A 288,358-nucleotide genomic window follows, 5' to 3' on the forward strand; every position below is an offset into this window, starting at 1 on the left:
CTGAAGGTGCATTACCATATTAATTCATTGCGTTATACAATTTGAGCAACTAAATGAGTTTACCTTATGCCCTCTTAATAGCATTTTCTTCTAATGCTAACTTTAAGTGATACATTTGAGGGGATACTTGAAGCAGAATGCATCACGAAAATTTATTTAAACTCAATTTTGTTTACAAATTATGACTTAACCCTTCTTGATTAACCCAGTGTAGAAAAACCCCAGCCCCTCTTTGGATGCAACATCTCTCGGCATTGGGAATACTGTCATCTTCCAACTATTGTGAGGTTTTACAGGGGCTTGGGAGGTGAAGAAGGACTGTTTGCGCAAAAAGACAACCAGAGCATCACAAAAAAAATGAGATGCATGATGAATCAGGATGGTTACATCTGCAGCCCATCAGAGAGTATGGAGTGGTGCTGTGCCCTGCATCACACCCAGCATGTGCCAGGGTGCTCAAATTTTATGAATTGGAGGAATTTGAGGAATTTTATGTCCTGTGAATGTGGTACCAACAGGGATCCTCCATCCGTGCACTGGGTACAGTTTTTTTCTACATACATATGTATTTCTATGTACATGTAAATGCTTACAAAAAATACGCTGACAAGCAGCTTATAAACAGGAGCAGACACCTGATCTGTGGCCTCATTTCTTTGTTCATTCCTTCCCCATTACCCAAGGGACTGTGGAACTCATATCTCATGGAATTGCCCCAGGATTTATGAACTGACAAGCATACCAACTGTAAACATATCCCCGTGTCACACTCTTAAAAGTTTCAAGGAGTGAGAAGTCTGATTGGAGGCTCTTGATACAGCTGGTCCCCAGTTCTGTTTGTTCTCATTCCTGGTCAGGAAGATTTCTGTGCACATAACAAAATTCTTAAATATTCTAGTTTTAACAGAGGTGAATGTTTATCAAAATGACCATCGTGCAGCTCCCCTCTATTCATCGGGGCCTCATTCAGCAAAGCCTTTGAGTACATTCTTTAGCTGAAGCATATACTTCTGTATTTTCCTGAAACACTGAGGATGGACGTAATTTCATTGGATAAGTTCCCATTTCAGTCATCCATGGGAGAAACAAAGGCAATACTATGCAATTTAGGTATCTAAATTTCAAACACAAATGTTTAGCAAACAATCTGAAAATCAGTCCTTCAGTGTAATGATTACCAACAAATTCTGATCTGATAGCTAAAACACATCTCATGGGCAGATGAGAACTACAGGTCTGCTGCATTCAGTAGAACCACTCTCACATGTGAAGTCGAGCACCTATGTAAAGTTTTCAGACTTGAGGTATACATCTCAAATTATGCTTTCGTCCATGAATGATTGAAACTCCAATATTACAGACAGAATTATTACATTGTTTCAATAATAGATACTACAAATGTAATCGTTCTGATTCAAATTCTTAAAATGGTAACATTGAGATGAACTCAGCCTCTTTGTTTGGCTATCTGGGTTGTTTACCACTCTTGGGGTTTTGGTTTGTTTTTTTTTTTTTTATATTAGGAATCAAGTATTAACTATTTACTATGACTGATAGAAGTAACATTAACTTATTGCCAACTGGAAATCAGTTCCTATTTGACCTTCTGACATGTACTAACCACCTTTCAACTTTAAAGAGAATTTCATCCCATCTTTGTGTCGTTGACATAAATTAGTAAATAGTAACACTTTCCATTGTAAGTACATCATCAACAGTCTTATGTTCAGTGATTTTAATTTAATAGGTTTATCCCTGTGCTAGATATGGTATTCATTTAAACTGACCTTGCTTTATTTGAATTATTGCTCAGATTTGCACAAGTACAAATGACCTAATCTTCCAAAATACGTTTTCTGATCGACATAAGCAAACAGTCTGAAGAAGCAATTATGTAAAAGAAATGCTTTTAGGCAACAAATGGGTCTATAAATAAAAGACTGCTTCCTAATCACAGGCTAAAATTGTGTCATTTCTCCTTTTTTAATAAAAAAAAAAGTTAAACTCAGTGAATTTTAATGTTCCTGAAAATGAGGGGCCAAGATTGCTTTGCAAAACTGAGTACAGCAAAATCAAAAGCTGCACCAGCTATTTGCCAAAGTTCAATCAGCATAGCTGCATCTGACCAGTACTGCCTCTGACTTTCCAGGTCTGCACAGATCATCAAGAAATTACATGGAAAAAAAATGTCCATTTTTATATTTTCAACCTGTTGGACGGAATGGAATTTTTTTAAAGGTCAGACCTTTTTTTTCCCCCCAAGTGAAAAGCAATGCAAAAGTATACCACCCTCTGTACATTTGTGTCTTTTCTATTTTTTTCATTGCCAATACCGTGGGATGTCATTATTTATTTGGATTAATGCATATTTTCCTAAATAAAGGCAGCATGTTGGGAAATATTTGTTGAAAAATGTGTCTGAAAGGGAACTTTTATCCATCCTTGGTATTTGGGGAAAAAAGCGATTGTTAACAGTTGAAAAGGTATTATTAGAGCATGTATTATATTGTGTCAATGGGCATGAGAAGAAAAACAATAGCCGAAGCTTGATACTAGAGACGTCAATGTAGGCGAATTATTTTCTCACAGAATCAAGACTACTTAACTAAAGACAATGGATAGTTGTACAGTTGTACATTGGTATGAGCAGAGTCTCAAGTCTAGGAAAAATAAGGTGGGTGAAAAGGTAGGAGTCACTTGACATGAGGAGAAATTACACTGCTAAAAGAAGAGAGAAAGAGCAGCATGACAGAAATAAAAGTTGGTTAGAAATATCTATCTGTGGAAAGAAGACAAAGAGTTGCATCAATGGAGAGTGCATGATAGAGAGATGAGAGGGAAAGAGAGAACCTTAAAAAAAACCTGAAGAAATGCAGGAAGGCAGAAATGCTAAAGCTGAGCATGAACCCTAACTCCATATACTCCTCCAAGAACCTGTGCCTGGTTTGCTCTGGCTTGTTTGTAGGTGCATGGGTTGGGCTGTATCTCAGGCAGGGAGAGGACCCTCAGATGTGAGGGACCAGCGCTGGAAGCCTGTGGAAAGATGATGAAGGAAAAACAGTTTTGCTGGGAGAGGGGTGTGTGTGTGCGTATGCATGTGAGGTTTAAAAAAAGATCTTGCAGCTGCAAGGAGAAATCATAAACTGCTAAAAAATTGAAAGGAAATCAGATATTGTCCCTGTGCTGCTCAGAAGAAGGTTGCTGGAGTGAGACAAATCGATATTCACTAGCGCTTTCTAACATTAATGACAGTTCTTTGGCTAAAGAGAAATCAAAACTAGAAAGGAGAAGTTATGCAGAAATTAGTCGTCTGCTCTGTGACACTGGTGAATACCAGGAGCTGTTTCTCACCAAAATAAAGAAATTAGAACAGAAAATCTCAAGTTTGGCTCTGAGGTCAAATGCTGCTCCATTGTATTTCTGTGGAAGAGTGAACAGTTTCAAGAGCTGAGATTTTATGAAGGCAGAAAATTGACTTTATATTCATAAACTGATGACCTTTTACCTGTTAAAACCTTCTAAGTCTTTTCTGATGATCATTCCCCGCATTCTAGAATTCAATTGAATTACTTAATGGCTCTTGCCTGCATCAGAATGCTTTTGGTCCTGTCCAGTTAAGATATTGTTTTCTATGCATGGGATATGCACACCTCTACTGTTTCCACAGGGAAATAGTAGAAGAATGGGCAAAAGCATTTGAGCTGATGACCCTTCTAGGTCTCAAATCCCTCTTTTCTTACCACTTCCATTTTAAAGCTGGTTTCCTGCTTTCTCTTCATACTTGTGCTGCCTCAGCAGCTCAGACAGCATACCTTCATTGACTTTCTGAGCTGGACTGTAGGTAGAAATGCAAATGCTGTTTGTGGTCATCATGCTGGTTGGCTGCCAACAACCCTGAGCTGCACTGTCTCCTATAACAGGGAACACAAATACTTCCAAATTAAATGTTTGAGATGTTGCTTACATGCACATTTTGTGAAGATCGTGATCCTTGGGTGTGATGCTGGCTTCCTGTCTAAGATAAGTAACAAATTATTTTGTCTAGGGGTACTCATTAATGCAAATGTTTTCTCTTCTGATTTCCTTTGTCTCAGGAGATAGTATGGAGTATCAGGAGGACACATCTTCCCAAGTCTGTAGCTCTTTAAAATCCTAGTAACAAGAATGTCTTTTCACATGAACTTTAGTGTTCTTCCAATGTCTGCAGGTTACCGTAACGCTTATGATGAAAGACTCGAGCAGAATAGACTGTTTTCACCTTGATCTTGCAACAGCTGCTATAGGGGAAGTGCAAAAGGAGGTATCCAGGTCCTAAGTAACTTACATATTGTGTAAATGAAAGGCATGTCTCTATGGGACTTAGAGGAGCCAGCATGGGGCCACCTCAGCATCTGTCCCCAAGCAGGCGGGATGGTCAGGTCCCAGGAAGGAGGAGACATGTTTGTCACATCTCCAGGTGACTGCCTACACAATGTGAGCAGAAGCTGAGCTTTGTTGATGTAAATCAGTACATCATTTATGTTGCTTGTGGCAATGCCTTTCTAACTTTGATGCATAATATGAGAAGAATAAATGCAGTGTCCCTGGAGAAATAAGTGCCTTTTAGAGGTACAAATAAGGCAGTTATTTACACGCCTCTCCCTGGCAGGGAAGAGGGGGAAAACACTAGGCACAGTAGGTACAACATGTTAAGCAAATGTTAAGCTTTTTCTCCAAAAAATGTTCTTCATTTTCTAAAATAAGTATGCTTGTACTTGAGAGAGAAAAGAAAAAATAGGAAAGTGCAAAGAGATACAATATGAAGTTTTACGTTAGATACTTGCTCATTTTCTCAGTCTTCTGAGTTTCTCAAATACCTCTCCTTTGCATAGTTTGGATCATGCAAGATGTTTCCATGGTGACAAATAGATGTTATGTTTATTTACTGGGCAGCAGGGAATGACAATGTCAGCAAATGACATTTCTGTTCCTTTTTTTTTCCAAGGAAGATGTGTTTTATTTAATGAAGCTGGCAGCAGCAGCAGTTTTTTAGATATCCTTCCCAGCCCTGCTTTGAGCGTGTACATGCATGAGACAAAAAATAGGCAGCAGTTACTGTGCCTGTGTGATTCGCTGATCAGCCTTCTGAAGCCTTCTGCTCTGTTCGGTATGCACATAGTTTCTTGTGAACAACACTGCCTGTGAACTGCCTAGGAGATTTCAGGCTTTACTCATGGGAAAGGACCTAAATATTTCTTGCATTAGGTGCCTGGCCTTTTCTTCAACCCTCCCACACATCTGTTCTAGTTGACAGCTCTACTACATTGTCCATAAAAAATGGTCTGATAGCTAAATCTCAACCATGTAGTTGATACTGCTCTGGTAAAAATAAATAATCTTCATTTTTGCAGCAGGCTGTGGAAAGTACAAAAGAAATTTTCAGAAAGACTGTTCGGAGATAAGAGACCAGGGTTTGAAAAAGCAGCAGAGCTTTTGCAGGTTGATTGGTTCAGGAATTTTATACCCATTGAAATATTTTTCAATCTGAATCCCTCTGCAGCCCCTCAGGATTTCCTATCAGCTCTACTGTGTGATGTGTGGCTCAGTGGGAAAGCAGAAGGTGGTAGATCTATTAATTGTTCCTTCTCACATCCATCTCCATAGCAAAGTAGTGTGAAACTTGCCTCTCCTAACCCTGGAGACCTACAGTGCTGGTGCCTGGCTTCACCTTGATAACCCTGTTCCCTTCATGGGCCATGAAGCAGGGACTCTGTTTCCCACTGGGATTCAAGAGAGGTGTGAAATTATTGCCAGGAGTGTGAAGCTTTTGTGGTTGATCCTTTCCTCCCTCCTACCTTGCGTGCTTTAACCAGAGCTGGCTGGTATCTGTCTGTGTCTGTCAAATACGTGATGACTACAGAAACATGACGATCAAGGGTAAGAGTTCAGAAAAACTAAATAACTGGAGGAAAAAAACAGTAAAAAACAATTATACCCACTCCTCTAAAAAAAACCCTCAAAAAACCAACCCAAGCAAACAAACTCTATTAGTTCAGGAGCCATTGTGTTCTGGTTTTGGATGCAATACAGTTAATTTTCTCCTCAATAGCTTGTATGGTCTATGATTTGTATTTGTGATGAAAAAAAAGTGTTGATAACAGAGGGATGTTTTAGTTACTGCTAAGCAGTTCCTGCACAGCGTCGAGGCCCTTATTCCTCCTCACACCACCCCACCAGTGAGCAGTTAGGGCTGCACAAGGAGCTGAGAGGTGACATAGCCTTGACAGCCGACCCCAGCTGACCAAAGGGATATTCCATATCAAATGATGCTGCGCTCAGCATATAAAAGGTGTGTGTGGGGGGAAGGGAGAAGGGGAGCTAACAAAGATACACTAAAATGGTACCTACGTGTTACACAGACATGCTTAACATATTCTCAGCAGAAGCAGAATCCCCTCTCCATTCAAAAGATGCATAATCTGCACCAGTAGAAACACAAGTCAGTGCTGTCCTACAGCTTCTTATAGTCTCACATCTATGTATGTATGCATGTGTGTATATATATATGTATATATAAATATACACAGTTGCAAAGAGAGGAAGAAATTGGTCTCTCTGTAACTGATTACAAAATCAGCATTTCCGAGCTTTGAGGTGGTTTGTTCTTGCAACTTTTCTTTTTCTTTTTTTTTTTTTTCCCCAAGTGTTCTCTGTTATGGACCTCTCCTCACATTTCTTCATCCATCCTTCTGCCTACTGCACCTTAGGCCCTGGACCAGGATTTGCTATTTCCACTCAAATTTGCAGAAATCTAACCCAGAAAATATTAAATATAAGCAGAGTTTATTCATAGGCCATAGCAGACACACAAGAAAATATGTTCTCTCCTTTAACACACTGTAGCTCTGTTTATGCCCTGTTTCCAATTGTCGGTGAATTTAATTATGGAGATTTGATCCTTACATCTTGAAAATATATTTGGTGGGCTTTTTTTTCTCTTTCTGACTGCTAGGTCAGGCCCACAAAAAGCTGGCACATCTCTACAGTTCCAGGAATGTGAAAGAGAACTTTCACTACTGCATGAGATTTAAAAATGTGGAGTCCTATTCGCATCAGCTCCTTGAAAATCACGTTTGTGTGCTTCAGCAAGGAAGTTTTCTGACTAATGTCAGACAGATCCCTAGGATGGCTATTACATTCCCCCTATCAGGGGTTCAGAAGTGTCTGTGTACCTTTGACCTTGAGACAAAAACTCTTGTGGCATGGTATCAAGGAAAGGAGCAAAGAATAACAAGGAGAATGAAATAATGACTTGCCAAGCCAGAAAATGTGAAATTGGAGCTAAGCCAAAACCAGCCCTGAGACATAGTTTGAACTGTGAAAAGCTCTGGAACAGCTGGCCCATTGCTTGCTGTGGGTCAGTGGGTGAGCAACAGTGCTGGACCAGGGAAGCTTGCACCATCCCTTCAGCTCAGGGTAGGGATGCCAGGCATCAGTCCCAAACCTGACTGGAGGCCAAAATGGGAAAGAAAAACATGCAGAATTTATTGAGTTTTTGGATTACATTTGAATAACTCTGACAATTGATGGGGTGCCAGGACTTTCGGTGCACTTGAAGTAAAGAGCAGGTATTTGATTTTAGACTGTGATGGACTTCTCTGGTCTTGACAAAGGACAGTGAATCCTCTGAGAAGGCTGACCATGTTTACCGTGTAAGCTGGTAAGGGGAAGCTCTGGTGCAATCCTGCTCTCTATGAAAGATGATGCTAGCAGACAGGGAAGCTTTAGATATCATCACTGCTCATCATAGCACTCTCCAAATTTTCCCTCTCACAAAAAAACACATGCCTTTTGGAGACTGAGGATTTATTGGGGAATTATGTATTCCCATGCTTAGTGCTTTCTAAGGGTCAGGTCCAATGCCCTTGAAAGTCTGTCAGTTTACTGTGGTGGTTGGTGGCTACAGCTCAATGTCTTTTATGTGGCTTTTACCAACAACTTCCTAATGATGTTGTAACACCTCATGGCATTCCTCTGAGATTGGGCTTCACAATGAAAATGCTTTTCATGCTGAAAAGGGAGGAAACTATCTGCCAATCTGGGTTCTGTGGGCTATGTATAAAGCTAGGAAAAAAACCCAGATTTGAAAAACTCGTTTTCTTCTTCTTCCCATAACGAACCCACAATATCAGTCTTCTGTCAGTTGTTGACCATCCCGGTGGATCACATGCAGGCAAAGACATCCTCAACATTGAAGGACAAAGTTGGGAAATGAGGCAGAGATGTGTGTTACTGTGGTGGTGGTAAACAGTTTTTCCCCCTGCAGTTATAAAATGGTAAAACCCCAGGGGGTGGTGACCCTGGAAGTTTTGAAGTTTCACCCAATGAGAGCTTCTGCGAAATATAAACATATCACACTTAGAATGGAAGAGAAGGGTAGTTGTTTGGTGGTAGAAGTGGTAGCCATGTTGTGAATGCCACAAGGAAGGGGCTCAGAGCCCCTTGGGGCCTCTGCTCCCCCACCCCCAGCCCCCAGCAGGGGGACTACAGAGACTTGGAACAGTGTTAAGCTGGACTATGTGTCTGTAGCTATGAGCTGGGGGATGTATCTCCACTGTGAGCCGCAGCAAGAGATACTGAAAAGCAGTGGCAGAGACGGCAGTGAACAGAGACTATGGCTAAAAGCCAACGGATAAGAACTGAACCGGAGAAGCAGCAGAAACAGCATGCAGCTGAGCAAGGAAGACACCGAGTCGTCTGAGAGAGCCGAGAGAGAGAGCAGCAGAGAGAGAGGAAGTTGGAGTAAGAACTGGAATAAAACCCCATACCCCTCTGAGACCTCCAAGAAAGGAGGGAGATGGACTCCGGCTTGAGAGGAGTCATAGAGTGCAACATGCACCAAAGAGAAGAGCTGAAAAGCTCAAGGCGTCCTGGAAAGCTAGACCGGGATGGAGAAGGAATGCAGAGGGGGTGACCTTACCCCCCCTCTCGCTGCTGCTGCCAAGCCTAGCAGCCTGAGACAGAGCACAGGAGCTCTGGTAGAACTCTTAAGGCAAAGGCTTTTAACTGAAAGCTGCCCAAGATGTTCTGACTCAGGGGTGAACCCCCTGAGGAAGGGACTTTCACGAAGATGCCCCTGCACTTTGTGATATGATCGTGGCGAAGCGAGTTTTGTCCCTGCTACGCAGCCCATGGAGGAAGACCCTCGTTTGAAGATGGGTGGTTGAGGGGCTTGGATACCCCTCGTGTGTGCTGGCAGAGATCCAGCTGCTGCATGAGAAAAAGAGCGAAACAGATAAACCTGCTGCCTTAGAGACATTGCTGCTCTGAAGAAGGGATCTTTCCTTCTTCCCTCCTGGACTTTTATTTGGAGGGGAGAAGAGATCTGAACCATTGTAAATACTGATTTATCATAGTAGAGATAGTTGAGATTGTGTATTATAATATTTATTTGTACAGTCATTGTAATATATTCCATTTTCCCCATTTAAGTCTCGTGTGGTTGTCTGGAAAACCCATGTCACATTAGGTTGAGATGTAAGAGGGGGCTTAGACTAGGGAATTGGGTTTTTTTGGGCTGTCAAACCATGACAGTTACAACAGGAGGGAGGAGTGGAAGGTGATCTGGGGATGGACCTGCACCAACCAGAAGGACCAACAGATGACCATGAAACAGACTTCACCATTTGACAGTGGATGCTCCATCCGAGTAACAACCTCAGTACTCATCATTACAGAGGCTTGTGTTTTATGGAATAAGATCTTGCTGGTTGGCAGAATTGACATGGAGGGACACTCAGGAAAGCCTTGCCCTTACGAAGTGCTGAAGGCTTATGGAGTCTGGGGAATCAACATTAGCATTTCTCTGTTTGAGACATTGTAGTTCTTGATCAATTGAGTTTATAGTTTCAAGTCCTGGCCATTTATATAGTTCTAAAACCAGGCAAGGAAACATCAGCTAAATAGATAAGTGTTCTATGTAAATCTTCTCACAAAGGCAAGTGAGAAGAGGTAAAAATGTCTTTCTATAGTATACAAGCTTTCTTTCACCTCTGCTTGGATTCGTGCAGGCAAATCATAAGTCTTCCATGTAACTCTCATATTTTCCTGTTGTTGTGTGTTACCAGATTCACATTTGCCCAAACCTGAACTTAGGAAGAGAAAACCTGTAGCAGTGCACTGGCTAGCACAAGCTGCATAGAGACAATCCTACTGGAAGTTACCACTTATGTTGGAAAATAAGAAGGCTTTCCCAACACAGACAATTCTGTCATCATTCAAAAGAAAAAAGATTTCTTCTTAACCTAAGTGACTGGATGAGGTAAAGTCCTTGTCAAGATGATGACTGAGGTTACCAGGATTGGGCAAAATCCTACTCTTTCATAGCCTTTAGTTAGACCCAGGCCTCAAGTCAGTGCAGTATTAAATGATGTACAACTGTCACTCATTACTGGAATTGCCCTTTGATATGTTAGTAGACCCGTGACCCTTCTTAAAAACATTCATTTGCACAGCAGCTGCTGGCATGGATAATTACAGGAAGGCAGGAAGGGTTGAAATGAGCAGCATTTGCATTACACATGATCAGTCTTCAATACAGGAAGTGTGGTGGCAAATCATGAAAAGATAACTATGCATGTGCCTGAGTAGGATCCTTAAAAAAAATCCACAAAAAGCCCAACCACCAAGAGATCTGTCAAACAACTTTAAATCATAAGCTTTTTCCAAAAGCATTTCCAAGAACAGTGTCCGGTCTCCAGTGTGGAGCATGCTGCTGCAGCAATCATTTAAAATTCTGCTAAATCATTCTGCGACTCTCTAACCAGCACTAATAGCTTTTAGACTGGCTGGCAATCTCACTTCAGTAGGAAGCCTTGCACAGGCTTCCAGACCATTTATGTATGTGGTTGAGTGAGAGAGAGCACTGCAGATTTAATTTAGTGCCCTTGGTGCCTTTCAGTAGAATATATATATGTTAATCACTTGTGACTTCTGGTTTGGGGGGTGGGAGTTCATCTGGAGTACAGGAAAATCAAATGAAACTCATAAAGATGAAAGTTGTCTTGATTTCATTTGCTGATTTTAAACAGCAGATTGTTTCTTACTCATCCTTGCATGATAATTGGTAAATGTACTGAAATGGATTATTTCAGTTTCAATGGACTCTCTGGGCAATCATGCCATAACTGGAGTTCAGAATGTGCCCTATAGGTACGATTGCTAATCACATTGCTCAGATAATTTCTGTCTGGGAAAAACACATTGTATTTTAAAACTGGCATATTGCAATGAGGAAGCAGGGCCATATTTAGCTGTGTTTTCCATGGGGTCTCCAAGCAGATGAGAGGCTGTAGCACATCCCTGAAAATGTGAGCCATTGACTCAGCTGCAGGGAGCAAGAAATGGGAGTAAATTGTGTGAGATGAATGAGACTCAGTAGGTCTGTAGGCAACATTACTCTGCAGATGAGAGTCACTTCATCAAACATTAGGCTTTGAATATTGCACTTTAATTTGGTTGAGTAGTGGCTCCCTGTTGCCCTCAGAGGGCAATTTATCCTATCTGATGCCAAGGGCTTGCATTTCCAGAATGAGTGGCCTCCTTATCTGTGGATAACTTACCTTCTGCAGGTGCCTTTGAGAATGGATGAAGCATGTCTTAGCACACTCCTTAGGCAATTGTGGCTAGGATCAGAGGTGTCATGCCAGAGGCAGAGTTTGATCCAAGAAGCTCCAGGGCAGAATGGTTTTGTTATAAGAAACTAAATCTGGAGTAGGGATGAAGCTACAGGAGTCCATGTTGATGCAGCTGAGAGCAGACTGTGCCTGTAGTTAGCAGATTTCAACTGTGGGGGCACTTAAGGTATTCTTTTATCTCACATCTACAGAAAGCAAGGAGGAATTGTGTTAAATGAGTGAAAATAGTGCAAGGGAGCTCAGGGTCTAGTGGGGACTGGGAGCACCCTGTGCTCAGAATGGTGCATAGGTACCTGCAGTCCATGGGCAGATCTGCCCAGGTGGTACTGCTGGTGGAGGGGCATCTGCCCTTTCGTCCTTCAAACACAGCAACACAGTGATGAGCAGTTCTGCTGAAAATAAGGGAAAAACAATCACCCAGCCACAGCTGGTGCCTCTCTCCTCCTCTCCCACATAGCTGCTGTTGCCATGGCAGCAGTCGTCGCTGTTGGAGGATGCTCTGGAGGGCCTCCTCCTCCTCGCCTGCTGTTCTCACTCCCCGAGGAACATCATGCTGCTCCCATAAAGGAGTCAGCGGCAGGTTCCTTCCCTGATAAAGTGAAGTGCTTGGCCTCCCCTGTCCTGAGAGTCTCTGCAGCAGCCTGGCCGTTTTGCTGACCATTGGCAGCACCACACAGAGTGACACAATTGCCTGCTCTTACTGCAGCAGGTGCAGAGGTACTTCCCAAGCTCTTGCTCCAGTCCCGTGCGTGTCACTGCAAAATATGTTCTTGCACTTAGCATGTATAAGAGCATTCTTCAGGGTGATGGCATTTCTTTGAGCTTTTAAGATGCAGAGAGCAAGTTTTCTATTCCTCTCATTGTGACAATATGAAAATCTGCCTCTCTTTCCTCATTTTTGTGCCTTCATCAGACAGTGAGAGTCAGTAAGGGTTTGTACGCTTAGTTCTCCCAGTTCTTCCTCAAGAGTGCACTGTTTTCTGTTTGAATTCCTAAGCTGTACTACTGAGCCCTGATAACTCTCAAACACCAACAAGGACATGGAGGAAAAATTTTGAGGGGTGTTGCTTGCAGAATTCAGAGGATGTGGGATGGGTAGATCTTGTGGACCAGTTATCAAAGTATGTTCAGGTCATTTCTGCAATTTGCTTCCAACTTCTCTCACTTCGCTTCTTCTCTAACTAGCTGAAGGCCTGGATCAGACCTGCCTATAAGGTTTAAAGCAGGGTTATGGTTGTGGCTACCCAGAACTTTGAGGGGTTGTTGTGGCAGGCAGACATTCTGGTGTAGGTATTGTCTTTTTACTCCCTTATCCTATAAGTGGTTCTCATGCATAGGGGATGAGAAAAGGAGGACCTAAAGGTCCAAATGGCAATTGTAGAACAACCAAAGATTTCTCCATACAGGAGAAATTATCAGATGTCTTCAAGTTCAATTGCATTTGTTCTCTCTCTGCTCCCATAGAAAATTTCGGCTGTGATTGTAGAGTTGATATTATAAACTTTAACTTGGTTTAAAATAAAAAAAGTACTTTGAAAAATATTTTCCTGTTTGAATCCAGACTAAAGCTAGACTGTTCGTTCTCTGGGAAATTCAGACCAAAAAAACCCTCAAACAACTTCTTACATTCCCCTCAGCAGGGATTTTCTTAAAGGAAGCTATTATAAAACTATCTAAAATGTCTCACTTCAAGGCTTTCAGAAGGCAACATCACTGGGGGAGTTCAAGTTCTGATATCAGTGAGGTACCTCTTCCGCTGCTTCCTACTGTGGGACCCAGCTCTGCACTCTGTGAGTCCTGGTTGATGACCTGCAGCCACAAGTGTTTTTGAGCTCATGGTCCCCTTCTGGGAAACCTGAAGTTTTTTCAGCCTGCAGGATTTTGATGACTGCTAGGTTTAGCAGAGAGAGGAGGGGAGAGGGTGAGCCGACAGGAAAGCAGACGGTGCTCTGCTGGAGCCCCTGCAGGGTGAGTGAATATCACCATTCCCTTTCCTGAATGAGCAATTTTTAATGGAAAATTGGTTTTTGTCAGAATTTTTCTGCTCAGCTCTTCCCTGTGGATTTTTAGTACCAGTTCTCCATTTCCCTACCCTTCCCTGCAGGCCTGGCATCCTGCCCAGCCTGAGTCCCATGGACAGCAAAGTCCCCTGTCTGGTGGACCCACTGTGTTGCAGAAGAGCAGGAAGGTTTGAAATGGGGCAGGCAACTGAGAGCTTTCCAATGGGAAGTGGGAGTCTGGGCTTACGAGATACTTAACCTGCAGTACTCAGAAGTCACTGCACCAGCATTTCCAGATAAAATAATCTTGGGTACTGGACAGGGATATTGCTCATAGGTCCCATTTTTTAGAAGAGTAAAACCTTTCAGTTTTGAAGTAATCATGGAGTGGTTTTTTTTCCAAATCCATCTTTTTCTTAGGGGAAGAGAGATATTTTTCATTACTATTTTCATGGAGCTGGAAAGCAGTGTCAAAAAGAAAAACAAAAGTTTTTAGATTAAAATTAGTTTAAAATGACCACGTAGAGGTGGACTGGGTATAGCTTTTACAAAATGGATAGTGAATCTTTAAAGGAAACCCTTGTGTTTGCTGCTGCCAAGTTTGTATCTCAATAGTATTGTCTCGAATTGAGGCTTAATAGGATTTAAATGTTATCTGTACCAGGATTTCTACTGCTAACTTCAAACTGAAATAAACTGTATTGGTGCAAGCCATACTTAGGGTTAACACTCTTTTTTTTTCTTGGTGCTGGGCAGTCCGTTTAGTGATGCTACATCAATTTAATAAAGAATGCACTGCAAGCCAGTCACTGTTTAATAGGAAATGCAGAAATATTCAGGGATGGCTTAATCCAGAAACTTTTTTTTGCTGCTGCTGCTGACAGTATAATCTTTAAAATGAAAGAGGATCCCATAATGAAATGCCTGTGATCCCTTAGTGTGTGATAGTTCTCATGATAGGGTTTGAATTCCTCTGTTTTCCAGAAAATCTCCTGGCAGTTCCAGTCTACGTTGATCTGCATATCATGCTGCATGCTGTTAGGGAGTGTTTTTGCCCTGGAAGCTGAAAGGATGATAGTGGTCCAAATGGTACTGGTATATCCCATGCCTCTGTCAGGCAGGAGCAACTGGTTGATTCTTGAAGGAATTATTCTGAATATTTTTAGTGTACTCCACACTCTGTGCAGGGGCAGTGTTGGAAAGTATTATTAAAAGTAATAAGTCCAAAAGCACATATTCTCTCCTATCAACATGACACCAGTATTATTGTGGTACACTTGAGAAAAATCCACAGCTTAATTAAAAATATGCTGATCCTGAGAACTGCTAACGTATATGGCAGGCTAGATATAAATTAAATTCATCAATTGTACATTTAATGATTAATATTAAAATGAGCATGATACTAGCCCAGTTTAAAAATAACCCATTTCAAGTGATGTTTAAAATTCTGAAGTAGAAACACAGGTAACATTATAATTGTTATTAAAATACTTCCTGAGTAGTTCTGCTCTGGAGGGGAAAAAGAAGGGGAAGCAGTGCAGTGTCTTATAGATAGTTAAGGAATTTCCTTCTCCTTTATTAGTCATTTTGAACTGCAAATTTAGATCTGTCTGGGGAAAAAGACTGAAATAGATCAGATCAGCTGGGAATCAATAAAGGAAAAGACTTTTAATAGCCTAGCAAAAACAAAATCATCACCTCAAAGAAAAGAAACCTACTCTTAAATTCACAGCCTGAGCAGGATTGCTCATGCACAAGTGTGGAAGCAGAGGAGGTCTCAGATGATTTACCCAAGGGTGAAGAAAAGAAGCATATGAGGTATTAACATTAAGTATTCTCTTCTCTATTGGTCTTTCAAGCAGTTACGTTTAAAAATAATAATTGTAAAAACATGCTTTATAAAAATTAGCCCTCCTGCTTGTGAACACAATTTTAAAATGTAACTGATTTATTTTGTTTTCCTAACTTTATTGTATTAACTGGTTGCTAATAGTCTGTTAAAGCAAATAACCAGCCACTTGATGAGAATAAAGTATATTTTCAGACCTGTAAACCATTAGATGTCTTTTATTCACCAAGATCAACCAGCAGATCATGCTGGAGCATTGAACATTCGGGTGTTTGAGACCAAAGCCTGGGCTGTGGTAATAGCATTACTTTCCATAATAAGTAAGCCTTTTGTAGGAATCCAATCAGATATCTTGGAAGGAGTAATGATTATGGTCTAGGAGATCAGGTAGGGAAGTTAGTACAAACTTTCTATTTTTCACCTGAAATGTCTCACTCTGATGATGCTGAACAACACTGGACATGGCAAAAGTTCTGTTCTGAGCCTCTGCACTGTGATTTAGGTTTTAGACATTACCATTAATTATTGAAACTCAGAAGGCTGCAAAAACATCTTGATTCATTGGCAAACTGACAAACATATGGCGTGTTTTGCAAACCTCTAGGTTTCTGTTCAGAGGAGGAGAACATTAATTGCATGCAAATTCTACTGGGAGTTCTGAAACCAGCCATCGTTAACATTGTTAGACGTCTTATCTGAGAAGCTCTGTGCATTTTAAAATCTGAGTTAAAAATTCAGAGCTTTTGTAAAACTTTTGAGAAGGAAAATGCTGAAGTGTAAAAATGCCAAAGAAGGGCATAAAAGTATCTGACACTCTTTGGTATCTGATGTTGGTGTATCAAGAGTTGATTGAGAGCCTGGCTAATAGGTTAATATTTGTCTTTGTAGGTTAATATTTACCTTGTTTATATATCCTGGAAACTGGCATCAGAATCTGTTCTATGTTGCCTGTGGCCTCTTACCATTTCTGGTTTTGGCTATTTGGTTGCCAGTTTGACATCTGAAGTCTTATGAACATCCAAACTTCAAGTGTAGATTCATTAAACTCGGAGTTTAATCAACACTGTCAATGGACCTTAGATGAAGGGGACTGTACTGTGATTATCGGCACAACCCAAAAAGTCTCATCAGAGAATGTTGCAACACACTGTGTAGAAAATAGATTACCTTTCTTTTTCTAAGCAGTAGTGTGTGGCAGCTGTTCTTCACCAGATGAAGAAGCATGCTGTCCAACCACCTCTCTGGCTGAGGATGGGAACAAAGATAAGACATTACAGGTAGACATGAAGGGACAAGACCATATGGGCTGTTTTGACCAAGGGCTGTGGGGTCATCCTGCCTGGTGATCTACCCATCAGGTTTACTACACTTACATGAAAGAAGCTAGTAGAGCACCCATCACAGGCCATAACTTGCAGGACAGTAATTCTATTGCAGCATGGCTTCAAACTCTAGAGTGATGGGAGTTGTGATGCCCCTGACTTAAAGGATGGTCCAGCTGACCAGTCCATGAGCTTGTCCTGTAGCCCCAGCATGGGCATGCACAGCAGAGACTAGCTCTGTGCAGGGCCTCTCTGGGACACAACACAGGGAAATCCTGGGCTGTGTTGTGGCACAAAGGGACAGGATGAGAGGAAATGGCCTCAAGTTGCACCAGAGAAGGTTAGATTAGGTATTAGGAAAACTTTCTTCATGGAAAGGGTTGTCAAGCATTGAAACAGGCTGCCCAGTGAAGTGTTTGAGTCATTATCCCTAGAAGTGTTCAGAAACAATGTATGGATATGGCCCTTGAGGACATGGATTAGCATTGAGCGTGGTAGTGGTTCTAGGCTGACAGTTGAACTTGATGATCTTAGAGGTCTTTCCCAAACTTAATAACTCTGTGTTTCGATAAGTCTAAAGGGCCTGTCCTATTCACTAGGTCATTCCCCCACATCACTTTATGTTAGTACTTTCCCACTTTTAAATCCCTTTCCTGACTTGTCTCTTTCAGAAGAGTTAAATTTTATCTTGTTTAGCAACTTGTGCATAGCCGTAATGATTTCTCTGTTAAGGGCTACCACTGCTCTATTCAAACCTCATATTTCAGTGTCAGTGGTCACCCTCCAGAAGCAAGACAAATCTCATTGTACCTATGTGCACACCCTTGAGAACACCCACCCTTCTACAGCAGCATTTGGAGCTGCGACTTCTGGGTGGATTTCCTTGCTTTCATCTTCCATCTCACTTTCATTATGTGTGTGAACTAGTTTAAAACTGAGCCCCAGCGTGCTTATAAACTGCCAGGTCATTGACAATAGTGGCACTCATTTGCTGTGGTTAATTTAGTACTAATAAGCTGAAACTGTTCTGCAGGGATTCTTCTACATGGAACATAAACTCCTTTTCCCTCACTTAAGAACACTTTCCTATGAAATTATTGCAACCTAATAGTTTTTGTCCTCATTTTAGTAACCAGTCTCAGTCTCTATTACTGCTATTTTCCCCAGCAGCTTTCCCTATAATCTCTATTTCAAGGCACCAAATCAGTGATTACATGATATGCAGTCCATTGAACTGTCCATCCTGGGAACCCAGCATATAATAGAGCCCCTAATATCCTAGTGACACAATAAAAGTAGAATTTACTGCAATAGGCTAAATTCAACACTCAGACTCTTGATTTTTAGTTTTCTTTCTTTATATCCAGAGATCTTATAGCAGGTGGGACACCTCAGGTGCCTCTCAGAAATGCTGGGTCTGCACATGGATTTCCTGACCCTCTGCAAATGCAATAGCAGCAGTGAAAAGGAGGTTTTACACCCTCCTAAAGTCATTATTCACTCAGCTCTGAAGACTGCAATTGGATATGTTAATTGCCCTGGTCACTGCATCTCTTTTCCTTTTAAACTTGTTCTGTCCCTATACTCAACTGATTACCAAAATTCGTGCTCCTTTTGCTCTTTTCTCCTTTTGCTTTTCCTGTGATTCTGATCCTTCATATACAGTAATCATTCTTCCATCCACATTACTCTGAATGTCTTTCAAAAATACCCTCTATGCTTAATTCCTACTTTGACTCGCTGAAATTTTTACTAAAATAATCTGAACAGAACTGTAAACAAAATCCAACATGCATAAATGAACGCGATTCATTCCCTACCTTCTTCTGGTATCCTGTTTGCACAAGGCATTGCTTACTCTCTGAGCAAGTCTTGTGGCTGGTACAACTTCATATATATTGTTGATAATATATGCATTTTCACCAACTGCTGATGAGATCTCCCTGACCATACATTGTGTATATATGAAGCCACAGCTCAATGGGGGTAGAACCTCTGATTTAGTGGAATTTTTGTTAATAATCCAGTGTAAAGCTTTCCAACAATGTAGTTACCTTGTCTGATCTCTCTTTTACAGCGTAAGTGGGGTCTCTTGTCTACTTACACTCCAGGAGGAGAACTATATAATTCCCTGATAAAATGACTCTTGTAATTTTATCCCCAATAAATTGACTGTGTGACATCATTAACTTCCCGCACATTCTGTGTGGCCATAAATAACCACCACTTCCACATGGAAAATGGAGAAAGCGCTATCTTTCTGGCAGGCTATGTGTTGCTATAAAGACTTATTAAATAGAGTTATTAATTTTATATTAATTAAGCAAGTATTTTAACAATAACATCATCGTCCTTATGTTTTCCTCAGCAGTAATCAGATTCCTTCATTGTGATAAGCTGCCTGACCTTCAGCCTCCTAGCTTACTCACTTGGGAATTGAATTATTGCTTCATAAAACAGAGGGTTGATTATATAATCACTTAATTAAATGTTGTACTCAGTCATTGCTGAGCTATTCCTGAAATGCATTTGGCATCTGTACTCACTAGTCAAATTTAAACATCGGAAGAGTTATTTTTTTCAGATGTGCTTCTTTAAAGGTTATTATTTCCAATGTTCCTTTGTCTGTGTGGTCTGGTTGTTTTCCATGTGTCAGGCTCACTCTTAATCACAAAGGAGATGAAATGCTCTTTGTGTTGCTATCTGACTTGCAGATTGCAGTCAGATTCTTGCTGTTATCATTTTGAAGAATTTTTCTTGCTTCTGTTTGCAAAAGCACTTGGAGGTAAAGAACCTGCAGTCAGTTATTTGAAAACTCAGTTCTGAGCTGGTATTCAGGACCTCACCAGCGACCACTAAAATTGTGGTATTGAGCTGTGCATCAGACCTTAGAAACAGGCACAATCCTCCCTGCAGCCAAGCACCAGAGCGGTGCCACGGGGCTGAGCATGAGACAAATCCTTCAGTTCTGCTGTGCCCAGCCAACATCCTGGCTCTGGACGTGATTTTCCAGTTCCTAAGGGAGAAATAGCAATGCCATCATGCTTTCACAGGGTACAGTCCAGCTGCAGGTCCCAAGACCATAAGGCACATAATTTATCCCATTGCCAGCTCCTGCAGTCTTGCCCAGAACTTCACCCTTACAAGGCTGTGTGGTTTTACCCTTCAGGGACTCAGTGACAAGGGAGGATAAATAAAACACTAGCCTTGAGACTACACTTCTAGATAACATAAACATGCACAGACTAAGAAGTGAGAAGCAGATTTGTGAGGACAAAAAAATGAACATACTTGTCAGTGAAACTTCTCAGTTCCCGTGCTTTGCCTCGATATTTCTTCAAGCCTTAGAGGATAGGTGCAGTGCAGAATACATCAACAAACTCTTTCTGCTTCAATATTTGCATCTTCTTGTCTTATCTGTTCCTGCATCCACTACAATCAGAAGTTATATCTTAAACATTGATTTATCACATTAGTGTGACCACATGCGCTGGCCACATGGTACAGATACATAACTCTACCAGAGCAGGATAGGGGATAAGAAGAGCCATGGGCAAACAATGCTTCTTGAAAGGAAGTCCCAGTCTTACCAGGATCATGTCAGTTGTTCATTTTTCCTAAGGTCTATCCCTATACACAGCTGTCAGTTATTTCTCTTCTACCAGGAGAAAGGAGGTGCACAACTTGTCAAAGGTCATAAGATTTTCTGCTCTGTCCTTTTCCAGCTTGGGTTTTGCCCTCTGTTGGCTATATGTCGAGCAGCACAAATCAGACAATCTTACCTCTTTTCTTCATCACTGTCCCAGTTCTCCATATATAACTCCAGGGTCTGACTCAGTCTCCTGCCAGCTTTAATAGTATTCCTTCTGTTAACATCCAGGGGAGGGAAGAAATAGGGCAGAAAGCACAGGCTGACTTCAAATTCATGGGGGTTTTATTGGTATAAAAAAGTGAATTTAAGAGCATTTGCTCTCTCTGTTCCCATTTCTCTCCGAAACAGGGATGTCTAGGAGAGGAAGGCAGTAATATTTATTCTGAAAAAACCAAGAATTTCTTGCTCTTGCTCATTTTACTCAGCAATAGGCAGCTGCAGTCACTGAAATAGCAGGATCTCATTTCTGAATTAGACTCAGTATCCCTCTCTCTATTTCTTAATTTAAAGAAATTTTCTAAATTACAAGACTCTGTGACCAAAAGGACTAAATCTCTTTTCATAAAGCTGAATCAGCCATGTCTTGGCTAAGCACTGTATATTCTAAAATATATTTCCCCCTCTATCTTGTTTAATTATTTCCACAGGATTAACTACTTTCTATTGTGTGTCACTTTCCTCTGCAGGAAGCTCTACATGGGGTAGCATATCTTCTCTTATTATGCATTTGCTTGGAATATAAATTGCTTTTCAATCAGATCTTTGTATTTCTAACAACATCTTCTGTATTGCAGCAGGTGCTTTCCCTAGTGGTTACTTATATGGACTCTAATGGCACGTCATCTGTCTATGCAGCCACTTTGCTGCCAAATATGTAATAGAGGAATTTTCTAGTAGCAGAAGCTTCTGGTAATTTTGATTCTTTAAAGCCTGAGACTTTTTTGTTTATTTTCACATAGCTCATTTCACTGGGCTTAAATAAACTAAATTAGGAAAGTTTAAAGAGTCCTTCTGGAAGCCTGATCTCATCTCAAATCAAGCTGCTTCCTTTTCTTCAACTTGATTTCATTAGAGAGTTAAGAACTAGTTGTTTGGGTTTTTTCTGTCCTATTTTAAAAACTCTGATAGATTGAAAGATTAAAACAAAATTAAATAGCTACTTTTCCACACAACCAACAGTTAAACAATGAAACACTTAGCTATGGGCTGTTGTGGAGGCCAGGGGTATAGACAGATTCAAAACAGAACTAAACGGATTTCTGAAGAATAGATCTGATGGTGGCTTTTAAATATATTTGATGTAGATGCAACCTCTGGCTGGGTAAGTTCCCAGTGTCCTGCTGGCTGATAGCCAGGGGCAAGGGGAGGGTGGACTGGGATTGTTGACCCCTGCTCTGGGACTTGGGCTCTGTGAGCCTCTGCAGCCTGTATTTTGGGGTGGGGTAGGGTCCTGGGCTGGATGCTGACTCAATATAACCTAGGGATAGGGACCAGTCTGATAAAACTTAGGACTAGAAAAAATGCTTAGGGAAGAATACAGTGGGCATATAAGGTAGGTGCTTCCTAGACTTCAGGTTTCTGTTCTGCCAAAAAAAATCTGCTAACTTGGTGGAGCAAGTGTGGATGTTGAATGAAGGCAGGGATCTGCTCTCCTCCAACCAAACAAGGTGCAGTACTGAGGGCACTGCTATCCAAGAGGAATGAATGGTGTGTCTGCTATTGGGCCACTTCTTTTTCTCATTGACTTGAGTTTCATTGATTTCAGGACATCAACTTACCGGTCCTTCCGTTAATCAAAGCAGTGAGATGATCACTGCGGCAACACTGAGGTCATGGACTCTGCCACAGTTTATATATATGTATGAGGGCAATAAGACAGTTGCTCATGGTCTGCAGTGAAAAATCCATTTCCTCACCAGCAAACAAAGATCTGCAAGTCCATAAAACTTCAGAGTGGTCTTGTTAGGAATACTGTTGGGTTTTGTACAATTTCTATAAATGAGAAGAGTACTTTTTTTTTCTGTTTTTGTTTCTTTTCTTTTCCTCTTTCTTCTCATACTGAAGAGTGCCACAAAAAACAACAAAAATCAAAAGCAGGGATGGGAGAAAAGCTGTGGTAGGAGCAGAAATAACTAAATAACAGAACTGCCAGTGCCGATTTGCTTCCACAACGTCTCCTATATAAGAAAGGGTAGAAAGATTTTGTTTATGACATGATATCAGCAATGACTATTGCCCTCTTCCATCTCCTGCTATGCCCAGTAAAACACTTATAAAATAATTTTGGGCTCTACATGGGATTTTAGGCACTGCAGGCAAGTTTACAAATCGGAAAAGCAGTCCACCCAGGGCACCACTCTCTCTCTCTCTGTTTAGCCTGCAGAGGTCTGAGGCTGCTAATATACATTTTATCTTTCTGAGGTCGGTGGCTGTTTGTGACCTGTTGTGCAGTCCCCTGTGAAGCAGTGCACATATTGACTGAAGGGCAGGAAGGACTGAGAAAAGCTGCTTAGCCCTAAACTCTGCAAGGGCTGACAGCAGGACTGTGGGTAGGTGACAAAGCGGATGGCATTGCCACTTGGACCTGCCTTGCTCAGTTCTCTGCCACAGCCTTAGGCAGGGCAGCACCAGCAGAGAGCCCTGGGGAAAACAGTGCCAGCAGGAGCCTTTGGAACTCTGAAACAGCTCTGAAAAGTTTGTCTTCACTCAATGTGCCCACCTGAATTAAATTGTATGTGTGTGTGTGTATTCACCATTAATATATATCAACTAATGGATTTAGGAAAATACAGAAAAATGCGAAAAAATTAAGACTTTCAGGGTGTAATATGAGCCCCAACTACACTAATGTGGGAGAGACTGGGAGAAGCCACACTCTGGGCAAGTTTTGGGTTTGATTATGCTCTTCTGCTGCCAGGCTGATTTCAGCACAATTGAATTTCCTTCTGCTTGAAATTTATGGTTACATACTGGATTTTTACTTGAAATCAGGGTGTTAGGAACTTAGGCTGAGACTCTTAACAATAAAAACAAGTGATAGTTATAAAGGCACTGGCTTTATTAATTCTATCACCAAAGTAGTTTTACTTTTCCACTCTGAATCTGCTTTTTATTCATATCCTTGTATTGTGAGAATAAATCCACTTGGTATTAATGAAATTTTATCATAATATGTGTCTCAGAAATATATTTTTAGAATAAATCTTTTCTTCCACTTCACTGTTATCTCTGGAGACACTGAATTCCAAAGATTTTAGTAGCTATAACACAAAATGATGGAACACTTAACACTTGTAAAATAAAGATGGCTCAGTTCATGTTGGATGGACCACAAGGAACAGCTGTATGTTCTCACTTACCCACATTTACAGTTTTATCTTATAATTACTTTTGTTTCTTACGTATTAAAAAAAGCAAAATAAAAAAGATGCATCTATACAATCTAGTGTAATAGAGGAAGAAAGGCAATTCTAAAAAATCCCAGATGGTGGAGCTACTTCATTGGCGGTAACAGTACACTGCTACGCAAGTTTTGCTTCTCAAGCTCTGCGGAAAAGATTCAGCAACAACATAGAAAAATCCCCAAATGCCTCTGCCATCACACCCTAGATCTTACATTTTCTGACTAAAGAGTGTAAGGCAGTGTGCAACCACATTCTGCAAGCCTTTCCCAGGCAAAAGTCTTGGTTCTTCTATGTATGTCCTCTCTTCCTTCCAGAAAAAAAAGTACTATTTACCTTTTTTTCAACTAGTAACTCTTGAATGAATTACATGCAGTACACAGTGGTAAGTAATTTCCTATACATTTGCAGTGACAATATTTATACAGCATCAGAACTCTCCCCTGTTTTAGTGCAAAGAGGATGACATAATTTGGTTCTTTTTTATTTTTTATGCAGAAGTGTTAAGATCCATGGAAGTATATAATGTATTATGCTCTAAAATGCAGAATATCAGGATGATTTTGAAGGGAAATCTTTCCTCAAAATAATTTTATTTCTGACAGTAATTCTAGAAAACAACAGTAAGAGAATGGTAAGCTGGCTACTCTCACTGTGAATTCCCTCAGTTTTAGTCTTAAAAAGCTCAGCTACCCGTGTCTGGTTGCAAACATACAGCAGACACACCACCATGTCAAGTTAACTGCAGACATTGCTAGTGAACCAAAAAGAGATTAAATACTTAGGAAACATGGGTTGAGGTTCAAGTGTCCTGCTTAGCTGGGTGCAGGCTTTTTACTAGGTGCTGTGCTTTAAACACTTGCTAGGCAAACAGAGGAGCAACACTGACTTTTATTAGAGCTGAGCAGTGAGGAGCTGGGCATCAGTGAGCAAGCACCCAGAAATATACAGATCTCCCACTCCTGGGGTGTCATGAGACCTGAAACACTGGTGTCTTGCCACCAGGGGCCATACAAGCCACCCATTGAGTCTGGAAGCCACTTTCCTGTGTTGTCCAGGAAAATAGGGTCATTTTCCCTTCCTCAGTGACCTGTCAGAAAGGTCCTCTCCTGCTCATAAGGAGCAGTGAATGGGTAGCCATCCATTCAGCCACTGTCCTTCCAGCAAGTCCCTAGAGGTAGATGCTCTGTGGTTGGATGGGGTGGAGGCAAACATCATATTGTGGATTTTTTCAGGGGACCAGCTGAGATATTGCATCCCTGTGGCAGCTCCCTGGGGTCAGTAGGAAAGCCTAGAGGAACTGCCGACTTTGTCAATAGTTGTTATTAGAATTTATATAGTCATTTAGGAAATGGGCCCATCTGGCTCTGGCGATTGGATATGGGATGTGAGCTTTTCGTCTCCAGGTCACCTCACAGCTGTTGGATGGCCCTGTGATGTGTGTGACATGAGTGATGGTCTGAGGAGGAGACACAGGTCTGCATTATGCACACACATACATACATACCCATAAACACCCGTGCAATTAACAATATTTGGCACTCGCCTTGGAAACCACCTCTGAGCAGCTGGGGATCAAGTAGCCGTATAGGCAAGCCCAAACTGTTGTACTTCTCTTGTAATAAAATATGGGTATTGGTCTTGAAAAATCCATTTTGGAGCTCTTGGACTGAAAAGGTTAAGCCTGCCCTGGAGCTAATTTCATGTCTTCCTTTAGTATCAACATTTGGAGAATCAAATAATTGGGCAAAGGAGAACTGGGTAATTTCCAATGAGTTTATAGAACAGATTACCTGGAAGATGTCTACCTGCCCCTCAGGCTCTCTGTTGTGCATAAAAATAAACATATACAAGAACAACAAACAAAACCATAAAAAACTAGCAAAAAAAAAAATAAAAATCCAAAGAAGCTTGAATCTCATGATCCTGGGCTCTGCGACTCCTCTCTGCTCAAGTTCTCAGGACTTCCCTGGTCCCTTCAATGCAGAAAAGCACCCTTCATTTCGAAGGCATCACAAACAATTTGCAGATATTTTGCTGTTGCTGAGAGACCAGGTCTTGTAATCTTCTGCTCAGCACAACAGGTACTCTGCCCTGCTCTCGCTACATTGCAGCAAGTGTCATTTCTTGGGTGTTATGTTGTTGACCAAATGTACCCGGTGCTCACCTGGAGCTGGAGCAAATACCCACTGCTGTCCCTGTGACTACTCACTGGCTCCAGTGAGACTTGGCCCTGATTCCCCTTGGAGAATGCAAAACGGGTCTCACATATAGAACCGCAGTGGGCTGCCTTTGGCAGTGCCTGGGTTCAAACCCTCCCACCTCCCTTTGGGTGTATTGTGCTCCTGTACAAGAAGGACTGCATGAAATACAGGCAGAAGCAGCATCGCTCATGATTAGATTACCTGTTGGGGACTCCCGAGTCCTGTGTTTTATCTGCTGCCTGTCTCTGGTGCCTAAGAGCACACCTTGGTCAGGTCACTTCATTTCGTGTCACCTTTAATCCTGCTCCAGTTTCCTACAAACATCTGCTCTAGCAGCACAGAGCCTTTTGCTGCATGCAGTGTTATCTTAAAGTGTCTGACACAACTGCTATCAATATCAGGGAAGCAAGCTTCTGACTACTATATTTACATTTACATTTACATATACATACTTTTTATATTTTTCATCATTGCATTTGATATAATTTCCGCTTCCATTATGTTGCTTTTCAAAGAAAATTGATATATATTTGAAATTAATACCAATAGTACCAGCAACAAACGATCCTATACAACGTTACATACAGATGTAGTTATGAAATTTCCTCAGTTCATGTAAGGTGAAGGTTAATTTTAGAACGGAATAAGAGTACCAGAGTCTTTAAAATAGTAGGGAAAAATGTTACCAGATGAGAAATTGTTCAAAATAAATTAAAACCATGATTTCAGTCATGTCTTTCCGGACCACGTTGATACTATACTATATTTTTTCTTGCCTGTATTCCTGTCAGAGGTTTTCATAGCAATAATGCTAATTTCCAAGGAAATTCTTCCTTCTTAGGTTAACAATAAGGTAGTGAAGGTACTGTGGAAAAGCAAAATATATCTGATCTTCTGAAAAAAAAAACACAACCCTTCAGTTTTACTTTTCTTTTGTGTTAACATAACTACTTATAATCCACTATATTATAATGTTAGTACAAACACAGTATGCTACATTATTTTGACACTTCTGGATGTGTTTCTTCTTTCCCTCCTGAGCTTTATTATGCCACTGTCAAAATAGCTACTGGTAGGAAATTTTATGACTTGTGTGGCAAAGGATGTGGTGCCAGAGATGAACAAAGAATGGGTCAGCTACAAGATCATCCATCTTTCCCCCTCTGGACCGCACTCCCCCTTCCTCTTCTTGGAGGACTTCGAGGCTTTGCCGCAGAGCAGTGGTGCTGTGAGACTGGGGGTCACATTAATGCTGTGCTGGATACCTTCCCACTCCTTCATCCTTGTGAGGATACTCCTGATGCGACTGTCATTTGCCAGCTCTGATTTAGCACGGTTGGTATGTAGGAGATTGTGAAAAATAAAGCCAGCTTTATGTGAAAAATAAAGCTAGTTTATGTTCAACCTGTGTTTTTCAAGAGCACTCCCACTGATATAAAAAGGATGGGAAGATGTTTTTTGAAACCAGGGTCCCGGCTCATCTTCCTGCATGTCCTTGCTTCTGAGATGAAGAAAAGGTTGGTTTTTATCACCTCTATAAAAAAAGATAGTCATCCCATGTTTTTCTGTAACATTGGGCATGTTTGTTAAACAGTACCCTCTGCAAAACCTTGTCTCAGGACACAGTTTTATTTTTGTACAGAGCCCAGGCACTTGGCCTGAGCAAGGCAAATTTTCACCACTCAAAGTCTTTTCTTGTCTCCTGAACAGCAGCAGCATCGGCAACCTCCTAAAAGAGACTCTGCATTTCCTTCAGTTCCCTCCTGGAGCACAGTTTAGAGCAGCCACATCTCCCAGCCTGTTTTAGTCTCTCAGAGAGGGTAGGGCCTGTTTTACAAGGTCAGACAAAAAGAAAAACAAAAGCTGATGGTGTAATTGAGAGGTAAGACATAGTTTCATGTCATGAGATGTAAGATGGGATACCCTATATGATGATTTTTAATATGTTTGTGTTTTTCTATCAAAAATAATTTAAATACAGAGGAATAGAAAAGCCTTGTCAAGCATTGGCTGAGGACATGCATGCAAAAATTCAGCTTGTAAGAAATGCTTCTAACAGTCAGCATATAGTACCTGTGTTCTGTAATAACTTTCTTTCCTCCCCACAATTTACGTATATCAACATACAGCCCGTGTGAGAAAGCAAATCAAGTATATCCATGCAATAATTATAGTCACATTAGCCATTACTTGTGAACATGCATAAATGAGAGCAGCTCGCTGAGACCTGCCCTTCAATGCTCGCTTAACATTGCCAGAATGACAGCGTTTCACATCCTGTGCAGGACAATTCAGTAAAGCAGGAAGGATTTGACTCTCCTCGGCTTTTCAGACACAGACAGGTCTTGACCACAGAATTAACTAGTTCATTTTCTCTATTTTCTTCTCACTGTGCTCTGCTAAAATCCAATTAGACAAAGACACAGCACACAGAGCCTGTTTCCTGCCACAGGGCACTTCTGAGGAGACAGGCAGCGTATATTGAGATTGCTGCAGGAGTTCAGACTCAAATGATGATTTAAAGGGAAACATGTTGCATTAAGAAATGTTATGTGCTGCTTTGAATCCATCATTTTGCATTCACTCAGTTATTCCCTAGGTGGCTTGAGCTTTGGCAGTTATTGCACACATTATTTTATCAAATTAAATTTGATCAGGGGGAGGAAAGTGAGGATAGGGGCATAAGAAGTTTACAAGCCCTTGTTCTCCCATTTTACTCTCCCACAGCTTTTTGGCTGCGATGTCATCATTCCCCATTCAGGCAAAACCCATCTTGTCATCTTTTGCCCTAGGCCCTGATGCTTCAGCAGCTCAATGGCTGCTCTCAGTAGGGTGGGTGGGAGCAGTGCTGGCAGTGGCTGCAGGATAGATGGGGGGGATCTGGTCGCTCACATCATGAGCTGGGGGTAACCTTCCTGCTGATGGATGATGGAAAACAAAGATCTGTCAGAAGGCGAACAGGATGTGGCTAACTCTAAACAGTGTTATGAAGTTCCTGTGGTTTTCAGGAACCACAACTTCAATAGATTATTGAGTCTTGAATAAAACGTCAGGAAGATTGAAAATCAGGTTTCATCTCAAAAGATGCAGAGAATTTGCCGAGCACGTGAAATTCACATTTATTTTATTTCTGCAGACTGCCAAAGAAGCCCTTATAGGCTCATGTTTCAAACTGGCCACAGTAACGATATTTGGGAAGTTAAAAATCAGGGTAGACTAATGGCAAACATTTTAAAAAATCACCTACTGGAATTAACCATTTGATTCCTCACATGTGTTATTGATTCTGTATATGGAAAATCCAATGTATAGCCAAGGACATCAGACACTGGACCAGCAGTGGCAGTGAAGATATCTCTGTACGAACCAGATCTTGCACTGAGCTGGAAAAGAGGATGGAGAATGGTGTTTGCTATACTGTAATATCATTTATCACTGCAATCATATTAACTTTGGCTTGCGCAGTCATGAAAAACTATGTTAGCAGAAATACAAAACTTCTCAGTTAAACAAAGATAAAGTAGAGTTAAAGGATTAACAGGATAATTTTGTTCGGACGCAGATGAGGAAGAATAAGGCAGACTTGTACAGAGAATATTGTGTCAAGGACCACCTTGTTTTCCTCTTCGTACTGCAGGTTTCTAGTTTAGTATTCATATGCATTATTGTAAACACAAATGGTTTACACATCCTTATAGCACAGAAATAGTCACATAGTAAATTAATTTAGAACATGAAAATTTTAAAGTGCAAATCCAATTTGTGCTTATACCAAAAAAAATTGGAACACTCCAGAAGTGTGAAAGAAAATCTGAACTTGATATATTTAACTTATTGTGCATTCTAATGTTCTATGACCTTATGCAAAAAGCTTAAGAATTTATAATATGAAATATTTATGCAAACAATAAGGAAGTATATGTAGTTACTGTATCTAGGCTGTAAGTTCATGGTGAAAAGAAAGTCTTTACTTTCAGTGTACAGATCATTTGATAGCCTCCTGCATTCAGTTAGAAGTACATTATTGTCAATAGTTCAGTGAAAAACTTGCAGGAATTGTGAAGAATTTAAAAAGAATGAAGCTCAATTCTCTAATGCAGTCTATCTTATCTTAAGTCATCTGCTTATAAAAGCTACAGAATAATAGAGAGTAGTCTCTGTAACTTTACTGGGACCTAGAACTGTACAGTAAGATTTTAATTCACAATTAAATTTCATTCAGTTGTTCAAAGACCTTTTGATTAGATTTAGATTTTATTAAATTAAGTTAGATTTTATTACGTTCCACAGGATTTAGCTGTAAGAGAAAACAGAATTGGATAGCATACAGTCTAGTACTCCAATATATATTGAAATCACCTTTCCATTGCTGGTGGCATCTTCAGTCTCCTGATTCCTGGACATATTTAGCACTTCATTTTTATCCATTCCAAGCTCTGTTCCTAATAAGCAAGTTCAACAGTATATGTGCATATGGGTTAGATAGACCAAATTTCTCTTCAATACCCAATCCAACTTCTATTAAAGAAAACAGGGATGCCTACTGATTTTATGGGGGGCTAAATCAGTTGCAAATCAAAATACAACTAGTGCAAGTGGGAAAGAATTTTGCAGCCTCAGAATATCAAAGCCCTTGGAGTGAAGGATCTGTGTGAGTGTCTGAGTTCTTTTCTGAATAGGCATTTCAGACCGAGGTCCTCATTAATGTTTAAGCCTCCAAAGCGTTTTGAGTATCTGGGGCCTTTCTGAAAGTGGAGAAGTTGTCCACAGTGTAAAGTGGTGCTTACTATCACAGATTCAATTCTCTCTCTGCCTATGGATTATCCTTTAGTCTTCAACAAGGTTCCAGATCCTTCCCAAATAAAGGAGATTTAACAAATATCTAGAAAATGTAAATCCTGGATGTTCTTTCCTGTCTTCAACATGGCCCTGCCCAAGCTGACTTCCTGAGGAAACTGTAAGTACACGATGCCACATGTTATTCATACAAAATCTTAGGTCATCTGCCCAATGACTGGATAGAAACACTTTCACACCCTTCTAAAATTAACGGGACACCGTTTCTTTGTATTTTAATATGCCTTGAAAAAACACAGGCCTGGAAAATCAGTGGAGCTGTGTGGAATACAGTTTTGCTTCTATTATAACACTGGGGCAGTCTAATGGTTACACAAATAATTACATTGGAACTGCAGAATGAGAATTGTATAAAACAGAAATCAAAACAGATGGAAAGTATGACTCAGCTCCTCTCTTCTTCACTCCCACCACACCTCAGTATTACTGTTTTCCCATAGAAGTGCTTTAGATCTGAAGTGCATCTGTAAAGATAGGACAAAAATTTTGATTAATATTTCTTCCCCTGTGAGCAGAAGTCTCTAAGCATACCTTCTCTGTGTAATGGCATGGACAGAATCAAGAATGGATCAGAGCATGGGAGACTTTTTCACAGATGTGGTTGCCCATGGATTCCTCATGATTGTCCTATATCTGTATTCTGCTCTCAGTCCCTTCATTAGAGATCTACTGAGCTGGTTTGGGAACCACAGCAATATCTATGATTTACAACTCTAAATCCAAACAGGTTAAGGTCCACTCTTTTAGCAGTATTTCTCTTTGTATTGCACTAAAAGACGGATCATGTTCTGACCCCAAAGTTAGTGCTTCACCGGTTTCTGTCTGCAATGACTATGGTATCAGTGAGGGCAAAAGCAGGGTTTATATTTTATTTCAGGCTTTGAATTTGGCTGCAGCCTTGGCATTTCTTCAGAGCTGCACAAGGACTGGACCCGTCTTTACAGCTGGCGGCAAAATATTACAGTCCAGCTAGCAAGAGGAGTGCCTCTCTGTCCTGAAACTGGAAAGGGGCTCCTGTTCCAGCTGCTGTTGCTTTGGGTACCAAAGAAATATAAGTACACAAGACTACTTTGGTGGTGGTATTCAGCAAGACACCCCTACACCCTCATCTGTTTTATTCAAGCTGAGGCTTGTTCAGCAAAGAATAAGAGGACCAGATCTGATGGCCCTGTGCCCCAGGGCAAAGCAAAGTGCATAATCCCATGAAAACTGAGTGCTAAGTCTGTTTTTGTGTTTTTTCCCAATCCACTTTCCTAAAGCCAGCAGTATTTCCCTGGTCATGCAGTCTCAGCCCAGGACAGAAGGGCTGTTCCCATCACATAACAGATCCATACCTTCTTTTTCATTCTGCTCTGTGCCCATCCTGTTTATCTCTTCTGAACTGTGTATTGTTTCCACTTTAGCAGCTCCTGCCAGCTGTTTTCTTTTGGTACCTTTTATTGCAGATAGAATTTCAAGGGCTTCCAGGGGGAAGCTGCTGAAAGCACTGGAGCTCTCGGACTCACTTCAAAGCAACTTTCATCATTTTTCACGCGCTCTTTTTAGGACTCTTCTTCTGTTCTTTCCCCAAAACAGATTCTCTCAAAGATCACACTGGGAGATAGCACTATTTATGGCACTTCAGCAGGAGACATCATGTTTTTTGTCCAATTTGGACACATCCACTGTCCTGTAAAGGTTAACAACAGAGAGGTTTCCTCCCCCTCTCACTTGTAGTTTGTTGTTGGTAGGATTTTTTCCAAAGGAAAGGGTGGGAGGGAAGGTTATTGCTGGAATTTAGCTGCCAGAAGCCTGAGGGTCAACTTTAATTTAGTTGAACCTCCCATCATTAAAGAGATTGCAGCTTCTGCACTGGACCAGGCAAACTCATCTGTGGGAGGCCCTGGCTTCACACCAGTGGTAATTGTGGCTGAATTATTCTTACAAGCTGCGAGGCTTTGTTGTTGAACTTAGAGGAGAGATAGCCCATCAGTTTTGCAATTATGTCTGGGTGGAGAACAGGACAGAAGAGAAAATTCCTGCCTAAACCATGCCCTTGATGAGCAGTCTGCCATCCTCCCCAGACTGGTGGGCACAGGGCAGGGCTGTGCCCTGAAGAACTGAAGAACTGAAGGCTATGTCCTGAAATGTGTTGTGGGGAAAAAGAGCAGTAAGTCTTGAAACAGAGGGTTGAATGGCCATGTTGATGGGAATGGCCAGATCCAGACATGACACAAAGTGTTGTGACACTGTGAATTCAGTGCAGATACACTCCTCCAACTGGGATGCTTTCATGTGGACCAAATACAAGGAGGAAGTGGTTGGAAGAGCAGCTTGTGGCACCGCATACCATTGTATGGATCTTCTTGAGTGACACACCACAGTTTGAGCCATTCAAGAAATAAAGAACAACAAAGCACTATCTAGAGATTTGTCTGTTTAAATGCTGTTTCTTCTGCTTGACCACCCATAACAATCACTGAAAAGAGGGGGATATACTAAGTGTGGTTTGCCATGTTTGTGAGGGCTCACACTCTATGACCACTAGCACAGTATACAAGGTGGCAAGAGCAGTGAACAGTCAAAATACTTAACCCTCCTTTCCTATTGTGCATCCAGAATTTAACAAGGTGTCATTAGCTGAGAGCAGAATCCCACATCTCTCTCTTCAACGACTATGGCTCAATGTATCACAGGAAACACATCCCTCTACTGCCCGCAAAACTAAGGATAGATTTCTGTATTTTGTGATGCAAAACTCAGCAAATGACACAGCAACCAATCAGGACCTGGGGCCAGGACTGAGGCAGAATATCCTGGGCATTGTTATTGTTCACTAGCAGGCAAGAGGTGATTCATGACTGCTGATTCTTCTCTGCTGTGAGTTAGTGGTTTTGCGAAACTTCCCGGCTGCCTCCACCAGCAGCTTGGATGGTGGATTCTTGAGGCCCAAATTAGTCCTGAATGTGCTTTGCCCCAAACCTCTCTACTTGAAGCCATGAACACCCCATGGCCCATCTTTCAGTCCTTGTGTCTTAATTCTTAAATAAATCAATAAGTGAAAAGCAACCTCTATTTCTCCTTACCTGTCCATTATTCAAACAAATGAGTTTAATGATACAGGACACCTTGTATCTATAGCTACCAAATATTCTTGAATGATATTGCCCACACATTCATGTGGAAGACTGCCAAACATATAGATATTTTTTCTCTTAAGCATAGAAGGCTAAAGGACATATTGAAGTTAGTTGCTGGATTTGTGCCTTTGGAGCACTTTCTTTGGGTTATTTCAAAAACAAAGGCAAATCTTTTCCTGAATTACAGCTGCAAAGAGTGGGGCAGAAAATTAAGCTGAACTTGAAACATGTGGGATGGTTTCCTGGCTGTTTACTGACATGAAAAGGTGGTGTGATGTGATAAAGCAGATGAATTTTAGATGAAGTCCATCTTGATTTCTGGGTATGGGCTCTATTTGAAAACTTCTAGTGAGTTCCTGGTGACCTTAGTTAGTCTCTTTCTCAAACAGATACTCCACTGAAAACACTGTCTTAGAACCTGTTAGGTAAAGCATTTTAAATTTTCCAACTCTAAATCTCAAACTTTAAAGAATTTTTACCATCAATAAAACCCTGAGAACTGCACAGTTCTGAGATTCTTTTTTTGTTATATATTAAAAAATTCTTATATAAACAAAAAATGCGGGTCTACAGTGAATCCACAGTTTACCAGCCTGAAACAACCTTCAGGAACAATAATGAACTTTTGGTGGAAAAATGCTTTTCTTGCTGTATAAACCCTGCATACATAGGATGTAGATTAGTGCAACTGTTTTCTTGCATAAATGGACAGCTGTGGGCAAAACATTACACAAAAATTGATGAAACTCACAGAAGCTATAAGCACACATTTCAACTAATGGAGGCTTTTCCCAAGGAAAGGCAGTAGCAGTATCATACTGGCAAATCTATCACGTCATTGGGCTATGAAAGTTGTAAGAAATATTCTAGGATACACTAGTATATTAAAAGAGGAGGCCTGTGGCAATTGTAGAGACTACAAGAGCTCATAGCCTAAGGCTTACTCTGATTGCAGGGAAAAACGATCTTGTCTTCAATTTCTCAAGATACAAACCAAATGCCTTACAAATTGGTCACATTCCATTTAACTCATATTAATCTACATCATGTTGCCTGGAGGGTCAAACCCATGTTTTGTTGTATTTTTCTTTTTTCCCTCTAGACTACATCTCTTTTTTTGTCTGTAAAATATGCTGAAAGCTGTACAAGAGACATTCACAAATATGCTTCTCATTACCAGCATGGTCTTTACAGTAATGCCTATACAATCATGCTAAGGTCCTTTGCTTCAGGTTCATGTAAATCGTGCTTGTGGGTCAGCCCATTTTAGCTGTGTTAGTGCTGTAAGAGATTTTGGTCAAGGAAAGAAATATTAGACATAATTGGTTTTTCTGACTCCAAAGATACAGAGATCCCTTAAATGTAACAACAAGCTTGTTAACTGCTGTGTGTAGAGTCAGTTTATCAGGAATTTCCAAGGCTCTTAATGCAGACCATGCATGGTCCCCTAATTCATCCTCCAAGGAACAGCCTTTAGGACTGAAAGGTAAGCACGTTTCCTCTAATAAGCTTGCCTGTGAAGTATCCAGTGAAAGCTGAATTAAATGTTTCAGGGTATTAAGAAAGGTATTAAGCCATTTTAAGATCAAATTGGGCACATTTTGTATGCTCAGAGAAAAACTTCCTCTCTTTGGTGCCAATGAAAATAGAGAGAACCTCTTAAACTTGTCTTTTGGTCTATAAATACTTGATACAAGGAGGTCAGCTCCTATGCCCTAACTGTTGAAAATGTTGCTTTTTACTATACCAGCTGGGATTTCTCTCTGGTGTGGTCAGAGTAGCATGGTCAGGATATGCCTTTACAATAAAAAACTTGAGCATGGATTAGAGATACATGGAGATACCCTCAGCTTACTAGTGCAGGCTTTTCCCAGAAATGCACAGTGTACCTGTACGTGAAATGGCTCATCTCGAACTTGGTGTCCTGATGTTTTCAGGTCTCCTGTCTGTGATTTCCAGCTTCCAGAAGACCCTTGATCGGGCAGATGTGTTTTAAACCATGCCTTTTTAATGCATTAGCTTAGACTGTCCCTGCCAGAGGCCCTCCTCCTCATGTCAAAGTTCAATCCTGGTGTTCTCCTTCCTTATCACCACTGCAACCTGGTGATATTAGGTCACTGTTCTCTATTGCAGGAGAAGGATTTCCATGGAGATGGAGTGCAGTTGGGGCTCTGCTGATGTGCAAACATCCCTTCTGGGGGCTCCAGGGGACAAAAGAATGGCTTCCCTGGAGGGCTGTGAAACCCATTCACTTAGATAACTCCCAGCCTCAAGGAATGGATAGTCTATGGACAGTCTCTGGCATGGCCTTTGAGGGGCATGCTGAGATGTTTCCAGGCTTTGCATGCCATCAACAAACCCGTGAGTAAGCCTCTGAGCCCCACTGAGCATGGGCTCACATATGGCTATCCATGGAGGTGTGTACCTGCATGAGACTGACTGGACAAGGTGCTGTGTATGGAGGTGAAGCATAGTGGTCTGCAAAGGACACTGCTCCTGGCATGACCTGCTGGATGCAAACGTACCATTTAAACTTCATAGGCATTTTTATAATACATCCTGAGAGAAAAAATTTTGACCCAAGGACCTCACAAAAAGAATCTGAAATCACATATGGATTCACCACGCCTTCACTCTCTCTTGAAAATACCAGCTTGACTGAGTCCCCAACCTGACTGAGTCCCCAGCTGTCTCCCTCCACACTGGTCCTGGGTTGGGGAGAACCAGACTTGTCATTTGCACCCTTGAGTTCCCTGATGTGACAAGCCATATTTGCCTTTAACACAGGCAAAGGGTTCACCTGCTTCTTGATAAAAGAATCAGTGCATGAAACCATTACCATGGATATGAACAGACACAGAGAGGAGAATGGGAACAACAGCAAACAGTATGCTCCTCCCAGAGCAACGCTCCTGTGTCTGCCCGTGCCACATCTGTGTTTTTGAAGGGAAATGTCATAACATTGCTAATCAATAAGAAGAGTGACAGGACCATTTGTCAAGAACGAGCCAGCATTGCAGCTGTTGCAGTCATCCTCTCCCTGGGCTTTGCGACAAGAAGCCAAGGGAAGGACCTGATTATTTGCCGGCGGCAGCCCCCGCACGCCTGCGGGCAGGCACTGTGCGAGGACAGCTCCGGCCAGCTTGTGAAGATGCCGCGCCAGCCTTGCAGCAGTTGGGCTGAGCAAGTGGGCAAAAAGCCTGGCAGGAAGTATAGAGTTTCGAACAAAAGACACCAGACACTATGCAAGGGAGAGACGGTCCTGGGTGTCGGAGGAGTCTGTTGACCTTTAATCTTGAGACCGCTGTTGCATATGCATCACGTTTGAACTGCAGATGTTCCTCGCTGCTCTACCGGTCAGGGCGACAAGCGGCTGATCTTAGAGGAGGAGACGGGGCTCAGGGAGAACTTAATGAAGACTTTAAGCTGTGGGTTGCAATTAACATGACCTGGCGGTGTTAGCGTGGGGGGGGTCACCAAGCTCCTGCAGCTGCTCTGCCTGCAGTAATGTCCGCGCTGATAGGCACAGCTCTCCTCCACAATGAGAGCAGTCGTGCATGCCGAGGGGTGTCGGCGGAGGTGACAAAACTGAGCTGCCCTTTCCCACCCCATTAGAATAATTCTTAAATTAGGAAATTTATCTTGATCTGATGGTCTATCTGTGTGTTGCACTGCCATGTATAATGCTCGATCTCTTTTCCCTAGATATCTCTGGCCAGTAAATTAAAAAAAAAAAAATCACTATATTGAGTAGCATATAATATAAGGAAATATAGAGAAACAGCCCTTCTTTTTCACACCACAACCTGCTTTTTTCATAGTTTGGCCCTCAACATGGTCTCCACAAGGAAAGAAAACTGCCTCCTGCGAAACAGAGATCTGCTTCTCTGTTCCTGAAAACAGACAATTAAAATAGAATCTGCGTGTCACTTTTGGTGTCTGTACCCACCTAACAGGATCCCTACAGGCTTAAAATGATGCAGGCTTGAGCTTGCATTACAGAGTTCTGAGCAATATCCACCAAGATGCAAATATAATATTGATCCCACATGAGATTTCTGAGTTCAACAGTAAATGCTGTTTAACTAACGCCAAGGACAAGGATCCTCACCCAGTGTCACCTTAGCAGCAGCTAATGCCACCTGATGGTTGCTTCCTGACTGTTGGGTTCAGATCACAATGCTGGAGCTCGGCAAAGTGCAGCCAAACTATTTGTTTTGTAATCAAAGTTTCTTATAATGGGAAAGTGCCTTTTTTTTCTCTTATTCACTGTTTGAAAAAAATTGTCAGTTCTGGCAGTATTTTGTTTCCAGAACTTCTTGTCCCAAAACAAAGCATTCCCTTAAGGTTGAAGTGGCCCATGTGAACATTTCTGGAATGGAATCTTTTCAGTTTTAATTTGGAAATGATTTTTTCCCACATGCAATTCACTGTTATTATTCTCACACAGAAACACATCGACAAGCTTTCAAAGGGCAAACTTGGACCAAAATGCTTTGATTTCATAACAGCAGAAAGTTTTGGTTGACCTGAAGTAACATTTTATCAGACCTCCATTCCACACAGAATTTTGCTTGCACATAAATATTTCCATTTTTGGGGGAACCAGGCAAAATATTTCCACTCATGAAAAGGTCTGGTTAACCTTGATCTTATGAGTCCTACGAGGAGCTAGTTCTTCCTCCCTGCCTCCAGCTCAGTCTAGAAGCAGGCAAGGTTTTGGTACTGCCTACTGCAACAGCAATCACTGGATTTCACCCCCTTGCAAAACCACTTATATTGCCCTCACAGCCTCCTCCAAGGGCGAATTCATTACAGCTGGGAGGTCTGATCAGAATGCATGAAGTGCTACAGCAATGGCCAGGGTTGAGAGATAATTCGTCAAAGTATTTGTCGTTTCTCATCTTTTTAAATATGCTGCAAGATCTTCAGGCACCTAAATTCTGTACTAGCAGTCCAAGAAGTGGCCAAATAAAGAGATGAAATTTTGAAGAAAAAGGGTAGGTCAAGAAGGTTGAATTCATTTTAAGGAATGATATAGCTTTCACAACAATATATCTACTAACTGTAATTTATAACCCAGGCTGCCCTAATGCTTCCATATCCCTTTTTCTTTCTGCGGTTCCAGTTCAGTGAAGAATTTCAGCATACACTTTGATTGACAGGGCAGATGGTAACATTGTTTGCCACTAATGTTAACCTATTATTTAATATATCTGTTAGTTTTATTATTTTTTAACAGGATACTAGTGACTATAAAGTTTAATTGACCTTTTTTGCCAATAAATAAATCATTGCTGGTTTCAGCAGGGATTGTACTTTTATCTGCCAATAAAAAGCTGAAGGAAACCTCTTAACTGCACTCCTTCCTCTTTCCTTTCCTCTTTCATCTCCTTAAGCCTCTTCTTACGAACAGTGCCCTGGACGAAAAAATTATCCAGTGATGGAAGGAGCAGCTCTATATATGGATAAGTTAGGGTTTACACCAGAGGAAGAAATGGGGTTTAAATTGATTGCATGGTAAATTCTGCCTCTTGAAGTCCTGACATCAGTGGAACTGAGATTTTATCCCAGGAGAACGCAGGCTTGGTTCCCATCTTCATTGCACAGGCTTTGCAACTTCAGGGCCCTTAATGTCACACTTGTGCTTCAAGAAGGTGGAAGAAGGGACAGTGGAATCAGGCTGAATATATTAAAAAATGGGAAACTTTAGTGAAGAAAAATTAATCATGAATATGTTTAGAATAAACTTGCCCTACTTTATTTACTGTTGAGTGGTAAAAAAAGAATATGCTATGCAGTTTTACACTTTGTACCAGGATTATATGATCAAAACAGGCACTAGAACCCAGGAGAGGCTCAGTGAGTTCTGAGGGGATAGCCAGCTGCACTTTACCAGAACAAGCTGCTGTTGCTCCTGCCTGCTTTTTAATGGCTCCCTTCCTCTTGGTTTTCTCATCTCTGATTTAAGACTATCACCTGACAGATTTTTATTTTCCCTCTAAGCACTTCAGGCCAAAGCCATTAGAGAGTAGAAAAAGAAAACTCGGTTTGGTTATCTGAACCTTTTTGCTTAGCTGACTCTGGAGGTAAATCCATCCAACCAGAGAGAAAGAAAAGTCTCATTTTTCAAAACTGTGAATTCATTAAGAGAACTCATATGCAAGAAAAGCAGTGAAGCTGAACAAAATGGAGATTTTTTCTGGCTGAGAAAGATTTTCTTATGTTGTTATAAGCATCTACAGCTGAGACACTAAATTTCCGTTTGGGTTGGGTTTTTTTTTTATCTGACTTCTTAGCTATGTGGCTCAGGTTTTCTAAGGGCTGGGGTTCAGGAAAGGAAACTTGCAGTTGGACAGCTAGGAGAAATAGTGAAAAGCCTATGAACAGGCATACACAGCATGTGCCATGCCACTATAAAATTAATATGTTCTTCTGGGTAGAATTCCTTAGCTTTTTGCTCTGCCACACATCTGTCACAGTTCTAATTGCTTGAGAAGTAACAAACTAATATATGTATGTATTACATATGCAGACCAAAGACACAAAGAGCTCAAGAAAAGCCAAACTAGGAAGTGGGATTTATTTTTTTTTTTGCATCGATCACAACCCATGTCAAACACAGAGCAGAACCATCATTTCCCTTTTCTTGTCCTATTCAGTGGAAGCAATTAAAATTAAGAATGGCTTCAGTGAAGGTGAATCCAGTGGCAGGCTAACCGCAGTGAATAACCTAGTCTGGTTATTAATAAATTTCTGGGTACAGTAATAAGAACAACACATCTTTTAGCTGCTGCAGAATTGATATATCAGGTGAGGTCAGAGGGGCTGCTTTAAAACCAGTGATTTGGGGAGCTGGGGTAGAGTTCCTATTACACAGGGCTCTGGTTGTACCACTGACTGCTCCTTTAGAAACCCCTGGCTTTCCACCAGACATCTGAATGATACTCCTTGACAGTCTGATCCCAAAGAGAGAAAGGCTCTGACGTGTTAATATGCAAAACCCTTTCAGAGGTGAGAACAGAATTATTACTTTTCACACTACAGTTGCAATGCCTTTTCTGGTAACAGCATCAGTCAAACAGGCAGGTGCTGTAGCTATGCTGGTGTTATTATGGAAACCTGGCTGTCATGGGTAGTAGGGACACAGAAAGTACAAGTAACCAACTTGTACCTTCATCCAGTGACTCCAGTGCCACAGCAGATTTCATGCTGTGTTTTGCCATCAGTTTAATGGCGAATTGGAAAGGAAACATGGGCAGCAATGGGCTGACAGCCTTGGTATGGGCTAGAGTGTCTTTTCAGTCTTGTTTCTTCAAAATTTTTTTCATTGTTACTGGAATAATTTTCCTCTATCTTTCCATATCTTAGTCTATTTGTGGAAAATCTTATTTGCCCTTTTGCCTTATCTACAAATTTAAGTGATACCAGTCTTGTTTCTTTCTGTGGACCTGGAAGGCCTCTTGCTCTTGCAGATGAAAAATAATGAATTTACTTCTCTGTCAGAAATGACTCATGACCTAAAGTGCCTTAATCCACACATACTCTATTCTTTTGACACTAGAGTCTGGGTGGAGGCAACTGTCTCTCTTAAGATTAGGGCTGTCTCCTTTCATCATGTTAGCTTTAATGCAATGAGGTATTCCTAGGACAACTCACCTCTCCCTTAAGATCCTGTTATCCATGAAAGAAGCCTCTTCTAAGCAGAGATGACAACCTGTGGGAGCTTTTTTTTGTGCCAAGGGAGCCACATTAGAGAGGGTAACTGCTTCAGTATTGTTTGGAAAGGTGCCGAGCTCACTGGCTTGGTCCACTAAGGCAGGAAAGCACTGTTTTAACTTCAAACACACGAGTATTTGACTTCAGTGGGACTATCCAAGCCTGCAACATGAATGTGTATGAGAAGACTCTGGTTCTCAGAAACTGCAGCAACAACAAAACTTCCTCTGTCATTTCCTTTTCTTTCGGGCTGCCTACCAATATCTTGGATTATTATACAACTCCTCATTATTCTGGCAATTTAGATGATGTACAGCTTCAGTCCCAGAGTCTTGAATCTGTGTCTGACTTGAAACTATTTCTATGCTCAGCTACATGTTACCTCTGGAGATCCATTGGTTTTGTTTGCTCTTTTCTTTTTTTTTCTGTGCCCTGAGACTAGTAGAAACAATGCACAAAACCAATGGAGTTCAGGTAAAATTCAGGTTTTCCACAGCACAGTATTTTGCAAAATAGGCTACAAAAATTTATATTAAATCTTTTTATTATAGTTTACAGTAGTGAGGAGAAGGGAGGAAGATATTAAAAGACCAAGCAGCTCCTAGAAGCAGTTTTTATGACAAGTCAGCTGGTTTGAAAGTAATGGGACTGGTGACCTCATGCCACTTACTTCACTGTGCCTGAATCTAGCACTACATCTCATTAATGCTGCACTAAAATGAATGAAACATTTTATTGTCCTCACACCTGTCTTTCAAGGATGAGAGAAGCTGTTTTATGTGGCTAAGGAGCACCTCAGATTCTTGCTGTCACGGAATGCCAAATATTGTTCTGGATGGATATAAATTGTCAGAGGATAACTGCCGGAACTTCCCTTTGTCCCTCTGATGAGACTGGGCAGTCTTTAGGATAACGCTGATTTTAGTTCTGTGTTCAGAATGTTATCCTGTGAAGTTTTCTATGTCATCCTGGATAACTTGAAAATGACATGTCAGCTTTACCAGTTTACTCTGAACAGTGATGGCAGCAATTCTTCATTGACCAGTAACAGCTTTGGGACTGTCTAATAAATGTTTCTGCACCAGGTAGATATTTAGTGAGCTACAGGTGTGATTATAAGAGGCTTGTGTCAATGTGGGCTTTCCATGGGATCATAATGTGATGGATAAATTATTCTGAGAAGATGAATGAAATAACCACACTTAAAATTCAACATATATGAAAATGTAGGCCAGAGTATTTTCAGTCTTGTTACAGAGAGAATAAAGACTTATATCTGAGAACTGCAGGATTTGCAAGTGCCAGTGTAGGACACTTCTTGTGGATGGGAGCTCTGGTTTTGAAGGTCATTGCTGCTCACTTTCTGTTTAATCTGTGCCAGCTGAAACAGGGAGAGCTCCAGGGACAGAAATGATGAACGCATTAGCACCTGGCACCCGCGATCCTTCCTCTACTATCCTGCATGGCAGGGAAGCATCTTCTGTTGTGCAGCAAGTCCTGCAATGATCTCATTTCTACTCTTTACAGATAGTCTTGGAGAGATCCTAACTCTGGGTCTACAGAGGCACAAGGAGAAGACTCTAGGGGGAAGGACACAGTAGGTTAATGTTCACAAATTATAAAAATACCAAGGTATTTCTCTGACATCAGTAACTCTTCCCATGACCTATTCCTTACCTACAACATATATAACTGTCAACAGTTGAAGGGATGAGATGCCTTACATTCAGTGTAGGTGAATTCAAGGCTAAGCCTAATGGCTACTATCCCTCCATCACAGAGGAAAAATGAACAGCAAAGTTAGCCCATTGTCATAGAACATGTTTCCTGGCATGTATTCCTCTTTCTTGACTCTTGGAACTTTTAACAGATGTAAGTGGCTGACACAAAGATACAGGAATAAAAGAGAACCTCAGCAGTTTCCTAACTTCAGCCACCGTTGGCCTTTGCCATGCCTTTTCTAACCTCAGTGTTTGTTAACTCTGCCATTTACTAGGCAACCTTTAGTAGGTAAGTCTATTCAAGGACAGGATCTCTGGGTATTCATGGGCTGGAGCAACAGGTGCCCATGAGAGCCTAGAATACTCGAACGGGTAAAAGGAGGCCCTTGGCCCACCCTATGGGGATATGAGACTTTCCCAGGGGCAGCACAGAAAGGGCACCTCTCTGGAAGAGTAACTGAATAGGTGCCCCGATGTTTCTTCTTCCTATTTTCAGCTGCTACTGACAAAAGCTGGAGTGTCAAATGAGGCTGTGAGGACTGGGAAAGCATCCCTAGGCATCAGTAAAGAGCTGCCAGGGGAAAGGTTGTATTGCAGGCACACAGGGACACTCTGCAGCCATAGCAGTGGCCATCAGCATCCCAGAAACTGTTTTCCCTGTCATGACATAGTCTAAGAGCTGAAATCAGGACCACCAACTTTGGCAGTTCTTTGACAAGCAATTTTTTTACTTTACCTCTCTAGAAATCTTTCAGACAAAATAGCCTAATGCTCTCAGTTACCATGTGAGCAGCTTATTCAACCAATCTCTAACCTCCCAAGAGCACTATACTGTTGCTACAAAGCTCAGAAAAATACTCCCCATGGTTTCTGAGATGGGTTTCAGGATAAATAATTTGCTCAAACTGTCTTCCCCTTTTTCTGGCAAACTCAGCTCAAACCTGAGTCCAAATGGAGATACTAGACTAATCATCAGCTCCCGGGAGCTGAAACCTTCTCCCTCTTCCAAATGCACCAATCCCTATTTGCCTACCAGCCTGCCTTTTCTCTGACACAGGAATCTCAGCTGGAAATAACTGGCAACCTGCACAACTTCTGCTTGCTGTAGCTTTTAACCCCGAACCCTCCTGATGAATACTTCGGAAGTATTCATCTCATCACTAATCCAACTAGTATTTAAAATAAGCAAATGCATATTTAAATTCCAGAGAAAGGCAGGGGTTTGGGTCCTAAATCATGATTTTTTTGCTGAAGAATCTCTTACATGTTCCGACTTATGCGACTCCAACATGACCTGTGTAAGGGATTCTTTAGGAGAGAGAGTAGAAGCTTGGGGTTTCAACACAGCTTAATCAATTTGTGTTACAAAGAATCCATTTATGCAGAGCAGTATAGAAAAAACATAGGAATATATACTGTCAGTAAACAGGATAGAGATAACATAAAATCTATTCTCGTAGTAGAAATATTGCCAATGGTGCTGATAGGCAAGAAAATTAAAATAATGTTGAGCACTATAATAGTCCTGCTTTAGGTAATAACTAAGTCACTGAGTTGTCATCTCCCTATCAAGGGTGGATGTTAAAAGGGGTGAGGAGGGGAACATTACATTAAAAGGACTTAAATGTGCTGTGCCTGTCTTGTGCATGCAAGGGCTGCAGGTCTGCTCTCCTCAGACTCAGCCTATGCTCCCTATATGCCCCAGACTAACAGATATGGACATAGCCACCCTTTTGATTATGCTGCTCTTCAGGGTTTTAAGTTTGGAGAAAGAGATTTGATTATTCTTCCCCACCATACTGTCTTAGACTAAGCTTTCAGATACTGAAGTGTCTCTTCTTTGAGTGTAAATTCCTGGTGATGGTGCCTTATTTGGTTTGTAAATGTCCACAGAAAGTACAAATTCATAAAGTAATAACGGTGTTTTGTCTTCTACCTTGCTGTTTCTGTTTTTACTGACACATCAGCATTTCTGTGATCCAATGGGTCACAATGGATTGATGAGGTGGACATCATTGTAGGATACATCTGACTTTTCAGCTTGACTAGTTAGGTGCCTCTGTAGAGCTGGATTGAGTGGTTGAGACTATTCGTAAGCAAAACTCGGATATGTTTGCAACTATAACAAAATATCTCTGCCACCATATCCCCAGAGAGTAAAGCACAAGAAAATTTGCTTTGCAAAGATACAATCACACATAAAACACCCCTCCCAAATGTTGTGACTCCTCCACCTCTGGGAATGTCCAGGTCTCTGGTGTAACCATTACGTTTCAGAGTTGCTTGTACAGTAACTATTTGCGCAGAAGGGTTCCAAAATGACGTGCTCTATATATGCATAGGAAACTAACCCATAATACAAGGGAGATACATACTGGCACATACTGACTCAGGGGCGCATGGAGGTGGTCCTGCCCTTGCATCAGGAGACAGGGTTCAAGGTGTCCATGGCTTTAGGGAGACAATCCTGGGAGGGAGGTTTCGCCAAGAGCCCTGGAGTCTGTCTGCAAATGTGGCTACCTGTCAAGAGCACAGCTTTCCAGTGCAGCCCTGCCTCCACTCTGCCTGAAGAGCAGAACCATGGGCTGCTGGAGGGCATGCATGGTTAGGGGCATCACTTCCTGCCATTCAGGCTTGCTCTGATGCCACTCTTGAAACCTGGGACAATGCAAGGACCTTGTCAGGTAGCCCCTTGAGGTCAGGTTTGATTTCAGGGGTATACGGAGCAGCAGACAGAAGACAGTAATTTCCTATTGCATTCTGGCAATGAAATTACTCACATTTTGTGTGTTTCTGCTAATTAAAAGACAAATTTTTGCACTTTTATTTATATTTTCAGAAGTTTTCATTTGGGAGACATGTTATATTTAGTTTACCTCATTGTTATCATCACCTTAATTATTTTTATAGCTGCGAGTTTTTAAGGGAAACAACCCTTTGTATTGTCACACCTGAGTTGTCAAGGGAAGCAAAGCCTTATGTTTGAAAATAAGCTGTGCCCTTCTGATATGTGGTGGAATAAATGACCCAAAAATGGAAAAAAAGGTACAATGATAAAATGGTAGTCAGTTATGAAGTCTTTTCTTAGGAAAGAAATCCTTGAGATCAATTAAAAAAAAAAAGGCGGACAAAGGAAAAAGCTTCATGCTTTTAGAGATGTATTTCACAAAGTTTCTGAATAGTGTTTGAGTTCACAGCTCAGATGAACTGTCCTTATGTTCCTAAAGGCAGAATTTCTTTTTCCCTTGAGGGAAATGAAAAGTCAACAGAAGGCACTATTGAACCATTAGATCGGTGGCCCGATCTAGCTAGGCTTTGAAAAAGGAAAGTATGCAGCAACACTAACCTTTAAAGACTCCTGGCTAAAAAAATTCAGATGTAACAGGATAAAGATAAAGGTAATAGCATGAAAAGATTTCAATAGAGAGAAAAGAATAAAATGTCTGACAGCAAAATGCTAGTTAAAAATAGATGAGGATGATTAAGATACTGCAAAAAAATTATACACACCAATTTGAAAAGGAAAAGCAATTCTTACTCTATTAAATTGGGTTTTAAAACATTTCATTGCTCCTAGATTTGCAGAAATATTTCTGTACCCTTCAAATCCCCTGCTATTCATCGTCTTCTATGCTTCATGAGAATTGAAAAGATCGTATAAACGGATGTTTGCATGTATTTTTTCTTTCCTATTTCACTCTGTGTTGGAGAATTGTTTAATCAGGATATTTCATCTAGTTTTTTTTTTTCTCAGTCAGTACAACAAGTACATTTCAAATCAAGTTTGGTATGAACTTCCTGATTTTCTTTTGGAGGTCATTCAAAGACAATATCAACATTGTCATCTCATTTAATTCTTTGAGGAGAATCTATTTTGTTTGAGCCAACAGAGATCTCCCACTAAAGTACAATAGAGAAGAACATTGTCCTACTGTGATTAAAGCTGTGTTCAGGGCAGCAGGTCCATTTGGCAAAGGATTCTGAGACTTTGACCTTTATCTTCCTCTCGAATTGCAATTGCCTCCTCCTTCACCCCCAAATACATGACTCGTCTTTGAAAAAAGAGAAAAGCAAAACAAAACAGTGTTTTCAGGTAGGATAATAATCTTAATTTCTTTTTTTTTTTTTTCTTGAGATGTAGCTAGATGAGAGCTTTGTGATGAAGCAAGCTGTGTTCCAAACAGGTGTCACTGGGGGAGTACACTCCAGTATGGGTTTTGTTTGGCTGGTTTGTTTGCAGTTTGTTGCCATGGGTGATGGGACACTGAGTCTTCCCATTCCCTTAGCTTGGTGTTACTTTTCAAGATGAGTCAAGCCAGCAAATTGCAGAGCTTCTGTGCTCTGCAGCTGCCTTCAATCCCGGAGGGGAGCCCTTGGGGTGCTCATCCCCCTTTAGAAACACCAGAGACCCTCCTTCAGGCTGGCAATTGAGTATGTGAACACTGTTAAATCCTTGGTTTATATTCAAGATATCAGGACTCCCATGGTCTTATCTAAAGGGTTTTCTCCAAACAGAGTTGAGAGGGAACCAGGAACCAACTAAGTCCTGGATGCTGAGTGACTCAGCTGCCTCGGGGATGCGTTCTCTCAGGCACGCATGCTCTCTGAATATATGTAACAAAATGATGAAATTATGCTTAAATGAAACCTTACTTAATTTTCCATAGGTAAATTGAATGACTGGATCTGTCATGCTGAAAGAGATTCCCTTCTTACCACAAAGTGGCTATATTTATTATGGAATCAACATTCAGATTTTTGAATAGTGATGTTTATAACTTAGAGCTCACATTTTTTAAGAATATTTTTATTTTTTTTTAATTGAAACATCAAAAGAAGTTGATTTAAAATATTGAAAACATAAGGAAAAAATATTTCCCATTTCTCCTCCAAAACCTTTATTTTGGCCAAATCAAATCAGTTTTGCAAAGCATTTCTTATTTGATGAAACTGCACATTCTGAGGGAATGACAGCCTGCCAAAGTTCTGGGGTCCAGCTTTAACCACAGCTCTGATAGCCACAGAAGGGCTGAGCTGGGCAAAAAGCCACCAGTGGAAAATCCCATAGATATCTGTTTCTTCTATGGGATACATCTGGATGGTGTGAGGAAAATGAAGCTCACTTTGTATCCAAGTCTAGGGGTTTGATTTACCTCTACAAAACTTTTGCAAATGTCTTTGGAGCCGTGTGGGTTTAAGTCAGTCCAGCAGGACACAGACAGTTCTGGCCCCTGCCCAGGAAAGCGTTTGAGCACATGCTTTACTGAAACCATGCCATTAGTCCCCTCACAGGCTGCACAGCCCAGGCGGCCGAAGGGGGCTCTGCAGCGTCTGGTCCCAGGGAGCACATCTGGGGAACACATTCGGCTGCTTGAACTGTTACACTCGGCGCAGGTAGGGCTGCAGTGCAGTCTCAGTTGGGGTTGTCTCTAATGATGTACACGTATGTCATCTAGCATAATGGGGCCACGACCTGCCCTAATAACTGCACACATGCATACTGAGCCTTCATGAGAAGGATGTTGTTTGAACTGTGCTGTAACACACAGAGAAATAACTTGTGGCATACCCTGACTGAAGTCACTTAATCCACTGCCAGAGGGTAGAGGAGGTGTAGTGTAATGAGGCGATTTATGTTTAGCCAGGGCAAATGAGGCGCTAATACTGGGAGTCAGTCTGCCTAGAGGAAGCTGAGGAAGGCTTTTCTTTGCCCTTTTTTCATAAGCAACTGAAAACATTGAGCTAAATAACTATAACACAGTTTGTCCAGAAGAATGTCAAACAAGTAACTGTATTCCATAATATGCTCTACTTACAGTACCTCTTCCAGGCTGTACCACTGGTACTCACAGGCATTTTCAACCTCAGATTACTAGGCAGGTGTAGACCACAACTGTCAGTATCCTTCTGTCTCTGAGATTATGGTCTTCTAACAAAAAACTACATTACTACTTTGCTTCCAGCTGCAGCAACACAGATAAAATCAAGAGTCAAGTCAAAGTGATCTGTTCAGATCTAAAATTAATGAATGCCAAATCCAGAACTAGTTCTTAATCCAAAGGCTTTTTGAAGTGAAAAGTGTTTTTAATGTCATGATATTCCTTGTGTCCCTGAAGTACCAAGAACTCAGTCACAGATGTGTGGGTCATTGACTCCCTCCTGACTCCTAATTGTCATATGGACCAGTGGATGGCACATGCTCTTTGATGAAAGAGCCTGTTTGGAAAATGAGCAGTTGGCTGGTAGGAGCTGATGCCAGGACCTGAATGGAAGCAAGTGGTAACTTTTAGATACCATTCCAAGATACGGTCATGACCTACTTATGTAGGAGGGGTATCTGAAAGTCATTATAAATCCTTTATCATGCTAGTTATCATTCAGAGCTGTTCACAAACATATGCAGACCAATCCCCCAAAGTTTTCTGTTGTATATATCCTCTTGTTTAGTGGGAAGCAACAATTTGAAATGTCAATAAACCAGAATGAGATGCTGTGACTTTTGTGCTGTTATAAGGGCTTTGCAATGCCATGAACAGGGCTACCAGAATAATTCTTTACAAGGTTTGGAGACCTGCTGTCCTAACACCTACTGTGGCAATAACGGGAGCCAGCAACTGCGCTTGTCAAGCCACAACTCAGAATCTCCATGCTAGTAAAACTGGAACCTAGGGAATAAAATGAAAGTATTAAAGACTCGGTATTTTTTCATAGTTTGACTTCAAGAGGAGACACAGTGACCCCTTGCTTTCCAGGAATCCATTCCATTTTGTTTTAATATTCAGTAGATCTCATGTAGAGTTCGGGTTGTCATCTTGCTTGTTACAAGAAAATGTCAGCAGAGACTCTGTGAGAAATGCCCTGTTAGCTCACTGAGTCCCAGACCCAGCTGCTTGGAATTGGCTGGAGACATTTTTAGCTTTTAAAATTAATAATTTGAAAATGATGCTGTCCCTGCTTCTAATGTCTCCATTCTGTCTTCAGCAGTAAAAGAAACTGTTCAAAACAGCAGTTGTTACACCAAAGTAGGTCTCATTAAGTGATGTTGTCATGCAGAAGCACAGGTACTGGTGTCACAGATGCTATTTTGTAACTGCTTAACTGCAGAAGTAATAAAACAGCAGAAGGTAAGAGTGAACATTAGCAGTGATCTTTATTCTGCTTCATGTTCTCAGGTTATATTAGATTTTCTCTTTGTGGTACAATTGCTGCAATGTACTACATTAAACTTCAAGAGCAAAAATTAAGAGCAGCTACTGTCACATGCATAAAATGCAGAATAGATTTATTTTTGACAAGGACACATTTCTAAGAAGAATATTATGCCATGCCTACAAAATTTAGTAAGCTCTCAAACCAAATTCGAGCCAATCTCTTCAGTAAAGCCCTGATTAAGAGGAAGACTTGGAGTTGCCAGGTTTTATTCTTAATTGCCTTAAATTAGGGGTTAGTGCTGAAAGGAGCATTTCGCGTTTAACTCCTTCTTTGTGCAGATACAGTAACTCCTTGCCAGTGCTGTGTATTAAAGACATCATTTTATAATGAGATGTGAAGCAAAGGGAAAAACATTTGCAGAGGTTATGGGAAGAAGACCTGGAAGGCTCACATGGAATTTCAGATGCACATCAAACAGTGGGAGCAACAGAAAGTTCTCTATGCATATTTCACAAACAGCCAGTAGCTCCAGTTTTCCAGTGCCCTGGGTTACGTTTTAATCCAAAGGCATAACTCTCTCACTCTTTCAATAGATGATCAATCAGAAAGGCCATTCTTGGGTTCACTTACACTCCACATAGCCATGGTCAAGCATTCAGTACCTTTGACCTGACCTTTGAATGGAAAAATGCAAAGACAGCAAGAGTCGGCTTTAGAAAGAAAAGCACCAAACAAAAAGGCAGAGAAACATTTTCATAACAATAGGAACTGTTTTATAAAATGCTGACTACAAGCTCAACATAAAAATTTGCCTGTTAGAGGATAAAACTGTTCGAAGAGTTAGTCAAATGGAGGAAAATTTTAATATGCAGCAGCTGCTGAAAGCAAAAGCTTGCAGGGGTTAGCTTACAACCATGAAAAATTATTAGGTTAATGACTCTGGCATGTAATAGAGACTGTCTTTCTCGTGTGACTACGCTACCATACTGCCTTTGCAATTTTAAAGGAAATGTTCTCGATCTGAAATCGGAAATACTATGTACATGGAGCACAGAAATTTGGAAGTAGTTCATCGGTCATATACTGACCAGTTTTTCTTAAATCAACCCTTTGGAATGAATGTGCCTTTCAGATCTGGCATGTGTTTGTTATTTGTGTGGTTTTCTAGAGGTATTTTGATTAAAATACCTGTTTACCAATTGCCTCATTTGTCTTGGTTTATCAGATTACAAGATTAAATTACAGTTTTCCAGCCTTTAAGGGAGCTTGGATGTAACTCACTTCTTCTCCCTCCCTCTCTCTCACTGAGATTACAGTCATTTTAATTCTATGAATAAACTTGAAATGAATTTCATTGTAAAGGAATCAAACTGCTGTTCACAAACGAAATACCTAGGAAATTATACAGTTGATGTTTTCAGTCATATGGGTCTTGATATGGATTATAAACTAGTACATCTGTTTGCATACAGGCTATCTTTTTGAAATTACTAATTCTACAAACATTTAAACAATCAGCTTTTAGAAAAGTGCAGTACAAAATTACATCTGTCCTGTAAGAAGGGATTTCAGCGAAAAGTTCAATAGGACACATTTCTTGCAATGCTGAACAATTCCTTTGTACCTCTTAGCCCGGTTTCTGGGAAGCATATGATGATACACCCTTGATTAGAGGTAAGTGGTTTTTTACAGCTGGAATCTCAAAAAAAAAAAAAAAAGGAGTAAAACCACAAAAATGCTGCAATGCGCATAGTAATTTAGGATTTAATGCTATAGCACTCCAAGAGTCTGGTGGGGAAAAAATGAATTTCAGGATAAATCTTCTAAAAGTCATCTTCAATGAGCACTCGACTGTTCATTGATACATATTGTTGCATTTTGGAAAGGATTATTTACTTCTTGCAACATATGGACCCTACTTTTATTTCTAACAGAGTTGTTATATACATGAATATTTATGCTTTACAGGATATATTTCAGGAACTAATCTACAAATTCTTCAGTTTTCACCAATAAAGAGAGATCAGAGTTGCTTTACCACCAGCTTCCCTGGGGTGAGTCCATTCATAAACACTAGTTGGTGCCAAAGTGCACGTGTAGCAGGGCCATCCCCTTAACCAGCTACTTTCAAATATTCATTCCTTTTCCTTGAACAGATAAATCAGCATTATAGGAGCAACACATCTTTATTCCTCTCCATTTGCTGGGTTTTGCCTCTGCCCACCTCTTGGTCTGGGGTTTGGGTGGCACAGGGGAAGGAGGGAGGTGAAGTGCAGCATCGCTAGCACCTCTCATGTTGGGCCACTTTCTTGGGGCATCTCAATGAGGACAGAGTGGGGATGGCAACACACAAACCACGACCCCTTTCCTCTCAGTACCACCACCTGATTGAGGTTGATTTTGCAGCACTTGGCCACAGGGTGTGTCCCTGGGTGTTGGTTCCCTGCAACGCCATCAGGAACTGCCCATGCGACAGCAGTGTTCAAGCCCCATGGGGATGAAAAATCATCTGGACACTTGTGCATCCCTGGGAGTGCCCCACATGACGTCCAATTCCTGCATGTGCACCAGAAGAGGAGCAAACCCCTGGCAGCCCCAGAGAGCAACAAGGCAACATGTCTTTGTTTTGTGGTTTGTGTGCTCAGAAACTCTCTGACAACCCTGTCCAAACAATCCCCTTAGACAAAAATGCAAACAACTTCACGCACAGGAGGTCTTCTTAAAAATGCCTTTCATTTCTTGAAGGGGAGAGATTTGGGATCTGGGCTGTGGTGAATTAACATGCTGACCTTTTATCTTGAGAGGCCACTGATGTTTGAAGACAGCCCAGTTCTTGAATGAAATTACTTTGGGTGGTCCTGGTCTGCTTAGGAAAGAAATTTTTTGTTGGTTGAAAATAAGGGCATGAGAGTACATAGACATAAACACTGAATTCAATCTCTCTGTGAAGTGAGGGAGGCAGCCTTAGGCCAAAACAGAGGTGCGTTAATGAGCTTACATCAACCAAAAGAAATGACTAAATACCTGTGAGTTATATTGGTGTTAACTGAGATTGTCATGTATGGCTCTATTGATTTAATGTAATAGAAAATGCATAGGGTGATAAAAAAGGTATTAACGTTATTTTATCAGTCAAAAGTAATTTTCAAGCATGAATATATTGTGAGTGTACGAAATTGAAACTCACAGACAATTCTGAGAAAATTACTCTTATTACTGGCAATTTCAAATAAAAACAGGAATAATGATGTGTTTTATGTCTGTGTTTGCAAAGCTCTCCCAACAGAAACTTTTCAGTACCACAGTCTTGTAGCAGGTAGGAAATAAGAAATGCTGCAGTATATTTCTGGCCTTTCTTTTCTCAAACTTCCAGAAAGAGAGAGAGGGGACTTAGGAAATAGAAACTTCCAGGATATGCTGCAGAGTTTTGCACAACCCAGACTGCATTTCCCTGTTGTCAGATGATGGGGGTTCTTGTTGTGTTTCTTTGCCCCTTCTTGCCATGATGGATCTGCAAAGAGATACCACCTGATCACATTACTTTCTGTTACCATATGTCACTTAAAAAACAAATTTTAGAAAACCTGAGCTCTACAGCAAGCCTGCTGGCTTCTCAACCTGCCCTGACATATGCCAGAGAAGATTTAAAGCTGTCAGGTTGTTGGATGGTTGCCATGGGATTGCAAAGTGGAGGAGGGAGAAATTCCCCATCAAGATGCAGATGGAGGGATGGAGGACTGGCTGCAGTGGCTGGGCTGACCTGGCTCTCAGCATACTCAGCTGGGAAAGTACTCCTGAAGATCTTGTTTAATATTATTACCCTTAAGCCTTATTTACCTTGACATTTTGGGCAACTTAGATTAGGAAATAAGCATAAGATATTCGTCTAAATAAACATGCAGACAAACACCTGAAGTGACTGAATTGCTGTCTGAGCTTTGTGCCTGACCAGAGCGAGTCTCACGTGTTACCCTGGGGTAAATATACAATGTAATACTCGTGGGAAATGCACATGCATGCCCTTGCCATGTCTGCTTTCTATTTGGCTAAACACATATGAAACTGTCACCAGTGCTCCCACTTTGTTTGACCTCTGTGCTATTTGAACTATTTGTCTTGCTGGTTGGAAATTTTCTGAGCAAAATAGACTAATTGGCCTTGATTAACAAGCATCTGGTGTGAGTACAAATGGTTATTTGAGCAATAATGAGAAAGAACATGGGGAAGTGAGTTGGCAGCCTAATTTCTGGCAATTGATCCATTCTCCATCCCCAGGCTGCTGAATTTCTTTCTCTGGCAAGGTGGGGGAGGTGTTTTTTCCACAAGCAACATATAACCCGGCTTTTTTAAACCAAATTACTTGGCATGCTTTCCCATTGCTCTGCCATGCAAACTGGGGCCTGCAGCTTGACCATTAATATGGTATGCCCAGCATGAGGAGATGTGAAATTGGACTCTGTCATTTGCAGATGTACTCTTCAGAGAAAATTATAAACATTGCAACAGCAGAAGTAGTTTTCTCCTTATCTTTGTACCCGATTTAAAGTCTGCAGAATGGCTGTTCTTAAATAATGCCTAAAACATGTGTGCTTTTGATGCTGAAAAGTCAGGATTTAGGAAAAATAACCTTAATGGAACTTCTAGCTACATTAACATAGCATGGATTCAAAAATACATTTCTTATTTCCTTTAGATGAGTGGTTAATTTCCCATTCCTTCAGGGGGAACATAGTTTTTTCCCTCACATATATACAAATATGTATACTTTTTAATTTTTCCAGTGGTGCAATTATGTATGTTCTTTCTGGGGGAAGACAAGATTTTGCACTGCCTTAAGCTTATATCAAATTGTCAGCAGATGTGATATGGGTGTATTTGTATTAATCTAGTAGATGTATATGAAACTGGTCACTTTTTCAGTCAGTGTGGTCACAGGATGAGGATTTTTAGGAACGTGCTATTATAGTATAGGCTACCAGTATAGGCATATAGGTGCTAGCTAGCTGCATTATCCCTCCTCTCAATGACTGAGGCATGGAAAGATAAGCTTGAGAAATTTCTAGTATTTTGTCCAGTGGAGCACACAAAATCCTGAGGTCTTTTTCAGAGATGCTGGCCTTTTGGAAAAAATGGATTATGATTTGATTTGTTGATGAAAGCCAAAACTGAAAACTTTAAAACTTGGTACTGATGAAGAAAAATGAAATCTTTCTGAACTGTCAGCAATTCAGAGCTGAAGCACATCTCCCTGAGTAGCACTGATTTCAAGGTTCTGTCCCTCATAGACTCATATCTTTTATTATGGGTCAGCAGACCCATTATGGGTCTGAATTATGTTTTTGTAGCTGCACGTTTGCTTTTTCATTCTACTTTTTCATCTAGTATAGGCTTTTGCAATGTGCGTTTCTAACACTTTTAATAAACATTTTTTGTTTCTCCCTGTTTAGTTTGAGAAGCTACATGGGACACACTGCTACGGGGGAGAAATGGCGAAGTCCAAGCTTCAGCAACTACCATATATCACTCTCAAAATACTAAAAAATATTGGTTTTATCATAATCACTTAGAAAATAAACAACAACATCAAAAAAGGAACATCTCAAAAGTAAGCTATTCTTCAGATATCTAATGAATCCTGAGTTAAAATGCTCAGGCTTAGCATGTCAGCAATAAGGTCACACTGGGCATCAGACTGGCACAACATAGTGAATGCTAATGCATTTTTTTATGCACACATTTTAAAAAAACCTGTGCAGAAATTGTTCTGTATAAAACTCTGCTAACTGGAACTGAAAGCATGTTTTCATCCCACTCTTCTAATTTTCGCCAAATTAAAGCAAATTCAGCTGCATAGAACAGGCAAAGAGATGTGTTACTCCTCTGGATACTAATCATGGTGAAGCATTTCTTTAATTACTTTGCTTTGAATGCTTTGAAGTATTTCTTTAATTACTGCTTTGTATGAATCGAGAATGGCAATTAGTTTCTCTCAGGAAGTAGGTAAATTGGGAGGTTACCAACACCTCTGTGAGCACTCAAAAACATGTGATGAGGTATGCATTTTCATGGAGTGCCCCATCTGGAACATCTGCCTTGGCACAGCACAGCCATTGCTCCGTGTTGGTAAGCCAACCGGAGGTGAGCTTTTTAATGTGTGCTAATTTGATCCTGAGTATCAAAGTATCTTGGTATTAAGTATCTTGGGGTTTATGCTGCGGCATTATAAATGTCTCTGTTCCGTCGCCTCCCCTGTGCTCTACAGAAGGAGCTGACAAGTAGCAGTTGTGGTGCCGCACAATGATAACCTTGAGTATAAAATTGCCGTGATAACATTTACTCATGGTAGGCCTACAAGAGACAAAAATGTGCTTCTGTGTTTGGGAGATTGCCAGCTGTGGAAGGCAGAACTGTCAAGATAAAATATCTAAGGAATGAGGTGTTTAAAGAGAGTACGGGATATCCATCTTTCACTAAGATACATTAGGAAGCCATTAAGGAAGAGGTAAAGAAGTTTATAGAAGAATTTGCTGGAGACAAAAATGTGTAAACCCCACCATTTAAGGCTGATAATTGACAGAACACACATCTGCAGCAGCTGAAAGATGCCTTTCTCAACAACAATTCACTATAGGGAGGGAGAGGCTGGGTGTTGAACTAAATGGATCTCTTCAGGAGCAAACATTTTGGGCTCTTTCATTCACTCTGCCTCTTACCAGTCAAAAAGGAACACTAAGGCTTTTCAAAGAGAAAAACTCGTCTCCTGAAATTCTATCTAAAAAGGCCTGAGGGGAAATTTCATGGGTGTTTTGCAGTCGGTTCAAAAAATTACAAAGATCATCAGCTTCCAGCTGGTAACTGCACAGAATATAGACTTTCATATATGCAAAGCTTCCCTTAGCTTCCCTCATGAGCTGAACATGATACATAAATTAATTTACTTATGTTTGATTAATTTGCTTATGTATATATACATGCATATGTATCATACAGCATGACAGAGTGCAATGTCTTCTTTAGACAGCAGAGAAACCCTTGCAGATAACAGAGCTTTGTCCCTCCAGCCCCGATGTGCCCACGTTCTCTTCATTCACGTTTTTTAGCTCTAAAAGTGCAAATGTCCTACTACCACACTACCCTCCCTTTAGTCCATGGATTTGGAAGTATTATATTTGGTTGTTATTGTTTCCTCTAACCTTAAATCCCAAATGTAACATAGTTTCAGCTGTCCTGAATTTGAAAATACAAGGAATAAAGTAAAAAAAAAAAGGCAAGTAGTGATAAAAATATACTGGCTTTCAGTAGGGACTGTCTTTATTTCTGTTGTGATCCCACAGCTCTTACATCATTAGGGGAGTAAAAGGAAGGAGATGTTTTTGTCTTCCCTGACTCCCTAATTCACTTCTTTCTTTTATTAAAAACAAGGCAATCCAAATAAACTTCAAGACCGTTTGTTTGCCTGGACTGCTGGATAGGGTTGAAGTAGATACTTAGATTTTTTAGCTACCTGAATGCTGAAGTGGACCCTAAAGTTTTATTCAGTAAAATAAAATAACAGTTTATATGTTCAAGCCTCATTCTGGTAATCACCGCTGTATTTTCTTATATAGCTGAAAAACCCCATATCACTTAATCACCTGAGCTGTCCATTCTCTCACATGATTAAAAGAAATGGTTCACAAGTCCAAAATGCAGGGAATTATTTGTAATAGAGATTGTCTGAGACCAAGAAACTAGAATCAGATCTTAGGGTGTTGACCTTGTTTATCCATGCCTGAAATACAATGAAATTTAAATGACAGCAGACTGAAATTTATTTTTATGTTCATGCATTCTTGGAGTTAATTATTTTTTCAGGATTAATTTCCTATCACACTTCCTTTCTTTTTTTTTGACATCAGCTGGAGCTGTGCTTGAGAAAACATTCTTATTTATAAATATCCTTTCCGATCACAAAGGAATGGCATAGTATTTTCATTTTTGACCTTATGATTTTTATTTCATTCTAGATTTTTAGGAAACCCAACTATCTGATGAATATTTTTCAAGCAGTAGAGTGTTCATCACTCCAATTTTTTGTTAAGCTGCCACCTTGCTGATAAGTTCCTATCCATTTAATTGACTGTATTTTTCGTCTTTCATGTGCTCTCTGGCACAAATCCTCAGCTGAGCCTGCCAGACACCTGCCAGTCCACAGCAGCTAAAGATACAGTTCCCCTGAACATGCAGCATGGCACCTTTGGGTTCAATGGCACCTTTACGCCAGTGTGAAGGATTATCCAAAGTCAATGGCACCAGACTAAGATATGTTGGGCAGAGAGGGGCCTTGGAGGGCTAGGATTTGCTTTCTATTCTTCAAGGCAGGGCAAGGCTCTGTTTGGATTCAACACAGTCACTGCATCTTCTAAAACTATTCAAATACCATAGGACTTGCTGGAAGACTTCAAAGATGAAAGCAAAAGCAGAGGCTAAGGTATGCAGTCACCAATAAATTGGCTGTTAAAACAGGAGCAAAAACAGGTAGCTACGACAGTCTGTGGGGCCACGGCTGGGGAGAGAGGTTACTGTCAAATGCAACAAGAGGCAATGACTCACAATGGGCAGAGCTGGGAGATGAGCTATCAGGAAGCTCAGCAAGAGGGGAAAACACCACTTGTGACAGGTAACGAGTGCGTTTAGCAGAAGCAGAGGTTGGGACCTGCCATCCCAGCAGTAGAACAATGCCTGCCTCAATTTTTGAGAGTCCTAGACACCATCTTCTGCAGCACAGAGCATCCCTCCCACTGGTGGGAATGGTCTGTGACAGCAGATGGTGTGGAGTGCAGGTGAGGAAGAAAGGTTGGCGGCTGGTTTCCTCTGAAATCCTCTCAGCAGCAGGCAAACCTTGCCCTGGCTAAGGCTTTCCAGGATCTGCTCACCCTGATGTGTCCAGGCTTCCCAAACTGACGTTATTTTCCCCTCTCTTCCTCTCCACTCTGGCAAAGATCTCTCTGTTAAACCCATTGGTTTAATTGACTGCTTGGGATCAGAGGCACAAATCCCATTTCCAAGAGTGCTGTGCAGGGACCTGAGATAGGGTCATTGTTGTTTATTTATTTTGAGGAAAATTCTCTTAAAATTTGAATGCCAACTTGCTGTTGTCCACCAAAAGGACAGCAGAGTGATACATGGTCTGTGAAATAACCACATGGCAGAAGAGAGATTTTAGAAGGACGAGCTTTGGCCAGCACTTTTTAGAAAACTATATTTACAGTTGCAAGATCAAGGCCAGGTGTTGACAGAGCCAGAGTAAGCAGTTGCTCATGTGTGTGAGGAAATTATCCCATATCCTACTGCCTCCTTCACCTCTGCCAGAGGGCTGGAGAGTTGGGCCAGCAGCTCTGCTGTCACTGCTGCCACCAAGAGAGCATTTGGGATGTGTGAGGGAGCAGTGGCTGTTGTTGTGGAGTAGTGAGGCAGGGAGCAAGCACCTGCTGGCACCCTGCTAATGTCCCCTGTGCCACATATGCCACCCCACCTGGAGGCAGCAGCAGCAGGAAACTTGCTTAACTACTCTTCATTTACAACACTCTAAACTAAAGCAGAAGCAAAGGAGAAGGGCCAGATTATTAGCTGGTAACAACAGAAATAGCTTGGTTGAAATTAGTCTACTCCAAGTGTGTGGTGAGCTATGAGAGGGTTGAACAAGGTAGCACGGTGTTGTCAAGCCTTGGAACAGGCTTCTCAGGGATGTGGTGCAGTCACCATCCATGGACGTACTTAAAGACATGTAGATGTGGCACTTAGGGACTGGTGGAGTTGGCAGTGCTGGGTTAACAGTTGTACTCGATGATCTTACTGGTCTTTTTCAACCTAAAGGATTCTATAACTCACACTGAACGACCATGTCACCTTTCTTGAAAATGGCTCTGGATTTCCACCATCAATCTGATGCATCGAATGACTGCCAAAACCAGGAGCCTAGGACAGTCCTCAGGAGACAAGTACCCAGATCATTGTACTGGAGATCCTTTGTACTCTTTGAGCAAAAAAAGTGACCAATTAAAGACCCTGAAGTGAACTACTGAGTACACAGAGGGTACGTAGGAGGAGTACTTGGCTTTGGGCCTCATTTATGTAGGAAAAGACAAGTGTGACTTGGATGGCTTCCCCCTCAGCAGCAGAAAAAATCTTCCCCTGGTACCATCTGCTTAACCCGGACAGGTGAGCACTAAATTAAGAACGAAAGGGAAGAAGAAAAAGAAGGGACAAATGAACATTTATTTTGCACAAAAATTAATCTGTCAAGAACTAAATTAATCAAGACATCTGGGAACATTAAGAGAATAAATTCTTTAATTGCTTGCACACTACTGACAGGGGTCTAGGCAATAACAGAAGGAACTGAAAATGGTTTTTTATGATCATATATTCAACTTCAAGATGGCATTAATGAAACAAGGGGGGAAATTTTCATCGATCAGGATGTTAACCATCAGCTACAGTCTGTTTAGGAAGGGTCAAGTTGTGAAATGTGGTGTTACATGTTCTGAGTCACTAGCAACTCAGCAGCAAAGGTTTGTCTATTTCTGAGGATCGGTGACTTGGAGCACAAAGTGAGAGATAAAGTATAAATTGCAATCTATTACTGAGCATGAAATAACACTAGGAGAAAAAGGGTGCCTAGGTCTTTTATCGATACCCTGCATTGAGGAAAACAGGAGAGAGAGATGCAGACTGCAAATTCCGTGATGTAAACAATGTGACAGTTTTAGAATGTATAAAAACCTCTCAAGCCAGTAAGTCTTTTCTTTGGCATGGTATAATTCTATTTTAGACGTAATTGGGAGAGAAGAAGAAGTATTGATCACAGAACTGGTATGGAATTCATCTTACTTGACTTTATTTTTAAAATAGCATCTAACCTACATTTGTTTTATCTAAACTAGATGTCTAAGGGCCTTTTACAGTCAATGAGTGAAGCTAGATATCTCCTGGAGATAATTTATCCCATCCTAAAAGACGTATGCAAGTTGCAAGGGATTAATTTCCTCTGGGATGACCAGCTCTTTTAGACCAATGACAGAACCATCCAAATTGTTGGGCATATCCAGTCTTGAGAAGGCAAAATCTGGAGGAGGTAAACCCCATTCTAACAGACCCCAGTGTCTAGGTAGGCCTATCACTAGTGGGACTTTGTCAGGATTTGGTTTATATCCTGCTAAGAGAAAATAGAATATCTTCACTGATCATTTTGCCTCTTCCTTTTATCTGACAGGAAACTTCAGTCCTCTTCTTCACATAAGTGAGGGTGACAGATGATGTTATAGTAGCTAAAATAAACAGCATCCCCAAGAGCTCAAAGGATATGTAGAATCACATTACTTTCTTTCAACACTCATTTTCTAAGAATACATTATTTTTGTGTTAAGAACACAAGAATAAGGAATTCCTTGTAGATCTCTGAATATCACTGGGCATCATTCTTATCAGTAAAGAAAATTTTGTTGACCTTTTTTATCTTGTTTTACTCTGGGTTTTGGTTTTGGTGTATTTTTTTTTGTGGGTTTTTTTGGTTGTTTTTTTGGGGGAGGGAGTGGGAGACTGTTTGTTTATTTGGGTTTTTGTTCTGTTTTGTTTTTACTTTTTACAAAATCCCAAACCTCTTTCCATGGTCCGATGCTTTATTACGAAAGTAGTGCACTTTTTTCAGAAATAGCAGAAATATGTAGAGTATTTAACTAAGAAGTTATATATCACAGTAACTTTTGATTCTTTGGTTTTAGCATTTGGCCAAAACTCTTGATCAGGGAAAGTAGCCTGAGGTAGGAGGGACTGCCTGGTGGCACATGACTCTCAGAGAGCCTTGGGATCTTCCCTCTCTGTACTGGCTGTATCTCAGAACAAAGTGAGAAGGGTTAGGGCTCCTCTGTTCTGTGGTGCTCTTTAGACACTATTTTGGTCCCTTCTTTCAAGCCAGAGAGCAGCAGGGTAACAGGAAAGCTGCTCTCACACAGGGCTGTGGGAGAAGCAAGGGAGCCCTAAGATGAGGTTTATTACGTATTTATATGCCACCTTGCTGATCTGGATCAAGTACTCCTCAGGCTCAGTCCTGAGGGAGCAGTCACAGTGGACTCTCAAATGGACACTTTATTTTCTATCCTCTTTCTTCTTTACATGTTTAATTATCTTCCATTCCACAAATCTGCTTTATTTTTGCTTGTTTTAAAAGAAACAAGAAATAAACATGAAAGTGCATACATAATTGGTATAAAAGGAAAGAAATGAGATTTAGTTCTCATAAACTTTTGTTTGTTTTCAGCAATGAAATAACAGAGACTTTTTACAGATAGAGCAATGGATCTGCGTATCCACAGACGCACAAAAAAAATGAAGATTTTATTTTTGTGACAGGGGGAAATTCAAACACGCACCTGGTTCCCCACTTATCTGATGAGCCAAAGCAAGGCACACTTGTCTTTCCATCTGGACTTTCATCTTGCCTTTCATCTGGACATTTCAATTTCCCTTTGAAGTTGAGTCTGTGTCTTTTGATTTGTAGTGTTTGAAAAGGAACGCCACTGTTGTATCAAATGATTTCAGGGAGGGAACAGCATAGCGCTTGGGTTTACCATCAGTTCAATAATAGCAACATCACTCACATATAACTTTGTTTCGCTGGCTGATATTAAGAAAAATGGTTGCTTGCAGAATGATGCACAGGTCTGTCAAATATACACACACATGCCCTTTAGACTGAAAATGATTTTGTTTTATAGCACCAATTCGATGTTACAAAGTTCATAAATTTGTATTAGGGATGTGATTGCATCATTCCGATCCCGTGGTGTGAAATCACAAGAGGAAAAAACCCAATTACAGCAAAAAAACAGTAGAAGTTTTGCGTAAAAATCAATGGCAGGATATGACCCATAGTTTGAAAACTTTAAGCATGTAAAAAGGACTTCAATCTTCGTGATGAAGATTATGGTTCTGGCCTCTAAAATAATAGCAAGTATTAACTGCACCATCTGAACAGTTTTATGAGACAATAATCTGGTTCTGAAGTGGATAAACTGTGAGGTCAAAGACTGGGCAGTTTATCTCAATGAGAGACTGGAGTATGGCTCACTAACACAGAAGTATCAGTAGTATTATCAGTTGACTGTAATAAGCAATATATATATTAAACTAAAAATAAAAGTAATTCAGCAGCAGCAGACATAGGAAAAGTAGCTATAATCACTGGAATAACCATAAGGACAGGTTTCTGGTTTTTGACTCAAAGCTGGAAGAATACTAAATTTGGAAATACCTAGTAGGCAAGAGAACTGATTTATTTGAATCTACTATAAGGCCCCAAGTTTGTCTTAGCCTGCCAAAAATATTGGGGGTGGGTATGTGTGATGGATATACTCCACATAAATAGAGGATTAGAGGCCATGAAAGAAACACATAATGATACTTATGTGACTAATTTTCTTTGTCATGCTGTAGACAACGCACAGCTTTTTTTTTTCCCCTCTGGGTAACACCTCCCCTTGTGTCCTGAAGCAAGAAGGACTCAATCACTGAAATGATTTCCGCAGAAATTCCCAAGGAAAGGGAAAACTTAAAAATGAGTTTGAGGTAGCAAATGGTTATGGTCTGTGTGATAAGTTTCTTATAGCATTTCTTTTTTGTGGCTTGAAAATATAGCAGGTATTAAAAAGAAAATACTATTAGGAGTCTCGGAATTAAACTTCTTGAATGTGAACTTCATAAGACCTTCTTGCTGCTATGTTCTGCCTTTGTGTTTATTTGCTTGCAGACACATTCATTACATGAGGAATGTAGTAAAAATAAGTTTAATGAAAAGGGGAATTAAATTCCTGAGAATGCTGGATGTGCAGCAATAATCAGATACGACAAAACCACAAAACCTTCTGAAGGTGTGAGAAGGTCTGTGAGTTCTTTTTCCAGTATGTTGAAATAAACCAGCCCTATTTTATTGCAGGATGAGAATAACATCTAAAATGAATTAATGTTGCTCTTCAACTTATAGAAGATGATGAGGCATTGAAATAAAAAGGGACAGGACCCAACTCTACCCATGCTGCACTATTCTTGTGCTGAAGAGTTAGGGTTTGGCTTCTTTTAATGGGAGAAAAGGCATTTTTGCCCCGTCCTTTGTTGAAGGCAGTAAACTTGTATGGGAGTAATGAATAGCAAAGGATCAGGATCCCACTCTCCACCTTCAGCATGCTTTGGAAATACTACTTTGCCATCAGGGGTCCTGGGCACAGTCCTGCAGAACTTTTATTTCCTTCCCCGGCAAAGATGTATAATTAAATGTGCTCTTTTATTACTTTTTACAAAGTTACACACTGAGAAATGTTTCGAGCAAGCTTCCCTTTACCTCTGAGCGGGGAAGAGCTGCCATATTCCAGGGATCACTACTCAGGCAGGTACAGGCAGCAGAGCCTCTTCTCAGCTGTGCTGTAGAGCCCCTGGGCAAACTGGAATGCTGGTTTCCAGTATAAATAGTATCATTCCTGTGCAGGTAGAAGGAACGAGGCATGGAACAGTACAGCTCTCTTCTGCCATTCCTACTAATTAGCTCCAGTAGTGGATTAAATACTTACCATAAAATAAAAAAAACCAAACCACACAAAAAAACCAAGAGACCTTGGTGCTTTTTGTGACAGTTCATTCCAGGTAACTTATTACCAGGAGCAGCTGCTGGCATAGGCATTCTTTGGCATAAACATGCATAATTAAGCCTGATACCACACTACCTTGTTATGAGTTTGTTATGGTAGTTATTATTTTCTTCATTAATGCCAGTGGGAGTCCCATCAGCACATGGAAAGGAGAACAGACCCTGGCTTAACTCTACCACTTGGCAAGCCTCCAGTTGAGTTAAACTTCAGATTTTGTCTTCAGACTGATACGCAACAACACGTTCAGTAATGACCAGTTTCAACTTCAGAGTGAAGCTGAAGTTGTACAGCTGCATTCCCGGCATCCAAAGAGCAGCTCACATGTGCAAAATATTTTAGCTGCAATAATAGGAGCTACTTACATTAAAGCATCCTGAAAGCCTTATAGGAAACCCTTCCTCTAATGTTAGCAAGATGATTTATATATGTATCTGCAATGTGTCCCCAAGTTCTCTTTTCAGGAACCAAAGTGTACTAATGTTTCACATTCCCAAGCTCCTTTTATTACAACATGAAAGTGATTAAAGATGTTTATCTGAGCTAAAGAACCTTAAGACGGTAAGGCTTTCATTGTAGGAACAATTAAATCAATCCCAGGGGGACCTCAGCCACACAAAAGAAGTATTTGAGAACTCTCCATTAACTCACTCACCATTTGCTTAACAGGAACGCCTAATGCATAAACAAATAGCATAAGTGTGACAGGAAATACAACTGAAGGAACAAGGAGATTTGCTAGAGGAACCGCTTTCCTGATTTAATGACTGTGTAGGACTTTCTTATAAAGGTTTTCCTCCCCTTCTCATGATAAAGAGCAGGTATTCAGCTTTACTTTACTATGAAACATGATTTGGGGTAAACTAGACACCGGTTTTGCACTAAGGGGAAAAAAAAGTCTTTGCAGCTAAATTATTTGTCGTGCATATTATATTTCAATAGCAGAATTAGTTAATTTTGGCCATAATAGCCAAAAGACTAAATCTTACCCAGTGACTAAGGTTTTTGGAGGAAAGCCATAGCTCCGCTTCACTGAGGGAATCAAAGCTTTCTGTGCTGGATTTACAAACAAAAGTCATATTAAGGAAAAAACATGAGGATTTCAAGAGCCTAGCCACATATTAGAAATGTGCGTGCCCAAGAACACTCTCCATGGCACAGCAGCTCTCTCATGGCGTGCCACTATGGACTCTGATAGCCAGATGTATGATGGCCTGCTGCTGTTTTCTTCTCTTGTTTTTACCAGGGTTTATGGAGGGACACAGGGGAGAGGCCAAGCACGAAGCTGAAACCCACGTACTGCACTAAAATGGACAGTAGAAAGAGCCTTGCCATGAGCTGGCAAGCAGAGAGCCGACAGAGGATGTATTGCTGAGAGAGAGCAGCAGCCCTGGGACTGCTGCAGCTCAAAGGCTCGATTTGTAACTGCTCCGCTGCCTGAGTGTCAAAACCATTTGGCCCTCCAGGGTTTATAGAGTGATAAACAGCTCTGTTTTGTCATTTCATGCCAAACTCATTGTATTTCTACAGTGGAGGCTATAACTAATATGTAGTTGAAGGAGCTGGAGATACTCTGGTCTCTTGAGTTGGCGGCAGGAGTGACTTGGAGAGCAGCTAGCTTGGCTGGGTGGGAGAGTGAACTGAGACCTCTTCAGCTGCAAAGGGAATGGGACTAATGTGCTTTCTGTGAAGCCTCTGGAAGTCAGAGCTGCAAAGAGGGTGAAACTCTCTAGGTGGATCTAGGCAAAGGAATATCGAGGCTCTCTCTCCATCATACAGCCATTGGCAGGAACCTGGAAAATAAGAAATTGAAGGTAAAAAAATGCTTGGACAATATGGGCTTACCTGAAAGCTAGTTCAAGGGGTGCTGTAAAGTGGAAGTCACTGTACCAGGCTGAAAGACAAGGCCCTGCTTGCCAAGGCTACCAGAATTGGAGGTGAGACAGGCTTGGGCACTACAGGACATTCTAACACAGTCCCTGAGCCTGGTGTTCACTTTATGGGATTTTACTAGATTTCTAGAGCAGGATGGTTGTGTTATTCCTACTGAGTTCAAACCATGTAGGTTGGACTCAGTGATCTCAGAAGTCTTTTCCAACCTTACTGATTCTGTGATACTGTGATATCTACTTCCAGCGGATACCTGTCTTAGTGTTTGTGTAAATCCCACCAGAGGGATCTTCTACAGTTTGCAGAGTAGAAAAGAGATTTTACCAGTGCATCCTCCCATGATAGAGCTTTGACACAGTGACTGCTGTTGACCTCTGGAATCCAGGCCCCATGCTATCTCATTTCATGGACACCACTGAATAATGATAATAAGGGGAAGTGCCTCAGACCTCCAGATCCCAGCCACTTCTGCCCACTGCTTTTCAGTAAGCGCTTGCCAGGCTTATAAGCTTGGTAGTTTCCATTTTTGCACCTAGGAATGGGTCTCCTTCATCAGGTTTCTCCAAAGTTCTTGCACCTGTAGTTTCCTAACTCTGAACTCACTGTGATGTGTGACATATTATGTTTAGAAAATAACAACACACAATTCATCTGTAATTTTATTGGTCTTATTTTGCATGGAAGAAGTGGAATACTTCTCACCACAGGATAAGAAGTTTTGCTGCCTCTCAGTGTAGCGTGATACTATAATAATGGCCAGTCTTCGCGAGCGAAGATTTGGGAAAGGTCATTAACCCTTCGAGCCTGCGCAGTGGATTTTTTAGGTGAGACACAGCTTGCGCTGAACTGAGCCCACCCTTTAATCCTGAGGTTCATCTGCCGGGGCCAAGCAAACTTGGACAGTGTCAGTGAGGTCCCCAGGACGTAGGTTTGTTTAGAGTGACCTTCTCTTAGATGGATTGCCTTACAAGGCTGACGAGCTCCATCTGCCCAGGGGGCTGGGAATCGAACCCGGGTCGCAGCGGTGAGAGTCCTGCACCTTAACCACTAGACCACCAGAGGCCCCTATAGCGTGATACTAGTGCTTACTGAATTGGGGACAAGGATTAATCCCTATATTCACTGGGCATTCATTTAGACTCCTATAAAGCACGACTACAAGTTGGTCAGTAGGGCCAGAAACTCCAGAAGGGCCACAGGCTCTAAACAAGTATCATTCACTTGCATTGGTGGCTCTAAGATTTGCCCCAGTGTGACTAGCAGCAAATGAAATCAGCTCCCCATACAACCCGCTCATTATGTTGGTAATAAAGACAAACATATTTGATCAGATTCCCGGCTGGATCAATAGCAATTTAAGTAGCTGGAAGATCTCACTCATCTTGTTATTGTGAGCCCAGTTTCCATGGGGATTGTAGGCCAGCTTCCCTCAAGCATTGTGTGCCGAAAAATCCGCTTCTTATAGGTGTGGGTGGCAAAACCACATGCTTGAAAATTAATCACTGAAACGTTATTTGGATTATTTAAGCCAGATTTTCACAAGGACTAAGGATATATAATTCCCTGCAAATCAATACTGTTGCAACTACTTTAGCCACTTAAAGTGAAATTTCTACTGATCCCTGAGTAAAGGCTGTCTCTCTACCAGTATGTTAACTTGGCACGAGAATTCAGACTGGGGCCCAGCTCCTTGATTATCCATACTGCCTGTGGGCTGGCAATTACCCTTTCTCTAGACACAAGTGGATAAATTGGCTTCCTAGGCAGGAAAAGACCATCACTGGGGAAAATGGTTTCACCTTTGAGCTCTGCCTTTACAGGCAGAATGACCACAATTGCCTCAATTGCAAATTTGAGCACAACTCCCCCCACCAAAATATAGATGTGAACTCAGGGTCCAAAATTATGCTTACCAACAGCTTTATATTCCTTGTCTCCTGGGCACACCAGCAACCCTTTCAATTAGCTTTACAGTCAGACATGGGTAAAATAATAGAGAAGCAAACACAACTGATCCAAGCCCCTGTCAGACAGATGATAGTGACCACAGGAAGGATAGTGGAGTTTGGTTTCTTTCTTTCAGTTTTCACTGGCTAGTTTGTTGCTTTGGATGGGGGGAAATGATGAAGAAGGACTGTATCTCAAGTATCCTAAAAAATGTTACAATTGCAGTATCATTGGTTTATCTGGGGGAAAAAAAAAGAATCTTATGAATATGTATAAAGCAAGCTAGAATCTGATATAATCCATGATTTCCCCAAAATAGAATTTCCAAAAAGTTCTTTCAGGGACTTCACATTTTGTGATTCACTAAGTGAAACAGATTAATAAAACCCCAAGAATTCAAGGTACTGCTCAGACATGCACTATTCCTCCCCTGTATCAGCTATGCCTCCTTTGATTGGGCTACTGTGATATAAAGTGCATGTATTAATTAAAATGTCCCATTAAATATCTATAATCAGCTTGCCACAAGCACTATGCTTTAACATGTGTGTGTCTATCAGATTACAGAATGGAGCCCAGTTCTCACTGGACCCTCTGTTCTATTCGGATGCAAGTAAGTATTAACGATCAATAGTCATTTCAACATCCTTCTGTCAGAGAGCCTTGCCTCCAGAAAATATCTCCAAGCCATATTTCTTGGCTTGGAATAGATTCTTCTGGCTTTTAGTCTGACTGTGAAGCTAGAGGCTCCATGTTTTTCTTCTGTAGATGCACCAGTGTCCCTTACCTAGGCTAAGCTGAGGTTCCATGACAGCACACTGGCAATAGAAACGAAGAGGGGTGAATGTCCCTCTGTATTCAGCACTGGTGCAGCCTCACCTTGAATGTTGTGTGTGGTTCTGGGCCCCACAATTTAAGAAGGATGTGAAGGTCCTTGAATGTGTCCAGAGGAGTGCAACGAGACTGGTGAAAATGACATGTCCTGTGAGGGGCCATCTCATCACCCTTTGCAGCTTCCTGAGGAGGGGAAGTGGGGAGAGAGGCACTGATCCCTTCTCCCTGGGATCCAGTGATAGGACGCATGTCAAAAGTTCAAAGCTGCCCCGGGGGAAGTTTAGACTGGACATAAGGAAGCATTTCTTTACTGAAAGGGTGGTCAAACACTGCAACAGGCTTCCTACAGAAGTGAACAATGCCCCAAGACTGTCAGTGTTTGAGAGGCACTTGAACAATGCCCTTGACAACATACTTTAACTTGGTCAGCCCTGAATTGGTCAAGCAGTTGACTGATGTTCATTGTCAGTCCCTTCCAACTGAAGTAGTCCAGAAATAGTTTAGAAATACTGGGTGAAAGCATTTTCCATTTTGATCTGGGAGCTCAGACATATTCAGCACATTGTTCTCTTTTGAAAATAGGAACAATGAACCCCAAACATTGCCACAATTGCCCATCCTCTTCCAAAATGTCCTCTCCCTTTGCTAAAATGAAAATCTCCTAAGAGAACTCTTGTAAGTTTAGGATTTGCTTTCCTATCTTGGCAGATGTAGAGCCACAGTCTTAAAAAGAAGACCTATCTTGCCCTTCAAACACTGATGGCTCAACATCTAGAAGCTCTGTATGACTGAGTGATCTGTGAAGGAAGCCTGGAGCATATGTAAGAAATTGTTCACATCTATTTGCATCTGCCCTGGGGCTTGCACAGTTCCCATCTTTAGTGCCAGCAAGTACGAGACAGCTCTTGCCTCATATGGAGAAAGTAAAACAAAATTCTTTTGTCAAGGAGCTGAAGAGGCAGAAATAAGCAGATTTATACAAGCACAACTTCTTTTATCCAAAAGAAATAGAGGTCTCCGAGGACCACTTCAGGTTGCTTCCATGAAAGGCTTAACATACCCATACAAGCTGGGGTGCCTTGAAGGCATCGTGCGCATGTTAAGGGAAAATGGCACTTTACAGATGGTCACTTGCACAGGCTACATGGTCATCCCAGCACGCTGAGCCTTCCCTTGAGCCCACTCCCAGCCAGGCTACAGGAAGAGAATAGCCTTACTAAGAAAATCTGCCCAAATTCCTTTTCTTGGTGTGTCATAGGATCAGGTCATTAAAAAGAAAAGGGGGTGGCAGAAGGTCAACTCTGCAGCATTCACCACACGATTGCGTGCTACTGTTTCAAGCCAGCTCTGTCTGGAGGTGGCGAGTGGGCACCTAGCAATTTTTAATAATACTAAAATATTACAAAATATATGATAATACTATTACTAGTCTATAAACATAACATTTATAATTTTATGTTTCTAAAGTATCAACAAAACTTCAACATTACAGTAAGTTTTCAGGAAATATTTTTACTAAATTTTCAATCAGCTTGCTGGACAGGGAAACCAAGGGATTTCTGCTGTCATCTCCAGGTCACAATACCAATAGAAAATATTTGTGTTTCCTCCAGATGTTTTCAGTGCCTTTGCATTCCCAAAGTAATAGCTTTGTTTTCCAGCTGGGTATTTTGAGAACTGTCATCATTTGTTAATCTAAAAAGCTGGAATAACCTGCTCCTGTCACCACCACTGTCACTGGCATTTTGATGTGTCAATATTGTGTGCCGCAGATGATCGTCCTTAAGAGACAGTTTTAGTTTTACCCTATGCGTAATGCAAGCTGCTCCAAGGACACCTTTATGAAATGGCATTTAACTGAAATTGTTCCCAAGTGATGCTCCATCTAGAACGAAAACACCTTTAAACACTTGCCTTGAAATTTTTCAGAGTCCAGGTTTTCCCAAGCTTCCTATTAAAATCTTTACCTGAAAGGGATGAATTGCTTAGCCCATATTATGGCTGCTGTAGTATACAGATGAGTGTTTACATCTCTACTTGCACTGAGTCTAATTTATAATTTAACACTGTTGAGACCAGCCTGACAATGTAAACATGGTATATTGATGACCTGCAAAAAAGAGAAGCTGTCTTCTATGCCAAGTGCCTGTGGCTCTGTTTATGTTGGAAATGCATTATTAAAGAATGTGTGTGGTCAAGCTATAACCTTTCTAGTACTTTCCATTTTACTCTGGGTCATTTCTTTGTTTCTCCTCACATAGTCTCCTAATCCAACAACTGATCAAGTTTCAACCTTTCACTTCAGCTCCCCCAATTAAGATAGCATGATACACAGTGTGACATAGGGCTTTTTGGTCTTTATGAACCATGTGTGGCGTGCCTTATACTTGACAACTGAATCAGACTAATTCTGGGAGCAAATGTACTATCAAGGTAATGCTGAGCAATTTATTATTAAAGCAGCAATTTACTGTCATTTAAGCCTTTGTTTAAAAAAAAAAAAGTCTGGATCATTTTATTCTTCATTAAAATCAACATGACAACTGCTTCAGACCATAGTGTCAGTCACAATTGAACTTCTAAAGAGAAATAGTTATGGGGGAAACTAAGATATTGTCTCAGTTCTAGCCTGATCATCCATTTCTCTGTACTTAGTCCTGGGTCACTCCTTCTTCTGAGCACCCAAGGCAATCAAATAGGGAATTTTCTATGAGTGCTCACTCACATAGCCTGGGTGAAAGTTGTATCAGTCTTTGGCCACTAAATATACATAGGGAATCTCCTAAAAAATCTTTCCTTTTACCATCCTCAGAAGATGACCTATCCTAGATGCTCAGGGAAAAGAAGATGCTATGGCATTAGCACTAAAAACTGGGCTCTGAATGTCAGGAGCAGCAACCTAAAAGCCTTTGGCAGCCTTATGCTATAACTAGGCTGATGAAGGAGAGTTCTTCATCCTGCTTTGGAAATCTGATGTATTGAAACACCCTGCAAAATAAGCAGGACACCCTTTCCTTCCTGAAAATGCACAAAACATCCCATTTGACTTGCAATGCCAGTGTGTTGGTGAAAACATGAAGCAGGGTTACCCTGCAAATATTCCCAAGTGAACCTGCTAGATGTTTCACCGTCAGCTGAAACAGCCACTCCTTGTTTTTCTGAAGAAAAACTCGCCAGCTGACTGAGAGGAAAGAGTGAGGTGAAGAGGGAACTGATGTCCTCCTCTGTGGCAGCTGGGGTTGTCTGTTTCTCATTAGAAACAGCAACATGTCACTGTGCTTCAAGATGTTGACAACTGTCTGCAGTACCAATAGCGTATGATGGTCGCTCTTGTCCTTCATCTAACATTATACAATTCAGTGTTTCAATGCATTTATTTTATAGCATAAAGTGATTTTTTTTAAAGGCAGTTCAAGGTATACCAAGAGATGTGGTGTGAGAAGCACTCAGCCATATACAAGCAGAGCCATCTGTTTTGTTTGTCAAGCTCCAGTGTCACATGTGGTCCATTTTGATCAGTTGCCCAACAAACAGGCTCCAGTGAACAGCTCTGAACCACAGACATTAAGCAAAATTCTACACTTTTTTATTTTTTAAGAGAAGTCTGCACATCGATAAATTTACCCTTTGATATCAATAAGGTTAAAAGAATGATCATTGTCAGTTGCAAAACAGTGTTTGCATGCAATAATAGAAACATAGGCATTTAATGCAAAGCCACTTTTCCTGTATGTACATGCAAGCAGTAAGCATACTTAAATCTTATGAGAGAAAGATAACAAACCAACAGTGGATTAAACATACTAGTATATACCCAGGTTCCCAGGCACCTAAATTAGTAGCAACCCATTCAGCATTGGGGGTATCTTTTTGGTGAGGTTACAATATAATTGTGCCCTGGTTTTGTTGTTGTTTACTCTGTGTGACATCTATTGACTCAAATGAGCCATTTTTTATTCCTTTGTAGACATGAGAGTGAATTTAGCACAGTATGTTATCACAGAGCTCCTCACAGACAGTGCTGACAAATAGCTATGTGGACAACCCATTCAGGCTGTAGGACTATCCATCAGCAATGACAGTAGCTGGCAAACCAGTGCTCTTTATATCAATTTGTTATTTTCTAGGAAGTTACCCGGCTTCATTATTATTGGGGGAGATAAAACTAAGATGAGAGGCCAAGACCCTCATTTGGTTCTTAATGCACTCTCATTGCTTTGATGTATTACAGAGAACAAAATTGACTGATGTGGTAGCTCATTACACAGGGAAAAACACACACTAAAATAACACATTTTCTTTACCAACAGTTCTGTGACAACTAACATAGTCTAGGAAGGATCCAGGGACAGTTATTTAAAATACATCTTCCCTATTTGTTCCTGATAAAAACCAAAATGGGTTTTATGATGTGCAGACTTTAGGTGCAGAAAATTCTGTAAGAAGGTGCATCTTAAATACCAAGTATATAATTTTGACACCCCTTGCAATCCAAAGGATTTTACTGATTTTTACATAGAGTTGTAGAGTGCTGCTTTCACAGCACTTCTTCAGGACATTCTCCCTGGCTCTCTGTGATACTTGAGAAACAAATCCTTCCCGTCTCTTGCACAGTAGGTGGAAACCATAATTGCTTCACCAGAGATGGGGAACATGAGTCATTGAGAGGCTAAATGACTTTCCTGGGGACCCATGAGACCAAAAGCAGTATCTGGAAAACCCAGGATTAAAAGATTGAATGCAGATTCTGACCTGAGTTGCATGCTGGTCTGAGGGGGGTTGTAAGTTAGGGCTTAATTTATTTGTTATTAGTATATCTTATCACTCACATGGTAATAGCTAGACAAAAAAGGCTACTGCTTTGTGACAGGAGTTGGAGTCCAAACAGACAGGGGTATGCAGCTGGGTTGGGTGACAAGACATCTGGAGTGTCTAGGGTATATTCAGAGGGCTGTAGTTGCTCACGGTGACTATGGCAGTACTGCACAGAGATCCATTCACAGGCTGTTTACACCGTACATAAAATGGCAATTATATTGCATAAAAAAGGCCCCCAAAAATTAAACTAAAGTTAAAAGCAGTCTAAATCAATACTAGCTCATTTCGTGTTTGGTCCTTAAAAATCCATGTTGCATCCATCAAAGGCACCTCTTGGACTACTGGTATTACTCTCTTCCAACCATGATGGGTGACAGATAAATAAGCAGGCATGGTATTTGATTCTCTGGGAGTTTCCTAGTATATGTATGACTCATCTGAGGCCTATTTCCCCTCAGAAGTAAAGGCTCTTCTTGCTAATTTCATTCTTATGTTGGAATATGGAACTTGGAGTACTTGCAGTGGGATTCATCTTGTCTACCTTTAGGCTTGGAGAGAACTGGGACAACATTTAGACCTGTAGTCCATGATTCTTCTGTCCTACTTTAATTGTCTGCTGTAGGTTGCATTTAGTCTGACAAATCTAAGCCCATTTTATTTTATCTGTACTCAAACCCAAAGGGCTACCTGTCTCACCATCTGGGAGTAAGACCCAGAATTCAACTTCACTGATGTCATAAATAATGTCATATTGTCACTAATGACCAGAAATACACAGAGCCTTGAGTTTGTCTCTGATCCCAAAGTTGCTCTCCTTGGAAAAGTCCTAAAATTTTTGATTCACTACTGTCTCAAAGAGGGGAGAGTGATCTATTAAATCACGCATATTGCTCCCTCGTGGCATAGATGTTTCTCAAACCCTTATGATCATGCTGGGACTCACTCTGTACCTGCTTATTTGTGAGAGATGAGAAGCTCAGAGTACAAGCTGAGACAGCAGCAAACATGCACAGGTGCCAGTTCTTCTCTCAGCTATAATTAGACAGATCTCCTAATGTGAGGACAGAACGATCCTTTGAGCTGTAAAATATTTGTCTTTCATTATCTGTCACCCTCTGACTTTTAGTTAAAGAGATGCTCCTTTTCCTGGAACATGCACATAGATAGGATCAATATCATAATCTCGTCTGACAGCTACTCGAAAGGTTCTTTGTGTTGATTAGGTTTTGGCAGCTGAACAGAGCTGCCACTGCATTTTCTTTCAATACTGACTAAGCGATAGGCTTGACAAAAAGTAGAAAAAAGAAAATAAAATTCTTTAAAAAAAAAAACTCAGCCCTTTTGTTACTCCAGTGAAGTGGAACAGATACTTCAGATGCTGGTGGTGGTACGAGCAGAAACCTGCTCCTACTCCCCTGCCACCCTCCAAGGACAGATGGATGAATGGTAGTGGCTGGCTTAAAGATGTCTTCATCTGTTCTGTTCATAAGGAAAGCAGGGACTTGACACCAGCTTTTAAAGAAAACAGAAGATGCAAAATTCACTAAACTTTATTGGTTTGAATGTATAATGATGAGAGTTTAATGGCAGGAAAGAGGCAGATGATTAGAAGTGAGTAGCTCTGATTGCCCTTGTACACTGCTCCAGATAGCTTCACAACACTCCTGAATCCTTGTTTGCTTTGTCTGAAGCTGAAATCCCACAAGGTCTGGATGTTACCAGCTGTCTAGCTAACTAACTGCCAATGCTTTCCCTGAATACAAGCTATCAGCTTCCACAACATCAGCCAACTCCCCTGAGCTCTTCCTCACTGTCTCTCTCCTGTGTGATTGCTTTTATCTATTGCTTGCAGGAGCTTCTTCTAATCATATTGCTTCTTGCCTCTGAGGGTCAAACACAAGACCATTGCTACCTACACAAATGGGGAAAACTGTCACCTTCACTAGACTGATAAGCATTTGGCAGGCAGGACACTGTGAAGTAGAAGAGCAAACAGCCAGCAATCTGCAAACACCATAAATATGTTACAATCTCAGCAGGAAGATGGGCACTATATGTACCAAGAGGCCTTTGTTTAATGAGCTGTCAGAAAGCAGGCATGAAATTATGTTTGAAAACATGTGCAAGCTGCCGAGACAGAGCTGGGGCACTAAAAAACCTCTTTGACTTTTCTGTGGGTGTTTGGAATGTCTTATCAGTTTGAGAACTGTCATGCGATGAGAGTTATCATTAGCAAGGTAATAGCATTTGAAAGCTACTGATTTTTCTCTCTCAGCTTCATTTTGTGACCTAAATGAGCGAGAGAAAAAGTTACGGCTTCCTTTCTGCTGAATTTTTTTCCTGAAAACATAGCCAGAAACCCCAAAGCGAGCATAACAGTAGGAGATAAATCAAAATCATTGTAAATTGTAAAGGACTAACCGTGGAAGTCAAGAATATTGCTGCTAATCCTGTGGAGATTGTGTTCGTATTACTATAAAGCACTTCCTGCCATTCATTTGTTTCAATCACATACACAAAAAGCATCTGAGCGCAGGTGACTGCTACGTGTGACGGCTATATGAGGGATACTAGGGGTCAGGGCCAACAGTCTTCAATTCACTGGTAGTGAAAAGCATGATTGCTGAAGTATATTGACAGTGTTAGGGTCAGTTTGGGTAGGTGTAATAGGGTGTGCACAAAACAGTGTGTCCATGCTGTTAAATCATGCAGAGCAAGTTGTTAAAGATTTAAAACAAATCCTCAAATATCCTTTGGGGTCACAAAGTTCTCTATTTCTAAGATAAATGAAATGGTTTTCTTCGTGCTCAAGCATCTGTGTTTTCTCTGCTTTTAAGAAAACATTTTGCTGATTCTTTGGTTACTTGAGCATTTTTGGTCCACCCCAGAGCTTAAAGGAGACTGTGAATTCTGAACTGAATCAACGTCAATCAGGGAGGTATTAATTTTAAAAAATGGCTTCTTTGTCTTTCCTTTCTTATCAAAGATGGGGATAAAAATCCAAAACTTCTAGGTTGGAGCTAATGGAACCCAGATCCAAACAAACGGATGGAAGAGGACCTTTATAGGTCCTATCATTTTTTTCACAACATGAACCAGTCAAGTCAGCAGAAGGATAGTTTCACCCATGTTAAAAAATACATGAAAAGAAGCAAAGAAATTCTTGAAAAATTACATTTTTGGAAATTTTGCAAAGGAAAGTGTGATGCACAAGTAAAAAGAATATTTTGCAGAAGTGATTTACTTGCCAATTAATTGAAACTGGAAAAAAAATCAGATGTTGGACAATAAGCAAACAAAGAAGTGTTTCTGCCATGAAATGCCTCTCCGAGTGTCATAGCATTTGTAGTTTTGTAGCCCTCATTGTATGTGGGCTGTGTTTATCTATCTATCTATCTATCGATCGATCGATCAATGATCTGCCTGCCCCCCCTTACTCAGCCTCCCCATTGCACCATGGAAGATGTAGCCTAGCAGGGAACCATAATCTTAAAGGGTAGTACAGCTGTAACCCCTCTGCACTTCACCTATCACAACCCTGAGTGTTTCCAGATAGGAGAATTCAAGCCATAAATTTCCAGGTTTGGATTTTTCCCTTAACAGTCAAATATTTCCATAGGGAAATGTTTAATGTTTTCCAAGCAGCATTTTCAATGTTATTGCTTTGCCAGTGTAAAGCAGATGAGGACAATAGAAACAACAGATAACCCTTCCATCTTCTGCTTTCTATTAGGTAATCTGAAATAGGTCAAGTTCTACAAACGTGTTTCATTTTACCTCTGCTAATATGCTTCAGAGCATCAGGCTACTAAAGCAGTGTTTGATTCTACTATGAACATAAAGGTATGGATACTATGGAAACCAAAAATATCCTGTTAATTCATATAAGAAACTGTTTTGTCCGACTTTGCATAGATCATACAGTGCATGCAGGAAATCCTTCAATACCGCTGCCTTCTCAAAATCGCAAACTTTCATGAAAAACCATACCATTTCTTTCCTTCTCCTGAGAGGGTGTCTGGCTTCCAAAGAGATTACATACTGTTTGAATCAGAGTTAGGTGCTGAACTGCAAGGAGATAGAGTAACAACTCTTAAGTCCAAAGGAAAACTGAAAACCATTGTGCAATTTTTGAAACTGAAGCATTTTATAAGGTGCTCTTTTTTCACTTTATTTTCTCTTCTCCGTGCCATCTTCACTATTGTGCTCAATGTAAAAATTAACACATAATATTTGTTTGATTTTTGCTTTTTTCCCCCTACCTTTCAAAACATATTTTGCAGGGTATTAAAGGGAAAAATAAAATTGTCATCTACCATCAGTATAGAGAAGGTTATTTATATACTCTTAATTTTTGAAAATGCCTAACACCATAAAAAAGCTCTGCAAAATGCTGAATTAAGAATCTTTGGGCAAGCCTATCAGCACATCCAAGGTAACTACCTCTCCACAAAGAACAGAAGGGGAAGTGCTAGAGATTGATGGGGAAGAAAGAGGGACAAGAACAAAAAGAAAAGAGGATTGTCATTCACAAGGCAGTGTTTGTTAGAATGATCTCATGTACCCCATGGGCTGGCCAAGGGGTCGTCACAGGATGGTGTTGTCACAAGCTGGAGACTGCCCAAGCTTATTGAAGTCATAGTACTATGAACTGGTGCACTTTCCTTCCATCCCATGCCAGGGGACCACTCCAAGTGCCTGCCACGCTTCAGCCAGGCAAGAACTGGAGCAAGAAGCTAAGCCATGAACAAAGAGAGGGAAAAAGAAGAAATTATTACGAATTTTAGGGATTGTCCATCACATGGCATCACAAATATTGACAATTGCATTTAGAGCTATTTAAGGTGCTGCTAGCTGGTCTGTGACCTCCTGAACGTTATAAAAAATGGTGAACTGGGACCTGTTTAGTCACTAATTTCTTCCACCAGAGAAGAGAGCACACAGCAAAGGGGCTTCAGTCTGTGGAAAACCACACATTCCCATGGAGGAACAGGGCTGTACTCTAAGGCTTGAAATCTTACATAAGCCTATTTGTTTAGTCAGTGGAAAGGTAGGCACCTTTGAAGGCCTCTGAAGAGCAATTCAAGTGCCTGAAAAATATGCTGAAGGGGGAGCCAAGGGCATGGGGACCTCAGCTGAGGAAGCTTGGTGTGAGGTATTAACCACCTCAGTCACAGTGGGGCCCGAGTCCCCCTCCTGCTGCTCTCAGCAAGGCAGGACACAGCTCTGCAGAGCATGTAATGTGGTAGGAACAGCCTCCGGGAGCCTCAGGCAGCAGGAACCACACCTTTTCTCCATTCTACCTTGACAGAATTGGCCAGGGCTGGAGGCATCTTTCATTTCCCGGTTCTGTTTTTGCTGCAGAAGACACAGCTTCTTTCTATTTTTCTAGACTGGCTGATCCCAGCATGCTCCAAATCCATAAAGGAAAATAGGAAATGATTTTCTTAGTCCCTGAATTGACCCGTGGGTCTGACAATCCTGCTAGGCTCGGCAGTTTCTCTGCTGGCTTGAGGAGCACATGTTTATGCACCTGGGATCATGCAGCTTGAATTATTCTTTTAAACATTTTCATAGAGAGTGGCAGTGTAACAGAAATCACTAAACAAAATGTACATTGTGTGTGACAGTTAGCAATGGGCCGGTTCACAGATTGTTAAGGGCTATTGAAAGTCACGCTTATGTTTTTCTTCTTTAACATTTTTCAAGGACAATTTGATTGCATTTCCCAGAAAGGTTAATATAAACAATCTGCTCCCCTCATTTTTATGAGAAGCGTTTAAAAGTAAAACGTCCTGCTGTTATTTTACTATTGCCTGTGTTATTGATGGCTGAGGATTCCCAAATAGGTTCTGAATTTTTGCAGCTTTGCACATTTCTGGGAGAATTGCTCAAAACTTCACTATCTCATTCTCCTTCCAGCAGCACTGAGAAAGACACAAATTTCTTCAACATTTCTTTGAACACAGTAGGGCAGAATTCATTGCCTGGACTTCAGCCTTGTGAAGGATAGATATCACCCCTGAACTCATTATTTAAATGGCCTCTACAGCCACCAGAGGGGCAGAGAAGCAACTTGTCTCTCATAGGTGCCAATTTTTGATAGAAGATATTTACGCTATGGAAGTGGCTTTCTTTCCCCACTGAAAATAAAGCCAGTCAAAGCAACTCAAACTAAGCCATTCTTGTCTTGTCCTGGTTTGTTCCCTAGCTCTGCCTTGCAGATTATGTCAGTAGGACACCTCTGCTGTCACCATCTTCCACTGTGATGACTGGCTCCAGTGCTTACTCATGTAATCTACACTTAGTTAATGAATAACCAACCAAACGAACAAAACCAAACCAAACTAGACAAACAAAAAAGATGGAAATATTCCCTTTCAACAAATAAGTTCTGAATGCTAGTCAAGACTATAAACTATTCTCAGGCCAAATTTGCAAGTCTGCAGTAAGTCTAGGTCCACAAATAAATTTTCCATCTTACTGGTATTTCTGGTTGACCTTTCAGGTTAATATTGTTATTCAGTTTATTTGGATGCTTTGAGCAGGAGTTTGGACTGACTAGATTATCTCCGGGGGTCCCTATGATTTTCACATAATTGGATGAGCTTGTAACATATTACCTGCCCACTAGTCATTCAACACTATTCATCTGAATGCCAAAGTTGGATGTTGTATTGGATTTGCTCTATTTAATTGTATGTGCTATTTTCATGCACACCTTTGAACATAAAGATGATAAAAACGTCCTCTCTCCCTAGTCAAGTGTAAAGCCTCCCCACTACTTTCTCATCTGTAAAGATAACATGGACTGCACTGACTGTATTTTGAGAACATGTTCAGATCTGTGTCCTGGCTGCTGACCAAGCTGGGGGACTGTTCAGGCAACTGAAACATCTGATGCTGAGGACAGTAGCAAAACTGTCACTGACCTGATCTGGGCTACATTCTGGGGCATTATTTGTACACATGTACCGTAAAACTACCTGCCTTTTTGCTGTAATATCAGCTGAGGTATCCCTCAGTTTCTGCCAGAAATAGCTAGCTTGTCAGTTCCTAGCACTTAAAAAGCAGATGTAGCCATGAGAAGTGCACAGATTTCAGAGCAACACAAAATGATCCCTCCACAACATGATATGTCAAGCTTTAGTTAAGTTTAGCAAATTTCTCTATTTTAAAACTTATACTCTTTAAATGGATTGATTCGTAAGATGTATCTCTGACAAAGCCAGGACCTTTTTCTCTTGGGGCAGACCACGTCTGGGTTTTGCTCTGAGATGCACAGATGCATTTGCCATTCCCTCACTTTTACCTGCCCTTTACATTCAAACAGATGCATACAGCACTTTCATTCAGATTTTGTGGGGTGTATTTGATCTCACTACTGTGGCCATTGGTGCATAAAAAAAGGTTTACCAGTTTCCATTAGATACTCAGTGGCTGCAGGCACTCAAATGCAATTGACCAATTTGCATTGAAAATTCCAGTGTGTGCAGGAACATGTGTGGGCACATCTGTAGAAGGATGCCTGTACATGTATTTAAAAGTGACTTTTTTTTAGGAAAGAATAATGCTTATGAAGCTAAAACAAACAAACAAACAAAAAACCCCCAAAAAACCTAAGACCTATCTACTACTGTGTTAAAGCAGCATTTACTATACCTCTTCAAGGCAAAAGGAAAATGCAATAAAAATTCAACCCCAAAAAGTCCAGGGTGTTGAATTAGGTAGACAAGTGGAAACTAAAAGCACCTGTGCACACTGTGGCTGATGGAGCCACGTCCCACAAGTCTGTTGCAACAGATCCCACCACAACACCACGGTCTGACACGGGGGGTGGCAGCAGGGAGAACCCCATGGGGATGTGTGGGTGAATATGAAGGGAACACCGGGTTTGCCAGCAAACCTTTATCAACAGAGCTGCTTTGGATCTTTCCCAAACAGATCTGATTCTGAAACATATTCATTCCTGTGTTGTAGGCAAATCTCTGGGCATAAGGTGTGAAGCATAGTTACTGAACCAGCAGGAGCCATTTCCTATGTTCCACCAGCCCACCTGGCAGCTCAGTCTCCCAGTGGCATTTCTGCACGGGTTACATGTTCAAGGCTGGAGACTAAGCTTCTGGGCTTAGTCCCTGCCTCCAGTCTTCCTGCTGCCCCCTGCTCCAGGCTTCCCACGTCACATCCCTCATCCCTCCTCTCTGCAGCTGCCAGCTGGTTAGTGGCAGGAGGAGGAGAAGGAGTGCATGGTTTGGGTAGCAGTGCCATGCCTTGCTCCTTATGCCATGCCTTGCTCCTTATGCCATGATCCTCAGGAGGCATACCTCCCCCAGCCCTTCCCAGCTGTCTCCTTGCACTCACCCACGGGATCTCACAAATCTGGAAGCTAATCTTCCTCCACGTGTCCCTGTATTCAAACATGCCCATACAGAAATATATGTAACATACCTACACGCTCAACGTGTAGGTGTGCTCACGGTATAACTATCTGCTCTTAGGAGTTCTGAGCATCTTTGGCAGTTGCTGTTTTTTATTTTTTTATGTATATAATAATATATATATATATATTGTTCTATACCAGACCCAAATTAAGGAAAGTTCCCATTAAAGCCATTCTAAAAAGGCAAAGGACATGCCAGGCCATTCAAGGTCTAAAATTTTCAGAAGTGATGCCTCCAATATTTTGGCATGTTGCTTGAAACACATAGTAAAAAACTAGTTTTCTGAAGAGTGATGATGGCACTCTCCAGTAATTAAAATCCTATAAGAGGCAAACCCAAATCAACAGTCATTTTCCAAAATATAACTTTCCAACATTCACAGAGCCTTCAAGTGGAGAAACGGAAGATCTTACTTTATGCTGAGAAGATTATAGCCCACATACTGGTGAGAAACTCAAGTACATCTTGGTAAACATTCCCTATTAAGCAACATTTTCCAGAGTCTTTCATTCACTCTGTAAAAGCCCACTACAAGACAGCTAACATATCTACTCTCCAAGACTTACTCACAAATCATCTGGTTTAAAAGAACACTCTCCAAGTACACTTCACAAAGTTTTCCATTTTGCCCTCTCAGGCAGCCTAGCAACATTGCTGGCAATAAATAATACTGCAAAGGAAATTCTGTGTCAACTAGGAGGGTTAAAAAACAGACATAAGAAAATGTACAAAAAAAGAGTAATTTATTGCACCGCAGCATCTGCTTTTATCTGTATCCTTTTGAGAACAAATTAACAAGTCCTGCCTATCTCCATATGTTTCTTTATGTGGCACAACATGGTTCTGGAAGTATGTGTTCATTCAGTCCATAATAGCAAAGATGTATGTTTCTTATGCACTGGAGAACATGAGAATTATATGTTGATGATACTTTTATAATATGATAAATCACTGCAAGAAAAAAGAAATATTTTATAAGCTAGAAGGGAAGATTTGGGGGTTCTTTTTGTTTGTTTTTTGGTTTGTTTGTTTTTGTTTGGTTGTTTGGTTTTTTGTTGTTTTTTTTTCTACAGAAAGCAGCTTAACCTCAGTGTTTCATGTACACTCTTCACAATCCCCATATGCTTAATGAAATCACTCTTAGAAGGTCAGTAATGAATGTATTTTTGTTTTTAACAATTAAAAACAAATTTAGTGTAAAAACCAGAATGAAAGTGACTTTTTTTCTGAATAAAGTTCCTTTTTTTTCTTGGATATAGCCTATGTATTTATATACATACGTATATAAAGGACTTTAGCAATTCAGCTGTAAATCCACTCAAATCTTTGAACTAAATTCTCAATAAATATGCAGAATTTAAGGTGTAAAAAACAGTATTGAAAAAAGTATTTTGCCCTAAATTAGCTGTGAACATATATAAACCAAAAAAATTTCTGGTGTAGTTGTTTTGTTGTATAAAATAGCTTTGCCTTAAGTTTAAAACCTAATACTGATATAATTTCTATACTAACAATAGAGTAAAACAATTACAGGACTTTACACTAAATTCAATTTTCATTTACATTCAATTCAATCTCAATTTTCAATTCAAGATCAAAATATTGTGGAAACATGGCTCTTAAGGCAGAAGAAAAGACATATCTGTATCTAAAAATGTGGATTATATATGTCAGAATTACAGCTCAGAATAGCTGAAAAAGTTAATGACATTGTATTGACTTACACCAGTTTGGGATCTGCATCTGAACAGTGGTGGGGCAGGGAAGAGATTGTTTACTTGAGTCAGACACCAGTGACAATTGCAGAGATAACATTTTCCCAGTTGCAAGGGGGAGTTTTAATCATACAAAACCCATTCAGGGTGTTTTGTTAGCAATCATTAATCTTGCATGGTGCTTTTAGGCACCTAGCATATTTCTGTAAAACTGTTAACATACTAAATTAATATACTGAGGAAGTGCCAATACAAATCAAGCAAAAGGCAATACTAAGATTATCAAACTTACGAGATGGCTTTAAAAGTTATAAAACTGTCTAAAAACCCTTGGATAATTGGATAATTCTCTATTTCTTTCACTTTTCGTCTTGGTTCTGGGGCTTAACAGGACAATCAAATTTTATTTTTTTTTTTTCCGGTAAAAGTAAGGCTTAGAAATTATTTTTTTGGGTTTTTTCCATAATGAAATCTGACATCCTCAAACAGATCCTTCCAAGACCACGATAATTAAGAGGAAGAATAACAAATGTTGGCAATAATTGTTTGCGGATGCCCCCAGTCAATTTAATTGAGAACTGAGTTCTATGACAAGGTTGTTGAACATGAACAGATAACAGGCAAATTATTTTTATTATGGAGAAGGATACCAGCCATGGTAACAAAAGGCATCATAGGTGATAAGTAAAGCTTGCTCATCGAAAACATGGTGATGTCTCCTCTCCTTAATGATTCAACATCAAAAATTACTCTAGCAGCTCTAGGAATTAAGCTTCGAGCTCTAAGTGCACGTGAGGCTTTTATTAAAATGGATGAGTTAGAGATACCATAAGAAAATTAGCCTAGATAATTTACTACTTTAACTTCAATAAACATGGAACTTTGAACTAAACAAATCAGTTCAATTCTGCAGAAATTTTCTACTGTGGCCCTGTATCTCCAAGTGATTTTTCTTCTTGGAAATCACATCAAAATGGACCAGATACCTACACAAGAGAGAGGCTAATTAAAAACATAATTTTTGCCCATATTAAAAAAGGAAACCTTTCAGCCACTCAGCTGAGAAGTTTCAGCAGGATGATTCTCTGGACCAAGACGCTGAGACCTGCCATCTCACAAACAGACATTTTTTCCAATCTGCCCAAATCTGCCCAATTTATTAAGCCTTTGAAAAAAATCTTGCTCTACACGTGTTCAGTGCAGATTCCTTAGGTTTGTCAGACACACCACATCTGTACCTTTTCCTTCACTGTACATCCTTCCTTTTGCCACATTTGCCATCCTTCATCCTGTTGCTGCAAAGCAACCTCTGCTGCAAAAGAGTTGTCATGAGTTTAAAAGCTCTCCTTGGGTGTTTCAATGGTACTTCTCCACACACGCAAGGGGGAGTAACTACTCTTGCATTTGAGCCACTTGGTTGGGATTCAAGGTGTCTGGGGGTACTCCTTAACCTGCCACAGCTGTGGTGGCTGTGCTCCATGGACCCTGTCATCCTGACTCTCCTTTTCTTTACCCTCGTACCACAGGACTGACAGTCTATTCCCCCTAGTCCTGCGCCTGCTGCGAGTTTAGATAAATAAAAATGTGTTGTGTTTTTAAGGGAGTAAAAATACATTAAATTCAAGGGGTTTATATATAATCTCCACATGAACATCTGGAAGCAGATGTTTAGAATCCCTTAAAACTGGATGTTTAGGGCAGGGGGAAAGGGCAACTGGGATCCTACCAGGAGGTGTCCAAAGGCAGACAGAGGCCTGTATGCACACACCCTGTCTCTGCTGGGGGGTAAACCGGGATGTCCACTGAGCAGGCTGGTCAGACATGTAAGAACAGCTTCTTTCTGAGTGTCCTCAGCATCATGCAGTCCTATGGGCCTAGAATAAAAAATACATGGTAGTCCAGAACTTTGTTAGAAGGGGGAATATCTTTTATCAAATCGTATATTAACATTGAAAACAAAATCAAACTAAAACAAGAAAACTTGCAGTCTTTCAAGAACTTCTACATGTCTGACAGAAAGGTAGCAGACTCCCAGTACAGGTTGGAAGGAATTATGCTAGCTTGATTATTTTAATCTATAAAATAGTTTGAGAGAAAAGAGTGGTGCTCCTACCTCTCCCTACACAGTCTACATTTTATAGAACTGCGACTACGACATAGTATATAACATGCTGTGCATTTGAAATATGTTTATATGAGGCTCCCACAGAATAGGAAAGCATCATGTAGCGAGGAACAGAGTATTTTTATACACATGCCAGAGGCAACGGCTGGCCTGGGGGGGACCGACAACTTCTGAGCATATAGGTGCATGGTTTTCATCCTGGTGTTGTCCTGCAAACAAAGCAAGTTGTCCCATACAAAATCAGACAAGTGAGTTTCCAGCTACAGCATCTTTTTTTCCCCCTACTCTACTTTTCCTGTGGTATTGAGAGACCCAGGGCAGCAATAGGCTCTTTACACCCAGCCGACTTCAAAACAGTTTCTATCTCGGATTACCAGAGTCTGCAGAATTCAGCTGTTTTGAAAGCAGTCAGAGGTCACTGCAAATCAGCAGTCTTTGAAAAGTAACCTGTCAAGGCATCCACTTCTCATGGTTTACCACATCTATCTAAACATATCTATACACAAAATGGATGACGTCTCCTGCTGCCCTTTCGAATAGTTTAGTGTAAGACCTCTCTGTTTTCTCAGCCTTTGTACTGCTCTGATACACAGGGCCAGCCGGCAGTTCCAATTAAAAGAGCAGAGGAAAAAAAGAGTGGGTAGATCTTCTTCCAGATGGCTTTGAAGAGACATCAATCTGCTACAGAGGTTCACAAGACCCCAGACAAGTAGTTAGATAAATCAAGACTATGCATTAAGGCTAAAATCGCAGCATTACATCAAACCCAAATGTTTTTTCAGTATATTAATTACCACAGCAATTTGGCTGACTAGAAAAGGTGAAAGTGTAAACTTTAACTGAAGAAATCAAGGACCATATTACCAAGTTTTAATACTTTCCCATTATTCCTGTTATATGCTAGTTAATCTTATTGTCACAATCCTCTGATGTATCCAGCAAATGTGCACCTGTACACACATACATGGAGTGCGGTCTATCTGAGAGAAAGGCGGGGTAAAGAGCACAAGCCAGTGTGCTCCATCATCACATGTAGCGGTTAAATAGCTGCACAGCATCCTCCCTGCAATGACTGCATCCTCTCCTGTCTCTCTATCCTCTCCTGATCAGTTGATGCCAACACAGGAATGTCTCTTCTGGCACTGGATTTTGAAGGTTAGACCTCCAGCAGACTGAGAAGTAAACAGTACCCTGAATCACTGTCTTTTGAAATGGCTGAACTTGCCATGGCCATGGATAGGCTAGAATGAAAGTTTGTGAAATTCCCCTGCACAGGACAAATGTGAGGACACTGAAAAAAAAAAGAAAAAAAAAGAAAGAAAGAAAGAAAAAAATGTTCCATGTTCCTGCAGGAATGACATGATGCTGGGGCAACTGCTAACCATAATAGCTTGGTGGCTTTGGTAGAGCATAGCATGGATCGCCCCATCCAAGCATCACATTTCCTGCACTCATTTATACCAACAGAAAACCCTCTGCTCAGAAATAGCACGGATACTTTGTGATCATCAACACTGGTCTGTGAAAACATGAACAGAGAATGTCAGGATAGAAAGGAGGAATTTGCAGACCTCGGCGCTTCCCAAACCGTGTCTGCACCCGCTGCTTCAGCGAGTGGCTGGGGGAGAGCAGCGGCAACCACACAAGCAGTGGGAGCCCGGGAGGCCCTGCTTGACCCCGGGTTGCCCTCGGGGAGCTCGGAGGTGGAGTCTGATTCTGAGATCCCCCCATGGTGAGGCCATTTCCCCACTCCATGCAGGCTGCTGCAGCCGCTGGGGAGTTCCTGCTCCAGCAGTGAGGGCAAGGGGTGAAGGGGGCTGGTTGCTTTTGCAAACACGGTTAACAAAATGTTGATATTATGCTTAGCCGTTGTCTCCTTGTCACTAGTCACTTGCAGTTATACGTCCAGATGTTAAAAATGCCATCACGAGGCAGAGCTGATGAACTCTGCTGTTACTCTTACGGTCTTCTACATATTCAGGAGGTTATGTAGCCTCATGGGACTGTGACCGTGTCTAGAGAGGGGAAGGGGATGGCTTTAGGTTTTATTCAAACTTCAGCACTTTACCTCTACATGGGAACTTATTTCATTTAAGACATCCTGGGGTATCCAACCTATCCTCAAGAAGACCACAGTTCTCCCTCAGGTCCTGTGCTGTATTTTTCAGCCCTGTGTGGACATCCCATTCTGCCCAGGGCATTTCAAATGGCCCTGGGCATTCATGCTTCAGCAAATTAGCTGAGTTGGCAATGTTCTCCTCTTGTCAGCAACTTATATCACATGCTGGTGGTGTGGTTGGCAAAACACAACAAAACTCACAGGGAAAAACTTAGTGATTTTATTGCAGGATACAAATGGAAAGAGTGTGATTCCCCTGGAAACTATGTTATTCTATCGCCTAGGATTTATAGCCTGTGCCTAAACTACAGGTGAGAAAAGTTGTCTTCTATAAAGCCACTGAAAGATGGGCATCTCCCATCAGGATATTCTGACTCAGATACTCTAAAACATTTCTTTCTTCTTACTCACACCTTTGGAAAAAAATTGAGAATCCAGATAATAAGACTGAGAATAAAAGGCCTCCTTTTAGGTAAGGTTATGTACTGTTTATTGCAGAGTAATTTAAAGCCACTGAAGAAGTTAGTAATTTAAAATCACATTAGGAAAAAAATTATTTTCCCAAAGCCTAAGTTAGACCCGAAGGAAAATACTTTTTTTTGGCACTTCAAGAAGTGCCCTGTAGCTCTCTTTAAAGCTAGTTTTAGGTCCTTTTCTAGGAAAAAATAAGATAAAATTTATAAACTGATAAATACAGATCTGGTCATGTTTTAAATTTAATTTAGTCGGACTTTGTGTCTTTAAGGGGTGAGTGACTCCAGAGGAAATCTCATCAAAGACAGTCATTTACTGGAAAGAGTAACAGAGTAAAAATTTCCCAGTATGGTGCTCCGTCATGAGATGAAAAAGAGAGTATCCAATCTGATCAAGCTCATCTACTGGACATAAGGCTGGGTCCACAAATCCTCCAGTTCTTCTTTGGTCCGTTTAGGCTCAAAGTGTCCCTAGAAAGCTATGAGGCTCACTCTTTGTCTGTCTAATCTTTCGTCTGAATAGTGGAAGGCTTTGGATTAACCACTAAAAACCCAACATGCAGCTGATGGTTGGTTTCCCAGCTCCACTCTTGGGGGCACTGGTTTACAATGCTGTCCCTCAGATACTCACAGCCATTCAAGAGACTGAGACACAGTCTTGTGAAGGACATCTGTGACAATCACTGTTTGTCTTGAATGCTACAAAATATAAGGAACTATACAAGCATTATTCTGAAGAAATTAATTTTTTTATATATAAATAGCAGTGAGAATCCATACACGGTACGTGTATAGGTCTACTAAGTTATCACAGGCTAAAGAGGGAACCTTCTCCCAGGTCCTTTTCCCAGATTAGGACCAATTTCACACCCAGAAGATGCTGCCCCCAAAATGCCAACACTGACAGACATATTGACACTTCAGCATTGATAGGGTTTCAATACTCTCCAGGTGGGCTATTTTCATCCCAAACTAGCAGTGTCTGCTCAAGAATTAAAGAGATCTAGATAGACTTACCACCTGTCCCGCTCCACTGGGCTTCAAGGCTGATAGAAGGGGGTCAGCAAGTGTCGGTGTGCTCCTGCGTCAGGGTACCCAGTCTGTAGCTGTTTTATATCTTTGAAGACAGATGTGCTTCCCTTTGTTTTACTATCTTCTTGCCTAATCATCCATCTGTGAGAAAAGAGGATATTATGAAGATACAAGTTACAGAGTAAAAGTTATGGCCTGTATTATTTAAGAAGTCAGACCTGGTGATCTAGTGGCCCCTCCCGGCCCTGAAATCTGGAGTCCCTTCTGACTGACACAATCAATTCACTTACTGGAGAAGCCTCTGGGCCTAGGCTGTTGGCTCATCTTTTATACTGTTCTGCACTAATTGACAATAATGAAGGTATGTGTAGTCTCCACTAGATCACGTGTTTTAAGACAACTTCAGAGTAATCATAGCAGTATGGATGTCATCAGCCTATAGACTCACTGTCAAAAATGAAATGAGACCAACTTTATGTCATTTTGCCTCATGTTCAGTTCCTAATTTTCTGGATGAAAATTTCCTTCTGTAAATAAGTCATCTTCCATAACAAGCTGAAGGTACAAATGCTCATATATATCTGTGCAATATTCAGCCTGACAGAAAATTCACTAAGTTCTCTGATAGCTAATTATTAACCCAAAATTTCAGATATAATGTTTTGCAGGCATAAAGTGATGCTGAATTGAGTGCAGAAGGTGAGAAACAGAGTATCTTCTAATCCTTCCCCATCCAGTTCTCCATTGTCATATTTACTTCATTCCACTGGGAGTAGCTTTTCTCGGGGAAATATCTGCAGCACAGAAAATATCCCTAGCAGGATGAGAGTGGCTGCAGTGGCCAACCTTGCTGCCTCATAATAATCTGTGTGATTGACCTATCATCAAATATCAGTGGGACAAGGCATCTTGCCTATTCTCTGTTTCATACAGGTGATATGGAGAACATGAAATTAAACTAGAGTTGCCTTCAGGCTAGCCTCCAACCTCCATGGATAGTTTTCTAGGCGGAACTAGAGAAACAAAAAGCTATAAAAGAAAGATATAAAAAAAAAGAAATAATACTAATCAGCCAATGAATTTTGATACAAAGTGTGTACAACACTTCTTCCACCTGCATTGTATACTTTCAGTACTCTGAAGGAAAGGCCAAAAGGGAAGTAATAAAAACGCCCTTGGGTACTAAGAAATTGGCTCATAAAATAACTACAGTAACAATGTTGATTATTAGCTTTACAATACAAGATAAATATAAATGGAGTATATCCTCGAACTAGCAATATACGAGGAATCAATCTCAATAAAAACAACTGATAGGATAAGCTATTTGGGAAGCAGATAGCAGCCCGGACTGGCTTAGAAACATTAGCCTGTGCTTCTCTGTAGTGATTGATGTCTTCTCCTGCCAGATGACACTGAACTTCGCAGAGAGTGAGGCTTGGAGGGAGGTATTTGTAATGCCTGTCTGTAATCTCCAGAAGCCTTATGACTTCTGTGAAGGATAAATGCAGAAATATCTGTATTTCAGCTAGAAGACAGTCTCTGCTAAAACAGAAATTAAACATATTTACAAGACAGTGAGTTATGATAGAAACCTGACCAGGCATTTCTCAAAGTGGCTGGCATCATCTGCTGACAGAACCACACTCAGAAAGCCAATCTTCAAACCTATGATGGGAAGCATGGATGTTATCACAACACAAAAGTGCGAGAATTCAGATTTTTTTCCTAATCTTTTTCCTCTGGCAAAATTAAAATGGCTTTTGATTTTCTTTTACTTTGAAACAAGGCTAATGGTCATATTTTTGAAGGGAGAGGTAAAGGTGGAGTAATACCAAATTTGATTTCATTGCAGGTCAATTCATCATTGATCTTTGCTCACCTGGGCTGCTATGACACCTCGCTGATCTCGTCACTCAAACATGTCTTCCTTTTACTCACTTCCCCAGCCAGACTGCCTCTCATGTGCTGGCTGTGGTCTCCTTTCCACTTGATCTGACATGGAGCAGCTTGAAAGATGGCTGAACCAAGTGCAGCATGGGACACAAATACCCAACGGGAGACCTGTTGAAAAATGGCATGAGTCACGTCATTTCTTGTTCCTTGTGACAGAGAAAAGTCCCTAAGCTTCTGCTTGAGTTCACATCCTGGTCATAATTTCCTAATCATTCAGGGTGATGTCATGGGTAAAAAATGCATGAGTGACTGAAATTAAATTGAAGGCTAGGCTGTTCCTTGCAGTGTTACTTCATTACTAGAGAGGGAGAGGGAACACAGAGGGGTTTTTTCATTTATCGCTTATGGTATCCTTATTTCTCAAGACAGGAAGGTCAACTTTTCCACAGCATCCTGCTATGCTGCTCTCCTTCAAGACATTAAAATACACCTAGAAATGTACCCTCTGGGCCTGCCTAGTGAACCCTTCCCTGGCTCCCAAGGTCCTTGGAACAGAGAGATTCATTATCTATCCCAATGCTGCAGGAAAATGGTCACCACAGGCTCAACTCAAATAGTTCTTTGCCCAATGCAGCTATTAAAAACCAATTTGTTAAATAGTATGACTAGGAAAATGCTTAAACAGGTCAGTTCTAATTTTTCAGGAGGGAAGGAGGAATATCCTTCAAAGATGGTACATAAAGCACATAAGAAGACCTGATTTTAACCAGATGGCTTTTCAGTCTCAGGTAATTGTTATGATCAAGACACTATCTTTCTGAGGCATCTCCAGGACAATTTCTGTTCCAAGCACAACCAAATTATGTAGAAACAGAAGGCTCTATCCGTGGCAGGTGAGATTCACAACCCGTTTGCATCATTACTAAGACCACTAAATGTAATGCTATGCTGACTTAAGGGAAGTATAACAATGACAATTATGATTTAAGAACATAACCCTAATTACATTAAAATAAAATAATAATAACATCATTAATAAAAAGCCACTTCTGAAGAGCAATTTTCATTCAGAACTAATTTGCCTGTTCTGGGCAAAAGTCCATCCTAATCGTGCTGAAAGTCAATACATTACTCCGACTTGAGGCAAAGGCACATCAATTCTTGACAGCTTCTGCAGATGCTCTGTCCTTCTGCAAAAAAAAAGCCCTTTAGTATTCGGACAGAGTGATTTGCAAAAAGGGTTTTGTGTCACAGCTATTAAATAAAGTATAAATTCCCTCCATGGAAAATGCAGTCATCCTCTATAGCAATCTAGTTCTCCCTTTCATGCATGAAATGTATCTCTAACTTGATACAGAACAGTCAATGGCTTGAGTGAGTGCTCTTTATGTGGCAGAAGCTTTCCATTTTCTGTGTTGCATTTTTAAAGCTCTGCAGACATTTTACCACAGGGCTCTGGCACATGAAGTGGGTTTGTGGTTTCACTGGGTTTGTTATTTCAACCACTTACAACAAGGCTAAACAAAGTCACCAGTGTCTTCCCTTAAGAAGAAAAGTCTGATCAGACCCATGGTCTATTATACGCCAATTCCATGAACTAGCAGTCTAGAAAAAGCAGCTACAGGGGAAAACCAGAAGTTTCATCTTGTCTGCAGACAGCGGTCTGGGCAGCGTTCTCCAGAAGCCCATGCTTTGTCTGCCCTGTGTGGCTCTTGGCCACTCAGGGGCAGACCCCCAGACAAGGCAGACTTTGGCATGACCTTGCAACCATTCCTGTGTCCTGATGGGAATTAAGTTTATTCAGAGCACATCACTATGCTGGCATATGCCTGTCACAGCATGTCTGTATGTCTTAGCTTCCCAGGGCACACAAAGCAACAAGGCTGAGAGATTTCTGAACGAGTTCCTCCTCTCTCCTTAGCTTTGCCACTTCATCTTCCTTTTTTTTTCATTACATCAAGAATGTTTCATTAACATTTTGCATTAACATCAAGAATATTCTCTTTCACATTGTACCATGGCCCCAGCTGTGGTAACAGAGTGAACAACCTTGGCCAAGTGGCCGCAGAGGTAGATGTCATAGGCACTGGAACCCCATGGCTCCCAACCTCAGCTAGACCTGAAGAGTTACTGAAATGCTAACTCCATCCTGAAAGCACATTTGCTAAGGCATAAGGTGCTTTCCAAATCAGGCAAGCCAGATCCTGTTCCCAGACAAAAGAGTCTGGAGTCTCAGTATACAACATTTCTATGAGAAAAACAGGGAGAATAGCACAGGGGGTTCACATCTGTGACTGTTTGCTCAACTATTTTGGTAATGAACCTCACGCAGAATATAATAAATATACACTTCATCTCATCTTAATAGAACCCATCCCAGAAAACATATTTTCATAAAAAAACCCAAAGTTAGAATTCTCTTTGGTAAGAACACTCTCAGAAGGTGGCAGAGCTAATGCTGAGATGTGGCTGCAGCATGGCTTAATTTTTTTGTGTCGCATAGGTAATAAATTATTCTTTCTACTTTAGAACATAGATATATTTGCTAAATAGCTTCATATCCATTCAAGTCACATATCACCCCAAGGCTCTTAAACATAACAAATATTTACGATTTAAGTCACATCTCCCAAGTTAGATTATACTGCTTTTATGCCTAGGCATGAACTAAAAGAGACCAAAATACTCTTGCAAAAGAAAAGCTACAGGGATGCAGTAAGGTTTCTGAAGTTTTATAAGTTTAAAAAAAAAAAGAGAAAGTAGACTGAGAGTGGAAAAACATCTTGTCGATATAGTAGCCAAGTTAAACCAGATGCTGCAAGGGTAACTTACCATTAGAAATCCCAGAGGTGGTTCTATTTACCAGGGAAGGGATGGAAGGGCTAAGGGAAATTAATATTAATTGGGTTTATTTAGCTTGGCCATTGGCCACAAAGTTCAGATAAAGTGCATTTCCCAGCCAACTCTTATACATGTAAAGTTTCACCAAGTCAGATGTAAGTTATTATGTGTTTTGTCACTTCAACACGAAAAAAGAAAGAACTACAAAGCCGTACAAAGGAGTGGTTTCCCTGCTTCTTTTGGCCATATTAGATGCTTTCATTGTGCAAACATACCTGTTAGAAATATTTTTTTAACAATCCTGCCATTGGCCATCCAAAAGTAAAACTGCAAACATGGCACTTCTTTGTAACTAAAGGATATGAGGAAAAGCAAATTCACCAGAGACCTTAATACATCAGATACAAGCTTCTTTTTAGTATAGTATTTTTAAACCTTCTATGATTGCTGAGGGATGAAGGCTTAAAGATGAAGTGGAATTCCATGAGCAGGGCACTTACGGGGGCTTCCTTTGGACTCATGAATTGTTGCTGGGCTTGTGCCTATTTCTTGTGGTCAGACAAAGGTGGGCTACCTCCCATGAGATGTTCTAGATCACAAGAAAGCTAGGCTAAAACCTTGACTGGCATGGCAGATGAGACAACAAATTTCCAGTACAGCAGAAGGATGGGATGGGATGAGACGGGATGGGATGGGATGGGATGGGACGGGATGGGATGGGATGGGATGTGTGCTCGTGATTCCAGTGGCTCTATAGCTGACATTAGTATCCTGTCTACTGCACTAGTGCTTGCCCTAAACAAGAGACAAGCCCAACTTGTCTCCCAGCTTGGGCTGTAGACTGCTTACCAACCTATGTGCTGCCAAGAGAATACAGGTTTGGAGTAGCTGCTTTTTTTTTCCTTTTTTTTCAGTTTACAGAACTTATAGAGCAGTGACTCATGCTGGAACTTTCTTCCCTTCACTTTAAATTGGCTCCTTGTCACTTTTATGGAACAGAATTTATTTGAAGTTTTTAAAAAAAAAAGAAAGCAAAAATATCTCCACACTGGTGCCCCCATTACACTACATTGTGTGTTATCTCCTGACTTCATTTTTCTGTGTCTTTTCTTGAAGTGTAGTGCCAGTGGGAAGCTGCATTTGTGACATGAAAGGCTTTTTAGGGGTGAGAAAGGCCTTGTATAAGAGAAAAAACTTATGTTAGCTGTCTGAGAGCACTCTTGAGAAAATCTTGGCAAGAAACTTGCTCAGAGAGCAAGAGAAGAGCAGGTCAAGTTGGAGTAACATCCAAGCTGTAGTGGAATGCACGGGCTGAAGTTAAATCTCTGGCAAGATGGGCTTCAGCAAGAGCTGTGGTACATTTACCTATGGCAGTTTCATTGCCTGTCACCTCCTGTAGGCATCTTTCTCCTGTGCCATTTCCTGGAAAGGAACAACCCAGCTGCCTCATTTACTCAGTGAATACGTTTGGCATCCAAGAGGTCGGGTGACAAACGTTTGTTAGCTGCATTTGCTCAGGCAAGGGCACTTGGCTATTGGTCCACCACCGCTACACATGGCCTGTTTGTTGATCTGGCCATCAGTGCTGTTATGTTTCAAATTGTTGGGACCATGACTCACAGTTGCCTTTCAAAAGGGAGGAAAAAAAGGAAAACAAACCCCAGCAAGCTTGCTGCTCTTGTACTTGATGTGCAAGCACTAAGCTGCCTTTTCCCAGGAAAGAGATATATCTTTCACACAGGTCTTGATCCAGTTTTCGGTCAACAAACAGCTGGATAACAAAATATCATGGTGGCTGGCAATGACTGGCAACTTTGCTGGCAACATCAGCTACCCTTTGGCTCCCAGGGGCATCTTTTGCTCAAAATAGTCCATGGGGTTGGTTTGTAGAACATTTTCCATCCAAAGCTTACCTAAAACTGCCAACATGAAGCCACTGTTTTCAAAGCAGGAAGGGAGAAAGAAGAGATCTAAACTTTAGTTCCTGTGCCCTCAGTTGGATATCTGAGTAGACATATTACTTTCTGAATGGACAGAACTAACCATGCTTCCAGATCCAGTGAGACCTGTTCAGTTCCAAGAAGCCCACCTGTTAATCCAGGGATCTGGAAGTGACTGAAGCTGACAGGGAGATGTTTGGCTGACCATCTCCTGGAAATAAGATGTCAAATACGACTTGGGAAAGGTGGCTAGTCCAGGCCAAAACCAGGGAATAGATTATGACTAAGAAAACTCCTGCTGAAGCAGGAAGCAGAGGACCTGGTGGAAATCACTGCCTGCCAGCATTTACCATGGTAGTTGTCAGCTGCCCCAAGGCCCTCACTGAAAGGCAGTGGGCTTACAGCAGTGTCCCTCCACAAAACCACTGAAACCTCATTCCTCTTCCCACTCTATCCTCATTTCACCTCCTCATTTGTGACTCTGCTCATGTCTCAGTGGGGGCACTAGGAAGAAAGTTTGAGAGACATCAGTTTGAGAGAAAGGGCAGCAAACCACTGTGGTTTTAGGCATGTCAGTCTAATTGCGGGTACCCAGGTGCACGATGCGCAGATTGCATCAGCATACTGATTTCACAGGTGTGACATGGAAATGCCAATTAGAAATGACTGTACCTAGGTTACATGAAGGGAGGGGGCAAGTTGAACCCATCCTATGCTGCAGCCACCAGGCACAACTTGGGAAATGGGCACTCTTGTTGCCTAGTCTCCCCTGTCATCAGAAAATTGCAACCAACAGCAGTATCAGCCACAACACCCTTCAGCCCTCCTGACTCCTCAGGTTCAGCAAGAAATTTAAGCACATGCTCATTACTAAACACAGTAACTGAAACCAATTGGGCTGTCCATGTGCTTCCAGTTAGGCGTGATTTCCTCCAAGTCTCTGCTTCAAATGTACTTCACATTAGAAAAGAAAACGTCTGTAACAATATATAACAAGAAGGCAAACTGCTGCACATTAATCCTAACCAGCATGCTTCCTCCTGCCTACTGAAAAAGAGTTATTCAAAGCACAGGGTTCAATAAGTTGTCTGTGACCCACACATAGTTAAGTATATTACCCTGAGATCACATCCACAAAATGAACACAAGAAAAAAAAGAAAGAAAGGGAAAAAAAGGAAAGTCTGCATCCCACTGCATTCATCCAAATCTTTGCCAGCATCTCCAAAAAGGAGAGTTTGTTAAACAGAAATTTAAGTTACTAGTAAATTGGCTTGGAGAAAAATAGAAGATCTTCTTTCCTGTCTTTGGGCAATGTTCTGTAGGGGCCTGTGGCACAGCAGAGATTTCAGAGGCACTGCCTGAGGAGCTACAGAAAAGACAAGCAACAATCTCTTCACTGAACCTCAGAGAGAGACAGTAGAAGGATTTATTATTCCACTGTATGCACTGCTTGCAAGCAGTTCATCTTTCTCCCTCTGTTTATTTGTGTCTTTTACTGTCCCTAATGAAGAATCCCAAGGCTATCAAGTCTAAATTACAGTCATTTTATGTTTCTAACATTTATTCTGCTGATCTCCCCTCTTTTCTGGTGCTTTTGGCTGCTGAGATGTGTTTGACCCGCTGTTGGGAGGAGATACAGCTGCTGACTGCATTCTTCATTTCATCTGTTTTCGTCTGTTGGTATAACTCCACTAAAATCAATGAGACAGCACTCATTTCAAGCTGGTATTACAGAGTTTAGAATCTGCACTAAAAACTCTGGACAATTTGGATTTCTGTAAATAATTGAAAATCTATCACCCAAGTTTTTCTGTGGCACTTCAAAATCTTCTGGAAAGTACTAAGCATTATACAGACATAATTTCATGGACAAACGGAAGACTGCCTATTAAAGAATTTGGTGCAGGTTTGCTGCAAACAGTGCCCTTTGGTATACAGCCAGCTCTCAAAATCTAACACCTACATCATCTTTGCACTAGGAGAGAAAGGGGGGATTTGTAAAAGCATGTTTCTGGAGCTTCTCTGGATGCTCAAACTTGATGGGAGAGTTCCCATGACAGGAGACATTTCACAAAGCCAGCAGTGAACAATCCACAAGTTTCTTCAAAGTCAGCAGGACCTCACAGGGCAGTGTTTGTCCCTGCCTGGATGGTGGCTGTCTCACTTCCCTCAGTTTTATGGGTTCTAATCTATTTCCATCCCTTACCCTATTTTATGGTTGTGGTTGATAAGATAAATTAGTCTCTTTTTTGAAAGTGTCACAGTTTAAAGAGCACACAACTGTCAACCAGAGCCCACTGTTCTGTAGGCTTGTCCACTCCATGACCTCATGTAGCATAAAATAGAAATTAGAATTATTTTAAGACTTGAAAACACACATGCAGACATTTTTTCAGAGACTTCTGTAAGATCAGAGTGATTATTTTTTTGTTCAGCATCCCACCCCCCACAGTGCTCGCTCGCTGTGGCCTGTGTGCATATCGCCAGCACATGTGCACGCACGCAGAAATGTGGCAAGGGGCAGGTAATTAGCCTTTCTGGAGGGGACATGCCTTTCTCCTGAGAGCAAAACAAGAGAGGTCTGAGGGCAGGAGGAGAGCAGATGTAAGCTATCATGGAGGGGAGCTCACAGACAGGACATAAGGGGTAACATCTGACCAGCTGGAGGGACTGGTACTCACTTCATCTGAGAACACTAGAAAGCCAGATACCAACGAGCTTTCATCAACGGAAAACTTTTCAGATCATATAGGCTATCCAAATGACTCACTGAGACAGGATTTCTGGTGTATGTGCTGTTCTGTTCTGCTGATGCCCTGTAATATCCCCAAACCAGCCCTCTCCAGAGTGCTTTGGTGGGGTTTAGAGATGCAGGACCTTGAAGTGGATGAAGGCTCACTGAGCAAACCAAAAGCACAACTCACAGCACTTCCAAACATGCTTACCCAAAGCTGTAGTCTTTTCACACAGAGTTGGTCTTGATCAGTGATCAGCAGGATTTTTTCCAAGCCTGTTCACCTATTCCTAATGAAAATGGTAAGCTGAGGACAGTAGTTTTCTCTATAATGTGACCATTTCTTTCTCTTTTCCCCCACAGGTTTAGTGCTTGTGCTGACTGTTGAAAAATCAGTCATTAACAGCCAGGAAATGACTTTGCCATCAATCAGAATATAGCTCAGCCATGTTTCAGCTTTTTCCCCCTTTCTCTGCATAATTATTCTCATCCTCTGCTGATTACAGTTCATAATACCTATAATTCTCTCAAAATCAATCATTACTTGACTTAACCACAGGGTTACCAGTAGAAACAAGGAACACAGGTATCCTGGATTGCTTTTTAGTTATTATTCTTATTTAACAACACACAAATTTTTAGGTAGATTACATTTAACCTTCCTCTTGGCGGTATTAAGCATCAATTATTTTATTTTAATTTTGTTTTAAATCATTAAGTGTTTGATTACACAGCTATTCCAGCCTCACCAGGTGTTGTGATGATATGTTACTAGCATGTTATTTTGACATGTAGTCTCAATGGTTGTCCTAAATTAAACCACAGTAAAAAGACAAATGTGTCTTGTTTGCCAGTACAGATTCCGCACTCAAAGTAAACCCAAGTATCTGATTTTTTTGATTGGGATTATTAGTAAACACAATTAATTCAAAGGCTGGCTTACAGTTCTGTAAGGCAAATTTTGAGTTCACTAAATTAAAAACAATACTAGATTAAAAAATCACATTTTGTTGAACAGAGTGGAAATTTGTAGCCCACCACAGACAATTGTATTCCTACTACAGCTGAACAGGGGGTATCTGTAATTCCACTTGCACCATGTTAACTTGAAATCACTTTGCCTGTAATTATTTTCTCTTGCCCGTGTAGTTAGTAAGTTTCCCTTGCTGATTATGTGGTTCTCTCATGCAGAAAAATGAAATATTTTAAAAAATGAAGGAAATAATTACAGGGAATAACCAAAATTGGAAGCTGGACTGAAGAACAGGTGTGGAGTCCGAATTGACTTTTAAGATAAAATAAACCCTTAATTGAAAATAGACTTTCCCCTCCCCCCCCCTTTTTTCTTTTAATTTTGGTTAAGGAAAAGTATTGTATGACATCATACCACTATATAGAAAATAGGAACTAAATGAGCCTCCTCTGTAAGGGTATCGCATAAACACACACTAAGGAAGCCATTTTCCATACAGAACATTGTGATCCTGCAATTTTATATGTATTCCTGCACAAAACCTATTTAGACATTTTTTTATAGACTATTTACACGTCAGTTTCCATGTGCAATGTCCATGTTAAATGTCTGACTTGGTTTACCAGCTTGCAACCAGCAGTACATTGTTATTGATTTTGACCTGATGAACAGGACATCTGCATGTTTTGCTCACGAGGACAAATCTGGGTGAAAACTCACAATGGTTAACATAAGAAAAAGGTATACCCATAAACTCTGCCCACTATAATTATTTGCCCTATGGAAATCATCTGCTCTAGTGTGTTAAGGTAGAAGACTGGAGACAGTTTGCCAGCCTGATATTAAATAGCTAACTATACTGGGCCTAATGTTCCCCTGCATCGTCTCAGATTTGTTCATAAGATTGGTAGGAAATTTTGGAACAGGAATGAAATGAAAGAGTTCCTGTTTGACCCGCCCTTTCTTTATCATCACATGATCTTGCATTTCACTAAAACTCCTGTCTCTTTTCAGTTGCACTGAACATGGGTGCAGCAGGGAAGTGTCTGTTGAAGTCATTTTGCCAAAAAATAACAAAGGACCAGATTTCTTTGCCAGATACCATGACCACAGGCCTAGCCACGAGTAAAAAGCCACTTGGACTGTGTAGCTCACCTAGTAAAATGTTTTTTTCTTAGTCTGGTCGGGATTCTGGTTGGGTGACTGAGACTTCCTACTGACCCCACCAAGGAGGAGGATGGTGCTCTTGGCAATCCCTGCCTCTCGCAAGGAGCTCTGACACAGCCCAGGGGTTTCTCAGTCACATGAGAAATGGTTTGTAGGCTCAGGGCCCCAGGGGCCATTATTTCAAAGTTGTACAACCATCACGTATCTGCAAGAAGCACCTCCTGCAGTGTCTGTGCCTTTCAAGAAACAAAGCTGTGTTGTGAACTAATGGCGATGTTAATAGCTTTCTTCCCTCTAGAGATTTGCTCCCGCTTTGGCCCCAAATATTTCAAAATAGCTGAAGCTGGCAGTAAGAGCCATGGGAAGAAAAATGTTAATGCATGTTAATTTCTGGCTTAGACATGATGAGAATTTCATTCTCTTCATTAAAATTCCCCAGTGCCAATGGTATTCTCCTCTAATTCATGGACTATAACTTAGAGCACTCCTCTGTGAGAGATCATGTATGCAGCCTGATGTTTTTAAATAGTTTTGTTTTCCTCTCCTTCGAGGTACTCAAGTTACCATTCTCCTGACACATAACATGCTCTCCTTTCAGTTAGATAGTGGCGTGTTTGTGTAGGGATTTCAGAGTGTGTTTTTAGTTTTCTATAAAAAGACTGAACTTATCACAAATTGCAGATTCATGTTTACTCATTGTGAAATGGAGAGACACAGTGAAAGGTTTGAAGAAAAGCCTGCTACTAGTAAATAGAAAAGTAAAATGAAAAACCAAACTGGGATTCAGGCTGACATGAAAGTGAGTTGAGGGGGCATGGAAGAGCATTTGTTTACTCCACAGAACAAAAAAATTATCCCATCTAGTTGTTCCAAAGGAATGCCTGAGGAGGACAGAGGGGCTCAGTTGCTGGATAATCAGATCAGTTGTAAAATGCCTATTAAACATACACCATCTGTGGGAAGCTATGAAGTTTTGCCACTCAGAAAAAATAGGTATATATGCTTATGCTTTGCTTAGTCAAAGAGGGGAAAACTTGCATTTAAAATCAGCAAATATAAAATCCTCATAACACAGCACCGTGTGATCTCTCCTTAACCAGCTTAATCAGTGTAGACCATAGCAACTGCTTTCCAAACATACAAATAGAGCTCTTAGATATCTAGAGTAGACAGAGGCGTCAAGGATTCAGAGTAACAGGCTGCAGATAATAATGTTCCTTCCCACTTTGCAGAGTACTTTTATTCTGCTGTGATCTTTAAGATAAATGTGGAAGACAGACACACAGTGCTTTTTCCACTGAGGAATCATTTCAGGAGCCCTGCATTCCCTGTGCCATGAAATGCACTTCTCAAAGTGTGAGTAGATTGACACTGGAGTGGTGTGAAATAGGACATAGATGAAAATCAGGATCAGTCTCATTCTCTGGTGAAAAGGAAGCACACTGCAAGTACAAGTAGTTGCCCTGCTAACCAGGCTTTTGACTTTAACAATCTGAAACTAACCACCATTCATCCAGGGAAAACAAGAAGACCAGAAGGCTACTATGGTCAACTGAATATGGAACCGACATCAACACAAAAGTGCTTAGTAGCATACCAGGGCAAGGGATGAACCACAATTTCTAAGGAGACATACTGGGACAACTGAGTAGAGAGGAAGGGTAAATATGAATGTCACAAGGACAACTCCCAAACCTACGTGAAAGAAGCTAGAGATTGGGTGTGAATTTCCACTGTCCACCAAATATTTTAACACAGGGGACCAGATCACCAGTACATATAGTCAAGTGAGGTTCTGCTGAATGGTTCTGGTGATTATTTATATGTTTGTTTTGAAATAAACGTACTCCATCGTACCAACCCTGCTGCTGTGAGTGTGGTGTATTGTCAGCCCTCACCAGCAGCCTTTCCCAAGGGATGGAGCCAATTGAAGAAACCATATTTGTTCTGAGAAGTCATCTAAAGGCTTCCGAAAAGCAGCATGGAGACCTGCATCTGGACTGTACATTCGTTAGGGAAGAAGCATGCAGCATGTAGAGCACCAGGATGAGGTATGCACAGTAATATTGATTAACTTTTGTACCAGACAGAACTGGTACAAAAGAACTTAGTTTCATTGCTAGGTATGAGGAAGAGGAAAGCTCAGCAAACTGGAAGGTCAGTGTTGTTCAAATCACCATGCAAGATGAGCAATAATTGCAGTCCACAGTAACCTCATTGATTCACACTGCCTAGCATCACCACAAGCAGATCCCAGGGGAAGCACTTTTTCCCTGTTTTCTGCCTTGCCAGGAGACGTTGTTCACCCTAGATGAGCTTGACCTATGTGACTGAGTGCAAAGAATAACCAAATACACCTCTCACTCCACGACTCTCTTTCACCACCTCCACTGTCACTGTATACTCTGCATTTTAAGAAAAATACACATCATGCTGAGGTTTAAAATGCCATGTTGTACCTCGCTGTGATGAACTCCATCGGTGCTGGAAGAAAGCTGACTCTTTCAAACTGAGAACCTGTGCTGAAAGCCCAAGAGGCCAAGCCCAGGAGCTTTTTTATCAGTGTACAAAGCTGTCATCATGCAGGGCAGGACCACTGAATGATAGGGCATGGCTGCGAAAACAGATAAAGTTTCTCTAAAAACCCTACCTAAAAAAAAAATGCAAATCAGTGGCTGCATTCACACTGCATTATTCTTTAAGTCAACTATTTAAAGTCACTTATTTTTTTTCAAACTTCCCTACGGTGCCGCATATGTTTTCAAGTCTAGGTATAGAGTGAGGGTGTTTTCGTGCCAAGCACTATAGACCACACAGAAGAAGCTGCAATTAATGGCATTTCAGTGTTCTGCATTGCTGATCTACTTAACAATCCATTTTAGAGGACATTTTAAAAGTTGTTTAGCTGACTGCCAAAAATGAGGGTCATTAAAAATAGATTCACAGCTGTTTGGGAAAGCTGAGATATAATTTTGTCTTCATTATGCCTTATTGCAGATGTTATTGATTTAGTCTCACTGCATTTTGGTGGGCAATATCAATTCACACTGTCTTTGACTTTGGAAACTGGGAAGTCCATTTATTCTTATTCTTAGAGCTCACAGTGTATAGAAGGAGGGAAAATAACCATGAAGTCAGTCTGGGAGAGATCCTCTTTGTGCAGTAGCACCGTTGTGCTGGTGATCAGAGCTGATAAGCTCATCAAAATATCCCTACACATCAAGCCTCAGATTGCAGCAGAATGTGTACAAAATATCCCAGAAGACAGAATTTGACTCTTATATGAGAAGGGTCAACAGCCTTAGACCCAGTACTACAGATCAGAGACAACACAGGAAAGTGTGGATGTGATCTTATGCTCCTTTTGTGATACCAGTGCTCTTTTTCATTATTAATACACTATTTTCACTGCAAGTTGGCACTATTCAGAAGAAGAATTTACAGTGAAATATTACTAAACATACGATATCACTGGCAAACACAGAAGAAAGTAATTTTCTACTTTGAAGAGCTTTCATTTAGTGAGAGTTTTCACATGCAGCTGCAGAAACTGGGTCTATGTACATACGGTTATATGTATGTTGGTGTGTATGTATATGTAGGATCAAATGCTGCTCTTTAAGACATGTATGAAGATTCAACTCACTCTGCTATAATCAACTTAAGCAGGAGCAGAAGACTAAATTCCCTGGTATTTGATCATAACTATAGGAAGCCTTCAAGAATTCCTCCAACAGAAATTGCATAAATAATTCTTGGAACTTCAATAAAATGCATATGTAAAAGCACAAAGGACAAGGCATAAATAGAAAAATTGTAATAATAGCTTAAACATTGAATCATGCATTAAATAAACCTCTCAGTCACTCATTCTCAACATGAACTGCACATACACGGTTTTGATTATGCAACACTTTTAATGTTGCCCTTTTGGATAGAGAACAATCTGCAAATACCTTTCGTCTGCCCAACCAGTTACTTTAAACAGTTGTGCTTCTTAACACACTGACACTGAACTTTGGTGAGCCTTCTCACTCAGCCCTACTCACTCAGCTGCAATGCTTTGTAGCCATTTTCAGTGGAGTGAAAGGCAACTCACGCTTCAGCCCACTTCTTTATAGGGCTGAAGAGGACCTACACATGACCAACATGTGGATTGGGAAAGCAGCTGTGGCATTGTTAGCCCACACTCACTTCCCACATACAGCACCACCCCGGGATGAATGAACTGACCACAGACAATTGTCACCCACAGCATTTCTAAGGAGCTTTTTGTCTGCTTCCATTGCTTAATCCAACAGACTTCCTAGGCTGAAGTTAGCACTGTGTACACTGCTGATTTTCACCTTAGGAATGTTCATCTTGGAAACTGATGATGGTGTGGGACAGTCTTTCTGCTTCCCTTGAGTACAGATCAATCTGCAGTAAAAAAAAAAGGGTACAGGCATTTTGCAGTGAAGAACACCTGGTTTTCTTGTAATTACACCTGGTAATCTCATAAAATATGATTTTTCCCCAGAACTGCTGAGAATGTTTAACATTTTGCAACCTTCATAAAGGGCTCAGGACTGTAAATCCCACACTAGTATTAGCAAGCCTTCAACCATAGTGAGTCTATGGACGTGAGTAACTGCACACAAATGGAGGCAAAGGAATTCACAGATTGTCTCACAGAATCTTAAGAGGAACCCAAAGGTCTTTACAGACCACAATATATCTCACACCCAGGCCCCCTGGTGGTCTAGTGGTTAGGATGCGGCACTCTCGCCACCACGGCCCGGGTTTGATTCCCGGTCAGGGGACTTCCCTGGGCAGATGGAGCTCGTCAGCCCTGTAAGGCCATCCATCTAAGAGAAGGTCACTCTAAACAAACCTATGTCCTGAGGACCTCACTGCCACTGTCCAAGCTTGCTCGGCCCCAGCAGATGAACCTCAGGATTAAAGGGTGGGCTCAGTTCAGCGCACGCTGTGTCTCACCTAAAAAATCCACTGCGCAGGCTGGAAGCGTTAATGACCTTTCCCAAATCTTCGCTCGTGAAGACTGGTCATGAATATCTCATGCCCACAGAAGGATCTCTCTACAAAAGGACTTTACACATTGAAACCTGAATTGGGAGCATGTCAGAAGAACAGAGAGATGAATGATCCCCTGTGGCACTGAGCCGTCTGCTGCTGCCTAGACTGGTAATCCAAATGCTTTGCTAATTTAATTCTTTATCCAACAGAGTGTTCATCCTGAACTTCAAGCATAGGAGCTCTGAAGGGAAGAAGAATGATTCCCGTGCTTAGGTTTATGTGTTTTGCTACTCTGGACTTTGGCCAGCTAGTCTGTATTAGGGCTATGCATGGCCTCAGGACATGCTATGAGCTGGCAGAACTCATTTTGGCCAACAGAGAATTACACTTTTCTTTCTTGCTGGTCCAATTCTTGGGCATGTGATCCTATCACTTGCCATGCACTGGTGTTGATGCTCATCATACTAAAAACTGTGTGACAGAGGGGTAGAATGGCATGGTCAAGGGAGGAGGACAGGCAGGAAAAAATGGATAGAAAAGGGCAAAAGCCTCTTGTCTTCCATACATGAGAATCTTTCCCTGGACTTGTCTGTCTTTTGAACTGATGCTGACATATTACTGTCATCAGTGAGACATGGAGAGAACTGAAGAACAGGATCAGCACTTTCAGCATTTTTCCAACTAAAGAAGTGAATTCTGACCAAACCACCATATCTTTACAGAAGAAACACTTGTGTTTCAGCCAAGATATATAAATGCGTAACGGAGAAGGGATATAGAGAGCTATAGTGTGTTTGCAGAAACATAAATCCTTTTGGGCAGCACAGACTTCTTCCCTGTGCTTTGGCCAGAAACATCAGCTGTCTCAAATAAGGTGGACATAGTCTTTGCTTCTTGGCTGATACATAAAGGATCAAACCAGCACTTAAAAACATGAACTGCAATTGCCTTAACTTGCAGCTCAAGGCTGTAACTGTATGTCTCTGCTGCAGATTGGTGGGCTGCTGAGCAGCATTCCGTTGTCCCTTGTTATGTGTCATCTTTCTAAGCCTCAACAGAGAGTAGTAAAGGGCTGTATTTTTTATTCCTCACTTTGGCTTTGGCACATAAGCCCCATCGTGCTGTCTATCTAGTCCTATTATTTACTGCTTTCTTGGTTTGCTTTTCACATTAAGCCTGTGAACATCACCAGTGATACTTCAGCATAGGCTGTGGCCATTCTTTGTGTCCTTACTTGATTGTTGGATCTTGCCCTAGTTACTCACATATGTAAGACTAAATGTGTGACTCTTAGTAGCTCTGTGCAAGAATTTCCTAAGCACTTCTATGCACTGTCTGGCATTACACAGCTGGACCACATTGACTTTCTCTTCAGGGAAATATCTGAGGTTCTCAGACCCATCTATCTTTACGCTCAGTTGCTATCTGATCTCCAGGGGCTCCAATGCAGTGTTCCCACACTGTCAGGCAGACCTGCTTTCTTGCTTCTTTTGCACTGATTAACAACCTCTTGCCTCTTCTGACTCCCAGCTTCCCATTGCTTTGTGGGTACTTTGTGCCCAAATTCCCAATAAACACCGAACTGGTTTTGAGCTCTGTTGATGAAAGCTGTGATCTGTTGTCTAGGTACAGAGTCATGACAGCCAGACCTTGCCAAGGGTACTGCAATGTCTTATTCTCAGTCCTTGCCTGTATGTCCTTCACATAGCATCATTTTTGCTTAGAAATTAAGTAAAAAATTAGTATGGCTAATAGGATGATTATTCAGGATCAGGTTTATATCTCATGATGCAGTCAAGTGGCTCCTTTTCTGTTCTCCTCTTCACTCTGTACACTCCGCATTGTCACAAATCTGCTCTGCTCTGTGCAGTCATGCCATGACACTGGATCTTCTTTTGTCTGTCTGGTTTTGCCCTGTGTGAGAAGTATGGACACACCACACAGGAGAAGACCCTTTAGACAACCACAGTGCAGATCTAAACAGATGAACTGTCCCTTGCAGATCCTTGCAGAGCCAATGGAAAGAAATAATCTTCAAACATATTCAGTTGGTTTAGAAAAGTTAAAATAGAGCAAATAATGACCTACAGTCCGCTGACAATATTGACTACATCTTCAATGACTAAAATGAAGACTCAGTATCTCTATGTGGAGTTTGATGACATGATCCCTCCCATGACACTCGCTCCTAAGTTGCTTAGCACTTTTAAAAAACCCTTCATCTTGTGTTCTCATCCCTCAGCAGATGTGGCTAACTCATCTGCTGCTGCAGTTGCAGCTGTTGGTTGTCCCAGTCCAAATGTACTGAACATTTTAGTGCCTTCAGTACTCTGTTGTGTTTGATGCCTGATTTGACTGCCTAGCACTATCTTTGAGAAGGACTTTTAGACAGGATGGTAAATTCTCTTTTATTGCATAAAAGATTTGTGAAGGCTCACTAGAGAAAATGAGCAATGCCATTTTCTCTCATTCCAGTCTAATGTTGAGTGCAGTCCACAATGGCTTATTCACCACACTGCTTGTTGTCAGAAGGCATATTTCACTAACAGCCAAAGGCAAACTGGCAAAAAATTTCCCATCAAAGAAGCACAGGGAATGGGTCATTCTCAGCCCAGACATTTCTCCTTTCTGTGTTCACATGATCTCTACTTACAAATGCTACAGGCTAATGGCTTCAGAATAATGATGCTGCTAGATTTCCTTTCCCAGTATTACCCTTTACCTCATGTTGCTGCACAGAATAGCAATGTTTTATGGTATGTGCCTGGCTTAAACTATCTTTATGCTTTCCAGTGCCCACCTGGGGCTTCTGATTTAACTCCACCATGTGGCAGCTGCCTCACTGCTTAGCAGTACTCTGCTGCATGTGCACAGCATCTGGACATCTCCACTGATGAAGGCATTTCCTGAATGAGTCTGAGTGTGTCTCAGAAGGAGAATGGAGCTCAGCAGAGATTGCCAGATGCCCAGAGGAGCTAGCCTCATTCTTCTCTGCTGCATGTAGTCTGTGGTCAGCCTCATACCCCTTAGCAGCTGCCATAGCTTGGTACCATGAACCTTGCTTGCCTCTTACTCAGGTTTCCCTTTCTTCAGTGGTATGATTTTCATCCATGAAAGACAGCTGATGCCAGACCTACCAAATCCCTGTTTGTGCCCACTACCTGCCACGGGTAGAGTAAGCTGAATTAGTTTCCTGTGACCAGACAGGACTGAGCAGAGGATTTATTTCACTGTCATGCTCTGTGTATTAGGATGAGCACATCCAACACCTCATGGATGTAATGGTTCCTTCTCTCCAGAGGAGCTGATGTAACATTTCAGCTGATCCTGATCGAGCTGGCACCTGAGTGGCCTCTGAGCCTGCGGGAGCTGAATGGTGGGCAGCCCTTTTCCCTGTCTGTTCTCTCCCATGAAGATCACGGTGCAGAGATCCTCCTCTGTAGTGGATGTCTTGTTGTCTGTCTTGTTGCTGCCTGAGTCACTGCTTTTTTATTTTCTGGAAGAGCTGCCCAGGAGTACAAAATGGTCCTACTTCTCTCACCTCACAGAAGAGAGTCCTTAGGTGTGGCAGGTTGGTCTCCATCCTGCTGTGGTGAGGCTGTACATCCACCTGGTGCCCAAACAGTGAACTGAGGGTCTGGTTTCAGACCCTGGGCAGTGTCTCCCTTTCTCCCTGAATGCGGGTCTTATGTCTGCTGGTCAGGGAAGGTACTTTAGCAGAGGTTTTGCTCCTTTCTGTGGGCAGATCAGCTGCCCTCCAACTGTAGGAAATCCTTCTAAAAGATCAGATATTTCTACTGCAGAAATAACATGTAGACAGGTTGCCTAAGAAACGGTGTCTCTAAACAGGACCTTTCTGATGTAAAAGTGGCAAGCCAGAGTTTGAGCCCTGGACACACTCTCTCCCTCAGCCCTTCTGCCCTCACATGAAAGCAGGGCCTCTCCAGCTACTCTGACCTTGGTCAAAGTGGACATCAACTCTTTCTTACCAGTTGCTTCTGGCAACTGCATCTTGCTGACTTCTTGTTCTTACCTTTCATTTATACTTTTTAATTGCTCATCACCCTTTGCAACATGAGGACTGAAAGGGCGTAGATTTAGATTAGACACTGGGAAGAAATTCTTCACTATGAGGGTGGTGAGGCACTGGAACAGGTTGCCCAGAGTAGCTGTGGATGCCCTATCCCTGAAAGTGTTCAAGGCCAGATTGGATGGGGCTTTGAGTACCTTGGTCTAGGGGAAGGTGTTCCTGCCCTTAGCAAGAGAGTTCTAACTAGATGATCTTTAAGGTTTCTTCCAGCTCAAACCATTCTATGATTCTATGACGATTCTATGTCCAGGCCACATCTATGATCACTTGAGGTTGTTCTAGTTTTAACTCCATAGATTTTACATTTTTCCCTGTTTGCAAACATATTTACTTCTTTCATTCCCCATAATTAAAGTGATAGCAATCCCGTTTAATTTCTGCCATACAAATCCATGCTCTACAGACAGAATGACAGCACTTTTTAACTTCAGCTCAAATTAAAACTGAAGTCTCATTGCTGCCACTTTCAGAAACCCAGAGCCACAAAGATTAAGATAATTAATAAAAATAATAACAGATACCTCTGGGGCTGGCAGCTCTGCTATGTGGAGGGCAGAGCACACCATGGAAGCCTCGAGATGTGGCAGAAGGACCCCCACAGCAAGGTGACCTCGGGAGAGAGGGACCCCTGGAGCATAGGGACCCCGGGGTAGAGGGACCCCCGCGGCAGAAGGACCCTGTGGCAGAGGTACCCCGGGACAGAGAAACCCCCGCGTCAGTGTGACCCTGGAGCAGAGGGACCCCGCAGCAGGGTGACCCCTAGGCAGAGGGACTCCCACAGCAGGTTAACCCCAGAGCAGAGGAACCCCCGGAGCAGAGGGACCCCCGCGTCAAGGGACTCCTGCGGTAGAGAGACCCCGAGCCAGAGGAACCCCGTGGCAGAAGGACCCCGGGGCAGATGGACCCCCACGGCAGGATGAGCCCGGAGCAGAGGAACCCCGCAGCAAGGTGACCCCGCGGCAGAGGAACCCCAGGGGCAGAGCGACCCCACGTCAGGGTGACCCCGGAACAGAGGGACTCCCGCGGCAGAGGGGCCCCCGGAGATGAGGGACTCCCGCGGCACAGGGACCCTCGGGGCACAGGGACCCCCGCGGCACAGAGATCCCCGGAAAAGTGTGACCCCGCAGCACAAGGACCCCCGGGCACGGTGACCCCGCGGCACAGGGACCCCGCGGCACAGGGACCCCGGGTCAGAGGGACTCCCGGGCACGGTGACCCCGCGGCACAGGGACCCCGTGGCACAGGGACCCCAAATCAGAGGGACCCCCGGGCACGGTGACCCCGCGGCACAGGGACCCCGGGTCAGAGGGACCCCGTGTCAGAGGGACCCCCGGGCACGGTGACCCCGCGGGCTGCTGCTGCCACCTGGCGGCCGCCCGTGTCCCGGCGGCGGCCGCGCGGATGCAGCGCCCCCCGGTGGCGGCGCGGCCCGGCCCGGCCCGGCTGGTCACGGGGGGGCGCGGCGGAGCGGAAGGAGCGGAGCGCAGCGCGGCTAAAGAGTCCTGCGTTTGTGGCGAGTGCGTTAAGAACCGGTAACAAGCGACCCAGATCGGGAAGGACTTACGTTGTTTGATTCCCCTTTGTTTTGTCTCTTTCTCTGCGTTTTGCTTTCACAGAATCACGGAATCATCCACGTTGGAAAAGACCTCTGAGATCATCGAGTCCAGCCTTTGACAGATCACCACCTTGCTAACTAGATCATGGCACTAAGTGCCACAGCCAGTCGTTTCTTGAACACCTCCAGGGACGGTAACTCCATCACCACCCTTGGCAGCCCGTTCCAATGTTATACAACATTTCCATTAAGAAATTCCTCCTGGTGCCCACCCTGATTATCCCCTGGCACATCTTGAGGTTATGTTCTCTTGTCCTGTCGCTTTGCCACAGCTCTCTTACAAATCTGCACGGGAACCATCACAACTGCACCACAACAACCCAGCCTAGCTGCAGCTGGTCATGGCTGAGCCACTTTTTACCCCGCATCCACAGTTGCTCTCCCACTATCCTGTTCCTGGTGGTACTGAAGCATCTCAACACCCATAAGCCAACAGCTTCATTCCTTCAAAGCAGGTGAGGTATGCTCAGTGCAGGTGTGGAACAGGGAAATCCTGACAGACTGTTGCACGACAAGCACCATTTTCTGGTGCTTGAGGGATCCCTGGTGACATGCCAAGATGCAACATCCACCCTGGGCAGGGGCAGGCATGGCCTCAGTCTCTGTCTCTTCAAGTCTGCTGACCAGACAAATCCTGACTTTACACTGGTGGGGCAACAACTTTATGGAGTCCTGGCTCCAGTCCAGCCTTTCCCAACAGAACTTGGGCTACAGATAACACCTACTTTTTTTAAGCAGATCCTTTGTCCCCTCAAATCACTGAACCTTTCGAGATAGCACTGATCAAGGGAGGTTCTCAAAATGTGTTGCAAAGGTAGGCAGGAGAATTTTTGCCTCCCTTGCCTGCAGACGAAGCTACAGGTCTGGTGGTGAGGTTCTTTGGAGGTCTTGGGAAAGCAACAGGTAAGGAGATGGGAAATCTCAAGACTCTGAAAGCCCTTGGAGCTCAGAGCTCACTGATGAGTGGGAGAAGGCAGCAGCGTGATGAGAGGGGGGGAGGATGGAGGTAAGACAGTAGGGCACAATCCAGCATCTGTGGTTCCCCCCATGCTGCAGGAACTGGCTGCCTCCTATCCCTTTGTGGCACTCATCTTCATAAACCCATTGTGGGGAAACAGCATCTCTGTTTTGTTGACAGGGAAACAGGGGATGGTAAGTGACCAGGATCACAAAGGTAGTTCATGTCTTGACTGGAAATAGAACTCTGGCCATAGGAACTAGGTGGATAAGGAATAGGGAAAGGCAAAGGGAGGGAAACCCAAACAGCTGCGGCTTTTAAAGGTGGAAAAGCACTGGATGCCTTGGGGTCTTCTCCAAACAGCATGGGAGTCTGTCTCTTGCCAAAAATACTAGTTGAAAGTACTGGCATTCTTATTTTGCTACAAAAAGACTTGTGGACAAGACTTGGCCTCTAAACCACAGCAAAAACTGTGCAAGAAAAACAAAACCAATCCCAAGTTTACCTGGCAAGAAAAGTATTGATCCAAATCTCAGCCACATGACATATTGAATGTCACGTATAAAATGGTATCATCATGATTTCGTAAGTGTTTGGGCCCATTCAGCATAATAGCAGCTGACCTCACCCTACAAATGTGTGGGTGACTCCACCGGGGCAGGCTGAGCAAAAGGAAGAGCTGTATGGTAATAGGGAGCAATGCTGGGGGCAGTCCTCATCTCCTTACTAGTGAGCCCCACACACTAGAAGTGGCTTCTTCACGTATGGCTGAAGGCAGAAAAGCCCTTTCCCAGCCCACTGTTGCAGAAACAACCAGCACTTCTGCAGATGTCTCACACTGCTCAAGTATTTTGTCCAAAGGTTTTTGCTGCTTGGACACTCATGTGTGCAGCACCAGCAGCACATGGCATGCTCCTTCAGGGAGCAAACCTCCACCAGCCTTGAGAGAAGGGATTTGGTTTAGAATATAAAGCTGGGTAAATGGATGAGAAAGTCACATTCCTCAGAGCCTGCCAACAAGATGGGGAGTCCTTCTGCGAACAGCACCATAGCATAAGGTGAGCAGCTGTTTGTGGTGGTGACAGAGTCCATTTCCTATTTTCTCAGAAGACCAGTTTTTTTCCTGGGCTTTAGGACTTTTTTAAATTCTTTGGATGCTGTTAATGTGTCTCTCAGTAATGCTGCTTGCTCTAGCTCGTGATACTGTGTCAGAGAGACAGTTGTGGCCACAGCATAGGTAGAGAACTATTGCTTGTCAGGAAAAGAGGCCAAGTGTTGGCCACTCCAAAGGGAGGTAAGGAGCCAGGGCAGACACCAAAGGAGATGACACATTGCTGGGGACTCTGTGAAAGGCAGTGAAGAATCTCTTTCCTACAAGCTACAGTTTATTTTTCAAAGGTTGAGGCTGCTCCAGCTGCTGCAACTGGGAGTGTCCTTGCCTTTGATCAGACTCGCAATTATCTGGCAGAATTAGTGATGCCTCACCTACCCTCGTTCAGCTTGCCTCTGCCTCCAGGTTGCTGGTTTAGAAAGGCTTTAGCAAGCTTACTTTTTTTCCTATTTTTTTTTTTTGAAAATAAAAAGCATCTGCCAATTCAGTGTAGATTAGATCTTCCTGTAAGTCAGAAACTCTGCAAGCTGCTCACAGAAATATTTGCAGTGACACTAAGATGAGAAGAACCACATCTGGCCTACTCCACACACTCTTGTTTAAGCAGCAGCACACAATCCATACACTTTAGTTACAAAATAGCAATATCCTTTAAATTTGCATGGAGTGAACCCAGAAAAAGAGTTTCTGGAAATGCAACAAGGAAATATTAATACAGTGCAAAAAGTGATCCAAAGCCTATAGCCCCACAGAGATATGTTGTCTAAAACATTGCATTAGCTAGTTTTTCTCTCTTAATCCAATAGGACTGCATCTCTGGAGCAATCCTTTGTGAACATTAAGCCTCCTTGACCATAAATCTTAGCCATTTGACACCCAAGTTATTAAATTATGTTTGTGTTGTTATATCATAACATGAGGTTTAACCATATATCATGCCCCCATGGACAGCATAGAACCAGCAAATGGTAAAACAAAGCTCCTCCTTCCAGACCTCTTTAAAGCTGAGGGAATCTCTGTAACTTGCTGGCAGTGCTGGCCTGCATTTGGAACTGTGTTTGATTTCACTTAGTAGTAGACCATGTTACATTTCCTTATTGTCTTGGTCATTAAAATATGGCTACTTTTACAAGGAAAGACAAATCACCAGCAGTAGCACATAGTCGTTTCTTATTACAATTCTTAATTGGCATTTCAGAGGGGTCATAAATATTGTGTCATCAGTAATAAAATGTTGGGGACTGAACACAACTGAAAGAAAGAATCATGGCATTGAATTATTTAAGGTTTAAACTCTACTGCATAGTCCTGGGAGGGTCTTTAGGAGCATTCTCTCCTCCAGTGCGGATAGAGGGATGTCTCATTCAAACACCATATGGATGCTGTCTAACAGTTCCTGTCAGTGTACTGAGGATCAGCTGCAGTTGCCTAGCAGTTTCTGTCTGCTGACTGACCCCTGGGGGAGCAGCACACGTGATAGCTGAAAATCAGAATATTCACCTCAAGTAGGGCAGCGTTTTTTATGGTGAATTATGAAGTCAGTGATCTGCCTCTTGACATTAGAGATGAATACAACCATCACATCTTGCCTCAAATCATATTATGACTTCTTGTGGTTGGTCCCAGTTGCTCTCGCACCTTGCCTAAGAATATTTTGGGTCTCCCAGGGCTAAAAGTCTTCATGGTAAGCACTAACACTTCCAGATTCCATTTTGGCTGTGGTGCCAGTATGTGTGTGGCCACAGATGTTTTTCAATTGCTGCAGGCGCCTCCAGAGGAGCCTTTACAAGAAAAACTCCTGCCAGGTGTCCTTCTGCCCCTGCATAAGAAGGAATATGGACAATTCCTGACACCCAACAATTCTTGCATTACTTTCCAATTGCTTCAGCTTTCTGCATGCAAATTTCTTTCAGAGTAATTTCTCTAACATCCTCAAAGTCTCTACCGATGTTGTAACAGTGCCTTCCTCATTACTATAATGTCTTTCTAGTTATCGATTCTTGGGGCTTATTATGTGAAAATTAGAAATACATTATTACCAGAAAATCCATTCTCTCAACTGTGCAGACTTTTACAACCTGGCATAATCTCTTAAAATCTGAATTGTTTGCCATGAAACAGACCTTTTTTTCTTCATGAAGATGTCAGAGAATTTCAATTTCAGCTAATTCTTGCAACCCTAATGAGTTTCCTTCTCCAAGGAACTGGCAGTGTTCTTTATGCTGTAATAGTTCCAGGAACAATTGGAAACCACTTGGATAATAACATAAGGGGTTTTAGATCAAGATCACTTTTTTAATGTGAAACTTTTGCCAGATCTGACTATCTAAGCTGTATTTTTTTTTCTTTTCTTTTTTATGAGGAATTTCCTGAAAAGTTCTTGTGCATTGAGAAAGCTTGATACAATTATGCACACTAAAAGGTGACAATCCAGAAGTTGATGAAGAGAGTCCATAATATGATACCTGGAAAATTCTAGTGTTGCGGCATTGTAGGGACGATTTACAAATAGGAGACCACTTATTTTATGCATTTTGTATATTTTACTTTGTATGCTATAAGGGCTGCATGCTCTGTGAGTCTGACTGGAGGTCAATATGTCTTATGAACCCACTAGAGACATCCCTTCTGTTCATATTAATCAGTCAATATATTAAGAGTTATTTTATTTGTGTTGATTGAAGCTTGCATTGACAAAATGTGCTTTTTTTTCCTGGCAAGTTAGGCTGACTGAACTGTACTACCCCACAGAGGAGAAATATCAGCTCAGGTGGCAAGGACATGCCTTATCCAGCAGTGACTGGGAAAAGTTCACGGGCTTCAAGAGGCTTCGTATTTGGCCTAAGAAGGGTGGATACACAGCTGTTGTCATAAAGCTTGCATTACCTGTCTCCAGATAACTATTTCTGCATTGATTTCCTGTTCACATCAGCTCCTAGCCTTTTTTCTTTCCTCTGCGGAAATGCCAAGCTCCTGTTCATTTCAGGATTTCCAGGGTTCTGGAATCAGCTCTCTGGGTAATACTACAACAAGCCTCCTGGCATTTCAACCATATGCTGAACTCGCTGAACTTTTCCAGAGTAAACCTGCTCAAGGTCTACATGCCTTCAAAAGCTTTAGGGAAACTAGAGGATATCCTGGGTGGTTTTCAGACATCTCTATTCTTATGTGAAGGAAAAGCATGGGTACCTCTCATAGCCATCCTTCTCAATGGAAGAAAAGTGGTTCTGGGAAATGTCTGTAGTCTGTAGTCTGCCCCAAAGCTGCTTTAGATTTATCTATTTTGCACTGGGAAGGATCCTACCCTTCTTCTACATGTTGCCTTTTTTTTGGGGGGGGGGTAGTGTCTCTGGGCAAGGTGCTGTCTTTTTACCCGCTCTAATAAGTCCCTCAAATGTGAACTTTTGAGCACTATAAAGTAGCTGCTGAGTATCATTACTTGCCCCACTACTAGCAAGTGCATTCAGATTGACAAGTTCCTCCTGTTCCTGCAGTCTCACCTCTGTGATTGCCTTGGGCCAGTATGTCATCCCTACCAGGGCTGTTGTTTTAATGCTGTTTCTTTCTGGGCTATTTTACCCCACTTTTTTGTTGTTCTTCTTCCTATTCATTCCATCTGCTCTTAAAGTTGATACGTAAGGTTGCTATTTACTAAGACCATAGGAGAGTAAATAGGAGAGTAAAAAAATTGCTATTCCCAGTTCAGACCCTGCTCAAGACTTTAAGCCCCACCCTCCTATCTAATCACATTTGAAACCAAAAGCATAAGACAAAAGTTAAAAGCATGCTCTGACTGCATGAGATTTCCAGATCAGGCTTCATTCCAGTGCTGTGAGGGTCCAGAAGGTCTCATGCCTACATCTACATGAAGGAGCCTGGGGGTTGTTGGGTTTGTCTCTGCACCAAGATTCACAAATAGTGAAGGACTGTGGCTCCTGCCCTGCTTCCAGTACAACATGTTCCTTGTCTGCAAGGCTGAGGGGGTGGAGAGGTCTGTCCAGTTTACAACACCATCTGCTTGGTTCAGCCAAATCGCTTAGTCTTAACCAGTTTCAAACGGAATGAGGTCAGAACTTCAGAGGTGACCTTAACTCTTCATAAAATATTTGCTGTCTCAGATGTTATGAAGAAAAGGTTACTTCAGAGGAGCAGAGATCACTTGCCAGGATTCCTCCTGACACTGAAATGCACTTCCTTCTCCCTCAGCAAATGCCAGAAAACTCATCACTCCTCAGTCCCTGGCAGCAGCAGCAACCTACCCTTATAATCTCCCCTAGCTTCCTCAGCACTGCAGCTTCCATGGCAGCCCATGTCTCTGCTCATCTTCTGACCCATATCTCACCTCTTGAGTGCCCAGGATGCACCTCTGTACACTGAGACAGCTTTACTTCTCTGGGAATTTTTAACTGCCATACATCCTATAGTCAGCTGGGACACCCTTCCCACTTGGACCTCTCTGGGTCTAAGTGTGGGACCTATTCCAGGCTATCCTTCAGCGAGCCCTTCCCTGCTCAGGTCTTTTCCAGGCATATATTGAAAGTGCTGTTAAATGGCTCCCAAACACTCTCTAGCACAGGATTTTTTCAAGACAGGACTCTTCTATAAGTCAGATGAGCACTCTTGCAAAAGATTGCTCTGCAATTTACAAGTACAGAAATAATGCTTTTTTTATTCACAATACACACAGCAAATCCTTGACTTTAACATCTGCCCAGAGCTCTTCAGGTTCATCATGCTGTAAAAACAAGAATCCAGAGCACTTCAGAGGACTTGTCACTTTCTTGTGTTTGGTCATAAGAAGAAAGCACAGAGACATTTAGAACATGGGGACAGTAGCCTTTCAGAACAGAGTATGTTGCTAGAAACATCCTTCTTTCAAGCATTCTGAGCTGGATCCTGCTTTTCAGCTGTGCCTTGTCTCAGGTGTGGATTTCCCCCAGATGGGAGACAGGAAAGAGCAGTGTTTCCATCTGCTGCATGGCCCATGACAAGCAGGACTCAGCCAGCTGGGGTTTCGTCTAGATGCTGAGGAAGAAGAAGACAGAAGCCCAGTGTGGCCTTTGAAGGGGAAAGAGCATTTTGACCTCTGACTTCCCCTCAGAAAGGGAAGATGTGAAATATTTTTATGTTTGTAATTTTTTGGAGGGAGAAGAGCACCTAAGAACCAGGTAGATCAGAGACAACCAGCAGCATAAGTGCAGTTGTGCTACACTCATGTGGGAACAAGAAAACAGCACATGCTATTTTAGCACCAGACTCTGGCTTGAAATGCAGCTGAGGATGACAAAGGGTATCAGCAGAAAACCTGGGGATGCTAAAGGCTGCTTTTCCTCAGCCTCTTCGCTACTCTACATAACATAGGTTGGTTCAAACCTTGATGTTGATCTGCCAGGAATCTCTGTCTGTAAAACACTATTTTAACAGTTGGCTCCTTCTTTGCCAGGAATGCTGCAGGGACATCAGATACCTGAAAGTTTGTCAGTTTTTCATCATGGTCTAATAAAAGACACCGACTTTTCCTATGAGCCTTGCTTCACTCCGAGACTGAAGAAATGTTGCTTTTTTTAATTAATCTCTTCTTAATGTCCTTAAATCACTGTTCCATGGTGGCAAGAGGGCTTTAAAAACGCCATAAAGAAATTATCTTCTTTGATGAAGCCCTAGATATGCAAGCAGGGGTCGTTAGTCCTTGTTGTTAGGAGTTGTTAGTCCTTGATGGCCTTTCTTGAGCTTCCATAGGGTTTTTAACAGAGAATATGAGTGCCATGAAAGTAGAATTGAGGGAGACTTGGCATTTGTATTTAGACAAGTCTGTGGTTTCAGAAACTTGGAGACAGATCCGCTGCCACCAGGGATGTTATACCTGGACAGGTCCTATCTTACAAAAGGGAACAGAGCCTTTTGAAAGCGAACAGACATGGTGGAATCTATCAAAAAGGTCAAAATTTTCTATGTGTTATGCTTTGACTGCTTTTTACCCAAGGGCTGCTGCTGAACAAGAATTTTCTAGTTCATATTATTTTTACTTTCTAATGGGACATCTCAGCTCCCACAGCTGGAGTACAAAAGATGAAAAAAAAAGTTGAAAAAGATTTCATTTGCGTCAAGCCCTACAATCCTAAGTCAAATGAGTCCAGAGTGCTGCTGCCATCAAGATCCTCTGACATTCAGTGCAACAACAGAAAAGACAAAGTGCCATTCCCAGAGGGAGACTGGGCTCTTTGCTGGTGGCACACCCCATCTTTCCCAGACAAGCTCTCATGAATGCCATACAACATCAACATGAACACAAAGCCCATTTGACTCCATCCCCTCTGGCACAGAGCCTTGTGCCAGGACCCCCGCAGTTGCTCTGATTGCACAGGATGCAGAGGAGTGAGATCACTGTGCTGAATTTTGAGGAATGGCTGGCAGATGGGAACAATCAGATAAAGCCGGCAACCATCACAGAGGAGGAAAAAGATCTAATGAAATTCTCCTGAGAAACATGAGAGCTAAGAAAGACCTTTCTTTCTAGTGCTGTCCAGCCACTGCTTCAAATCTTCACCTGAAGGAATGAAGCAACTGTACAGCCCACCAGCATGAGTGAAAGGCTGTGTGAAAGACGGGCTGGGAGAGGCATGTTATCTGCCACTGTAAATACAAGAGTGCCTGGAGGAGATCTGGCTAACCTCGGATCTCTCCTGGAAAGCCAGTGTATGTGCCTGAAAGTTCAGTGAAGCACAGAAAGGCTGCAGAGCAGAACTACTGGTTTTGGTCAGGCTGGCAAAAGAGAAGCAGGGAGAGGTCAAGGAGAGTGAACCTTTGTCATGATGTTTTAGAGGACAAAAGCAAGGCTAGCACTGTGAAGGGGCTTTCAGCCCTGCCTCCCTCTTTGGGAAAGCATGGTGTGGGAGCACAGCAGTGCCCAGGGAGTGTGGGAGCACAGCAATGCCCGGGGGGAGGGAAGTAGAGATAGGTTATGAGACCTCTCCATGGACTCTGAGAAGTCCATGTATTTTCTGAGGTTGTAAATAGACCTCGTAAATGAAGAAGTTGGTGCCAGTGCTGTAAGCTCTTTGAGGCAGGGACCATTATTTTGTTTAGTGTTTATGCAGCCTCTATCACTGCAACAACCTGGACAACAACTGTAACTTTTCTACACAATTGTACTATTAAATGGTCTGGTTATTATTAATGAGGTAACAATAAACACTAATAGCAACAATATCAATCCCATTCAAGATGAAACAAACCAGTGAGGCCAGTGATTCCTATTTCTTGTCATGGAGTAATGTTTATTTCTAGATACTATTTCTTTTTTCTTCTCGGATGCAACTTCACTCAAAAGAGGATGACTTTGATTACTCCTTGAGGGCTTTTATTCTGTCTGTGCCCGATGCCTGCAGAAGTCTCCCTTGCTACTATAGTGATGTATAGAGGACTATTTAAGCAAGTTAGTACTATTCCATGCTGCATCTCCAGCTCCACATTTCTTGCAGTGTGCCCTATCTCCATGGGCAGCTGCACAGAAGGGCACAGACACTACCACACACAGCAAACATGGTCAGTGCCAGCAGGAATCACTCTCTTCTTCACAGCAAGAGCAGCTCAGAAACACCTTAAAAACATACTCTGTCTCAGGACACACCTAGAAAGAGTCATTCTGAGGACATCTGAGGTGTGTGCATCTCCTCCAAGCCAAAGTGATTAGAATATTAACAAAAGTTTTTAGTCCTAAATCCCAAAGCAATTTACATCACTACTAGATATGTATAGGCCTTTAAAAGAAACAGTGCAAAGGTTAGAGGTTGGTTCAGAGGCTGATGCAGAAGTTCATCCGCAGTAAAGGGCAGTGTACCTATGAGAGAGGTTGGTATCATCATCATTGTCATCACTTTTTAGCTCTGACAAAATGAGACATATCACTTCAGTGATCTAGCCTAGCAGAGTCACAGGGTCTGTAAGGAAGCATAGCAGCACACACCACCGAGGGACATCAAGAAGTGACTTGCAAAAAAAAGAGCTGGAATTTGACATGCTTCCTGCCCAAATAACGTATTGCATCAGTAACACTTTGTTCTGGTACTTAATTTCCTGGCAACACTCACCATACAATTTCTGTTCCCTGGCAATAACTAACAACACTACCTGTGCTTTCGCAGATGGTTCAGTGGTGTATATATCTTCCTAGAAGCAAGTAATTTGTTTTTTTCAATGGGATGTATTTGCCAGAGATTTTCAATTGTCAAAACAACTCCCTCCCTCACTCATGATCTCACCACTGTGTACCCATTAGGCTCTTGTCCAGCCCAGAAAGACCATGATGACATTTGTTGCTGAGTGCTGGCCTGTGCTCCTGTGATGAAGCATTAAGTTGAAGTTGGCTTGAGAGAGAAGCAGTCAGCTTGGAGGAGTTTAACATCAGAAAAGTTTTTATCCACTATTTCTGTGAACTGATGCAAGAATGAGGCTGGCCGGGTCAGTGTTTGGCGGCTGGGATTAAGAGGAGGGTAAAGAACATGAGGTGCTTTGTTTGTCCTTTTACATCTATCTATGCAATAAATGAGATGGTTACTCTGGCTGCAATATTCACCTGGGGAGAGAGACAGGACAAAGAAAGTAAGAAAACTGTAGTTCTTAATCCGTTACAGTTTTATTAAAATGTATACTCTCTGGCTTCATCTCATGCGGTGGGAGCAAAGTGTCTTAGGGTAACATCACGATATGTGGAGAACACGTGGGACAGCTCTGTCACCAGGCCATGTGCCTGGCATTCAGCAAGCAAGTAGCATCCTCGGGGCTGCATGTCACAACAGGGTGGAGAGGACTGGAAGCCTAACCCATTTTTGAGAGGATTTTATAGAAAACTCTTCTAAAACAGACTGTGCCATTCCCATCCCACCATTGGCTTTCTCCTCACTGGGGTTTTTTGATAAAAAAGTTGATCTAGAAAATACACATCTCTCTTAAATCTGAAACAATTTTCCATTTGGATAAGTCTCATGCCTGAAAAGTGGTTTTTGGGAAGGAGGAAGGGAAAGAAAATGTTTTGAAATGGTCTAAGTATTCCACGCCTGTGATTTCTGAACAGTAAGTTCATTTTCTACTTCAAAAGAATATTTATTGTTTGGAAAATGTATGGTACTGAAAAAAGAGGTTTATCTTAAAGAATATTAACATTAAAATTAATTATTTGTAAGTAAACAAACAGTTTATAACAAATAGTTTAATAAACAAATAGTTTATTAACCTATCTTAATCAAAGAAGTATCTTTTCTATATATAATTGTGTTGCAGAACTCTTTTACTGGTTTTGACTTTTAATCTTGATTTAGGAAGAGCAAGAAAAAAATGTCAGATTCCCTGTGAGTATTTTCACAGGGACTGAGGAGAACATTTTTCCCATGCAGCTCTACAGTCTAACTCTTCAGATGCCAACAGATTGTTAATTAGGCTTTCCTGCCCTTGAGCTGGGATCATCATATTGCAAAGCAATTCAAGATAGAGCAAAAAGCACCTCTCATCATATTGTTAATGATGTTTTTCCACACATAAAGCAAGTACATTCCCAAGACATGCCTCAAGTGAAAGACTCCAAAATAAAGAGTGAAAGTAACCTTAGTAACCTCTGGCTTTCAACCTCGCTGTGACTTACATCTTCAGATATCATGAAACTGGATTTAAAATATCATGAAAAAAATTAAAATATTTGACTTGCCTTCTTGTTTGTTTTCTGAATTACACAACTATTTTCAAGCTTTTTAGTACTCCTGCCAGCACCAGAAATTTATCTCTTTGCACATGAAAGCTGAGAGTCTCATGGAGGGTAATTACAAGAACTCACAGAGCACAAGCAGATAGAGCTGCGCAGGCACACTCCCAGGGGGACATAGGGGAGAGGGGACCTCCATATGCACTACTCTTTAGCAGTAGTTGTCATTTAGGCATTGAACATTCCTCTGAAAAATAACCCACATCATCAGACAGCTTTCTAAAAGATGGTATCTTAGGGCATCTCCCAGAGGTACCCACACTTGAAGATGGAAGAGTGATGAGACCTGCGACAGAGGATTTCCCTTGTAAGAACAGTGTCCCCAGCTCTTTCTCACATCCCATCTTGCTCATTTTTTAAAAGTATGACAAGGAAGTTTTCGACCAGAGTAGGTTTGATGTCAGTGAAAAATGTGTCATGCCAGTGAATATCAAGCCAGGTGTTTGCTCTGAATTTTGCCATGAGAGAGTGGAAGAAAAATTCACTCAGCTCTAATCAAACTGTGAAAAAACAGGGAACAAGGCAAGATGGGAACCTCTGAAATTCTGCCTTATCTCAGCCATTTCATCTTCAGACATAAGAAACCAGAGCTGCAGGGACCCTCTTGGGATCCTTGGTAATTCTAGTGACGTTCCTTACACAAACACCAGACCAGAGCATGATTCTCTTCTGCAAAAAAAGCTAACTTACAGCATTAACAAAAAAATCTCACAGGCATTTAACCAGCACCCAAATCTTATTTCTGTTCACAAAAAAAATTTGTTAGCCTGTGACCTTCTTTGAGGCCATTTTAGGGCCATCTCAGTCTAAAGGATCAGATCTTCCTTCCCTTTCTATTGTAGACCAGAGAAGAGATGCTAATAGCTTTCCATGTTCTAGAATGAAGAGTAGCTGACAGAGAAAGTATGGAACCACAGGAAAAAGCGAGGCCACTGCTTTTATAAAGGGAGCTGTTATTTGGCAGTTTGCTGAGGCTTGTTATTACTGTTTTTGAGTCAGAGTCCTTTGTCTCTTCAGCCTTGGAGAGAAAAAGAAAAGAGCTAAAATGCAGAAGTTGCTGTTTAAAAAAAGCTACATTTTACTGTAATGGAGTATGGTCACTCAGCTTCATTTTTAATTAAGTTCCAGATCCAGGAAATCCATTAATCACAATTCTGGAATGCTGGAAAACTCACTGAGGAACTACAAAGGGCAGGTAAAGCAAAGCATTTAAAATAGTTGCAGATGAGCTGATAAGAGGCTCAAAGAAACAGTTAAATTTGTGTGCAGATAACTCAACCACAGTATCTGGAATGTATAAACATAGCACTTTTTTTTCTTCTGGCCTTAAAATTTGATCCAAGTCTGGGAGTTAAAAAGTCCCATTTTGTGTAATCAGGTTCTGGTTGAACATGATTGCTGAATTATTTTAAATTGAAGACACATGTCTGGATGTTGAGTTCTGTATATTATTCCAAGATGGTGTCCATTAGGTCTTATCCACAGGGGCTATCTTCATTCCTTATGCATCAGGATTAGCAAAAGGTGAATCATGAATATGGAGACAGTGAAAAGAATGTGGTACTAGTTAAAGGGTGATTTTGGAAATTATCTTGCATGCATTATTCAAAACTTTTCAGTCTCTATTGCATAGAATCCCTATGGCTGTTTAAAAGTGTTATTTTAAAAAACCGATCATACAAGGCGTTTACATTCTTTCATTCTGAGTCTTGAATTTAGCAATGAACCAACATTTGCCTTAACCCCTTGTCAGTCTTAAACCATTCTCAAGAGTATGAGATGCTCATCTAATGGTTGTGTTGCCATATGCTGTCCTTCCATAATAGATCTGCCCCTGACCTCTGTATTTTTATATTGCTTCTTTTACTGGCAGATGGACCATTACATAAATTGAAACATATTTTCATGGGTATTCCCAGTGGTAAGAGAGTATTGTCTCATTAGCTCCATGGGGAAAACAGTATAAACCCAAAGCTGAGTAACTCACCTATCCATATGGTAGGCAAAAAGAAGCATCCTTACGGCATTTGCTGTCGGCAGTGATGCCTCCTGGATTACTGGAATATACAAGTTCTGAGGCTGTATTTTTTTCTTTCTAGGCTGTCCAAATGCTTGAGTAACTTCCCGACAGCTTCAGAAGGACTGGACTGGGTGCTTTTTAGGACCCCTGCAGCCATGCATCACAGATCAATCACTACAGGATGCTTCTGTCCACATTATTTTCCTACTGCATTTCCCTTCACGGAACTCCCGCAGAAAAATCTCTCACAGTCTTCTGTCCACCAGAATTTCTAAACTAAAGTGGCTTTCTTTTTTTTAATCCAAACAAAATTGTCAAAAAGAAGACTTTCCTTACCATTCACGTTTTTCAGTTTTCCCATGTTTGTAACAACTGTAATGGGAATCTTATCTATCACTTAATTGAAACTATTTGAAAAATCACATCACTCAACCTTTTCACAAGGGAAAACACTTCTGTTGCTATGTGGAAAACATGATGACAAAGTCAACAGTGATTCTAACATAATATTTCATAAAAAAAATTGAAAGACATCACAAGTCTGCAGAGGTGAAATGGCCACAAAACTGAATAGCTATACTCTTTGCAAAACATGTTCCTCCATTTTCAGTCCAGGAAAGAACAGAGTTTGCTGTGCAGAAGGGCTTTCTGATTCAATTGCGATGGTATCTCCATACACTGCCTCCCTCTTTCCCTCCTCCCCTCCCTGCTTAGGCAGGGCTAATCTGCTGGGCTTTAAATCTTTCTCAGCCAGGAGGAATTCTGAAAGGAGAAAAGCAGCTGGGAAACACATCCATGCCTCCTGCAAAGGTATGCACCTTAAATATTACTGTGAGGTGCAGCATCATTTTTCAAAAATCTCTCACTCTCTTAAATAACACGCAACCTATTGTTTTGAGCTGAGCAAAGGTGGAGCTGGCAGCCGAGACGTCTGAGGTAATTCGATAAATGGGCGCAAGGAAATAGTCATGGCTAATACCTATTATAAACTTAATTTGAATCTGAAAATCCCACAGAGGAAACATAATATCTTTTAAAAATGATACTGCAATAATGATTCTAAATCCTACAGCTTACAATAGTGTTACACCGGTTTGAGCTGTTATGATATTTTTTAGGGATTTTTGTTACAGCAGATAGTTACATTAAAATTACATCTAAGCAGGTAGTTGACAGACTTTCTAATGCCTTACTAAGAAACACACAGTATATACGTGTGAAAGCCCTTCCCCCTGTCACATACAAATGAGTAATTTACAATATGGCTGGAGGTGACATCTTTAATTAGATTTCTTTCTAGGAGCTCATGCTGATGGCTAACCTTGGGCTGGAAAGAGTGTGACACTCAGTTGCCTATGGCTTAGGACAAAGGTCCAAGAAACAGCCTATTTCTGGCATAGTTATAAAAGCAGGTAAATATTATCTTATCTCTGCAAGTTAGGAAAATGGGACCCATAGGCATAGTGTCCCTTGGAGAACACTATCAGTCTTAGAGAGGTAGAATTACGGTAAAAGTGGAGTCACAGGCCATGATCCCTCTGTTTGACTCAGCTGTCTCTTTAGCTCTTTTCTTCTGCTATTCTAACACTTTCATCACATCGCTGATGTTGTCACTACTTTATGTACTTTTAAGGAGGACGTGGGAAAGAGATACTGTGTAGCTTTCCCAAGATCTGAGTACCAAAGAACTTTGATGCATAAATTCCTTTCGTGCCACCCCAGTGAACCACTGAGCTACTCTGGCTCTCCAAAGGCTGTGCCCATCTTTAAGTTGGGTAGACCCCCAAGCTTTCCTCCTTGCCTGCCTTTTTTCTTTCTGGCACACCTCCCAAAAGACCCGTATTCTATCCTGCACCAGCTTTAATCCTCAAAGTCTCAGAGCCACCCAATGCTAAAAAATCCCAAACAAACCAAGAAACAATCCTCTCAAAAGAACATCAAATATTGTTTAAACAGGAAAGAGCTTATTTCAGTTGCTAAACAGGAAGGGAGCAAACTATAGTTTAATACATTAAGCTCCAGCAGTAATAGTGCCTGCAATTGCTGCCTTAGATGCAACTCCTTCTCTCTGTTGATTTTTTTTGGTCTGACACCTCCGGCCAGGCTGCTCACTTTAGGTATCACAGCAAGCATTTGGGGCTGAACAACTGGAGCTGATAGTCTCAGTGCAACTCTGTGATGCTCCTTTTTCCCTGAAAAAATTCTTAGCCAAGATTGTCCCAATTCACTTCTCCTGACTTCCCAGCTGTCCCCTGGGAACAAAGAACACCAGAAAAAAGTAGGATTTCAGAAAGGCTCTCCCTGATCAAACTCATGCACACACACTCCCTGTATTTGTCTATGATGTTTCTTATTCTTGGGTAAGCTAGTGTATCCCTGATGCTGCTCATCAGATGGGTAGGCAGAACAGGACTTTTCAGGAGACATTGACAGTTATTCTCACTATAACACCCCCTCCAGAGAAATGGGGATAATTCTGGCCCTTTAGGATACCTAAACCCACTGAGGACTTGCAGGCAATGTCTGGTTGACAGCGCTGGTCAAGAAACACCACTGCTTGTATTAGTAAATTAGTACAGTCTCCATCCAAAAATCACTTTCACATGCAGTTTCTGGGCTCAGACCTGGGACCATTCCAAAAAGGCACCTTAAATGTAGTCACCTTTTTCTGGAAGGCAAAAGATGTCCAATTTTCATCTCAGTTTGCAGTCTCAGAGAGCACTGCTAAGCACGTTAACTCTGCCAGGATGAACTAAGGTCTGCACTGCATTGACCTTCCTTTTCTCTGGGCCTTAATAAATTCCCCCACCAACAGTCAGAAACTGTGGAAAAACAATTTCAAGAGACATCATCAACTGTAAATGTACAGTTGTGACTTGGATGCTGTGATAACATGCAGCATAGGTGATAACATACATATCTGTGTGGAAATTAGGAATAAATACTGCTCATAGAAAATAAGATTTATAGGATTCAGATGTACATATATATTTGTGTTGTGCAGAAAGGCAACAAAGTTGCTAATTATCTCAATAACATTCAATAACATTTTTAGTTTCTGAAGCACCCCTGGAGATACTGTCTTGCTTTACAGACTAGCCTGTTGCTGCTCCTGTTCTTTTCTGTTCCTGTTCTTTCAGTGGGAAAAAAATAAAAAAGGGCAGGTTTCTGTACCTTCACAGGTCAGGCAGAATGACTGGAGGATAGGAACAGGGAAAGTAAATACAGAGGAATTCAATAAGCAAAACAGGATATATGGTACTGCAGAAAGTTTTAAAAATTCCTGCATTATCCGTCAGTTATGTCACAGACTTCCTAAATTAAAAAGGTTCATGTCTACCAGCAGCTCGTTACCATCCCTGTAAGAGACTCTCATACAGCAGGTAGAAGAGCAGTGGGAAATGCCACATCCGGAGGTTAATCTGTTCAGCAAAAATCCTTTCATCATTTGGCTGTGTTTCTCTGAGCTCTACAGAGTAAGGGAAGCAAGAATAAAATGTAGAAGAGCTTTAGCGCAGCTCTCCTCCTGTGAACCCCCTGGAGAATTAGCACAGCAGGACCGTGCGGAGTGATCTGGAGTTTTCTCTTTCATCCAGCAAAGGCCTTAGCTGAAGCTTATTGAAATCAAATTGGTTTAAACACAATCACAACCTCCTCCCTGTGCTCCTGGAGATGACTGCAGGTAGCACATCTGCCTGTGAATCTCCTGCTTTAAGTGTGGGAAACACGTGTCCTACATTTTGAGAACTCCATATACCGCTAACAATAAGAACTAGGTCTGGGGAATGAATGTATGTGTTTTTTCTAAAGGTAAAAATTTCTTAATTAGAGTTGGGTAATCCTGTAGTAATCCAGACAGGATCTGGCTTTGTGCATGCTGAAGACCCTGTAGAAAATCTGAGAATATATGATCCATCTTCCCTCATATCCCAGAAACACAGGTTCTAATTAGTAAGGCCAGGCCTGCAAAAAAAATTTTGACTGTGCACATACCAGAGAACTCTTTACCCCTAAATGATTTACCTATGTTGGCAAAAAAAGAGGGGGAAAAACTCACCTAAAAAACATGTGGTAAATAATGAAGCCAGCAAAATGCTGCCTTTTGCCAGTGTAAATTAAGTCGTCCCAAGAGGTAGTCTTAATATGCAAGCAGAAAAAAACCCTCTTGCCAGTATAAGCTGTATCTCCACAGGGGGGCTTTGCTGCTTTTGCTGGCAAAGTGTTTACAGTGCTAACCAGTGTTGCTGATATTACCTTGTAAGCACAACTGAAAAAAAATAATGTGCAATTATAATTGCTTTTGTCTGTCTGCAGTGGTTATTTTTACCCCTCAGCTGGATGCTGGCAAGCTGTATAAGCATGGCTCAGGATTTGGATTACAATGGGGTGAAGTTTCCAGGGGGAGAGCATGATATAAGAGCAGGAAAATCCCAAACTGAGGATAAAATGATAAACCAGGGGTCATGCTAACCAGTCAGTCAGGTGTTGTTTAAGTAGTTGAGCTCATTCATCAAATTATTGCTGCTGTAAATGTATCAGTGTAGCTAAAGTAACACTGTTTTTTGGGTGATATAGTTACTCCTTCATGAAAACATTGCAACCGTTGTCATGTGAGGGGCAAAATTTCTTTGTCTGACTGGAAAAATTGATGTAAAAACTCTGTTTGATTAACTACAAAATCATTACCAAGCCACTGGGTTGGGAAGTCTAATCCTCCATTGCTTTTCCCTTGTGTACCCATATACCCAGTTATAACTGGATAAGGATGTCAGGGGCTGTTCTTGTTCCAGTATAACTCTTCTGCAGAGGTGATGACACACATGTAAAGCAGTAAAAACCAGGTCTGATTCTCTATAGCAGAATCCTCACATCTCTGCATAATCTAGACCACCTTAGAAAGCTTTAAAAGGAAAAAAATATATCTCTCTTTTGAGAAGACTCCCCTATTTTCCTTACACAAGGTGGGAGTCATCCTATAGACCTGATCATTAGACTTTCAGGAGAATCTTGCTTAGAATCTTTCTTAGACTGCAAAAAAGTGCCAGCTGAATATAAGGACAAACTGCAGATTTGAACCCAGATCTAGACCAATATATATCAGTGATTTCACTGATATATAATGTTATAACATAATACAATATTTAGATATCTAATGTATATTATATAGATTTTTATATATATATTCATTGATTGCATTGCAAGCAGGTGTTGTGAAAGTTGTGGTATTAACACAGTCGAGATAGCTTAGAATTTGAAAGATGATTCTTCCAGTCCTGGGCTGGAGTCAGGACAGTACATTCTGCTCACCAGAGGGATCACCAAATGGCAATGCACATGAGCAAATATTTAGCAGCCTGACTATCTCTTGCAAAAATATCAGCTGAAGCTAAGTACTTTCACTTGAACGTTCAGAAAATGAAGAAACAAACTAAATAACATTTTCACTACCACTGAACTCAGCTAGGTTGGGTGAATTGAGCCAGGACAAAATCCAGTCTAGAGTAATACCAAGGAAGAAAACATCATGGGAGCACAGAAATAGATGCAGGCTCCTCATATACCAGCTGAGGAAAAGGAGGTGGTGGTATCATGCATGTGTCTTTGGAGGTGAACTGTGCCTGCATCAGGTGATAATATTCAGTTGCGACTAATATATTTACCATATTTCAGTTTCCATGAAGGAAATTATTAATTATGATGATGCTTAGCAATTATATAGTGTGTTGCCTGTTCAGAATCTTACACATGCGATAAGCAGGTGCGAGCAATTTGCCATTGTAGTGGGTGTCTGTAGCTAGAGCCATTTTTCTTTCTGTTAGAGCTGAAATGGGTTGCCTGCATACATTAAACACTGCAGTACTAATCACATCTCCCTTTTTTGCTTGGGTTTAGTTGATGACCTGTAAGAACCACCTGTACATTTGAGATTCAGAATGTGAAAGCCATGGATTGTGGATGATGGGTTAGTGGCCCTGGATGTCCTCCATATTTTGTGTAGCCAAGGGGGTTCCTATGGCTGCTCTCTAAATGCCGATGTCACTGTTATGCACCTTGTACTCTTGGGATCTGCCTCATGCTACCCAAGGTATCCCTGGAAAGCCCCACAGTGCACACATGCAAGGCTGCTTGGAGCTCCTGTCTGGAGAAGCCAAGGAGAGTACAATCCATCACAAACTCAAATAATGAGCACACAGTCTCAGCTTTTGTTCTGCTTCTTCCTCCCTGCTCCCAGGTGTCCATGTGTCCATGCAAGGGAACATCTCTCCTTGCCACAACACCTTGTGCCCAGGAGCATCGTGGTGATGAAACAGGTGCTCACCACCAGGGGTCTGAGGTGAAGAAAAACTGCAGAAGGAGCACACCAACAGCCGTATTTCATTGCCTTGTCAAAAGACAGCACTTCTGGAAACATCAACATGGAACTGAAAAGAATCCCAATGGCTTAATAATAAACTACTTGTATTTTATAAAATATACAGAACAACAGAAAGTTCTTGTGGAAAATAGTATTTGGAACAATGAATCTCAAATGCAGGTGAAAATTTTGCCTCATCTCTGCTCACTGGGTGGCAGTGCGGCAGAGATGACTTCTGAGATATATCTACAAGTTTGATCTTCATGGTAGCAAAATTTGGCACTGGAGATTGGAAAATCAATCCATAGATGCACAGAAAATACCCACCTTACCTCTAATCGCACAGCAGAATTAAATGTAGAAGGAAGAGAAAGGTCAATTAGATCTCTATTCCTTCTATATTTAAAGTATAGGAAATAGTGTCTTAAACATAGGGCATATATGTCAGAGCTAAGAGCAGGTGTTTTAGATGTCTCTAGCCCACTGTCCATTAGCTGCAGACTGTGGTCTTGAAGAATTACAGGCAACATAAGCATAAAATAAATATGAAATATTTCTATGCCATGTAATTAAAAGCCCTATTACCGTGTAATCTCCCTTCCAAGGAAATACACAGTATCTCCAGATGCCACATAAGGGTGTCAAAATAATCTAATGCAATGAGGCTGCTCAGGGATTTGAAGCACCCCCCATGTCTCTCCCTGGCACTGAGTGCTGTTCCGGCGCGGCTTTGCTTGCTTGAATGCTCCTATCAGGATAAAACTCCATGAGAAAATTGCCACTCTGTTATATATGTTGGTTTATATAACACCACCATGCCCATGGTATACACCTGCATTTGCCATTAGTTGCTCTCTTAATAATAAATTATTGAAGACATATTTCTTTTAATGTTTACCTAAAGAGGGAACAGCTAAGAAATGCTGCACACACTGAATTCAAGAAGGGGATATTTCTTTCCTACTATAAACAGAACTGATTATAAAACCAGATCACAAACTGAGCTTCCTGCCCTTCAGTTTTGTATGAGGTTACATTTCTTTGCAAGACTCTAATTTCTTCAGTTTTTTACTGCATTCCAACCCAGGGAGATATAAACCAAAGCAAACAAAGTACCCCCCCAAAGGAGTCTCTCCCCCTTAAGTAGGACTTCTATTTTTAATTCTCTACAGCTTTTAAAACATTTGAATGGGAAGCCTCCATCAGTCTTTGGTGGAAACGAATTCCTACTGGTCTCTCAGGACATCCACTCCAGATAATCTCGACTGGCAGCTCGATATAAGACCAATATCTCTTCTCAGAGGGGTTCCTTGCAGTTGTGTTTCAGCACTTTCCACCTTTGCAAAGAAATTCTTTAAACAGTCATATTTTCCTCCCTCAAAGATGTATTAGGAAAAAGAAAAGAATAAAAAAATTTTAAAAATATGTTGACTTTCTTGTTCATTGGCAATGAATCTTTCACTCTTTGCTGGTGCCTTTCCCCATAGCAGGATCTCAGCAAAATACTGCACTAACTTTGCTCTGGACGACAGCAGGAATGCAAGCAGGCCCCGATGACAGGAGGTCTGACACTGTCTTTCCCCATCACATCTCCAGGAAACTTTGTCACATCTTCAAAGACCTGGACCCTTCTCCGTGCTGATGGTGATAGTACTGAGCAGGAAGCAAGAGAGCTCTTAACAGCCATCACATGAGACAGAAGAAAATCGCAAGAAACTAAAATTATATTCCATATTTCCAGCAGCAGAGGAAGAGAGTGGGAAAAACTTTAAAACTTGTGCATTGTGCCTGCAGTATTTACAAGACAGAGCTTTTAAAAAGCTCAAACTCAAGTGATTTTTCTGTCTTTCCAGGAATTTCAAGGCAGGAATTACCTACCCATGATCTCCAAGGAAGGAACCAATTGCTTATCAAGAGTGAAAATGTGACTGAAATGTGATAGCAAAAAGCAAAGAGATCTCTAATAAATTAGACATTCTTCCTTGAACTTACAGAGTGCAGTCTGCTTGGAGTCTGGTTTAATCTACTGCCATAAATAAATCTATTGAGGGAATTTTCCAGAAGCTTTATCAGACAGCAAAATTCTGCAAGTCACATCACTGCACACTGTGTGATGCCTCTGGCAGATTCAACCTGGTTAATATTTATGCTGCAATCACCAGTGACTTCTTAAAACCCTAAAGGCAGTATTGCAACAACAAAAAAAAAAAAAAAGCCCCAGAGCTCTTGCAGATGGACTATAATCATAAATTCACCCCAAAGTGGAAACTCAAATAACAGATGTGTGTTTATAAACACAGAAAATAAAGCAAATTACTAGGTATGCTTTCCAAATGCTTAGAGCTGCAAGATATCCTCTCACACAAAAGTCCATATTCATACTTGCCCACACCAAAAGGCTTTCCTGCTTACCTGGGAATTTGGATTGCAGTTGCTGTTACCAAGGGGCAAATTCTTGACTGGATGTTGCTCTATGGAATGATCTCTGGATGATTAACACTACCATTAACCTCCCTGAAGCAACATTTGTTTCCTATTCCCAAATGATGAGAGCACAGAGGCACGCGGAAAGATTGTGTTGGATGTGGCAGCTGTTGACAAAACCTTAACATTTTAGAGGCCACCTATCTACCTTGAAATATACTCTATGCCAAAAGGCAGATGAGGGGTTAAGAGCTCGCCCCCTCCTTATCTCTTGCGCACTCTTATCTGCCCAACAGTTCATAATAAATCAGAGAAACTCTTCTTCCATCTGTCTCACTCTAAATTCCTCACTTCCACATGATTTGGGAACATTTTCGTGACCTTTTGTGACTTTTCTGATATTGCACAGGGCTAGAGGTTGGAACCAGGGAAATTTGGCAGGCATAAAATATGCCTGCAACTAGGGGGAGTTGTCAGCAATGTATCATTCCTAGGACTTCTCCTGGGCTTTGCTATCTGCTACTCTTTATGCCTTTGAAAGGATGTGCCCAATGTAGCATTCCATGGGGAATGTCCAGCATGGATCTACCGCATAGGGGGTGGTATGAGAAAATATAAGGCTGAACATCTCAGAGCCCAGAACCGCTTAATGCGTTCCCAAGGCCCTTCTGACATTTGTGTATGATTACCAAGAAGCATGGAGGAGCTGTGGAAAACACAGCTGGCGTGTTGGTGAGTTTCAGTGGCAAATGTCACAGATATTTGTCCTTTGCCTCACAATTGGCCCTTGATGTTAAGAGGCGAGAGGTTTTATGAAAAGAGGAAAAATTATTATTCCCATTTCCTGGGGTTTTCATTATATTTAAACACCTTCCATCTTTCTGCTTCATTGTTCTCTCCCATTCTCCTCACTGAACCCGTCACCTGAGGCTGAGCCACCATCCCAGTTTAGGCCACTATTTAATATCCAGGTCTTCTTTTCCTTCTTCTCTTAGGAAGCTTACAAAGGTCATGTGATGTGTCTGCCTGCAATAGCAAGGGTTAGAGACACCTAATCAAAAAATCCCACCAGATCTCTTAGTTTTATAAAGTTTCAGCTACTCCTTGGCACATCCAGGAAATGCTCAGGGTTAGTCACCTCCTTTTAGGTCCCAACTCCACCCACCAACCTGTTCTTCACCTCTTCTCTGTACACTTCAATACATCTTGTACCAGCTGTTGCTCAAAAGGCATCCATCACACAGAGTAGCAGTTGTTCCCTAAATTGGAATATAACACTGGATCATTTTGTTTTGTCCCAGTGATTGCCCAGAAGGGCAAGTTAGAGAGTGAGAGAAACCCAGAGGGACACAGGTTTTCAGTGTTTAATATAAGTAATATAAGTCTTTTCTGCAGAGTTAGGACTGTGTTATCCAACCATGCAAACCCAGTCTGCGAGATGGGATTCTCTGACAATGGTCAGAACATGAAGTCCTACTGCTGCTTCTTGCTCATGTCATTGCCTGCACAAGACTCTTTCTATTTAATATATATACCTTGAAAAATATAAATTTTTTTCTGCCCTAAATAATAATTTTCAAGGAAGAAGTACAATTCTCACATAGATTAACAACTGCCACACTGTAATAACAACACGTTTGCTTATCCAAATAGTGATACAATCCTAGGTGTTTAGGTTAGTGGCCTTATACTGTATACACATGAATGTGCATGTGTTTGCCTTTGTAGTATAGTAATGGTTAAATACAATACACACATATGTGTTAATAAAAATACTGAGACAAGTTGTTTGGTGGTGTAACTTCACTGGCTTCACTCAAGTTACCCTGCACTGAATCAATCCCTTATATCTGTTTCATATAATTTAAAAAAAATATTTTATGGTTTTCAAGCCAGATATCTTTCACCTCAATAAATATGACATGAGAGAATATAACCTAGAAGGAAGAGATATCTGCTACTAACAAAATGATTTCTGAAGAAAAAAAAATGCAAAAGGAAAAGAAAACTAACCCTATAACTACATATGGTATTTAATACATACCTTTAATGGAATGAGCTTCATAATTTATTCTGGGGTTTACCTTTTCATGAACTCTGTCTTGTTCCTGCTCATGAAAGATCTTCTGGTGCTTCAGATATATTAAAAGCACAACATCTCTGTCTCCCTCCTCTTGTTTCTGTGTATTCATATATTGATATATTTTTCTGGTGCACATGGCACAGTAATAGCAGTAATACCCTTTGCTTCTGCTCTGCTTTTTGTCTCAGGATCTTGTGCCAAGAGTTATAAAGTGAAGAGCCTGAAGTTAGGTTTTTGTATTCACACTGAGGCCCTTAAACTGCAGCCCAAATTTCAGAGGTGCTGACTTCAGACAGAATCGGGGATTTGCAATACCACTGCTCAGAGCGCTTATCACCAGGATAAAGGCTCAGCTCACTCATGTCTAACATCACCTGTGAAGGTCTTGTGTCTATGGTGGCTTCTGCATCACTGCACCAGTTCATCTTAGGACATACAAGTTTTGACCAAATTGACGGGGGGTCAGTGAGGGGCAGCAGTTGCTGATGGCAGCCACAGCAGGGAACAGGGCAGGCAACCATTCCTAACATTCAGTTTGGTTAGACAACCTTTATGAAGTGCTTTGGAAGATTCACACATCAGAGCTGGTATTTTCAGGGGCTTCCAAATACTTGTCTGATGTTCAGGCACATTTTTACCAGCCAAACCTTTTGTGCAGAGCACCTAATACCAAAAAAAAAACTTTTGTTGACCTACTTGAAATGTGTTACTCTTACCCCTGCAATGAAATATGGCTTTTTTGATCACATAAATCCTACAGCTGTCCTTAACATCCCATCAATAAAGACAGAGTGAGCAACAACTTCCCAAAGCAGTGGCGCTTGCTGCCCCGCTGATGCAGCCCAAGCAGGAATGCTCTGCAGAGGGGCAATGTGATCAGCATGGGGAGGGGGGAGGCGTGCTGCTCATACCAGGAAAGGATGGGTGTCTGTAACCTGACAGGGTTTATTTTTGTTTTCTTAATTGAAACAGCTCTGTTGGTATAAAAGATGTGGTAAACTAGGCCCAAATCTTCCAAGAAAATCCCAGCTCACACAGCCCCTATTTTATTCAGCCATCCATCTCATGTTACAGTTAATGGGAATAACATATGATTTTTAAAAGACAAACTTTTTTGCCCAACTTCTCCTGTGTATACATTTCCCTCGAATCCGTAGATTTTTGTTGCATTCTTTTGCTTTATTATTGTTAAACGATTTCTATCATTTAATGTCAATTTGTCCTGTTTGTTCAATGTTCTCAGCAAAGGAAAATGGAAAAATGCATATACCAAAAGAGAACCCCAAGCGCTTATCTCATTGCACAAATATTGTTGTTTTAGGAAAGTGTGGGTCTGATAGAGTCAATTATTCTGCCAACATTCTCTTCCAATTTTTCTGTTTCCCTTTTCATCTCAGTTTTTCCCTGCTCTATGCTTTGCATATTTTATTGAGAAAACAAACATACTTTGCAGTCCAAAGACTGGATAGGACGTGTTCATATGAGAAAACTTCAGAGAGTGTGTAGTTTATTTTTTGTGTAATTGATTTTGTAGTAGATAGAAGCTGTGGTATAAACTAACAGGATAATGGTTTTGATCAGTTTCCAATGCTTAATTACAAGTCTGCTATAACTAATTTCCTTCGTGTGCTCACAGCTGCTATGCTTTTGTCATTGGCTTATTTTTCTTTGAAAATCTGAAAGGCATTGAGTTTTTCTGTGAAAGTCATCTTCCCTGATTGACTCCTGCAGACGCCTCATTACCACAGTCATTCTACAAAGCTGTATAGCCGTTCAGAACCTTGCATTCAAATAATTTCTCTTTTTTTCCTTTTTAATTAAGGAGGAAAAAATGGTGGTTTGAAACACTATGGAATATCTGGCATCAGACCAGTTCACTTTACGATACAAAAAGCCTTGTGGGAAGAGCAGCAGAATTTGCTGGACTGGCTACACCACTCATTTGTAAACATTACAAATTTTGAAAACAAGCATTAGGTGATGTTGGGACGCTTGTTATTTGTTTGTTTTACAGAGATACACGAGATGGCCCCTTTAACATTGTATTTTAATAGGAAAATCTACTTAGTGAAATCTCCAAAATAACTTCTTTTTTGTAACTTTGTAGCTAATTAGCAGCTATGCTAATATATTGCAAAGCATAAAGTGTACTCTTATCACACCAATCTCCTGGGGAACACCTGTGTCGGAAACAGAAGCTGGGAATAAAACTGACAATCTTAACTATCCCCAAAACTGACAGAACTGCAATTCTGTGTGAGAGATAGAGACTAAACCAATGTTTAGTTAGTGTCTTTGGGCCCCTCTCCCATGGCAGACTAATGCAAAACTCACCCTGCTCACTCAGTGTCAGTTATGGATGAAGGGTCAGGCTGGGTAAACTACACATCATGGCAAGACTGAGCAGAATGTGACTCATGGATGTTTCCCCCCCCAGTTTTTTTTTTAACATCCTACTGCTTTTTTGTCTTAGTCTATGGTGACCCACCCCTTATCTATTCCAATGAAACCTACATTGGGCTTATTCTCTGGATCTGGATGTTCAGCTCTCATTATTGTCAGCCGCTCCTTATTAAATCTTAAGGTACTTGAATAATACAGTCAAATGAGGAGAATTAAGTCTGCTCAGTGGGTTTAAAAGCCACTAGTCCCTATTTTAGAACAGGCAGCTAAGTCAGGGATGGGGAGGTAACATACATCTCCATCTCCTAATATTAGTTAAGATGACGTTTTGTATCAACGATTACATGCAAATGCAAATGTATGTAGATTGTTCGCTTAGACAAGAGATTTCATACATCCATCTCTGTATTCCTCCTCCTTCCCCTATCTTTTCACCCAGGAAGAGATACTATTGTTATTCTAGTCATCTTTCTCTCGATTTTATTATCTAACAGAGCCATAAAAATGACAAGAAAATGGATTTTTCAGACAAGAGTCTCCTGTTCCTAGTGTAATTTCATGTTGAGCTACAGATACTGACAACATCAGATAGTTTATACATTTCTTCTTTAATTGTATAGCACAGCCCCATTTTTAGTGAGGTGCTCACCACTGCATAATTAAGAAAGTGTTTAAAGTGCCTGGCTGCTGTTAGATGTTTGATGTGGAAAGGATTGCAAGCATGAGGCAGCCACTGCTGGAGATGCTGTGCTGGAGTGAAATGCAGAGCTGGAGGTGTAGACTGGATGTGGAAAGGGTGATTGTGCAGTACTGGGTGGGGGGGCACCAAGAATGAACAGGAGATGTGAAGGGGTGGCAGAGACCAGCACTCATCACAAAGCCACTGGGCAATGTGCATCCATGAGAGGTTCTGTACTGGAGAGACACAGTAAAGGCTTTTATCAGGGTCTTACAGATTTGGACTGAGTTTGAGGGTTTTGGCAAGGACCTGTCTCAGATCTGCTCACAGCCCTTCACAATAAGCCTGCAGGTAAAATGCTGAAATGCAGGTAAAAGTTGAGAGCCAAGCATACAGGTACATGACCACAGGAGTGGTTGAAGACTCAGAGGGAAATTGATAAACTGCCCTCATTGTCTAAATGCTCAAGTTATTTTGATTTCTTTAACTTCTTCTCCTTCTACTAAAGAAAACCAAATGCATTCATAATTTGGTCTTTTCTCTGGAAGATCGTGACTAGTATTTCTGTGCTATGCAAGAGATTTGAATACCTCACACCCCATGGTTTTCTCTCCCTGGGGCAGCTCTGCAAATCCCAGCATAAATCAAAATAGCTAGCGGCAAGCATCAATAAGCAGATTTGCTTGGTGGTCTGCTAAAGCATTGCCACAAGAAGGATCAGAGCTAGGCTGGGGAAAGGGGCAGCCAGGGACTTTTTCTGGGATGACGTGGTGTGGCTGGGTGCTGATGGATGTGGCGTTTTTCAGGGTGAGGGCACAGCAGAAGGGAGCAAAAGGAGAAGAAAGGTCCAGCTCGAAGAATAACTGAGAAGAACACTCCTCTGGGAAAAATATTTCTTAAATAATAAATATTTTGATTGATTTGGAGTAATGCTTAACAGATGTGGACAGAATATCTTTCCCTAAAATAAGATACTCTTAACTGAAACAATATTCCTTGTATCACTATCTGCAAATTCAAAAAGCTTATTTTAGCTTAAGCAAAGGGAAAGATAGCCATCTTCCCAAATTTTTTTTCAACAGCTACCTCTCTTCCCTCAGAATTGTTTTTTTATTAAAAAATCCTGCAGTCCAAAGCTGTGGGTTGCAGTATTTTTATAAGGGCTATTTATTTTTTTATCAGCTGACAATTAAAAAAAAGTTTCAGTCTGTTCCATATGCAAAGCAAAAGATTAAACAGGAGAGGAACACTAATAAATTTCTTTCCTTGAGGAAAGAGCCAGCAGAGCTGCGACTTAAATTTGATTTAGCTGAACACCATTGCCCATTTCTTGAAAATACCCTGCACCCCCACCAGCTGGTATTACAAGGAGGATCGTTTGCAGGGAAAATCACATGCAGAATCATATCTACAACTAGCATGCATAATTACTCCATGTTTTCTCCAGAAGGGATTATCCTGTGGCAATAATTATGCCAAAAACATGCCCCAAAGAATAATATTTCAGACAACGGCAGCCATCAAGCAAATACGCTGTGTTATTTTTCCCCCCTGAAAGCTCTCACTCATATTTGTATCTTGCCTGCCTAAGACCTTCTCCAAGGGAAGCACCAGATTGTTTCTGATGATAGCACATATATCAAAGCAGGGATGGTGAAGCTGTCCTAGCCAGGCTCTCGCAGCAGCCCCCGGCAGGTCTGGCTCAGATGCAAAGCTATGCTCGGACTTTGCCCCGAGCAAATGATGCCACCTCTAATATAAAGAACTGTCATGAATTTGTTTTTTGTCATAAATGAAGCATGGGTCTGTGCTTTAATTTTCCTCACTGCCCTCTGTCAGGTAATAACCATAAATATTGTCCTGAATCATTAAGTCACAACCTGAAATGTGATCCTGCCCAGTTCCCAATCAGACAGCCATCTGGAAGATGAAAGAAGTCTATTTTCATTTTAGAATGATCCAGACTCTAATTTGTAGTAACAGTCTTAACAGGCTGTTTTGGAGACATTAACCAGAGGCTGGTCGTGGTTGCTCAAGGAGGGGGCATTGTATGTGCTGCCCAAAGCATGTGTCGCAGACAAAATACCCCATCACTGCTTTGAGCTTGCAGCATCTGTGGTTTTTTATTCCAGTACCATGTTTCTAAATGGGCACAGGTTATGCATGCAGGGTGATTGGAAATATACAGTGTCATAAAAAATGCCAACACGTTTGTGGGAGACAGAAAATAGTGTTTCCACAAAACTAACAGTGGTACCACAGGTCATATAAATGCCTTCTATCTTAGGATTAATTCAATGCTGAAAGCAAATGTTTTTTTAATGTATAAAAATGTATTTATACATACATATATCTTATGATTTTGTGGCTACGAAAAAAAGTGTTTTCACCATCAAAGTGTTCTTTTATTGCAAAACACAATAATTTTTCTCTAAAAGCAAAGACAAAAAAGAATCAAGTGATTATGTAGCTGAGCAAAAGCAATGTCAGTCAAGATCTTCTCATTATATATCTGAAACCACTAGCCCCTCCTGACCCATGATACCTTTCCTTAGTGAAGGACATCAAAGACCAGCTGGCCTGCGATTGCACTGAACGAAATGGGAAGCATGTGCATCCGCTCTCCCTACCGAGACGCAGGAATGCTGCATTTCTCTGCTCCCCCAACAGCTGCAGTCTCAGGGGTTCCTCAGTAAACCCCACCAGGACTCATTTTTCTGACTTGTGGAATTACAATAACATAGTAGTTTGGGAGCACAGTGAATCCACTACTACATTCTGTGACTAGTATCTTAAAATTAAGCCAAATTAGATTGTTTCAGTACAAAATACTAATAAGCTACAGCCTTAACTCTGAAAGACAGGTGACTTTGCCCTAGCTCTTTTTCCCCTCGCTGAACTCTGAGGAGTTCAGAGAAGTCTCCCTCATTCTTAAACCATGATGGAAGACTGTGTTCAGTGCATCCTCGTTCTCACTCCCTTGCTCTTGCAAACTTGCCAATTACAGATGGATGCAAAGATAGAGAAGTGTGAGCGCATCCAACACCAGTCACCTCTCAAGCAGAAATTCAGAGAGGTGATTGTTTGGCTGAGCCTCCTGTTTTCCTTGATGTTTTATCATCCTGGGTTGTGTTTCCTTTAAGGCTTACAGAAAGCATTTGCTATAACAGATGTGTGTATCTGAATGAGCTTGGCCCAGAGACTTGGAAACGACCACACAGGGGTCTCTTACAGGTAGAGATAACTGAATTAGCATCCTTCTGAATAAGCCCTTCTGTTCTTCTAAACTGCTGTGAGTTAGAAATGGTGCAGAAAGAAGATAAGGAGCAAAATAAATGCTGTAAAATAAATGCTGTTTGCCTGCATCTCTGCACTGCAGATGTATGTTAAAGCAGGACTATTTTCTAGCAGGTAGGATTGAAGTGTGTCTTGCGCAGGGAGAAGAACAGGGAAGGAAAAATAAGGATTTCATCTTCTGAATGTTGTTGCTGAGGAAGAGCTATACCCTGCTGTATGTCCTGCATTCCCAAAGTCAGCTTTAACCCCTTTGAGTGCCCAGATTCCCAATGTGGGTTACTCTTTGAAGATTTTGTGGACTCTGGGGTGCTATTTCCCTTGTGCACACTACCATGTGCATACCTGTCCTACATATTTCCTATCAGATCAGTGAAATACTGGTGTTTTCATCTAAACTGCACAATGACAGGAATTAAAAGGTACTCAGGGTGTATTTTCCCCATGCATCACTGTATGAGGCTTGCCACAGCTATTATTTGCATCCCAACTGAGATCGATAGTCTCTGGTGCTCAAAGCTGCATGTGGCAAATGGAAATCTCCATTCTGAACCTGATATATTAATAGACAAAACAGTCACATAGCAGGGGAAAGGAAGTTCCCTACCAAGTTCCCACTCTCCAGATCAGAAACTGATGGAAGAGTGAAATCCTGGATGTCCCAGCACCAAAAGAGTTGTCCTCCCTGACCTCTGCAGAGCTTGCATTCAGCTGCGGAGGTGAAGAGGTCTGTGGAAAAGCCAGACTTGGACCCCTATTTCTATGACCAAGAGACTATTTTTCCTTCCCTATTGTGAAGTAAGCATGTCTGAGTAGCAGACACCGAAAAACCAGCAGGAGCACAAAGCACTGAAAGCTTTGCTAATATTTTCTTTCCAAAAACATATCAAGGAAGCTCTTTTTCATTTTTTTTAAATGTGAAAGCATTCATGCTGTACTATTACAGTGCAATGGACCGAAAATAAAATCACAAGCATGATTTGACATATCATATCATGCCTACTCAAAAATGTCCACTGCAGCCCTTTGAAATTGTTTGGCAAGCTTTTATTTTGCTTTTTTAAAAGTCACATAATTTGGACAAAGCACAGTTAGGATAATAGGGAGCATGCTGGGTCTTTCTACATTCCATGGCTGTAATAATGAAGCCATTAAATTACTAGGTCAGAGGCCCCAATTCACAAAGAAATAATATCAGTTTATTATTTCTAATCTTATTAAGTTAGAAAATTGTCTCGAGATGTAACATCAACCTGTAATGGCTGAAGTATTGATTATATTAACCCAATGCTCATGGATAATTCAGAGAGCCTGATTTCATCTAATTTCTGTAATTTTTAAAACAGTCCAGCCCAACTTTTTTATGGCAAACTAATTCAGAATTATTTCTATAAATAATGAAAATGTATTATAGGATTTGCTAAGAGTAAGGCAATAAAACATTCTGTGTGATGGCTAACAGAGTGGGGTTTTAATCCCTTTCTTCATCTTTCTTGAATCATGAATCTTCTGAATCTTCTTTTATTCCTTTTTTTTTTCCTCCTTTTTTAATCTTCCACTGTCTCTTTTGGAAATATATACCAACATATTATAGACATATCCATGGACCTGCTTTGTTCATCTTCTAACTGAAATCAATGGGTCTTTTGAAGATTTTACCTAGATAAATAGAACAAACAATATCATTTCAACTCTACCAACTTGAATTTTCCTCAGTTTTGTATCACAGCTATACTAGTAAGAGGGGTGGTGTAAAATTCCAGAAACTCCATGTTGCTTGGTTCCCAGAACAAATTTTTGAACTATTTTAATTTGCTCTTAAATTTTTAAGAAATGTATAGTAGTGTATGTGTGTGCACAAGTGCTGCATACATCCTTGTACTTTCAGGCACACCTGGATGTGGTCCAAGGTCCATTAAGCTCAGTGGGAATCTTTCCATTACTTCATTGAGTTTTAGATCAAGCCTTGGAGGATTGGTTGATTTTAAATATACATTTTCTAAGGTTGTTTCTGATCTTTCCCACTGACCTCGCTCTGCACCAGTTCCCCAGTTTCCATCCAGAAACCCCAGCTTGAGAAAAGTTGTGTTTGGGGATTTTTCTGTGCCTCCTTTTCTGCCTCCGTCCCTGTGGCTTTCCTATCAAAACACTACATGTATTAAGAAAATTAATGTGACTTAAGTTACTGAACCAATCTGAAGGCTAGTTCACTCAAAAATATTTCCTATAAGGATATTTATTAGCTCAGAATACATGTGTGGGCAGAGCATGTTATTTAGTGACCTGTAATGCCCGAATAATGATCACAATAAATCAGTACTCATTACTATGTAAGGGAGGTCTGGATCGAGTGACTTAGTAGGTAATGAGGTCTAATTTAGTGCCATGGTATTATTTTACAGAATATTTGGGGCAGGGGGCAGGGGGGAGGGAAGTAGGGCTGAAGGGGGTCTAATTACCTCAGATTTCTCATGCAATGATGAGCCTCTAACTTTGGCCGGCTGCTTCAAGAGGGTGTTAGAGGTCAGGCCTTTAATTGCTATTGGGTGCATTTGGCTACATTAAGTGAATAAATATTTAAGGTCTGGACCTCTAACACTGGGTTAAATGGAGCAAGACTGGGGCTAAAACCAATATAATGGGGTATAGGGATGGAGGTAAAAAACATTGAGGTAGAAGATAAAGAATTGAAGTCCTTTCTGATGAATGGGTGAGAGGTAGATTTGGGTGATGGGGGACAGGGGTACAACTTGCAGGCAGCAAAACCCAGGACCTCAGAGGGACCAGCAAAGCCCATAGCATCCAAGTTAAAGGACCAAATACCTTGGTTTTTCAGTCTTTATTTTGTGCTGACGCCTCAGAGGTATTACTCCTCCCTTGCTGGGGTGGGATTATTCCCTCTGTCACCAATGGCCATCCCTTAGTTATTCACAGGGAAGAAAAGATGTGCTGCTGGCATAGCACATTCACTGGGGGGAATCCCAAGGTTCATCCTCACCAGCTGTTGAGGTAGTCTGCAGGCACCAAATCCCAGAGGCAGGCTCCTTTCAATGCGCATGTGCATCCCAGCGTGCAAAAATCCTCAGAAGTACAACTTCTGCAACATGCTTACTCCCTGCCTCCAAGTTTTTAAGACATATCTAAAGGTTAGCTGCACATCAACTATTAAAAATAGTAGTGATGATTAGGTGCTGAGCTTGCCATTGCCAGAGTCCCTAGGTGAAGTTCTTTGAGTTGAAATCCCCTAGAAGTTAGTTACTCCATCTTCTGGAATGGCCTTGAGTGATTCCAGTTCTGGGAATTCACAATCTGAAAAGCAAAGCTGAACTCTTGCAAACTGCGAGGCTTTGAATTTTAGGAATATATGATACTCTAAGTGGCAGATGGGGATACAGACCCCAGGAGCCAGGCACTGACTGAGCTCAGCCTATCTCCTTGGCATAACAGTTTGAGAACAGAATGATATATTCTTTAGCACGCATGAAGCCAAGTTGTTATCCACAGAAATGCATACTCCTTCTGGTAAAAGAGACTGTGCCAGCTCATCTCCAAGCCTCTGCTTATACCTATTATGTCTGGATGTTAGGAACTGATGAGGCTCACGGGAGGCATCAGTGTAAATCCTGCCTGGAAGATTCAAGTGGTAACTAAAACTTTTTCTCACTCTAATACTCAAAAGAACAAAGAAACATTTTCAAAAATGATTATACATTTCAGATTTTCCTCCTTTTTCCCATATTTCTCTTGAAAGAACAAAAGAAAGAAAGAAAGAAAAGAAAGAAAGAAAGAAAAGAAAGAAAAGACAGATGAAAGTCCTGAAAGTGACATGATACGTGAAAAACTTAGGCAGAGTAAACACCAAGAGCTATGTAGCAGCAACCAGTGTGTGCAGAAAAATATCATGCTTCTGCATAATTCAGAGCAGACATTAGCATCTCTGCAATGGGCATCATTTTACATGGGAAGGAAACAGACAGAGACTAGGCTGTCTGTCCATGAGTTTTCCTATTGCTAGTTGTGGTTAACTGCACAGGTTAACACTGTGTGCTACACAAGGCAGGCTCCAACAAGCTCTTCAAACCTTGTCAAAGAAACATGACTACAGTTATTTTTAAATCCCCAAAGAAGGGCTTGCTGCTTTCACAGCTGTCCTCTGATTTTCTGAGAAAATTACATGCACAGTGATGTGCCAGAATGCACCAGAGTGCTGATGTGTCAGCGCCTTCTCTCTCCTTTCTCTCCACGAACTTAGGAGCTGATTTTAACTAAACTCTACAGAGCAGTAGGGATCTCAAAGATGTGAAATTCTCAAAGACGCAAATTTCATTAAGTACTCGGCCATAAAGAGGAGACAGATCCCAATGGTTCCCATGCTGGCAAAAAGGCTGCCAAGTGAGCTCGGCCACACAAACTCACAGGTACTAGATACTAGCAAATCCACAAGGAGAGTACTACTATGAATTCCCCAGCCATAGCTAGAGAAAAGTCTCATAGCTCTTGGACAGCAAAGACTCCAAATACAAACTACAGAGAGACTGAAAACCAGATTTCATGGATTTTACTATTTAGGATTTTAGTGTTTTATTTTCACATGTGTATTCCAAAGGGACTTTACAAAATAAATGAAGAAGTCGTGGACAGATTGAGGCACTGAGCAGATTCCAGGACTGCAGATAATATACAGAGGATTTTCATTCTAGTTCGTTTTCCATTCCCTTCCTTGGCCTTCAAGTCCTCCCTCTGCTCTTTTGCAGGTTATCTGAGTACTGATAACTCTCAAAGGTTGCAGGTTATAGGGAGACTGTGTGTCTGATAATGCAGTGTTATTTTTGGCTTGGTCTCCTTCATGTTTTTGTTTCTGAATAGAAGGGGCTCCATTGTTCTAGGTGTGGGCACAGGCTGAAGTGAAATACCCAAAAGTCTTTTTGATGTGTCCAGTCAGTGCTGATTTCTTACTGTCTGGAGGCCTTTGACACAGCAATCCATTATTTCTTGCTTTAATTCTTTATGCACGGTTTTTCATATTGATTACCTAACATCATTAGTTTTGGTCATTCCATACAAGAGACAATGGAAAGATCAATTTTAACCATATGAGCTAAAGGAACTTACTCTTAAAGCATCCAGGGACTGGAATCATTTGTCTTCTGCTCTCTGAATCATAAATCTTTTACAAGCGCAGCATTAGATTCATTGTTTGCTACAGCCACATGTGATGTTGTCGAGGATCATTGTAAAAGTGTCCTACATTGCAGTGTGAGGCTGTACCCATAAAGCATATTAATGTACAGTATTACCATGGAAATTGTCACAAGCTGCTGCAGAGGGCATGGTTTTCACAAGCACTGTGCAAATCATCATTTTTAATTTGGTGGCTGAACTGTAACAAGATAATTCGTTTCTTTTAGACCCAGAATGAAAAATATTTCTTTCCTCAACTAATCAGAAAATGTTTTGCATCTGAGAAAATATTTCTTTCAGGCTTTTTTCAGTAAAAGAAAAGGGAATTTGGAAAGGAATATCTAGCTTCACAAAGAGATTTCAGTGACATTTTCAGAATTGGGCAGAAAATGGTAGGTAGTCTATTTACATGCAGTAACTGTGGATAAGGCTCTCGCGCAAAATATAGGAACATACATTCAGGGCAACAGCTGCTTGTTTAGGACCCAGGAAAGAAGGATAAATGCTGAACTACAGAGTCCCTCTTAAGCACATCCATAAAAGCTGTATTGCTTTTCAAGATAATTTATACAAATACAATAAGATTTTGAGACTTTCATATTCTAAGTTGCTACCACTGGGGACAGATGGAGGGAGTGGAAAGACAAGACATATCTGAGCTTCTGCTCAGAGCCTGTACTGAAGCTTTCCAAGCAAAATGTGAAACAAACTATTCATCATTCTTGTGTAACAAACTAGCAGTATCCAAACTCTCACAGGTACTGCATAAGAGGGGAATGGGAGAGGCCGTTGTTGGAAAGTTCAGACTTGGATGACCTGAGTTGATGGAGCTTTTCCATGGCACCATTACTGTGGTTAGGGCTTGTCACTGGAAGGGGACATGATCAAAACCAATAGGCCAATCTAATAAACAGATATTTCTGCACTGGCTGCTTCTGACCAAGATCGATAGAGCTGTGCAAATAACAAGAGAAAAGGTATTTTTATTGGCTTTGACCTAAAAAATAGTCATATGGACATCTATGTTGTACATTAGTATTTGTTGTATATAAGGATTTTGACCTCTCCAAGACATCTGATCCAGTTTTTCAGCCTCAAGAGAGGTGAGTTGGGTTGCTTCAGACTACAATACAAATTTGAACTTTTGGATAGTTTGCCAATCAAATGGATGAGCTGAAATTTTAGGGATATTTCCTATTCAGGTTTTGTTAACAATAAAATTAGGAGAACAATCTAAAAAGCACTAGTATTTTTTTCAATCTCATTAGAAAGAGCTGTTCATTTAAAAAAAAATAAACACTTTCAAATGAGTTTGACTCCTTTCTCACGATTTTCAAACAAAACATTTTATCCTTCCTGAAATTTTAACTCTTCTGCCTGCAAAATTCCTTTGGGGAATTTGGGAATTCTTCCAAGGCATGCAAAGTCATAGTCTCTCTTCTTTGTTGCAAAGAAGTAATGTCCTGTTGATAAGTCCACCACTCTCACCAAAGACCTCTTAGTAATTCAGAGGTTTTAGATATTCTGGCCAACATTCAGCTGGTAGTATTCAGCGGAGCTTCAAAATCCCTTCAGAAGACCTATGCAGATCCACAAAAATTGAAGACCTAGGAGGCAATGAGAACATAGCATAAATAAAGTGGTGATAAAAATAACAGGAAAGCTTCAAAGACTCCTTTGTTCTGGACTGCAATACTTAAGCATGTAGCTTCAAACTTGTCCCCAAATGATTGTATTTAGATTTCTTTCTTACAGTTCTCCCAAGATAATGACAGATAAATAGATAAGCGCAATGCCGAGAAAAAAAAGACAACCAAAACCAGAGGCTGAGACCATCCAAGCAAGCCCCCTGCTCAAGACAGTGGGTAGGATGGAAAAGCCACAGGTGCAGTAGTTGCACGGGGTGAACTAAGGGACGAGCCAGAAGAGGATGTATAGTGTGTTATTATATGATCAGAGGTATCACTAGTGTGTCTGTGAGCAGCCAGAAGGACCCTCTGCAGCAACTGCTTGCAGTAAAGGGTTTTGCCCAGGAAATGCTGCTCTTTGCTCTCAGGAAGACCAGCCATCTTTGTAGAGCTGATGGCAGTGGTGAAAAATACCTTATTAATCCCCAGTAGCAATGTGATTACAAGATGGAGGTTTGGTGTAAAGAAGCAAGTACATGAAGGGCAGACTCTGTGCAACCTACACGTGAAGTAGATAATAAACTGGCTCTGAGGGAGAATATTTTATTCCAGCATGGCTCTAGATGATGTATGAAACCAGCAAAGATTACAGTCAGTGATGTCTTGGGAGTGATTTGATGTTTATGGTTAACCCTAACATTGCTTTTGTTTATAGACACTGTTTCTAGAGTAATCTTGTCTTGTATGGCTTTTATGGAAACAAAAATTATCAGGCTACAGCTTTTATGGTACAGAGGGTGACATGGATTTGATTTACACTTCATTATAAACCAGTCCTACAAATATTGCTCAGGTGCATAGTTCTTAGTTTCCCAGTGAAATTCACAAAGGAAATAAGATATTTTTGAGCTTGTGTATATGACCAGGTAATCTGTCAGACTCACCTACCATCTCTGATGTTTGTGCATCCTTCGGCATCAGAACCTTTTGCTTGGAAAACTCCCTGCATGAACAGATTGGTTTCTCTGACTAATTCTTACACATCAGGGTGTTGACTTTACAGCCTCTCCTTAAAAATGGAAATAGTGATATCTTTCTGCAACCTTGAGTACCTCATATACTTTGAAATTACAGTGAGTGAGACAGATTAAGCACAGCCATACCACCAAAATGAAATGACGAGACGGCACAAAATTGAGTATATTCTGTGTAATATCATGGTGTTGGATTCACCCCCTCCCCACTCAGGTCCTAGGGTTTTTTCCAGGTACAGACCTACATACCCCACTCCAGTGAAGTCCTGAGAAGCACAACATATCTATAATGAGTAATTAGTTTTAGATAGTGCTGTGTAAATGGGAAGCTTCTTAGGTGAGCTTTGAGCCTCATAGACTCCAAAGGATTTCCAGGGAAGTCCATTCCCAAATTAGCCCATCTACCTAACTGTCAACACTCTTAAAGAAGCATCCAGAAAATCTATGTGAATCATGATACTGAGTGCAGTCAGGCCTACAGAAACAGGAAAGTCCACAAAGAAAAAAAAAATACTTTTACTTTTCAAGGAAAATCATTAATTTCCATGCATCTCTTCAAAGCAAGGGGGGGAGAGGAAGAAAGAAAATCTGTATTTTACAATTTTGCCAACCTCTTAGCAAAAACAGCTTTCCAGAATGAAAAGGCAGTTTCCCTGCTGTGAATAAATTCTCTTTGGTTTTCCACAAGCATTTTAAAGAGAAAAGGTAAAATTGTTGTTCAGATTTTTTTTAATGAATAACTGTAAAAATTATATTTTCCATCTGCTTTACCAGAGGGGAGAATTTGTAGCTACAGACATTTCTTCAGTGGCTACTTGAGGAGTCAGCTGGAGACCATTTGGCTGCCTTGCTTTACTGTTGATGCTGCCCCCATCTCTAAAGCGGTTCTGGCAGCTGCCAGTGCAAGGGCAATGACCATCTGTTAGCACTGTTTGCTGCTGGGTGGAACCACAGCATTAGGTCTCACCATGCAGCATTGTCAGCCTTTCCCTGTGCTCTAGAGTGGATATTGCTGCACTGCTGCACATCACCCATCAGCCTGGCTGGCCAGTGTGCATGTGTGGTGTCTGCTCCAGGCATGTCACCGTCACTCGTTAGGGGCCGCTGCCGAGAGGTCCATTTGGGAAATTCACACCTCCCAGACAGACCAGAACCAGTCCAATACCAATACTCATCATGTGAGATGATCATGGAAGAAGTATCTCCCAAAACCAAAACACAGTCTTGGGGATGAGGCGCTCCAAATGCCAGGAGTTCTTTCTGCTTGGAGCAGTAGGTGCGATCTCCTACCAGCAACCCAGTCATTGTTGCTGGCTGCTACTGGCCTTGCAGGGAAAACGGGTTTGTGGAGGTGTTGCTGGAAATTTCTAGTCCCAACTAGGCCTGAAGCATCACTGTTGAACAAAAGTGAAACACCAGAACTGAATTACTGTACCATGCTGCACAGCTGTTAAACCCCTTCACTATGGCCTGGAGACTCAGGAATTGTTACTAATCCCCTTCACTGTTTCTCATATTTAGAAAACTACTCTGTCTTCATCATATCTGGCACTGCTCTTACTGCTAGGATTTGGTATCTCTGGACTAACCATGGGGCTGAGGAAGCAGGGTCTGGATGCAGAAGCCCGGATGCATGGGAAACAAACTGCCCTGGCAGCGTGCACTCTGTAAAATGTCAGTACGGCATTTCTGAAAGCCAGGATGTTATCAGAAGGGAACTGCTTGATGTCTTCCAGGGGTAACACTTCCTAGTATGAAATTTCAATCACTCCTGATTTATGGCCCTCGGTCTCACCTCTGTGAGTGGACAAGGTGAGCATATATTTAGGCCCAGCTGACCACCATGTTCCTGTTTGGGTGTTGGCAGATTGCTGGAGGAGAGGAAGACAGAAGAGTTTCACTTTCAGAGTTGCTTGAGTATTCATAAAGTTTCCTCCATAAAGGGATCATGGAGGAAAACAATTCGTCTAGCAAAGAATCCTGGAATTAACTGAAGAAAGCTTCAGGTTTGATTATGAAAAGCACAGGAGGTGAGCATTTCTGGTTGCTGTTAGCATGCAGCAAATTGAGGTATTGTAGTTTTATCTGTTACCAGAAAAGCCCTCTACTTTAAAAAAAAAAAAAGTAGGAGCCCCACCGTCTCATTTTTAACAAGGACCAGCTGAAAAATGAAGGCAAGCAGCACACAGACCATCTTATGTCTGCCAATTCATTTCCTGGCCCTGAAAGTAAAAAAAAAAAAAAAAAAAAAAGAAAAAAAAAAAGAGAGAGAGAGAAAAAAATCCTCTTGTTTCCTCTCATGCAGGCCAAACATGGCAAAGCACCAAGGGAATTCTGAATGGAATCAATTGCACTTGTTACTAACTGAGTTTTCTTTTATTCTTATATTACCAAGGCCTGGATATTCAGCTGCAAGCAATTATAATGAAGAGTTACTGAGTAATGGTTTCCAGATTGCTCCATGATGGGGCATTAATTGAAAGGGACAATTTAAGAGCTTAGGCCATGTAAATGCATTTCTTATTCTGTCAGATTGAGAAATTTCTGCAAACAAGAGGCTGAAATGCTCAGAACTGATAAAGACTTAATAGTAGCCACTTAAGTGAACATTTGGAAAGGGGATTTTACATTTAAGGGATCAAGAATAATTAAAATAAAGTAGAGAGTCAGGGTTTTATTAGGAGTCAGAATGTGAATGTTATCAGCAACCTGGTAAATTTTCGTGGAGTTATGTGAAATTTGCACAGGGACGGGTGACAAGAAGGTTTGGTTCCTTATCTCTCTGCTCTCATGTCAGTCCTTGACTCTTCTGAGTGAAAGGCCCTACTGAGTCCCAAAGAATCAAAGGGAAAATTCCCTATAAAGTTAACAGGACGAGTTCAGAAGGATAACATTGCATTTCTGGATATCTGCCCTTCTCTAAATGTCACTTAAGAGAAAGTGCTTCCTATCTGGGGAGTTGATTACTAATATAACAATTGGCTTCAAGTATAATAGTGGATAAATGAGATTTTTAATTCTACTATAGAGAGAAAACACAAATTAAAAATATCCCTTGGAAAACACCACTAAAATCTAGGATTGTTTGTTGTAGTGAAGGGATGAAGCCCTGGAATTTGCAAACTGTGCAAGCAGTACTATTCCCATTATGATATAACTGATGTTTCCCAGATTTTAAATAAATATTTGTCTGCAGTTAACAATAAAATTAGACATTTCTTTCTTTTCTTCCATTGATATTTTATTGCCTTAGTAATTGGTATAGATAATAAATGAAAAATACATTTTATCTAGGTTAGTGAGTGTTCCTAATTATTTTGGGAATTTGTATTAAAAAACAAATTCTACTAATCAAGAGAAATGTTTATTTTACTAAAACATTAAGTCACTTTTAGGAATAATTCTGGTAAGAAGTCAGGAGAAGGGAGTTTATGTCTCAGGCTTTTGCCATTGTCTAGCTTAAACAGATGGAAGCTGAGCCACTTGTGATTAAATTACTCGAATTAGGACAGACATCACTGAAATGCTGGTTCATCATTTGCCCAATCCTCTGTGAAGATCAGCCCCTCCGAAGCAAGCTATAGCCTGCCAGAGAGCTATTACTAAGATACCAAGGGTTGAAAATATAAACACCTTGAAAGTGGGTGGTCAGCTCGGGTCAGGCTTAGGGTTGACTCACAGGCACTAAATTAATCTGTAAAAAGGGATGTTGCTTGACTGCAATCTGGAAAGGAGGGAAGCATGGTGTGTGCCAGTTATCGGGCTCTTACAATTGAGCAGGCCAGGCAAGAGTCTGTTTCACCATCTGACACGAAAGCAAACTGGAAATTAGGGCAGAAGTGAAATAGTGGTCCTGCTCAACCACATGGCAAAATCCCCTGGGTTTCACCAGAACACCTCCTCACAGAGCCCTCTTTCCCTCCACTGCCCCATGCCACTGGTTGGCTTCCCTTCCAGCTGCAGGAAGAGACTTAGCTCAGCATGACTGGGAAATCTACCAACCCGGGAGCACATGCAGAGGCTGTGGCCAACCTCATGGGACCTGGTGGGGCCAGAACCATCCCTCCCTCCTGCAGTACTGGGACCTCAGCATGTGGTGGTTATCAGCTGGCTGGTCTTCTCAGACTAGCTTCAAGATGTAGTTCAAAATTGGACTGAGATGGCATCCAATCTGTCTTTGTATCTGGGTGGTAAACTGTTAGGAGGGTCCTCTAGAAGAACAGCCTTGCAAGTGAAGTGAAGTAAGGCATCTATACGCTGTAATTCATGCAGAAACCTGGGAGGGGCCAAGACTGACTATAGGTACAGCTGAAACAGAAGATATCTGATAAAATGGCCTTGGATTCCATGCAGGATTTGCATGTGCTAGATGCTGTAAGAGCAATGAAGAGGAATTGGGAGCTTTGGCTAAGTGGTTACTGCCAGGATCACTGGACCATTCACTTGCCAGGAAAAGAAATTATCCCCCCACATCTCTCCTGGTCTCTCAGACTGGCTGCCCCACCTTGGAACTTCCCCCCCAATTCCACTGCTTCCCTGCCTCCTCCCAGCTCCTCCTCCTCCACATTGTAAAACCCATGATTCCCTGCATAGCTGTGAAACCCTGAATGAGTGTTGTGGGGGATGCACACAGAAGCCCTGTTAAAGGGCAGCGACGTAGACAAAAAACCACCCCAGTGCAGCCCATCCACCACGGTGTGCACTGGGGTGGCTCCCTGGGGACAGGGGGCTGCATATTTGGCTGTTTTGGCTTCTCTGCCTCTCCCTCAGCACTGGAAGTCCCTGACACAGTGAAGATCCTTGCTCCACACCACAGAAGGTGTGGGAGAAAAGTCTGGGAAATGCAAGACAGAGGCAGGGTGGCCTTCATTGGGGTCAAAAGAAAGAAGGTGGTATGATTAATCAAATACATATATATAATTCAACTAATACGTGGAGGAGAAAGGGTGTACAGTGCTACTTCACAGAAGTCACAGGAAAGCAGGTTACTACAGAATAGGAAATTTAGAAAAGGCTTTCCCTATTCCTCTCAAAAACATATATTTATGTTTGGTAGAAGGGTTTCTCTTTAAATCAGTGCCATTGCTTTCTTCATTGACTAATAAATGTAGACCTGGAATTGCTCCAGCCTACAACTAGTTAGAAATTCATCCAGCAAACCCATACATATAGAAAATAAATTGATTTTTTTTCTGCTTTATTACTAAAAGCATAGAAAAACATTGTTGGGAATAAATAATGGCATCATTAAAAATAGTTTGTTGGAGGCTAGAAGTGAGGGCGGGGTTGGCTGTTCTTGTTTATCAGTTTAGGTTTCACCCCCAAGTCCAACTCCACTTTGAAATGTAACACGTCATTAAGGAATTTGTAGTTACAAAGTACAGACACTTGCTCCTGACAGTAAGCATGGCCACTTCTGTTAACAGAGAGAAGCCATAACCACTCCTTCCACCTTGCCCTTACTCCAAAACAACAAAAATCCTGATTAACAGCCAGGATCAATATGGCAGCCAACCAAAACACAATCCAACATGAAGTTTGGTCAAGCTATAAAACTGCCAGCAAAAAACCCAGAAGCAAAGCTTGACACTGAATTTTTAAGTTTAGAATAATAGTCTAACCCAAAGAAATATGAATCTGATAACCACTAAGGAAGGAGTCTGGGATTTTCATTAGTCACTTGCATGGAGGGGGTGGTGCTGGTGGGAGGTGGGATGCATAACAGCACAGTGGTGAAATGTAGAAAAGGGGCAGAATGGTTCAAATCCTGAGAAGGAAAAGGGAGGGGAAAAGTGTGGGTTTTTTTAAATGGCAGTTTTACATTAAGTCACACAAGTGGTTGAAAGACCCACTGTTGTTGCAAATTCTAGGCTAGGCCACTCTGATATAGCATAAAAGTTGTTCTGTTTGTGTAAGGAGAATGGGTGTATGTTCAGCATCCACAGAATTTAATGGACTGTACACAAAGTCATTTTTTCTTAATTGCTCACCATTTTTTTTTTTTTTTAAGGAAAAGCCTGTGACCCCATCATACAATGAAAAGTCAAATGCCTCAAGGTAAATCAAATAATTAGAAGGATATTTCCTTTGCTTAATAATTTCACAGGGAAAAAAAAAAAAAAAAAAAACACATACAAAAAAAATCTCAAGCCTCCAAAAACCTTGGAGGTAGTTTACTTGGTTTTTTCTGGCTGAAAGAATCATTGCATAATTGGCCCTTACACATCTTAACTTTTTGCAAAAATAATTTCACAAAAAAAAAAAAAAAAAAAACACATACAAAAAAAATCTCAAGCCTCCAAAAACCTTGGAGGTAGTTTACTTGGTTTTTTCTGGCTGAAAGAATCATTGCATAATTGGCCCTTACACATCTTAACTTTTTGACACTCAGCTTTTAGTCATGCTTAACCTTTCCAAAAAATAATAGTAATAATAACAGCAGTGGCAGATTTAACCACAAGAAGACAGAAAGTTGCCGCATGGCCCCTTCTCTGTAATGAGCGTAGGTTATTTTGGTTGCTATTTTCTGCTCTGTAAAGGGTTTGAAAGCACTTACACATAACTCCTGGCACCAGTCCCATACCTTAAATAGTATTTAAAATCTAGCCAAATATAAATTGCTCACCTAGGCAGGATTAAGCCATTCATTGTCTACGTGCTGCATGCATATATATAGATGTGTAGGTGGAAGTTCAGATCTTGGTTTTCTATGTGTCTGCATATCTTTCACATGGTCATAACATGCTAGTGATAGGGAGTGTGATTGCTATCTGTGATTTTTGCAGTGAACCGTAGAAGTCCTCTCTTCTTCATGGTACAGAGCATTGTGCCAGACTGTTTATGCACAATTTCCTAAAGCTCTAAAACTCAGCTCTGGTATTTAAAGGCCAAATCGCAAGCTGCTTTTAGTGTAACAAAGCTGACAAAATCTTTTTATTACGGCTCTTTAGCTAAACTTTGAAGATTTCTTTAAAAATAAAATCTATTCACACCTAATTAGTGGGATTTTTACTTGAGAGAAGAAAGGGGAAAAGAGTAATATATTAAAGGGAGGAAAACCAAATAAAATTTTCTTGTGTGTGTGAATTATATTTAATGTAGTTTTTTTTATAGAACTTGACCTCACTGGATGCTTAGGAAGAGCGAACTGGAACAGGTTATTTATGTTAGACAATGTGCTGTGTGCAGTTCAGTTGTGCTGATACACAGTGGATTTGTGCAGCTCAGAGGAACCATCAGCTTCCTCTCACCTCAGAGATCCTCAAAGACAGTTACAAACAGATCCTCAGATTTCTGAAGATGTCATTATTTGATAATTGGGCGCTAGATAATAGTACCTGTAAAGCCTCCATTTGCCTCACAGTGTCTGTTCTATAAGTGCAAAAGAGGCAATTAGTTCTGAGCTAACAAAACTACATAGACTACTGTGTTTGGAATTGTTGGATTTATTCTGAAAGTTCTGAGGTCTCTGTGTAACCTCTCCTGGTATTTATTCATGCTAAATAATTCCATTTTTATAGAAAATTTTTGAAAACCTTTTCTACACTATTTTCAAAGACATCCTGTAGAGTTTAATAAAGTCACACTAAAGTTCCACATTAGCTTACGGATCCTACTCATCCTCTACACAGTGCCAGAATATTTTTCAGTAAAGTGGTAGGTTGGTTTCTGTGTCAATACAGTCTCCTTAAATGGACACTGCACAGCTTTACAGATGCAACAGGAATTTAAAGTGTAGAAGACGCAACTGCAGTGCTGCTGACAAAACTCTGACTCTAGTAACTGCAGTCACCACAGGCAACACCGCAGGAAAAGTGAGAAATGGAGGAAAAAGTGGAATATGTCCCAGGAAGATGAATTGTCTCCCGAGTTTTATCTGGCTCTGTATTTCTCCCCTAACCTGCCACAGAATGCAGGAAAAACAAACGACATCCTGGGAGCCATGTCATGATGTTATACTGCCTTGTTTTCCTATCAAACTCTGCTCTCGAACCCATAGATACTTTGCAGGAACAATGTTTTTTTCCTAGAACATCGGTATCCCTCTGAAGGCTTTCAAAGTGGAGCTGTGACAAATATGCTATTGACACTGGCAGCTACAGAGGTGTGGGCATGTTTCTGTCAGAGGGCTGTCGGAGATAGATGATCGGCATGATAAATTGTTTCTCATTATCCCAAAACAGAAAGAAACAAGACTTTAGGTGAATGCTTTGTTCTTTCATATCAAGGGGGAAAGGCACCAGCATGAAAGGACTGCAAATATCAAGGACCAATAAAAGTAAAATAACAATTATGGTAAAAATGTGCTTGTCTGTCCAGTCATACTTTGCAGCGAGGTTACTAAGGCATCAGAGAGAGTAAGAGGTAATGGTCAAAGCTGAGGCACCAACAAAGTTGGGGGACAAGTTAGCCTGTGGCCAAGGTACATGTCTTCCTTAGCAGCTATGGAACGTCTTCAAGATGCATATGTTCATCATTGTTCTGTGAGACTTAGATGCAAGTAAACCCAAAGATTTGCAGAAATCTTAGGGTACATCTCTGACCACACAAGAAGGTTTTCCCACACCATTCTGATTAGCTACAATGTTAGCTCCCTTATTTCAGGGACAAAAGAATAGTATTTTTATTGTAATAGCAGTTTGGAAAATATCTCCACTATTATCTACAAATGCAGGCACCAGGGGCACTAAGTATATTAGCAATGAGTGAACTACTTTCTTGGAAAATGTCTGTGGATGAGAGTCATTCCACGCCACCTCCCAGAAAACCTGACATTGAATGGACACTTATCAAATATAACCCTAAGCAGCTGCAAGCCAGATAGACTGAGCCGAACATGAGCTTCTGCTGAACCTACTGGAAACTATGGCACTTGATAATCACCTGATTGAAGGTAATTTTATAGGGGAATTTCCAGCCCACATACACACTGGCTACCCTGGGGCCAATCCTTGCAAAAGGTGCAGCATCTGAAATTCCCACTAAAACTTCTGAGGCACCAGGATTTACAAATATTATTAGCATGGTCTTCCCTTGGCTGTGGTAAGACAGGGCTTTGTACACATTCACACTTTTGCTCTCCCTAACTCTAATGCAGGGTAGGCAGCCATGAGCTTCAAGACCCTGAAGCCGTGAGCAAGATGGCAGAACTCTGCCTGCAGACTGGATCTCTCACATCTCAGCTCCCTAGCTGCACCAGGAGCTGTGTGTGAGGCGCTGGCAGAAGCTTCCTCTCACTTCCCCATCCCTCATATGGAAATGAATAGCTTGGGTGTGGGTCATCCCACAGATCCCTGGCTTGTATTTGGCCTTGGAGCTTTTGTGCTTTAGGGAATGGAACAACAGAAGCCTACAATATGACATGTTCCCCCTTAATTACATAATATGCCCCCTTAAACCAGTTAATCCATCAAAACCATTAATAGGATCATTCAGAGACAAGTAGAAAGACCCGAATTTTCTAGTGACTATTGGGGTCTGATCCTAGTCCTGGGGGAGAGTCCCTGCTCTCCTCGCAGTGCTCCAAGACCCACTATGGGTTGTATTAAATGGCACTGTGACTGCAAGGTCCACTCCCACATTTCTGCATAGATGCAGTAATGAGGATTCTGCTTGCCACTGTAGGCAGAAGATTCATGCAGCCAAAGCTGAAACGGAGTTCAAGCTGCCAGAAATGTGGGGGACAATAAAAAGAGTTTTTTCAAATACAATAATGGCAATAGGCAGTATAGAAATATCATCGGCTCATTATAGGATGAGGATGGTCACCTCACAAACAAGGACAGAGACAAAGCAGAAGTGTTTAATGCTTTCTTTGCCTCTGTCTTCAACACAGATGATGGACCAAGGGGGTCTCAGTGCCCTGAGCTGGAGGACCATGACTGTAAGAATGATCAACTCCCACCCAACCCTGAAATTGTGTGGGATCTACTGCTCCAGCTGGATCTGTACAAATCTATGGGGCCCCATGGGATTCATCCAAGAATCCTCAAAGAACTAACTGATGTCATTGCAAAACCTCTCTCAATGATTTTTGAGCAATCTTAGGAATCCGGAGAGGTCCCTCCTGACTGGAAGTGGTGGACGTTGTCCCGATTTTCAGGAAGGGCAAGAAGGAGGACCTGGGAAACTACAGGCCTGCCAGTCTTCAGTGCCTGGTAAAGTTATGGAGAAGATTATTCTGTGAGGTATTGTAAAACACCTGAGAGACAATGCTGTTATCGGTCACAGCCAGCAGGGCCTTCATGAGAGGAAACTCCTGCTTATCCAACCTGATTTCCATTTATGACAAGGTAACCCACCTAGATGATCAAGGGAAGCCAGTTGATGTAATCTTTTTGGATTTCAGCAAAGCTTTCCATATTGTCTCTCACAGGATCCTTCTGGACAAAATGTCCAGCACACAGCTGGATAAACACATCATGTGGTGGGTGAGAATTGGCTCGCAAGTCGAGCACAGAGGGTAATAGTGAATGGAGTGACATCAGACTGGTGACCTGTCACTAGTGGGGTTCCACAGGGCTCCATCTTAGGCCCTGTACTCTTCAACATCTTCATGAATGACTTGGACACAGGACTGGAAGGGATACTAAGCAAGTTTGCAGATGACACAAAACTTGGAGGAGCTGTTGACTCCCTTGAAGGCAGGGAGGCCCTGCAGAGAGACCTTGACAAATTAGAGGACTGGGAAATCACCAGCCATATGAATTCAGCAAGGGAAAGTGCTGGATTCTGCTCCTGGGATGGGGCAACCCTGGATGTATAGACAGACGGGGGAATGAGATGCTGAGAAGCAGTGCCGTGGAAAAGGACCTGGGGGTCCTGGTCTGTGGCAAGTTGACTATGAGTCAGCAGTGCCCTGGCAGCCAGGAGGCCAACTGTGTCCTGGGAGGCATCAGACAAAGAATCACCAGCTGGTCGAGGGAGGAATTGTCCCGCTCTTCTCTGCACTGGGGCAACCTCACACTGAATATTGTGTGCAGTTTTGGACACGCAATATAAGAAAGATATTCAGCTGTTAGAGAGCGTCCAAAGGGGGGCAACCAAGATGGTGAAGGGCCTTGAGGAGAAGCCGTGCAAGGAGTGGCTGAGAGCACTTGGTCTGTTCAGCCTGGAGAAGAGGAGACTGAGGGGAGACCTCACTGCAGTTGCAACTTCCTTGTGAGGGGAAGAGGAGGGGCAAACCCTGATCTCTTCTCTGTGGTGACCAGTGACAGGATCCAAGGGAACAGTCTGCAACTGTGTCAGGGAAGGTTTAGGCTGGATGTTAGAAAGAGGTTCTTCACCCAGAGGGTGGTTGGGTGCTGGAACAGGATCCCCAGGGAAGTGGTCACAGCACCAAGTGTGACAGAGTTCAAGAAGCATTTGGACGATACTGTCAGGCACATGGTGTGACTCTTGGGGATGGTCCTGTGCAGGGCTAAGGGTTGGACTCGATGATCCTTGTGGGTCCCTTCCAACTCAGCAATTCTGTGATTCTGTGATTCTGTAACTGCATATATACAGTGCTACACGTATGTTTTAGAGGCTCTTGCAAGTACAGCAATGGAGTTAAACCTTTGCCCTGCAAAATCTCAGCTTCATGAAGTTTTGCATTGCAGATCTTCCACCAGAATATCCAAATTCAAGCATGTTTTAGTAGGTGATGATACAACTTGAGTAATATTCCTTTCCAATGTGAAAACAGTGCAATAAAATGAAATACTTAAACAAAAACTTGCTATTGCACTTTATTCCTCCCATGGAGAAAAGTATGCAAGAGCTTCCCTTGCCCTGTTCTTTACCAAGACTATTGGCTGCTATTATATGGGTTAGAGATTTATCAATCTCCTTCTGTCAAATATTTCTCCAGCTTTAACAAAAACTGTTTTTCAGCAGCTGAGCTTGTGAAGACAGTGTAAGTTTGAAAGAGATAAAAAATTTATGCAAGGATGTTATTGAACTAACTGCATACAAAATCTCAAATATCTACCATTGGACTTGGATATTTACTAATGCATAGACATGCACAAGACCCCAGTGGGGCAGCAGGGGTGCAAAGCACTCATAAACCAGAATCAACAAGGAATCTTAGCTGTTAGAGTGCTTTGGATCACACAGTCACTTTCTGCTAGGGGGGAATAAATAGATAAACAAACAAACAAATAAATAAATAAATAAGAATTCTGTTACGGCTTCTTCTAGTCATATAATATCTATAACATCGAATGTGCAATCTGAGCATACCCATAATTCATCTTCCTTTAGAAGATGCCTGTACAGACAAGCTTTAGAACTACTTTATGAAAAAATTGTAAACTGCATTGTAAACTTCCAAGTGCAGGCATTCTTTTGCTCTAATTCTCTGTTAAGATCAGTGATGACCCTTCCGAACTGAGACATCCCTTATGGAAATTTCATTTCAGGAAAGAACTGCTAAAATTCAGGCTCTCCCATTTCTCCATAGGAGAATTGCAACCCACAAGGTCAGTCAGGCCTCCAGCTGTTTATAAGAATTATACCATCCAACCAGAGAAGGTAAAAGATACCATGCAACAAAAATGCACCCATTCTACTTCAAACCAAAATATCCGTGTGCCTACTCACAGGGATCAGATTATGTACAAACCATAAGCCCTGCATGCACAATGTGTTTGTCAAGAATCTGCGAGTGGATCACCAAATGCAAACTGAAGTCTATTTTGTCAGCATTTGTGAAGCAAGACCTAAACATAGTGCATGAAACATTCTTCATGAAAGACTCCAAGCATTAAACCAAGAGAGCACCAGGGACTGTTTTGCTCATGCTTTATCCAATCTGCTCAACTGACACAGAATTTGCAAAATATGCTTTGCAGTCTTGACATGCCAACGAAGCACTTTTTATTTTGGCTCCAGTCCAAGCCTTGTGCTAGTTATCTGATACTTTGCATGGAGTCATCATATTTTCTTCTTCACATACACTTTACATTCCTGCATAAGCTGTAACTCAGCCTTTCATTAAATTAGAAGTTTGGAAGAGCTTTCTTTTTTAAACCTTGAAGTCTGCAGGTTGTTTGACAAGTGCTCTACACTTGACAGCACTTTTTTTAAGTTTGACAGCTTCAGCCTACAAAGATAAAACACTAAACCAATGAATTAATCTGATTTGTTCCATTCATTTCAAGATCATTTCATCAAGCTTGGCAAAAACATCTGAGAAATAAATTTACCAGGAGACAAATAGAAGGCAAGCAATTCACATTCAGCAGTTTATTTAGCAGTTATCCCTGAACAGTAGCCAGTTAACTTCTACCCAATTCTTAATAAGGTGGTTTTTTTCTCCCTCCCATCAAAAATCTAACTCTCTGACCTTAATGCAAAGAGATGGATTAATGTTACACATGCTGTTCTTAAACTTCAGTCACCCTCTGCTATGACAGCAGGATTAGAAGGGAAAGTATGGACTGAAGGCACCCAGCAGATTTGGTGATTTAATTGTCTGAGCTTCTGGTGTGCAGGCTTAACTTTGGCCTAAATAATGTCTCTTTCCCATCAAAAGAAGTCTGTTTGAAATAAATTCCTTTTACTGAAACCCCTAAGTAGAACACTTTCAGTTTTTAAGGTACTTTGTGCATGACAGAGGTGTTTGTTTGCCTTTGTGCTCCCCAAACAGTAATCTGAAGCTCTTTACTGTGGCCACTCTCTGCATCTTGTTTTGGAGATGTCTTGATCAATTAGTGCAATGTCACAGTTACATGTAGTTATTGTACCTCCAGCTGCAAGCTGTTAATAATAAACTTACCCACAGGACAAACCTGCCATATGGTTGATGGTCAAGCAAGGCTAAAATATGCATTAGGAAAAAAATGCAACTGTCAACATGAAGTTGGATATGGCTTATTGGATTTGATGCAGGCATCTGACAGCAATGTTTCTTTTAGCAACATTCTGTATTGCAGGTCAGGAATCTGCCTACTGTGGAATATTTGTCATAGGAAGACGAGGAGAGAAAAACCCAAGGAAACATTTGTGAAATGGAGAATACAGGGTAGCTTTGTTGTGGCTCATTTTTTTTCCAAGGAAGGAAGAAGGAGGGAATGTTGATCTGAGGCTTTTTAGTAAGAATGGTTTGCTAAAGAAAGTTTTATTCAAGTTATTTTTCACAATCAAGGGAGATCAGCTACACATGACAAGAAAACAATACGTGTTTTACCCTTGCAGATCAGAACATGGCTTTTTTCCTTGCAGATTTAAAATTATTTGGGCTGTTACATAAAACATGAACTATAGAGAAAAATATACAAATTCTATCTAGTGATAATTATAATTATTGTATATATTAGATTATATTATTAGATATTATCAGTATTATTAGATTATATTATTAGATTGTAATTTCTTTGTACAAGGGAAAAGCTCAGCATTTGGATATTTTTTGTAAGTCAACACCTATTCTAGCCACTCAATGAATGGCACAGGCACAATTTCTTGCCTTGTTGATAACACCAGTGCATCAAATACTTAATTTAGCTTTGTAAAAGCAGAAGGTACCACACCTGGGTTTGCTATTAAGTAAGACAAGTCAAAGAATGACATGAAAGTAAAAGCAAGTCCACCTCTTTTTTGGAGGCCTGCAAGTCCTTCCCGCTCAACTCATCAAAGGTCACCTCCCAGTAACTTCATTTATGACTTAGAGGGTATGCAAGCAGTTTTGTTCCACACTACTGCTGCTTCATCAATGGGAGCAGAAACCAAACTAATTGCTATCCTAAGAGCAATCATGCAGTGGAGACCTTATTAAAAGTCCCAGAGTCCTATTTACATGCAAAAAGGCCTGATTTGATTAGTTGGTAATTAGAAGCACACTGTTAATCACGCAATCTAAAAGGGATATCAGGGAGCCACAGTTGCTAGGAGAACTCTCTAATATATGAGACAGCATTATTGTTTATTAGTCTTTGCTACTAAGGCCTGGTTCTAGCAAATGCTTCTGCATGTGCTCAACTGTAACATGTGACGCGTCTCTCAGAGTTGTTCCCAACGTCACAAGCAGATGCGTTCTCTGTACATCATTAAAGGACTGGGCCTGAGATACCAAGAATCGCTTCCCAAACCCCTATCGTTTTTCATTTTCCCAAATGTATTTCTCTGTGTTATGCTAAACATCAAAAATAAGGGCAAGCTTTCCTGGTAGTTTAGAGACATCAGGCCTTTACTATGCATTTCATGCAATAAGCAAGAGTGCTCTGATTCAAACTTCAAAACTTCAACAGCTGGTCTAAAACTGGTGACATTAAAATACTTTCTTTCTAAACATGCCATAATTTTCCCTTAGATCAATATTTTTCTCTCTCTTTCTGCTCAATGCAGGCTAATATTCAAGCAAGGCTAGATATTCGACCAACTGTTTTCTAGGGTAGGTGTGTGTTGTGTGTTCAAAAATCGTTTATTTTTTAATTACAAACTTATTGTGAGGAGCTTCACATTCTATTAAAAACCAAAACAAACCAAACATAAAGGTTGGGTTTTTTTCTGGGCTCAAAAATATTTTTGATGGAAATTAAGAGTCTAGATTCATTTAGGCCCTTTCTTTTCTCAGTTTTAAAAACATAGAAGAATAATCAACACTGTAAATTTAAACTGATTTTGAGTTCATATGCCACCAGCTATTTCTGTGGGTTATTCCTGAAGGACTTATATGTTAGAATGTTTTTTTCTTTCAGCTAGCTAAATTTGTACTGAGGCATAAATAGCAAAGACAGCTCCCAATTAATAGGACAAGTGAAGCAATCAACAAGAAAAGCCTCAGAGTCAGAGTTCAAAGAGAAGAAATGAAATGTTCAGTAGATGAGGGAAAAGAAGTCCTTTTCATGTGGTGCAAGGTACAAAGTCAAGAGCAAAGGAAGAAGAAAAGTTAGGGGGATAGTGAGGATTGAGAAGAGAGTAGAATATGAAGAGAAAAAGTGTTGTGTGAGCTGAACATACCTGAAACCAGTGGAGTCCTAAAACAGGGAATTAGCCCTGATTTATGCTATAATTTTTTTCTTCCTATTTCCAACAGAAGAAACGTGCTTACTTTGATCAGAGAAAGTTAACTGAATTCACCAACTCTTGGTAGCATATTTACGGACCATCACTCATATTAACAACAGCTCCGTGTATGTACACAGTAGCTCACTTTTAAATCACCACTTGCTTATTGTTGATCCATGTTTATTCATTATTTCATCCTACCTGTTTTGTATGAAGGGAGAGTGTGTCTGTAACACATCTGAATCTTCATGATAGCCCTAATTTAGGTGTTACACATATACATTTTTTGTGGCTTTCTGGGCCACCCATCTATTAAATGTCCTGCCACTTGGCAGTTTTACATGATGTCAGCTTGTGATCTGGCTTTTTTTACTCTGTTACCAAATCCTGGCTCCTTAAAACATTAAATAAAATGTTCTTTCAGGGTTAATTATTTTGGAGTGTGACAGAAACCAGCACCCATAAAGTTTGTTGACATAAAAAGAGTAGATGTGAAAATAAAAATGTATACACTGAACTCCTGAGCTAATGCATTGAGTTTCAGATCTTGACAGAAACTTGGCCTCCATCAGTCTTGACTCTGTTTAAGTGACAGGATGGCTGGCAGCACTCACCAGTGCTTGCAGGATGTACTAATATTTACAAGCAAAAGAAGGTCTCTGGCTTTGTTGAAATAACACCACTTTCTTAATTTGACTGCTGCTCCATAGCAGACCTTAATAAACAGCTACCAAGGGAGGAGGTAAAGGACCGAGCTTTCATCAATTGCTAATGTTTACCTTAAACTGAAAAAGTCACAATTATATTAAACAGATTTCTGAGGGCAAAGTATAAATAATGATATCATTCTTCTGGAATATCATGCTCAGGATGACAATGTAAACACTAAGGAGTTCCAAAAGCAAAATGCATAAAGAAAAAAAAATATTGGACAAGATTTCCTCATATAAACAATCAAAAAATTCTTGCAAGTTGCCTTTCCAGTACTGAGGGGTACAATTGTTGTATTTGTATGGGGGGAGAGGTGGAAGTGGATCTAGCATTTCCCTTTGGCTTGTTGTTAAGGCAGGGAGAACTGCAAAGTTTAAATCAGTTTTCAACCTTGGATCCAAAGTCACCTGAAGCTTCAGAGCAACTTAACCTCACACTTCCATTTCTGCTTAATCTTTTAAATAAGTAGGTAAAATACACAGGATTAATGTAATTGTTTTACACTGATAACATTTCCATTCATCTGAAAGGACAGTCATGTTGTTTGGCAGAATGCTGTGGGATTTAGTCTGATATATTGCTGTCTGGGTTTCTGTGCGCATCTGTACTGAATAGGTTAGTAATATATAAAATCAGTGTAAATTATACACTGGTGTATATAAAAGTTATCACTTATCTAAAGAATTTGCATGACCTCCATCAATAGACTGATTCACAATTTATAAAGCAGTTGCTCTCTTCACCACCTGTGCAGTAAAGAAATAAAACAAATGCACACAAAGACTGGGGAATCTGTGTGGGTTTGCCCAAGATCATATGGCAAAACAACAGCAACATGTACACGTACATCTAGACTAAAATCAAATACATGAAATATTCCAAAGAATATCTGGGTGAAAAACAGTTCTGTGCAAATTAAAATTACCTTGCCTCTGATATTAATGGGCCAGCTTAATTTTGAACTCACGTGTACATACACAGAGAACCACTGAAGTCACTGGAGTTCCCTCCACTGAAACCACATGAATTTGGATTTTGGCTCCAGATGAAAATGTTACACCTGGAGCATTTGATTTCAATACATATTAAGGTGGAAAAGTATCTTTATGGGTGCTTTTGCATTGATATATAGCAACAGAAAATAAGAGTGGGATAACAAATTAACAAACACGTTGTGTATAACTGGAAATGTGTACTGCTAAATAAAATAGTCAAATAAGTCTTCAGCTGCCGCTTATAGCAAAATAGCTATAGAGATCTTTTGCTTTTTTATGAGGGGAAACCTGACAGAGGAAGAGGCATAGCACAAGCAAGAGAAGCACATGATACTGTCAAACTTGCCCAAACCCCATTGAGGATCCCAGGAGCAGCGCAACATCAATGGGTACCTTGTTTTCCACATTACCACTCACAGCCAGGCAGTGAGACTCTTCACAGAGTTCAGGTTTTAATGTTTTCTCTGCTGGGGAAAAAAAAATCTTCAAATAGAAAGGATGTGATCTCAAGTGTTGAGGTGTTCAGCCAAACACAGTGAAATACACAGCCTAAGGAATGAAATAATGAAGCTATCACTGCTGCTGGGTGTCAGATTCACAACTTATTAATCTCACTGGGTATTGCCAACTACAAGTTACAGAAGTTTCATCCTCCAGGTGGAGGTAATTTAGGATTCCAACTCTTCGATGCCATATAATACACAACTTTGGCATGTATACTTACATAAAATAGCTATCTGTTTATTTCCTTGTTCATTTTATCAGTTTTTAGGCATTGTAAGTCTAACTTTCATCACAGCCGTTATTTGTTTTCCACTCATATGTGGTAGTGGTTTCAATACACAATGCCACGAAACTGTGAAATCTGCTAATCCTTTGGAAAACCACCCCTAAGGAAGTCTTGGACATTCCATTGTATGAACATTTTTAAAAACTGTCTGTGAGTAGCCAGCAGAGAGATTGCTGGCACTGGTAACACCTACACAAGCCAATATGACACAGATGCCGCACACAGGCACAAATACTTGACCATAGCAAACCTTGGCTGAACTGGGTCATCCAGTGGATCATTGTCAAGCAGGTATGTCTGGATTCAGATGTTCAAGTTTCTCAACTTTGAAGCTCTGAATCAGGATAATGAGCAGAATTTGACCTTCACAGAGATTTGTGGCACATTCACTTTCAAGGTCTCGACCACCACTTTGGATCACCTTTTGAATGCATCGTCACTTGCACATCTCCCTGACACAGAACAGCATTTTTATTTGTGAAATTACTCTAATTTCTTCACTTTTCTCTGAATGGAAATGGAGTTCTGAGTGCCAGAGCAACTTCCAGTGAATTTTGAAGACATTGTGACATTGATGGCTCTGTAAAAGAAAAAACATATTTGAGTTTTATTTATGTTTTCCTGATGGAATTTTCAAGTAGATTTTTTTTCATCTTGCATCTTATTTTGGGTCACCATTAGGAGCTTTTGCTGCTTTCCAGGAGAGTCTTGGCAGAAATTATTATGCTGTGAATTTAAAAGGTACTTTAACATGTGGTCTTTCAGCAGTCTTTTTCTCTGTATGTCTAGCTCTTTCCACCATAGTATTACAGCAGCTGTACCTGTGAAAAAGACTCAGTTTTTCCCTTCTGCTTTTTATAATGTAATTTCAAGCCAAATTCTGTGACACTGTGAAGCATCTACAGTTCCTGTGTATTTCAATGTAGAAATACATTCTCAGTATTTCTTAATATTTCAGAGTTAATTTTGTCAACTTGGAAGCTTGCAGATCAGGAAATAACAATCAGTTTCCTACCGGCCTAACCCAACCTTGGAACCAAAAAACCTCTTCCTATTTGTATGGCTTTTTTTCTCTAAGTTTTTATTAAGAAAATTATTAGGAAACCAAAAACTGATTCAAATGGTCCCACTTAGTCTGGGAGTTTGAAGTTTGGCTTCTTCTATGAAATAAAGAAGGAGGAATTGTGTGAGTATAAAACATAGCCAGCAAATTGTGTGGCTGGCATCAGCACTCCAGCAGCACTGCCTTTCAGATGCAAAACATTTCAGTGAGAGAATAATGCCTCAGTTGAAGTACAGAACTTTGTATGATGTTGCTCTGTGTAAAAGGTAGTGCTTCCTCATGAAATGTCTTTTCACTAGCTACAGTTATTAAAAAAAAAGTGCCATCTTGATTAAGGCCTATTGTTATTAATTACTAAAAAGCTGATATGATTCCTTGAGGGCTGCCCAGAGGGCACAGCTGTTTCCATACTCTGGGTTGTTTTGCTGTACCTTAGAGCATAAGGCTACAGCAACTTTCAGCCCAAGACACCTCATATGTGCCATGAGCACTCCTGTGTCTTCATAGAAAAGACATTGTGGTGGCTGCAAAACAGTGCAAAAAGTTGTCACTGCTTGTTCTTAGACCAAGGCATAACATGCCCTCATGCAACTTGGGCTCTCTAACAAGCATGTGATAGACAGTGCAAGTACTAGTCTTAAAAAAATGGGTTTAAGCAGCCTTTTAAAACTTTCTTAAGTCTGTATTGTAACAAAGAGGTGTTTTTAATACGCTCCTTTTAAACAGACAGTTCCTTCTTAAAAAGAAATAACTAGGACTAGTCTCCTGCTTTTTGTCCTCAGCAAAGATCAAATGTTACCTTTTCATCTACAAACATTTGACTCCAGGTCAGGAAGGAAAAACAATTTTAAAATCCCTTGAGGAGAAAGGAAAAGAGCATAGATTTCAATTTTATTGCTGTTAAACCTTTTATGCCCCAATCTGAAATATTTGAGTGTCCATAGAGCTCCATGTTTGATGATCTTTATTGGATACATATATCTCTGTTTACAGAAACATCATTTAATGGTTCAAACACTGAATTGCAAAAATTATTCATTTTTGAATGATCAAAATATACCATTCTCCATTCTAATAAAATATTGAATACCAGCTATAATATAGATTAAGGTAGTAATGCCTCTGGTAGGATCTGACAATCCAGACTTGTTTTCATGAATGTCCTGGAGTTAAGGTTAATGCATCAAAGAGCTGTTACTCATCAGTGTGTAACACCAGCTGATACAGTACAATAATCCTGTTGCAGCAGCACAGGGCAGCAGAGATTGCTCTTCTAAGCTATGAATATGGGCTGTATTTCACAGGATGCTTACCTACATACAAGTCTAGCTTCCAACCAATGAGTGAAAAAAAAAAATTAGGTATATTAAAACCAAAAATTAACCCCTACTTTCTTGAGAATGATTGACAGTAAAACCAAAGCTGTAACTCTTCATATTTAACTTCCCAAAGAAACTGAAAGTCTTTAACTGGAGTCTTTTTCTTCCCCATCTGTAATATCTCTCTTCCTGCAACTCCCATCCCAAGCTTGACATTATATGACAGCTGTATTCATTACTATAAGCGTTATACTTGTAACAGGTTTAGGAGTATCCTTCATAATTAACAGTAGGATTTACTCTCATTTTATTGGGCATACTTTGACAAAAGTCTTGGATTTTTATGTTTTCATCTTTTTAATAAAAAGAGTTATTTATCTCTAGGCCTGTGCAGAGGTAAAGTCAAATTTCTTTCTCTAAAGAGGTCAGCTACAAAAATGGCAAGTCTAATAACATACTTTCCTAATTTACTCTTCTATTTTCAGCCCAGTGTTGTTTCCTTGGTTTTATTTATCTGATGCCACTCTCTGTAGTGTCAGAGCTATCCACAGGATGAAACATTTGTCATCCCAGTAAGACAGAGAAAGTCTACGCTTTCTTGATGGCCATCATCTAGGACATAAAACCAGTTGGCTGTAAGAGTTTATACAAAAGAGTGGCATTTTGCAACAACCCTTCTTAAAAGTGGCCAATTTTGTGTTTTCTCATGTTTCACAAGGAATCAACTGAGAAAATTTGGAGCCACCACTAAGAAAATTCTTTCCATCAACCAGACTCTGCAGACCTGAAGATGTGAAATTCAATGAGCACATGCAACTGAGTGGATTCTTCTTTGATTGGTGTAAGGAGTCCCATCTTCCTTGCCTTAAAGCTGACAGGAGGGTTTCTGTGCCTTGTCATATGCCAGATTGATTACAGGATTGAGAACTTCAGGAAAAGATAGCCTTCAACAGGAAGAACAGTCATTTCAGCATGACAGGGAAAGTAAAAAGTCTCCAGAATAAACTTTGTGGTTTTAAGACCATATAAGAAATACAAAATTTTGTTGAGGTGAGTTCACTCTTTAAGAAGTAAATACATTAGGCAGAATCAACTTTAGCATTGTTAAGGCAGGAGGATATCTTCAGTTCCCTTCTAACAGTTAGGATGCCTGTCCTAAAAGTTCATTGTTTCCTCTAGATGTCCAATGCTGCTTTGAGAAGAGTCAGAGTGGTTGAAAAAAAGAGACTATTCTCCAACTCTTAAGTCTTGTTCTATTTTAAAACTGAAAAGGCTATTAAAAAAAATAAAAAGAAAAGGCAAAAAGAGAGAACTTACCAAGTCATCTTTGGTGTCATCATAGTAGTGTCTTATTCAGAGAGGCATGATAAAGGGATTTCCTAAATTTCCTTAGCAGAACTGTTTGCTTTTTATCTATCACTAACCACTAAAGTTGTCTGCAAAACTGCCATTAAAACAAAATTTTGATAATAGTTTGGAGAAGATAGGATTTTTTTTCCCTTATTCCAACTCATTCATGCAGATAGCAGAGTTTATTGATAGATAGGTGGTTTGCAAGTATAGCTTCTGTTATTTGGAGGATAACAAAAACTTAGCACCATTTTACATATAGAACAGGAAGTAAGATTTTGCCTGGTTTGTTTACAGATTATCTCCCCAAAAACAGAAGTGGAGGGGATTCCCAGTAGGTTATTGGGAGGAAGGTTTGTATGGAAGGAGTCCTTACCTGCTACTCCTCTCCCTCACTGCAGATCCACCTTTACAACATACTTTGCAGGGCAGCATTTGCTGTCTGCATCAAATGGCTCTACAGGGTTACAATTTAGTGTGGAAAAAACTAGTACGGAAAGAACTAGCATGGAAAGGTGTCAGTTATCTTCAAGAAGCTTGCTTACCACAGAGCTCTTTGATCAGCTTTCACAGTCCTTACCTATTTACAGGTTAATTGCTGCTAATAAATACTAACAAAACAGGATAAGAAATGCTTACTGGCATACTTGTGTCACCACCCAGCACTTGATATTGCTATCTAGCCAACAATTGCTTTGTTACCATCTAGAAAAGCAAAGAAAGGGGGTTTCCACAGTGTCCCAGCCTAAGAGAAGATGGCCACTGCACTGGTTACAGTAGGATGTTCCAGATGGAAGACTTGCTTTGGATGCATAATGAGAGGGTAGTCGTCTCTTCAGTTGTGAGCATTTTGGGGAGCACATGGAGGCTTCCTGGGTCTTTGTACAGCACCAACCACCAGAGGAGTTGGGTGCACTGATTGGATGCACTGTTTTTTATACCACAAACAAAATATCAAGAAATACCTTTACAGTGCCCCTAAGTAAACCTCCTAATGACAAGAACTTGGACCCTCCATCCTTTCCATCTCTATCTTAACTCTCTCTGTATCTTCACTGTCAGTTCAAGAGAAGATCCAAGAGCTTGGAACTCGGGAAACAAAGTTTGCCTCAAGTCGGTAAAATGCACTATTCCCCTTGATCACCAGGGAACATAATGGGTAGGTGGGGATGGAAACTCCAGCATCAGAAAATCTACCAGGGCAAAACTTGCCTGTCAGCTGCCAGTAAGCTCACAGGAGTCAGAGCATTTGAGAGACTGAGATCTTCTTTCGTTTCTGTCCTAGCACAGCCTCCAGACTGGATTTTGTTTTGTCTTCACAACCAGAATATTTATTTCAGGAAACAGTAAAAGGATTGAGGCTGCACACCAAAATTTATGTTTTTTGCCAAGAAGCAGAAAATTGTTGCAGTCCTTTTGGTGATTTAACCTGCGTGGGACATGCCATTAAATCACAGGAGGATGAATCAAAAAGCAACCTCTTCCCTGGCATTTTTGAAAAGCTGAAATTAACATTGCCCCATGGCAGCCCCTCTGTGCTCATCATCTACTGGCTGACCTAGAGCCAATTACCCACATCCCATGTTTCCACAAGGCCCATCTCTAGAGAGACCTTGTGCTGTACCAGAGGAGTATTCGCTGAGAAAGACTTTGCTTGGAGTTTGAGGGGTGCACAAAGAAAGAGATAACAACTTCTCACAACATTTTTCTCTCAAAAAGGGCAAGAAGGGGCCAGCCTGAATTTGCCAAGTAATAACTTTTAAAGCCAAATAAAACCTGCAGAGCTCCACTGCCTGAAAGCCTTGGGAACTGCAGCACTATGAATCACCTAGTAAATACATGAGCTATCAGAGTCAATGAATAGTAAGAAATGAGTGAAGTTTGTGCAGGCTGATGAACCAAACTTTTTAATGCATGCCTATTAAGATGCAAAAACTGGTTTATTTCTGGTGCCTGCTCATGATATTGAGTTTGTCAAAGAAAACACATAAAATGTCGCCACCATAAATCTTGACAAATCCACAGGATAATCTAATAATACACCTAACCAGATGAAAATTAGAAAAATGCTGCTATCAAAGCTCACACTGGAATCACAGACTTTATGCTGTTACAATTGCAAATGTCAGAAATATTGGTCTTGAGACAATTAGAGATCAATAAATAACAGCAGATCATAATCTATGCATACTACACTTAGCCTCTTCACATCAATGCAGCATTAACTTTTTGTTACCGATGAAGCATCCTTTTCCCTACTGCAGGGTATTTTATCATGTGGATGATGCATTCTTTACTAGGTTGCTGTCTAAAATGTTGCCTTCTGATGGTTCATTTTAGCTTCAAGACTCTGAAAAAGTTTACTCACAGCTAGTTATCAAGGTTGGAGTTTTTTGTTATTCAAATCCTAAATCTGTATCTAGCATAAGTTTCATTGCAAGTATTCACTCAAGAAGAGTGTGAAATATATTGGGCATTAACTCCAAGGTATTTCTCTGTGTAATGGATTAGGAGGGATCTTCACCCAACTGAGGACGCATAAACCACTGAAGAATTTCTCAAGATAGAACAAATATGTTTTGGTATTTTTTCTCAGAGAGAAATCCTATTATTAAGGGCATCTACTAATTCCTTCTATAAGATTTCATTTTCAATTACCTCAGTAAGTTATAACCAGTTAAGCTGAAATTCTCTGTGCCATATTTACATCCAGATTTCAGTTTATGCTTCATCTACAACCGTTTGGCCACTCTGCAAGTAGTCATTGAAAAGAGCCCATACAAGAACATTAAAAACCTTTGAAAACCTTCCCATGAGAAGCTATTGTCCACCTAACTTTGGAGAAGAAGACTTAGATGTGTCAGGTCTGTCCTCCCTATATGGATGTGTCTTCCGAATATGCTGTGAAAATTTCTGCAAATTTGGTAAAGCTTTGTGTCTCGCTACATTATGAAACCTTAAGTGGTTGCCAGTCATGTCTGCTCAGGAGAGGGATGGAGACCAGTGGCAAAAACTGCAGAAAACTTACGCCCTTGCTAAACCTCCTGCATCCCTTCAGATCAGTGTGGAACTGGATGCCCTTCAGAGCCAGCCAGAAAGGGTAGGTGGACTGGTCCCATTGAGGGCAGTGGGACTGAGCAGTGGCAGTAGCTGGAGGAGGGGGAGCCAGGGCCATGGCAGGCACCAAGCCTGGCACCCACACCTCAAAAGCAGGGAGCAAGGGATCAGGAAAGATGAAGCAAAGCAAGGAGTAGCACGACAGAGAGACACAGAGAGGAGTGCCAGTGCATCAGGTCAGGAGGGAATGGATGGATAGCGCCAGCTACTGCTGCAGCTGAAATGGTTTTAGGAGTCCTCCACCTCTGCATTCCTCTGCTGTCAGCAAATACCGGCCATTAGCAAAGTGTACTTTTCTCAGGTACTTCCCAACTTTTAAGTGATTGAATTTCATTATTCTTTCAATATATCTCTGGTGTGTGCAACCCATACTGACATTGGTACATTGGTACATACCCATTGGTACATACACATGCGAGGTACAGATGCACATACATACGTTCTGTATTTGAAATGCCACAAAAGCAGAAAGAACAGGTGTAGGTATCTAAACTATATACTTATGTGTCTCCGATCACATGGACATTCTAGGAAGACCAGAACTTAAAAAAAAAGTAAGGACAAATAAAATTACATTTTTTCGTTTCCATACAAAGATGTAACATTATTAAAAAAGCATCAGGGCACAATTATAGGAGTCCTTCTCAGAGCCCAGCTTATCAATCTCCCAGTGATATAGATCTCAGAAGAGGGCTTTTATAGCCCATCAGCTCCAAGAAATAACTGCTGAATATAAAAGACTCCTGGCTCTGCAGCCCAGGTTTCTGTATTTCCAAAGACTGAGGGATGCATGGGATTAATTTTAAAATAAAAGCCATGGATGAGTAGGTCCAGCCATTCATAGAAAGACAAGCAATGCACTACCTTTAAAAATCAAACTTCTGGCTGGACTCAACAAACCCCAGAAAAAATGGCAGTTATTTTCTTAACTTAAAAGATATGCTCTTACTGGCCAGCTTGCAAAGGGCAATTTTAAAGGACACAAATTTAGATTTTGCTCAAAAATTGGTTTGTGGAACAGAAAGATCAACAGAACAACTTCAGAAGTTCATTTGAAACTTAAATTGAATATCATATTTATTTTGAATTTAAGATAATTCATTACCATTTTTAAATCCCAGCAGCAGAAGACACAATGGGAAGTGAAATAAGCAGTTAAGTATCAGAGTCACTGAGCAACAGAGCTAATAATACAGAAAACAACAGAATGCTTGGCATTAAGGTACAGATAAAGATACTCCTAAGAGAAAATATTTACGTACAAATCTTAGTGGCATCAGACCCTTTTAATAACTAGAGCTGAAATGGTAACAATGCATGATTCTTATCACTTACCAGGTAACTCTTGATCCCAGAATATTTTCTAATCTGTATAAACCTCAAGGGTATTTTCTTCCAGGCCCCAAATAAAAGAGTAATTGGTGTGCCTGTGGATGGCCAGAGTCACTGGAAGCATCTGACTGCCCACTGAAATCAGGTAAAACCCTAAAGGTACAGGAATCGGGTCCAACATACTGGACTTCTGTGGTGGCCACTGTGATGGTGGAGCAGATGCTGCTGAGTGTTTTGGCGTTGGGCAGGGGCTGAGAAGCCCATCCCTCAGGCACCTCATCCCCACTTCGCAGGAATCCCAGTGAGTTCCTGGAGCCGGGTAAGCAGCAGCACCTAAGGATGAATAATGCCTCCAATGAATTCAACCTGGGTTTCTGATGGAGGCTGCTCAGGTTTTTAATTCAATATCACAGCTAATAGACTTTACTTGGTTTTTCATCTTCAGTTCAAGTACAGTTTCTGACAAATAGAATAATATTTTGCTACATAATTTCTGGAATGCAAGCTGTATTGATCAATCATTCCTAGTCCTAATTAAACAATTCTTTTCCCAGATCAGGTAGACGCATTTAATTCACATTACAAGGAGACGTAAATGTGAGCCTATTTCAGAGAAAGCAACTCGCTAAAACAAATTTCCAATAAACAGGATTATAGTGTTTTAGAGCATTTTAAATCTTTCTTTTTGGATCTCATAGCACTTCCCTTCAGCAACGTACCTAAAAGTATTAAAGCTGCTATAAAATTTATTAGCTGGGAACAGAGTATAAATGTATTCGTTCTCTTACTATGTATGACCCTGCTACTCCTGTGCTTGTTAATAAACAGTCTCCAATCCCATATAAAATGTGCTTGATACATTATTGCATTGCTGATTGTAATTTTTGTCAGCACCTTAGTGACTGGCATCGCATAATCACTTGTATGTCTGGTTCCTAGCTGAGAAAAATGTAGTCAGATCGGTGTATGTTTTATTTAACTGCCTCTATACCTGGGCCCTGGTAAATGGCTTGAGGAAACCTGATCTACTGATGTCTCATACCCTATAAAATCCATCACTTCCAATTCAAATTGTTGAGCATGTGAACTTACTTCATTTGCCATCAGTTATGCTGGGGGCAAAATGTTGTTGGTAGAAAACAAATGTCAAAAGAATATAAATGCAACTAGAGCAATTTCTGGGTAAAGTCTGAATGCATCTTCATGAGAAATTTTTATACTGCTCACACAGGGGTAACTAATAATTCCAATAAAAAGGCTTATTTTTAGAAACATCAAACCCTTGGTTAAAAGCTGAAAATAGATGGGAGTCCTTCTATAAATTTTTTTTGATTCAACCAGTTGCTGAATCTTCATTTTAAAATGCCTAGGACAGGAAATAGTGATCCAGCTCATTACTGCCCAGTCGCAGCCACTGGGGTCACAGTCCACCAGTGATCTGGAAGCAGACATATAGGGAAAACTTCGAGTACTCAAGGGTACGTTGCGGAAAATAGTTTAAGTCTACAGAGTACTCTAAACCAATATTCAATAATTTCTGTCAGCTTCTAAAAACAATCCTGAGTAAAAATAGAAAATTTCAAAGAATTGCAAGAATGTCTTTAATAATGACCTATAACTTTGTAAGTGCTGTATTACATTACATTTATGGAAAAACAAGTGTCTGAGGCTTATTTAAAGAATCTTACCGAGAGTGAAGGAAGAAAGCAATTGCTTAAGACTCTGAAAAGAAAAAATATAACATCCTGGTTATTGCCTACTAAGCTATCGTAATAACATAAGACAGACAGAGATCTTTTTATCTGCTTATAAACATTTTTATCCCTGAACTTGCACACTGTTTTCTTCACCACTGTAGAAGATCACAAATTGAATTTGCCCCTTACAAATATTTTTCCACTATTCTCAATCTGCCTAGATTTCATTAAAAAAAAAAACCCAAAAAAAACCAAACCAAAACAAAAAAAAAAACTCTTACAGATTCTTGTTGGTCATCTTAGCAGCTCTGAAAATAGAGACAAAGATTTTTAACAAGCACATAACAAAAATAAAATAAAATATAATCTGCTTTAATCAGAATGTAATGGCAATGCCCCCATAACCTTTCCAGACCAACTAGATCCATTCAAAAGCTTCTCTTCTATTTCAAATTCTGTTTCCTTCTCCATCAGTGAACCTTGATCCTTTTTCGACCACTTCTAAAGAAAACAATGCATCTAATTTTTAAAGGCATAGATGGTTTCTGCTAGGAATTTTCAAAATGACTAGCCAGTTGTGTATCCATCTTTAGATAATGCAGACAGTTTCTTAAAATAAAGAGGATAAAGACGCAGCCAAGCCTCCTATGAAAAGACACACACTCTGTTTTCTACTGTCAGGTCACAGGCTCTGAGAAGAGATTTCCCAGTAAAACTTGAAAAGCAATCCCAAATTTTCTAGGAAGAAATCCGTCATTGAAGCCTGGCAGAGTCACTTGTAGCCATGATGAATAGAAGTACGTTTAACATCTGGAGTATTTGAAATTATTTCTATCAAAATGTTTCAGTTCTCTAGAATTACACAACAAGAAATCAAGTGCTTTTTGATGGTAGAAAAATTGTAGTATTCCTTTCCACAATTCAGCTCAAATTTCAGATTCCTTTTAAGAAAAGAAAGTTTATTTGTGTCCATCTGTGGTATATCCATATGAATGGTTTATTGTGTACAATAATCTGTGCCATCTGCTTTGGCTATTGGAAAATTTGTTAGTAATTCTCAAGCTTGTCTTCTTGTGCAATGTCTCGGCTTTGCCAGTGTAAAACCACAGAATCTGTCATTTTGTTGTACTACTACAAATGAGAACATCAAAATATTTCGCAATGTCATTTCCAGAATCACAAAATTGTCATATAAAAGATTAGTTTTAAAAACCCATGAAAGGACTTATGTCTGCTGATTTATATAGCAGCTTCTAGCTTGAGAGTGACTTCACATATTCCTCAGAGTAAAGAATGTTTGCCAGAAACTTAGCATTATGAACGAGTTTGTCATGAAACTTTAACCAAGTGTTGCTAATGATCACCTTGAGTATATAAACAGCTTTACTGGCTTTTACAGTCCTGCATCCTTTTTTTTTCTTATTTGCATCATGAATATCACTGTTCTTTTTCACTTCACTGCTCTGTTTGTTCCTGGTAACAACAGGACACCACTCTGCTTTGTAGAACTAGGTGTCTTGAGCAAATATTGAAAGCTAATGTTTGATGACTGAAATCAAAAACAGGGATGTATCAAGTATCCTAAAGGAAATTCCTGGGTCATTCCTGGGATGTTCTATGAAAAGAAAAGGAAAAACAGCATCATCATCTTAGAAAGTAGGTACCACAGCTTAAACATGTATCTACTGGAGACAAAGAAATGGAACAGGAGAACTTGCAGAAAGAATAATGACACAAAGTCATGCCACAATTCTTGGCTGAGAGTTAATGCAAGGAATAGTTGCTAATATGATATCCATAAGTGAAAGGTAAGAAAAAAACCCATGCTCATATTGAGTTAAAGGTAGCTAGCAGATCCAGCTTTGAAGAACCATTTTCTGACTCTACATCAAGCAGCTTTACCTTCTCTATTATCTTCTCTTTCATCCTAATGTATCCAGTGAGAAGACCAGCTTTCCATATCATGTCTTACCTCTTTATTATTTCCTAATGTTTCCCTGTGGTGTTGCCTGATGTTCATATCCACACGAAGTATCCCCCTAAGCTTTCGTGATAATTCTTCTTCTAGCAGGTGCTTGCAAGAGCAGCAGTAGGTGTTTATACCTAGGCTGACCCTAGCCTTTTGTGTCTGAATAACAGACTTAATTACCTCCATGTAGTTACTGTATGAAGACCAAAAGGCTCTTTCATCAACTTTTTCATCTTATAGATAGGGCAAAGAATGATTCCCTCCAGTCTGCTGTACATATTGCTGTGTTTCCGAAGAGGTGTTCCATTTATCTTAGATAAATCAGCAACAGGAAGTGCTGCTAAGTCCTGATATTTTTTTTCCTCTATGTCACAATTTCAGGTAGGTCTAAGATACTAAGCTGTTGGAGACCATTGACCAGGACAGAATGGACCTGTCATAGAGTAGCACTTGCTGAAAGGCAAGTGAGCACACACAGACAGGACCTATGAAAGCAAAACAAGCACAACAGAGCTCCTTGTCTTCTATTGGAGGTACAGTAAACTGACAGAAGCACAATCTCTCAGAAACCAGTTCACTCACCTAGCATATCCGCCTGTTCAAGATCATTATACTTCACCATTTGAAAGCCCACATCACTTAACTAAGAGCTTCACCTCCATCTTCTTAACCTCCCTTCAGGTATTTATATACATTGATATGATTCTGAGTTAGCAGGGCTGCTCATACTAGACCATGACAGACATGATAGAAAATAAAGTCAGATTTGGGCTCTAAGTGTACAACATCGACTGTGATTAGTAACACCCCATTAGCTTCTGCACTACCATGTGTCCAGGTGGATCTCCCCTGAGGCAGCTGCAATGGTTTTAGGCTCCAGAAAGACTACCTATAATTTGTTGTGCCCTTGATGTGGAAGCAAGTGCAAATATCTTGGTTTTGTACTTCTTATCAGAAAGCTTCAGAGGCAGGGTCTCTGTAACTCCTGCATTACCTCCAGGTCAATTACATATTTTCTGTCAATCCCCTGCCACTATGGTATTGGATTGTTCCTTCAAGTAGTCAATTAATACATGCATTTCTCTGCATGATTTATAATCTCTGTAACATCTTTTTACATACTTAGAAGCTGTATTTGTGATGGTTACAGCCTCAGTGTGATTGCTCAGGATATTGCACCCTGTTTCCTGCTCTCTCATGTATGCTATTTCCATTATATGCTAGTGGTGTTTGTTTAACTGTTGTCTAACAGAAGTGGCTCAATCCAGAGTTGCTAGGAGCCTCTGATCATGTTTTTCCTCCCAAAACCCAAGTGTCATCTAGGTAGACTCTAGTAACCTCCAGACCATCACTAGTCTGTTGCGTTTCCCATTGAGTTGTCATAGATGCCAAGGAAAACCCAACCAGTAGGCAGGGGAAATGGCTTTTTTTGCATGTATAAGGTGTTAAATCTGAACAAATGTATTCTGTGTTTCTCCTAAGGAGAGTTCCAGAGCCCTGCTGATGTATCACATGTAAAAAACGATTTGGTTTCAGTAAGGCCTCCACTCAAAAATAATGGAATATGATCCTTTTGCACATTGAATTTCTTCCATTTGGCTTATATTTAAGCAAGGGGGTGCATCCTTTTTGTACTTCGAGTGTCTGGGATTTTTGCTTACGCCTGTGTGACCAAAAGCCAACCCACTTCTGCAGTGCAAAAGGAACTTTTCTTCAGACTTGAGTTGTGGAAAGCTTGTCTTCTTCTAGCTGCCATCTTTAAAAGTCAGGCTTCACCTTTTCATCAGAAAATAGGGTCTCTGTCTTTACAAGAGACTGGGCTTTTTTTCACTGAGATCAAAAACTACATATGTTTTTACCCATTGATGGATGCATCCTATTGTGCTATAATTAAACATATTGTAGGTATCCTTTCCTCCTTTTTGTGGTGTATCAACACATTCAGCCAACATACTGCCACTCCACAGAGAAAAGTGACTGCTCTAACTCCTATATTCTACTTTCAGTTGGCTTCAATTGGTGCCAAAAAAGCACCAAAGGAACGATTGTAATCACTCTTTCTAGCACCAAGGCAGATCATGTCCCTGTGGCCAGCTCAAACTAAACAAGATGACCTTTTGTTTGCACTTGATGGTCCATACATTTTCTATTATGATACTGTACTCAAGGCAGTAACCCTGCTGTCGCTTGGTTTCGCATGCACTCTCCTTAAAACCTATTGCAAAATGAGGTCATCTTCCCCCATGCTTTGCCTTGTTCTTTTTAATATGCACTTCCTGCTCCTCATAAGCCTCATTTTAGACCCAGGAGAGGTTTTGTACACATAACTTATCTCCAAAGCCCGCACCCTTGGACACACCTCCTACAGTCCTACAGTGGTGTAACTGCCTACTGGTGCTGAACCCAGTGGAAGGACACAGGAATTCAAAATCATGCCAAAACTGTATTGAAATATAGATCTGAAAAGGCATAATGAGCAAGCTCGTTAAAGGTAAACACATGGATTAAAATTAACAAGAAAAATGGTACAAAAAATGATATTTAAATCAACAAAAAAGATCAGTGCCTACCAGCCCTTTGTGAGGGACCATCATCCCACATATGTCAGTAGAGAAATTCAAATGCAACAGGTGACTTTAATCCATGTAACATGGCAAAACAATGCATACCAAGGAATTTGGCCACTGGCAGAGCCTTGCTATTAGCAGGAGACTAGTCATCCATGCGCGGATGATATCCATCAGCACGTGCAGTCTGTAAGCAGTTCTATTCATTATCCCCCTAATTTCTATTGGGTGTCCTTGCATGAGAGCTGTGTTTGCTGGGTTCATTCCCAACTGCAAATTGGTGAGCATAATGGTATGTCCACACTGTGCTAAAATCAGCCTCTTGCCTTGCAGACTGTGCAAGGAGAGAGACTACACAGGCAGACTGTCAGTAATATGGCACCCAGCAATTTTGGAGGAAAGGTTGTCTGGCTTTCAGCTTTCTAAGAGTGCACTCCACCTCCAACCCACAGTAACTAGTCCAGCAAGGGCCTTTGCCAAACCTGCAAATCCTTCATACCACCGCAAAAGCACAGAAACAAGTGTTGTCTGGGGCGGCATAAAGCTTCCACGGGTGGAAGAATTCAGAACCATAGGATCACAGAAGATGATGAGTTGGAAGGGACCCACAAGGATCATCGAGTCCAACCCTTAGCCCTGCACAGGACCATCCCCAAGAGTCACACCATGTGACTGACAGTATCATCCAGACACTTCTCAAACTGCCAGGTTTGATGCTGTGACTACTTCCCTGAGGAGCCTGTTCCAGCACCCAACTACCCGCTGGGTGAGGAACCTCTTTCTAACAATAACCTGAACCTTCCCTGACACAACTTCCCTTGGGTTCTGTCACTGGTCACCACAGAGAAGAGATCAGAGTCTGCCCCTCCTCTTCCTCTCATGAGGAAGTTCTAGACTGCAATGAGGTCTCCCCTCAGTCTCCTCTTCTCCAGGTTGAACAGACCAAGTGACTTTAGACACTCCTCATACGGCTTCCCCTCAAGGCCCTTCACCATCGTGATTGACCCCCTTTGGACACTCTCTAAGAGCTGAATATCTTTCCTATATTGCAGTGCCCAAAACTGCACACAATATTCAAGGTGAGGCCACACCAGTGCAGAGCAGAGCGGGACAATCCCCTCCCTCTACTGGCTGGCGATACTTTGCCTGATGCCCCCCAGGACACAGTTGGCCCTTCTGGCTGCCAGGGCACTGCTGATTCATAGTCAACTTGCCACAGACCAGGACCCCCAAGTCCCTTTCCATGGCACTGCTTCTCAGCATCTCATTCCCCCGTCTGTCTGTACATTGGAGGTTGCTCCATCCCAGGAGCAGAATCCAGCACTTTCCTTTGTTGAATTCATATGGCTGATGATTGCCCAGTCCTCTGATTTGTCAAGGTCTCTCTGCAGGGCCTCCCTGCCTTCAAGGGAGTCAGCAGCTCCTCCCAGTTTTGTGTCATCTGCAAACTTGCTTAGTATCCCTTCCAGTCCTGTGTCCAAGTCATTCATGAAGATGTTGAAGAGCACAGGGCCCAAGATGGAGCCCTGTAGAACCCCACTAGTGATGGGTCACCAGTCTGATGTTACCCCATTATTACTATTACCCTCTGTATTCAACCCATGAGCCAATTGGTCACCCACCACATGATGTGTTTATCCAGCTGTGTGCTGGACATTTTGTCTAGAAGGATACTGTGAGAGACAGTATTGAAAGCTTTACTGAAATCCTGAAAGCCCTGCACAGGACCATCGGAGGACAGAGAAAGAAGGTGTCAGGAGGCACCTCTCCAGTACCTGTATTCCCTTTCAGCAACGTATGGTAGATAGAGTAAAGGCTCATATCTGAGGAGATTCCTGCCCATTGCAGCTCTGCTCTTGGAAGCTGCTGCATCTTTATTTTCCTACCTGTAAAACAAGGTACCTGTTATCTTCTACCCAGATCACTCTGAGCTTTGCTGATGAAAAGTACTTCATCGGGTGTTGTTTCCATGAAACACTTTCTATCCATCATGACACAAAACATAATGTTCACGCAGATAATTTTTTTGCTGAGTCAGTTTGCCAGTCTTTGAACATATGTAATGCAAGATGCAGGCAATGTACTACCAAAGCTCAGAGCTTCGGTCCCTTAAAGGGATTTAGATTCACCATTTCAGCAAATGTAGCCCAGTTCATCCACTCCCTGTAAAGATTCACTCATTGTAAGTTTAAAAAACCCCGTAGTTTGTGATTTTCTTGCATATTTTTCTGTCTGAAGTAAAAAAAAAAAAAAAGGTAACTAAAACTCTGTGTCAATATATTTTACCTTTATTTAACACACTTTATTTTAATTTTCTTCTTAGATATTCACTCTTTTTTTAAGAGAATTAGGAAGCATGTAGAGACCCTTGGAGACTGCTTTTTTTTCTTTCCTGAATTGGCATGTGGTTCTTTTCTATTAATGTTTCACACCTCTGGCTGACATATAATCTGTTTGCTAAGAAAATAGGCTTTTATCGGTTTGTGAAAAGTTCCTTACAAAAAGAAAATCCAGTGTATTTTGATAGTTCGCAAAACATCTGGAACTTTTTCTTCTCTAAATTCATTAAGGCTTTGCTCTTCAAATGGACTGCAGGCATTAGCAGGCTCTGAAGGTGATGGGCAAGAGATGCAAGTGTGTGCTGTAACTAAAGAGTTTAGAAACCACAGCAATGTTGCTGAAATAATAGAGATAAAAGGGAAAGTAGTGCTAAACCACTAATGCGTCCAAAACCAGCTGGTTCGCAACAGGAATTTCCATTTCAGTTTTGAAGGGGCTTGGTGAGGTCACACAGGCTAGAGCCAGTCCCCGCTGCTTTCCCTGACTGGTGGCATTTGCCCAAGAAATGTGGTTGGTTTGGGGGCACAAGGTGAAGAATGGAGGTCAGGAGACTGGTGAAAGGCTCAGTGGCCCTGGGGACTTGGCAGAGAGGGAAAAGAAAGCAGAATAATTTCAAAGGGAATGGGTTTCAGATCCAAAACTAGTAACATCTCATCATTTGTGGTGAAAGAAAAACAAATTCATTTTCGTTTGGGGGGAAAAAAAAGGGTGTCCAAGCTTTTTCTTGATGAAACAATTATTGTGAAGTTATAAATTCAGAAGTATTCCTTTTGAAAATGTGAAAGCAAAATATTTTGAGCTTTAAAAGCTTGGCAGCAATTTTTTATTCTAAGGAGAAGTACCCTATGAGATGAGTATGCATGGGACATGGATTGTTATTTTGCTTATCTAGTGGCTAAAAGTTTTCTCTCTTTCCATCTTTGGGGGGTACTTACTGCTTTATAAGGGCATTTAGCATTTCAAAAGCTTTCTCAAAACCAGCTACAGATTTCTCAACAGAAAAAGGAGCTTCCCTTCACAATTCCCTCACAATTTTTTAATGCCTAGGACAATGCACTGGTGACAAGTTTTATTTCTGCTCACATGGGGCATTGGCTAATGAGTAAATATTGCAACTTTAGAATCCATTTTAAAAATTCATTCAACATTTATGGCTCAAAATGAAATATCAGTTGCTAAACTTTATATGACAACATGGACCATACTGCAGACATTTAGGTAAACATGCTATATATTTTCAAAAGCTTGCTATTTGTTAAAAATCAGACACACAATCCAGTAACATAGGTTTAATGAGCTCCATGATGTCTGAAAGGAGATTTAAATGAACTCTGGTTTAAATAAATGTATCTGACTGCATTTGCCACTTGCAAGGAGAGGTACAGCAATTCTGCCGCATGGGAACCCACCACGCTCTCTGCGTGCCAACCCATCATGCTCACTGCATGCCTCAGCTCCCACTACAGTCCAGCAGGCTCTTCAAGAACCAGTTATTTTTTCTTACTTCATCGTTCGCAGGGCTGAGCGTGACCTAGATCAGTGCAACCACATGACACTGCCATCAGAGGGCTCTGGGTGCACTGTGACACACACATGGAAGAGACCTGTGGGAAGGTTTTTGTGGAACTAGTGTGCAGCAGCTCTGGCACCTGGTGCAAAAACCACTTATGTAGTCTCATGACCCCCTCTGGTTGTATTGTTTTACAACTGCAAATTATCAGACACGCTAACACTATGAAGCCCCATGTAGTGGGGTTTTTTTGCAAAGCCATTTTTTTGCCCAAAGCAGCTCTGTTTCTCCTGCAGAATTCCTGCATGCCAGCAAACTTTGACCAACCTGGAGGTACCACAGCTTGAGATAAGATTCAGTTCTCTAACAGAGATGCTGTACTCCTCTACTAGAGATCCAGGGTAGCCCACAGATTTTCATCCTGGACTAGTGAGCAAATGTTACACAAGCAGTCATTGGTAAATTGATCTGCACCCTCCTATTGGTCACCATAAACACTCCGGGACACTCCATGGACTTGGAATCACCCTGATGACAATAGCCCCAAATCACGGTGGAAACATATTCACACAATGGTACCAAGGTCCTTGTGCTGTCTGAACTGCCTGATCCATTGGGATGACAGCAAATTTTAAATTCTCAGTCATCACTTCAGTGGTTTTTGGGAGCTGAACATCTACTTTCAAAGGAAAATAACAGGAGACTTTGGCAACTAATGCAATTGGAAAAACATGAGGTAGAAAATTCTGTTTTGTTGCTACCAGAGATAACTGAAGCATATATTTACATATTTTTCCTGACTGATAAAAGCTCTAATCATTTCAGAGGAAGATAGGATGCATAATTATTACTAAAAATAAATGATTCCCTGTTTTTGCTGCTCAGTGCACAGCTTTTGTGTAGTACTGCCCAAACACAGGTGACCTTCCATTGTATTATAACTTAATAGCTATTAATTTCTTACCTTCTCTTAATTTGAATTGAAAAATGGGGTTTATCAGTAAAAAATATGAAACAAATTGTTGCAAGCAAGCATAAATGGTCCCAAATCCCAAAGAGGTGTACATTTCCATAATGGCTACAAGATTCAGAAAGTTGTGGGACTTTGTTGCATGTGTCTTGGAAGGGAATTAATAATCTTCGTGTGCTTTATCCTAGTGATTGAAATAAATTACTTGCTTAAATTGCTAAGCAAGATGACCCATCTGTTGGCCCATGCATGTTCAGATTCTCTGTGGGTTTATTATTCCAAATAATGACTGCCATATGCAACAGTAAACAGTTCTTTTAGAATTGACTGAAAGATCCTGTGCTACTTTTGAAAGCAATTTACAGAAATTGTTCAGGTTCCCCCCCAGAACCTGCCATTCAACCAAACTTTTAGAAAGCAATCCTGAGTGGATTACCCTGGCAGATCTATTGCACTGCTTTTCTGTGAAGGCAGAGACAAAACTATAGCAGAAGCCTGGATTGGATCAGATCTATTCTTCACGAATGGAGAAGACTGAAAATTATGAATTATACAGATCTGCAGCCCCAGGCTGAACTGGGCATGTCCCAGTTTATTTGTTTATTTGCATTTCCAAAGCAACTATCATATAATCAAGTTGTGAGAGTGATCAGTATGTTTAAGAATTTATTACAGAATATATCTAAGCTGACAGCAGCCACCGTAAAACTCCCCAAGTCAAAGAAAGAAAAAGATTCTCCCAATCCAAACTCACCTTCCCTTTTTAGATAATGCCTGAATGACTAGGCAAACTCTATAGTGCTCCTTCATGGTCAACAGACTCTGCCTGTCAGACCCAGGAAGGTGGAATATACCAGGGGCAAGTGCTTTCCCTGAGCATGTTGTCCCTGGCACCCCCAAGAGCACAAATCAGAAGACCTCCAGCATGAGTATCACTGTGGTAGAATGGAGCAGAAGGCAAGGGTAATGGCAGGACCTCAGTCATCACAGAGACATGCCACTTGCTGTCAGCATGCCCAGAATGAAAATGATCATGGCACAGGGAAATTTGTCTAGAGAGGGGAGTGGTTCCCTTGCTGACAAATTAATGAGTGCAGCTAGAGATGAACATCAGCCTATGAAGGAGATGAATACCTTCAGGTTATTCCCTGGGCAGTTTCTTCTTGCCTCAGTCATGTGTAAGCTCCCTGTTCAAGTTAAAGCTGGCAGAGCCAAAGCACGGAGCAATCACAGTGCAAAAAGGCCATCTGTTCTCAGGAAAGGAGATAGTGGAGGGGGGAAGCCCCCAATTGACCACCACACTGGTGTGCAGGTGCCCACAGCTCACGGCACACGGTGTAACTAAACAAAACCAGACTTACCATCAAACACTGGGCGTGCCTTTACAGGTTAGAGGATGTGCCTGTGTGTTGGACTTGATCACCTCCCTTTGTTTTACTGTTCCTTATCACTGATTTTCTGTTAAATCTCACTGGTTCCCATCCTCTAACCTTTCCCTGTTAGGGAAGAGCTGAAAGCCAGACTTTTACAAACAGACCTCGTATACATCTACTTAATAAATAAATAAATGGCAAGGCTCCTTTTCATAACTTCCTTTGCCTCTAATTTAGACCATCCACATTTCATCCCCAGGCTGAACACACATTCAATTCATACAAGGCCCATAAACCATAAGACCACAGAGCATCCATGATTTGTTCATGATGTTAATAGTGACTCACCATGGCCAGATTACAGATGTTAAATTGCTGATGGATGGCCCACATCCAGCACGTGGTATTCAGCTGAGGTATTAATCATGTGTGGAAAGATCTTTCTTTTTTCTTTTGGTCCCTGTGAATAATGAAACCTCTAATACAGTATATTGTACTTTACAAGCTTACTGAAATGAACTCCTTCCTAAAAAGAGAAAAGGATAACACTATTAAAGCAGCTGAATGCTGTACATGACATGATGACATATTAGGACTTTCTGGATAGCTAAATGAACACACTTTCTTCTGTTGATTTAGGCCAGCGATGTGGGCCTTTCTTTAAAAAGCTCTTTCCCATGAAGGGAAGTTTGCTTGTTTCCCTCTTTCTTTGTTGGAAACAGCTAACTTATTGAGTGCAATACTGGCTTGATACAAAACTGTCCATTAAGAATGTAAAAGCAAAGTGTATAAAGGAGCAAGAAAGAAAAAATAAGGGCAGATTTGGGTAGGAAATAACTCATCTGGAGTTGGATATAATGTTTTCCCTTGGAATGCTGGGAGAGGTCTACCTTCTTCTGAGGTAATAAGTGAGAATCAAGTGTGGGAATCTCCCACACCATTTCTTGAGGTCCCTTTTTCTTTTTTTTTCTCTTCTGACATGAGTAAAGTATAACAAGTTGTACAGGGCAGTATACTTTACTGCCGGTGATAAGAATGCCTATTATCATTGTATTTTTTAATTTTTTCTTCTGGTTTAATGAAGATATTTAAGAATTCAGACACCTTGATGCAGAAAATCACTATGTACTGGCTCTCCAGAAATGGCCATATGCTTCAAGAGAAAATTAAAAACTCCAAAACCAAAGTGGTTCATTCCTCTTAAGGCTCTTCTTAAGGTGTGAACCAAGACAATAATGAATCAAAAATAAATTTATAAGAGTAAGGAAATAACCACGAGAAAAGACTGACAGTTTCTTCCTGAAAGAGTGAATAAATACAATAAGGTTCTTCTTATGAGGCACTGCAGCCATATATGAAGCAACGATAACAGTAATTCAAAAAAAATTAGAGCCTTGGAAATATTTTCCCATGCTGTTGAAAATTCCGCCATTAATACAAACCATACAATACACTATGCTGTTCTCCTCAATACAACAAAAGCAGATGGTCCTTCAGATTGTCCCTTCAGAAGGCAAATTCAGAAGTGAAGTGATGGCTTGCTGGATCATTCAGCTTCAAGGCTGATGGAGATTTCTGGTAATGGTATTACGGATAAGTAGGGACAGTCCCTGGGCAGTCAGACTTAGCAGAAATGACATCCTGATGTCTGTAAATGCTGAGGGAACAAAACACCTGGGAGAATATTTGACCTCAAGGCTGCTGCTGTTTTGGAAGATGTGGGTTTACTTTTGCAAGGAAGGAAGTAATATAGGTGCATGTGGACCAGCTGAAGAGATACTGCAAATCTCTCCTCATGGCCATGGCCAGCTATAAATACTTCTACGCTCTGTATGCCATAGCATGAGATGACAACTGATGTTCAGACAGGGATGTCAAGAGGGGGATGGGTACTGGAAACTCCATTTCAGGCACCAAGACAATTTTCTTGAGAAAGGAAATCTGAAACCGGCAGAGGATGGAATGCACTTCATGCAGAGGCACTGCTGTAGGCTTTGGCCTGCACACCTCTCACACTCACTTCAGTCCTCAAGACACCATTTAGAGGGGGCTTAAACAGGGAACAAACTATCTTGGGGTCAACATCACCTTGGTTTAATTAATCACTACTGCATTAGAAGAAGTAACTAGGGAAATATAATGATAGTTGGGTCATACAAAGCAGCTGCAAAGTTTCTTAGCAACTTTAAGAATGACCCTTCAACCTTTTCTCATTACTCATATGATTAATGCTCATCCATGTGAATGGTCTCATTGATTTAACTCACACTACGTTCATGTGTAAGGACTTCAGAATCAGAAATATAGAATTATACTCTTCCCCAGTTATTTCAAATCCAGATTTAGTTAACTGCAGTGATTAATTCAATAGACCTTGCCCCACAGAGAAGGGTAGTAGAGGAACTACTCTGTAGCTAGGGCTTCCACTTTAACTAAAAGGACAGTATCAACAACCATAGTGTAATCTGTCTTTCTAGTCTCACGTGTATCAGTGTTGTTTAAACTTATTTTTAAGTTGGATGTTCATAAGTAATCTTTAAAAGTAGTCTCCACTTTAATTCAACATGTGAAAATTCAAGAAGAGCAAAAAAACTGGGCAAAATATCAAAGACATTGAAAGAATAATAGAATGTCTTGCTAAAGTATCAATTAAAAAGTAACTTTGCCCAAATATATTCAGTTGTATATTTTCATATTTCATATTTTGAAATATATTTCAGTTTTTCACAAGTCCAGCAAGTACTTTTGGATGGTAAAGTGCTTATTTTTCACTGGAACACCAATATAATACTATTCCACTCAGTGTGGTCTATATTTTTGACATATGCAACAAGCCTAGACAACTTTCTCAGTATCATTACTCACTGTGAATCTTTAACCCATCTCTTGTTCTGTCCCTAAGTAGCTTTCATCTATCTTCTTCAACAATTTTTCTTCAACTCCTTATGAATCACTTTTCTGCTGTCTTAGAGAAAATCCCCTCTATTATGATGAGCTGCTTCTCTGAACGGGGGAGGAAAGCTAGGAGAATACCGTTCTTGTGGTGATGACTTCATACAGGTTTTCATCATGGAATCATCACAGGTATCATAACCCATATTCCAATTAAAACTGTAGGGTATCTTTTAAGTGACACATACTGGGGAACTTCCATTGAATGCTCCAGCATGTGCCTGCTATTAACACCTCTCCATCAGGTTTTCATTAGATATATGAATCACATCTCTGCAGCTAAAACTTGTCTCTGTTCTAGGCAGAGTGCTAGACAGACCCAATCTGGCAATGGTAGCAAGTGATTTATGGTCCACTTAAGATAACATTTCAGGTTCCGTAAATAAAGACATGAACTTCTTTAGACTACCAAGCTAAGCCCATGGTCTTATTCTCTGTCCATATACTAACACTCAATTTTAGGCAGCATGTGGTATTTTTTTCTTTGCTGCTGTGTTAGGAAAGTTGTTCGTCTCCAGGTTTACAACACAAGCAGAAGAAAACTAACCAAATAAACACAGTAGGACCAGCTGTGGATAAACTCCTTTCATATTTATCAGTATCATATCTCAACTCCGGATCTTTTCATTACCTCCTCCATTTCTCAAATTCAGCTAATGTCTGTTTCAGCTAATGTCTATTCCCATGAACTACTTTCCCATTGCTTGGGGCCTTCATATCAATCCCTTTCTGTGCCAAAAGAGCACAAATACTTGTGACAGCATCAGTCCTACCACAATCACATACTTTGTTGGGTTAATTTCGCTTCCAGGTACATTTATTCTCTGGTGCAGAATTGTTAATATTTATTACTTAAATTTATCCCACCATTTCTGGTCTTCTTCTAGTTTGTCCCAGACAAAAATATCACCTCTGTAAAATACTCTTGTTCTGTGTTATTAAAATACATTGCATTCTCAGCAGAGCACCTTGACTACCCCAAAAGCCCTTCACAGAAATTGTGTTTCCCAAAGGATGTGTTAAATTTGCATAAACAAATGTTCTCAGTTTTAATGGAATGTGTGATCATGGAATTGTGCCTTTCAAACAGAAATGATGTAATTAAAGAGTGAAATAGTGGGTCAGTGCGGTATATAGCACTCATATGGAAAGGTCTCAGCACTCAGCACAGAAGTCTCACCACACTGCTTCAGTGTAACAACACACCCACTGTGCCATTGTCTCTTCTCTGCTGCTTTCCAGTGTCCAAAAAGTCCAACTGTTTGAAGGCACACTCACAATGTCACACACTTCCCAGCACCACACTCTTCCAGCACATCCAAGACTGCTTTACAGAACTGTCCTTTTGGTGTCTCTTAGCACCCGGGACACTCACTTTACTGCAATTCAGAGGTTCATTTACTCAAAGCAAAACAATAACAGTGATCTGTTCTGACAGAAGGACTTTCTACTTCCTCCTTTCCACAAAACTAGCAATAAATAAAGGCAAAATTTGACATTTTCAATTTGCATGTTAAACTTTTCTCCCAGCTCCTACTGACTTGGAGCAGTTTGGAGCAGAGCCAGACAGATGTGAGGATGTAGTTCATCTGGGAAGGGAAACTAGAGTATAATTTGGCAATTCTTCTGGGAGGAAAAGGCATGCCAAAGGGAGCCAAGCCTCTGAAGTAAAACATACATTGCTCACCTCCTCTCCCACTCTTCCAGCAGTAAAGTGACATACCTTTATTAATATTTATTGCCACTGACCAGTGTACAATAGTTTATAGAAATTACTGGCAGCAGAAGAAAGGAGGTGAGTAAGGAGGGGATGGGCAGGAGGGATGGGTGAAGATGAATAAGCTGTTTCAATCAGCGATGATAGTGGGTTTGGCTAACCACTCTGAAAAGCTGCTATGACCAAAGAAGCAGAAATTTCACTGTGAATGGGCTCTGAGCTGAAGGTTCCCTGTGCAAGAAAGTCCTAATTACAAATTAACCAGGTTAACTCACTATAAGATGAACACTGTCAAGTTTGATTTCTACCAGATGCACAAAGCAACTTCCAGAACAAAAAGCAAAAAATTGACCAGCAACCAACCCTGCTTCCCAGCTATCAGGGTGAAGGGAGCTCAGAGCTGTCTGCATGTGGTGCAGCTGGGTCCCCAGTGCAGGACCAGAACAGCTATGGAAGGACTTAATGAGGGCAATGAAACCTATCCAGAAGCAGTGCAAGGCATAGTCAAGAGTTTTCAGTCTTCACCAGCCAGTGATGGAGTTTAAAAGGCAGCAGAAACACTTGACTGTAGCTTACATATTTCACTCTCCAGTGAAGTCAGTGACAGGTCCCCTCCCATTAGCTGAACACTGGATTTATCAGGAGCAGACATCTGTGGCCACTGTCTACTGGGACCACCCATCAGCAGCAGAAAATGCCTCCATGCGCTCAATGAATATGAAAAGGTCGAGGGTCACTTGCTCCTACCAGTTGACTAAAACTACCTCCATACAGCCTAAATGAAAGGTCGTTTTAAGATACTGTGCAATTCACTGGCAGGGCACAGCTCAGGACAGGACAAAGGCAGCAGAAGGAGCCAGCCTCATTCCAGCCTTGCTCTGACTTCAGAAGTTATCACATTCCCTACCATAACAATATAAACCATAAGCCTCTTATCAGTCACACATTGTATTACAGTCAGAAACGCAAGCACAGATATTTTCCCCTTTCCAAAAATAGCTTTTTCTCTTTTTTTTTTTCTTTGTAGAAAGTGACAATATGAGGAAAAGAGACCATTTTGTTTTTCTGTAAGCTTTACGTCTTTCTGGCTCCAGAGAAACTGGTAGCAGCTGGTTTAATTTCCTCAGTTTCAGTGTCAAAGGTTCAAACACACTTTTAGATACTCTTTATGAGCTAAATGTTCTCCTGCTCTTTGGATCAAAAAACTTTAAACAAAGTCAGATGACTCCATTTCAGTGTGCTGGGAAAGCCTGAGCAAACTCTTTATAGATAATTTCTCCTCACATTTGTAAACGTGTAATATTTGTAAATGAACTGCTCTGCGGTGAGATCTCTACAGCAAAATATCTGTCTTTTCAGTGGCCATCCAATTTTCTTCCTTTGGTCAACTCTTCTACGCAGTCCAAAGGAAAGTCACCCTTTGTCAAAATTCCAGAAAAGCCTGATACAAAATCTAGATTCAATTTATATTTCATTTGCCCTAAAATATTTTTCATCATTAAATAAAGACCAAGTGGAAAAAAAGAATGAGCAGAAAGGAGAGGCAGTAGAGAATGAGTTAGATAGGGAAAGCATTGAGAAAGGTAGGAAAAAAAAAATAACAGGAAAAAACAGATGCCAAGTGTAGGACTAGAAGACTTACAAAAGAATCTGCTCATAAAGAGGCTTTGACAGCCCAGAAATGTCTCCCAGCAGCAGCTTTCGGGAGTGGGAGGACAAGCCCTATTCCTTTCCTCCAGAAGAGATGATAGTTCCCTATTGTGAGAGTAGGTGCTAATTATCATTTCCTTTCTAGGACCAAGGGAAGCTTTTAAATCTATCCAATGCATCAGTAAAATAAGCTGTGACAAGATATATAGATACAGATATAGATATAGATATTTGGCAAGATGGAACAGTATGAGGCTCTCCCTATTGAGGTTGAGAGGCAAAATCAAAAACAAGTGTTCGTGGCAAAGTGCTTCTAGTATGGGTGTGCATCTGGTTATCCACGTGGGAGGTTTCAGGCAGTGGGATCACAGGCTGTGTGACCACAGGGTATGTGATAAGCTGCATTTCTAGCAACTTGCAGATAATGAATGGGAAGACTCTTGGGTTTTCCCTGTGTGCATCAAGTGCAAAGGTTCACATTTTTGTTCAGCCGTACACAGCAGCAGCGGAAACCAACGCCAGTCACTGGGGGAGCCTTTTCACTTCAGCAGGTGAAGGTGCTGACTCCACTTCCTGCAGGCAAGCCAGACCTCATTCTGCTGACTGAAGAAGATGCCACTTAAATTAAAACTTGTGTAACCATATGTTTCAAAACTGCGAGTCATATTTTATACAAGAATGACTGTGACAGGCCATTTATTTGTGTTGATCTGCTGTATTTCTCAGTGCCCTGCTGAATAAAGCTATCAAACTTCATCCTATTTGTAAGGTAAAAAAATAACAAACAATTCTATGCATCAGAAAGATTCCTTATGTGAACTAGGTATTACAGCTAAAAAAAGACACAACTTCAATATTAATTATAATTTTCTATAATGTTTAGGGATCAATTTATAATGTGTGATTGTATGCACTTGAACCATTCCATTTAACCTCACAGTATACTGTTTGAACATTGCATTTCACTTACACTGGAAATCTTGGGCTTTGAACAATGTGTAACACAATAGTGCAAAACAAACCAAATAGAGTGGCCCAAATCACAGTCCATCACACCATCACATAAGTAAGGGAAACTCCAGCATAGCAGATGGGGTTCAGCACATAGGTAAGTGTAAATGAAATACATAGAAAACTAAACTTTTGTCAGTTTTGACAGTCACAACATGGAGCTGAGAGTTGTTGCTAGGCAACGCATGAGGCTCTGTCACCAAGATTCACATCTCCAGACCAATAAGTGCAGCCATCCAGTAAATCTCAGTGAAAAATGCTGAAAAGGATATTGCTTGGATCAATGGACTACCTGAAATCCAGGAGAAGCATCTTATTTGCAAGGAGGCATGAGGAGCATGTGGAGCAGAAGAGTAAGGAAGACTACACAAAGACACCAGTGGGAATCTGTCTGGACTTAGATCCAGAAGGGCTGGGGCAAAACAAAGTCTTAAGTCATTATCAGCAGTTTATCTGGAAGGGAGTATCCTGTCAGTACCTGGGAAGTGAAGGGAAACACTGCACAAGGAGACCAGTTGTGCCCCAAAGGAAGAATGAGGCTGGGAACTGCCTCCAGAAAGTTTCCTGCTCTGTTTCCCTCAAATATCCTTAGAAATATCCACAACATATTAGTGACCAAAATTTGTATTTGTTTTCCCTATCTGGCATCTCCATTTGTGATGGAGATAACTATACTGTAGGCAGTATGACTGCAAGGGCTGGGAATATTTAAGACATGGTGTAAACCAGAAGAGCATGTCAAAGCTGTTTCAGGTGCTTGGGTGGAAGTAAGAGGCACGGTGCCAGTGTCCAAGCAATGCAGGAAGAGGCACTAAAATGAAGCAAGTACAGCCTCAGGGTCAGTTTTAAAGCAGTTTGAGATTTGCCAGGTGGACAGCTTCACCTCATGGTCATAATCCATCAGTGGGAGGCAGAGGGGGACATCCTTAGCACTGTGACAAAAGCCATGTCCAGGTCTCAGACCCCAGCTGTCCTAAAGATGGTATAGGAAGGGCTATCTCCACTGGTAATGTGGCTGGGATATTCATGACTCCCCATGGTCACACGAACGTTCAAGACAGCTCCCAGTTAAACTCTGAGATGAAATAACATTTTAATCACACTGGGAGTGGAGGCAAAACCACGTTGTTAACACAATTCTCAGGTTACTGACACCTCACTTTATGTGTAGCCTAAATGGCTGTCACTGGAGTATTTACCAAACCACCGGATTTTACCAGATTTCTAGGGATTCACAACCTGCAGCTAAGTAGTCCACAAAGGTACCTAAGAAACTCAAGCCCTATTCACTTTGGGAATAAATTAGTTGTATAAGAATCCACACCTCTTTGTGCAGCTCTGCTCAGCCAGTCTTCCTTCAGCATCCTTGGGCTTGGATGCTGTCCTCAACAACTTTGCACTTTTCAGGGAAGAGAAGAGTTGATCCTCCCCTGCTCTTGTACCCAGAGCACCTAAACACTCTGATATACTGCCACAAGGAAAAGCATTCATGGAGACACACACAAGAATGAGGGAATTTTTATAATAAAAAGAGCATCCAATATTTTATCCTCTGTTAGGGTACAGAAAAGGGAGAACACAAAGCCTTTTATTTCAAGGCACATGCTAACTGCTAAATAACAGACAGCTCAGTCAAAGTAGCTCTCATATGATCAACTGTGATGTTTCTTCTCCCTTCTCTACAGCACACAGAGAGTGTGTGGCCATGGTCACACCAACTCTCAACTAGGCTGGTTTTATCCAGTATGGTAAGTCCTTAGTTACAAAGAAGAGTCAATGCCAGAAGCAGCATTCCCATTTAAGAGCTATTGACCCATGTTCTTCTGAGGTGGATCACTAAAGCTTCCAGCTCCTGCCCCACCAGAAATAGGGCACAGACCTCAGGAATCTGATGTCGAGACTGTGCCTACAGAAGCTGGCTGTGATTTGGTCTCCTCTTGCCCACTACCAAATAACAGGTAAAAATTCCCCCTTAGAAAAACAGTTTTGATTGAAGGAGAGAAGAGTGTGTAATTCTATGTCAGGTGAAGTTTCTTTCACAACATCTGGCAACATTGCAGAATTTCTACACTCCGCTGAGATTTAGAAGAGCATATGGTTTCCACTACAGCAAAACAAATCACTCCTTGAACAAAAAGCTCTGAAAAGGAGTGGGAAAAGGAAGATGAAAGTTTCAAGTCTGTTTGTAAATTATGCATTATCCGTGCCTGTAATGCCCCAAGGAGCCATAAATTTAGAGGTTTCAACAGAAAAGCCTATAGCTGACACCTTACATTCGTAAAACTCATTACTATCCCTGGAGTGAAAACGAAGGGGAAAAAACAGTGAATAAATAATTGAGAACATAAGAACTTTTCATCATTTCCTTTTGCTCTTTTTTCAGCTTTTCACTACCGTTTCAAGACCAATATAGGATTCACATCAGCTGTGGTCTTAAACATGAAAAATGACAGTATTTTTCTAATGCCTTTAATTGTAAAATTGAAACACTTCAATTAATCTTACAAGTATACAGATCACGAAAACAGGAATTTGAAATCTAAGATATTATCACATTCAACATTCAGTTCTGCTTCTGATGCAGATACCAATTCTATACACTTAATCCAAAATCAACCTGGGCAGTAATTTCATTTTTGGTGAAGATGAAATCTCAAAAGAAAAAGTGGCTGAGAAAGCAGATATTGGCCTTCAGGAAATTTTTAGAATATTTTTGATGATCCAGAGGTTCTGCCTTTTTTTGTAGTTTGTGCCTTTTTATAAAATCATTTTATTCTTTTTTCACCTCTTTGTCCTTTCCATATATTGCCCAAAATCTACAGAAGGGTTATTCTCAGAAGCCTATATGACATTGAACTCAGTATGATAAGGAAAACAGAAGAATGAGTGAGTCATGCAGAGGAATTTTATCCAAGGATTAGATGCAAATAACTCTAAAAAAAATGTGCTTTTTGTCACTCTTTCTACAGAAACATTAATGCCCAGCATGGCACAGTGTTGCACTTTTCTGCTTTTACCTCATTTCACTTCCCTCATTTTCACTTCCTCTGCAGCACCTCACTGCCAGGAAACACAGGCTCGATCTCACCTAGAGCCAAGGGCAGCCTTTTCCTCAAAGTACAGCCAGGGCCTTCAGTTGTGACACATGCTTCAGGAAATAACTGCACTAGAATCAGTGGGATGGCTTCAAAAAGTGCTGCCTTCCTATCAGATCCTATGTGAAAGTCAATGCACAAGCCTTGGAAATAAATCTGTGCAAAATGATGTGTTGGTCTGCAGACACAGGCAAGGCTCACCTCCCAGCCAGATCCAGTAACCAGAAGACTGGATATCCACATGCAACTGACTGTCAGTCTTTGCTTCACTTTGCACTGGGAGAGAAGTCACCTACTCTCTTTTTGGGAAGCAAGCCACTTCTCTAAACAAGTCTTGCAGTGGCAAAGCACGGTTAGGGATCCATCTGTCCACAGTTCCCTTCCACTTTATTTGTCCTGGAGGAATTTATGGGCCAATCGCTTTGGCACCTTCCCTGGGGTCAAAACCATGCAGACAGGGCAGCTGACCACAGCACCCACTCTCCCTCTGGATCACAGCTGCCAGCTGGGCACCTCTTCTCACAGAGTCCAGGCCTGGTCCTGAAGCCCTCCTTCTTTCTCCCTGCTCACCCAAGACCTCTACCTGACACACACCAAAGAGCTGAGGCTCAGCAGGCAAATGACTCACAGATGCTATTGAATAGCTGTAAAAACACTGTGCGCAAATGAACAACATGACACTTAGGGCTGCTAGTATTCCTGCCAGTCAAAAGGAGTCCACAGGAAAGCGCTTTGAGTAGTTTTACAGACAGGAATGCCCCATGGAAAATTATACATAAACACAAAAGATTGGCAATACACTGCAGAGCAGTGTTCCCACATAACTTCATTTAGATTGCACTGAGCTGGTATATTTTTGTATGTCTTGAAGAAAAACATCTTTCTCATTTGAAGAAGATAAATTTAAAACATCAGTGATACGCTAGTGCCCAGGGCCCTTTATACATCAGTTTTTACTATTCTAGTTCATGAGTCATAAGTTAGAACATTTATCCCATAGGAACTTGTATTCCCTGGGCTACTCATTCAGATTGGCAGGTTTAGCAAACCAGCATGTAGTCCATAAGAGGCCGAAATTAAAAAAGGGAAAGGTGACACGAAGAGTTCCCTTCCAGTAAAATAAACAATGGCAGTGGAAAGCTCTATTTATTGAGGCAAGAACGGGTCTTTGCAAAGGAAAAGTGAGTTCATGGACTAAGCAGCAAGGAGCAGAGGAGGCCATCAAATCTGCCCTTGCAAGTTGGGAGTCAAATTAAAACCATGCTGACAGTGTAGGCTGTCTTGTGATGCCACCCAGCCCACGATCACTCCCAAACTGTTCTTCTGAAAAGCCAAGACACTCACCAAGTCCTGGCAGACATCAAGACCTGCCTGGGCATTGCATCTTACTAACCAATAACCTGCAAGGCTATGCCAGAGACCTCCGTGCCTTGAGCATTGTGTGTGTACAGTAACAAAAGCAAGTACCTACTGTAGGCTTAAGCCCACCGATGGAGGTTATTTCACAGCTGATATCTAGGTACCCCCAGGGCTGATGAAAAGAACAGGAAGCACAACCCATGTTGCAAAATGGTTATTGAGCTTTTTTTATTAATAGAGCTGACCACATTAAGTCTAAAACAGAGCCGCATCCTGCCTGGTCCTTTATACTGTGGCACTGCTGACATGCAAGGAAAGGACTCTGCAGTGGGAACACAGAGCAGATGCTTCCCCTACTCCTGCGCTCCACCAGCTCCCTGCAAATGACTAAAGTGTAGCCTGATGATCCCTTCAAAAGGAATATTAAGAGCTTCACATCATCATTTGTTCCAGGTGGTAAAAAAGGTGTATCCTACCCACTGGTTTTCAGCCTGTGATCTGAGGACCCCTGGGAGATTTCCAGGCCCAGGGAAGATGATAAAAGAAAGTAAGATCATAAATATTAGATAGTGATTTACAGATGCAGCTTTTTTAAAGAGTTCACAATTTTGATGAAGAATGGTTGAGAAAGGATACATTAATCATAAAAGGGTGGAAAATTACTGTGTTAGATTTCAAAATAAAAAATCATTGGTGCAGAAAACTGCATTTCTTTCTTTATAGAGGCATAGATGCATATGACATCATATAAACATCATGTTTAACAATAGCTAGACATATCCAGATGGCTACATCTATTCATAATAACAGCAGTTTCCAGGAAGCATTGTTGTGGATTATTGCTGAGTTCAAAGGTTCACAATGCATTTTGGATTTTGCCAGTACAAGAAATTGTTTGTTTCACAGGCACAGCTGAAGGACCCTTTTTGATCCCACAAAATTCAGGACTGTTGTGTTTCTTCACAGGCTGTTGAACAGCTCAAACACTTTATTTTTTTTACTCTCTGCAAAAAGGATTTTTCTAAGAAGAGTCTAATCTACCATACTAGTGGAAAACTTTGCATTTCCATGCAACTCAGGCAAGGATGCACTCTGGTCTCAGTTACTTACCCAAATTATCTTGCAAACATTAACAGGACCTCTTGAGCAAGAACTGCCTCATCCACATTTCCAGAAGGTTTATTAAGTGGCACCACTGGAACTGATAGTACACCCAGCAAGGTAGGGTGGATGCATTGCACCTCCAAAATGATCCCACAACATCGAGTTCAGGGGAAAGGAGCATTTCTTCCACATTTTGCTCCTTTTGACTGAATGGGTAAAAAGACAGGATGATATTAATTCTTCCAGAAGGACGTTTTGTTGCACAATAAACAGTCCCCAGAGGACATGTACTCCTAGTCAACAAAGCTGGCATTTAGAGGTTTGACTAGAAGCCAGGGTCTATAAGATTTCAACAAGTCAGGCAGTTTAAATGTACAGTATAACTAATTTTCAGGTACAGGGTCAAAGTTTCCTAACCTGGCTGCTATTGCTGTTCTAATCATTAACTGAAAGGTCCAATTTAGGCTATTTATGTGTCTAGGTACTTAATTGTGCCTTCAAATCAAGTAGTTAGACACTGAGGTCACTTAAATTGCACGTATAATTATTTGCACACAAGAAAGGAGCAGGAACAAAGAGCTCTTGGTGGGCCAGACTAGCTCCCAGGGCCCAGCAGAGCATTTGGAAAGCCCATAGTTCCCACTGCCTTCCTGAGGGCAATGCCCCAGAGGTACAGCTGCCACTCATCCCAAAGGCAAACCCACCAGCCCGTGGGAAGGCAATGGGGCTGTCACTGTAGGGGCTGACCACTGCATCCGACTTTACTCAGCCAGGTGGAGGGGGGTCCAGTGTTCAAAGGATGCCCTCACTGAGAGGCTGCAGAAGGTGTGTCCGCCAAGCTCTCAGGTTTCATGGCTGTTTTGTTAACGTGTAACAGAGGGTGCCAGTTTAATATCCTGCTATAACACTCAACAGGAAGGGTGAAAAACAGCATTGGAAGAACTGGGGCAAACTTAATGAAAAGAAGCTTAAACATCTTGAAAGAATATGGCTGTGCGGGTCCAGGAGCAGCTCGAGGACCTCATAGAGGTGATTACTAGGGAGAAGAAGATGGCACCTCATGGTCTGTAAGACCTCCAAGTGGGAAATGTCAGCAAAAGAAAAAATTAATATTTCTACTCCCATGCAAAAGCAACAATGGTCTACTCACATCATCGGGCTTGCAACTCTCGTGTTACTCAATACTGAAACCCAGCCCTGGCCCCTGGGCCCCCAGCCTCCTGACTCTTCTCACCATTGCTCCAAGCTCCAACCTCTTCCTTCACCCACAGGCCATCTGAAGCTGCCACCTTCAAGCAGCAGGAAAAGTTGCACAATCTTTTCCCTGGAGCAACCAGGAGCTTGAGTCCACCAATGGGGATTCACCTCCCAGGTCCCAAGCAGGACAGACAGCAGCACCTGTTTAAAATTAAATGCCTGGATTAAAAGTAGGACTTTCAAGCTCACTGCTTGAAATCACCATACCACAGATGAGGGTCTTTCCTCCCCCCACCCCCTATTTCTTTTCAGGGGTAATATAAGCTTCTTTACAAGAGAGATTTTTTGAAACTTTCCATTCCCCTTTAACAATAACCAGAAAAAGCTTGTAGCACGTTAGGGCTTAACTTAAGGAAATGAATGAAGGAAGGATCTCCTGTTCATTGGGCTCTTGACCTGGTCTCTGATTTTGTAGGCTTTATTTCGCAAACAGGAACACCTGCACTTTTTCCCCTATGCAGTTAGCAGGGGCACACACACATACAAACCCTTCTGGGCATAAAAGTACAAATTTTGAACAACTTCTCCCTGAAATACCCACCCACATATCACTAATTGGTTCTGCAGCTGCAGATTGTGCTGGGTGAAGACAGAGCCAACTGCATTTAAAAGTGTGTGTGTGTGACTATGACTATTTGATTGTCCAGGTTCACAGATTTTTGTCAAGAAAATTCAGTACACAAATATTTTAAAATAAGTAGTAACACCTTGTTAAAAATATTTTATTGTCTCTTGGAACAGGAAGGAAACTCTCAGGGAAGTTTCAGGGCTTGCACTCAGCATCAGTACAAGGAGTGGGGAATGTTGGATGTGTAAGGACATGGCACCATTGGGCAGCCATTACTGCTGGCATATGTATCAATGAGATATAGCCCTTCAGCAAGATGACAGCTATTCCAGTAGGAGACCCAGGAATGTACTTTATTTGAATGAACAGCTTCACTTTCTAGTTAAAGTCACAGTTAATAAATAGCAAGAAGTGCTTCTCAGCATGGGAACATTCAGGCACAGCCTGAACAAATGGGGTGCAGATTTTTTTAAGGGTTTATTTTCATTCCCATCATAATATATGTCTCAGCTTGTAAATGCTTTTATGCCAGCAGTAAAAATTTCCATTTATATGGGTTGAATTGAGCCTTTGCAATTCAGTGGTAGTCTGGCCACTTTTAAGCAGATGTTGAGATGGCTCAAAACTTATTTAGCTGAGTGACAAGCTGCTAGAGCCCAAAGATTTTCCATGGCTGGGCATGCAGACAGGATAGATAGACATCCAAACTGATACATCATTCATTCCTATCAATGGAATTACATTTTGCTTGCCTGCATGTGCATGGGATCATACCATAGAATAGAATACCATAAAAACATAGAATAGCCAGACCAACACATAAAGGAAATTTGTTTAGATCATTGTAAGTTAGGGATCTGAGAAAAACAAAACCAAACCAGAGAATCAAAAAAACAAACAAACAAACAAAAACAAAACCACAAACAAACAACAAAAAACCCACACAAAAAAAACCAAAAAAACCCAAACCAAAACAAAAAAAAAACCCACACAAAAAAACCAACCACACAAACAAACAAACAAACAAAAAAAAACCAAAAAAAACAACTAAAAAAAAACCAAAAGAAAACAAAAAAAAAACCACACAAAAACCCCCACCAAACCAACAAACCAACAATAAAAAAAGACCAAGGACACTAACCAGCCTGGGAAGACCCCAGTGCATTCTGAGAGTGCAGAAATTCTCTTTCCCACATTTTTCAGCCTATGTTGCAGGCTAACCCAGGCAGTATGGCTGGGGTTTTTTTTCAGCTATCAGCTAAGGCACTGTTAAAGGAAACTTTCTTTACAGAGAGGTTTTCAATACACATAAAGGACTATACTTTCCCTTAGATCAGCTGAACTCCAACGGGGCTGTCTGATCCTTCTCTGTGAAACAAGGACAGCTTATGTTCAGCAATTACATTCCTGTCCATGCGCAGACAAGAGGCCACCGCCTTTGTCAGCCAGTGCTCCTCGGGCTTCTCTTGCCTTTCAGTGGGGACGATGACCTTTCTGACCACATCAAGATGCACCATCACCATGTGCTCCACACGGGGCCCAGTGTGCAGCACAGTTTTTTTCTCTAAGCATGCTGGAAGAGGAGCCAGTCCGTCTCCACTAATCCAGCCTGAGGACAGTGATGGACTGCCCTCTGGGCCTAATTACTCCTCCACATTGAGGATAAATAATCTACATGACAACAGACTCCATTCACTCATGCCCTCCCACACCTCCCTCAGCCTGAAGCTTAGCTTTGAGTGACAGAAGGAGCAAGAGTCCATGCAGATGAAACGGGTTCCCCTCTTACGGACTTGTGTTAGCCATCCCAGCCACACTGCGATATTTTCGTTTTGGAGCAGAGCAGATACAGAGCAGATACCCTACTAATTCAGTTACTCAGTAAACAAGCTTGGTTCCTAGACAACATTAATCAATTTAAACAAATGCAGGCAGCTTTCTGCAGCCAAATGCAAACAACTTCAACTTGCCATCCTTTTTGGGACTCCTGTGTGACTTATCAGGATGAACTCAGGCTATTCTCCACCTATAGTAATTCTTAACTAAATTATACAGGGGGACCTAGGCAGTTTTCAAATAATTTATCTTTCTCTGATCTTTTCCTTTGACTGTGAAAGGAAACAAGTCAAGACCAGGCAGAGGTGACCCCTTACAGACCTTATAACCCTGCCAGGGCTCTGTACCCCACTGGCTGTTAGTTCTGGTCGTTGTTCTAGTTCAGTGAAAGGATAGCACCCTGTTTATCCTAGAACATACCCACTGACTTGAAAAATTATGGTAAGAGTTGCCAACACTGTAAACCTCTTCTGTCACTGTATCAGTCAGGTGCTGTTGTTCGGACTCTGTCCAAGTAAGCCGTATATCTGAGTTTAATCCATTAGATAACCAGAACAGACAGTTTTCTACAGCAATGACACTTTCTATAGACATAGTTATCTGCATTCATGAAAGGTAGGTTTCTAGAAGCAGCTGAAACTCCAAAATAGTCCTTGCCCAGGGCCGGTCACAGTCCAACAGGCAGATAGAGCTTCATCGCTCTAAGCAAATACAAGGGAAATTTTTTAGGACATAGCAGAAGGAGGCTGAGGGAATGAATTTTGCTGCAGCTTTTAAGCAGATACTGGCATGACAGACTGTCTAAACTAGTGAATGACAAGCTGTGAGGCCACTGGTTTTCCCTGGCTTTGCAGACAAGTGAACAGACAGGTTGGGAAACAAGATGCTATCCCATGCAGCATCCTTCCCAGTCCTTCCCAGAGAATCCCTTCCACCAGCTCTACTGGGCCTGATATCAGAGCACAGGTACACAGAACTAGAGGGAAAGTGCAACAGGCCTGCAGGGGACATAAACCCCCATTATAAACCCACTTTCTTACAGATGGAAAGCTAGCATATTCGAGTGCATCAGAAGTCCAGCTGCCACAGTAATACAGAACTACATTGTGTGCTGAACCACAGTTTGCCATCTCTGTAAAAACAGGCAAAAGACATTTCCTATGAGATCTGATAAGAACAGGAGCTGTTTGTTTAAATCTACTCCCTTGACGAAAAAAAAAAGATGAAATAGCAAACCCTTGAAATGCGAGTAAAGGGTCATTATTCTTATTAGAGCAACAGTGGGCACTTATAATGTATAGTGAAACACTGGCGCTTGAGTGAATAGGACCAACTGTTCAACCCCAGAACAAATTGCACATCAGTCTTAACCTAATAGGTAAGATTAATGGAATGTCATATAATGGGGGAAACTCAAAAAATTAAGGTAATTCGGCAGAAATAGCTTGGAATCGTAGTCCATCTAAATGCATTTCATCTGGAGGATTACTGTCTCTAGTGTTTTAGTTAAGAGTTATATTAATTTGAAAGCCATGCCTTACACAGACCCATCCTGTGCTTAAAGGCTGGCTTTCTGCTAGAAATGCTTAGAGCAAAACCTTTGCTGAAAGTTTGCCCAAACATCTCACAGTTGACTGCAAAGCAGAGCGTCTGGGGGCTCAGAGCACCATACCTTGCCGTGTTTATGACCTGTTGACTTTTTGGCTCCAGCACCTGGATTTGTCAGGGCCTCTTAGCTGCTGCTGGGAACGTGCCCCTGCCGAGCCCGGCTGCTCTCCCTATCACCGCTCTGACAGATTAAAACACAACAGGGTCTGTTGGATGACTGACACATTCTTCCTCTGTCTGACTCTGAAAGGACTTCATTTAACAGCTCTGGAGTTGAGCTCTTGACTGACAGATTGTGAAGGGGAAAAGTCATTCAGTTCCATTAAGCTCAGTAACTGCTGTAGAACAAAACACCTTTAAAAAAGGGGATGAAAAAAGAGCTGCGGAGAGTGGGGGCAGGAGCTTTAGGAAGAAAAAAAAGGGGATTCTTTTCAGGTTCAAAGACAATCTTTCCCTTTGCTTTCTGTCCATCAATGAGGGCAGCATTCCCAGAGGGAATACAGTCCAGCGCTCATTGGTGCCATTCAGCTGCCAATCTCCCTGACAGGGAGACCAAAGGGCCTCACGTTGCGCTGCGGAAACTGTCTGTCAGACAATCAGCAGCTGCCATGACATCATCTGCCCTGTTTTTCTAGGACTATTATATGAGACTGAGTCCAGGAGTGCTGCTCCAGAGCGGTATTCATGTTTTCCTTTTGCCCCCCAAAATGAAATTTCTTTACAAAAGGAAATGTGGTCTTGGTTGTGCGGTTGTATTTGCAAGAGAGCTAACTCCGTGCCAAAGAGAGGGGGTTGCATGGCTTCAAACTGGTCTTTTCCAATTAGAATATATCACGCCAAAGTTGCACAGCCCCTTGATTATTTTCTATTGTAAAGTGGGTTTTATTTTAAAAAATAATGCACAATAAGTATCATTGACAAACCCTTCTCTTTCTTCATCTGAAATCTTGTCTCAGTTAAGTCTCTCTGCTTTTGCTATAAACATTAAAATTTTCATAGAATTGCTATTCTTACACACACATATATGCATGCACACACACAAATGCATACACACAGAAGCCAGGTTCTAGCTGTCTTTACATGGCTGGTGCAGTAGCTGGGGCTACATTCACTAGACAAAGTGCTGCAGAAAGAAATTATTAATACTGATGGTAGTGGGAAAGAAGTAGAGTGTGAAACACAAACAAGCTACCAGCTGTAAGTGTGAAGTCGGGCAATAAGCAGGGCTGGGACATGCTGCAGTCAGGACACACTGCCTGGGTTGTCCCCACCATCCCATCACAGACCAGCAAGGACTGACAGGCTTTGGTGGGGCAGGACCAACACTGGGAAACTTTAGTGTTTCTGCTCTTCCAAATCCTTATCTGTAAGAGTAGTATAAATATAGTACAGTTGACCTGAAACTAAATTAATTAGTAACTTTACAGCACGCTGTGCTTACTTGGGCAAAAATCCCAGGGAGTTAAAATAATTTTGCCTGACTAATCCCTGCCTACAAACCATGATATAGACTGGTCCTGCCTGGCAGTGCCAACACAAGCAAGATGCTGGAGACTCATCCCCTCTGTGATGCTCATAGATATTGTCCTCACACTTCAAGTGTTTAACTTGGCAGGTTGACTCCTTCCCCAGTGCTGGGAGACCAGCCTGCTAAAGAGGGAGCATTGAAGGTATGGAAAAGAATGTATGAAATGAGAAAGGGAGGGAGAGCCTGAGAGTGGTGCCTCTGGGTCTTACACCACACCTGGGGCAGGTCTGGAGCATTACAGCCAAAATTCAGTCTTGAGGAATAGTTATGGGACTGTCCAGCTCTGTTGAATGGTCACAGCTCTTTTGTATTCCTTCCCTTGGCTGGCTGGTCAGTCAGTTGTTTGGTCTGTTGGTTTTAGGAAGGCATTAGTTCAGGCATTAGCATTAAGGCCAAGCTACACGAAAGTATAATAGCTCAGCTCCATATGGAACTGTGCACAGAGTTTTTCCCCTGCCAAAGTCCTGCTGCATGAGACATTTTCAGCTGTTAAGTCTTCTGTCTTGTTTCAGTAAGGGATTACTGCAAATCTTCACACATTCCACATGGACCTTACAAGACAGTTAGTCAGATCCTGGATGAACTTGCACACAAAGGCATCCTGCTGCTGCTAGGGTCAGAATGTCTCCCTTCTTTTAGTATTATTTTTATTTTTACAGCCCTGCCAAAGGTCTGCAACTCTTGAGCAGCTACCATTTCAATTTGTTCCAGCAAGCTGTAGTCTGATACTTCAGCTATGTTTGCTCTGTACATTCAAGCATTACTCTTTTTCGCCTGGCAGTGAACCATGCAAATTAAGACAGTCTCCAAGCACACACACACACACACAAACCCATGGAAACCAGAGCTTGCCAGATTTTAACATAAGAAGCATGCAAGGGGAGAGGGGCAGTGTCACTCAGGTTTCCCTCTTTTCTGTGCCCTTTCTTCACAGTGAGAAAGACAAATACTCTTCTGGCACTCATACCAAGAAGATGGTGCTGTGCAGTAGGAAGAACTAGTAAATCCTTTGTGAGAAGATCTCCAGATCAGATCTGTTAAGTTTGCCTCCAATGTATTTCAACATGCACATTTTTAAGTAATATGGCACAAAAACTGACGAAGAATTAACTCTCTGTTAGGGTTGAAGAGCAGCATATACTATTTCTGTGGACACCAGGAGGTATCACGGAAGTCTGAAAACATCAGAGAACCCTGTCTGCTTGTGACTCTCTGCATTTTAATGTATGAACAGAATGGAAGAATGAACCAGAATGGCATGGACAAACAGGGACAATACAGCATAAAATCATTGGGCAAAGCTCTACATAGAGTGGGTCATTAGAAGTGGAGGAGACCTTTACTACGTTGTACATCTGTATTTCAGCTCTCAGTGGAGTGGAAGAAGTTGCTCACTGCCCTGAGACACAAGAGTCTTTCTCACACTCTAAAATGTGGAGAGATTCCCTTGTATCAAGTCGCTTCCTGCTTTGAGATTTGATATGAATAGAGACACACCAAAGTAGAAGGACATCATATATCCATTACTCCATTCAGCTTTCTTATCAATCCAAATAGTAGAGAAATCTAGGTCTAAATTCTCAAAGATGTATCTCTTGCACAGATGACTAAGTGGCATTCAGGAAATAGAAAAATGGTATTTAAATGCCTTTGCAGGTCAGAATCTTAGTAGTTAAATCTTGATTCCACATAAGGGTGTGCTAGAAGTCTTTTGACAGTCTGCTATAATAGGCTACTTCAAAAAAACTATCTTATATGTCTTTTTAATACTAAATTCATAATGGGACAGACCTTACTGCTTTACCAGTGTCCCTAAGGTGAACAACAAAGTTGCCATTTCAATACTTTTTTTGTTTTAAGTACACTTTAAATGTGTCCACTTCTAGTTTACAAAATGGCTTTGTACAGTGCATTTCATTTTCAGATTGTTCTGGAATGCTTTTAGCAAATCCTCTGCCAAAAATACTCAGCCTTCTTGTTTCTACGAATAATAGGAACTTACAGCTTTTACAGCAATTTACTTTTTTTTTGTTCAAACTTTATATGAGTTGTGAGACCTAAGGTGGGGTCCTCCACACAGTCTCAGTCCATAATAATCCTTAAAGAAAAATAGTTTCTTTCTTATTCTAATGCCAGACTTGAAACTCCAGGAAAGAAATCAGGAAGAGTGTGGCTTCAGGTTGTGCCCCAACCAGCTCCTCTGGATAGGGAATGTCAACCAAAAAGCTCATCAGTTCCCAACACATCTGCACCACCATCTCTTCAAGAGCCTAAAGTGCTGTGGGACTCTGATACCAACAACTCATGGAGGGCACACAGAGATGCAGAGGGAAGGAGGAAGGAAACAGGGGATTTTTGGTGGGCTCCACAGTCTTAAAACAATTAATAGGTGGCTGTGGAAAAATGAAGGCCACAGTAGAGGTAAGAGCTGAACCATTTGTCTCTTTGTCTTTTTGTCCTGGGATATTTCCCTAATACAGTGGCACTGTAGCACCACCATTATTGATTGCCTGCTGATAATTTCTTAGCTAATGAAGGCAAATTTCCATTGGAACAATAGATTACACTGTTTCTCAGAAATGCTCTCCATTTGATATCCTCTCACAATAAAACTCAATATTTTAATTACTTCCCCTTCAAAATGAAGACCTAGAGGTAACTTTCAAACATAAATTTGGTAATTTTTCAATTATTTTTGCTAAGATCAATTGTCCGTGGCTTCAGATGGGAGTTTCTAATTTTCATCATCTCTGAAAATCAGATCACAAAACCAAATTCAAGTATCTAGAATTATTCATTTCAATCTACATTTATCTAGCCACCGAAAGAGAACTGACTTTAATGTGAGTACCTGTGATAAATTGTTGAGTGCTTGATTTATTCAGAACCAGGGAAATCAGGCCACAAGAAATTAAGCTGATGTATAGATTTAGATAATTGTCTATAAGTAGTTCAAAATACTAGACTTTATCTCTGTATCCTGGTTTTATCCTAGTTTTCCTCCTTTCTCCTATCCTAATCTGAGTTTCATACACAGGGCCAACTTTAGGATAACATGGTCCACAACAGAATGTCAGTGCTTGCTCAGGACTGCAATTTTATTTATTATTCCCAAAAAATAATGGATTCCAAGGCTTCCTTCTATACAAAATCTTTCCTGATCAGAAATATATGAATATGTTTTATATACTGGATAAGCATTCCTTCACTGTTCAGGATTACTCTGTCTCCAGCCTACCTCCCATCTGACACATTCATCGAGGAAAAGGCAGCGACATGGGTAGCCTGTGCTTGGTGGCCAGCAGGCTGCTGTCAGGCTGAATGAATCTGTTTACTTTTCCATCTGCAGGGCACTCATTTGGCCTTATCTCCTTTATCCAGATGCTTATTTTCCCCAGCTTTGTAGGAAGGTAATAATCCTAAAGCCTTTTACCTTCTGTCAAATTGAGTTGAAATTGGCCTGTGGACTCAAAAGTTATTAGGAAGAAAACCAACACGAAGTGCAATCACATTTGCTTCATTTTTTGCTAATTCATTTCTGTAGTAAATGCAACCAGCTGGGGAATGGCCTTCGAGTGTTGCCTTCTGTATTTATTTTCACAATGAAAATACCAGCATCAGCCAGGAGACACGCTCATGGAGATGAGTCCCAGTGAACAACACCAGAACATGCTTCCTGCATTTAGTTGGCCTCCACTGCTAAACTTGAAGATACTAAATAACAAATGCAGACAAGAATGGGATGTATTTTTAATTTGATGAGCAGGAAGTGATGAACAAATGAAAGATTTGTGGTCTGAGAGTCGATGAATACCCGGCCTACCCAAAACTGCCTGGTTTTCACAGCTTCTTATCTCCTTCTTCTGCCTTTTGGGTCCAGTTGTTCAACTCTCCCTCCTGTATTATGCAAAAAATCTCCTTAAAACCAAAGTGATAAATTCTGGGAACAGAGATTACTCCTTTAATTCCAAGATTTTAGCATGGTTTGAAGTGCAGAACAAGGCCAAGGTGAGGGCAAGGGGGAATTGTACTTTGTCACTTGTGTAAGTCCTGATCCAGTTGTTGAAATGGAAAGCCAACAGCTGTGGTAAGAATTTTAAGGAGTACAGAAGCTGTAACTGAGCACAGAAAAAAGGGATGTTAAAGCAACAAACAAATTTACATTCTTCTCCCAAATACATGGGGGAATAGCTATTACTTTTCTAAGGGAGGGAAGCAAACTTCAAGTAAATAATGTCAGTTTTTATTTACTTCAGATTTGAATCTCTATCAATTATTTAATATTTGCAAGCAACCTTATGCAATTAATCTTTCACAGAAGACTCTTTACTTTTTAGCAGTAACATTAAACTCTCACTGACATGTACCCAAGCTCTTGGAGACCCAGTCAGCTAAATGGTCTGGATGTCTTTATTTATTTTTACGTGCTGCAAACAAATCTGCTTCATCGGAAAAAGTCTGATATTTAGTCACTGTTGTCCTGGTTTCGGCCAGGACAGAGTTAATTTATCTTTGCAGTAGCCGTGAGGGGACAGAGCCTGGAGCCATGTGGGCACATCTAGGCTGTTATTCTGAACCACCTCACTTCATCATCACAGGGGCAGAGGTAAAGGACTCTCTGGCTTCCAGAAAGAAGGGTGTGGCTAGTGGTGGTATAAAGAATGGCAGGGTAGGGAACCCATCCACCATTATTTTTCATTGTCCCGGGCTTGGTAAGCATTTTGCATGTAAATCACCCTCTCTTTGTACACTTTTGTCATTAATATTGTTGCTGTTACTGTTTGTGTTCTTATATCATAGCTGTTTCTGTTAAATTGTTCTTATCTCAATCCACAATCTTCACCTTCTGTGCTTCCAGCTGGAGGGGAAGGGAAAGTTAAGTTCCAGCATGGAGTTCCAGCATGGTTTTGGTGGGAGCACTAAACTGGGGAATACCATTCCTGAACCACTGACGGGAATGTGAAATCAACTTGTTTGGTTGGTTGGTTTTTTACTTGGGAAAACATCTAGCACAACGAATAAAATTAGGGTGAACCACACTATTTGTATTGCCACAACACCAATAGACACTAGTGATGTGTGATAGGAACCCCACGTGCTGTATGACCAAAATGCAAATGTGTGATCAGAAAGACAGCCCTTGAGCCAAGGCACTCAAAACACAAAGCAGAGGCCTCTAGCTGCCTATGGACAGGCAGATGGCACAGAACAGCAAATTGTTAGGGGACAACAGCAAGTTCTGTGCTGTACAGTGTGCCAGAGGGACATACCAACTCACTGCAGGGAAGCCCTAAATTCCCACACTCATGGGACCTCTTTGTGCTTGCAGCCTAGACAATATTCCTGTGCTGAGCACTTGTAGGTATACAGTAATAATTGTTATTTTCCTGCAGTAAATGCCCAGATTTCAGGTGTGTTCATTGTTTCATGGACTACATGGCTCTTCTAGAGCAACTAGTGACATTGATGCCCAGGTTCTGGGAGATGTGAAATCTCAGACATGCTAATTGGATCTTCCAGTCATACATGAATATTCCCTCTCTATAATATGCTCTAAGTTAGTGATATCCCCTACTCACTTGCCCATAACGTGCAGTAAGAAGTTTTATATTTCTTTCTAGCTAATCCACAAAATGTAAGTTCAGTGATCTTACTATGACATTGTTCATGGTTCTGTGTCTGTATTTTGATTTTCACTCAGTTTCTTTATTATGACACATCTAAATTATATTATGTGCTATATCAAATTACATCTTTAAATATGTATGAGTGTATGGTAGGAGGCACTTTTTCCCTTCCTGCTCTGACTATCCCTTGTTTCAAGGGACATGACAGATAGATCCCCAACTACCATTTTATCAGCCTTTGGATTGGTTCCTAAGATAGCAGTCATTGTTCTGAATGTTAATTGCTCTTTTTGATTTTCCTCCTAACTTATCCCCTTTGAGATAGAAAGAATAATAGATGAACAGACTTAAAAAGCTCTTTTTCATGTGAAGGTAATTATGTACAGTTGTTGAAGTAGACACTAATTTGATTTTATCAATATTCAGATTTTTTTCCTAATATTAAAGCCTATTAAATGTAAGTTGAAGGAACTGACCTTCCCTACAATAAGATGTGCAATGACAAGTGAAGTTTGACCTCTATTTATTTTTCAGCTGAACATATTTAATAAAGTTATGGAGAACATAATTGTTCATTTTAAATTTACTTAGTGTTTTCAGATACTGCTGCGTGCAGGAAGAGCCTAAGTTCTTATCAGCTACTGGGTGCATGTTACAAAGCCCAGTGTGCCACATGCTGTTTAATATCTTGATAGCTGTAAATAAGATTAGCCCTGTCACAAAGGCAACCGCCTACTGGTTTGTGTAATCTGAATTTTCCAAATGAAAGTAGTATTTTTATGTCTCTATTAATGATAAAAGCATAAATCTTGCTTATGTAGGCACTTCTGTTGACTTGAAGGGGGAATGCAAAGGAACATGTCCAAGAAATTAATGAACTAAGATGTGCAAGCACATTTCCTGGCATTATTTTATTAACACTGAAAAGAATTATTCAGCCAGAATATAGGAAGTATAAAGGTTTAAAGGTTTCCAAAAACTAGAAAATAATCTAGATAGGTCTGCTTCTGACAATAGGCACAAAATTTCCTTTCATATTTAAGAGTACAAATCTCAAAGGACAGAGAATCCGGGGTCCAGTAAAAGCTCTATGTGCTTAACTTTTACACATATGAATAGTTCCATTCCCTTTATTAGGCTTGGACAGGGTAAATCACAGTCTTAAAAGATAAATATGTATTTATGTGATTTCTGGACTTGGATTTTAAATGGCATTTCTATTTACCATAACTTACATATTCACTTCCCTTTTTCCCATGTCCCCTTTAGCACAGGCGTATGGGACAGTTACAACTGGCTTAACAGGAGTCTGAACTTTGCATTTCATGTCATCTGTGAATTTTAAAATCACTCTAATTAATATAAGGAGTTAATTTTTCCTCTGAGTATACAGCAACTGGATGTTATATACATGATTTATTTACTCACTGAAGAAGATAACTTTTGTATGTTCTTTGAGTTTTTACTTCTTGCGCAAGTTTAGGTCATTTCACTAGCAGTGGAAATAAACTGTGATGCATCACAACCCAACATCACCCATGTGGAAATTGGGTGCCCCCAGAATCCCAGCACTACCCTCCCAGCTCACACCTCCAAATGGCAATGGAATGCACCAGAGATAGTCACTAGGGTTGTTTTTCCCCGGTTAAGAGTTGTTTCACTCTGCTTTCAAGCATTATATGAAATTATTCACATTCAAATAACTGTGCAGAGACTGGAATTCGAAGCCAATTAGCGAAGGATGATGTAAGGCGGCCAATTTGCAACTGCCGCAACACCTGTGACATTTATAAATATTACCTCACAACATGCCTGTGTCTTTAGGTAAATCCTTACATGTCACTCTTGTGAAATGGATCACATACATTCCCTGCTTCTGTGACTTGACAAACATCTTTGTATAAAGTAAGCCACTTTAAAATAGTTTGGTGTTTAAAACATTTGACAAGCAGGATTGTTCCTAACAGTTTACTGCTGTAACTAAGAATCAGGAAAAGCTGCCAAACTTGTGATGAACTAAACCATCTGCCTGAGCACCAGGAAATATGTGAAAACCCAGAATAGAGATATGAAATCATACAGTATAAGGTACTGGGGTTTAAGTGATGCATAAATGTATCAGTACCATGCCTACATTAAAATAAAATTGTTTCCCTTAACATTTGTTTAGATTAATAAGATCTACAATATTAACAGTGTTCCTTGGTCTTTATAAATGGTAATAATAATGAGAAATGGTTTCCTGATGGTATCAATTGGTGTCACTAACTAGGCAGTTGCAACCTGTCAGTTTCTTCAGCCCACACGAGGTTTGGTTTCAAAATATTTCCAACATTTATTCACGAGAAGATATTAACTGAAATCACTGTTTCTACAAGTAGTGTGTGAAATATCTTCACAGCAGCTGAAAATGGTGTTCAGCCAGTTCTTTTAGCCCTGCATGGGTGGAGGAACACTGAGGAAGCCATGAAGAATCTCAAGCTGCCCAATGTATTTTCTTGTACAGCAGCTATGGAAGCTTACAAAGGCACTTCAAGTTTTTGTCTAATAATTCAAGTGATAGATGGTAACCTGATACCAGGAAAATTCCTTGTACCATTTTCTTCCTATATATAGGAAGTAAATTTAAATATGAAGATGGTGGCGACTAACATCTGTAAGACAAAAAAATCATTAAATATCATGATTGTTTCATGAACAGACACCAAGAGTGGTAATGCCATGTAGTTCAGTTGGAAGACAGAAGCATTTTCATAAGTATAATAAATTCACAAAAATCCTAACTGTAACCAATTCCTATTTGTGGAATCAATTTCCATTTTTAGGTCTTAGAGAACCTCATCTTCTGAAGTTGTTAGTTTTCCTTCATCAGGGAAAGACTACCATCAGTTACCTCCTTGTGATCTAAAACTCTCATGTGGGAGGGCTTGAGAACAGGGCATTCTTATAATGAAATATTTACAGGTGTTAAATTGTAATATCATCCAGAATGCCTTGGTTCTTATCCCAAAATAACACCATGGAGATGAAAGAGTTCTTAGACATCAAGTAACCCCTAAAGAGTAAGTGGCTTTCTGTTTTGTGATGAAATACTACGAAGTGGGAATGGCAGAGTGATACCCTTGAAGGAAGGCAGAGTCAAACCATAAGGACAAAAAGTCAATAAATTACAGAAGCAAACTGAAAATACAGACACAAGGATTTCAGCTGTATAAATCACAGCAGCTCCATTCCCACTATGTTGATTTATTCTTTCTATGGGCCTTGCCAGCTAAGCTGTGCTGGCTCACTCACAGAACATAGAAGGAAAATGAAAATACAGTGAGGTTAATTTCCAGCACTCTGTCCCACCCCACGGTGTCCTGCAGTATTGATTATCAAATCTGCAACCTCATCCTGGGGTATGAAACGAGAAGAATGGTGTCGGTCCTCAAGAGACAGGAGCTGCAGCTGTGACAGGAGTGAAATAAGGGTTGCAGGTGTGACAAGGCTTGCCCTCTACCCATCTCCTCTCATCTCTAGCATTCTCAGGCAGAGTCAGCATCAGATTTATGGGGACCTCAGGCAGAGGTTAAAGTGTGGGCCCTTCTCCTTTCCCTTGTAGATGACTTTCAGCACTACTCAGTTTAGTGTGGTATGATCCTCTGCCTATGTACTGGGCCTTTGAGCAATTATTCACCCCTAAAGATAGTCTTCCCACAAGTGTACAGCAGAAATTCACCTATTCCACTCCAAAAGTCTGCTGATATTTAGCTTTATTTCTCACATTAGCAGAAGTCTCCTTGTCTTTTTCAATACATCCCACTATTTTGCTCCTTCTCTCCTGTTTTACTACTGGCTATGCAGTAATATTGCAGTAATACCAAGATTTAAAGTCATAAATAGCAGACATCCAAAGAGCCCTCAGATCATCTCACCGCCCCCCTGAATTTTCCCCAGGGTACCTTCCCCAATTTGTTCAGTCCTGTTCCCTATGACTTTACTAATAGGGCTTTCAGCAGCTTCCTTCAGTAGACAGCTCCACAGTATTATATTTCTGAAATTTGACAATGGCTATTATTGTGCCTAAAGGGGGGAAACTAGGATTTTTGCTTTTCAGTAATTTTCTCCTCCATTACTAGAAACTCTAGCCCTAAATTTCAGTTGACCCTCTAGGTCACTATTAATCAACATTATGTATCATTTGAAACTCCAAAACATGCTCTTCGTCTTTCTAGTCTAGTGTTTTAAAGTCCAGTAGTGGGTGTTTTTTTAACATAAACGTAGTAAAATACAGCGTAGGGGAACATGATACGAGGATATCGTATTCTTGACTAGTACCACTGGTCACTTTTAAACATTGACAAAAAATCACCGAAACCTGAGCTTAGAAGCCAGGGAATAGGGATCCAAGAGGCTTCCTGGGAGTTAATGAAAAATCATGTAGCGATATTCCAACAAAAACCTAATAGGTACATACAAATGGAATTCTGCAGTCTCTTATGCCTTTTACAAGTTCTTTGAGTGAGAAATGTGCTTCTCCATCTAGCACAAACATCTTGTCTCTATTTAAGTTTACTAAGTGCTATGCATTTCAGAACACGTAACTACTATAAAGTTTGGACCCATTTCACTTCTGCCTCAGTAGAATTTACATGTAGGTAACATCTCTTCCCTCTGATCTTGCCGCAGTGCTGTACCTTCCAGCAGAAAATCCTCTTTAGAGTTGTTCCCCAGATTCCCTTCCTCACTGGGATGTCTGGAGAGCTTTTTTCACTCTAAGCCTTCAAATATTTCACTTGCATTCTTACACCGCATTTCAAGTGTGTGTCATAAGGGTAATGTTCAGGAGCTGAGGATTTCCCTCAGCCCTGTGACCCACCAGGCTAATTACTAGCCCAACATGTGACACAAGTTCATAAGCAGTGCTTGAAATGGTCATTGTTATAACAAGGACAGAGCATGAACACTATGTACCCTTGTCCTCTCCTCCCACCCAGCCAAATTTTCTAAAGTATTACCCCAGGGCACTATAGACAGGCATACCCATCTCTTGAATGGGGTTGGATAAAGTGTCTAAAGATTATGTTATTTCTTCTGCAGAAGAGATATTTGTCCTATGGCTGTATCAGTAAAACAAGGAGCCTTCAGGACTAATGTGGAGTAACTTAAAGGTATGTTAACAGCATTATTCACGGTTCTCATACTTAGCCCTCAGCTTTGTAGTGACAGAGCAGACTGCCCTATTCTTGTTTACACTACTATAAATTTGGTGAGCAATTATTTTGCATGTTCTGAATATGTTCTATCAATGATCAACACTACAGCATGAGTGAAGAAAAAATGGTCTGTCATAGCCCTATCAAATGTCTGACTCTGAAATATATTCCAAAGACATACCTCAAAGCGTCCATTCCTATACCTGGGCAAAGACATGGACACCTGAAAATAATACAAGATCAGATGAGGAGTGCACATCTGGACACAGATTCAGGGGGTGATAATTTTCACTGATGCATGAGTTTCAGCTCTTACCCCAGGCAACTGTTCTCCTATCAGCTACCCGTGAAAATTGGTCACATATGTCTTCTGAACTCTTTCACTGCTGCAATTTGATAGGATCCTGCACTTAAACATCTCCCCTGACCCTTTTTAGCTTGCCTCACAAATTTTTTACCCAAATGCTAGAGGGTGATCAAACAATTTAGGGTAGTTTGGGATAGGGTTGTGTAAAAAAAAAATAGGAAATGTAATATAACCATACTAAGAAAGAGAGGAATTTTAACAAGAAGATGAGAGGAGAGATTTCTTTGTAAGCCTCATGAAAACTGTGTTGAATTTAAAACCAAGATGATGCTCAAACTGTAGGCAACAATCTTGCCTTGGGTGTAATTGTCATTCCTGTCTTCAATATGTAAAATTTTGCAGTATGCCACAAAGGCAACCAAATAGCATGGATTGAACAACCAGCACTGTAGAGAGCTTAATCCTTCTGGATAGGTGGTATAAGCCTTCTCATAGAAGGCCAAACCAAGGCCAGACCTGAGGTCAAGAGGAACTGAAGGTCAGTTTGGATGGAGCTCTGAGCAATGTTACAGTGGAAGAGGGACTAGATGACCTTTAAAGGTCCCTTCCAACCCAAACCATTCTATGATTATATGAAGATACTACATATTTCTTAGATGACACTTGGCATTTTTCAGGAGCTAGTTTGGTCCAAACACAGTGTGTTGCTGTGTTGTTCATATTATTATTATTAATATTATTATTATTACCCAATATAATAATAATTTCTGCAAAGCTGCAGAAAAGAAGTGTGTTAACTCAAGACTGTTTCTGCATGAACAAAAAGAAAAAGACAGAAAGACCCTAAACCCCACCTTTTTATCAATACAAGAAGAAATTTAAAAAAAAAAAAAGGCAAATCCCACCACCACCCCACCCCCTACTCCCCCAAAAAAGAAGATATATTAATTGTGTTTTCTGCAGGAGACAAGAAAGGCTGAGCTCAAGGGAGGAGCCTGGGAAGGTTTCTTTCTGCTACTCCCACCAGCCTCAAACCACCAACGCTTCTACTGCAGCTTATTTTTTCTTTTAACAGAGAAGGGTCATGAGCAGAAAAAGACCACTGCCCACTTTTGAGAATGGGATCCATGTGATTAGAGTCTCTCTCCTGGCATAATAAATCACATTTTCCTATGCTAGTCACTATTGCTGAATACTTCCAGTGTTCAATATTTCAAGTATTTCTGTTGGTCAAAGCCCATACTGATTTTCTGGAAGTAGTTTCATTTGCATTATACTTGTACAAAAACATGATTTATTTTAAATGTCAGGAGTAAATTATAGTTCTACTGATTTTGTAGAAGGTTTTTCTCCCCAACAAAATAGATTATTCTTCCCCAGAATTACCAGGTTTCCTCAGGTCTTGGTTTTCCTACTCTTTATTTAGAAAGCCACACATATGAGTACACTAAATATTTATGAATATAATTTATGAGCTCAGTTGGGGTTTTTTCTTGTCAAAAGTAAAAAGTTGGCCTACGTGTGTGGTCTGAAAAATTCTAACTATGACCAGACTGAAACCATGGAAGTGACGGCAACTTCACATTCATTAGGCAAAACGTCCAAAAATTCCATATATGACATAGAAAATACGTCCTAAATAGTAAGGAAACATACATCATCTCTAAGCTAACCAGGTTGTTAATTCAAAATAAAAGGCCATAAGGGAAGTCAAGAACAAGACATTCGTCAGCAACATTACAAAGAACATAAATAGTGTACTATTTTCCTGGTTGAATTTATTTTGCCCTAGTGTATTTGTTTAATGGTTTCCTTGTCGAAAATTAAAGACAGTCTCTCCATTGAGTGTATGGGAAGCTAGATCATGCCTCAAGAGAAGACACAACACATCAAAGTAACCTCCTATGACTTCCAAAACAACCTCCCATAGCACTCAGGGAGAAAATCCTGCCTCCTCTGATGCTTAGCACAGCCCCTCAAATGTTGCCCAGATTTCTGGAGAATGAGAACCAGTCTTTCATCACTGCAGGTCATCCCAAATAGTGGTTTTCATTGATTAACACTGCTTCACAGGCAAAACTGCTTTTTATTGTAGGAAAATACAGGATAATCTGGAGCAAGGCAGTAGTATTTGTTTTTCTCTATTGGAAAAGACATCAGATTAATTTCCCAAAGATTCCAAAAGCAAAGCTTCCTATTCTCTTAGATTTATCAGGTTATGATTCCTCACAGCCAATATTTTGACATGAGTGAAGCTAAGTAGTATAGATATTTTTAAAATAAAGTGAAAACTGAAATAAAATGTTTGAGTTGGAATTTCAAAATAATGATTCCTTAATTGCTTTTACATGGTGAGTAGAGCTGAAGAGACAGTGACAGGGAGTGGACTTTTTTTGAAGCAATTGTTATTTCAGTCCCACTGGACATGGAATGGGAGAAACACATTCTGGCATCACACAGTCCTCCACATTTACTAACTTGTCTCGTCTCTTGAATTGAGGAGTTCCATCTTTCTTGCCTCTAGTGTACAATTTACCATATAGTTCAAGTATTTATAACTAGGTTACTTTTCATGTTCCCCTTGGTGCCTGTTTTATGAGATTTTGGTAAAGAGAAGCATATCCTATAAATTCAAAGTTTGAAATCCACTGGGACTTATCAAGTTTTGATTTGAGGATTCAGAAATTTTATTAGGGACAGCAAAATTCTCAGCCTCCACCTATTGTACCCCTAATAAAGGAAACTTTCCTGTTTATGTTGTGGTTAAAGAAAAATGTTGATCAGAGATCTTTAGCTAATCTTGTGTTCCTTAGAAATGCAAACAATTTTCTAAAAGAGGAATGTGTTTGAAGCTCCCAAAGAAAGAGGTCTCTGGGCATTGACTACTTGTCCACAGGAACAAAGAACACCTTCAGGTCTGTCTCTGATACTGTTGGATCTGTGGCTACTGTAAATGGATAACCTTCAGAGGCCATTAGTTTTGTTTTTGTTAACCCACAGAATTAAACCCATAGGCACATTTAGAAGGTTTATTTTAGTCTGATTTCCAATGACCCATCATTCTGCCTACAGGAGTCCAAATATTTCCAGGGTGGATACATAATCAATTATCATTTTATATGCAATTTATCCTAATGGAAATTCGGTCGAATGTCACAATCTTCTCGAGCACTATTCTTTACCATTGTGTCTGCCTTCAGGGACATTTTGAGGAAGAGGGTCCTTAATGGGTTTTATAAAGCACTCATATGCAATGCCTGACACTTTAAGTCAAAACCAGCTCCTTACTTATTTCCAAAATCAAGCAGCACCATCTGGGTTTTCAGATAAGGCACTTCTCGCCTTGTTTTTCATGGGTTGAAAAATACTATTTCAGCTGGCATTTCTCAGTTATCTGCCCTGCCATCTAAATTTCTCAGTCATTTAAGAGTGCTCAGAGTTGATGAGGACGGTACTGTTGTTTTAAACTAGATACTAAGTTATTTTCAAATCTACTCCAAGCTTTCACTTGTAAAAGACCTAGTAAGTCTATCAACCCTGGGTAGTCCAAGCTTTGCAAAGCAATGCTTTAGGGAGATACCTGAGAAAGAATTTTCAATTTTATTTGACAAATCTCAGACAAAAAAACAGAGAAGCACCAACATAAGCAACTTTACATTTGCAACTATTTGCTCCTGATGTTTTCCCTTCCTCTGGCCAGTCTCAATTAAACTTTCAGCTTTGTTTGGCTTTTAAGTAGACCATATGCATTGGATCTGATTCACTGTAATGTCCTCTTGCACATTTGATGTGGTATTTCTGTTGGGCATGCTGTATTGTCATTCACATGCACCAATGATGGAGCAAATGGATTGTGTGAAGCTTCACTGCCCTCTGGAGTACCAAAAGCAAGGAAAAGGGAAGCAAAATTCTCCTGGAGTGCTCAGGACACAAACATCTCTTGCTGTATCCCCCCATCCCTGCTGCTTCTTCAGAGCCAGCTACACTGGGTACCTGGGGCAGGCAAGTCTTCCCAGCTGAGCAGAGCAGTCTATGCTAGCCCTCCAGATCACACGTTTTCTCAGAAGTCAAAAAATGCCAACATCAACCAAAGCTGCAAAGGTATCTGGCACAGATCTCTTTCTTGCAGGCATACTGGGACCTGCAGGACCGGTGCCTTCATCTCCTTAGCTCAGTGTATCAGCCTTGGGTCTGATGGACAACCTGCAATATGAGCAGAGAACACAGGTCATAAGTTTTTACCTGCTCAAATACACCTGCACGTCTGTGCTTTGCTCTGTTCCACAGCTCAACCCAAAGCCTTAGGAGATCTCACAGCTCTGAAACACTAGCAAGAGTACAGTTTTAAATCATCTTTCACACAAAGATCTTAAACCAATTTGCTGGCATTAATTAGGCCTCATAAACTCCTGTGGGAGTTAAATAAATGTTGTTATACACATTTTATACCAGAGCTTACCTTAAGAGAGTTTTTCTAAGTCCTCATTCCTGCTGACGTATGCAAGAGCTACAGTCAGTATGAATATGCTGACATGCTGAAATGCTGCTTCTTGCAGGTAAGCCTCAGTTTAGTTTTCCATTAAAGTAGCATATGGAAAAACATACTTAACTATGCCCAGTGTGATTTAAATATGTTGCATACTCAAGGGCATACATGAAATAAGACATGTCAACTAGACTGTTTCAGGCTTTGTAAGACAGCCAATAGACTTGCAAGTAAGGTAGACTCTGGACATAATTATAACATTCATTTTAAATATCATGAATGCTGATCAATCCTGGTTTAGATTTTAGACACTGGGCAATTTTGGACATTTTGTTAGCTAGCCTTTTAACTGACAGTCATATGAAAGGTGCTTTGATTTCCCCACAAGATCCCTTTAAAGCAGGCCATACACAGTCAGTTGAGCTGATGCTGTGCATTTTTATGGAGCTTATATAAGTTTAACCCCTGGATTGATACACCACTCTTCAGAGACGGGGCTGTTGAAGTCCCTTTACTTATTCCTGTAAAACACAGGTGATATTTTTGGCATTGCTGCAAGACAAACTGTCTACATTACTGAGCCTCCCATCCAGTCATGAAATGAAATGTTTTCTTTTTTTCTTGAACACCACAAGAGTTGCTGAGGTTTCATTTCTGACTGCTATGAAACTCATAATTTTGTCATTGGCTTTACTAGGACTGAAACATCCCCTAGACCAAAGGCATTCTTGACAGTCAGTGGACCCTTGGGCACAGGGGGACCACTTCTAAGGCAGCATACGAAAAGCCAATCTGTCATGCATAGTTTTTAATTCTCTCTGTGGACACCCTAGAAAATCCTTACAGATCCATATTGAGAAAAACTTTGAAAGCCATTTCCTTCAGCCACTGAGAAAGCTAGGTTCAATAAAAAATTAAAATCATATCAGCACTGCTGAGTTTGGGGCTGTATTGAGGTCTCTTGACAACAACAAAGGCCTGTTTCTTATATATATGTCTGAACTGTGGTCCAATCTGTGGATGTCCCAACTTGATGGACACTTTGCTTCTGTGTTTAACAGCACATATGTCACATATGTTTCTTGATGGGCTTCACAGCATCATCTTGCCCCCAGTTTCAAATCTTCTTATGCTAAAGCTACAATCTCTCTTACTTTCTTTTTCTGGATTTGCCTTCACCTCACAATGTCACAAGTCCACTTCACATCTTAGGGATTTTGTCAGTGCTAAGATATGCAAGAAACCTTGTGCAACAGAATTAATATGGTTTGAGTGTAAATCTACCAGCTATACAAGTTTAGCTCGATAAAGACATTTTTGGGTTATTTTAGGCTTTCAGAAACTTTGCAACACCAGAACTGAAGGAATAAGGTAGAAAAAAAAACACTTAGAAATCCTAATCAGAGAGAGGAACCCACCGAGCTGTTTGAAAAGTGCTCCTGCCACAACAACTAAGGCCCAAAATACAGCCATCTGCCTCTTTTTCCCTTTCCCCTTTGCTACACTTCCTCTCACAGATGTTTTTCATCATCTAAGGTAGCAATTCAGGCATTCTTGTAACTGATCCTAAGGAGTGTGCTGCATGTGATTAGCATCAAGTCACCAAAGAACAAAGAAATGCAATTAATCCCTGTTTAAATAAAAAACAGATTAGATAAGATTAAACATATTAGAAATGGGTAAACCTCAGATGGTTTGAAGACCAGAATTGGGCTGGAAAAGCATTTGTGAGTGCCAGTATAACCCAGATCCTATCCAAACTTTCTGATCCTTCCATCCAAGAAGACTGGAAAGCACAAGAAAAGTTCTCCTGTATCATACTTCACACTTCCTGTGCTCAGATACAGTTGGAAAAAAACCCACACTCATGGTATATTGACTTATGGCACTGACACCTCTGATTGTGCTCAGCACAAGAAAATACTGAGGGCAGAGTTGACCACTTATTTAGTAGGGTTTAGTTGAAAGGACCTGCTATTGTTAAACAGATTTCAGAGTTGATTTGGTTGGTTAGTTGGTTTTGTTATAGGTTGAATTTGTTTCTGAGCTTTATGGTAGTAGCGATGACCACTGCTCTGTTATCCCCTTGGTATTCATGATATTCCATGTGCCTCCAACTGAGCATTTGAGCAACTCGTCTTCACAAAAATAAGTCCCATTTGTTGATAGGGGTTGGGTTGTCAGTATTATGATTTCAACAACATTTTTGTCAACATCTGAAATGGAAACATTTTGACCAGCCCATAAAAGTGATTGCAAATAGCAGCAAAAAACTCTTTCATAGCAGCTTGCAGATCTGGCCTGATCTGTCAGTAGGATTTGGCTTCAGTTCATTTCATTACAGGACCTGCACCAGTATTTTTGAAGTGAACCTGGAACCTCAGCTTTTAAGCAATATATCCTAAGAGTTCTTGTTTTATCAGAACCAATCTTCATTACCCTTGTTCACAAATTTCTACTATTTCTCCATGTAGGATAGAATTACATAATGAATTTTTATCAATCAGGGAAAAAATTATTAAATAAACTGGATGACTGGACAGGCACTTAGCAAACCTCTTTGAAGAACTATATTAAGAGCAGTGCCTCCCTGAAATGAGCATCTTCTACGCCTTTCTTTTACATACAATCCTATGAAAGTAGAAAGTGGGGAACAAAAACACTGTCTCTGGAAAGAAAAAAAATCACTCAGTATCAGAATCATGGACTATATTCAGAATTTTCCTCATAGGAGTGGTCACTTCAGAAAATATGCTTATAGTGAAATGACAAGCAGAGGCTATTGGGAATTAGAAGTATATATATGCATCACAGTATAATCATTTCCCACATCCATGACAACTTTCACAGTCTTTAGTTTGTATAAGTGAGATCAGAGACAGTCTGAGCCTCTCCTGTTGGACTGGTCCATCTAACCTCTGGAAAGCAGCCATTCAGTACACATCATAATTTGCTCTCAGACTGAACTGGAGTTGCCATTAAATCAAACATATGGGGCCAGATCCTCAGCTAGTGTGAAGTAAAGTAGCTCCACAGAAGGCAATTTATGGCAGCTAAGATCTGATCTATGGTATTAAGTACACTGGTAAAGTTTCAACCATCAGGCAAAAATGTTTCCCAAACATTTATTATTCATGGCTGGATTTCAAATCCTTTCCTCAGGGTGCCTAGCACCCTCCTCAAGGAAGAGCCTTACTGAGATCTCAGATCTACATGGAAAATAAAAAAAGGGCTCAAGAGGAGGAGAGCAGGCTCTTCAGTGCTAAAGAAGTAAATGCCTCAGAGATCTCAAATCCTAACCCTTCTACAAACTAAACAAAAATATCTCTCTTGCCTGAAACCTACACTCAGAAAATTTTAAAAATATAGTTTGTCAAACATTTTGGATTTTATTGCTAATGAAATGCTAATAAAAATGTGAAAGAGTAATTTATTTTATGGTGCTGCACTCAAAGAGTGAGAATACTTGGTAGCTGTGTGTTCAAGATTAATTGCTGGGAAACGCTTTTAAAATCTGTTCTGTCCTTTACCTATTTAGATTTATACCACCTCAGATGTTAACAGTCTTTTGGTGGTTTCTTAATGCCAAATGTAAATACAAAAACAAAAAGAAAATGTTCCTTGTGCATTCATACTTGCCGTTACTGGCAGAAGGCCACTTCTGTCACTCAGAGTTCAGACTGTTCTTCTTTTAATTTGGCATCAATTCCATGGCTGCTCTTAATAGTATTATTGGTGTTGGAAATAAGCCAGGCAACACACTTTTCTAACCAATTTGTCCAATAAAATTGATTATTTTGTTAGTTAATCTGTCAGTTCTTGAAAAGAGAAATCTTTAATGGCATTTTTACAAATATTCTTGGTTTATGTCTTATGTTTTCCCGTTGCTCTGCATCAATACCAAAGCTTCTACAAGAGCTAATTAAATTTTGATACATTCACAGAAAAGTGACTGCTCAGCATTGAGCAGAATCTTCATTTTGACACCTTTTTTTTCCTCTAGAGATAAAAAATAGTGACTGTTTCAACTCAGGGTTGATATTTTTTCTTGTCTAACTCCTACAGTCCTTTCCCCTCACAACACACCAGTTTTCCTGGGTAAAAATAGAAAAAGACACTGCGAAATTAACAAAAGTGGCTTCTCTACAGTCATGCATTCCGTTCTGCAGTAACTGCAGGTCCTTGGCTTCATCCCCACCACTGTTACTGTTCCCTTCCCTTTCCCACTACTGAACAATGCCATCATCTGACCCCTCCCTCCCCTCACTAAAACCTGAGCGAATGACTGGCTCCAAATGAGGCACTTGTGGCTGACCAACCCATACATGTGTGGCTTTGATGAGCTGGAACATTAAATAACACTAAATGTTTGAATACCCCCTACAGATTTTCTTCCCTGAATCTTTCTTCTATCTTTGCACATCTATCAGTTTTCCAAGGTTTAGGAGCACATGTCTGAGATGGTTACTGCTCTGTCTAGAGATTTTAAAAATGGTCTGCAGGTCCAGCAGTTATACTGCAGATGGCCTGGCAGATGAGCAGATGAACAGGTTGCGGCACCCCCTTCCTTTAAAGAGGAGCCAGACAACACCGGGCAGAGAACAAAACACAAAAATCTTCATAACCATGTCTAATAAAAATGGTTATACATAAAAACTGAATCAACAAAATATGTTATATTTCAAGAAAAATCCTGGGGGGAGAAAAAAAAGCCAACACCCATTACATCCTAAGAATTCATTGTTTCCTGTACTGGACTGCAAAAAAAGTTGAGCAACAGATTGTATGACAAGCACTGCATGTTCACTGACAGTCTGGTTTCACCTCTAACACAGCTTAAATCAGAAGCATAGTAAACAGGGCTGCAAGGAGGCATTGAACATAAACTAGGTACTCCTATCTGGCCCTGGAAACTGTACCTTCAGAGGGGCAAGCTTAAGTACCTAGCGCCTCCTCCCCATACGGATCCAGGTGGTTAAGTGCATTTCTGCAGTGTATTTGTGTCTTGAATATTTTCTAAGTGGAATGTAGGTGCCTTGATGGAGCTTATATTAATTAATTTTATTTTCTTTGGCTGTAACCATCTGTATGCCAACACACTGGATTGGTCATCATTCCCTGCCCCGGGGTGAGCCCACAGCCCAGGGCAGTGTTGCAGGGGCTCAGCTGTGTGCTGCTGCCAGGGCAGCAGCCTGCCAGGCCGCTGTCATTGGGCACACAGAGGAGCTGCCAGCAGCTGCCTGCTGCCCACACACACCTCTGGGCAGGAAGGACTGTGCAGGAGGAGAAGGTGCCGATACACAGACCTACTGTGCACTAAGGGTGCCCACAGCAGCTGTAGCACAATGACAGCAACACCAAGCTCTAGTGCAGAGCAGCACAACTTGGCCAGCCAGGTTATCATTGTGCCATACCCAGTTGATGTCCCCCCAGAAGTCTCTCTGCCTGAGAAAAGCTCCTCCTTTGGAGCTCCAAGTATCCCTCAGGGCAGGCTATATAACTTGGCCTGCCAAAAATTTAAACCAAAGGCTATTTCCTCTTGTGTTTAGAAGTATAAACAATGACAATTTATATCTGACATCTCTTAACTCAGGGAATGGCTTTATATAAACATGTTTGGTGTCTTCTGGTTTCTTTCTCAACCAAACCCTTTAGAAAGAATATGGACACTTTTTAATGATATGAGCAACATTTTCCTACTGCTGAGTATCAGAGAAGTGCTTGGCATAGCCTTTCTTCCAGCTTCAGTCTCTGCATTCAAATCCCCCACACATGGTGAGGCTGAAGCCTGGACTCTGTACTTGCTTTTCCTGATGAGATGTGCCTGCAGTCCAAAGGTGAAGGTTGTTTATGAGCCCCGAGTCCTTGCACCTGGTCTTCTGCACTGCCAACCCCATCCCAGCACTGGTCTCCAGCCTGATTGGAAGAGATCCTCTGCATTCTGCATTCCTTGGAAAGCATTCTCTGTTTAACAAAACTCAAACATTTTATTAAAGCTCAAATGGAGGCTCTGCACAACATTAGCCGTTTGTGGCCAAACAGTGCAATCCTTATAGCACTCAATATTGTGAGAAGTCCCAGAGTGACACTCTGTGTTACCCACGAGGAACACCATGATCCCAGGCTGTTCTACATGTGGCTTTGCTCACCTGTCCATTTCCAAATGGGCTGGGGTTTACCAGACCAGTCCCTATGAACCTTCTTACTAGAAAACATACTTACCTGATGACTTGAAACAACAAATTGAGAGAACTTCTTTTAAAGCTTTCAGGGGTACCTCTGTTTCTGAAAAATAGATAAATATATAATAAAACCAGAAACATCAGAGAGCAATTTACTAGAATTGGAGGCTCAGATGTTTCCTAACCTCTAAGTAGACTACAGAAGCCATTCCTTTGAAAATCCTCATGTTTTCCAAACCGTGTACCACTTTGTGCACGTTTATGTGCTTACACTGCAGACACCTCAAGTGTTCAGAAAGGATAGAGCAGCAGCAAGTGAAACGAGGGTCAGGCCTAAAGGAGTTAACTAAGATAGGTCCCCCTAACATCTACTCTGCCTGTACTAAGACTCGTTCTGTTCTGTTCAATGGACCAAAAACTTAGAAGAATGCTAGAAGCAGTATACAATAAGCCTAGAGGTAATAAATTAGGATAAGGTTACATAAGGTAGACATTTAAATAGGAGAAATAGGCATGGAGCCAAGGCTTTCTCCAAGCTTCAGTGATCGGGGCAAGAAAGGTAGAGAGGTCAGAACGAGGAAGATGAGAAAAAGACCCTGACTCAAGGCCAAAGGCCGGATCTACCACCGAAATTATTTGCCAAGAGAAGCACTGCCCTAAGCTCTGCCTAGACTCTGCCTATCATTAATATGTACAGATAGATGTTGCAATCATATGAATACGTATAAAAATCATGTATGAAAACTGTATAAAAACCCTGATGTTGTGTGATACCTTTGAGCGAGTTTGTGCAGGGCGACCTGCCTCGCTCCCAATGTCGCAAATAATTACCTTTGCTGCTTAAAGACAAAAAGTCCCTGAGCAGTTCTACATACTGGGTTTTTTGGTATCATTTGGCGACCGCAGGCAGGATACCTTCTCCACCCAGCTACAGAATCTGTCAGAGTTCGGGACCCCCTTGGGTGCCCTCAGGTAAGTCTTTACCCAAAGGGGCTCCCCCTCTTCGGTAGCTTCCTGCAGGGGCTGGACAAGAACGCTGCCTGTGGACAAAAGGTATTTATATTTGGGTTTGTCTATTTTGGTTTTGGAGTTTCTGTAAGACAAAGACAGGACTCTGTCTCCCTGGGGTAATGGAAAAGGACATTTTTCCTGGGGGAGATAGCCCCTGAGAGCTGGTATGTTCCAGATTTGTTTGTATTTGGCCAAATATTGCATATTTTGAAGGAAACAAAGTATCTAAGAGATTTTGGCTGAACCACAAGGTTTTGCATGCATGGATAGGCGTTGCAACAAGATTTGTCCAGAAACATTCCGAAACACAGACTAAGTTACCAAAATGCCTAGCAGTCAGCTTTCAATGTGGAGAAGTAGCTCTCAAGGTGGTCTCACACTACCTATTTACTGAATAGGAGTAAAGCCCACTGTAGTGGGGGAAGGCAGAAATAAGTAACCTGAAGAAAGCCCTCCAGCCTGAGTAACCTGCCCAAGAACAAGAGCTGCATCCATTGTAAGGAGTGGTCCTGGAGCTTGTGTCACTTCACACATGCTACATGTGTAGCCAAACACACTAGGGAACCACAACGAAAAAAACTCAAATTACAGCTAGTCAGAGTATTTATAGGGTGTCTATCTTGCTGAGTGGCTTCTAATGGGCTTTGAGGGGCTAAGAGATTGCCTCTGTCCTAATCCTGACAACAGGCTTGTGGACAAGGGGCTGCAAACCTCAACAGGGTCACCAGCCTGACAGTGGCTAAGACTATCACTGTCATAAAAAAAAAGCTTAGAAGCCATTGCTGGTGGTAACAGAGCTACATAAATTTAGAAATTAATGCCTCAGAAACAGACAGGTCCTTCCTGAGAGGTCACAGAAGGAATACAGAAGGATACAGGAATACAAAGTTCAAACTGCTTTGTCCAATCCCAAAAGTGTTATACCTCAGCACTGAAATGGGATTGACTCTAACATGTACTAGCACTTTGTTTCAAGCCTAAAAATCAACCACTGGTGTTGCTTGATAACAAGCATCAGCTTTGCCATCTTCACACTGCCAGCTGCTCCCTCAGCTTTGCTATTTTATCTGCTCTAACCAAGAACCCACAGCTGGGCTCCTGGGCATCATTTCCCACCTCAGCCCTGACGACTATCACCCTCACTCCACTCAGGACCTGCCCTCCGTCACTGCTGGCTGCAGTCTGACAAATCAGCCCCAAACATTTCAGAGGCACACCTGCAGCCTTTCTTTAAGTCCTATTTCTGCACTCTTCCTCCCAACCCACCAGCTGCTTCCCAGGTGCTGATACCTTAACCCTTTCCCTGTCTTGCAGAGCATTAAACCCTGTAAATGAAAGTGAGATATCTGTACTATGTGGTGCTCTTTTGGTTTTATCAACCTACAGGCCCAGTCTTATACTTCCTCTATTTTTTATGTACCCAAGGATCTGAAATGAGGGTATGGAACAGCCTGATTCTACAAATCTGATAGCAGGGGGACGACTGTGGTGTAAACAATTCCCTTCTGAATGTAGAATTCAACAGATATATTTTTCAAGAGAAATCTGCAGCGCTTCTCAGCACCTTTAGCTGTATCAAGCAATGCCACACCCAAGGGTGAGCACTGCTGGTGCAGGGTTTGCCTTGTATTTAACAAAAGCCTCTCCTAAATAGGCAGGGGTATATACACTACATGTAGACATAACTGCAGCAAAGCTCTGTCAGACACGCAGATGAATCCATCTCACTTTCTGAAGACTGCTGTGGTCAGCCCCAGTATACTGCCTTACACAATGGGTCTAGCAAACCTTCTGATGTTTATACTTAGAAGTATGAAGTGCTACAAGCAGAATTGAATGGAAATGCTTCAGGTTCTGAGTGTCTCTCTAACCTGTGAGACCACTAAAATAATGTAAGTTAAAATAAACAAAGAATGTTAAAAAAAAATAAATTTTAGACAAACATCCCACAACAAGCTCAAGGTAAAAGCACACATGGCACAGTATTCCAGCTTGGAGGTCTCTATCCTCACATAATACTAAATATCTTTAGCATTAAGTATTTCTAATTTATTATCATTTGCTAGCATCTGGACAGCCTGGCAACTGTGACAGGGTTGGGATTTGAATCACAAGCTAATAAAATCTGTAGTGAAACCTTTAAACCAAACACATGAAGTCAGATGGGATTATTAGTTAGTGTGTGTCATTGATGTGTTAGCTTCAACCCCATACTGGCCACACGGTGAAGGTGTTGGGATGAAACAGCTGAGGTCTGGCAGGCCACTTTCAAATGAGCTTCCTGAGAGGTATTTACAGAAGACAAGTACATATCACTGCACTGAGGGAGGTGTCAGTGAGCCACAGCAGTGGAGCACTTCCAGCTTTTCTACTTTCTCTCCGAGGGCACACCTCCTTCTGCCTTAGGATCTTGGCTTTTGCTTAGTGGTGGAGGGGCCCAACAGTTTTACTTTTCTGATGCTGTGCACTGTCTTCAGCATTTTTGCATTTTGTTGCTGTTCCAGGGAATTCCAAAAAAAAGCCTGAACTGCATTTGGCAGCCCTGCATGGAGCAGGCATTTATAGTGAGAAAATTGTTTTCCAAAGTAAGCCAAACTCTAACCTTTGACATGGGATACAGTTTTGCAAGTCTAAACTAGAAAAGACTATGCACATACCTGAACCATCAGTATCATATGTTGCTTTGACCTAAAACAGTCAGGAGGCCATCCTCTCTCTACATGGACAACAGAATTTTTATGAAACACCCTAACACCTCTCAGTTTCTAAACTTAGGTGTTTTTCATACTAGCTACCTCCTGCCAGCAGTCATTAAAAGTTCTTGCCCAGTCCCTGGTTGTCCATAGCACTTCCCAAGTCACTCTGCTCATGTGCTGGCAGCTGTGACAGCTCAGTTCTGCTCAACTGGGACTAGCCATGTAGAAGCATCACCTTTATCTTGTTGTCTGGTCACAGGGAAGAAACCTATCTCTCCTTCCCTAGAACACCACAATGGAAAGAAAAATGGGGGGGGAAGTTTAAAAAAAAAGGAGCTAAACTTTATTTCAAATAGTTTTCATAAATGTTTCTCAAGAGATTGATTTTATTTTCCTTCTGTATCTCTTTTTCCTTCCTTCATGCCTTTACTTGGCTTTTATTCTCTCATTTTTCGACTCCACTTTTCCATCCTTTATTATTTTTTCTCCCACATCTTCTCTTGAGCACCAGCACAAGAGAGGAAATGCAAGAAACAGAAAAGTACAACAGAAAAGTACAACTTTACTAAGTTGTAGGAAAGGTGGTTGTAAATCTCGAACTGGTTTGTTAGTACTTTTGAAAACTGACAATTGGAAAAAAATTAAAAAGGTCTTTTCTGTTTTAAATAATCTGTATCTATTTTATCACCAGCTCTAACTCTACACCTATAGAAAATATGCACTTTTGGTAGAAGTCAATTAGTTCAAACCCAGACTATGAGAAGCTTATACAGCATGTCTCTCCTTTTACAAAGGTTTAAAGACAATAGATCAGGATAATTCATGACACTAACAAATTGTCTGCAACTAGATTAGGGAAGATTTTTGTTTAGTGGATTGATAATTTTTAAGCACCCTGGTGCAAGATTAACCTGATTTATGAGCAAATAGGACAGTTTTTGCCCTGAGCACCAGAATACTTTTTTTAACTTGATAAGCTAACAAAACAGTTGGTGTAGTGCACTCTATGTACTCAGGGAGAGGGTAGCATTGCATATTTCACTCACAGGGACAAGAAATAGCTAAGTTGGTTCTGCTCAGATGTAAAAATTTTTCCATTTTTTAACTGATTTTTAATACCTAAAAGGTGATTCTTAATCTAAAACTTGATAGGAAGATATTAAAGAACTATATTAAAGAAAAAAAAAAACAAAACAAAACAAAAAAAAAACAAACCAAGCTGTTGTTGTTGTTGTTGTTTTGGAAGGAAACTTCATGTTCCTCGACTTTCCCATGGAATTCATTTGAGGCTTCTGGATTCCAAACAGCAGTGTGAGCACGTAGCCATCTCCAAGCTCTGTCCAGCATCTCATGAGCAAAGCATCGTGAATTGCCCTAGCAGAGTAAAACCTGGTGCAGTAAATTATATTCTTCTTTCAACACCAGAAAACATAAAAGGTGACTCCCAACTGTTGGAGAGCAAAGTTTCAAAACTAATCTCCATCTGCATCTCTATCCATCCAGCACTGATCTGGGTAATAATCACTATTCATGTTTGGATCATCAATGATTATGTCTTATTGTGAGAGCTATGATGGTATCTAACATTATGAGAAGTTAGATCCCTGCCCTGAAGAGTGCTGATCTCAAGAAGGAGGAGTCTGAGTGATGACTGCAGACTGGTACCAAGACAAGGAAAGAATTTAACCAAAGTAAACATCACCAGGTTTGTATGACAGTGTTGTGCCTCAGCAACAGGAGCTGAGATTTCAGGGTTGAAGAAGCCATGGAAAGAGAAATTTTCAAGTATTCTTTTCACCATTTTGGTAGCTGGATGAGGCCTATGGGCTATTCAAGGCAGAAATACAATGACTTAGAAACTGTGGGACTGTGAGGAAGGAAAGCCTTCCTGACACATAGTGGGTAAAGGTAAGAGACAGCAAGAATGAACTGCAAGCAGACATATACACCATGAAGAGGCATGACCAAGAATGTGAATGATAAAGAGACAGGATATAAAGTATAATGCTTTCATTTAAGCCCATGGTTTAAGAAAGAGGTTATAACCTGCTGGAGATATCATTTCAATGGAAGCATAAAACCAGTATCCAGATTACTTACTCTCATTAAAGATTTGCTGGCCCTTTTTTACATACACTCTGGTCCCAAGGATCTTTACCCAGGCATGCTGGTGAAACTCCATATGCTACTTTCCTATTATAAGTCACTTTCCTACAATTCATCCCATCATTTCACTTTAGGTATTTGTTCCTAAAAATACTATTATGTAGCCACTATGACGTAGCACACAATCTTGAATTAATATCAGATGATAAGCAATAAAACTGGTCTACAGCTCTGGCCCTGTATGTATCTATCTCAGCAGGAACCCATCCAGACAGCTACATGCACACAAATTATTTCAGATCATCAAAGGTGCCATCACAAGCACAATACCCCCCTGTGTATGCATCTGCATTTATAGTCATTCACTTGCACATATATATGGCAAGATGCCATGAGCATAAAAAGACCTGCCCACTTCCTGCCATCACAGCCCTCATTAAGGTAAGACTACAGTTGGGGAAGGGGACAAAGTGTAAAAGAAGATAGTAGGAGTAAAGACAGCCCACTTTTCTTTGTGCAGGGCTGAAGATGAAATGGCCTTGAGTGGTTATTACCCAGTAGTTCAAGTTGATTTGTTCTGTCTGTGATTTTTGATTTGGAAATACAGCAAGCCTGAGAAAAAGGATATGAAGTGACCTGTAGTTAGGACTTATATTTTTCCTTCCCCGGTGGATGTCCCTGCACACCTGCTTGTGGTGTAATAGTGCAATAAATTGAGTGCATTTCTATATCCACAAAGGGTCAAACTCTACTCAGAATTACACCCGTGTAAATCCCCAATAACTCCACTGGCCTCACCGGAGTTATTTGGCACAGATTTACACTTATGCAACTGAGAACTGGTTTTAAGTTACAGTATGAAAAGTGTTTCACCTTCAGGGTAAAAAAAATGCTTCCAATGTCAGTTGTTGTTACATTTAAAATAACCAGAAGGAATTTCACCTGGATGAGATCCATCCACAATCCATGACATATGCATGAACCTTTTCCCTTTATTTCTGGTGTGCATGGAAAGATGTCAAATTTTAATTCACAGCGCATCCATGCCTCTTGTTTTGGAAGGACTACTATGTCAGATCAATCATTAGGAAAAGGTGTTTATATTGATAACACATTTGTCTCTGAGATGCTACGGGATGTTCCAAGCCCGATTTCCTTTGAAGCAAGGCACCACTTCTATTATCAAAGCATGAACAATAGCACACATTCATGACATCAAATGAAGACAGCACAGGATGCTGAGGGCTAAAGTGAGACTTCAGTTATATCACGTAGACCCAGAGGAGTTCTAGCCACTTATGCTCCCATTCCTGCGATGCAGCTGGGCTCAGCACAGGTTCTGAGGCCCAGGGGCCGCTCTGCCGGCAAGAGGCAGTGCACAAACCCCAGTGGTCACCCCTCAAGCACAGGGCAGGCTGCCACGCTCTGACCCACAGACACTTAGGTAAGGAGAAGTGTAAGGATCAAAAAATATAGGCTTTCAATTGTGACCTTTTGCATCCATTGATCCCAAATTGAGCCGAATTCCTTTAAAATATCTGAGCCATCAGTGATGATGTCAGAAGGCTTCTGGCTCTAGGGATTCAAGGGCTAATTTTCCTGAGGTGTCCCCACCTCATTCTGGCTCCATTTTGGATATACAGGGGGAATGATTTGACACTCCTTCCTGCCAAACAGCTAAATTTCATTAAGATACAGCAGAAAGGTATGTGAGCTTGCTGTGTAACCCTATTGGAGCTTACATTTATCCATAGACCAGATTTAGTTAGAAATACAAACTTTGTTCTTTGAATAACCTCAGCTTGAACTGAGTCCTGTAAGCACTATCTTTGAGTTAAGGTAATACAAAGCAATAAAGCTTCCTGAGAACAGAAGACTGCCAAAGTTTAAGTGGTATATTTTATGATCTGGATTATTGTCCACTGGGGGACTCAGATGAAAACACAGACTCATTTCATTTAGTTCTCTAGTTGTGATTTGAACCATGATCCAAATTTCTAATAAAAATACTCAAAAAGCAAAGCTAGTGCTTTATCCACTACATACCAAGCCTTGCTGACCCTTTTCTAAAAAATCACAGTAATCCGAGGTCAAATAATACATGTGCAACAACTTGAATACTCCACAGAATTTTGGCTTCACCATTTCTTCTTTTTCGATAGCACAGACCACATACAAAGTGATGTACAGTGGGATATAGCAGATGTGATAACAACAATTATGTAAATCAGCTGCAACTGTAAGAACAAGAAGGAAAACATCTTGGGTATCTCCATAGAAAGGCAGCATTTCTACAAATTATTTTGTGCAATAAATCTTGACTGTTTCTTGGGCTCATTCCGGCAAGCAGTCAGTAGAGTGAGCATATTCCATTCTGTCACAGGAGGCACAAAACTACATAGCCAAAGATATGTACCAAGCGTATCTGTGCCTGCATCTCAGGAAGATAGTTATATTAACAAATGATCACAAATATGTTTCTTGTTTTTCCTCCAGGGAATGAGATTCAAATGGTTTCTGTAAGCAGCATGGGAACAAAAAAAAAAACAAAAAACAAAACTCTAAATAAATCTCTAAATAAAATTGGCTGCAACCAGCTACATTCTCTCATGCAAAATGACAAATGATCCAACTTTTCTGAAAGATCATTAGTCAAACTCAATTTTAAAATATCCAATTCAGGAAAAAAATATCTTTAAATAAAAGCCAAAGCTCTACAGAGCACTAAATAAAAAACCTCTACCAGTAAGTTTTTTCTCACTTAACTGTATTAAAAAAAAATCTAAGCTGTAGGCTACATTCAGCTCAGGAGAAGACAAATAACTGTTTTTTCCTCTGACAAGAGTCAAGTGCTCCATAGAATTTAGGTCTGTCCTTACACTTAGCCTAGACAGGAATGCAGCAGAACACCTATATTGTCCTAAAGAAGAATCAGAGGTAGCCTGTAATACAGAAAAACTCAAAATACATTGCAGAAAATCCATAGAACAGAGAAACAGCAGTTCCTTGTCTCAACACAGCACATTACAATGCAAGAGGGAGAAGAACTGGTTCTCCCATTAATTTGTTTTCTACCAATATGCTAGTGACTTGAATTTGTGTCAGCTTACAGGCCCTGGACGGCTTTTATAGTCGCTATCCATTCCTGGTGATGGGTAAAAAACCTTTCCCTTCTACACTGAGAAAGCAAAAAGTTTCAAAAACATTCTCACTCCATTTCAGACTGAAGACAACTTCCTCTCTTCTCCCTCTTTCCATGCTTGCGAGTAATGTTATGATGGACTACTGATCCAGATACTGTCTGGAATCACAGTATCTCAGATTCAGGGTCCTGCTTAAGGACACCCACGGTGACTTGTGTGAAGTGGAATTGCCTGCCTGGGAGAGACCAGGAAACACTCTTTCCCAAATGCTTGAGCTATGGGATTTCCCACCCCTCTAAGGTGCCAGAAGAGCCCTCTGGACTACTGAGTGCTCTGGGTTTCTCTCTCACGTTTTGTCCTGAAATTCTGGTCTGAATCTGAAGTATCTCTCTCTCTGTGACAGTTTTGCCAAAACAGGAACATATTTGCAAATTGTCGCTGTCTGTCTCAAAATGCACTCTACTTTGCCAAAAAACTACCAGACTCCTTGTGTCTGAGATTAGTTACTCAGCAGTTACTGTTTTGTTTCACTGTCCTGACTGGAAAACTGACCCCTGAGAAACAGTGATAAATACACAGTATCAGAAATACTATTCTAGTGAAAGTTTGAACTAAGATGTCATTTGTGCATCTATATTAAATTCATTAAATCTACAATCCACAGAGCAAATGCCCTTAGATCTGCATCAACAATTGATTTGATATCAAAAAATTAGAAAGAATTTGACTCAGCAGTTTCAGAACATTCACAGCATTTTTCCTAAAGGTGTCTATGATCTGTTCTTCAGCTAATACTCCTGAGTACATGGATAGCTCAGGCAGACTGGGAACCTAAAAGACATACAAGGCCCTTAAGGCTGAGCATTTGGATTACCCCTCATCTTTGAATCCCACTCACTACCACATCTGGATTTAAAAGAATTAAATTAACCAATTCTACCAAACCCAAAGGACATTATTTTGTGTAAGACAGGAGTCATGAAAGTGAAATAAATCCACTTGCACATTTTGAATATGAGCTGCATTACCTCAATGTGACTCCTTTTTGTCAAGATTTTTGACCACTGGTTCTGCATGAATACAGAAACTCATTATTCATTATTTGTACTTACCATTCTCCCATCTTTATTACATAAGTAAGGAAGCAAAACCAGGCTATGTGGTCAATCACAAGTAATAAATAGAAAAAAGCTCATGAGAAAACCTTTTGCCTGAGAATTATTGATCCAAATTTTCTGGCAAAAACTTATGAATACTGAATACAGCCATGGCTAATAGGACTGGTTGGTTCATGTAGGATTCTCTCAAGCTGCATGGTTTTATTGATAAATGTATGACTAAAAAATTCTCTATAAAAAATATATTAAAACTGTCAGATTTATAAAAGTTAGACAAATCCTCTATTTTTCTGTTCACAACCTCTTTAAATCCCTTTGTGGAAGATCCCAGACCTCAACTGCATTCCTCAAGGATTTACAGGGCATCAGAGAAATGGCAATCAGCTCCAAATGAATATGTGCATTCAAAAGCATATGGAGGCTTTTCCAGCTTTTCAGGTACTTCACTCAGATTAATCTTCCTGAAGGCACTGGATGTATTTGCAAGAGCAATTTTAATCTCTGCTCCACTCTGCCACTTAACAGCACATCCACTGTGTCTTGTTGATGGGAATAACTGCCGTGCAACTAGAGGTGAAGGGAAGAGTGGCTGGAATATTGGAGGGAACCCACAAAATCAGGAAAAAAAATCACACGTACTTAACAAGGTTTACTCCTCTTGGAACAATATGAGCTAAGGCTGTGGATCAGATTCTGAGCTCAGTTACTGTGGTCTTAATCTGAAGTACCAGCACCAATATCAGCAGAGCCACCCTGGATTTAAGGCCCAGTCCAAAGATCACCACTGACCTACACTGATTGTGTAATAAATGGTTATTCTAACATAAGAATACAGCTTAGAAAAATTAACAATGGTTTTATCAACACTACATTAGGAAATGCTTTGTAGTAACTTACATAATGCTTAATAAAGTTTACTATTTTCTCTTTTCTGCTTATTTAATCCATATTTATGTCTTGCTCCAATTCTAATTATATATACAGATAAGAAAATTTTATTCACCCTTTCTGCTATGTTCCCTTCATTTCCGATAACATTTATAAGATATAAACAAAAAGAAAAATGCTACAAGAAAAGCATGGAAAATGGTACAATGCAAACACATCACTATAAAATAAATATCAGACAAGAAATTATTTTTGTTCTTCTTTGCATTCTACCCTGTGTTTTGTCTGGGATAAGTTATTCCTCATATTCCATGCCATGTTTTTTTATTCACTTGTAAGTAATGAAAATGTCTTCAGACACGGATGCTGAGAAAAAAAACTATGGTTAGTATGTTGTCAAGATTTGCCTTGTTAAGTAAAAATGACACTATTAGTCTACACAGATTTTTAGTTGACTATTTACATAGATACTTGGATAAACTGGATGCACCAACATTTCAGCATGAATTAGATTAATAGGATGTGATTTCTTTGGGTCAATAGAAAAAGATATTCCCAGTTGTCCTGGAGATTTGAAAAAATAAATATGGCCACTGCTGTATTTTGTATTACAGGTTCTGAGGAAATCTCTGCACACTTCTGAAACAATGTTTTAAAAAAGAAAAGGCTGCAAGGATCTTTCTTGCTCTTCCCTCTTTGTCTCTCTGGGTAGAGGCTTTGTTAGATGCCTCCAGTAGTATTCATAGCCATAAGAAGAGATGATCAAATATTTCTCTTGAGGAAAATTTTGACAAGTACAAAGGAAAAAGAACATAGGTCAGGTTTTTCCTTTAAAAAAAAAAGTAAGGGGGAAAAAATAAGTTCAAACAAAAGAAAAATATAAAATCCAGCAGCTGCTCCCTTTCAAAAAAATGTATGTTTCTCACACAAATGTTTTGGCCTGACTGATTTTTCTTCTCTTTCTTGACAAAAATGTTGGAATTCCCCAATAGAGGAAAGTTTTCAGACGTGGTGTCGAAAACAAGTTTCCTGGTGAAAATCAGTTTTATAAAAATGTCAGTGAGGCTCTAGGCAGAGCCACTGGGGAGGACGGCTGAGGAAGCCAGCAGTAGTGGCTGCCTGTATTTTTCTGAAACAGCAGTGTAGGACTTGGCAGTGGCAGATTGTGTCACTTACAGCCATTGCCTACATCGACTGTACGTCAGGTGCTCCAGCTGTGCTTTCCCCATGCCTCCCACTGCCCCTGCTAGCAGTGGGATTTCAGCCTGAGATGAGTCTTTCAAGGATAAGTGGCTTTGAGTTCTTGCCTTGTCTAACAGCCTTGGCAAGAGGTTTTCAAGAGCTTAAGGTGCCTTTTGGAACAATCCATCATGGAATATTAGGAGAAGAGCATTACTTGTCAACACAAGAAAATTATGTTATTTTGGTGCTAGAGGAAAATCAGACAGTGTTGCAGGTATGGTGAACACAGTATGGCATACAGAGCAGGAAACCACATAGTGGGGAGATATGAGGAGGGCACAGCTGCTTCCACAGTGTTTAACCATACCATATACCCTGAATTAGGTGATATTTGGGGCGGGGAGCAGAATAGGTCACTCTTTCAGTTCCTTCACATGCCAAAGGTCAGACACATAATTATGGCAAACATTATTTGTTTGCATGATCAAATAAATAAATAAATAGACAATTTCTTGTGTGGTTTGGCCAGGCAGAAATTGGACTACTCCCAATCAAAACAGAATTCACTCTCCACCCAAAAATCTAGAAAATTAAGCACTCCTAAAGCCACACATACTAAGAATACCTTCTTTATGTTACAGGCTACTGCCTTTTTCCACCCAACACATGGTAAGGATTATATTTAAATAAAAATTTAACACTCATAAATGGTTTCTTTTAATATCGCTGTAAAGTAATGGATCTTTTATGGTCAAATTTAAATGTAATTCCCCTGTGTACAGCTGCACCAAACAGTATGGTATCATTTTATACCGCCATAAGTAAGGAGGCACATTGACCAACAGTGCCTGTGGGTAGCGTGTGGATTTTATTAGCCAATATGAGCTGATGACCCATGAGCAGAGTCAGTTGTTGCATCCTGTAAAGTCAACCATTGTAAAGGTACCACCATGTTCAGACAGTGAGTGGTTTCCAGCCCTGAGCAGCTGAGCACAGCCTCCTTGCTTGGACAGCAGGACATCCTTTTCAACTTTCAAAGGTTTTTCCCAACAACACTACCTATTCAGGCTTCACCTCACCTGGAAGGAATGTGACTAGGCGGCTTTGCACACACTGCTGAAGAGCTTGTGTCAAACCCTCTTGTTTACAGATCACCAATTCTCCGAGCATCTGCCCAGCTCAGCCAGCATCAGACTCCCTGTGGTCCTACGAAGAAAATCAGTTTTTTTGCTCCCATCCCTGCACAGGAAAGCTTGCACTGCTGCCTAACGCAGCCTACAGCAGCTGGCATATGCAACCAAGCACAAGGCTGTTTCAGATTAAAACTAAGAGTCAAGTTCCCAGCCCAAAATATTACATGGCACAAATAGTCACAGCTCTTTCCAGCCTCACAAGAAGAAGAACTTGGTGACTTTTCAGAACTCAATGTGGACTTTTTTCCAGAATTTGTGGCTGGGATGGGTGATTATTGCCTGGTTTAAAAATATTCTTGACTTTATAAAAGGGCAGAATTATTTTGCTCCCTCATTTTCTCAGCACTGTATTCCTTGCATACGTGAAGTTACTGTCATTCTAGATATGAATATCCATGGAAATTATAGGCTGGAATGGGCCTAATTGTTTTAAAATGATGGTCTCTCCCCTTGCAAAGTTTCATGTCATATTTCTGCTGCCACAAGACCTCATACTCAAAGACATCTAAGTAATTATTTATGTACTTTCCTGACATTATTTTCTTCCTGTTTTTAAAAGAATCTTAGTTTCTGATGTTTAGAATAAGTAAAATATTTAACAAAATATCTCATTAAAAAAATGTCATGTCCATCCCTAGCCACTGGAAGTTCTCCCATGTGCTCTACAATCCACGATAGGCAAGCTCCTGCCAAAACAAACCCTGGTGGATCAATCTTCCCAGTGGAATGAGGGATGAAAAAATGTTATCCAAATCCCATTGCAGCAGAGCTACTTGACAGGGTTTTTTGACATCCATGCAACATACAAAAGAAATCTGTTATATATTTCAATCGGCTTCAGTCAGCTTCAGTCAGCCAAATAAAAGGTATCCCAAACTGGTTTTGTGTCTTGATTCAGCAAATCATCTCACCAAGTTTCAGAAAAGATGTGACCATGAAATATGTTGGCCTCATCAAAGATGCACATTCACACTCTTTGTTGTGTGCCTCACATTGGCATGGGAGATGGCCAGGCAGAAATTTCCATGGGCAGCTGGCCAGGGACCACATTTTCAAGGGCAATTCCAGGCCAAGCAAAGATACCAAATGAGCAGCAGCACTTTTCAGCAGAACTACTCAACTCAGTTTCATTGGTTAACTAAATAAATCTCAGATATTTTGTACTTCTCAGATATTTTATACTTCTCAAAAAGACAGCCATGAGAAGCAGCACACCCCACTGCAGAGCAGCAAAATTCAAGTAGGACTCTTTTTTCCTGCCTTTTGTCTGACAGAGAAATGGACTTGCCCAAAAATCTCAACATAGGATTTACTCCAGAAAATGTGGCTTTTTTTTTTATTTTGTTTCTTGGGGTTTTCTTTTGTTGATTTTTTTTGAGTGGGATTTTTTTCACTCTTGAACACATCAGCACACTCTGGTTTTGGTGATTAGTTTTGTTTTGATTCTCACTTTAGGTTTGATGTAGATTTGAATATTTTCTTCACACTTTGCAAAGACTTCGAACACAAGAACGGCATCTCATTCAATTTTAAAGCTGTGGTTTCCTTCCCCTTTTCAACTGTGAATCATGATTTACAGTGGCATATATTCAGAGAACTGGGCCAAGGCTTTTACAACTGGATTCTCCTAAAACCCTGTTTAAATTTTCTACAGGGGAATGCTGAAGCAGTAAGGGTTTCTTAAAATTAGGATTTATTTAAGAAACTGAGGAGAAAACCAGGAGCTTAACTTTATGTCCTGGTGTTGGAAATCTTAGCCTAGATTTACATTTTAATTCATCTGTCAGCACAAGCTCTGGGTAATGCAGAATTTCACTTTTTCTTTCCCTCCCACCTGCTCATGAAACCTCAGCTAGCAATTCCACCTCCTTTTCATTAGGAGCCTGGCACTTCTCAAAGGACTCAAGCTGCATGGAACTGTCCCTGTGAAAGTTGAAACCAGGAGAAAATGCCTGGGCCTTCAGATTTCATTGCAGAGCCAAAAAGTCGAGTTCATTTTGCTGCAATTCAGCATGTCTCAGGAGCCAAAGTGAAGCTTTTTGTGAAACTATGATCAATTTAAAGTTAATGTGGATGGAGGTGGTAACAGGCAGTAGGCACAGGCAACTCTAGTTTCCTGGGTAGTCTCAAAGCTTAGCATAAAAATGCAGAGAGCTCTAATATAGCTAAAATGTGAACTGGAAAAGTTTTTTGTATCAGCATTTTGAACTGCACCTAGAAAATAAGTGGAAGCAAAACCAAAATATTGAACTATGCTAAATACTTTGAAGAAAGAAAGCAGTTGCTTTTGTCCTGGTTGGATATATATTTGGCCTTCATGCAAATTGCATATCTCTGCTTTACCTTTGTCAGGGAGAAAAAAACCTATTGCACGTGTGAGAATGTAGTGGAATCCATCTGTGTGAAATGCCAGATATCAACACATAAAACCTTCTCAAAATAAAATGAACTCCATATCTCCTTTAGCTCTGGCACCAGAATTGCCTCTTAAGCCTCAGGAAATTCTGGCTCCCTTCATCAAGGGGTTAAAAACCACCCTGCTGGGAATAATACGTACTCTGCTCTTTCCTTTCCATACTCCCTGATGGTTAATGACATCCAGTCCCATCTGGATAACAAGCACCATGAACCAACATATCCCCCAAATAATGTCGCCCAGGTGATTGTCTTCGATGAAAACCAATTGCATGATGTTCACGTTACAGGCCTTTTTAAGCCAATCACTCATTTCTGGAGATTTAGGCTTCAGTAGTCTTAGGACAAGTGTATATAAATGCACTTAATAATGCAACAGTTACACTACAGTATTTTTTACTTTTCTTCCATATTTTCAACAGGTGCAATGCTTTACAAGCACTGGAAGACTGGACATATTCAGAGGTCTTTCACAGCAATGTGAACTTGAGCAGAGTTTTGTACAACCCATCCATCACTGATGGCACACAGGGACAGAAAACCGTGGAGTGGAGGATGGGGGGACAGCTGGGACTGAGCTGAGCTCCACAAACCTTCATTTCTGTCCCGACTCACTCTGTGGCAGCTGACAAACACACAGACTGGGCTTTCTGAAGTAACCTGAAGAAACTAGGTCTCTAAATTAGGGAGAAGTTAATTCCCAGTCAGCCCATGAGCTATCTGATTTTTTGCTATCTGATTTTTTGCCCATTCCATGATGGAGTCTAAACAGGTAAGTATTTCTACATCTTTTCTGATTAGTTCCCCTTGAACAAAATACAAATACACACAAACCCGCACCTTCAAACTTATCCAGTCCTTTGTCTCTGTTTTACCTCTTCTGTTTCCCTTCTCACTTTTCCCTTAGCTTTGATATTTCAGGCTGTCCAAATTATATCAAGATAGGTTGAAGGACTTTGAATAAGCAAGGATTCAAACCCTGGACCTCTCACTCACAGGTCATTTTTTGTAGGTCTTGCTTCTCTGCAAGAATGGCTAATGTATACTTTGTTAATTGACTGCTATTCTTCTTCTTTCTTTACTAAGGTTTACATGCTTCTTGTGGTATTCTGGTATGGAAAATGTTTTATGCTAGATCATTTTTTGGTTATGAAAAGTACCTACCCTGTCTCTCCAGGCTACATCCTATTTTCCTATTTGCTCGCTAAGGAAATGCTAGTCTGCTTGTAGCATCCAAGCCCCCAGTGGGATTTAGGCTAAGACCAAGAAAAACAGTATTCCAGAAGAACCAGATACCTTACCTTTAAAATAGTCATCAGATGATGATTAGTTTTAGAAATACTATTTTCTTTTAATACTGGGGGGAAAAAAAGAAGTCTCTGTGAATGCAGTAACACAAAATGTCAGGAAAATATTATAGCTTTCCATATATCTATACCTCTGGCTGGGGAGGAGGTAAGAATTCCTGAAAGTGTTTGAGAAGGGATTTCTTTTGGGGAAAGATGTGTTGCACAGGGTGAGTCGCCTCGTAATACCTTGCACTGGCTCAAAGTTGAAGACATTAAGGAAACTAGGAGCCAGAAGAATAATTCTAATGCTTGTTTGTTTCTATAACTGCTCCTCCAGTTAAGATCTCTTTCCAACAGTCTAGTTTGTCATCCCTGTGGTGCCACAACTGAGTCAGGCAGTGAGGTGAAAAGACAGAACTCAGTCAGACCAGGTAGAGAAAATGCTCAAGGAAGAAGTAGCAGGGCAGGACACAGAAAGCAGAGGTGTCTTTTTTCTCTGGGGTTATGTCTTTTTTCTCTGGGTTTGAGGGGAGGTAAATCCACTTATCATTTACAAACTCTCAGGTATACCATTTTGAGCAGTATGACAGAGAGCCATGAGGAGCTAGACTGACATGGCAGCACTTTTCCTGGACCTGGGAATCAGCTATTTGAAAGCCTGACCAGGACGGTCTGTGCATGACTCATGTTTAGTTTTGACTGTCATTTGGGAAGAAAAGGGTCTTCTTGCTCTTCACTAGTGAATAAGTCTCAAGGTTCTCATACACTGAGCAGTTTTCAGAGGGCTGATTCAGAAGGCTGTAGCTGAACGTCAGTGTGCCACAGCTCTGCCAGTGTGCAACTTACTACAGAGGACCACTGTAACATGATCATGGAATAGTCAGACCTTTGAGGGCCTGGCTGAGGTCCATCTGTTTACTCTGTCCACCCTGCTCTCTCCCAGAAGGTCTCTTGGACCACAGTGAAGTACCAGCCTAAACCGTGGGCCAGGCAGGTAAACAGCAGTTTAACAGAGGGGCCAAGTTACGGTATGCAGGACAGAAAAAAATGGAATAACCAGGATGGGGCTGGGACAACGTACAGCCATTTTTGGGTGTTGATAAACACCTCACTTAAGATATTACACAGCAAGACATCTCACACCTTAACAAGCCTTCCTCTAAATACCATTTGAAGGGGTTACGTCTAGTGGATAGATGGTACCAGTTCACAAAGCAATAGTGCAAGAAGGAGGGAATGGCAGATGCTGGCCATGGGTACTGGAGCATCTCTTCCCAAAATTGCTACAGGAATTCTGACAGCTGAAAAAATCCCTTAGTTTTCCAGTGTCCTTCAAAAGATCTCCACACAGCACAGAGCGTGTTAGTCTATTTATCCATACGGGTAAGATGAGACACTGATCTTACTCTACTAGAATCTGTAGGAAACCAATATCCTGTGGTAAAGCTCCAGCCTTATGCTACTCCTTTAATATAGGCTGTCATTACTGAACTGCAGTCTTACCCAGATCTGTCTTACATGAGTCCCTGGCAAGACAATGTCAGCTGTACTTAATAAACAAGGTCTGCATTTATTGATTCAACAATATTGTAAAGGGTAAAGTGTCATCTGGTGTTACTAGAACATCAAACCTGCACATCAGATGCAAGACAACCATCAGTCACTGAAAGACTCCATTAACAGCTAACCCAGAAGAAAAAGCAGAAATGTGAAATTTCCATGAAGAACCCAGCTCCCAACCTTTGAGTAAGAAATTCATTTCCTCTGTGACCAATCTTCCATCCCCTGAGCTGGAATGATGTCATGAACCTCTGCTTACTTCATGACAGCATCTAGTGTAGACTGGGTGTCCAATTCTTTCTTGGCCATGCTTCCCTGAGGCACCCCTCTCCAATTCTTTCTTGGCCATGCTTCCCCGAGGCACCCCTCTCCATCCCAGAGCCATGGAATGAAGCATCAGTGATAGTAAATTGGCCCTCCCCATTCTGCTTCTGTGCAGGAGTTGCCAGGGTGCTTCTCATTGGGTTTATTTTCTTTCTATCTTCTTTTTTCCAGCAATCCATGGTGAATTTCACCGGAAATAATACTCTGTTCTTTAGGTTTCCTGAAGAATATATCAGGAACAGAAGTCTCCATGGCATTAAAAAACCAAGACAATATTGCTGCTGGGTAATTTCTTGGTACCCAGGATGTTTCATTTGAAGCATCTCAGTCTGTACTAATGTTCTTCCAAGCCAAGGTTCTTGCAACCTCTGCCTCAATTCCTCAGAATGTTTCTGGAATATAAGGCCTTTACCTACAGACTTGCCCAGGAAGTTTGTCTATAAGCAGGGTACAGACAAGCCCAGGACAATTCAAGAAAATAAATGTCAAGGCAAAAATATACACCACCGAGTTCACACCAGCTCCCCATAACCTGACAACTGATCTACAGTGAAACTCCTGAGAATATCTTCAAATAAAGAGCCTGCTGAATATGGGGAACTTCCAGCTTGGAGAAGGGTACAGTTTCCCACAAAAAGGTCAGTTGGGTTTTGTGTGTTTCAAACCAGTGCTCGTATTCTGTACATGCACAATACATATTCCCATGGAACAGAAATGCCACTTTTTTGGTCAGGTCTCCCAGTGAGGAAAATGAGAAGTAAAATAGCACTGAAGCTAGATGTGGAGACCTCCTATAACACCATAAAAGCATCTTGACTTAGAACTCCGTGTGTACCCTGCCCTGGCATCTTTGGGGAAAATCTCATTTGTCCTTACATTCCTGACCTACACTGTTACAGACCTCAGCCTGCTTCTTTTGCAGAGACCTTTTAAAGGGGCTGAGTCAAATTGTCCAGAGATGTCAACAAGTTGTGAGAGGCAGGCTCACACTGGCAGCAATTACCAGAGGGCAATGATCAATGAGGGTCTTTTGTTAGCATTACAGGATCACTATTGACTCAGGAAGGAAGTGCCCCCCATGGTTTAGGCTGAGCTGAAATGGACAGGCAGCCTTGCCCTTGGCTGCTCACAAGCCACTAACCTACACTTACCTCATTAATTATTCCTGTCCAAATGGCAGCGATCGTTATGATCCACAATCAGCAGAGGAAGAAGAGGTCACAGAAAACACAGAGGCTCCATTTACCAATCCAGGACACGCATCTTTTCCCTTATTTGCATCTGGACTGTTGTACGACACCGGTGCTGTTCTTTTGACAAACAGGTAACAACACATGACAGCCACACCAGCTCTCTGCAAAAAAACAGGATAGAGCTTACATGTTTTTCCACTTATAGAAGTAAACCTACAAGGCACAGTGACCTTGCTAATTGTGTAGATGGGGAGAGGGGAATAGTCTTCACATTCCATAGCACCCAAATTTCCTTGATCCTCACACACTCCTATCCCAAAATATGGCCAAAGCCATCAATGGTTTACAAGACACAAGATGCATAATCCCATTGCTTCAAAAGTATAGTTTGTGCAAGGGAATTTATAGGAAGAAAAAACATTTGACAGAAATAAAAGACATTTGAGGGATAAGGGCTTCTGGATGGAAGGATGGAGTCTCCTATTAAAGTCACCTTGTACTGCTGAGGGATAAATCACTCCCTCGAACATATTGCAGTCTGTTGTAAAGGCAGATGATTAGTATGACTGAGAATGAAACCATGCTCTGTTCTTACCCCCCACTGTGTTATTTTTCTCGCTTGCACTGAATTGTTCAAGCCACAGCATTTTAAATCAAACTCTGATTTAAGAAAGGGAAGAATATACAAAAGGAGCAGTATATTCCAAACACACCCTGCCCTTCAAGCTTAGTGCTCCCCAGCCACTTCAGAAACAGGAAAATCATGAACCCCAGAGGAAACCTTACAAATGTGCAGTTGCAAAGTGAAGTTTGCCACGTGTACCCAGTTGGTAAGGTAAAAGCCTCCAGCAGCTCTGTTCACCACCCTGAGCCCTGGGGGAGAATGCATTTGCAGAATGTTTGCTGTGCCCTGTCTATCCTGATAACTAAACAGGGAACAGCAGACAGCCTCAGGAGTTTCAAGATATAAAGGAAGGCCCCCACCAGGAAGCCATTTCCTTCTTTAAGCTGCATTTGTGCAGAAGGGTTTTTTCCTCCCTTTCTCCCCTCAGGGGGGATAAAATATAAAAAGAAGGGACTTTCAACATCTGCTCTAGATTTTTATTTTCTTAAGTCCATTGATTTTTTTTTCAAGATTCTTATCCAGTGCCTAGAGCTTAGGCAGTCTTTTTTTTCCTGACAAACAGCTGTCAAACTTGGTACTGCCTGTTGAACAGGAGTGTCATCAGCCTTTGACAGAACCATTTGCAGTGGGAAGAACCCAGCAGTTACAGACTGCGTTTATGCCAGAGTGTGGTGCACTGAAAGCACCCAGCAGCTGTCTTCAAGGGCCCCAGGAAGCGACTGAGCAGAGACTTAAATGGTTCCTTCTTACAGCAATCTGAAACAGCGATCAGGTGAGAGATGGCAGAAGAAAAGATGATCATAAGCTCTAAGGAGCTGTGCTGGTTTTCAAATGCTCCCCACTCTGTGCTCTCCTAGTAAACAGGCAAGAGAGTTTAGCAACTCTCATCGTACTGCTATAGCATCAGTCCAAAAACACCAGTCAGTGTCTGTATTAGCCTGATAAAAATGGTCCCGTTTACAAGAGACACATAGGGGAACTTACCATCCTCCTGGGATGGGGCTAGTGCTGATCAAACCTTGTGACTTCTGTTTAAGAGAAACCCATTCTCCCTCAGCCACTGCCAGAGCTAGCAGCTCTTTTTTCAGGGTGCAAGAGATCAGAGATTTGCATCATTATTCATACTTCTACAAAGCATTCATGTTCAGCAAGAGATGATCCCTCTCCCAGCCATCTTCCAGACACAGACCACTCAGTGGGAATCCATCTCCGCTCTGAAATAACAAGCTATAGGACAAGAGGAAATGATATTAAATTGTGCTAGTGAAGGTTTAGATTAGACATTAAGAAAAATTTCTTCACTGAAAGGGTGGTCAAGTATTAAAACAGGCTGCCCAGGGAAGTGATGGAGTCACCATCCCTGGAAATATTCAAAGGAAACATGGTTTAGTGATGTATTTGACAGTGCTGGATTGATGGTTGAACTCGATCTTAGAGGTCTTTTCCAACCCTAATGATTGTATGATTCTGTGATCAGGTAACACCAAAGAGGAGCAGGGATTGGAAGCAGGGAGGGCACTTCCCTGAGACTAAGGGTGTCTTCTGCCCTCCCAACAGCCATGCTGTCTTGTCAAGACCAATATATGTCCATTTCCACGAGCTGTGAGCAACATCAGTGGTCTCAGCATTTCAAACTGATGGTGGCTAAAGGGCCAAGTTATATGGAAGTAGATCCTCTGAGAACATTTTAATAACAATAGGCTGGCTGGAGCAGCCATGGTGGATGATGGGGTGACCACATTTTCTGTCAGGGCAGCCATGGTGGCTTGGCCAACCCTTCTACCCTGGCAGAGGGCAGCCAGTGAAGCAGGGGCTTCTGACACAGCCCTGCAAGACACAGCCCCTGCCAATGCCTTGTCAGCAAATGGCCACTTCCTCATCAATGAAAACCCAGTGGCAGGAGGGGCAAAAACTCAGCCATGCCTCCCAAGCCATGCTGTGCTGCACCCCACACACCGCTGAGCCTGTTTACATAAAGCCACTTTTTGTTTTCCTTTCCAGAAAGAGCACTGCCAATTGCTGGAGGCAGATGTGTTTGTCAAGACGTGTATCTCAAAGCCTGACACCAGATCTGCGACCTCTGGTGCAGCTGAAAAACTCTGTCAACACCTTGGAGAGAGCAAGCCAGCGGGGCCAGCAGGGGACCAGCCTGGGCTGCAGCCCTGCCAAAAGCTACAAGAGCAGGGAAAATCAAGCTCAAGCCGAACAAACCTTTTCCATGCCCTCTGTTCAGTATCTAGTGGGGGTGTCCAAACCACAAATCAACCAGTTCTTACGTGAAAGGAAAAGCGTTTTTCTATTGTTATTTTTTAACCTGTCCCCCTCATTTGGAGTCCTGCTCTGCCCTTAAAGCTGTGGATATATCACTGTATTAGGCCTGAAAGTTTATGTCAGAGGGTTGTTGAAGTTATACCCTGCTGAAGATTGCCTGCTTAAGAAATAAACCACCCTTCAAGGGATCACTGCACTTGATGATCAGCCCAAATAGAAAAATTACTGAGGGGCAGAATAAATCCTTCAAGCAGAGACCTGCCAGGCAGGGGAAGGGGGTGAGTCACAGGTTAAAGAGACTTTTTGTTAATGCTTTCAGACTCTGTCTGCTGCTCCCAAACTGCTGCCACAGGGAGGACAGTTTCTGGGGAAGCAGAGGGTCAGAGAAACCCCCTGTCACAGGATGGGAGTTGCCCACAGTCCTTGGGGCATCATTGCAGTCTGCACACCATGATGGGCTCTTCCACCTCCTTTTCCAGAAGCATCAGCTCTGGAAGCAGGAAGGAGAAAAACAGCTAATTTTCAGAAAACTAGTTTCACAGACCCATGGAAGGAAGAGAAAAAGAGGGAAGAAAAGATAAAGAAATAGAGAAATCTTTCTTTCCGGCAAAAGAAAGTTCCTCTGAGTTACATGGAAAATATTGCCTATATCTATGCAAAATTCCACTAGACTTCTTGATTATCTGGCAATCATCAATCAATTATATTCACACTCAGCTAAACATCCTGAGGCAGAGCAATCTTCAAATCACCTCTTTCGTAAATCACTCTTTCTTCTCCACAACTCTTCACCCCAGCACCTTCCCCATCCCTCCTCCTTCCTGAGGCTCTGTGGCTTGTGCTGGGCAAGGTGCCCAAAGGGGCCTATTGCAGCCCTTCTGTGGGAGACGCATAGCTGACATTCCAGGGGACTCATGTCCTTGAAGCCTTCAAAAATGACAAATAGCTGGGGGAAAAAAGCACACACACACAAAAATGCCACAACTTTCACAGTTATGTACCTAGGAGAAGATCAGGGTTGTATGTATACAGATCAGGATGGTCCTGACCTCCATGCACTTTTAGAAATCCATGACAGTGCATTCCAGGATGGAGAAGCTACATTCTCAATCCCCTTTCGTTCAGAGCACCTCAACCTTCATCTTTGTGGGTGTATGATGGGGACACATTCCCCAGCACTCCTTGTCCCAAGAGAAAGCATAGTTCCCCAGCTCAACCACAAACATGACATGTCCTAGCCCTGGTCGTGATGTCAGTCTCTGGACTATGCTTCTTGCACCTAATGTAAGGCAATTTTAATGTGCCCTTCTCTGAAGTTTCCTGTTGCTGCTTAGTTTGTGATGTGAGTATAACAAGAAGCAAATCCTAGTTATTCCTTGCTCACAGACACATGAAAGATACATTTTTATGGACGCCCTGTGGAAGTGCAAAGCACAGTGTTTCTCTTTGCATTCACTGCACTTGCAGGAACCTTTGAGCCACCAAGATTTCCTTGCCAAGAAAAAGGTGTAGAGCATGGGGCTAAATTTTCTCATTTGAGGTATCCTATTCTCAGCAATAATTGCAAGATGGTTTTCATGCTTAGTGTCTTCCTAAACTAAGTCTTACCTGAGTCTGTATGGGTAGTTCTCACGTGCCCGGGAAGAACTATTTCTAAAGTTCAGGCTCACGAGAAAGAAAACTTTCTGGGTTCTCCCCTGATGCATGGTTTTGGTTATTTTTCAAACCAAAAACCCCAAACACACTTTGTTTACTCTTCTGCTACCCCTTCCTGCAGTTCAAAGCTTTTGCATCGACCACAGCATTCATTCCCACGTATCGTCTGAGAGCTACAACTCGCAATCTTCACAGCAAGTGAATTTCTGTTTACAATCCCACAGTTGGTCAAAATGAGAGGGGCTTCCCACCTTCCAAAAATAAGCATCTGCCTCTTGGTCTGTTTTTTCACTTTATATATGGACAAAATACAGCAACAGGACCATGCTATCAAAAACTAGATGAAAATTTTTTCCCAGAGTTTATCCAGAAAATACCAAAACATTGTACATAAGGTTCCATGAGAGGCTTTATGTTGGTAAACAGATAAAGAACACAGGGAGACAGATTTCCCAAATGGGCTAAATAAGCACCATTCCCTTGACTCCATTCATGTAGTGCAAGTCTGGCCTGAGATATCTAAGCCACAAGTACTGTGATCAGGAGTTAAATTAAAGTCTGCAACTCCCATTAGTATTTCCTGTAATAGGAATCTTTGCTGGAACTGCCATATCTTGGTGCTTCCTCAAGTACAAGTAATTACTGGAGATGTCAGGAAAAAATCCTTTGTGATACAGTCATGCACATACCTACTTGGGCACGCTGGGCACACCTCTGCAGGGAACCTGGCTTATTTTTCTGGGTAATGAAACAATAAATGTCTGCTTTTCAGGATGGTATTTTATGCATGTAGATGACAGTACAGGCAAAATGTCAGAATAGTCATTTATCTGGCTGGCCAACAATGAGGTTTGCAATGTCCAAACCAAAATACGTTACCCTTTGGAAAGATCACATTACTGCCAATAGGCAAAACATTCAAAACTGCTTATCAACTGCGCTTGGAGTAGGGCCAGAGCACCTCTAGAGCAGAGGCCTTTCTCTGCCCGTACATCACATCATCTGTGTTATCAGCCACTTTGCTGCAAGCTCGCAGTGTCGCTTGTCATGCTCCCTCTGCATCCACAGAGCAGTGCACCAAGGCCCGGAGGAGGAGGATGAGAAAGCATCTGAGCTTCTTTGCCGAGTGTTTCCTGTTTCGTTTGTTTCTTTGTTTTGAAAAAGAGAAGAAAGAATCTGTCTTGAATGTCATGTATAGAGACTCTCACTCTGAAACTGCTGCAGTGCTCCTATTCAGCTCCAAGCATCCCCACGCTCAATAGCCTTTTATCTCCCGATCACTGACATGACAGGAACTGCGGTTACCATGTCACCAGCAGCTATTGCAGGCTCCAAGGGATCAGGACCTTCAGCCACAGGTTACGGACTTAATACATATTCACAAAGTCCGCTGAGCTCCATGATCACTCGAACTGGGCAGTGTAACACTGGGAATCCATCTGCCCTCTCCAGCACAGCACTTACATTATGCAGCATGCATGAAATCTAAACATTTGACCACTTCTTACAACATTAGAAGAAACAATTTAAACTTAAACTAATTTATTCTGTCTTTGGTGAGCAGTTTTGCAAGAGCACTGTGAAATCATCAACAAAAGAATGGAGTCTCCTTTACCTGCTCTGGCACACAAATCACTGTTAAAATGACACACATCTTTTCTTTTTTCTGTGAGTTTTGTTTATTCTAGGGTTGACTGCTTAAGCATCTCACTTCCTTGCAGTTGGGTAAGTGGTGGTGGTCCCCAACTGAAGCGTATGAGTAGGTTGCTGATGAAAGTGCCAGCAGAAGGCAACTGCGTAAATTTGCCTTTTGCAGCCATTTGGGGGTCCCAAAATTACATTATATGAGTGATGCTGAGAACTCAAAGAAGCATCAAGATGGACAAAGTGGACTGCATAGAAAGTTCAAGTGAAAATTCACCAGTGAAACGACACTCCACTATGTATCCAGATCCGGTTTGTGTATACATTGCCTGCTTTGTGTTAAAAGCTCTCTCCTGAATTAAAAGTATATATTTTCTTAGAATTTCTTAAGATCCCACAATTGCATTTAGATGACAGCAAGACAGCCCTCAGCGTTTCCAGCATTTTCTTGCTGTTTTCTGTGAGGGAAGTGATGTGAAAATATTCCCAAGCCAGCTACAATAACTTCAAAAATTTTTCTTGATATTTTTCAAGCTGCAGAAATTTTTTTTTTTTTTTAGAAAGGGATTAGCTCCCTTGCTAAGGCTAGAGGAATCGGGGTATGGCTGTGGAAAATATTTCAAGTTTTTCTTTGCAGGAATTCAGCTTCTACTAAGCCAAATTTTCACCAGCTTTCCCGTTGTATTAAATAAACCCATTGTCTCAGCAGAAAACCGGCCGGCAGACTTGCTCGGGGAAGAAAAACTGCTGGAAAAGGGAACCTGCGGTAGCGGCGGTCGGAGGGGCCGCGCGGCGCCCGACCCGTTCGGGGCCGCTCCTCGGTGTCTGCTGACCCCCGGTGGCCACTCGCCGTCACTGCCTGGGACGGGCTACATCCGTGTGTGCACGCGTGGGCACAGGCGGAGACACAGGCAGACACATACGTGTTATATTTTATATATGTATACGCATATATACGTACATATAAATATACATACATATATACATACACCTATATATGCAGGTACCTACACACACACACACACACACACACACACATATATATATGGTGTCTGGTGTCTCTTAATAAGAAATTCCCCTTGACCCCAAACCCCCTCTTGCACTTCTCATGGCTTTGGAAACGCAATTCATGAGATTTGGGGACAGCATTTAACGACACTGCATAATGCTCCCTCATGAGGGCAAAAAGATAACGCCCAATGCCAGACAAACACACGCACAGACTCCCAAGCCCCAACAAACACATCAGTGTGGAAGGAAATAATCCATATCACGGCAATAGCTGCAACACAAGATGGGGGGAGGCAGTGGAAACTCTTACTTTTCCCTTTTTTTTTCCCTTTTTTTTTGTTGATTGCTTGGTTGCTTTGTTGTTGCTAGTTTTACACTCCAACCCCCTCACCCCTCAGGGAATCACTTTCCCTTGTCGAATTTGCAGACGCGACACTGTGGGAAAGATGTCGAGTTGTACTTTGTCCTGCTTCATCGCCCCCGGCACAGATCTGGCTGTTTTCCGGCCAGCATTCTTCTGCAGTGCCTTAACTTCATGGAAAGGAGAAAGTCGGGGGTTGAGGGGGAAGATTTCAGGTTTTTGCGAGACAGCCTGCGCTGTAGAAACAAGAAAACTATGCAGTGAAAGCATTTTAAAGTCACACTTCTCTGACTTTGCATGAAAACAGACTAGAAAACCAGAGGCTCTGTATTCAAAACCCTAAGGGCACAAAGTGGCCTGAATAAAACTAAAAGAAATGGTTGTCCAAGAACAGGCCAGAAATTAAGTGGGATACTGGAGAAGGACTGGGAGGGGATTAGGGGCAGAGGATCAGTAAGAGAAGGGGAGAAAATGAGTGGGAATGCTACGGTTCAGCAGTGACCCTAACGAGCTCATCAGCAAACACATGCATTTTACCGCAGGGCATGCTTAACTCCCAGTGCAGTCCCTGGGAATGACCAGCATACTGGGAAAAGAGAGGATTGGGGACCAATTTTGCACAGGGTCAATTATTTCCGATTATTTGGGGGTGGGAGAGGAGATCCTTTCCAAGCCCAGTGGGTAATCAGACTTGTGCACTGAAGTGTGGCATTTGTTTCTCCTCATTACCATAGCAGATATATCCCTCGACTGTGGAGCCATCTCTATTTCCCTGAGCTCTCCCCGACCCAAGGCCCCTTTCACTTCTCACCAAACTACGCAGTCATTTCTTGTGGGAGTGAATTCCAGCAAGTTATTCTCTAGGGAACCTTCCTTATTTAGAGAGAAACCACAAGCCAGGGAGATCTGGGAGGGGAGAGAGAGAAAAAGAGAACAGACTTGTTTAGAAACAGCAGCTAAACAGCTGGGAGAACTTTCAGTTGGTTTATGTTTCTAACTCTGTTTGGGTCTTGCTTTACTACCTCGAATGAAAACAAATCAGGATTGTTTCCTCCTTCTTGGAATGTCTGTTTAGGATTTTAAGGGCAGAAGGGGGGAGCAACTCCACATGGGTTCTCAGAGATGGCTGCTTTCCCAATGCACGCAGCCTCTTTATCCCCCTGCTAACCTCTCCTGCACACACACAGCCCCACTTCTTCCAGCCACGTGATACAGAGATATTGGTAAAATTTCTCTGTCAAAAAAGGTGGCTTTTCACCCTTCTCCCATAAAAGGGAAATGATTTTCTTGTATAGGGTCACTGCAGAATAAACTGTCATGGAGCATCACGCAAATAGCATTTATTTTAATTTTTTTTTCAAGTCACAAGAGCAGAATATCCTCCCTCCCCCACCACCACCTCTCCTACCCACCCCAAAAGAAAAATCCATTCCTTGCTACATACAAACATCACATTAATTCTTTCGTGGGCTTATTTTTCAATGCCGAGCAGTGAATTCAAGCGCTCTCCCACGCACTTAAGCACTTGTGAGGTGTCACAGTCCAACTGCGAGAGGCTCACACAGACACGGTGTGTCCTTGTATCCCTGTGCGTTATTGCCATGCCGGGCAGAGGATTAGCATGATGTCTCGTAGCCCATTAATAGTTGTCTAAACAGCAAACTGTGGCCACAGAGTACCTCGTCTGCTAAACCAAACTGAACAACAGCTGAAAAGGGACTGCAACCTCCCCTGAAGACAAAAATGTAAACCCCGCGAAAGCGGGATAAGAAGACGGGCAGGACCCAGAGGGAGCGGTGGCTGGATGCCTGCGTGAGCTCGCCGGCCAGCCTTGGCCCAGGGGACAGGGCTCGCTGTGACAGTCACGGAGCTTGGAGAAGATAGGAGCAGATCCAGTGAGCTCATCGGCTCGGGGACGTTGTTTAGAGGATAACTTTCCTTGTTTTACACTTAAAATTACACGTATAAAATAGAAACCCAATCCCCGTATGTGTATATTTGCAGTGCCGGCGCAGGGACCCGGGCAGGCAGACCTGGATCACACCCGAAGCGTTTCGGTAGGAGCCGGGCACGCTGGGCTGGTGCTGCGGGCAATGCACAGCGGAGGGCTGCGGGGAGAGCTCGGGGCCGCTCTCTGCCCCGCATAGGTGCTAACGGGAGTGGCCCCGACCCAGGTCAGCCTACTGAGTGCATGTCTGCCTGTCCGGCGTGGGACGGTGCTCCAGGTGGTGCCCCCGGTCCCGCAGCCCCCGGCGCGGGTTTCGCCGCTAGCCGAGGAGGCCCCGGGCAGCCCCAAAGCCGGCTCCGGCAGCAGCGGCTCCAGCGTGAGCCGCTTCGGAGCTGCCACTGAACCAACCTCCGAAGCACTTCTGTCCCGTCCCTTGCCGGGGGAAAGAGAATGGGAGCTGGTTTGCTTTGTGTAATTAATTTTAGTAATAAGTGCCACTTCCCTGATCATGGAAACGATATTCGCCCTACACAGAATTCGGGGAGTACAGTGAAGCTCCCGGGTGCCCCTGTGCTTAGTTTCCGAATTTCTTTTACGTCCCAGGGCAGATGTGGAAAAAGATTGAAAAAATAAATACTCAAGCGGCGCAACCGGTTGACCGCTCGGTCTCCCTGCTGCCCTCTGCAGCCCGTGGGTATTTGCGACTTGCCCAGCAGCAGCGTTGGGGCAGCCCCGAGCGCAATAGCCCGGTGCAGTGCCGTGCGGTCCCGTCCCCGTCCGCGTTCCCGCCCGGTCCGGCCCGACCCGGCTGCAGCGCCCAGCGCGGCCACGGGGCGGCGCCCGCCGCCGCCGCCATGGCCCCCCCCGCGCCCTCGCTATTTGCATACGCGGTGCGGATTGGTTGGCGTTATCCCTTTCGTCACCTCTGACGCCAGCGCTGCCCGGCCAATGGCTCCCCGGGAGCGCCGCCATTGGCTGCCCGTAGGGACGTCAATCAGGCGTGATTTGCATGCGGGCGCGCGCGCGCCCGCCGTGGGAGCGAGGGGTGGGCCCGGCGGTCACGCGGAGCCACCGCACGTGACAGCCGCGGCCGCCGCTGGCACCGCCCCGCGCGTGGCGCTGTGCGGAGCGGCGGCGCTGCCCGCACGGCCTGACGGGGCACGGCCTGACGGGGCACTGCGTCTGCGGCCATCGCGCTGAAACGCAGTCACCCCGCGCTGAGGCACCGGCACACGCGTGTATTTGTGGCGTGTGTTTGTGGTGCGTGTATTCGTGGCGGCTGTAGCCGTGTGCCCGCCTCCTCCGGCGGCAGGAGGGAGAGGCAAAGCCGCAGGTCCCCCTGCATCGCCCTGGCCGCCGTCGGCCCGTTTACCCTACACATTCCCTCCTTCACGTCTCCCCGCGGGATGCGAGTCGGGAGGGCCAGGACACGCTCAAGGGAGAGAGGCAGCGTAGCAGCGTGTCTATCGTGCAGGGCAACGCCGAGCGCGGCTCCTGCAGCGGGAAAAAAAATGACGCGGGGGTGGAAACAGCCCGCAGCCCTTCCCTCGCTGCACACGCGGGAAGCGGCGCCTTCGATCCGCGGCGGCCCCGGCCCCCGCCGCCCTCCGCGCCAGCTCTGCCCTCCAGAGCCGCCCGCGTTACCGACGGGCGCTGCACGTCATCCCGCCGGCCCCCCACGTCACGGCCGGCTGGCACAACCAGGAGCGGGCTGCGAGGGCGCGGTGATTCGCGCACTTTGGGAGGCGACTGGGAGAAAGATCCGCTGGCGCTATGGCGGGTCTGGAATGCCGAGGGGGTATCAGCCAGCCCCGAGCTCCCCCCCAGTCCGCCCGCGCCCCCCAACGCGCCCTGGTGTTTTGGAGGACAGAAATTGCAGCGGCCGCTCCGCAGGGCGGCTCAGCGGAGCGGCTTTGGCAGCCGCTGAGGCGCTGCCCGGCCGCCCCGCCGCCCCCTGGGCGATGGGATACGATGCGGCCGGCTTTGCCCTCTTAGGCATGTTTACAGAAAACACACACAAAACAAAACAAAACCAGCCCTAGGTGCGTCCTGACTGTTTCACTGCCCAGTTCAGAAGTAGAGGCCGGAGCAGCCCCTAAGGCGGTCTAGGCGACGTCACTAGGGAGGGGCCGTTTCGTCACGGGGGGGTAGTACCGAGGAGTTGTGGTTCCCCCGCGGCAGCGCCGACATCGCGGCTGCCGCCGGGTGTTGGATTTCCGCGGGGGCGGCGAGTTTACGCTTTAATTGCCGAAGCAGCTCTGGCTTTCCCCCTCTTTTTTCTTTTTCTCTTTTTTTCCCCTTTTTCCTCGCAAAATAAAGTAAACACGAGAGGGCGTTTCGAGCCTTTGATCCGCTCTCTGTACAGTAAGGAAAACAAACCGTGAACTTCAAAAGGGTTGGAACTATTCTAGGGATAATTTAGCTTCCTAGACTACTGAACATGGCAATAAATCATAGCTTCCCTCCCCTCCAGGAACTCGCTAATAGGAGGAATATGTCCCAAAAGCGCCCTTCACCATCGGCAGCCTCAGAGCCCGCGTAGGCTGTGATCTGACGGATCAAACTTCATGCGGGAGATATTATAAATCAAGAGGTTTAATAAATCTTCGTAGGCGACGGCTCCGCGGGGGCGGGAGAGGGGGAGTGCCCGGCGGTAATGTGGGTACCGTGAAAATTCACTTCCTCGCAAGAATTGCATTAAGTAAACCTAACACCGAAATGTTGTCTGGCAATCTGTCTTGAAAAGGTTACAGCGTGTTAAAGATTTGGAAAGCTCCATAAAGCAGTAAAGATTATGAAGTACAGCTTAAAGGTTTATCAAATGACTTCCCGTGCCGGGACAGCCTTTAAACCGAAGGCAAAACCTGAAGTCTGTGATCTTTGCAGACTAAGCCCATAAACGTGTTTGAGGAAGGATTCTGGTTTCTGCCGCTTTATAGTATCCCTTCTCTAACACGTAATTTAAATCCACTTTTCAGGAGCCGATATCTGGTAATAAAACTAACACCGGGAAATTAGACGTGGTGCTTTAAAACCACTTCGGGGTAGGTGCAGTCCGAAGGGGCACATACCCAAAACCAGGAGGCGAACCTGGGGCGGGGGAATTCGGAAAATGACATTTAAACTCTCTTGTTCTGAGCCTGAGAGCGAGGGGGAGTGAGCCTGTGCTGGAAACGGCACGGGGGAGAAGGGGCACAGCAGCCCGAGGAGCCCCGGCGGGGTGCGGGAATGGGGAAGGGGGGGACGACCAGCCGCAGTGCCGGGAGCCGCGGAGGCGCCCCCAGGCTCTTCCCTTACTGGTTTCCGTCAGGGCTGCCCTGCCGTTCCCTGCACACGCACACGCCGGCTCTGAATCACACGGTGTTTTAAAGGGGGCTCTTTGATCTGGCCAAGTGTCAGAGCCCCGAAAGTCGGGACTCAAATAACACGTCGTTATGGCAAACAAATTTCTGCAGTCAGCTTTATGGCTTTATTGTCTATGGCACGAATAAACTCGGGGAATTAGCAGGTTAAGGGAAAAAAAAAAAAAAAAGCCGACTGCTCGCCTGAAATAAAGTACACATCTGTTTCCAGGGCAAAAATATGGCAAAAAAACCCACACACAGAATCAAAACCTGGCATAGTGGCTACTGGCTGTACGGATAGGGGAAAGCACCGTCTGTCATGTCTTAAGTCGTCCTTAAGTGGATATTTACATTTGCAATAGGCATTTTAATCACTCATTTTATAATAATTCTTGTGTGTATTTTGCAATACACACATATAAAAGAAAAAAAAAAAAAGCAAGCTCAGTGTGTATATACAACTATATGTTCACAATTCCCTTTCCATGAACAAGCAGGTTCACTTAAAGCTTAGACTGCCATAAAATTTAAATAGGGGTAGATTTTTACGGGCTTGTGTATTAATAGGCTCTAATAAAATAAAGTTTACTGTCTGTGTGTGTGTGTGTGTGTGGTTCGCGCGCATATGGCTACACTCACCGTCCAGTTCTCAATGTGTTAGATAACCTGTGCAGGTAGTATTAAAGGGGGCATATACATATACCCATTAGCACGCAGTGATAAATCAATGTACGTCTGCGTTTGCCTGCACACATATTGAGATCTAATTTCCGAGCTGGGAGAACAATATATCATCCCCAATATTTCAACAAGTGGGGTTTTTTCAAGTCAAATATTCTACGAGCCAGACTACGCAACTGGAAATAATGGATTTTCTATGAGATATTTAAAAAAATCCATCAACATATTTTTCCGCTTGGAAAAGCCGTTAAAAGTTTGGAAAATAAAATCCCAGAGATTTGCGAGGGTATTAAGTCGTTCTGTTCTCTCTTTGCGCACACGCGGGTGTGTGCCCGCACACACGCACCCTTCTACACACACACACGCGTAGTGCCCTTTGAATAGGGATTTCCACCAAACCCGTGAAAGGACACCGGTGGGTGTTAAACGATACGATTTAGGGGCTTTCCATCCAGAGGTTTAGTTTTCCCTAGGTATTGCATTCATATGTACTTTATATGTATTTTATGGATAAATATTTTTCACATGTGTGCATATATTATATATGTGTGTACATTTAGCAAAAAAAATGTAGATAAATTATGTGACTCTCGGCTCCGCGGGATCCTGACAGGTCCCACCTCGGTCTCCGGGGTCGGTGGCGATGGTTCCGGCCAGGTACCCCCGTGCAGAGACAGGGGCGCGGAGCAGCCGTGGGGTGGAGGCAGAGTTGGGAAGGGGGAAGAGGGCTGCCGAGAGAGGCAGCCCCGGCACAGGCTAGAGAGTCGGCTGCCCGGGAGCGGGGATCACCCGGGCTTTATTCCCTACCGTAGCTCACAGCTTCCAGGCCCTTTATTAAGTCCAAATATTTACCCTCGAGAGATACGCTTTATGCGGCTACATGAGGGCCGGTAACCTTTGACAGAAGCCGTCACACAACACTCCTTCGTAATGGACCACAGTGCGTGTACATCTAATTTATTGTGCTAAAAGTTATTGCAGGGGCTGCGGGAGGGGGTCTCGGACTACAAATAAGCGTTTTGCCACTGAGCGGAAAACACCGCCCCTGGGTCAGCCGGGCAAAGCCACAGGGTATCCGATTCGGCCCCATCATCCATCCCATGTGATACCGCTTTCATGCTTTTTAGGGGAAAAAAAAACCAACAAAAAACCTCGCACGGCATACTGCAACGCGATCCCCCAGTAATGCGGCGGGAAATATGTTTTCCTCGTATCTGATAAAGGAGAGCGCGGAAACGAAGGGCAGGAAAACGTACCCGATTAAACGGGGAGAAGCGGGAAACTTCCGCAGCCCCGGCTGGCGGCGGTGCCAATGCCGGTCCGGGGCGGCCGGGAATCCCGGGCTGGGACAGGCCGCGGTGCGGTGCGGGCAGGATAGAGCCCCCGCCTGGGGTGAGAGCAGCGCAGGAGATTCTTAAAACTTGCGGCCGGTGCGGGCTAATAAGAAGGGACATTTCCAGCGGCAGCAGCACCCGTGGGGGCAGCGCGGAGGAAGCCCGGTGGGATATTATCCTGTTTGCTTTCCCTTTGATCCGTAGGAAATAGGTCCTGCACTGCGTGACCCATTAAACTAATAAGATTATAAAGATCAGCAAGAGGGGCTGGGACCGCTAATGGTTCCCATCTGGGCCAGGTTTCGGCGTTATTAAAAACGGCGAGGGAGGGAGTGGGCTTGGGTTACAGAGGCGAGGCGAAAGCAGAGAGAGCGGGGAGCCGGGACCACACATCGCACCAATTATCGCGGCGGGGCGGAAGGGACCTGGGAGCCGGCGGGGCTGGGGCGCCATAAAACACGGCGGGACACGGATACGGCGCGTGCCCCGCCCCGCCCCTCATGCATATGCAAACCTCAGCGTCTCTATGCAAATCAGGGCCCCGGCTCCGCCCCGGGCCGTGCGCGCGGGGGGCGGGGGCAGTGCCGGACCCTGATTTGAATAACTCCGCCCTCAGCGTGACGTCTCCGGGACGATCCTCCAATGAGAGCGGCCACAGTCTCGGGTTGCCACCGAGCGTGCGCCCCGCCCTCCCCTCCTCCCCAAGGAACGCCCCCCGCTCGCGCCGCTCAGCCAATAGCGGCTCCGGATGCAAATATACAGGGGGCGGTGCGCATCCCACCACCGCGGATTGGTGGCGCGGCGCCGGCGCCCAGGCGGCCCCGCCCAGGGGGGAGGCAACGGCTCGCGATTGGATGAGGGCGGAGGCGGGGCGAGGCGGGGCCGCGCGAGGGCGGGAGGGCGGGGCTGAGGCGGGGCGAGGCTCCCGCGCTCCTCCTGCTCCGCCCCCGCCGCTCCGGGCACCGCCCCGAGCTCCGCCCCGGGCACCGCCCCGGGCACCCCGCCCCTCTGATGTCTCTGTGCCCGCCCCCGGCCCTGCCCCGGCTGCTGCGAAGCCGCCACCGCCCCTCAGCCCAGCCGGCTGCTCGCTCCCTCCCTGGCCGTGGGGGCGGGCTGGTGTTCCCGGGCTGCCGGCGGTGGGTGCGCGGTACAAAGGGAGGGGGGCAGGAAAGGGAGTCTGAGCGGGGAAAACTGCTGGAGAGAGGGGACAGGAACCAGCGGGTTGCGGCGAGAAGGGCCGGGTTTTAAACAGGAGTGTGGCCGTGCAGCGGTGATGCGGGGCTGGCCCCTTGTTGTTCCCCTCTTGGCCCCCTGTTTTTATTCATCACTTCATATGCTACTGAGAAAAACAGAGCAAGTCGCGCCTACGCGGTTAATAGAAAACATGCCGATAACGAAGCGACGCCTCCGAGCCACTGCGGCGGTGTCTGAGCACCAATTTAAACCTTCTCCCAGCCTTCGCGCTGCGGTTTTTAAATGAAGCAAATAGCATTAGAACTATTCGCCTTAGGCGGCTTCGTGCTTTTTAAGCGCCCGAACTTCACTTCGTCATGATTTAGGTGGTTATCTGAAGTGATTTAAGTGATCGTCTTGCCTCAAGCGATCATCTCGGCGTTTTCGTTCAAAGTGGCTTTCAAAACAAAAATGTCCTGGCGGTCTGTGAGGTCTTAAAGGCACCGTTTTAAAGGTTTTATTTTTCGCTAGCATCTTAATACTAAAGAACATCTGAAAGTGTACATATATATATGAGAATAATAATTTTTCACCGTTATTTACTTTTTTAATTTATTTTTTTTTACAGTTCGCTCCTTAACTTTGACACGGTGCTTTACCAGCTGTTCTACACTGTGTTTCTTGAATACTCACGAATTGACAGCTGACAGAAAAACTTCGGGGAAATAACATAGCATAAGTTAAGGTGTAACTGTGCCTTCAGAACTTAACGCAGAGCTGACCAAGCAAATGCATAAATCATGCCGAAATCTCTCAGAACGGCAGCAAACACTTCTCTACAGCACGTTGCAGTTGGTACATGAGGTGGTTTGTAATGTACCGCTCTCTGTTCGTGAAGGCTTTTTGCAATGTTTGTTCTAAGCACAAAGTAAAAAATCTTGTATTTCGTTAATTATCAGCCTGAGAGCCGGGGCGTCAAGCAGGGAAGCAAGTCTGGGCTCTGATCCTGTAACCGCTAATGGAGTGAGTGTTTGCTGTTTATCAGGACTTCTAGGACAAATTGTTCATAATTTTTGCAAAACTAGGGGCCAAGCCCCTGCTTTAAAAATCAAGCAAATGAAGACTGAAAAATCCACCTAATGAAAAATAAATCTCATAATGAACAACCAAGGGAGCTATACAAAATGCTGGATATAGCTCATTGTCAGGGAACAGACTTGGGTAGAAAATTAGAAGTACACCCAGAACGTGGTTGTAGGACATGAAATTGAAAACCTGATCATTCTGAAGTTCGCTGCGTTAGTATATTTCGTGTATGAAGGTCTCGCAGTGCCTAAGAGGGGAAAGTGCAAGTCTACAATGCATATCTTTCTGTGCTTGACAGCATGCCTTCGGGGGAGTTATTTTTATATTAAAAATACGTTCTTACTTTACTTCACTTCAAAATATGTGAAATGCCTTTGCTTCGGGGCTTTATTTTTGTGGGGTTTGTTTTGGTTTGGTTTTTTGTTTGTTTTTTTTGGGGGGTTTTTTTGTTTGGTTGGTTTTTTTTGTTTCGGTTTTTTTAGTGAAAAATTTCGTACATTGTTTTTCAGTGGTTCCGTTGCTTGATAATTCAATAGGAGAGTTGTGCATATTTGCCATATTGTTGCTGACAGCAATGACATGGTAAAACACTGAAAACAGGCAAAAGATAGCTAGATTGTTGTTCTAAACCCACATGACAGGACTAATTTCTAGCTTAATTGTGTATTTTTCTAGACACCGTCTGCTTCTTGTTACTTAGAAATACTTTCAAATATGCAAATAAATCACTGGCTGTTCGTATAAGAGTATTACTGCTGCAGAGGAGCACAGCAGGAGGAGATAACTGCATGAGCTTGATTCTTTACCTGACCTAAATTGGCATAGGTAGGAACATTTCCTACTAGCTGGGAATCTGTGATATTGACAGATTTATTTGCTATTAAGGTCCTGGAATTTAATTTACTCAAGCCCACAAAGGGAGTTTTGATGGATAAAGATACAGGATCGGGCCCACGCAAAATAAAACAAACAAAACAACAAAAAGAGTCAATCGCTGAACAATTGGTTTCAGCTTCTTTTATTGTGTTTTAAATCCTGTTTTAGTTTAACTTTCAAAATTATTGTTGTGATACAGTTCATCAAGATGTCTGGAAGTCAACAGCAGAAAATTCTGCTGATCCAAATAGCCTAGTAAGACTTTTAAAAGGATTATGTAGCTGTATGTATAATAAAAAGCAAAGTACTGGTAATACAGGCATGTATAAGGGATACAAATATTAATACACTGGAGTGTAAACTAGTGACCAGATTTATATTGTTGGAAATGGTGTTTCCTAGTGCAGGTTTTTTCGTAATTCTTTACTATGCAGTTGCCTGTTGTCCCTTACTTCACATCATCTGGGACCGATATCTCTCTGAAAAATAACACCAAAATAAATACTTTTATTTTTGTCAACGCTCATCTGTATTTTCCTTTTTGAATATCTTAAGTCATCATATTCCTTCATGGTCTGTTTCCCATTAAAATAAGGGGGAGTTTTCCCAGTGAATCTGACAGACATTGGATTATGCCCTTAAGGAGTCATACACTATATTTTACTATATTTCATGCAATGCCAAAGAATAAATAAGCATGAAATCTGATTAGATCTATTTTTCTCGGTATTACAATTATTGTGATTTACACAATTGCTACATAACACATTTTGCAGATTATGTCCATTTTATGCATGTTAGAGAAGCAGATTTGTTCTTCCACATTTATTTAATTCATCCCAGTAAGTTATATAGGTAGCTACTCACAGAAAGAAAGAGTGGAGCAGTGAACTACGCAGAGAGTTCACAAGTGCAAATTTTTGCAACAGAGATTCAGGAGTGGTTTACACCTGAGGCTGTATTGCCTGATGATGAGGACAGAATACCTGAGTGCAACTCCTAGTTTCTGTTTCTCACCCTCAGGACCAACCAGGTGTGTGACCTTCTCTCAATTTACAGGTCTATAGATAGTAACTCAGAGTTTGCTGCGTTGAAGCAGGTTAAGAATCTTGTCTGCAATGCTCCAAGAGTCACCGTTGGAAGACTTTTGGAAATACAAAGCATTGTGTAGAAGCAGTGTCAGAAGTACAGAAATAACAGAGCTCTTGCATGCCAGAAACATTCCTACTGCGGATATAGGTAAAAAATATCAGGGATAATTCATGGCTGCATCAGGAGACTGATTTTCCCTACACCAAGCACAAACTAAATCTACTTTAAAATAAGTGCAGAAATTCTGCTTTCCAGACATGGGGGAGAAAGAGCATATATAAAGCACACTGTAGTAACTGTTCAATGAATTTTTTGTTCGCTTGGGTATTTTTAGGGACATTTAAACCTCTACTGGTTGAAAAAGTTGACCACTTGAAACTGATTTTTTTTGTGGTTTGCTTTAGGTTTTCTTAATATTTTGTGGTTTTTTTTCAAGCCATGAGCTTCTGAAAACCAGCAACAGAAATCTTCCTCCTCATAATTTCTGCTGAACTAGAATTGTGTTACACTTTGGTGGTGTAAGCCATTTGTTTCACTTTGGACCATTATAATTGTGAGTTCCCAAACTGCCCCTCTAATTCTATTTGAATTATTCAGTCATGGTAAAGTCTATCGCACTCATGTATCCTGACTGTTCACTGTGAACCTCATGTCACAGGGGCTCTAGAAACCATCCCTTGCCTTCTTTTAGGAAAAAAAAAAACAAAACCAAACCAAACAAAAAAAAAAACAAACAAAAAAACAAAAAAAAAAACAAAACAAAAACAAAACAAACAAACAAACAAACAAACAAACAAAACCCAACCAACCAACCAAAGAAACAACCTATATGCATGTGGCTTTGCAAACACCAAGTTCTTACGAATGTGAACATCATCCTGAACATTGCTGCACCACAGAATAAAAAGACCAGAGTGTCACGTAATGAAATGGTTAACCACTCAAGACTCTGTTAGTGTGCAAGGTCTCAGGCTTGTTCAGGTGGCAGCATGAGCTCTGGAGTCCTACCTAGCTGCTCTGAGAAATGAGGGCAGGTTTGCAGCTCTCACCTCTCAGAGAAAGAGGGCTGTGTTATCGCCCGTGCAGGCAAGCAGGGCACGGAGGTAATTCTTTAATCTGCCGCAGGAGGGTTGGGGGACTGCGGAAACACTGAACTGTAGCATCGAAGTGCTTCTTCAGCCCTTGGTTTGAATCACATGGCAGCAAACCAGAATGGGCAAAAGGGAAACAGAGTAAGGGAAGCGACAGGAATTAACGACGTCTTAGAGAAACATGAGCTGCGTTAGCTCAGATTAGCACTCTCTCTGAACGCAAGGTGAATTTACATCTCTTGGTCAGGTTTATGGTTTAATATGCAGTTATATAAATACTTCAGGGTTTGGGGGGTTTTGTTTGGTTTTTTTCCCCAATGCTAAGCAGTTTTGTACAACCGGTTTTGGTTCCTCAGCCCCTTTTCTCACTAATAAGTAAAAATAACCATTCTATGGTTTTTTACTCATAAGAAATCTTGATCAATATCAACACGAAACAAAACAAACAAAGCTCAAGCACACAGAGCAATTGAGGAGGCACCAGGGAGCTGGTGTATTTCTGATGCAGAAAGGCAGGGACAGGTGTAATATTCAGTCTCTTCCTACAGAGGCAGAAAAGGCAAAGGTTTTGTCATTTCAATGGATGTCCCCATGCATATATCATTCCCTGTTCCCATGCATCACGTGGCATACAGCTCTGGGGATGCTGTGCTAAATGCACAGAGAGCAGGAGAACCCACAATCCTGTGGAGACTGGGTGATCTGGAGGTGCCCACACACTGCGTCCTCCCAGCCCTGGGCAGTCTGTATGTTTGTGTTTTTCTCTACCTAAACGCCTGCCCTCACACCCCCACCTTCCCAGATCAGAGCCAAGGGTGCCAGGAAGGCTCAGGCTGGCTCTGAGGTGGTAGAACCCACAGTTACCAGCTCAAAGCAGAAAGGGTTGCACTTTTTTTTTTCACTGTAGAAAGGATAGCACAAATGGCACATTTGGGGCCAGCCAATTTCTCTATTGCCATAACATCACTGTTCTTTGTCTGTTCCCCAGAGCTTTACTAGTACATAATTTCCAGATTATCACTTCCATCTTGTGCATATGGAGATGCTGCTCTAGTAGAGTTCATTCTCAGGAGAAAATATTATGCATTTTAAATTGTTCTCCTTGTCTTTTCCCTGCAGATATATTTTATGCTAACAGGGAATGCAATCTTCAGCACAAACCCAGGAACAACATGGTGAACTATAATAATTATTGGACCTGTTAGGTCTATTGTAGAAATAAATCTTCTGTGAACCAACATTTTCCCTCTTATGTTTCACAGAGAGACAGTAACCCTTCTGCTGTCAATGAATTAATTTGCTAAAAGAAGCTGGAGTTCATAGATAAATCTTCAGATTATTTCTCATTTACATATTAGCTTAGCATTTATGTGCACTTCTATTTGTGTGATACTCCTGGGGACAATCCAGGGAACAATATGAATCATCTAATATGTTAAAATTAGGCTACAATAGAAAGGGGGAAAACTGCCTTTTTTTTTCTAAATTTTGAATTCTTTAGAATAGTCTTTGTGATTAATTATCTAGCACTGTATGCATAGTATTCCAGAGTAATTTTTGCAGCTGTCTGATGCTGGAACATACTTAAAGTAAGCTTTATGTGCTTCTCAGAGTGTGTATTATCTCAAGGATTGCTGGTGGTGGCTTGTGTGATATTCTGGCTCACACATGGATTAGTTTTTTTTCTTATTTAGGGTGAAGAAACCAGGTCAGAGACATACATGAAAGCAGAATCAGTGTACTTCTTATTTCCTGTGGAGTCCCCAGAGCTCTGGTTTGAAATCATTACTGCTGTTAATTAATGCTTTGCCAGCTGTCTGCACTAATTTTATAGCATTTATGTATGCAGAGCTGTTGTGCCTCAGATTCCTGGTTGAGAGTCCTGTAAGCAAGACACTACAATTATACTTAGATGTTCATTTGTTATTTTCAATGGGGTCTGCTCGCAGATAATTTCTCTTTAGATTTTCAAATTGGAAGGCTCACTGAAGAAGTGATCTACTTTGGGACATTTTAGACTTTTTCATTTTAATTTTTTTTGCTTGATTTATGGCAGTAACACATCAGCAAAAAGGCAAAATGGCCTGTTTATTCTTACTTTGAAGGTAGACATCAGTTTAAAATTGGAGTGAAAATGCTGGGCATTATAATGTGTTAGCCAGACAGAAAACATAATTTCTGTTTGTGTTAGTGGCTGCCCCGCTGCCCTGAATGCCTCCATTTAGCTGCAATGCATGCATGGCTTTGCTTGCCTCTTTCCATCACCCTTTCATAAAACCTTCACTTTTCCTGGGGATTTGGAAAACCAGATGGTTGCAGTAACACAATTCCCAGTGACCAACTCCATTTTGCTGTAGCAGTCCTGCAGTTACAGTTAGCTAAATGTTGAGTTCAGTATTTGTTTCCCATTCTCTCCTTTGAGGACTTCTGTCAATGTGGGCTGTTAGGCAGCTGTGGCATTTCTGACAGAAATGGCAATATTTTAGTGGTGGCTTTAGAGTGAGAGCCCATTGCTCCGGAACTGATTCATCTGATTGGCTGAGTGCCCTGGTTTCCATGGGGATAGAGTTAATTTTCTTCCCAGTAACTGGTGCAGTGCTGTGTTTTGGATTTAGGACGAGAATAATGTTGATAACACACGGATGTTTTAGTTGCTGCTAAGCAGTGGTCAAAGACTCTTCAGCTTCTCATATTGCCCTGCCAGCAAGTAGGCTGGGGACACAAGAAGTTGGGAGGGGATACAGTTGGGACAGCTGACCCAAACTGGCCAATGGAATATTCCATATCATAATGGCAACATGCTAAGTATACAAACTAGGGGGAAACTGGACAGGGGACAGTGTTCAGGAACTGGAAACTGTCTGGGCAATGGTCAGTGGGTGGTAAGCAATAGCATTTTTATATTCTAATAATAAAAATAAAAACCCAAAACAACAACTGCAGTAATAATAATAATAATAATAATAATAATAATAATAATAATAATAATAATAATAATGTCCCCCTTCTTCCTTTCCTATCCTATTAAACCATCTTTATCTCATCCCACAAACTTTATTCTTCCTTTCTTATTCTCTCCCCCATCCTGCTGAAGGGAGAGAGGAAAGGAGTGAGTGAGCTGCTGTGTGGTGTTTATCTGCCTTCCGGGTTAAGCCACAACAGTAATTTTTCTGACACCAAACATGGTGTCCAGAGGGTGAAGATAATGACAGGTCTGACCAGAGTGTATTGAAACAAATTTTTTATAAGCATTCATTATATTAGTTGAATAGTCACTGATCACAATGGTGATTTATTTGTTCTCAGAGATGCATTATATAGCATCTTACTTGCTATATATGTTCCCTATAGTGGCGTTTATCACCTCTGGGGTCTGGCTTATGTTTATCATTTTGTTGTGGTTTGTAATACTGACTTATGATATGATAAAATTGCTGGTCATGAGACTAATCTGGTGTCTGTAATCAGCGCTGTCGTCATCTCCATACTCTGGGAGCCATCTCTCAGAAAACAGCGATAATTACACTCTTTATGTCTTCTCCTTAGAGAGCCAAGCTATGGGTGAGAAAAAGTGGGAGAAAGTGTCTCCCACTCCTTTACCCTCTTTTTCTCCTTCCCCTTTTCCTAATTTTCCAGGCTAATTACAATAGCTCTTGAGAATTTTGAATATTCTTGAGGTGTTCACACCGGCATGTTCCTGTTGACATGTCCCATGTTACTAAATGTGTTCTTGGTCTTGTTTAAAGTTAAACAACTATTTAGGAATACCTCCAAGAGGTCTGCCTCAAGGCCGGATATTTCTGAGTGTCAGAGTGTGTGGGACAGTACAGGAAAGCACCTAAGACAGTGTGTACCTCCAATGTTTTGAACTTCACCCCTGAACAAGAGCAGAACTCTGAAAAAACAGTAAAATGTTTGCGAAAAGTGAGCTCTGACACTGGCAGTTCCAGAGAGACACAAATCATTGCAAGATGCTGGGGCCTGGCTCATGCCTGCTGAGCCCTGTTGAACACTACTCAGTACCCTCCGGGGGAAGAGAAGGTCTCCTAATCTGACAACAGAGTGACAGGTATTGCAGCTACTCCAAACTCCATGATGGGCATCATGGCAGAACTGGAGAACCAACCTCTGTCGTTATCAGTCACTCCTATACACAAGAAGAAATGTTGGAAGTCAAATCATCTAATAAAGGAAGAAACTTCCCTTACTAAGGGAAGAAGTGGATGAGGTAGACTACTCCAAAGTAATGCCACCAAAAGAACGGAAGTGGGAAGATACAAGAACTCATAAACAAGGCAGTGACAACCCAACCTCTATCCCTGAGTTTGCAGTGAGATACATGAAAAGATTTCAACCATCTTCCAAGCGAGCACACTGTCCCTTGTCTGTTCCAATGTTGGGCTAACGGGGCTAACTAGCCTGGAATTAGAGGGTAGGGATGCCAAACAGCTGAGATTCATTTCTAGGGTGGGGGCATTGACAAAATATTTGGAAAAGGGTCATGAGATCCTCAGCCTCTGAAGGCAACTCCTGTTCAGGTGTGAAGGAAAGATATTCCTTCAAGGATGATATGTCACCCAGGCAAGTGGACCAACATGGAGAGAGGTATCCTGTACCTGAAGAAATTAGCTATGTGCTGGAGGTGATTTGTGATAACCCGCACAACAAGTGTCCTGGTTTCAGCTGAGATGGAGTTGATTTTCTTCCCAGTAGCTGGTGCAGTGCTGTGTTTTGGAGTTAAGATGAGAAAAATGTTGATAACACACTGCTATTTTAGTTGTTGCTAAGTGGTGGTCAAGGACTCTTCAGCTCCTCATATTCAGCCATTGAGTGGGCTGAGAACACAAGAAGTTGGGAGGAGACACAGGCACGACATCTAACCCAAACTGGCCAAAGGGATATTTTATATCATATGACATATATACCCCAGCATATAAACTGGGGGGACACCTGGCCAGGGGACGCTGCTCAGGAGTTGTCTGGGCAGCAGGTGATGAGCAATAGCATTTAGCATCACTTGTTTTGTACATTGCAATTATTTTATACTTGTTATTATTACTGTAATTATTATTATTAATTTTTTCCATTAATTTTCTGTCCTTTTAAACTGTCTTTATCTCAATCCACAAATTTTACTTTTTGTCCAGTTCTCTCCCCCATCCCACTGAGGGGGGAGAAGTCAGTGAATAGCCGTGTGCTGTTTAGCTGACTGCCAGGTTAAAACACAACACTAGGTTAGTGTTTGATGTATTCCTGACCTCCTTCTGCTTCTAGTTCCTCTACTAGGTTTATATTTTTCATACCTGCTCCCAGAAGTTATTGTTTAACTTGTGCATTATTCCCTGTATACAAAATACTATTTCATAATGGAGAAAAAAAAGTTGCATGAGTTTATCTAAAGCATCAACAGAAAAATAAAGCAACATTACAGTTATTCCAGTTTTCAGTAATCCAAGTAATGATGTGGTCCCTATGCACTTGAATTAGCAAAGTTCCTTTGTGTTTCCCTTCATGTCTCAACTCAGTAAATGGCAAAATTTCTGTGGAAGCCAAGTAATGGGGGAAGGGTTTGGGGTTTGAAGTCTTTAGAAATAGATAGTGTTACACAAATATATAGCAAAATATATAGGTTATCTGATTGGTTTATTGGTGAAGGTATAGCAAAGGAGTGATCTAAAGATTTACAGGTCCCCTCTAAAGCCAGACTGTGCTTATTTCTATATTGCTTTTACACTCTCCTGATTCAGCATTCCTCAGTTTCTGCTGTCTTTATCAGATCTGGTCATTTATGGGCAAATGTCTTTCAAATAAGCACTTAAAAATACTTGACTGCATGTTGAATTATTAAGATCATAAAATGAGGTAAAAAAAGATTCTTAGATATTAACGGGCACAAAATACACCAAAGGATTTCTCTTTTCCTCCCCCTCTTCCATCCCAAACAATCCTTTTCAATATTGAACAGGTCTGAGAACAATCCAATCCACCAGGTCAAGATAGGGTCAGATTTCCTGACCTGCTTGCCCCCTCCTCTTGATAATCTAGAAATGAAAATCAATTCTTGTCTTCGAGCTTGTGAGGAGCTCATAATTGCTTTAGACTAAAGCACCGAGTGCCTGCTTTTTCTGCCACCTTTCAATTCTCAGAGATGGGGATGTCATTTTTCAAGTGGAGTGCACTGTCAGGATTAGATTGTGCGGTAACCAAGTAGAAAGATTTCTGCTCAGAATGAGATTTCTTCTCACCAGTGTGCCTTTTAGTTGTGTCCAAGTTCTTCTTTTCACTATTACTTAGAGCAGTCTCATAATATGTTTTGAGCGTATTATCTCTGGAAAATAGATTTTTTATTAGGGACAAAACTGAAGCTCTTTTGTAGACACTGAAATCAACGGATAAGTATAAACTAAGGCTAAATTTGTTTCTTGATCTTTTGTTTATTACACTTTCTTTCACAAATCATATCAGTCAAATTTGGGTAGAATAACACCTTATTTTTATCAAGTATATCTTTTTAGTCAACTAAACTGAAACGTGGGGTCTCTTCAATCACAATAGAATATTTCTAGGCCATTTTGGATTGCTGTGAATTGCTGTCCTGTGAATGAGTTTGTAAGAGGCTGTGCAGTGCCAGCTATCTGATGGGGCTTACCCAGCACGCAGGGCTCTGACAGGCAGGTTGCTGCCCCTGGAGCAGGAGAATGGAATGTAAATCTGGTCCCACCAAATTCTCGGTTAGGGGAAGAGAGGACTTTCTGAGAACCATACTCCCTTCTGATGAGATTTCCTATGTGAGCCCAAAACCTCACATCTTTAACACCTTATCTGCGTTGATTTACAAAACAGAGAATAAGATAAAAGGGATCCAGCTTTTTTTATGTGAAGGTTCCTGAGAACCATATGGGGAAAGTTCAGTGGAAGAGTGATATATCACTTGCTTTTCAGCAGTCTTTTGCTTTTAACAGCTCATGTATATCTATTTTCATCTATCCTGATTAAAAACGTGTTTGTGATATTGGTGAGGTCTTGACTTCTACAGTTTTTGTCCCCTATGCCTAATGTTATGGTTATTATCTAATAAGAGGTCACCCTCACCCTTGGAGAAAAAGATCAGAAGTTGTTCTTCTGCTGAACAACTCTTGCATTTCTGATAGCACAGGTATCCTGCATAGCTATCTTAAAATCAGAGAGAAGGTAGCTCTTTCCCCACTAATCTTCTGTTGCTAGGATTTGTGGTTAGGCAAGAAGAGTCATTTAGATGGCAAAAGAAACCATAACTAAGACAGTGATTTATTGCTAGAATGATTTTTTTCTTTCCTTTCTTTTTTCTATGTATAGGTATTGAATGAACATTTTTATATCTGTTTTTACCTCATCTGGCAGCTGAGAGTTTCAATAAGGAGAGCTGTCAAGAATTACAGTGAAATGAGGCCCAAATAATTAATTATGTCAGCAAATGATGGTACAATATCAATAGCTAATAACAGTCTTAAAGGTAAGGGTGGGGTAGGGGAAGAGCAGAAGGAGGAAAAGAGAGAAGACAATCCTTGCTTTAGGTCCTACTGGGATGACCAAAGTAAGGCCAGATTAGAGTAGTAGCTTCTTAGCTTTTTTTTTTTTTTTTTTCCTGAGATCCATGATGGCTCTTGGATCTCATTTCCAGAGACTCTGTTGCAGCAGGTAAATATACTGTGAAACCATGGAAAATTTGAAGTGCTGATGGTTTGGCACCATCAATCTCTCTTTCCTGACAAGGAAGAGTGAAACAGAAGGGCATCTTTCACAAAGCAAAGTCCATTTCTCTGCTGATACCAGCCGGTCCAGGGAAGCTGCATGAGGTAATGTCAGCGGAGTCTCTCTTCCATCTTTCTACTCACTTCATGGATCCAATCCTTCCTTCTCTCAGGCCACTGTTCAGATGGCACAGCCATAGTACTGACGAAAAAAGGCTTGGAACCAAAGGCCTATCTTTACCCTTCTTGATGTTACGAGAATTGCACACACTGATTTTGAATTTCACTCACTGATATTAAGAATTAGCATTGCTCTTGGATGGGGAGTGAAATAAAATGTACTTAAGTGAAGTAGGGCTCAAGTACACGAGGTTTCTCCTTATGCACTTGCCTGTACTAACATACAACAGAAAACAAGGAGAATTTTTTGCTTGAATGTGATCAAAGCCACCAAAATCCTCAGTTTAATTCCTATGCTTGTTACACTGTCTCCATAAGGTGAGTTCTGGTTTCTCGGGGAGATTGACAACATTCTGAAGTTTTAAGATACTTATTGTATCTCACCACTAGTTAAAATGTAACTTTAATTCTGACCTTCCTGTGATTATTAACTGAGCTTGTGCTCCTAGAGAAAAAATTTTCCAGCTCAGTCACTCTTCTTTTTCCTTGCATCTTGCCTTCTCTGTGCAGAAAAGTTTGAGATTCTAAAACGGGCTTGAAAACCAAAAGTGCAGAGGTGCTAATCAAAGACTCCCCTTCTGTTTCTCAAATAAAAAGTAAAAAAATAGAAAGAAAAAGAAAAACACTTTCTGACAAAATGTAATTGGAGAGCTGTAGTGACTTTTTCTTAATTTCTTTGTTTTGCTTTTGATAATTACACTATATCCCCATAATATATTCTACACTGAATTATTGATATGCACTTTCAACCTCAGCCCCCGAGTCCCACTGTTGTTTCTGACTGGGAATAACAAACACGCTTCCTCTGCTAATGTGCCCCTTGAGAAGTGACTAAACACAAATATTTATCACTGCTTTTCTTGCCTGTATGAATTGTCCCAGATGTTGATGTTGAACCTCAGTTTTTTCCTCTTACTTCTTGCTCCTGAGGGTTGTGCAAAGACGATTTGAGCTCAGGTTGGGACCTGGAGCCTGTCTTGCTGATAGGACTGAGATGATTGCAAGTGCAGGGTGGCTCTGAGGTCCCTGTTCAGCCTATAAATGACCAGACATGTGGCATGATGCAGAAGGACTTGTTGCCTCTAGAGTCTAAAGGATGAAGAGAAAGAAGGTTTTCTCCAGTAACTTCTGGGAAACAGAATCTGTGAGACCTGATGCCCCTTGGTCATTCCCTTTATACAGACCTTTTCAGAACTTCTACAATTGTAGCAGACTCTAATTTTGACTCCCAGTTAAAATCATGTTTTTCTATACCAGTTTTTCAAAAGCTAGTGATTTTTGTGTCCCCAGTGTCCAACTTGAACTATATGAAGAAATCCAAGCAGCACTCTGGCAGCCAGACAGGGCAAACAAAACTAATTTTTTGTTTGGTTGGTTGGTTGGTTGGGTTTTTTTCACTTTGACTCACAAAGCCACTTTAAAGGCAAGAAGTGCCTTAGACCTCTAGCACACTCAGTGCTCTATTAACTCATAAGGCTGCTGGATGTTGATCTAGATCCAAATCACCTTTAAAATTAAGCCATCTATCTGTAGACCTTCACTCAGCAGGAGCAATATTTACTTTTTCCTTACTTAATGCGTAAAGCATTATATATTATATGGGCAGCATGAATGGTAGATAAATCTAGGTTCTGTTTCTGGCTTTCAGTGGTATTGCTAATAAAAGAAATATGTTTCAAACAACTTTTTTTATAAATCACCGTTAATTCTGTAGAAGATTAAACAATAGTTTAGTCCCTCAGGATATTCATGAGCAGATGAAACATTAACCACAGGGTCTTAAATGCTTTATAAATCTGCAGTACATTCCTGCAATGGAGAAATAAACCCCATGATTTATAAGCCAGCAGCCCATTAAGGGACAGTTACTTTTGCAGAGACAGGGCTACACACTAGGTAGGGCTGGTACATTTTGCTTATCAAAATCTGGAATAGTCTTAGATGATTTGCCTTTGTCCAATGAGATGGACCTCATTGTGCATAAAGGGTAATTTGTACAGTAAATACATTATTTATTTGCTTGTGTGAAATAGCTGCATCTCTGGTCTTGCAGGTTTTGGGTTGTCAGACAAGCAGTGAATGCAGTGAAAATCCAAGGAAGTCCATCACTCATAAACTTTTAATGCAGGATGTTCAATGCAAAAACAGTAGAGGTTATTCTTTATAATCCAGACTATTTGGCAATCCTAGAATGAGGCCAGGTCACAGCATTGCCTTCATCATAGAGTAGAGAATTTCTGCATTGGCCAGAAGGCCAAAGGGTCACCTTGGGCTCAAAGGCAACGTATTCCTCCCTAGTGCCATCCCTCCCCTCCCCTCCCCCCCCCCACTTCCCTCACCTGGCTTCCATTAATCTCATTGTATATCATGGCACAAGCTTTTTATCCTGCCCACTGACTAACCGTGTATTTAAGAGTAGGTGAGAATATATGGTGTTGATCCCTTCCTAACCTGGATGATGTGGACAGTTTAGCCATCTCCGCTTGCCTTGGCTCATGATTGCTTGAGCCTGTTACAGGCTCATGGCCAAACTATTAGGGTAGGGATATTAGGTCTCAGATCTGCACAGGCATAACTTCAGCTGAAGGAATCATTTCACTTCACCTTTTCGAAATATGCACAATTACAAATCCCTTTCACTTGTGGTGGCAGAGCAATGACAAGAAAACCTGTGAACCCATAAGGGAACTTCTTTCATATCATTATATATTATGGGCAGTGCTGCTGTCCACTGCACGCTGTATTCGGTGTCACACACTTCTTTAATACAGTAGGAGGGAATATGCTCTGCTGGTATAAAAGGGGGACACAGGTCAGGCTGGAGAGAGGTGGGCAGAAAGCACGATTCTTGTTCAGTGGAAACACTGTGCTTTAGGTCATTTTCAGTTCAAACTGAATGATGCTTCTGTCAGAGTGACAGAGAAGTTCCCTGGCTGCAAGGTCCATGGCTCATCCCTGCCTGCAGTAGGGACATCATACAAGCCTTCCCTCTCATATTAGGCAACAGAGGTTTTGGCAGCAACGTGTGTGGTGTGGTGTTGTGTTGGGAAATTTTTAGTTAGTCGGGTGGGTACCTGGGACCTGCTTCCCACACAGGAAGGTGTGAGACCTCTCCTAAGGATCCCGCACAGCCCCGCTCAACCGGCGGGAGGAGCACGGCGTGGCGGCGGGCGGACAGCAGGGGGAGCTCCGCGACCGCGCAGCCGCTGGCTCCGCGCCGGGTGCTCCTCCCGATTCCCTATGGAGCTCTTCATCCTCCTAATGCCTGCAATTAGGAATAAATGTGCGTGTGTGCCTATACGTGCGAGTGCTTATCCATGTGAGGGCCTATACGTGTGGGTGCCCACACCACAGGTGTGCACAGGCCCGCGCATCCCTCTGCATACAAATGTCTCCACAGACATGTTATTCCCTCTCCTTCCCCGTGACAGAATTAAAAGTGCAAAGCCCGATGATGCAAAAAGGATTGAAAAAACACCAACCAAACAGAAAAACAAACAAACAAACAAACAAACAAAAAATCAAAACAAAAAAGCAAAAATTCTTCCCCAAAGCAGAGGGGTAGAACTGGAGGTCAAGTAGCATCTGTGCAAAAATAAAAAAAGAAGTACAAATTAAATAAGCATATCTAAAATCCAACCCCAGCTTGATACAGTAGGACTTTAAGACATAAGTGAATGAATTTAAAAGGCTGAGGCATAAGCCTTAGGAACAAAGACTATGTGCTATCATTGCACAGACCCAATTCATTTTAGTTAGTGACATCAGCTAGAAATTGAGAACTGCTTTTAAAAATAGCAAGCAGTTGCAATTGCTCAGCTGTGTGTGCTTTTCCCAACTTGCTGTGGTCTAAGATGCCTCTTCTAGGTTTTGAGAAATATAGATACTCACAATGGTAATATCCTGTTGCTTACGCATCTTAAGACTGGGCATTTATGAACTAATAGTAATTTAGAATTAACTAAAGATCAAGGTCTGGCTGTCCATATCTGCTTCATACACAGTGGTATTGATTGGTGTGTTTTTGAGAGTGGGAGTTAAATAACTTTACTGCTGTACTGCTGGCTGATTGATAACAGAAGGCTGCAGCCAGTGCTTCTTGTTTCCACAATACAGTATTGTTCAGGAACATAATAATTTAGTGATACTGCGAGGTCAGAGCACTTACAGCTTATTGTCTCACTGGGCAATAATCTCAAATTTTGCCTGGAATATTTGTGGGCCTTTGTGTTTTTTAAAAGGCACAAATTAATTTGAAATCCAAATCTTTTCAGGGTATGGAGCAAAGCCTGATCTTAGCTATGGGCAGACAACAGTGCCAGGCAGGCAAAGATGCTGTTTCAGAATTGCTCCAATATAAATTTCATAAAGAAGCCTTTTAAAATTATATATGTGTTTTCTGTGTGTGTTGTGCAGGCATCACAAAGGTAGTCATTGCATTGGTAATGTGTCAGCTAAAGTAGCTGTTTTCACATTTCAGGGCTTAGCACTATCAGCAGATTCTGATGGAGCAACCCAGAAACTCAAAGCACAGCCCACAGCAGATAAAACACTCTTTACGTTACCTTTAATCTGAACAGAAAAAAAACCAAAACCCACCAAACCTTCTCATTTTGATACAGAAAGAAACTTCTATGTGATGGTGTACATTCACATAAATAAGTTTTGAGACTAGCAGGCCAAGGAATCATCACCTAGCCTGTGCTGGGTTTTCTCCAAGCACTATGGGCATCAGGAAGGTGCTGCCCTCCAGGTGGTTCTGGTCTGGAGAGGAAAAAAAAGGGATAGGAAGGAAAGAAGGAAAATGACAGTCACACCAAACCTTTAGTTCTGCCATGGAGCTGGAAGAATTGAAAAATCTGTTCAGCAACCCTGAGAAATGCAAGAGAAACAGAAAACATGTCGGTTGTTTGTTTTCATGTTGATAAATTCCTCAAGCAAAGGCTGGAAATTTGACAATTGCTGGTCTTACCACCCAAGCACACACAGCAAGCTGAGTGTTAACCCCGCGCTCCTTGACATGGGGTTACAGTGAGTACTTTGCTCCTCATCACTAAAAATACTGAGCAGCAGTGCTGCCCTCATGCTCACCTCTACAGCCAGCAATGTCCAGAGTTCCCCACCTACCTGCTCAACAGCCCATCCAGGAACTTAATAAATAAACCTTTGGACCTCCCTCCCCTTGCTGCCTGCCAAGGCCAGGTTTTGGCACACTTCAGATGCAGCACAGCGGAAGTATTTTTATGGGGCCTCTTCTTTTAACTGAGTGATCAAACCCTCCCTGCTCATATATGTGAGTTCCTTCACCTCTGGAGCACCATAGCGACTTCTAAGAACTCTGTGTCTGAGAAGGAGCCCTGGGACCCACAGTCCACTACTTATATGCAAGAAAATATCATCAAGAAATGTCGTCTTTGCTGCATATTCCTTTCCAGAGGAGCCAGAGATGTGGTACTAACAGATCAGAGAGTCCTGTGCCGAAAGAGGGGCACACCATGCTGACTTCTGGAGGCTGACATTGTTGTTTATCCTATTTTTTGCCATATGTGATTCAAAAACCCAAGGATGGAGTCTAGAAGCATCTGAATGCTCTTTGCTTGTGAAAAAATTATAACAAATCCTCAGTGGGCTGGCTGTGAAGGACACAGAAATCCCCTTCTGTTAAACTCTTCCTTTCATTTGCTAAAGTAGTTGTGGAAGTACCATCAGTGGAAGTGCTCAAGGTCAGGTTGGACAGGTCTTTGAGCAAGTTGTTCTAGTGGCAGATATTCCTGTCCACAGCAGAGGAGTTGGACTAGGTGATCTTAAAAGGTCCCTTCTGAGCCAAACCATTCTCTGATTCTATGAAAACCATTTCACATGGACCCACTGAATTTTCACTGGCTTAAGTTTCTCCCACACTATTGCCCCTGGGACATTATTCAAGATACTTTGTATAATAAGGAGAAGAGCACCCTAACAAATGATTCCCGTCTCCACTGATAGAATGGCTTCTCTGTCAGGGGCTGTAAGGCAATGTTAAACCTAACTTTGTGAATTCCTAGATTTCTTTCTGATGTGAGAGCAGTGTCAAGAAAATCCGTTGATGAACTTGGCTAAATGTATTTGAGAGTCCTGGCAACATCAGCGTTAATCAAGGGAGCAAATCTGATGCCATACCCACGTCCATGTCTATGTCTGGACATGACTGTCCAGGTGCTCAGTCTTGATTTTTGAGATGTTGGTCTTCTGGGAACTACATCATAACAAGGTAATTTTTTTCCAAAAGGTCACTGAAGAGTCTGATGACCAAGCAATGATGCGTCAAGTCCCACAGTGCTGCTGTCTTCTTCATCAGTTTGCATTATGGTTCCCTGAAATGCACACTGTGAATGGTATCTTTTCTCTTAAAAGTAACATTTTTGCTATAGGAAAAGGGCCCACAAGGTGGCTCAGGTGGAAAAGAAATGCAGAGTTTTTGATCTCTAGTTAGCGCATATATGACAGGGACAGAAGAGTGCTACTCTAGAATAGCTGTTTGAGACTGTCCCAAAAGATCTGTTGATTTGAATGCAGCTAATGATGAAGAGGTGCAGAATACCAAATCAGCAGTAGTCAGTACTGAGGGGACCTCATATTAAGAGATCAAGAGCTGAGACAAAATAGCCTGGACATGTGAAGAAAATTGTATCCTAGTGATCCAGATCTTAGGGCCTGGCTCTTCTCACTTGCCCACAGGTAGCTTCTCCAAAAATTAAGTGTACCCAAGCAAGACTGAAAACTACACATCTTTCAACATTTTCTTCCAAGTCAGTCAAGGAAGTTTCTGTTGAGCCTCTTGTGTTTAAAAAATCCTTTCCAAAGCCTGTGAAGTAATTTGTATTATTATAAGATATTTACAAAAAGAAGAAGTGCAGAATCATAGAATGGTTTGGGTTGAAAGCAACCATCTAGTTCCAATCCCCATAGGCAGGGACATCTTCCACTAGATCAGGTTGGTCAATGTACCATCCATGCTGGCCTTCAATACTTCCAGGGATAGGGCATCCACAGCTTCTCTGGGCAACCTGTGCCAGTGCCTCACAACCCTCATAGTGAAGAATTTTTTCATAATATCTAACCTAAACCTACACTCTTGCAGTTTGAAGCCATTACCCCTTGTCCTGTCACTACATGTCCTTGTAAAACGTCCACCTCCTACTTTCCTGTAGACCCCTTTTAGACACTGGAAGGTGCTACCAGGTGTCCCCAGAGACTTCTCCAGGCTAAACTACCCCAACTGTCTTAGCCTGTCTTCATAGGAGAGGTGCTCCAGCCCTCTGATCATCTTTGTGGCATTCTTCTGGACTTGCTCCAGCACGTCCATATCTTTTCTGTGCTGACAAGGATACAGTACTCCTTCTAAGGTCTCATGAGAGCAGAGTGGAGGGGTAGAATCACCTCCCTTGCCCTACTAACCACACTGCTTTTTAGTGCAGTCCAGGGTATGGTTGGATTTCTGGGCTGCAAATGCACATTGACAGCTCATGCTGAGATTCTCATCAGCCAGCAACCCCATCTGTATGGCTAACAAATTTCTCATGGTAATAATTCATAATCCAGCAGTTTATAATATATCATTAGCCATTGGCTATTGT

At 41.5% G+C, this 288,358-nt stretch overlaps 1 long non-coding RNA gene across 1 annotated transcript; it reads right to left on the bottom strand.

Moving 5' to 3' along the window:
- Positions 1-86,763: 86,763 nt before the first annotated feature.
- On the bottom strand, positions 86,764-94,671 carry LOC108501697. Its single transcript, XR_001876262.1, has 5 exons — positions 94,656-94,671; positions 93,772-93,829; positions 92,626-92,807; positions 90,729-90,884; positions 86,764-86,868 (listed from the first exon to the last, which is right to left on the bottom strand). It is a non-coding gene; the product is annotated as an uncharacterized LOC108501697 (long non-coding RNA).
- Between the last annotated feature and the right edge of the window lie 193,687 nt (positions 94,672-288,358).

Source organism: Lepidothrix coronata, unplaced genomic scaffold (genome assembly GCF_001604755.1).
Source record: "Lepidothrix coronata isolate B3197 unplaced genomic scaffold, Lepidothrix_coronata-1.0 Scaffold106, whole genome shotgun sequence".
NCBI lineage: Eukaryota > Metazoa > Chordata > Aves > Passeriformes > Pipridae > Lepidothrix > Lepidothrix coronata.